Below are 288,358 nucleotides of genomic sequence, written 5' to 3' on the forward strand. Positions count from 1 at the left end.
GTTATTTCACCTGAAAATTGGGGTGCTAATGATAATAAATGCTATGGAAATAAGATGAATAATAGCCATGGAAATAAGATGAGTTAATGGCTATGAACGTGCTTTGTAATATGAAAATGCTATAAAATGATCCTAGCTAGTCTAGTTAACTGAATTAATAAATGAATAATCTGAAGGCCAACAAGGACATGACTTGATTGACATTACAAAGCAAATTTATTTATCTGTTCAATACATTCTCTCCTGGGTTAGGACTTACACTAAAATATGGAGGTTAACTAGACTGTCCTCTTACTACATGTAGATGTATTTGTAGAGATCCATATAGATACATAAGAAATACAGCTGTCTCGCCAAATTTACTGAGTCATCCCAGCACCATACTAAGAGTTTGGGTATATTACTTCACTGAAGCTTATGACTGTCCTATGAGAAAAGTCCTATTATTATCCCCATCATATGAATAAGAACAGTGAGGATACAAAAGGAGAGATTATAAATGCCTGAAAAATATCAGTGAGAATGTAGGAGAAGAAATGGACTTTAGATTGAGCAGGTTGAATACACAGAACATAGAAAACCAATGGGATATAAGGATTAAGGAAAAAAGAGATGACAAGAAACCATGTTGCTATAATTGAGCAAATATTAATGCTATACAGAGGGAAGAACAGGTTGGTGGGGAAAATTTCCATTCATTTAACCAATATTAACTGAGCACTTAATATGTGTCTGACAATATTATAAGCTCTAGGGATATAGCAATAAAAAATATTGGTAAGAGTTCCTATTTTCCTGAACTTATATTCTGGGAACAGGGGAATATGTTCAAGAATTGTTATGTTCTTGATTTTTTGAGGCGCTCATTGAACATTTGGGTGAAGATGTCCAGGAAATACCAGGAAATAGTTGGAGAAATGGGTTTAATTCTCAAAAGAGTTGTTTAAATGAGAGATGAACTTGGGAAATCTTCAGTGTATAAATGGTGATTGAATTTATGAACATGAATGAGGTCACTCAGGCACAGAATATAGTTCCAGAAGAACAGCAGGCTAAAGGTGAAGCCCTTGCAATGCCAATATTTAAGAAGAAGAGTCCAAGAAAGAGATGAAGCAGGAACAGTTAGACAGGTAAAAGGAATGGCAGAAGAGAATGATATGATAAAAACCAAGGAAAGAGAAAGTTATAAGAAGGAATGGTTAGTAGTTTCAAATGCTGTTAAGAGATCAATATGTATAATGAACAACTGAATGTGGCACCCAGAGGGTCCCTATGATTATGGCAAAGGCAGCTTCAGGAGAGAAGTTGGGGCAGGAGGCCAATGTAGTATGTGGAGGGGTGTCTAGAAGAAAAGTCTGTAAAAGCCTCAATTAAAGTGAACTTTTCTGTTGAGAACTTAACCTGCCAGCATGGGCAACATAGCGATACATCATCTTTACAAAAAATAAAAAATTAGCCAGGCATGGTGACACGCACCTGTGTTCCAGCTACTCTGGAGGCCAAGGCAGTAGGATTGTTTGAGCTCCGGAGTTTAATGCTAAAGTGAGCTGTGATCGGGCTACTGCACTCCAGCCTAGGTGACAGAGAAAGACCCTATCTCAAACAAACAAACAAACAAAAACAACAACAACAACAAAAAACTTTATCTGGAGAGAAATATTAATATAAGCAACAGGAGACCAAGAGTGAGGTATTGGCTTTTAAAATAGAGGAACAATGTCAGCGTGTTTGACTGCTTGTGAGAAAGGGTCAGTAACAGAGAAGCTGGAAGAGAAAAGAGAAGGAAAAATGGGTGAGGCCACTGTAGAGACAAAGAGGAGGGATCCAGAACACCCTCCTCCTGACCCTGGACGCAGGGAAGGTGGGATGTAGAAGAGAAAAAATGAGTGAAAGGGAAAGACTCCAAGTTGAGGAAGTTGTTGCTGATGGCTTCTGCAAGGAGGAGGTAATTTTACCTATATTTTCTCACTTTCTTTTATGACAGTTTTTTGAGACAGGAACTCAAAAAATAGTTTTTTGAGAAACTATTAGTGTCCTCACTTCATTAATGAGGAAACTGAGGTTCAAAGAGGTTAAATGACCTGCCCTTGGAAATTTGCAGGGTCAGAATTCAAACCCAGACATTTCACTCAAGTCCCCTAGTCTTTCTTAATGATCACTAGAGAGAGAAATTTAAGGAAAAGAAACATCAATGCCTTCAAACCCAAGAAACCTTCAGAATGATGGTAACCACTGAGAGAAAAGAATAAAATGGACAGGAAAACAGGATAGAGCAAAGGCTGTAGGTACAATAATCGTAATAAAAATGGGTATTTATCTATAGCGTTATCTCTTTTTTCTCCCTATAACAAATAGTTAAACAATATAAACTATGTAAAGGGGCATGAGAAAATAGAAACTGCAAGGCTCGCTTCTAAGGAAATGATTGTTTTGTAAATATATCGTAAGAATTGATCATTAAAACAACATTTTGTAATTATATTAGTTTATGGCAGACAAGAATAATTTATTCAACAAATATTTATTGAGTATCTACTATGTGCCAGATAGTGCTCTAAACCCTGGACATATAATAGTGAATAAATCAGACAAGAGCTCTACTTTTTTGGAGTCTACGTTCTAATGAGAAGACAGGCAGGAAAATAGCAGATTAATCAGCAAATAGCTCAAGTAAAACCAGATGAGGAGTGCTACTTTAGAATGGGTAGTGGAGTGAAATTCTGAAGACATGACATTTGAGTTGAGACCTCATGAACAAGAATCAGTTATATGGAAATCTGAAGCAACACACTTAGGCTGAGGGAACAGTGAATGTCAAGGTTCTGGAGTAGGAGCCACCTTGGCATGTTCAATGAACAGCAAAAAAAAAAGCGTGATGAGCACAGGGAGGACAGTGGCAGGAGATGAGGCTAGAGACATGGGCAAAAACCAGACATGTAGAGCAGCAGTTCTCAGTCCTCGCTGCTCACCAGAATCCCCAGAGGAGCTTTAAAAATATGGATGACTGGGTCCCCACTCCCAGAGAAACTGATTTAATTGGTCTGAGGTGGGGCTCAGGCATAGATCTTTTGAAAAATGCCCTGGGGATTCTGATGGATATCCAAGGTTGAGACTAATATTGAGACTTCTAGCACTTTGGGAGGTCATGGCAGGCACATCACTTGAGGCCAGGAGTTCGAGACCAGTCTGGCCAACATGGTGGAACCCTATCTCTACTAAAAATATAAAAATTAGCCAGGCATGATGGGGCGCACCTGCAATCCCAGCTATTCAGGAGGCTGAGGAATGAAAATTGCTTGAACCGGGGAGGTGGAGGTTGCAGTGAGCTGAGATTCTGCCACTGCACTCCAGCCTGGGCAACAGAGCGAGACTCTGTCTCAAAAAAAAAAAAAAAAAAAAAAAAAAAAGAAATACCTGAAAAAAAAGAAAGAAAAATAAATACCTGAGACTGGGTAACTGGGTACTTTATACAGAAAAGAGGTATATATACACACAAATATACACATATATATATTTCAGAAAATTTTTTAAAAAGAAGAGACTTCCAGATATTCTGTAGTAAAGAGAATATAGGTGAAAGACTGTGTGTGGAAGCAGAGAATTAATGTAAGTTGAACCTGGTAAACAGAAGAATCATTTCAAATAACATTCCCCCACAGAGAAATTTGAGCAATCTTAATTGCCAGACCTCCTGAGAACATAAAAGCTTTACCTGCCAAGAAAACTTGGCTCAAGAAACACCAACTAATAAAATGTAAGACTTTCTATCTTCCAAGCTAACTAACATGTATTGAATTGGTAATATGTACCAGATATTGTATACTAAGCAATTCACTAGATGGTCTAGTATCTTCATAACAATTTCATCTTATCTGTGAGTAAGACCCAATTTAGAGATGACAGTACTCATCTTGGAGAGATTTAGTGTCTTATGTAATGCCACACAACTATTAAGTAGCAGAGGTGCGTCTCTCTGATTCGAAGTCTATGATCATTGCTGCTGTAAGACCTAGTTTGCTGAGGTTACAAAATGGCCAGTCTAATATTTAAACTACTGCTCTCTAGGAAAGTGCTCTTGGGTTCTGTTATGAAAAACTACCACCAGCCGGCCATGGAGGCACATGTCCTTAGTCCCAGACACTCAGGAGGCCGGTGTGAGAGGATCACCTGAGCTCTGGAGGTTGAGGCTGCAGTGAACCACAATGGCACCATTACACTCCAGCCTGGGCAATAGTGTGAAAAACTGTCTCAGAGAAAAAATGATTTCCCAGAGATTGGCAAAGAAAAAAAGGAGGAAAGAAACAAAGTTGAAAGAAAGAAAGAAAGAAAGAGAAAGAAAGAAACTTCCAGAAATAAAATCAATCTAGAACACTGTGGTAAAACAACTGTGGTAGTTATTACCCAGCTATCCACCCCTGTATTAGTCCATTCTCTTATTGTTATAAAGAAATACCTGAAAAAAAAGAAAGAAAAATAAATATCTGAGACTGGGTAACTGGGTAATTTATACAGAAAAGAGGTTTAATTGGCTCATGGTTCTGCAGGCTGTACAGGAAGCATAGCAGCTTCTGCTGCCTGGGGGACCTCAGGAAACTTACAATCATGACAGAAGGCAAAGGGGCAGCCAGCACTTCACATAGCCGGAGCAGGAGGAAGAGAGATGGGAGAAGGTGCTACATACTTTACACACTTTTAAATAACCAGATCTCATGATAACTCACTGGCTATCAGCACCCATGATCCAATCTGCCCCCATGATCCAATCACCTCCCACCAGGCCCCATTTCCAACACTGAGAATTATAATTCAACATGAGATTTGGTGGGGACACAGATCCAAAGCATATCAACCCCCCAGATAGTACTACAATTTCCACTTGGGCCTTGTGACAAGCTCTGGCCAATGAATTATGAGCTGGAATGATGTATACCATGTCTAGGCTGGAGCACATAATTGCTTCCTTTCCCACACTTATGATGGGCGATCCTTCAGATAATGGTTGTTCTATCAGCCAGGTCACAGAAGATCTCTCAGCCAACCCATGCTGAACAAGTAGTGAGAGCAAAAGATTGTGATGTTATAGACCACGGAGATTTGGGGGATTCTTTATTATGTAGCATAGCGTAGTTCATCCTGACTGATACAAACTGCATCCTTCCTCTCTGAGTTTGTCTAGAGATGACAAATTACCAGCTCTACTTATGCATCACACATGCCCAAAAGTGTGTGTGTGTGTTGTGTATGTGCTTTATTTTGTTGCTAATAAATCTATTAAAAGTGGAAAACTCTAAGTCCATCAGCAGAAAACATTCCTGTAGATATTTCTTCAGTACAAAGGATGTCAGTTGTTCAATCTGACAAGGTAATTAATGAATGAGAAACTCCAGAATAGCCACATCCAGACCACAAATACCTCCCTTGGAGAAAGATGCATATGTGGGCCAAGCAAGGGCAAAAGGAAGGTCCCTAAAGAAGAGCCCACACATGTTGATGTTGCTCTGGGAGAAATATATTAATTTATTTAACAAATAAAAAAGCTACTATGTTCCAGGCATTGTCCAAAGTGCAAAAAATAGAATAGTGAACAGAACAGACAAAAATCTCCCTTTTTATAGAGTTTATATTCCAATGGCGTGAGGGAAGATAATGACATGGCTCTAAAAACATTTAATTGTTCCAGTATAGACTTTCCCCATTTCTCATGATCTGTTCATCCAGCTGAATAAATAAGAAATGTGACAAGCCCATCACCCCCCACTTACTGACAGGGTAAAGTCTGAAGCAATATATGGGGTAATCCAACCTACACCATCTGGGGCCCTGAAATGCAGATCATTAATTTGGATTAAACCCTTAAATACTGGTTTCTGATTTCCATTCATAGGAAACAACAGCTCTTTCTTCTTCTGGCTGCACCTGGGGTTCTGCCCACTGGCCTAGAGGAAGAAATGGAATTCATGTTTTGATCACCACATCTGGCATCTGAATCCCTTCATCTTCTTGAAAACCTCTGAAGATCTGAGTACTGTTTAAGAGCAGACTCCCTAAGGCAATTATCCTCTCAGGCCAGAAGTCTCAGGAGGTAGAGGTTGGAGTCTATGGTAGCACCATCTTTGACTCACTGGTCTGTCTGCATAGAAAATACTGCAACTCATGTTTAGCTATTGTCTAATGTATGTGCCATCAGCTCCTAAGGGGACAAAGACAGAGTGACAGCCCCTTCCTGTGACGGTTACTATGGGACTGAACGAAGGAGGACGAATGCAGAAATGAAGACAAAGACAAAAGATCTGTTTTAAAAGAAGGGGTGGGGGGCTCCTTGTTTCTAGTGAGCAAGGGCCCTGAGCTTCTACAGCCCTTTGTATTTATTACGTAGAATCAACAGGGAGGAAAGGTAATGGTTGGTCAGCTGCTTGATTTATCACAGGTTCACCTAATTGCTTTTTTTATACTACAGGCTTCAGATATTCCTATAGATAACCACAAGGAACACTGCGCTTGGGGCGTGACTGCCTCAGCATTCCTTCTGGCAGCAGATGCAGTTTGCCAGTTTGCCAACTCCCGCTTTCATGAGAACAGTTTGCTATTTGCTCATATAGCCTCCAGTGGTATACTGAGTTGGTCATGACCCTCATTCTTTTGGCCTCCAACACTTTCCCATTTCCTTTATTCCAATAACTGTGTGCTGTTATGTATCTGTACCTTGTGTACCTCTAAACTCTTCACTGAGTGTGATACAAAGTACATTAATTAGTAAATATTTGAGTAGTAAATAATCCTGGGTTTCAACCAAATATAGATTGATCCAGACACATAATGTTAAGTCACAAAGGAGGGAGGTCTGTTCAGCTTCCTGTCTTGCCTCACGGCTCCTTTCTGGTACTGTGCACTGTGGGCCAACAATGTTAGTTACTAGTCTAAGACTATACAAGGCCTAATGTGGTTAGTCATTCTTATATTAGTAAAGCTCAACAGCAAATAATGGTTGATTTACTGATTGTCAAATACTATTTCTCACTAAAGGAAACCAGAACTCTTTAGCGAAATGGCTGACTTCAGAACTGTGACAGGAAATGTACAAGATGAACCTGGGACATCTTATTTGTGCCAGAAAATAAGAAAGCTTCCAAAGACAACTGAGTCATGTCAAAAAAGGGACACAGAAACCAGCCTGAAGGGGCTCCCTCCTGAGTCACTTTGGGACAAAAATTTGAGCATTAAAAAAAATGACTACATATGTATGCATATGTATATAAATATATATAATTGCATATTTATGAGTTCACAATCATACTTTAAAAACTCATTAGTCACCACTGCAAGTTGGTAGGGTACCAACCTGTTATGCTGAAAGTTGGTAATAATAATAAAGACAAAGAATCAAGCATGAAAATAAGGCTTGGTCCTAGGCAATTTACTTAACCTCTCAGAGCTTGTTTCCTCATTTATAAAATAATAGTACTGGTAGTGCCTAGTTCACAGGATTTTTGTGAGGATTAGATAAAATAATAACACATGAGATCCCAGCAATTACAATGTACTATATGCATGTAAAGAATACCTGCAATTATTATGTGGACAGTTTTCAAGTGAAACAGATCTCTGATGATTTATAGGCACCTGGTTTTGGATTGATGTGATTATAAGACCTTGAGGAGTAATTCAACATTCTCAGCCTCTTGTTCAAGGAGCTTACCTAAGGGGTATATTCTCTATTCTGTATGATTTGCCATTTTCCCTTTGAAATCCATACTGGGCTATAATTACTTTAGTTCCTCACTTGCCAGGGATGGAGTATGCTCCCTAAAGGCCCAGCTGATGATCAAGCTGCATGTTCATATGGTCCCTGGTGCTTATTATAACTGGAAGAAAACTTAGTCCTTCCAAAAGAATCATTAAAGGGCTGGTGGCAATCCAATGGTGACTTGTTACCTTGCCTTCCTCATTTAAGCAAGTGAGTCCCACAGGAAGCCTGTATAACCAAGAAAGCAAGCATGAAATACTTCCTGCTCCTTGTAGAAGGGAGACTCCAGCTCTTGCAATCCATTTGCAGCATTCAAAAACTTCAGAGATGCTCAAAGAGCCAAATGGATCCCAAATGAAAGGGTCGAATGACTTCAGCCCCAAATACTAGATAAAAGCAACTGAGAAGTTGAATTCAGGAGAAAGTTGTCCAGGAATTAGTGATTGTTTTTTTTCATGACATCTTAAAGAAGATGGGGCACTGCCTCACATCCCCAGCTCCTTGAGCAGAACATGATATAAAATCAGCATTAACCTAGTGAGGCAGATAGCTAGGATTGTATGCCCAGCAGTCAGTTTCTTGGAAAAGCCAATCCTCTCAACTGTATGGCCAGCATGACAGCTCCCATGCTATTTCTTGACCCCATCCTCATCCTGGCTTCTGTGGATTGGTCCTGTGGTTGGCACTTAACCCTATCCAAAGCTCTTCTCCAGAATTTCTCAAAGTATAAATAAAATAGCCAATCTCTGGAGTGGCAGCCTGCTTAGGATGAAAAATATAAGAATTGACAAAGTCCCATGTTTACCTCCATGTAGAGAAAGCCAATTTTAGGAAAAAGAAATGCAATCAACCCATACAGACAAACAGACAAGAAATGGAAAGACAGACTCCTGATGATGTTTGAGTCCCTCATTTTTCTAAGGTCCAGCTGTACCTTGTTCTTCATATGGTTTGACTGATCAATACATTCTTGATTCAGCAAGCCAATAAATTCCCTCCCAATTCTCCACAAGTTATATTGATTGGAATTCTGTCACTACAACCAAAAAGGTCCTGACCAATACAGTATTGGTTCCTTGCACTTTCACGTTGGGATAGAAACAGAATTCAGTAGCCAACTGACCTTTCTATGGATCATCGCCCAACTCTGCTCTGCCTCTGGAATCTTCATTTACTACACATGCTCCAGATCATTGCCAGAGTGACCATCCTAAAATATCTCTTCTTTTTTTTTGAGACGGGTTCTTACTCTGTCACCCAGGCTGAGTGCACTGGTATGATCATGGCTTACTACAGCCTCAGCCTCCTGGGCTCAAGCAATCCTCCCACCTTGGCCTCCTAAGTAGCTGGGACTACAGACTCATACCGCCACATCTGGCTAATTTTTTGTAGAGATGGGGCCTCCCTATGTTGCTCAGGCTGGTCTCAAACTCCCAGACACAAGCAATCCTCCTGCTTCGGCCTCCCAAAGCACTGCGATTACAGCCATCAGCCACTGTGCCCAGCCTAAAATACCTCTTCTTTATAAAACATTTCCTTGCTTCCACATCTCTTTCCTCACCACCATCAATGTATAATCCACTACTCCCTTCATAAACCTATTCACATGTTTATCATAATACATACAACACTTTAGTGTGCTAACTTCTTTACATATCTCTCCCCAGCCAGAATGGAAAACGGCCCAGGACAGGCAACACATCTTATTTATCTGTGATGCCCCAGTTACTAGTGCATGGCCTGAAATACTGTAGGTTTCTAGTAATTATTTATTCTTCTGGCCTGTCTGTATGTGGAGTTAGTATGGTCTTTATCAGGTCTACCTCAACTTTCTGAAGAGGATATCAATCCAAACCTCACCTCAGCAGAGCATTTGGATTTAACAGCTGTGTTCCAGATACTTCTCTGCTCCTAAACCTTCATAGAATTTGCTTTAATCAAATTGCCTGGTTTTCAAATGCTATTGGCTCACATACAGAAATAAACTAAAAAGAAATTCGCTGGTAAATTTAGTGTAGAAATGATAGTGAAGACGATGTACACCATAAGACACAGGAGAAACATTTCCCACTGCTGTCAATATTAGGAAAAGGTGAGATTTTTTTCTAGGCCACTAGTCTACATGTTTGTCTTGAGGACACCACACATATCTGATTATGTTTCCTTCTTTTGGCTGGATGGGAGAAAGCTCTAGCCAAATTTCTGGCATGCTTCCAGTGAATGGATAGGTCTTTGTGGCATTTATTTTGTGTACTTTCTCACACTGGGTGTTATTCTTATTTCCTACTCCATTTTTTATTTGCCTGCATCATTTCTATCTCTTTTTTATTAAATAAAATTACTTTTATTCCATCCCTCAGTAACTACAATTACTAATTGATGGTAAGGTGTCCACCTGTAGGTTACACAGCAACTTCTCAAATCTTGGACTCAGATCGGACAAGGCCACCATCATTTCCTCTTCCACATTGATTCTCATGGAGTATTTTTTTTTAAAAAGAGATTTAATCCATTCTTTATTATATTTTCCTGAATACAACTTTAATAATAATTTTTAAATTTTAGAATAGTTTTAGATTTACAGAAAAGTTGCAAAGACAATACAGACAGTTCCCGTATACCTCTCGCCCAGTTTTCCCCATTGTTGACATCTTACATTAATTACCACGGCACATTTATCACAACTAAGACACCAACATTGGTACGTTACTATTAACAAAACTCCACACTCTCCTCAGATTTCACTAGCTTTTACCTAATGTCCTTTTTCTGTTCTGGGATCCCATCCAGGAAACCACATTACATTTAGTCATATGTCCTGACTTCATTTCTGAAAATTTCTTAGACATTCCTTGTTTCTGATGACCTTGACAATTTTGAGGAGTGCTGATTGGGCATTTGTAGAATGTCCTTCGATTTGGATGTGTCTGATAATTTTTTCATGGTTAGACTGGGATCGCTCATGTTTGAGAAGAAGATCACAGAGATGAAGTGATAATCTCATCACATTATATCAAGGGCGCATGCTATTAACTTATCACTGACACTTATGCTGTGTTAAAACCTTGATTGCTAGGCTGAGGTCCTGTGTCCCAAGTTTCTCCACTGTAAAGTTATTTTCTCCCCTGCCTTTTCATACGTCACTCTTTAAAAGCATGTTACTAAGCATAGTCCGCTCTCAGGAGTCGAGAAGTTAAGTTATACCTCCTTCAGAGGCTACCTACATAAATTATTAAGAATCATTCATTTATTGATTAAATCATTTATTTAGATCAGAATGGACTTATTTCATTTTTCCTCAGCAAGTTTTTGTTTGTTTGCTTCTTTGTTTTTGTTTTTTTTTTGAGACGGAGAGTCTTGCTCTTTCGCCAGGCTGGAGTGCAGTGGTGCGATCTCAGCTCACTGCAACCTCCAACTCCCTGGTTCAAGCAATTCTCCTGCCCCTGCCTCCTGAGTAGCTGGGATTACAGGCACATGCCACCATGCCCAGCTAATTTTTGTATATTTAGTAGAGACGGGGTTTCACCATGTTGGCCAGAATGGTCTCAATCTTCTGACCTTGTGATCCACCCACCTCAGCTTCCCAAAGTGCTGGGATTACAGGCGTGAGCCACCGCACCCAGCCTCCTCAGCAACTTTTTAAGGACTGAGTGGAATAATACTTGGAGATATTGACTGAAGCACTTCAAACTGTCTTCTTTGTCGTTTAAATTTTTTATTTTATTTCAATCATTTGGGGTACATAGTAGGTGTACCAAAACGTGTTCTTGAAACACTTACCAGCATCAATTGAAAATAAGGTTTACAGCAAGTGGCTCATGCCTGTAATCCCAGCATTTTGGGAGGCCGAAGCAGGCAGATCACTTGAGGTCAGGAGTTCAAGACCAGCCTGACCAACATGGTGAAACCTCATCTCTACTAAAAATACAAAACTTTGCCTGGCATGGTGGCAGGTGCCTGTAATTCCAGCTACTCTGGAGACTGAGGCAGGAGAATCTCTTGAATCCAGGAGGTGGAGGTTGCAGAGTCGAGGTCATGCTACTGCACTCCACCCTGGGCGAAAGAGCAAGACTTCTCAAAACAACAACCACAACAATAAACAAACAAACAAAAAAAAGAAAAGAAAAGAAGGTTTCCAATTGAAAAGCCAGGATTGTTATAAAACATTATGTGTCTTTGTGGGGGGTGTGTGTGTGTGTCTGTGTGTGTGTCCAGAAGCTTGACTATGAATATCAAGAACCAAAGGCTCTGAATAATGCAGGGAATAGGATGAGGGAAGATGGCTGGAATATATAAAAACACTTATTCTGCCCCAAAGAAGATAAAGGTTAAATGGGGTGGGGGGAGGTGATTGAATGAGCTAAAACTAGAGCTTATTTCAGGGTGATTGCCTACAAAGAAACTCTATGCCTACATATCCCAGGGCTAGATGCCACTTCCCCCACCCCAAACACACATACAATGCCAACCTGCAGCCGCCACAGTAAAAAGTAAATGAGAATGTGAAGAGAAGACCTAAGACATTCCTGCCACTCCAGTGTGACTCAGGAGCCCATCTGAACGTGTGCCAAAAGGGGTGCAGAATTGGCTGAAAGGAGGTTGGAGGACTAGGGCTACACTGCAGTTAAGAATATTAAGAGGGCCACTTGACCATGGTGACCGCAGAGCAAAGAATCATGGAACTCCTTCGCTGTGGACACAGCAGGAAGATGCAGGGATCAAAGATCAGCGAGGATTGCACAGCTCAGTGGAAGATACCATGGATGGATGTTGGTGACTATGGACCAGATTCTGTTCCCTGATTCTAGGACAACACACCAGCCCTCTGAAATATACACGATTCTCACAGAGATAAGAAGAAGAAGAGGAAGAATCAGAAAGCTGACAGAGTTTAAACTTTGAACTGACCAAATTTAAATACTAAAGTGATGGAGTCTCTCCAGCAGTGGCTGCATCAAGTGTTCTGATCTTAAGCAAAATGGGAATAGAAGAATAAAAGTTACAGTATTGCTACAGAGAGATAAAATTGTATTTTTCACATATCTGAGTATGTAACTGTATATTTCATGACCATAGAAATAATTTATAATTTTTTCTGATTATAAAAAAAAGCAGTAATGTATGCCCATGGTAGAAAACATGTACAATTTTAGAAAATATAAGAAATAAAATGAAAGTCACCCATAATTCAACTATGTATACATATCATTGTTAATATTTTAGTGTATTTTCCTCCATGTTTTTAAAATTTCATCTGTGTATTGTTTTATATAATTGGAATCATATTGCATCAGGGCAAGGGCAACATTATTGCATGAAAACTTAGGGAGGCCTAATGTCACAGCAATACATAAAACATAGGGATAGGTATTACAGCATGTCAAGAATTTCTGTTTATGATAAGAAGAAAGACTTGGCAGTGGTGTGCTGGAGCTGGCTCTGACCAGTTCACATGAGCCAGTTGTGTGCCTCTCTTCCCAGCTCTGTGTTCAGTGACATCACACAGATAGGTATGAATCAGCCACAAAATCAGCCATAATGGGAATATTTACAGCATGGAAATTGACAAATAACATAAATCAGGGTTTTTTTTTTTTTTTTTTTTTTGCCAGAGGGCCAATTGTTAAACATTTACGAACACACCATTTCCCTTAAGTGCTCACATGTCCTCCACTATCACTTTATCCCTAAGTCTCGCTGTAATGCATCTCTGTGTGTCCCTGATCTTAGTATAGTCTTCACATGGCTTGTTCCCTGATTCTGTGATAAAACAAAATGAAAGTCACTTTAGCCCTGAGTTGTTATTGTCATCCATTGTAAAACTGCGTCGGGTCCAGTCTAGCTCAAGAGTATACGTGAAATTTTATATACTGATTTTCCTAACCTATTAAGTTTAATTTCGTTAGGTTTCACCTTGTGTGTTTTGTGACAATAGACTAGAAATAAAATAATAATCAATTGTGGCTGTTGCTGCTACTACTTAAATGCTTTAAACTGTCAATGTCTCCCCATTAACCACAAAATAAAGTCAAAACTTCTTGGCTTGGCTTGTGAGGTCTTCCATAGCCTGTCTTTTCAACTTCATTGTCCACCATTCCCCAACACAGAACTTAATTCCAGAGATGTGTCAATTTACCATCCCTGACTGAGCCTGCTCATTAGTAAGTACCTTCTTGTCTTTATTTATATGGTGGTCCCTTTCTAAGATGCCTAATAGCTCTCCTTTCCACCTACTCATAGTCTTGCCATCCTCTAAAGGCAATTAAGATTTCACCGGCTCCAAGAAGCCCTCAACTAGCTCATCCTGCAGTGAGCTCCACTGTTTCAGAGGCCCTATAAGGGGGTGGAAATACAAAGGAGGAGATGGCACAACTATCACTGGTCAAGCCTGTGCCAGTTGCCAGGTGCTGTGCCAGACACTGGACTTATTCCATGTAACTTCATCACAGCCATCCTCATGAGGTGGCTCAGTTTTTTCTCTGAGACCCAATGTGACTTGCCTAGAATCACAGAACTAGTGAGCAGGACTCAAGACCAGGTCAGTCTGATTCCAAAAGCCATGTGTTTTTTTTCTAGTGAAATATTATTTCCATCAGAACCAATAGATCCCCAGCCCTGTAAGGCCCTTCACTGCTGTGGCCTTGTCATTTGTGCCCCTGCCCTTCCTGCTGGACTGGGCACTCCTCAGGGTCAGGGATGGTGATGTGCCTGTGCCTCTTTGTGTCCCCTCTCATTGGGCACACACACACATATATATATATGAAACCATAACTCTATACCCTTATTTTATACATGAATACATATATAATAATAAGTATGACTATATACACATGGGGGCATTAGGTGTGGATGGGTATATAAATGCTTAAACACACCAGAAGGACTAATGGGAAATAGTTCAAAATAGAATAACTATTTCCTAAAATCTGGTTGGAATTACAATTTTATTTTATTTACAAAGTTATGGTTTTTCTAACTTTTCTATAATAAGTATATACAGCTTTAAAAATCAGAAGACAAAAGAAAAGAGGACAAGAAAGAGTCAAGGCCCTGTCCTCTAAGGGTTTAGAATCTACAAAGAGAGGGTTTACATAAATTAATACAATACACCACAAGTTGTTTTATTATTATTATTATTATTATTATTATTACTTTATTGCCATAGGTTATTGGGAAACAGGTGGTGTTTGGTTATGTAAGTAAGTTCTTTAGTGGTGGTTTGTGAGATCACCATGCACCCTATTTGTAGTCTTTTATCCTCACCTCCTTCCCACCCTTTGCCCCTGAGTCCCCAAAGTCCATTGTGTTATTCTTATGCCTTTGCATCCTTACAGTTTAGCTCCCACTTATCAGTGAGAACATACAATGTTTGGTTTTCCATTCCTGAGTTACTTCACTTAGAATAATATTCTCCTATCTCATCCAGGTTGCTGCAAATGCCATTAATTCAAACCTTTTTATGGCTGAGTAGTATTCCATCATATATGTATATATAATCACATTTTCCTTGTCCACTCATTGATTGATGAGCATGTGGGTTGGTTCCACATTTTTGCAATTGCGAATTGTGCTGCTATAAACACTTGTGTGAAAGTATCTTTTTCGAATAATGACTTGTTTTCCTCTGGGTAGATACCCAGTAGGGGGACTGCTGGATCAAATGGTAGTTCTCCTTTTAGTTCTTTAAGGAATCTCCACACTGTTTTCCATAGTGGCTGTACTAGTTTACATTCCCGCCAGCAGTGTAGAAGTATTCCCTGCATCCACACCAATACCTACTATTTTTTGATTTTTTGATTATGGCCATTCTTGCAGGAGTAAGGTGGTATCACATTGTGGTTTTGATTTGCATTCCCCTGATCATTAGTGATGTTGAGCATTTTTTCATATGTTTCTTGGCCATTTGGTATATCTTCTTTTGAGAATTGTCTATGCATGTCCTTAGCCCACTTTTTGATGGGATAGTTTTTTTCTTGCTCATTTGTCTGAGTTCTTTGGAGATTCTGGATATTTGACCTTTGTCAGGTGTATAGATTGTGAAAATTTTCTCCTACTCTGTGGGTTGTCTGTTTAGTCTGCTGGCTTCTCCTTTTGCCATGCAAAAGCTCTTTAGTTTAATTAAGTCCCAGCTATTTATCTTTGTTTTTATTGCATTTGCTTTTGGGTTCTTGATCATGAAATCCTTGCCTAACCCAATGTCTAGAAGGGTTTTTCCAATGTTATCTTCTAGAATTTTTATAGTTTCAGATCTTAGATTTAACTTCTTAAACCATCTTGAGTTGATTTTGGTATAAGGTGATAGATGAGGATCTAGTTTCATTCCCCTACATGTGGCTAGCCAATTATTCCAGCACCTGGGGATAAGGGTGTCCTTTCCCCACTTTATGTTTTTGTTTGCTTTGTTGAAGATCAATTGGCTGTAAGTATTTGAGTTTATTTTTTGGGTTCTCTATTCTGTTCCATTGGTCTATGTGCCTATTTTCATACCAGTACCATGCTGTTTTGGGGACTATGGCCTTATATTATAGTTTTAAATCATGTAATGTAATGCCTCCAGATTTGTTCTTTTTGCTTAGTCTTGCTGTGGCAGTGTGGGCTCTTTTTTGATTTCATATGAAATTTAGAAATTTTTTCTAAATTTGTGAAGAAGGATGGTGGTATTTTGATGGAAATTGTATTGAATTTGTAGATTACTTTTGGTAGTATAGTCATTTTCACAATCTTGATTATACCCACCCATGAGCATGAGATGTGTTTCTATTTGTTTGTGTCACCTATGATTTCTTTCAGCTGTTTTGTAGTTTTCCTTGTGGAGGTCTTTCACCTCCTTGGTTAGGTATATTCCTAGGTATTTTATTTTATTTTATTGCACTCATTGTAAAAGGGGTTGAGTTCTTGATTTGATTCTCAGCTTGGTCACTGTTGGTGTATAGAAGAGCTACTGATTTGTGTACATTAATTTTGTATCTGGAAACTTTGCTGAATTCTTTCATCAGTTCTAGGAACTCTCTGGAGGAGTCTAGGGTTTTCTAGGTAAATGATCATATCATCAGCAAACAGTGACAGTTTGACTTCTTTAATGACTTGGATGCCCTTTATTTCTTTCTCTTGTCTGATTGCTCTGGCTAGGACTTCCAGTACTATGTTGAAAAAAATTGGTGAGAGTGGGCATACTTGTCTTGTTCCAGTTCTCAGAGGGAATGCTTTAAACTTTTCCTCATTCAGTATTATGTTGGCTGTGGGTTTGTCATAGATAGCTTTTATTACATTGAGATATGTCCCTTGTATGCCGATTTTGCTGAGAGTTTTAATCATAAAGAGATGCTGGATTTTGTCAAATGCTTTTTCTGTATCTATTGAGATGATCATGTGGTTTTTGTTTTAAATTCTGTTTGTGTGGTGTATCACATTTATTGACTTGGTTATGTTAAACCACCCTGGGTACAAAACCCACTTGATCATGGTGGATTATCTTTTTGATATGTTGTTGGATTTGGTTAGCTAGTATTTTGTTAAGGATTTTAGCATCTATGTTCATCAGAGATATTGGTCTGTGGTTTTCTTTTTTGGTTACATCCTTTCCTGATTTTTTTATTAGGGTGATACTGGCTTCATAGAATGATTTAGGGAAGGTTCCCTCTTTCTCTATCTTGTGGAATAGTGTCAATAGGATTGGTATCAATTCTTCTTTGAATGTCTGGTAGAATTCTGCTGTGAACCCATCTGGTCCTGGACTTTTTTGTTGTTGTTGAATTACCATTTCAGTCTTGCTGCTTGTTAATCGGTCTGTTCAGGGTATGTAATTCTTCCTGATTTAAGCTGGGAGGATTGTATCTTTCCAGAAATTTATCCATCTCTTCTAAGTTTTCTACTTTATGCATGTAAAGTTGTTCTTAGTAGACTTGAATAGTCTTTTGTATTTCTGTGGTGTCAGTTTTAATATCTCCTGTTTCATTTATTATTGAGTTTATTTGGATTTTCTCTATTCTTTTCTTGGTTAATCTTGCTAATGATCTATCGATTTTATTTATCTTTTCAAAGAACCAGCTTTTTGTTTCATTTATCTTTTTTGTTTGTTTGTTTGTTTTAATGTCATTTCGTTTTGCTCTGATCTTGGTTATTTCCTTTCTTCTGTTGGGTTTGGGTTTGGTTTGTTCTTGTTTCTCTAGTTCCTTGAGGTGTGAACTTAGGTTGTTTGTGCTCTTTCAGACTTTTTGACATAGGTGTTTAGGGCTATGAACTTTCCTCTTGCAACTGTCTTTACTGTATCCCAGAGGTTTTGATAGGTTATGTCACTATTTTTGTTCAGTTCAAAGAATTTTTTAATTTCCATCTTGATTTCATTTTTGACCCAATGATCATTCAGGAGCAGGCTGTTTAATTGCCATGTATTTGCATGGTTTTGAAGGTTCCTTTTAGAGTTGATTTCCAGTTTTATTCCACTGTGGTCCGAGGAAGTGATTGATATAATTTCAATTTTCTTAAATTTATTGAGGCTTATTTTGTGGCTTACCATATGGTGTATCTTGGAGAAGGTTCCTTGCACTCTTGAATACAATATATATTCTCTGGTTTTTGGATGGAATGTTTTGTATATATCTGTTAAGTCCATTTGTTCCAGGATATAGTTTAAATACATTGCTTCTGTTTTTCTTTTTTTTTTTTTTTTGAGATGGAGTCTTGCTTTGTCACCAGGCTAGAGTGCAGCGGTGTGGTCTTGGCTCACTGCAAGCTCTGCCTCCTGGGTTCAAGCGATTCTCCTGCCTCAGCCTCCCGAGTAGCTGGGACTACAGGTGTGCACCACAACACCTGGCTAATTTTTGTATTTTTAGTAGAGATGGGGTTTCACCATGTTGGCCAGGATGGTCTTGATATCCTGGCCTCATGATCCACCCTCCTTGGCATCCCAAAGGGCTGGGATTACAGGTGTGAGCCACCGCACCTGGCCTACATTGTTTCTTTGTTGACTTTCTGTCTTGATGACCTGTCTAGTGCTGTCAGTGGAGTACTGAAGCCCCCCACTATTACTGTGTTTCTGTCTATCTCATTTCTTAAGTTTATTAGTAATTGTTTTATAAATTTGGGAGCTCCAGTGTTAGGTGCACATATGTTTAGGATTGTGATATTTTCTGGTTGGACAAGGCCTTTTTTAATTATATAATGACCCTCTTAGCTTTTTTAACTGCTGTTGCTTTAAAGTTTGTTCCGTCTGATATAAGAATAGCTATTACTGCTCACTTTTGGTGTCCATTTGCATGAAATGTCTTTTTTCCACTCCTTTACTTTAAGATTATATGAGTACTTATGTGCTAGCTGAGTCTCTTGAAGGCAGCAGATAGTTGGGTGGTGAATTCTTATCCATTCTGCAATTCTGTATCTTTTAAGTGGAGCATTTAGTCCATTTACATCCAATGTTAGTATTGAGATGTGATGTACCACTCCATTCACTGTGCTATTTGTTGCCTGTATACCTAGGTTTTTTTGTTTTTGCTTTTTAAATTGTATTCTTTGTTTTATAGGTCCTGTGAGATTTATGCTTTAAAGAGCTTCTGTTTTGATGTGTTTCCAGGATTTGTTTCAAGATTTAGAGCTCCTTTTAGCGGTTCTTGTAGTGGTTTCTTGATAGTGGTGAATTCTCTCAGCATTTGTTTGTCTGAAAAAGACTGTATCTTTCCTTCACATGTGAAGCTTAGTTTCACTGGATACAAAATTCTTGACTGATAATTGTTTTGTTTGAGGAGGCTGAAGATAGGGCCCCAAACCCTTCTAGCTTGTAGGGTTTCTGCTGAGAAATCTGCTGTTAATATGATAGCTTTTCCTTTATAGGTTACCTGGTGCTTCTGTACCACAGCTCTTAAGATTCTTTCCTTCATCTTAACTTTAGATAACCTGACAACAATGTGCCTGGGAGATGATCTTTTTATGATGAATTTTCCAGGTGTTCTTTTTGCTTCTTTTATTTGGATGTCTAGGTCTCTAGCAAGGCCAGAGAAGTTTTCCTCGATTATTCCCCCAAATATGTTTTTCAAACTTTAGATTTCTCTTCTTCCTCAGGAACACCTATTATTCTTAGGTTTGGTCATTTAAAATAATCCCAGACTTCTTGAAAGCTTTGTTCATATTTTCTTTTTCTTTTTTCTTTGTCTTTGTTTTATTGGGTTAATTCAAAGACCTTGTCTTTGATCTCTGAATTTCCTTCTTCTACTTCTTTGATTCTATGGCTAAGACTTTCCAGAGTGTTTTGCATTTCTATAAGTGTGTCTATTGTTTCCTGAAGTTTTGATTGTTTTTTGTTTATGCTATTTCATTGAATATTTCTCCCTTCACTTCCTGTATCATTATTTTGATTTCCTTACATTGGGCTTCACCTTTCTTTGGTGCCTCCTGATTAACTTAATAACTAACCTCCTGAATCTTTTTCAAGTAAATCAAAGATTTCTTCTTGGTTTGGATTCATTACTGGTGAGCTAGTGTGATTTTTTAGGGGGTGTTAAAGAACCTTGCTTTGTCGTATTACCAGAGTTGTTTTTTGGTTCCTTCTCATTTGCGTAGACTCTGTCAGAGGGAAGGTCTAGGGCTGAAGGCTGCTCAGAACTATTGTCCCTAAGTGTGTTCCCCTTCATGTAGTACCATCCTCCTCTTCCTAGGGATGTGGCTTCCTGAGAGCCGAGCTGTGGTATTTTTATCTCTTCTGGATCTAGCCACCCAGCATGTCTACCAGGCTCCAGGATGGTACTTGGGATGTCTGCAGAGTCCTGTGATGTGAACTGTCTGTGGCTCTCTCAGCTGTGGATACCAGCATAGTATTTGGGGTGTCTCCTGGGTCCTGCAGGAGCAATCTGCTTCCTTCAGAGGGTCTGTGGGTCCTCTCCATTTTCCTGATTTATTCCTGCAGTCATTCTGGAGCAAAAATTTATTATGTGAGCCTCCGCATGCTGCTCTGTACATCCTAGTCGGAGCTGCAATCTAGTTCTGCCTCCTGTCTGCCATGATCCATCAGAAACTCATTTACCCTTGGCTGGGCTGCTGTCTCCTCCTTTCAGCACTGGATGCCACAGTCTCAAGGCTTCTTGGGCTCTAGGAGGAGGCACAGCCAGAAGGCAAGGTCACCCTAAAGTCACCTCACACTGCTGCCCCCTCACTGCCTCACTGCCTCACTGCCTCCAGCATCCAGGAAGAATGCAGGCAGGTGGCACCTGGTCCTCTTCCTTTTCCTCACAAATTGTTATTTTTTTTTTTTTTTTTTTTTTTTGAGACGGAGTCTCGCTCTGTCGCCCAGGCTGGAGTGCAGTGGCGGGATCTCGGCTCACTGCAAGCTCCGCCTCCCGGGTTCACGCCATTCTCCTGCCTCAGCCTCCCAAGTAGCTGGGACTACAGGCGCCCGCCACTACGCCCGGCTAATTTTTTGTATTTTTAGTAGAGACGGGGTTTCACCGTTTTTAGCCGGGATGGTCTCGATCTCCTGACCTCGTGATCCGCCCGCCTCGGCCTCCCAAAGTGCTGGGATTACAGGCGTGAGCCACCGCGCCCGGCCTACAAATTGTTATTTTTTTAAACAACATAATCATAAATGTGCGTAGTGCTGAGAAAACATAGAAGAAGGATAAGTTATGATTTTAATAACTTCTCAATTTGTTTGTCAAAGTAGGGAAAAATCACATGTGGTCAGAAAAGTGGTGCAGAGTCATGGGGCAGTAAGATCTTCATGGGCCTTACAAACCAAAAAGTATCTGAGACAGGTCTCCATCAATTTAGAAGTTTATTTTGCCAAGGTTAAGGCCGATGCCCAGGAGAAAAAAAGCACAGAATCACAGAAACAGTTTGTGTTCTGTACGTTTCTCCAAAGATAATTTTGAGGGCTTCAATATTTGAAGGGGAAAAACAGTCACATTACTAAATCCACATGTTGCAATAGAAAAGGTGCAGGTATGGGAATAGTCAATTACGTATTCATCTCATGTTTAGTAAACTGGCACTTTACATAAGATAAAGTCAACACAGATTAGCTAACTAGGGGAGATATTTCACCTTTTATCTGTATCTCTCTGCTTAGGAATAAAAGGAAAGGCAGCTTCCTGCATGATTCAGCTTTCAGCTTATTTTTTTTCCTTTTGGCATAGTGAACTGGGGTCCTAAGTTTTTATATTCCTTTCACTTCTGTTCCCCCTTTTTCTTTTTAAAATTTTTCAGAGAAAGAATTTTAGAGAAAAATGAGTCTCTGGTCTTAGGTTTTGTCGGATCTCTTGTGACCAGGATGGTTTATTCCCAGATAAATAGGTCCCACATTGTTAGAAACTATTATTTTAGCAGGTTGTGAAGCCTCATGTTCTATGAAGAAAAAAATAGGATGAGAAAGAGAGAAAGAAAACAACAAATAAACAAAAAAGGAAGAACAATCCTGGAAAACCGACATAGGCCATATTATTCTGAAGTCCATATATCAGTAGATAGAGATGAAAATAATTTTTGTATACAAATAGGTTGCCATTATTTTCTCCTAAAGTTTAAGTTGTCTAGCTTCAGTTCACAGGGTGTAAACCAAAAATAAAATTCTAAGTCCCCTCAATAAATTGAATGGACCCTTCTTCTTAGCCAAGAGCATTACAAAGTTAATCTTAAAAACTAGTTCAGGCCATAATGGGAAGTGGGGGTGACACATGTCTCATACTCTCCACCCTTTGGAATTCAGGCACAACTGACCAGCACTGCTATTAAAACAGAGATCTTAAGACTGACAAAACAGACTTTTTGTAGAAATAAGACACGAAATTCCAGCCTGACTCTAATATAGCATTACATGACAGATATCAGGTCTATAAGTTTTAAAAGGCTCATCCAGAAAACACATGTAAGAGCTAACCACTCTGCATTTTGAATCCTCTGAGAGGTGACAAATCCAAGTGTTTTACCCTAAAATATATTTATTTGATATATTTTTAAACGGCCCTGCAAAGCTGTCTCTTGTGGGGGAAAAAAATCTACATTCTGTAGATAATCCTCATTCCTTTCAAGGTTTTTTTTTGTTTTTGTTTTTTTTTCCTGATCCAGGAGAGAATTAACTAAGAGTCTACCACCTTTTTAAGTCTGATAAGAAACATTTACAATCTATTCTCTCTGAAGTCTGCTACCTGGAGGCTTCATCTGCATAATAAAACGTTGGTTTCCACAACCCCTTATCTTTTTATTGAGACAGCTGTCTTGCTCTGTCACCCAGTCTGAAGTGCAGTGGTGCAATCTGGGCTCACTGCAACCTCTGCCTCCCGGGTTCAAGTGATTCTCATGCCTCAGCCTCCTGACTGGCTGGGATTACAGGCATGTGCCACCATGCCTGGCTAATTTTTGTATTTTTAGTAGACATGGGTTTTGCCATGTTGGCCAGGCTGGTCTCCAACTCCTGGCCTCAAGTGATCTGCCCACCTCAGCCTCCCAAAGTCCTGGGATTACAGGCATGAGCCACGGTGCCTGGTCTCACAACCCTTTATCTTAACGCAGACATTTCTATTGATTCTAAATCTTTACACAATAACTTAAATCTTTCAACTGCCAATCAGAAAATCTTTGAATCTACCTATGACCTGGAAACCCCTGCTTGCAGTTGTTCTGCCTTTCTGGACAAAACCGATGTACATCTTACATGTATTGATTGATGTCTTATGTCTTCCTGAAATGTATAAAACCATGTGTGGCCTGACCACCTTGGACACATGTTCTCAGGCTCTTCTGAGGGCTGTATCATGGGCAATTGGTCATTCATATTTGGCTCAGAATAAATCTCTTCATATGTTTTACAGAGTATGACTCTATTTGTCAATAACTTGGCACCCAAACATGTGGGCCCTCTGAGAAGACTCAGAACATGAAGGAGTTGCCTGAACTCAGAGCTAGGTTGATGGTTCTTGATTTATTCTAAGGTGGGTTTTTTTTCTCCTAGGATGTTATTTAGGATCCTAATGCTAGTTCAGAGGTGCATTATAAAGAGTCCTCTCCATTTTCCTTTTCTAAAGACAAGAAGAACAACCCCCTTTCAAGTACCCCATTTGGTTTCTAGTATGGGAGTGCATTCTAAAGTGTCTTCTCCATTGTTTTTTCCCCAATATGAAGCTCAACTGGTTTGTCTGCATATTTGCATGAGAAACTGAATTGCCCTTTTCATAGATAAAATGGGAGACTAAGCTCCTTAGCTCTGAAGAGAAAGGGCATTTTGTTTCTCCCAGCTGAAAGGTGCCCCTGGGTGACCAGAGGCCAAGTGAGAGTGCCTGTGGGGTTTACCCTCTGTGACATGCAGTGGCCCTAGAGGGAACCCCCCAACAAAATTAGTTTTAAAGGGCTCATCCAGGAAACATATATAAGAGCTGACCACTGCGCATTCTGAGCCCTCTGAGAGGTGAAAAATCAACAGAGAGAGAAACTGAAACATGTAAGAGGGTGGAAATGATTCAGTGGTGAACGACTGTAGAGTCCTGCCCACAATCAGCACACATCAGTCCACCACACTAAACCCTAGGCTACATCTTAGTTCCTCCTTTTAATATAAAAAAAGAAAAAAAGAAAGAAAATAGAAAGGCAGGAAACAAATTATTTAAGAATTATTAAGAACAAAGGATAAGGAGAATGGGGCATGGCAAAATGGTTGAATAGAAACAGCTCCAGTCTGCAGCTCCCAGCGAGATGAACACAGAAGGCGAGTGATTTCTGCATTTCCAGCTGAGGTACCTGGCTCATCTCACTGGGACTGGTTAGATAGTGGGCGCAGCCCGCAGAGGGCAAGCAGAAGCAGGGTGGGGTGTTACCTCACCCAGGAAGCACAAGGGGTCAAGGAACTCCCTCCCCTAGCCAAGGGAAGCCATGAGGGACTGTGCCACGAGGAACGGTGCATTCCAGCCCAAATACTATGCTTTTCCCACGGTCTTCACTACCTGCAGACCAAGAGATTCCCTCCGGTGCCTATGACACCAGGGTCCTAGGTTTCAAGCACAAAACTGGGCGGCCGTTTGGGCAGACACCGAGCTAACTATAGGAATTCCTTTTCATACCCCAGTGGCACCTGGAAAGCCAATGAGACAGAACCGTTCACCCCCCTGGAAAGGGGGCTGAGGCCAGGGAGGCAAGTGGTCTAGCTCAGTGGATCCCACCACCATGGAGCCCAGCAAGCTAAGATCCACTGGCTTGAAATTGTCGTTGCCAGCACAGCAGTCTGAAGTCAACCTGGGATGCTCCAGCTTGATGGGGAAAAAGGCTTCCGCCATTACTGAGGCTTGAGTAGGCGGTTTTCCCCTCACAGCATAAACAAAGCCACGGGGAAGTTCGAACTGAGCAGAGGCCACCGCATCTTGGCAAAACCACTGTAGCCAGACTGCTTCTCTAGATTCCTCCTCTCTGGGTAGGGCATCTCTGAAAGAAAGGCAGCAGCCCCAGTCAGGGGCTTAGGGATAAAAGTCCCATCTACCTGGGACAGAGCACCTGGGGGAAGGGGCGTCTGTGGGCGCAGCTTCAGCAGACTTAAACATTACTGCCTGCAGCTCTGAAGAGAGCAGCAGATCTCCCAGCACAGCATTTGAGCAATGCTAAGGGACAGACTGCCTCCTCAAGTGGGTCCCTGACCCCTGTGCCTCCTGGCTGGGAGACACTTCCCAGCAGGGGTTGACAGATGTCTCATACAGGAGAGATCCGGCTGGTATCTGTCAGGTTCCCCTCTGGGAAGAAGCTTCCAGAGGAAGGAACAGGCAGCAAACTTTGCTGTTCTGCAGCCTTTCGTGGTGATATCCAGGCAAACAGGGTCTGGAGTGGACCTCCAGCAAACTTCAGCAGACCTGCAGCAGAGGGGCCTGATTGTTAGAAGGAAAACTAACAAACAGAAAGGAATAACGTTGACATCAACAAAAAGGACATCCACACCAAAACCCCATCCGAAGGTCACCAAAATCAAAGACCAAAGGTAGATAAATCCATGAAGATGAAGAGAAATCAGCACAAAGAGGCTGAAAATTGCAAAAACCAGAAAGCCTCTTCTCCTCCAAAGGATCACAACTCCTAGCCAGCAAGGAAACAAAACTGGACAGAGAATGAGTTTGACGAATTGACAGAAGTAGGTTTCAGAAGGTAAGTAATAACACATGCCTCTGAGCTAAAGGAGCATGTTCTAACCCAATGCAAGGAAGCTAAGAACCTTGATAAAGATTGTAGGAACTGCTAACTAGAATAACCAATTTAGAGAAGAACATAAATGACCTGACAGAGCTGAAAAACATAGCACGAGAACTTAGTGAAGCATACACAAGTTTCAATAGATGAATTGATCAAGCAGATGAAAGGATATCAGAGATTGAAGATCAACTTAATGAAATAAAGTGTGAAGACAAGATTAGAGAAAAAAGAATGAAAAGGAATGAAATAAGCCTCCAAGGAATACAGGACTATGTGAAAAGACCAAACCGATGTTTGATTGGTATACATGTAAGTGACAGGGAGAATGCAACCAAGTTGGAAAACACTCTTCAGGATATTATCCAGAAGAACTTCCCCAACCTAGCAAGGCAGGCCAACATTCAAATTCAGGAAATATGAGAACACCACAAAGATATGCCTTGAGAAGAGCAACACCAAGACACATAATCATCAGATTCACCAAGGTTGAAATGAAGGAAAAAACTGTTAAGGGCAGCCAGAGAGAAAGGTTGGGTTTCCCACAAAAGGAAGCCCATCAGACTAACAGTGGATCGCTCTGCAGAAACTCTACAAGCCAGAGGAGAGTTGGGGCCAAAATTCAACATTCTTAAACAGAAGAATTTTCAACCCAGAATTTCATATCCAGCCAAACTAAGCATCATAAATGAAGGAGAAAAAAAATCCTTTACAGACAAGCAAATGCTGAGAGATTTTGTCACCACCAGGCCTGCCTTACAAGAACTCCTGAAGGAAGCACTAAACATGGAAAGAAACAGCCAGTACTAGCAACTGCAACAACATGCCAAATTGTAAAGACCATTGACACTATGAAGAAACTGCATCAACTAACGTGCATAATAACCAGCTAGCATCATAATGACAGGATCAAATTCACACATAACAATATTAACCTTAAATGTAAATGGGCTAAATGCCCCAATTAAAAGACACAGACTGGCAAATTGGATAAAGAGTCAAGACTCATCAGTGTGCTGTGTTCAGGAGACCCATCTCATGTGCAAAGACACACATAGGCTCAAAATAAAGGGATAGAGGAATATTTACGAAGCAAATGGAAAGCAAAACAAACACACAAGCAAAAAACAGGGGTTGTGATCCTAATCTCTGATAAAACAGACTTTAAGCCAACAAAAATCAAAAAGACAAAGAAGGGCATAACATAATGGTAAAGGGATCAATGCAACAAGAAGAGCTAACTATCCTAAATATAAATGCACCCAATACAGGAGCACCCAGATTCATAAAGCAAGTTCTTAGAGACCAAAAAAGAGACCTAGATGCCAACATAATAATAGTGGGAGACTTTAACACCCCACTGTCAATATTAGACAGACCAACGAGACAGAAAATTAACAAGGATATTCAGGACTTGAACTCAGCTCTGGACCAAGTGGACCTAATAGACATCTACAGAACTCTCCACCCCAAATGAACAGAATATACATTCTTCTCAGCACCAAATAGCACTTATTCTAATATCAACCACATAATTGGAAGTCAAACATCCCTCAGCAAATACAAAACAACAGAAATAATAACAAACTGTCTCTCAGACCACAGTGCAATCAAATTAGAAATTAGGATTAAGAAACTCACTCAAAACCACACAACTACAAGGAAACTGAACAACCTGCTCCTGAATGACTACTGGGTAAACAACAAAATTAAGGCAGAAATAAACTAGTTCTTTGAAACCAAAGAGAACAAAGACACAACATACCAGAATCTCTGGGACACAGCTAAAGCAGTGTTTACAGGTAAATTAATAGCACAAAAATCCCCACAAGAGAAAGCAGGAAAGATCCAAAAATGATGCCCTAACATCACAATTAAAAGAAGTACAGACGCAAAAGCAAATAAATTCAAAAGCTAGCAGAAGGCAAGAAATAAGTAAGATCAGAGCAGAACTGAAGGAGATAAAGACACGAAAATCCCTTTAAAAAAATCAATGAGTCCAGGAGCTGGTTTTTTGAAAAGATCAACCCAATAATAGACCACTAGCCAGACTAATATAGAAGAAAAGAGAGGAGAATCAAATAGATGCAATACAAAATGATAAAGGCAATATCACCACTGATATCACAGAAATACAAACTACCATCAGAGAATACTATAAACACCTCTGTGCAAATAAACTAGAAAATCTATAAGAAATGGGTAAATTCCTGGACATACACCCTCCCAAGTGTAAACCAGGAAGAAGTGGAATCCCTGAATAGAGCAATAACAAGTTTTAAAATTGAGACAGAAATTAATAGCATACCAACCAAAAAAAAGCCCAGGACCAGACAGATTCACAGTCAAATTCTATCAGAGGTATAAATAGGAGCTTGTACCATTCCTTCTGAAACTATTCCAAAAAATAGAAAAAGAGGGAATCCTCCCTAACTCATTTTATGAGGCCAGCATTATCCTGATACCAAAACCTGGCAGAGACACAACAAAAAAGGAAAATTTCAGGCCAATATCCCTGATGAATAAAATAATACAATAATAAAAAAAAAATAATACAATAAAATACTGGCAAATCAAATCCAGCAGCATATCAGAAAGCTTATCCACCATGATCATGTTGACTTTGTCCCTGGAATGCAAGGCTGTTTCAACATATGCAAATCAATAAATGTAATCCATCATGTGAACAGAACCAATGACAAAAACCACACGATTGTCTCAATAGATGCAGAAAATGCCTTCAATAAAATTCATGCTAAAAACCTAATAAACTAGGTATTGATGGAACATATTTCAAAATAAGAGTTATTTATGACAAACTCACAGCCAATATCATACTGAATGGGCAAAAGCTGGAAGCATTCCCTTTGAGAATGGCACAAGACAAAGATGCCCTCTCTCACCACTGCTGACATAGTATTGGAAAAAAAACAACCCCATCAAAAAGTGGGCGAAGTATATGAACAAACACTCCTCAAAAGAAGACGTTTTTGCAGCCAACAAACATATGAAAAAAAGCTCATCATCACTGGTCATTAGAGAAATGCAAATCAAAACCACAATGAGATACCATCTCATGCCAGTTAGAATGGTGTTCATTAAAAAGTCAGGAAACAGCAGCTGCTGGAAGGATGTGGAGAAATAAAAATGCTTTTACACTGTTGGTGGGAGGGTAAATTAGTTCAACCATTGTGGAAGACAGTGTGGCAATTCCTTAAGGATCTAGAACCAGAATACCATTTGACCTAGCAATCCCATTACTGGGTATACACCCAAAGGAGCATAAATCATTCTACTATAGACACATGCACACGTATGTTTATTATGGCACTGTTCAGAATAGCAAAGACTTGGAACCAACCCAAATGCCCATCAATGATAGACTGGGTAAAGAAAATGTGGCACATATATACCATAAAATACTATGCAGCCATAAAAAATGATGAGTTCATGTTCTTTGCAGGGACATGGATGAAGCTGGAAACCATCATTCTCAGCAAACTAACACAAGAACAGAAAACCAAACACCACATGTTCTCACTCATAAGTGGGAGTCGAACAATGAGAACACATGGACACAGGGAGGTGAATATCACACACCAGGGCCTGTTGGAAGGTAGAGGGCCAGGGGAGAGATAGTATTAGGAGAAATACCTAATATAGCTGATGGTTTGATGGGTGCAGCAAACCACCACGGCATGTGTAGACCTTTGTAACAAACCTGCGTATTCTGCACATGTATCCCAGAACTTAAAGTATAATACAAAAAATTTTTAAAAAAAACAAAAAAAATAAATAAATAAATAAAATTTAAAAAAAGATAAGGAGAATAACCCTTTTTCAAGCACCCTGTGGTTTCATGCCTCCTCTACTTGCAAGCATTTGTGTAAAATGGAAAAGTTTGCAGACATGCCAGCTTTTCTTGTATTCCAGCTGGTTCCATATTATGGCCTGTTGTGCACATTTTAAACTGATGGGCAAATTACATCAAGAAAAAATTCAGAGCCCAAAGGTTAACCTGCAACCATTTAGTTCCTAAATTCTGTATTTCTCTATTTGGTTTTCTGCCTGCTTTAAATTTGCTGTTATTTTTCTACTGAGATAAATACTACTGTTTGGATACATGCATGTTTTTTGTGTGCTGTTTTTTATTTTTGTAAACCAGTAAGATTGTATTAATATGTCATGGCTGAAGGTCTAATGTAAAAGCTATAGGATCTTTGTATGAGTGTGTATACAGGTGTTTATGCCTATGGACACATATTTTGTTATATATTTTGGTTAAAAGGTACCAAATTGGCTTACAGTTAAGGCATACTCATAAATTAATAATAAGCCCAAATGCTTTTCAAGTTTACTTTAAGTAAAATCTTTGATAAATAAGCTGGCTTTAAAATTATTGGTAAAGTAATATTAGAGATTTCTTAAGAATTTTCAGCATTTTGTTTGCATTTATTGATCAAGTGATTTCACACTTATCCTGCCAAAAACTATAAGGTGTCAAAATTTGGCTATAAAACTATAAACTCAGCCCCAAAGAGAATGATCTTTGGTAGTTTAATTTTGATAAATAAGACATTTAATATTGTTAGTTTAATAAAAACAGCTAAATCCTGAGTTATTGGTAATATCCAAAGAGTTAACATTGTTTCTTAAACACCTGAAATTCATAGGCTATAAAAGTAGCTAACAGAAAAAGTAATTTTAAATGATGACTATCACAGTTTTTATGAATACTAGGTAAATTATTAAAAATGAAATAATTGGGCAAATGTAATCAAATAAATGCTTGTAAACAAACTTGTCATATAATTTAGAATCTAAAGTTATATCAAATTAAATAATAGATATTCATTAAACGTCTAATTTCCAATTTAAAAAATTATACTGCAGAAAAACATTTTTTCTAAAAAATGTATTCTTATTAAAGGGTAAATTTTTGTGTTTAATTCAAAGTCTATTTAAAGATTATATATAAAGCAAGGTAAATAAACCAGGAAATAAGAGACATAAAGAGGTGCTTTTTGGTAAATACAGGATAAAAGAAAAATGACTTTATATGAGAGAGGATCTTATATGGTAAATTTCTGTCCTAAAATAAAACGATTGTTCAAAAAAGAGATGTATATTAAGGACAAAAGAGAAAGTCTAAGCGTGTTGTGAATGGTCTGTGTAAGTTGTAAGAAGGTTAGCAAAAGAGTATTTTAAAAGTTATATGATCAAATTGGCTATCCTTAAAAGGAAATTATAATAGTCTTTTTAGAAATTGGTCTTTGATATTAAAAATACACTAATACAAAACTAAATAACTGGTTAGGACAAAATTTTATTAAAATTGACTTACTCTTAATGCAAGAAATTTATTTTTAAATTATATAATCTTTGTTTTTTCAATTCTTAGATTGATATCTCAGAAGTTCAATTTCTGCTGTACCCTGCTGCTTCAGCTCTTTTCCGTTTGAGAAGGCCTGGGATGGTAACTCTCTCTTTCAATGTTTATTGGCTCCTATAAATTTTTTTTTTATTAATAGTCTAAATTAAGGGAGAGAACTTTTAAAAAATAGGTAAATAAAAAAGCATTTTGCATCTGCCTTTGTCTGTATGTCTATATGTTTATGTGTGTCATGTGGAAAGAATATGCCACGACTATATGAAAGAGCTGTAATCAATTGGCTTAAAGAAAAGTGCTTACCAGGCTAATAAAAGCTAGCTCTCTGATGCCTTTTAGCTCACATGACTTTAGTAATACTTGGTAAGACTAATTTGGTAAATTTAATCAAAATTCTCTCCAATAGTTAAAAATCTTAAAGTCATGTTGTTAAATTAATTGGGAATTTGGGTTACTAAGCATATTAGTTCATTTTCATGCTGCCTATAAAGACATACTTGAGACTGGGCAATTTACAAAAGAAAGAGGTTTAATTAGACTCACATTTCCACGTGGCTGGGGAGGCCTCACAATCATGGCAGAAGGCAAGGAGGAGCAAGTCACATCTTACATGGATGGCAGCAGGCAAAGGGAGAGCTTGTGCAGAGAAACTCTGGTGTTTTCTGTTTTTGTTTTAGTTTTTGAGTCATAGTCTCACTCTGTTGCCAAGGCTGGAGTGCAGTGGCACCATCTGGGCTCACTGCAAACTCTGCCTCCTGGCTTCAAGTGATTCTCCTGCCTCAGCCTCCTGAGTAGCTGGGATTACAGATGCCCACCACCATGCCCCACTAATTTTTGTAGTTTTAGTAGAGACTGGGTTTCACCATGTTTGCCAGGCTGGTCTCAAACTCCTGACCTCAGGTGATCCATCTGCCTAAGCCTCCCAAAGTGCTGAGATTACAGGCATGAGCCACTGTGCCCGGCCAAAACTCCCATTTTTAAAACCATCAGATCTCATGAGACTCGTTCCCTATCAGAAGAACAGTGCCGGAAAGACCTGCCCCCATAATTCAATCGCCTCCTACTGGATTCCTCCATGATGTGTGGGAATTGTGGGAGTTATAATTCAAGATGAGATTTAGGTGGGGACATAGCCAAACCATATCACTAAGAGTTAAAATAGTAGGAGAGTCAAAGGTGGTTTTGGTGAAGTTTATAAAAACACAAGCATGTGGTTTTTGCCAAAAAAAAATGAATTTTTCTAGTTCACACACTATTTAAGAGTTGCTTATAATACATAAAAATTGATAAAACTAAATGTATAAAGAGAAAATAAAAAGGTGGGGAATGAGAAACCTTGACTCTTGGGCAGCCACGTGGTCACCCATCTTAAGAAGCTGTAGCTGGGCTGCATTCAATTACTAAAGGTAAAAATTACCAGTGGAATTTAGAGTTGGATCACACTCATTCTCACAGGGAGTTCACTGAATGCATAAGAAAATGCAAACTAATAAGGAAAAGATAAAATATTCAATACATTAGTTATTGTTATATGTAATAGCTAAAATGAAAGTAAAAAGGAATGCTAGGTTGGGCATTAAGGCTGGGCCAAGCTCAAATATGGATCTGTCTCAGCTCAGGCCAGTAGCCTCAAAGGTACCACAAAAGGAAAAATTCAACCAGCGAAAACAAAAGTTACCTCTGAGTCCTGTGGTTACCAACAAGATAGTTGTGTAGGGGAAGGGCAAAACCAAGTAACCATTAAAACCAGAGGGTATAATGTAAAGGAAATGTTCCATTTTGTAGATTCCATCAGCTTCTTGAGAAACCTTTACTATAACGGATCATAACTACTTTAAGGACAGAATCTTTCATTTTAAATGCCGCAGAATGAAAAGGCATGTTTGGGTTGATGCAGGACCCACAACTCACTATTAAACAATCACTGATGAGTATATGTGATTCAGATGCACAGGAGGTTATTCCTGAGAGAATAGCCAGCCTAGTGGACTGGATAAATGCCACTGTAAGGTCTGTTTACCCTGAAAAGGTGTATTAGTCCATTATTGCATTGCTATGAAGAACCACCTGAGACTAGGTTATTTATAAAAAAAGAGGTTTAATTGGTTCTGCAGGTTGTATAGGAAGCACAGCTGTGGAGGCCTCAGGAAACTTACAATCATGGTGGATGTCAGAGAGGAAAACAGGCACGTCTTACATGACCAGAGTAGGAGAAGGAGTGAGAAGGAGGAAGTGCAATACACTTTTAAACAACCAGATATTTTGAGAACTCACTATCATGAGAAAAACAAGTGGCAAGTCCGTCCCCATGATCCAATCACCTCCCACCAGGCCCCTCTTCCAAACTGGGGATTATAATTCAACAAACCATATCAGAAGACTTCCCAACTCTCCCTATAAATTGCCAAGTGAAGCACCCCAGATGAAGCAGCTGATATGCTTCATATGCAAGTCATGTGGGACTGGCTTTAGGAAGACCAAGATACTCTCCCATTGACAATGCTTATGACCCAGATTATAGTAAATGCTGTGGTTAAGGGGGCCCTTCTCCATGGGCACCCCAGGTGACATTACTCCTACAGAATCAAAGAATTGTTTGAGAAGACTCATCAAATTTTCCGTCCTCATAGGTCTTACAGATGCTAGTAAAACATTAGAGTAATTAACAAAATAAAACAAAAATGGGAAAGGCAAAAGAAAGTCAAAGGACTCATCCCAGAAGGGTGGTGTAAATCTTTAGATGGTTATTAAGAAATGAAATAAATAAAATGAAAATGGATGGAATTAAAACAAAGGTCTTTACAACACTGTCAAATGTTGAGTGGACCAAGAGAATGTCTGCTGGTCCCCAGCTTTAAAGGGTCACAAACCAGTGTTCTGCATTTGCCTCAGACTGGAGAAATTTAAGAAAAATCAAAAGGCAAAGGTTATAATGAGAAAGCTGACATTGCCTTGGGTAACGCTGAGGCAAATTAAGATAAAGATTTACAAAAGGGTCTGAGTAACTTCGCTCAACTCCCTGCTGGAAACCTAAATCCTTTTTCACCGGAAAAGGTAAAATGGTCTAGGGGTAAAGAAGACAAGTTCCTGAGACCAGAACATAAAAATGTAAAGGTTGATAGGATTATGAAATTTGAGATGTTTAAACAGACTTTATGTAAGGTAGTTGTGATATCTTTATGCAAATGTCTTATGAAAACGGGTATTGTATGTAACTGGGGGATGTTTCCCCTACCTAGTACTATAAAACTGAAGGCATGTAAATCGACCCTTTAAGAAATATTAATTGGACACACTAAATGGGAACTATTAATAGTAAGATTGCCTGAGTCCACAGAATATAGGGTAGAAGCTGGAGCACTAGTCAGGACTAGCACTTTATAATAAGCATAAAACCTCCACTTGATAGCTCTTTGTGGAGCATTTATTAGGGCTTATAGCAAAAAACGTATGAGCACATAGGACTTTGGACTGGAGAATTTCCACTTGAGGGGCATTTACTGCCTTGCTATGGAATGTTAACTAAAGCTACTCGTATGCTAATGGAAATAATGATGCCCAAAACAGTTCTATGATAAAATAAAAGTGGTTTATATAGAATCCTGCTATGTGGTGATGCAAGGAGGAGGTACTTATGAGCAGGGAGTCTCTTTTTTTTTTTTTCCCTAGGACTAACTCTATTTGAGGAGCTGCCAGATCCTACAGTGCCTGATAGACAGCTCTTATCTGACAAGAGCAGCTTGGCTTGAGAATGGCAGTTCCAAAGTGAACAAACAACATCTTCTTTGGAAGGCTACTGTTCTGGTTAAAGAAGAGTCAAGGAAATATTTTACTTCTGAGTTATTTATTGTTTAGCACCATTGGAGAAAGTATGTTTTTGTCAGCAAATTTACCTTTCTCTCTGAGTTCTCCAAAATTTAAAAACTATTTGTGATTTCATGAAAATATAGTTATCTGCATAAATTTAGTAAGAATCTTTTTTTAAAACAGGAAGATTGGAGACATTGGTTATTTTACCAAGGCTTGGACTAAAATAACATATTTTTAGGTAAAGTTCCAACAAAGCCAACTTGAAAATAGCCTATATGGCTAATATATTATTGCTACACTTTATGTGAATAATCAGGCCAAGTATAATAAGCATAAAACTTATTTTAAACACAAGTTGGTCTTACTGTAATTTTCTTTAGTAGAAAGAAGGGCTAGAGAGAGAGAGAAATTGTTTCAAAGGAAAACTGTAACACCTGTTACTAGTTTCTAGCCTTGACTTTGCTTTTGAGTGCAGGTTGAATCATGAATTATTCCTTAGCTACAATAATCCCCTAAAGACAAAAGGTTATAATTTTTCTTCATGTTTTTAGTTAGCATTCTAATGGAATAGATTTCGTTGTCTGTTCTGACACACATATTCTCTTTTAATTTTCAAATTATTAATATTATTTATCTCTTGTTTTATTACTTCTTCTGAGAAAACCAGAATTGTGGTATTCTGAAGACTAGAGATTATTTGACAAAGCCTGCGAATCTCCGTCATTTGGAATTCCACTGGGCCCGATGTATTTTTCACTGCCAATTCCCTGCTGCTAAAGCTTTACAAGCATTCTCCCTCAAAGCCCAGTGACTATCACAGAAGAGGTGGGCATGTGAGATTGTAAGGAACAGTGTTGAGGGACAGAATTAGTTCAGACCCTCTGAATCAAGAATGGGTACACAGATGTCTAAACAGCTGGTAAAACAAGGGACTTTGCCTTCAGTACTATTATGTAGCAGCTTCTCACCCATCCCAACCATAAAAAATTTACTGCTTCCTATAGAATTAAAAGAAAATTATTACTCAGAGGATATAAAGATACCTTGTGACAAAGCCTCCTGGGTATAATACTCCCAGTTATGAGATTTATGTAGATAGAGGTATTTTAAAAAAATTGTCAGCCACCTTAAAACAAATTACTAAAAGACCACAAAAAGCATTATGACAAAATCTCCAAATTTCTTAGCTTAAAAGGATTTAACCATGCTTATGTTTTATATAGCTAATCGCTATAAGTCTGTTATAAAACCAAAATTACAGTAGCTCAGCACATAGAAGTTAAAGATAAGTTAATTTTGAACCTCACCTTTGGCTTTTTGTTTGTTGGTTTTTATATTACATAAAAAATGTTTAAAGGTTAATGAATGCCTGCTCATATCCACTGGCATCTAGCTTACAACATTTAAATTGGCCATAAGTCTTTTGGCTCTAAGGCTCTTGGCTATAGGGGTTCTACCGAGGGACAGGATGGATCCAGGGCAGGCAGCCATGCCACCCAGCAATGCTTTGGGACAAAATAAAAGTTTGGTGGCCATTGATGTTGCTTCTGGCAACATCCGTTCTACATTCTGGAAGAATGTAAAACAAAAATAAAATTCTAAGTCCCTCAATCATCTGAATGGGCCCTTCCTTTTGATCAAGGGCTTTCCAAAGTTAACCAGAAAGACTAGTTCAGGTCATGAAGAGAAGGGGGAGCTGGACATATCTCATTATACCCTACTCCCTTTTGGAATTACTGATAGAACAAACTCAAGTCTGATAAGAAACATTTGCAATCTATTCTCTCTGAAGCCTGCTACCTGGAAGCTTCATTTGCATGATAAAACATTGCTTTCCACAACCTTTATCTTAACCCAGACATTACTTTCTATTGCATCTAAGTCTTTAAACAGTAACATAACTCTTTCACCCAATTGCCAATTGGAAAATGTTTGAATCTACTTGTGACCTGGAAGCCCCCTGCTTTCAGTCATCCTGCCTTTCTGGACCTAATCAATGTACATCTTACATGTATTGACTGATGTCTTATGTCTCCCTAAAATGTATAAAACCACACCGTGGCCCTACTACCTTGGGCATATGTTCTCAGGACCTCCTGAGGGCTGTGTCATGGGCCATTGGTCATTCATATTTGGCACAGAATAAATCTCTTCAAATATTTTACAGAGTTTGATTCTTTTAATCAGCATTACAAAGATATTTTTCTGTGTCTAAACCATACCCTTTCTTGTCTTAAACCCCCAAGAATAGTCTCTGTTGTAATAACATTTTAATCAAAAATAAATAAATAAATAAATAAACACAATACAAAAGCAAGCAGTACAAGATGTCAGAAGAACTTTACGTTCTTGGAGTTCTGTAAGAAAAAACAGAGGTTTCTCTCCAAAAAAAGGGTCTGGTGCCTTCTCTGTTTTGTTTAAGAAATACTGAGCTGTTAGACATTATTTTAGGTCCGTCAGGCAGCAGAGGGTTGCAAGAGAAAGGAGAGAAAGGCAGAAGCAAATGGAGAAAATAAAATTCAGCTGACTGAGAAGAAAAAGAAACTTTTTCTCAAAAAACAAATTCTAGGAGAAAAAGCATAAAAGATACACACCACACATACACACAAACACACACACACACACACACACACACACACACACACACACCCCTTGGATATTTGCTTTTAATTAAGCTGACTTTTAACCATAGAGCTCTTAAAAAATCCTTTTAAATCTGATTACCATATTTTAGCTGGGACGAACTGCCAGTATTTCAAAAGTAACACAAATATCAAACCAGAAAGGATTTGATTTAGGAATCAAAACCAGGCTGCCGTGGTGAAAAAAGGGCAGAATCTTAGCTACTGAACCACAGCATGGGGTGACCACTATTGCTCTCTCAGTTTGGCGGGCTAGCAAAAGGTGGCCTTGTTTTGTAAATAAAGACCCTCAGGTAGTCAAAAATTTTCTTTTCTTTTTTTTTTTTTCCCCTTTTGCTGGCTGTGTTTTCTTCTTTCGTCTCTTTTGTTGTTGTTCAGCTGTGGGAATTTAGCCAATTCAGAGGCATTGTTCCCCATAATTTGGAACTTTCCTTCAAATTCGACCAAAGGAAATCTACCAGTTGGTCAAACCCAATGGGAAAAAGACCAAAACAACAAAAACAACCACCACCACCAAAAACAACAAACCCAGAAACAAACAAAAAAACACTTAAGCAAACAAACAAACAACTGGTCAATTTATACAATTACTGAGCGCTCTAATGGTAAGGAGAAATTCAGACCGGCTGGGTGTTAATCTTAACTTTTAGTAATTCAGGAGAATTTCCAAGACAAAATCCCAATTCGGCTACTTACCTAGGAATGGGGCCCAGGCTGAAGATTGCCCTCCGCCATTTTAAACGCAGGAAAAAACCTTAAACTTGCCTTCCCTGTTGGAAGTGAGCTGAAACTCCTGAAAAGAATCACCTGCTTTCCATCATTACGGAAGCAGGAAAACTCACCTGCCTTGTTGGAAGTGAGTAAAACCCCAGAAAAGGAGTTGTACAGCCAAAGAAACCTTAGATATCAACCAAATTTTGGGAGATCATCGATTTTCTGCAGTGGGGAGCTCCCTAGACCTGAGCAGATTGTCCTATTAGTTTGAGCAATAAAGATCGTTCAAGCTGGTACCAAGCACCAATAGGACATTTGTCGGTTAGGATCACCTCCACTTAGATTCCCTTCCACTGGTTGCCAATTTGTAAACCAAAAAATATCTGAGACAGGTCTCAATCAATTTAGAAGTTTATTTTGCCAAGGTTAAGGGCAATGCCTAGGAGAAAAAAAGCACAGAATCACAGAAACAGTCTGTGGTCTGTGCCTTTGTCCAAAGATAATTTTGAGGGCTTCAATATTTAAAGGGGAAAAGCAGGCTGGAGGGGGAAAGGAGAGGGTATGGTCACATTACAGAATCCACATGTTGCAAGAGAAAAGGAGCAGGTAGGTGAATAGTCAATTATATATTCATCTCATGCTCAGTAAATCGGCACTTTACCTAAGTAGCTGCCTATGCAGATAGGTAACATTTTATCAGTAGGAAGAAAAAGAAAGTCAGCTTCTTGTATGACTCAGCCTTCAGCTTAATTTTTTTCCTTTTGGCATAATGAATTGAGGTCCCAAGTTTTTGTTTTCCTTCCACAGATCTGGAGTCAAAAGACCTGGGTTCCAGTTCCGCCAGCAACCTGCTGTGTATCCCATCAAATCACCTCTCCTCTTGGGGCCTTCTTATTAGTAAAATGAAAAGATTGGTCTGTGTACTTTCAAAGACTCATCCAGCCTCAACAATCTAACAGTCTGCAGGTTTCATACCTGGGAAGAGGGAATACCTACTTTTAAACAGGCCATTACTTTAATAGCTGTTGAGCTTCTACTGTGTGCATGGCAGACATCCAGCAGTGGTCAGGATGTGTACAGTCTCTGAGGGTATTAGTTTTCTATTGCTGCTGTAATAAATTACCACAAACTTAATCGCTTAAAACCACATGAGTTTATCATCTTACAGTTCTGAAGGTCAGGATCCTGCCATCGGTTTCACTAAGCTAAAATCAAGGTGCCAGCAAGCTTGTATTTATTCTGAAGCCCCAAGAAGAGAATGTATTTCCTTGCCTTTTCAAACGTCTAGAAGTCATCTGCATACCTTGGCTGGTGGCCTTTCCCTGCACCTTCAAATCAGCAGCAGAGTCATCATGTCACCTTCACTGACTAACCTTCCTGCCTTTCTCTTATAAAGACCCTTGTGATTCTATTAGACCCACTCAGATGTTCTAGGATAATCACCCTATTTCAAGGTCCTTAAGGTAATCAAATCTGTAATGTCCTTTTTCCTATTTAAAGAAACGTAGTCACAGGTTCTAAAGTTTAGTATGTAGATATCTTTAGCAGGGAGAGCGTCTATTCAGTCTGGCACCCTGGGCTTAGCCTTCATTTGTTAAAAGACCAGGAAGCTCTCTTCATATATAAGCCCATAAGAGATACTGTCCTTTGGGTGTTATACGGGCTACCAATGAACTCTTAAAGTGAAAAATGCCACTGTCTGACCACTGCCACCATCACTGTCACCAACAAGCAACATTTGGGCATAAACTTTGTGAAACCCAATTCCTGTTGCCAGCAACTAACATCCACAAGGGCATAGACAGGCAATGTTTATGTTCAAACCCTTCAGCAACATTGTCTTAAGATAATTTCCAAATGAGATAGCATCAGAACAGATATCCAGGAGCAGCCAGGCACACAGTAGATGCTCAATAAAAGCCAGGAGTTTGGAGGTTTTCTCATAATCTTCATTAATCAGTGAGTTGAGGGTTCTGATATGCTTTTTGGTTATACTACTTTGGTAGGTTTGCCAGGCCAGATCCAGTTATATCACAATAATCAAGCATGCCAATGTCTTGGGCTGCCCGACAACAATGTTGAGAGGCTCTGATAAAGACCACTGCACCAGGGTAGATCTCTTTATCTTCAGCTCTATAAATGAAAATAATCTGTTAATGCACTGGGGCTTAGCCATTGTTTGGCACTGACCTATGAGAGGAGGTTGCCCCTGCACTGCCTTTCTCTCCTCCCAGCTGTGTCTTATAAGCTGCTGTCACCTTAACCACAGGTTGTCCAGAGAAACAAAAACTCTCCTCCCAGAGGATTATGATCCTTCCACCTGCACACCAGAGACTTAGGGCTACCATGGCATAGATGCTTCCAAAAGAAAAGAAGAAAGGAACTGACTTTCTGGCAGATACAGAACTGAGTCTCTGTGAAGGAGTTAACGGCCTTTCTGGATCAATAATACCATTCTCTGGTAAGGAAACAATGCATCTGGTAACATGGAGGTGACTCTAGTAAATGAGAAGTTGGGAAAGTACCACAGTAGTAAGAGAAAAGGCACGTTGGCCGGGGGCACTGGCTCACGCCTGTAATCCCAGCACTTTGGGAGGCTGAGGTGGGAGGACTGCTTGAGCTCAGGAGCTTGAGACCAGCCTGGGCAACATAGTGAGACAAAAAATTAACAAATTAGCCAGGCATGATGGCACATGCCTGTGGTCGCAGCTATTCAGGAGGTGGAGGCGAGAGGACCACTTGAACCTGGGAGGTCCAGGCTCCAGTGAGCTACGATCATCACTGCACTCCAGCCTGGGTGACAGAGTGAGATGCTGTTCCCCCACCAAAAAAAAAAAAAAAAAAAAGAGAGAGAGAGAGAAAGAAAGAGGCGCATTATCTTGCTGTAATTGGATAACTGCAGACCCAACCCTAGCAAACTGTCCTCTGATAGGAAAATAAAATGTTCTCTTACTTTATTAAGGTTGATAGAAATGTAGCAAAAACCTGGTAGCATTTCCTTGTATAGCTTTGGAGACAACGAAGGTGGGCTGGAATTTCTGCTGCTTGCTAGATGGATGGCTTTTTGATAAGTTGCTTACCTCTCTGTACCTCAGTGACCTTATGCATGAAACAATAAATCGTATATACAGAAAATAAAATGCCTGCTTCCTAGCACTGTTGACATATATTATATGGAAGTATTTAACATGACCACACACCAATTGGTCAATCATTGTTTTTCACTGTTAAGGTTTCCCTTAACACTCTAGAAATCACTAAAATTTTTTAAATCATCTGGTTTGACCCTTAATTTTACAGATATTTTCTGGAGACATTTTGTTACATTAATTTATATACAAATTTCAACAAAGATAATGTTTTGATTTAAAATAGTCAGTGATTGTCAGATTTGACCCTGGAATCATGAGCTTTCCACAAAACCCTACATCAGGAAATGGTTCTGTTCAATGCAAAATGGCAGCTTTTCAGAGTTTTGTGATCTCCTTAAAGATCTATTCACACCAAATCCAATCTGGAAATCAAAAGCAGATCAAAGAGATAAAAAAGAAGTAATGTTGGCAAACAGATTTTAAAGTTTAATTGAAAAATTATACTTTATAATATCTTAATTTATATTTTGTTGGCAAAAAGATCTTAAAGTTTAATTGAAAAATTCTACTTTATAATATCTGAATTTATATTTTATTACTAACTAATCATTAGGTTTGCATATGCAATATCTTTCACTCTGTTTATATATACAACACAGGAAATGCTGAAATGTATATTCAGATCTGATCTGTTTACATTTAGTTTTAGATTTGTTGGTATGTTAATTGGGTGTTTTATTATGATTTAGAAAATTTGTCCATGGAAGCAAGGAATAAAAGAGCAATTCATAAAAAATCATTTTTCAATTCAGAGGGGATGGAGAGGAGATTTGCATTAAAAACTATCCACTATATTCTCTGCACTATTTTTCTTAGGAAGCAAGAATGTTCCAGGTTCCCCCATCTTGGAAGTTTTTCCACTTCATCATTAAACTGAGACCAAGAAAGGACAAGATAATGGAAGTGAAAGCTAAACTGCTTCAGACTGATGGAGGCTCAGGTCAGCCCCAAGAGCTTGGAGCACAGTGACAGGACATTATAAGAGGCAGAAACAAGATAACTTAGCAGCTCCAATCCAATAGCTTTTCTTTGCTGTTGTTGTTTGAGACGGAGTCTCACTCTGTCACCCCGGCTGGGGTGCACTGGTGCAATCTTGTTTCACTGCAACCTCTGCCTCCCACGTTCAAGCGAAGTCTCCTGCCTCAGCTTTCTGAGTAGCTGGGATTACAGGAACGCAGCACCACGCCCAGCTAATTTTTGTACTTTTAGTAGAAATGGGGTTTCACCATGTTGGCCAGGCTGGTCTCGAACTCCTGACCTCAAGTGATCTGGCCACCTCGGCCTCCCAAAATGCTGGGATTATAGGTGTGAGCCACTACATCTGGCCTTCCAAACCAACAGCTTTTCTAGGTTTCTTTATATATCAAGAGCTGAAGTCTTCTGTCACAAATGCTTCTGAGGTTTTATTTTTAATATGCAGCATTTATTCATTCCTAGCCACAAACCATGCACTGTGCTAACGTACTCACTAAAACCTTGCAACTACCTAGTGAAGAAGGTATTATTACTCTCATTGCACAGATGCAAATGAGACTTGGAGATGTTAAGCAACTTGACAAAGGTCATCCAGAGAAGCAAGTTTGGATGCAAGTGTGGTGCAAGTGGTATGTGTGTGTGTGTGCATGTGTGTGTGCACGTCTGTGTTTTAGGAGAGGGATGAGAGTCTCACTTTTGGCAGAATGCTAAACCATGAATGTGGTCCACTCTGCTTCTCTTTTCTCCCTTTTCTTTACTCTTGATAATTGCCCAGTTAAGGCGCTATCCCTCTTCTTTTTTTACCTTGGCATAACAGAGAGTTTAACACCAACGGTATTGCCAGCAATAGCTATTTTTGAAATACAGCAAATTGTGTTTGCACCAAATGGACCTGCCACTTATCCAGAAGTCACTCTGAGCAGCACAGAGGACTTGGCAACAACAATGAAGGATGGCACACCCTGCACCCTCCTTTCTATTGTTTGTTATCACCATGCTGCAGACTCAGGTACTCTTTACATTTGCAGATTCTTCCACTCCATTCAAAACAACTACACAAGCCTGAAGGGCAAAAAGGGTGAAGGCATTCACCATCAACAAGAAACCTTTATCGAAGAAGGCAGCACAAGGGAGAATAAATAGCAGAGAAGCTGAGTAGGTTAAGTTCTGAAGTCAGACCAGAGAGGTTCAAACCTTGCCTCTGGTTGCGTCATTGAGCTCATGGTGGCAGAGGCAAGACATGGTTTGTCTCGAGCTGAATGACCTTGGATAAGATCCTTAAGTGTACTTAAACCTCAGTGTCTTCATCTGTAAGATAGAGATAATAATAGCACCAACCTCACAAGCTTGTCATGAATATTGAATGACATCAGAAATGCAAAGTGCCTGCCTACATCAAGAACCTAAAAACTGCCTTTTATTATTGCAGATCTTCTGTGAGTCATGCTTAGTGCTAAGAACACATTACATAGCCTCAACCCATACCGGCTGGGTAGGGAGACAGGGCACATATATGAAAAACTATCATTGATAATACAAAGTAGACAACTGTCACATGAATAGCATAAATGCATGTTACGGAAAACCCAGGGAAGAAATAAACACAAAATTATTTAAAAAATTAATTAGATTACAGATGGTAGTCCAGAAAGAGCAGGCAATTTTACCAATATTAAAAGCAGTTTTTGAAAAAGAAATAAAATCCAAGTCTTCTGGTTCATATGGTAGGATTTTTTAAAATAAAACTATGCCACAATAATATTAAGGAAAATAATCTTAACAACAGCAGTGGTTGCCTGGGTGCAGTGGCTCATACCTACAATCCCAGCACTTTGGGAGGCCAAGGCAGGAAGATTACTTGAGGCTAGGAGTTGGAGGCAAGCCAGCCTGGGTGACATAGTGAGGCCATATCTCTACAAAAAAAAAAAAAAAAAAATTAGCAAGGCATGGTGGTGTGGCCCCTGTAGTCCTAGATGCTCAGGATGCTTAGTCAGGGGGATTGCTTAAGCCTAGGAGTTTGAGGCTTCAGTAAGCTGTGATTGCGCCAACCTGGGTGAAAGAGCAAGACCTTGTTTCTTAATAAACAACAAACAAACAGAAAAACAAAAAAACAACAGTAGTAATTAACACTTTGAAGTCACCTTTTACGAGCTAGGCATTTTATACACATTATCTTATTAAATCCTCACAATAACTGTAGGAGGGAGGTACTATATTTTCCCCTATTTTACAGATGAGAAAATTGAGGTGCAGGAAGATAAGTAACTTGTCCAAAGTCCTACAGCCGGAAAGTGGCTGAACCAGGACTTAAACCCAGGTTTCCAAGCAATCACAATGGGAAGTTGAAGGGGAGAGGAGAACAGGGTAAGCAGGAGCCAGGGAAATGACAGGCCAACTCTTAGTGGGGCATTCATGGCAAGTTAACGGGCCTCCTTTACTGGAAGAGGAAATTCAAGTAGAGGAGTTAGCAGACACAGAACAGTGTATAAAGCAGGCGAAAGGAGGCTCTGAATGCCAGTCCAGACAGCGAAGTTTCTATTTGTCTGTTGTTTGGTTGGGGAGAAGACAGGAACAGAAGACAGGAGTCTGACAATTCTGTAGTTAAGGGGTTTTTTTAGACTCATCTGGTCACAGACAGAATGAAGAGGAAGGGTCCAGTGGCAGGGAGACCAGTCAGTGGCTAAGGCAGCAGCTCTGAGGAAGGATGAGGTGTTTTTCAGGTGTTCCCCAACTTGCCAGGGACACACAGCCACAAATCCACCTCCCAGTCTCACCACAGAGCATCAAGAAACTGATACTCTCTATCCATCTCTCCCTACAGGCTGTAGTACTTCTGTGTCCATAGCAGTAGACAAAGTCCTTTGGGAACCATGAAGATTTTTTTCCGCTACCAGACATTTAGATTCATCTGGCTCACCAAGCCACCTGGCCGGCGCTTACACAAAGATCACCAGCTTTGGACGCCTCTGACTCTTGCTGACTTTGAAGCCATAAATCGCTGTAACAGGCCATTGCCTAAAAACTTTAACTTTGCTGCAGATGTGCTGGACCAGTGGTCCCAAAAGGAGAAGGTATATGACGATGGGCTTCCAGTAGATGCTTGGTGTCCCCTTATCTCTCAGTCTTCCATTTCCTTGTTCTGTGGTCTACCACTTAATTCCAATGCACTCTCTCACCCTCTTGGTTTCCTTTGTTTGTTTTCCAATTGCCCTCCCCTCTCCCCAGGGAAGATCTTAGATCCTCAGCCACAAATGGCTGGGCGGCTCTGGAGCCTTCTCTATCTCCCATCCCCATGGTCGTTCCTCACAGAGTTCTGCCTCTTTTCCTTCTCTTTTCTCCAAGCCCCATGCAACAGTGCTTTGTTTTCAAGTTGGTCACAGGCTTATCGAAAAAGTAGCAAATTGAGTTTTGATTTTATGAATACAGTTATCATTGGAGTAATGAGGAGAGAATTGGAGGTTGACAAGAATAAAGCAAGCGGCCCTTATGCAATGTTTACAGTGCAGCCTCAGGATGAGGTCTCTGTGTACTGATCCTCACCCCATGCCAGGCACTGAGCTAAACACTTAACCAAGCAGTGCTTATCAAAATGCACTGCAGGACCATGGATGGGAACATGATGTTAGGTACTAGACAGACAAGGTATTAAATAACATTGAATCAATTCTTCCTGTTAAATACAGGGGGAAAGCCTTCCTTGAAAGCCATTGTGTCTTTAGCACCTATCATTTGCTAAACACTCTCTTGAATAAAGACCACAGGTAGAAGCTAATCATCTCTAGATAAAATTTAATGGCATAGTTTTGTTTTCAGCATATTTATTTTTCAATAACCTATTTTTTGGCAAGTGGTAATAATTGTCCAATAATGGTGCTGATTAAATATATATTCCTTCTTAAGTAAATGTATACACGTAAAAAGTAAAAAGTGAGTCCATGTAGCGAAGTATACAAAATAAAGAAGAATAGTGCAGGTGCAGGCAGAGCTGACAGAAACAATGAGACTTAAATGACTAAAGATTGAGAAATACTGACCTATATTATTTCACCAAATCCCCATAACAACCTGGGAGGTTTGCAGATGAGGAACTTGACCTCATAGAAGCTAAGCTACTTATCCAAGGCCACACAGGTCCAACAGAACATAAACCCAGTCCCTGATCTTTACAGAGGTTACATCCACAGGGAAGAGACACATCTGTCATATAATAAATTGGAGTCATCTGGAGTATGAGCACAACGATGAAGGAACACAGAGAAGTTAGTGGAGAAACAAAGAGAAGTCTAAGAAAAGCTCACAGACGAACTGACATGTCAACAGGGCTTTAAAGTATTTGCCAGCCAGAGAAGATAAAAGAAGCATTCCAGATAGGGGAAAGAAGGGAGAGTAATTTTTTTCCAGGTAATACATAAGGCAAAGAGGTTTTGCAGTACAGATGACTCACTTTATAGAATGATGGGGAAGAAGTTACCTCTAGAAGTCAATAAATTGATGCCTCCCTCGACCCTGCTCCTTGTGACTTGTGAAAACCACACCTCAGCCTTAGGGTACAAAGAGATGTCTGCTTCCCAGTCAAACTTAGCAGATCCATTCAGGTTATTTGGATGGGAAAGAATCTAATTTAAGCAAGAAAGAAATTTATTCAAGGAATATGGGAGAGCTCACAAAATTGGGCTGGAAGCTGGAGAGTCCATCTCAATGAGGACAGGAATCAGGACAGCTCTCTGAGCATGCGTAAGCACGAATAACCCATAGACAAGTTTTGTACCAACCATTTTCTATCTTTTGATTTCTCTCAGAAAACCAAAAAGTCCAGAGAGAGAAGGTCTGATTGGCCCAACTTTGGTCAAATGCCCACCTACTGCTCGGGGAAGGGTAAAAGCAACCTGAGGGATTCTCTTTTCAAGGCTGTGTTCAATAGGAGAGGGGCAGTTCCCTCAAAGACGAACTCAGGGCGCTGTTAGCAGAATGCACCAGAACCAGTGCCAAAGGGGGAAAACAGCAGATGCCGCATGTAAGAGTAATCAGTCATGTAAACCTACCCCTCTCTTTTCCATGTGTCCCTGGTCAGACAGGGGAGAGACCAGCTAACCCAGCCCTGTGGTGGGTGAATGGCAAAGGGGATGAGGTAAAATGGAGCTTCAGAGAACTGGGCTCCTTGTCCCGAAAAGCTGCCAACGTGCTCACCAAGCCCTGTGGCCTGCAGAGAGGAGACCGTTTGGCCGTGATTCTGCCCAGAATCCCTGAGTGGTGGCTGGTCAATGTAGCTTGCATACGAACAGGTCAGTGCCAATATTAGCATTCTAAATCACACAAACACAGAGAGACTGAAACTCAATGGTTTTCTGAATTGTTAGCTCTGATTAAAAGTATGCATACAGAAGACAAAAAAAAAAAAAAAAAGAAGAGTTAAGGCAATCATGATATAATAATAACAATAACACCAAGAGGGAGGTATTAGTGTGATAACCATTTTGCAGAAGAGGAAACCAAGGCTCAGGTTAAGAAGCTTGCCGGGCGTGGTGGCTCACGCCTGTAAGCCCAGTACTTTGGGAGAACGAAGCAGGTGGATCACGAAGTCAGGAGTTCCAGACCAGTCTGGCCAACATACTGAAACCCCGTCTCTACTAAAAACACAAAAAATTACCCAGTTGTGGTGGTGTGTGCCTGTAATCCCAGCTACTCGGGAGGCTGAGGCAGGAGAATCGCGTGAACCCGGGAGGTGGAGGTTTCAGTGAGCTGAGATCTTGCCATTGCACTCCAGCCTGGGCAACAGTGCAGGACTCTGTCTCAAAAACAAACAAACAAACAAAAGCTTGCCAAAAATCACAATTAGAAAGCTATTCTATTCAGTCACAGCTAGAAAGCTATGCAATTGGGATTTAAAAACAAAGCTCTATAAAAGCAAATTTGGGTACCAACATCTCTTTGCAGTGCTAGATTATCTAGGACATGTTCATCCAGATGATCCAGATAACTTCTCTGAATATATTTGGATTCTCCCTAACAAAAAAAAGATACAACAAGAAGAAAAAGTATTTATACATCAGGACTTATAAGAATATGATTGGCACATCCCAGTTGAAAAATCTCTACCTTTATTTCAGACTAACTAGTATATTCAATGACACACTTTCTCCCCAAGTAGTAATTTATAATTTACCCCAAATAAAAATTCCAACAGGATTTTGTTCCACTCTAGGACAGGAGTTAGCAAGCCATGGTCTGTTGGTTGGGCATCTATTTACATAAGTAATTTTAATGGAATACAGCCATGCTCATTTATTTATACACCGTCTATGGCTCCCTTTGTTTCACAACAGCAGAAATCCTCATTGAGATGGAGATACTATGGCCTGCAAAGCCTAAAATATTTGCTATCTGGGCCTTTATTGAAAAGTTTTCCAATTCCTGCTCTAAAACATGGCATAAATGTTTATAAGTCAATTAAGAATAAATAATATCAAAGGATAGAATATGGTAAAAATCACGAAGATGTTTGTTGCAATGTTATTAATAGTAATAGAAATTTGGAAACAACTAAATAGAAATGACTGAATTATAATAGGTGAGACTAAGCTTAGTTGAGGTGTGTGTGTATAAGTGATTAAAATTATGGTAATTCAACTTGAAATACCACTAAAATGATAATTACAAGGATTTCATAATGCTGTTGAAGATGATCTTTCTGCCAATATTGAATAAAAACAGCATTATATAAAATTCGTTTATATAAAATTCTTTTTGCATTCACTAAAAACAACTTGCAAATGTTAAACCAGTTGTGGATTGAGAGTAGATTAAAGGTGATTTGTTATAAAAAATATGTAATATTGCTTAACATGTTATGAAATGTATAAAATAATAGTGAAAACTGGACAAGCTGAAAGGCTAACATAAAACACTAAATTAAATGTAAAGCAAGGAGGTGAGATTATATTTTCTAACTCAGAATTATTAAATCTTCAATGAGAATATTGAAATTGTTTGTACTATATCACATAGCAAAATATTTTGTTTTCTTGCTGTAAAGTGTATGCAGTAAAGCCTGAGATATATGCTATCTGAAATCCACTAGAAGAAAACTTCTCCTAACCCTGAATTTAGAGGTCTACCCATTGAGTACATTCATATCACCAATCTACCAAGGGAGCTAATTATTTGTAAGTCATTAAGAACAAGTGGTTTGTAAAATAAATAATCTTAAATTTTTATATTGAGCGAATACTCTAAGATGTTTTCTTAATCAACTTCCTTATCCTTATGCATTTATTCACTTTCTCAAGAAGGGATGATATTTAAAAGCTTTTAAAATATATTCATAAAATAAAATCTCCTTCCTAGCAATTCAACTCCACATTTTTGTATTTAGCAAACTTCAGGGAACTCACCAAGAAATGAGTAGTTTGGCTTATAGCACAGGTCTTGGAAGTGTGGGAAATGTATCTTTGAATCTTTTCTATCCTTTGCCACTTATTGACTTTGTGACCCTTGGGCAAGTTATTATTTATATACTGGGATTAATTTTAAGTGAGATACCAGGCACGTAATAAGTGCTCAATAAACAGTAGTGATTATCTGTATCACTTTATATACACTTCACTTCTTGTTCCCAATAATTCACTTTAGAAAGTACAAACTTCTCTCTTTAATCTAATTCGGCCATGTATGTTCTTCCCAGAATGAACTGGTACTTTAAAATCAGACATCTCCAGCCAGTGTTTAGGATGAAATGAGGAGGTGAGATAAACTAAGCATTGCCAAAGTAGTCTAGGCAAACCTTGATGATGCCAGACCACTGGAATCCATAGAGAAGAGGGCTGGCTCTGCCACTCACCAGCTCTGACCAAATCTCACATTCCGTCAATGGGCACAACCACATGGACCTACCAGGGTTGCTTAAAACAGTAGTCTCTAGGCATTTTTGACTGTATAATCTATCAATAAAAATATTTAGGATACACATCTTCCCATCTGGGTATAGCTACTTATGTGCTTCTACTGCACTAATACAGTATGCATATTATGAAACATACAAAAATGAGATAAAAGCATTAAAAGAATTGTAGTTTCTCAATAATTTCTAGTTCTTTAAAATTTTTAATATTATTTTAAAAATTAAACAGGGACGGAATCTCACTATGTTGCCCAGGCTGGTCTCAAACTCCTGGGCTCAAGTGACCCTCCTGCCTTGGCCACCGAATGCACTGGGATTACAGGTGTGAGCCACCATGCCCAACCAATAATTTTTCGAATTTCTATTTTCATTTCTTAGTCCCAATGGATTGTTGAAAAACTCACTTTGGAGGCCACTGGTTTTTTTCTCTTGTTTGTTTGTTTGAGACAGAGTCTCACTCTGTCACCAAGGCTAGAATACAGTGGTATGATCTTGGCTCACTGCAGCTTCCATCTCCAGGGTTCAAGTGATTCTCCTGCCTAGGCCTCCTGAGTAGCTGGGACTATAGGCGTGCGCCACCACACCTGGCTAATTTTTGTATTTTTAGTACAGACAGGGTTTCGCCATGTTGCTCGGGGTGGTCTCGAACTCCTGGGCTTGATTAAGTAATCTACTGGCCTCGCCTCCCAAAGTGCTGGGATTACAGGCCCAAGCCACCGCGCCTGGCAGGAGACCATTGGTTTAGAGAATTGAATGAGACAGTGCTCATGAAATGTGTTATAAGCTGTAAAGTGCTATTTAAGTAGTACACAATAATGATTCAAACGTGACATTAAAATGTTACATAGTAATGGCCCACCATTATAATGTCTGCTCAGACACTTACTGTTGTTATTCCCATTTTACAGATAAGGAAAGAAAGGCACAGAGAGATCAAGGTCATAAAGCTTGTAAATTGCAAGGGCAGGATTAGACCCATGGTCTGTCAAACTCTGAAGCTAGTGCTCCAAGGGATCTCTCAGGGATCAGGGTCCTGTGCAATATCCTTGGGCATCAAGGCAGAGGTAGCTGAGGTAGCTGAAGAATGGATTGTGATGCTTCTCCTCACCGAGGCACAAAGCCCAAGTCTTCCACAATGGACAGCAGTTCTGTTCAGTGCAGGGCCCTCTGTCCTTCCCAGGGATCATCTTCATGCCGGGAACAATCCAGCTGACAGCAAAAGACATCCTCTACCGGCTGCGAGCATCCAAGGCCAAGTGCATTGTGGCCAGTGAGGAGGTGGCCCCAGCGGTGGAGTCCATTGTATTGGAGTGTCCTGACCTTAAGACAAAACTCCTGGTGTCTCCACAAAGCTGGAATGGGTGGCTCAGCTTCCAGGAGTTATTTCAGTGAGTATTTTTCCCAGCCAATCTACACTGCTGGCAACAACACAAATTATAGCTATATCTTGGAATCTCTTTGCCTCCAAGGACTCAGGAACACTGTCAGTTGATCTGGGCTCTTACTCAGAAAAGAATTACCTAATAGCTGGGTGCGCTGGCTCACACCTGTAATCCCAGCACTTTGGGAGGCTGAGGTGGGTGGATCACTTGAGGTCAGGAGTTTGAGACCAGCCTGGCCAACGTAGTGAAACCCCGTCTCTACTAAAAATACAAAAATTAGCTGGGCGTGGTGATGCCTGCCTGTAATCCTAATTACTCAGGAGGCTGAGGCAGGAGAATTGCTTGAACTTGGGAGGCAGAAGTTGCAGTGAGCCGAGTTTATACCACTGCACTCCAGTCTAGGTGGCAGAGTGAAACTTTGTCTCAAAAAAATAAATAAATAAATAAATAAAATAAAAGAAAAGAAAAAGAAAAGTATTACCTAATAAATGAATTTAAGGGCAGAAGAAAGGCACGTAGCTCTGCCTCCCCTCTCCTGCTCTCTACTGTGGCCTATGATGAGTATCCTGTGTGGTCTGGCCCTTGCTTAAACCTGGACCACATCTCCCACCACTCTCCCTTTTCTTCCTCAAACATGCCCTACCTCCGCTCCTGTTATTTCTTCTGCCTGGAGTGCTCTTCTTATTCCTTTTCACGAGTGGCTCCTTCTTGTCATATTTTGACTCAGTATTTTATCCTAAGAAGTTTTCCTTGACCACACTACCTAGAATAGAACTACAAGCCACTCTATTACAACGTCCTCCTGTTTTCTTCATATCACTCGTCACCACCTGAATTATCATGCCCATTCATCCATTCCCTTATGTAGAGTCCTTTTTCTCCTCTAGAGTAGGGTTTGGCAAATTCAGGCCCACAGGCCAAATCTGGCCTGCCACCTTTTTTGTTGTTGTTGTTGTTGTTTTTTTTCTGAGACAGGGTCTCACTTTGTCACCCAGGCTAGAGTACAGTGGTGTGATCTCAGCTCACTGCAACCTCCACCTCCGGGTTAAAGTGATCCTCCCACCTGAGCCTCCTGAGTAGCTGGGATTACAGGCACCTGCCACCACCCCTGGCTCATTTTTGTATTTTTAGTAGAAAGGGAGTTACACCATGTTGGTTAGACTGGTCTCGAACTCCTGACCTCAAAGTGATCCGCCAACCTCAGCCTCCCAAAGTGCTGGGATTACAGGCATGAGCCACTATGCTCAGCTCTGTTTTTGTAAATAAAGTTTTATTGGAATGCATCCATGCTCATTTTTCACATGTTGTCTATGTAACAACAGCAGAGTGGAGTAGTTACAACAGAAACTGTATGGCCCACAAAGCCTAAGCTACTTGCTATCTGCCCCTTTACAGAAAAAGTTTGGCAACCCCTGCCCTAAACCATAAGTTCTAAGAAAGCAGAGACTTTGTTTGGTTGATCTTCCTGTCTCCAGTTCCTAACACATAAATGGTGCTTAATATTTATAAATGAATGAACAAAAGAGATCACAACTGCAGTTTTCCTCATAAGTAAAATGGGAATAATTATACTGTACTTATCTCAAGTGTTGTTTTGAGGGTAAATTAAATGAATATGTGAGAAAGTGTTTTTCAAGCTGTGAAAAAATGAGTGAAGTGTTAATTAATGGCATTATCTTTCAAAGAGGTGTTGAATAGCTTATGTTTAAAAAAAAAATTCTTCCAGAGAAGTTTATAGAAAGAGAAGACATGCAAACCCTGCTGAATAATAGGGTAGTTTTACTTGTGAGAATGAAATTTTATCCTACTAATTAATATAAACCAAATACTACTGGCCAATCCCAAGGGCCACACCAGTGAATACTGCTTGTGTCTTTTATAAGCTGTGTAACCTTGGATAAGTGAGGTAACATTGCTGAAACTCTTTATCTTATCCATAAGATGGAGATGATGATAGTATCTACCTCATGGGGTTGCAGAAGTATCAAATGTGATAAAACATGTACAATTCTTAGCTTAATGCCTGGCACAGAGTAATTACTCCATAAATATCTAGTAATTATAACTGCTATCATTATTATTTTCAAGTTAACAAAGTCATTCAATAGTGTAGTGATTCCTAAGTTAATGGTATTTATATTATTTGAATATGCATCTCCACTAGTAACATACTTTTTAACATACCCCCAATACATGCATTTATTTGTAAATTATATACATGTACTTTTGTGCATTATACAAATACCAAAAATAAAAATTTTAGAGGATAAGTAAAACGATACAATTGTGCCACTGCACTCTAGCCTGAGTGACAGAGACCCTGTCTAAAAAACAAAAAACATGTAATTTGCAATTCTTCTTTTTTCTTCTCTACCCTAGTTGCCTTGCACACTCCCTGAGCAGCAAGCACTTCCACTTCAGAGACTCCTGTCCTAAACAACTTTGCAATAATCTATTGAGTCCCCAAGAAACTGTAAAGATACCACAAAATTTACAACGGATAAAGGACTTTAAATTCATATGGATTTCAAATTGAAATTTGCACACTTTGGGAGTGGTTTTCAAGATGGAAAAAATCCTTATTTAAACAAATGACTTTGGAGTGTCATAACTCCAAAAAGGCCATGGACTGTTTCTCTAAAAACTAGGGAAGGGATAGCCGTCTCATTGCCAACAGTTGGCTAGTTTTTCGGAAGACTACACACAGCAATAATGTGGGCTAATTTTACATTGTTAGAGTTGATCTTTTATTCAATAAGTTCATTTTAAGGCTTCTTGCCCTCCTTCTGCCTCCCAAGTATAGAAGTCCATTAACACTTTCCAGAATATTCATAATAGGATAATGGAAAAGGTCAAAATTATAAGCCAGACTGATATTTCTCTTTTTCTGTCCTAGTACAAAGGACCGTGTCCTGTGGGGTCCAGGACTCTGGATTCTGATCATGAGGGGTTCAAGATGGTGTTCCAAGCACGGGAACAGCATGACCAAAGATAAGGAAGGAAAAAAAATACCCTAAGGTGTGCAGGGAATGGACTACAGGCAGTTTGGTTTAGCTAGAGAATAAAATTATGGAGTCAGAGTGAAGCCTGGAAGAGCAAACAGAGGCCAGGGTATGGGAGATCTCACATGCCATGCTAAATCTTAAAATTGACCCTGTAAGCAAGGGAAGCCATTGATGGGTTTTAAGAAGGGAAGTGCCAAGGTCAGGTTTGGATTTTAAATAGATTTATCTGGCAAATATGTAGAGGATTAGTTTGAGAAGAACAAACTGGAATCAGAGAGGCCATTTTTGAGCCTCATCTAGGGCAGAGATAATAAAAAACTAAATCTGAGCTCTGATGAATAGGACGGAGGAAAGAAAACAAACTAAACAACTAGCAGGACTTGGAGAGTATTGGATGTAGAAGATGAAGGAAGAAGGAGTCAAGGCTGAGCTGCTTTTGACTTAGGTGATTGGTAGGTGGGTACCATCAGTTGGAGAAAGAGCCAGTAGATGAGGTTAACATAATAAGTTTAGAGTTGGACATACAAGATTGAAGGGTCTGTGAACATTCAAATGTCTAGCAGGTAGTAGGTACATGAGTCTCAGGGACAAGAGGCAAAGATACAAAGCAAGAAGTTATTAGTATATAATTAGCTCTGAAATCTAGAAAGGCATAACTCGGAACTCAGGTATTCAAGGAAAGGAAGTCAGATAATGGAATCACTGCTTGAAAATCTTCCTGTCACTCACAGATTGTGATGCTTTTTCTTTTAGATAGACAGATAGATGGACAGATGAAAGATTGATAAGTAGGTAGGTAGGTAGATAGGTAGATAGGTGGATGGATGAATAGATAGATGAAAGATAGGTAGGTAGATAGATGATAGATAGATAGATAGATAGACAGATAGATAGATGATAGATAGAGAGATAGATGCCTTCTATCAAAAGGTTTCCATACTGGATTGAGAAATGTTTAAACATAAGAGGTCTCCCCACAGGTATTAGATTCTGTGAAGAAATACCCCTCTGTAGCCCAACACATATCAACTTCACTGTATACATACACTGAAAAGAAAATCAATATAGTTGAATGAATGATCTTTTTCTATTTTAAGGGGAGGAAGCAAGTTACCAAGAAAACCATGTTAATATTTTATGAAACTATTTTTAAATAATCCTCACTGTTGGCTGGAGATGGTGGCTCATGCCTGTAATCCCAGTACTTTGGGATCCCAAGGCAGGCAGATCACATAAGATCAGGAGTTCAAGACCAGTCTGGCTGACATGGTGAAACCTCATCTCTACTAAAAATACAAAAATTAGCTGGGCATGGGGGCACATGCCTGTAGTCTCAGCTACTAGGGAGGCTGAGGTGGGAGGATTGCTTGAACCTGGGAGGTGGAGGTTGCAGTGAGCCGAGATTATGCCACTGCACTCCAGCTTGCATGGCAGAGTAAAACTCCGTCTCAAAAAAAAAAAAAAAAATCCTCACTGTTTTTACCATTTCAATGACAATGTCACTCATTCACCATCAAGATTAATTAAAACAGCATCCTTAACCCTGTTCCCTTCAACCAGAGAAATTAAAAATATGATACACCAGCCAGGTGTGGTGGCTTACGCCTGTAATCCCAGCACTTTGAGAGGCTGAGGCGGGTGGATCACCTGAGATCAGGAGGTCGAGACCAGCCTCGCCAACATGGTAGCACCCCATCTGTACTAAAAATATAAAAATTAGCCGGGTGTCGTGGTGCATTGTCTGTAGTCTCAGCTACTTGGGAGGCTGAGGCAGGAGAATTGCTTGAATCTGGGAGGTAGAGGTTGTAGGGAGGCGTGATCATGACACTGCACTCCAGCCTGGGCGACAGAGTGAGACTCCATTGCAAAAAATAAAAAAATAAATAAAAATAAAAATATGATACACCAGTCTCAAAAATTCTCAGATACTGTACCGGTTATTCATCATTGAGTAACAAACCATCCCAGCACTTAGTGGTGTAAACAGTAGTTATTTTATTTGCTCATGAGTCCATGGGTCAGAAATTCGCACAGGGCTCAGCAGAGGCAGCAGTCTCTGCTCCACATCAGCCTGACTGGGGCTCAAGTATCCAAGGTGGGTTCACCTTTAAGTCAGGCTGGCTGCCAGCTGAAGCACCTCAGTTTTCCTGCACATAGCCTCTCCCTCCAGTAGGACAGTCTAAACATCTTTATATGGTGGCTAAGTTACCCCGCAGGGAAAATGAAAACTATGAAGTTTCTTGAGGCCTAGGCTGAGAAGTCCCAGAACTTGTGCCACAGTGTATTAATGAAAACAAGTCATGAGATCACCCCAGATTCAAAGAGAGAGGACATAAGTCTGCCCTATAATGAGGGAATGGCATACAAGGATGATTTGTTACTCAGTGATGGATAACTAATACAATATCTAAGAATTTTTGTACAGGGATGGAAGGAATCATGGAGCTATCTTTGCAGACAATCTTACACAGAGATTGTCATCAGTTCAGTGAATTCATTGGGTCAATGAAATTAACATGGACCCAGATTCATTCATCTTCCTATCATGCCACCCTCAGTATACATCCAAGATGGCCAGGGTAGCCCCAGACATCCTGTACTTGCACAACAATACTTAAAGGCCATAAAACAGGATGGGCAGGGGAAGAAGGCTGCATCTCTTCCTCATGACTCTTTTTAGAACAAGAAAATATATTCCATTAAAGCCTTACATCTCGTTGTCCATAACTGCATCATGTGCCCAATCTTAAACCAAAGGAATGACTGTGACTGGCTTAGATTAATCAAGATTTGCCCCAGCAGCTATACAGGGACAGTCTCCCCTGAAGCACTTGATTGCCTGATACTTGAACAAAATCAGTTCTATGAGTGCAAGGAAGAAGGAGACAGCTATTTGGTAAGCAACCAGCTGCGTCTGCCGCAGATATTGAAGATACTGAACAAAAATTATTTAAAAGTTTGAATCAAATGCCAAACGATCTTCCTTTAAATAATAAAAACTCCTGAAACATTAATAGCAATGTATGAAGATTCAATGCTGATTTTCAAAAACTCACAGACTTTTTCTTAAAACACACTTGGAAAAAAAATGTTACAATACATAAAATGCATGTCTTTTGTTATTAATATTGAAAGTTATCTTGGCTATTTCTTTACCCTATAGGGAGATGAAGCTTAAAAAAAGAAGAACTGGGCTGTTAAATCTTAGCACTGACCTTCAAAGTCCCGCTAAGATTTCTTGAGGAATTCCTCTCAGGAAAGCTTTGGATTAGGTTCAGTTCTGTTAACTATCTTCTGGTAGCAAGAGGGCATAAGTAGTTGAGCAGAGGAAATATCAGAGTCAAACTGGTCTGCCATCTTCCACCGCCATCTTGGGGTCCATATTTTGCAGATTCGCCTCTGAAGAGCACAGCTGTGTGGAAACAGGAAGTCAAGAACCAATGACCATTTATTTCACCAGTGGGACCACAGGCTTTCCTAAAATGGCCCAGCACTCTCAGAGCAGCCTCGGCATTGGGTTCACCCTCTGCGGAAGGTAGGGAAGAAAATTCAGTTTGTTTTTGGTGAACTCCCCCAAAGCTGCGAATATGCGTATCCAACTAACTGATACTTCTCCTTGAATTGCTATAAGATATTGGCAATTATAATAGCTACAAAACAGAACTCTTGCTGGCCCCGCCCAACCTAGCTCAGTAAATGGCAGCATCTAACCAGCTGATTAAGCAAAAGCTTAAGAATCAACCTTAATTAATCCCTTAACAGCATGTCTGGCTCCCTTTTCTCATTGCCAGGAAGGCCTACCCAGAAAGGCCTTCCTAAAAGAGAGGCTATCCGACCATTGTCACATTATCCTATTTTATTTTCCTCATGGCATTTATACTACTTGAAATAATTACATTTATTAATGTACTTAACTCACTTTATTGTATATTTATTCACTATCTGTCACCCTAAAATAAGAGCAGAGATTTGGTCTACCTTGCTCACTGCTGTAGAACAACGCCTAGCACATTTCGGCTTAACAAGTATTTGTTGCATCAATGGACAAACTCAAAAAATCATGCCACACCCAGCCTCCCACTGTACTCTCAGACCGCCTGGGATTCTGAAAATGCCCTTAAGAAGAGTAGAAGTTGAATCTATCACCTTGCCTGGGGCTTCTTTTGACCCTTCTCTGTAGCCCTTAAGATATAGGGGCAAAGTCACCCCTGAAAGATACCAGTTTGTAATTTTTGTTTGTTTATTTTTGGTCTGTTTTGTTGCTTTTTCATATCATTTAGGTATTGGCTGGACTTGAAGTCCTCAGATATCATATGGAATATGTCTGACACGGGCTGGGTCAAGGCCGCCATTGGCAGTGTGTTTTCTTCCTGGCTGTGTGGAGCCTGTGTTTTTGTGCATCGAATGGCACAGTTTGACACTGACACCTTCCTAGACGTAAGTCATGTCCTCCAGCTAGATAGATCTTTAGAGTTCTTCCTTGTTTCCCATAAAATCACAAAGAAATTATTCCTTAGAATACAAGGCTTCTTGGGCTTTTGGAAATCATTTCTTTATACAAAGCAAAGTCTCAAGGGCCTCAGCTTTTGAAACGTATTTGACAGAATGGAGGGGGAACAACTGCAACACTCTGAGGCAGGAAATCCAGACTTCTGCTTCAAATAGCTCAGGATTTGCTAGTGTTGCTAAATCTGTAGCTACTTAAGAAACTGGTTCTAAATAACAGATTAGGAGTCTGAAGTCTAAACAAATACTTCATTTCTAATTCAATGAAATAAAGATAATAGCTGATAAACCAGAACTCTTGTGTGGAGTGGACATTAAAGGTGGGGGTGCCTTTCTCCCAGAGCAGCTCCTCTTATTCTCCCCCAGCCTATACTTCTCACTTTGTTAATTCTCAGAACCCGATACTCTTCTGGAAATCGGGCATGCATGCCCTGTCTTCTCAACCAGGGACAGCTAGATTGAGATATCAGATAACTCCAATTTCTTTAGACTTTAGAAAAATGTGATTCAGGCCAATTATTTTTCAACCATGGCAAATTTATTAAGTTTAACAAAATACATATTATTACATACAAACCATACCTGTGTGTGAATAAAAGCTCTTCACCTGTTATTTTGCTAAATGGTCTGACAAGATGGTTTAAGGCAGCAGTCTGCAACCTTTTTGGTACCAGGGACTGGATTCGTGGAAGACAATTTTCCCATGGACTAGGGGGAGCGGGGAGATAATTTCAGGATGATTCAAGTACATTACATTTATTGTGTACTTTATTTCTATTATTATTAAATTATAATGTATAACGAAATAATTATACAAGTCACCATAATGTAGAATCAGTGGAAGCCCTGAGATTGTTTTCCTGCAACTAGACAGTCCCATCTGGGGGTGATGGGAGATAGTGACAGATCATCAGGCATTAGATTCTCTTAAGGAGCACACAACCTAGATCCCTCACATGCACAGTTCACAATAGGGTTCAGGCTCCTATGAGAATCTAATGCCACCATTGACCTGACAGGAGGCGGAGCTCAGGTGGTAATGCGGGCAATGGGGAGTGGCTATAAATACAGATAAAGCAGGCATAATCCCAGCACTTTGGGAGGCTGAAGCAGGTGGATCACGAGGTCAGGAGTTCAAGACCAGCCTGGCCAAGATGGTGAAACCTCGTCTCTACTAAAAATACAAATAATTAGCCAGGCATGGTGGTGGGTGCCTGTAATCCCAGCTACTTGGGAGGCTGAGGCAGAGAATTGCTTGAATCTGGGAGGCAGAGGTTGCAGTGAGCCGAGATCACACTACTGCACTCCAGCCTGGGTGACAGAGCAAGACTCCGTCTCAAAAAAAAAAAAAAAAGAAAAAAATACAGATGAAGCTTCGCTCACCTTGCCCCGCCACTCACCTCCTGCTGTGTGGCCCAGTTCCTAATAGGCCACAAACAGAAACCAGTCTGTCCTTTGGGTTGGGGATCCCTGGTTAAAAGGTCTTACTTAACATAAATGTACACTAACCTAAGAACTGAGATCTCTACATCAGGTTTACAAAGTGCCCTAAAGTTGGTAAGTTAACTTTGCAGTTTCAAAACCTACATTTGTAAAATAAGAATACTTTTATTTTACAAAAATCATGTGTGTATTTTAAGTGCTATAAAAACCTTTATAGATTTATGCTATTTTTAGGTGTATACATTACACTTTCTAAAAATAATTAGACTCTGCGGAGCAGATACACATGGTAGAAATGCTTACTTACCGATCAAACATCATACTTTATCTGTGACAATCCAGGCAGCCCAGACATACATTTTGAGAGCCTTCTCCCAAATACTTAAGTTTAATACAAATTGTCAATACATTAAGGGACATAGTGGAACTTCTCCAGAAGGAGGAGCTCTAAAACATTAGTATTTCTCTAGATTTAAGATGCCTAGGCCATATCTTATTTAAGAAACCAGAGACATAATGAACTCAGCAAATTTTTAAAAATTAAGAAAAGGCCAAAAAAAATGCTTATTTCTACATTTATTCAACTTACTGAAAAAGACTAATGTATTTTATAGGAATGGAGCTGGAAAGGTCCCAGTAGGTTAGCTTATACATCCATAGTCAATACTATCCATGAATATATTGGCAGGAGGTTACAAGATTACACTATAAGAGGTAAGTTGTAGCCCTGAGGAAGAATAAACCAGTTCATACTTTGGGTTGTTCTCAAATTAAGCAATTCACTTGTTGAATTAGATTGTGTATGTCTGTTACTGTAATATTAATATATATACATTCTTTTCAGTAATTGGAAATTCCCAACAGATATACAGTCACTAGTGACAAGTAATAAATATTGTTTTCTTATTCCTAGTAGTGACCACGGGATGGGCACATATTAATGGAAGAAAATAACAGGGTGTAGATATCAGCTCTAGTCATGGCCTTTGAATGACCACTTCTGACATCTGTGTCTTTCTCCATCATCCAGACACTTACTACTTATCCCATCACGACCCTGTGCAGTCCTCCCACTGTGTACCGGATGCTCGTGCAAAAAGACCTTAAGAGGTACTTGGGCAGAAATCTCCATTTGAACCACAAACAATAGCTACCATCCAGGATCACAGATCTCTCTTTTTCAGCATAGGATAGCTCAGGCTTTCTCAGTCTTACCACCACTGACATTTTGAACCGAATAATTCTATCGTCGGAGGACGGTCGTATGCATTACAGAATGTTGAGCAGCATCTCAAGACTCTATTAGACGCCAGTAGCACCTCCTCCTCCCCATTTGTGAAAATCAAAAATGTCCCTAGACACTGCCGAATGTCTTCTGGGGGGCAAAACTGTTCCCTAGTCTAAGAACCACTGGAATATCCTCTAGGACAACTGGACATTTTTCCAGGGACAACCAGACCTCTGTAGTCCCAGAACTCCCACTCAAAAAAAAATTGTCCTCTAGTTCTATTCTTTTAAAAACACTGTCATTTAGAACTCAAAAAAGAAAGAAAGAAAAGCACATTTATACTGCTTTGAAGAAAAGCTAACAAAATTTATGACTTGAAGGTCATATTCAATTTAGCCAAACCATATGAACATCCAGTAGAGTTGCAATGTATATTTGTTTAATTCAAACTCAATACATGAGGAGAGAAAGGAATAGAGGAGCAAATTAAGTAGCATAGGCTTGTCCATCCTCTTTTGCCACCAAAGTGTGGTTGCCCAAGAGGGAAAGTGCTATGCGAGACAGAATAAAGCAAACATGGATCTTCTCTTTTCCTAGTCAGTGTCAACTCCTTTGCTCCTATGTCACGGCCTTTGAAACATCAGCATCTTGTTCACATTTCAAGAGTAATTCAGGGACTATTCAATGATTATTTTGAATACACATGATTTGTATTCTACCCACACCCTCTGGCCCATTTGGGGCCTCAGTGTATGAGAAGCAGGCTGTTCCAGGCTTTCTCACCTGTGTCCAGTAAGGCTAGTGGTTAAAAGCTAAGCTCCAAAGTCAAACAGGCAGGGCCCTGCTACTTACTAATCACGTGGCCTTGGACACTCAAGATAACCTTGCTAAGCATCAACTCCATCTAGAAGAGAGGATTAAGAGCCCCCTCATAAGGTTGTGGTGAGAATTTAATGTAAGTGACATGCTTGGTGAGATCACCCTGACAAGTGGGAGGTGCCTGGTACAGAGTTTCATGAGTATCAACTCAGTCCTTTATTACATGGAAGGCTTTCGGCAAGTTCTTTAACCTCTCTGAACCTCAATGTCCTCATGTGTAAATAGGGGTTGAGAAGATTCTAAGAATGCTTCTAAAGCCCTTACAACATAGCGACTGATCAATCAATATTAGCTGTTATATCATGTGGCTCATCAAAAGCACTTAGTATCATTAATAGCATCTTCTCCTGCCTTTTTACATCTTTAATAGCTAAGTTCTCCTCCACCTGCTAAAATGAAAGCTGTCAGGAATTTTCGTTATAATCACTAATGTGCCCCCATATGCCTAGAACAATGTCTGGCAATATAGCAGGTGTTCAACAAGTATTTGTTGAATGAACTTTGCTAAGACTTGCCTCTCCTAGCTGCTATGCTTACTGCTTGAATGTCCTAATTGTCTTGCAGTGAAAGCACTCAGGTTCCTCTTGAAAAGACCCATGCAACTCTGTCTCTCCAGATATAAATTCAAGAGTCTGCGGCACTGCTTGACCGGAGGGGAGCCACTCAACCCAGAAGTGCTGGAGCAGTGGAGGGTGCAAACTGGGCTGGAGCTATATGAGGGCTATGGACAGACGGAAGTGGTATATCTAAAGGGCATTTATGTTTAGTATATGTGGGGGCCTTTCTGCCCCAGGTTTTTCAACTGAGCCCCTGAAGTGCCCCCATCCCACTGTAAATTTTTATAGAGTTTCCCGGGATACCTCACCTTGCCAGTAGTTACCAAAACTTGCAGATTGCTCAGTTAGGTTTTGATGAAGGAGAATGATGATTATTCCATCATTCCTGCCTCCCCCTTATGCAGGATAAATCTCAGAGGCGTTAGCGGGTGGGTGAGGTTCAGAACTGAGCAGCTCATCTTTCCACTGTGCTGGGAATAATCCTCTGAGAGCGTCCATGGGAAATTGAGTCCAAGGTGCATTTAACGGAGTCCAAGGAGTGGTTTTCAAAGTGTGGCCCTCAAACCAAGCAACATCAACATCATCTAGGTAGATTTGGTAGAAATACCAAATTCTTAGACCCCATTCCACACCTAATGAATCAGAAACTCTGGGATAAGGCCCATCAATCTGTGTTTCAACAATGTTCCAGAATTTCAAATTTGATTCTACTGCACACCGAAGTTTGAGAACTACTGGTTTCAAATAATATATTTCAGAAGGTGCGCCTGCATACCAGGAAAATCAGTCAAAATCAAATCTTAATTTTCATTGCCATGATATAGTTTCAGAATATAAACTTTTGTATACTTATACAAAGCTTGTCCTCTCAATAGGGAATGATTTGTGCCAATCAGAAAGGCCAAGAAATTAAACCAGGTTCAATGGGGAAAGGAATGCTGCCCTATGATGTCCAGGTAGGTTGAGAAAATATCTGACTGGTTCAGTAAAGGAGAGAGAACGTTTTCCTTTTCTGCTATTCATTGCACAACTATTCATAAGCTGCTTTCATTTTTGTGAAAAGAAAATTTTAAGACCATCAATTATTTCTTTCATTCCAGATTATAGATGAAAATGGCAATGTTCTACCACCTGGCAAAGAAGGGGAAATTGCCCTCAGACTCAAACCTACACGGCCCTTCTGTTTCTTCTCTAAATATGTGGTATGAGGATAGAAAGTGCTGGTCATGCTTAATACAGACTTGGGTTCAAATTTCATTTCCACCGTGTCTTGCTATGTAATCTTGGGCAAGCAACAAAATCTTTCACAACTGTAAAATGGGGAGACTATCATCTGTCACCCAAGAGTACTGTAAAGATGAAATTCCAAATGTAAGAAACCAGTTGCAGTGGTTATCCTCAGAAAGGAAAACCGGACAGGCTGGAATGAGGGTGCAGTTGGGGGGTGCTAGAGGTAGAAGAGGGGCTTTTTATTATACTCTTTATGACCTTTTGTATTTTATATTACAAACTATCTTTTAAAAAAATTTAATTTCCAGCCAGGCACAGTGGCTCACGGCTATAATTTCAGCACTTTAGGAGGCCGAGGTGGGAGGGTGGCTTGAGCCCAAGAGTTCAAGACCAGCCTGGGCAACATAGTGAGAACCCATCTCTACAAAAACATAATACGGTTAGTCAGGTGTTGTGGCACATGTCTGTGGTCCCAGCTACTCAGGAGGCTGAGGTGAGAGGATCACTAGAGCCCAGGAGGTCGAGGCTGCAGGCTCCAGTCTAGGCAACAGAGAGAGACTCTGTCTCAAAAAAAAAAAAATTTCCTATATAAGTAGGATGTGTAATGTACTAGTCACTTAATGAGTGCCATACCCATCTCTGTTCTGACCAGACTAATCCCCAAATGTCATCCTTGGTTCCCAGGACAATCCACAGAAAACTGCTGCCACGATAAGAGGAGATTTTTATGTCACTGGAGACAGAGGAGTGATGGACAGTGATGGGTATTTCTGGTTTGTCGGCAGAGCTGATGATGTCATTATATCCTCTGGGTTTGTATATTTGCCACTCTGAAGAGGTAACAATTCGACAGGGAGGGAGATCTCTAACTTGGAGGATGTGGTGGTCAAAAACTTCTTTTCCTCTTCAGGTACCGTATTGGGCCATTTGAAGTGGAGAGTGCACTCATTGAGCATCCAGCAGTTGTTGAATCGGCTGTTGTCAGTAGTCCAGATCAAATCCGCGGAGAGGTAGATGAATGTCATTTATTAAAGAAGCAACATCATATTTTCAAGTTCTGTCCATTTGACCACTGTAAAGGCTGAACCAAGAGAGGTCAATCTATTAATTCTCGTTATGAAGCATGCATTTGGCCAAAATATAAATCAGGCAACCAACTTTACAATAAGTTGTGTCCCAAAGGGGTGGTATTAGAATTCTTTTGATGGCAAGTGGCAGAAACACAATTCCAACTGCCTTAAGTTAAAAAAAAAAAAAAAGCATTTGGCTCATATAAGTGACAAGTACTTAAGTACAGCCACATCCAAAGGTTCATGTGAGGTTGGCAAGATTTAGCCCCTCTTCACTTTTGGCTCTGCTATTCTTTGTTATGGCTCCAGTTGATCAGATTCTTCCTACTTGATAGCAACCAACTCCAGGTGTATACACCTTAGCAACCCTCCACCCCTTCAGGGAAGGATACAGCTCTGTTTTCAGTTGTTTCAAGTAACTCTCAAGACTTCATTTGCCTACCTTAGATCACATCTCTAACCAATGTGGTTCAGAGACTGGTACATGCTGATCGGTCAGACTTGGATCATACGTCTATCCTTGGAAGTAGGTGTTGGTGTCAGTCCCACCAGAGAGAAGTTAGGGTAATACTCCATAGGAAAATTAGTTACTAAAAAGGAGGAACAGATACTGCATAGGCAAAAGCCACAGATTTCACTGAATGGAAAACTGTCATGGAATTCAGAATATCTTTTCTCACAGAAACAAGACAAATAGAAAATGGTGGGCTGGGCACGGTGGCTCACGCCTGTAATCCCGGCACTTTGGGAGGCCGAGGTGGGTGGATCACTTGAGGTCAGGAGTTCGAGACCAGCCTGGCCAACATGGTGAAACCCTGTCTCTACTAAAAATACAAAAATTAGCCTGGCATGGTGGCGGGCACCTGTAATCTCAGCTACTTAGGAGGCTGAGGCAGGAGAACTGCTTGAACCTGGGAGGCAATGGTTGGAGTGAGCCAAGATTGCACCACTGTACTCCAGCCTGGACAACAGAGACAGACTCTGTCTCAAAGAAAAAGCAAGAAAGAAACAAAACTGTGGCCAGGTTCCCAAACAAGTCTCATGAGCCTATTTAGGATCTAAGGAAAGGGAACTCTGGCAATGACAATAATAGCCTTAATTCTAGGAGGAAGCCCTATTTTCATAATTGCTTTTCCTTATGGAAGTTTCTACAGACACAACAAGTGACAAAATTTCAAAACAATTTGTCAGCATCGTTCCACATCTGTACCTCCCTCTCACACACCAGTGAGCCTCTGTAGTGACACTGTGGATCCCATACTCTTACCTCCTGTACTCACTCTACTCTCCATCTATTCCATTCTCAAAAATAGTTTCTTCCTGCCACCATGTTCTTATTCTCTCAATATAAATGATTTCAGCTGAACAGAAGTAACCAACAATTAGAATCAATGTATGAACAATAAATAATATAAATTATGCTTACTAACCTCAGTAATTGTCTAACTGGTGGGTTTGAAACAGCATTTCAAAGAGAAGCAAACAATATGAGGCAAAAAAGACCTCACATAGATCAATCCTTCCTGAGAGGTTTTTGGCTTTTGGCTTTGTTTTGTTTTTTTGAGATGGAGACTTGCTCTGTCACCCAGGGTGGAGTGCCGTGGTGCAGTTATAGCTCACTGTAACCTCTCAAACTGCTGGGCTCAGTCGATCCTCCTGCCTCAGGCTCTCAAGTTGCTAGTACTACAGGTGTGCACAACTGCACCCTGGTTAATTTTCTTTTTAAGTCTTTGTAGAGATGGGGTCTCACCATGTTGACCAGGCTGGTTTCAAACTCCGGGGCTGAAGTTATCCTTCTACCTTGGCCTCCCAAAGTCTTGGGGTTATAGGTGTAAGCCACCATGCTCAGCCCTTTCCTGAGATTTGATCTCCCAGGATACACAGTCCTTCCTCCGTTGAGACCCTCCAAACTGCTTTGAAACCACATATTCTCTAGGAACTCCATTTGTTCCCCTGCTACATGCTTCTAATGGTATAGGTTTAATGGAGTAAGTGGTCATCCATAAACCAAGGACTGTCTGTGTAATAAATAGGATCAGTCTGATTGAAATGTTAAATATATATGTATCTATAAATAGAACTTAGCTTTCTTGAACTGCTGCACTCCTCACACTCATAAACCACTTACCTGAAAATATTCTGAAAAACCTCACTTTGTAATTGTATCCAAGCTTTGTTCAGAGGTAACCTCTGGCATTTGCAGTCATCACACAAACTGTTATTAATAAATAGTAAGCACCTGTGTTCAGCATTTGTTGCAAATCCTTGATGTGTCTGAAAAACAAATGAGCAAGATAAATTAACTTTTCTGTTGCAGGTGGTGAAAGCTTTTGTTGTCTTAGCTGCACCCTTTAAGTCCTACAACCCAGAGAAATTAACTCTTGAACTTCAGGATCATGTGAAAAAATCAACTGCACCTTACAAATATCCAAGAAAGGCAAGTGCTTTGCCCAAAAGTTAAGTTTGGATGTTACCAAACTAGGGTCTAAGCTAGAATTAGATTTTACTGGATTTTGATTTTATAGTAGCTCATTATATAGGTAGAAGACACTTTTCAATTTGTTTAACCCTAAGAATTTTGCTTTAAAATGTTTTATATTAGAACGGTATAAGTGAATTATAAACCAGAACCTTTAATCAACTCTGCAATACTGAATCACTACTAAGAGTCTTTCTAGGACTAACTAGTCCCATTCTGTATGAGAAAAACACAGTGGCAAAGAATTGCCAAGTGCCTTGTTTTTAGGGACAGTGCTTGATTCACCTATCTCAGTACTCTTATCCCTAATACCCCTATAAATTCAAAGTACATGCCTTGAAGTATCAAGTGACCTCATTTAGTGTTCAGAAGAAGATGATATCCAAAGAAACTATGGAATCTTTCCTGAAACCTTCTTCAAAGAAGGATTTAAGAACAATACTACGTAAATACATGAAGATGGCCCTGTAGTTTCCTTCTAACCATGGAACTGGGTGATAATTACTGATCCTCTGCATGAGATTTCTGTTTAGCACTGTTTCAGTCAAAAAGTAGTTAAACCTAAAAACTACTCACATTTTCTCCATTAAATTCACTAAATCATTGACTAAAGTCACTAAATCAGTGACTGTTGACTTTCAGAAAGGCTATCTGAGGGCATTTTAAAATACAGTAGTCTTATTTTGAGAGAAGAGAACAAAAAGAGGATTTTTGTGGTCAAGTCAGGGCAGAAGGGAAAACTGTATATACTCCAAATTATCCCTAAAAATCTTCCTCAAAACCTCCAGCATCCAGCTCTGAAAAGACAAGAACTGTTCTTTTTGTATTTAGCTGTAATCTCCATTTCTCGGGAACAGTAGAAGCCTAGGACTAGTTTGAACTAGGGGAAAGCAATGGGGTAAAGGGATTATTACTTTCTTCTGGCAAAGCATTTCAGTGAATTTGCACTAAAAACCCGTAAGATGGAGCTACACTATCACCCTTCCTACATAAACAGACGTTTCTGGTGTCCATGAAATTCAATGAGCTTAGGCTAAGATAATCTCGACTTTAAAATTCAGTCTGAGTTCCATGCAAGCTCCTTCCTATCGCACGGACAATTGGAAGGATGGAATCAAGTGTCTCATCACGTTTTTTTCTGTCAATTAGGTGGAATTTGTTCAAGAACTCCCAAAGACAATCACTGGGAAAATCAAACGCAACGTTTTAAGAGACCAAGAATGGAGAGGAAGATAGTTTGATAACAAAGCTGAAGGGTTAAGCAGTAATATGGTTGCTTTCTTTTAGTATTTGTTCCGATAATTCAGCGACTACTCTCTTAAAATGTTTAAGATCTTTCCTGCTTGAAAACTCAACTGTTGATTTTTTGGTTTTTACTTAGCTAAAAAGTTTAAAAGTAAATAAAAGCCTCAAAAACGTATGGATGAAAATTGTTATAATGACCAAACTGACAAAGGTAATGATGATGATTTGTAGTGTTTAAAATAGCAGGAATAAAATGATTGCTTAGAACAAGAAAGTGCACATTGAATCTGTATTTCATTTACCTTGTGCCTGATTGATTCAAAATAAACATATATCCTAAGAGAAATGTTCAAGACAATTTCTTCTGCTTAACATCTTTATGAGACCAAACTTCAAGACATTAAAGTAAGGAGTATAAATAATTCAAAAATTAGCGAGTTTAATGAAATTAAGTACTGTATTATTGTGCCTCATTTTGAAGCAAACTAACTGTAAAATATCTGAATGTATACATCTGTATATATGTATATATATCTGTATATATACACATATGTGTATATATGTATATATACTGTATATCTAGATACATATATACATATGTGTATATACACATATGTATATATAGATATATCTGTATTAACTCTGCAATACTGATGTATCTGTATATATACATATGTATATATCTGTATATAAATATATATATCTGAATGTATATATACACATATGTATCTATATATACACATATATACATCTATATACATATACATATATATACATCTGAAAGTGTATATGTATATATATACACATAAAGCAAGAGATTTACTAAGAGGCCAAAAGAAAGAAAAAGTACAGAATACCAATCTTTAGGGAACAAATTTACTTTTATTTTTTATTTTCTTTTTCTTTTTTTTTTTTCAGCTATTAGTGGTTTATTTGCTTCAGTACCATATTTAATTTTTTTTTCTTTTTTTTCTTTTATTATTATACTTTAAGTTTTAGGGTACATGTGCACATTGTGCAGGTTAGTTTTATTTTTCTAAAAATATCAGGAACTATGAAAAAGAAGCTTGATATTTGGCCATACCAAAAGCAAAATACAAGTAAAAATAACATTTGAAAACCATTTTTAACCTTAGAGAAACATATATTAAAATACAAAGCTTAACATTCTTTCCTCTATAAAGCTAAGCAAATTTTCTAAACCACAAGACTGCAGTTGTTTTTTTTGTTTGTTTGTGTTTTTTTTAACTGACATAATTTTTTAAAAGAAAAACCTAAAGGGGGAAAAGAAAGCACTCAATTCTTACCCTGGAATCTCATCACTTATCAAGTAACATGCTCAAATGTCAGTAAAAATAAATAGTTGATAAACCTGAAAACAAATTTTTTAATGAGTTCAGGTTATAACCCAACACAGGATTTTATAGCTGGGAAAGAAGAGCTTGTATAACAACCGAGGCTTACCAAATACAAATAAATATAAAAGCCTAATAAAAACAAACTATCAAATCAAAATCTTTCTGCAGCAGCTTTCACAAAGTGAAAACAACTCAGTTCCACGGAGCTGTATGTTCTGTAGGCATATGGCTAATTTTATTCTGAGTCCTTTGGTCTTATACTATCAAAAGAATCTTTGTCTTGGAGCAAGTCTACTGAAGAAGGCACCAAAATCCTATCCTCCCTATTCACCTAAGTGATTTTAATAATCCTCTTATCAATCCTTTCAAGGTAACTTCAACATCAGTAAGAGTTAACATTCTAAATATCTAAAGCTATGGAAGGAAGGTCCTGCCTATTCTCTTTGCCCCTCTCAAATCCTTCTAGTCTGGTTTACCAAGCAAAAACACTAGCTAGGAGGCTAAAAATATATTCCTATGTTCACTAGCCATTAAATAAACATAGCCACCTGTGTGGGAAGCCTAACATTTTTACTACTTTTCAAAACTTAATAATAAGTCCATTTCCGTAAGCTAACTTTACAGCCCCTCAATATTCTTAATCTAGACAGTTTACTTCACAGACTTTGTTGGTGTCTGTCTCTTCTAGCCTTTTTCAATTGTTTTACCCAGGAACAGTCCTTGAAAAAGCTTTCAAATTCAGGGAACCCCTGCAGGGAACCCTCATGGTAAGTGAGTGTTAGGATTAAGTTGAAGAATACTCCTATTTCACAGAAACCTAGAACTGTCTAACTAGGGCTGAGTTCACTCTCTTCCTTCAGAGATAAAATTTCAGGCTGAGCAAATTTAGAGAAAGGGTTCCTCATCCAGTCATACACTAGCACTGGGAAAAGGAGAGAAAATGCTATTTAATTTGGTTTTGTGGTTCCTCCAGGTGGGTTATATAGCAAGATTTGAGAGTTGTACCCTTCATGCTGAAGTCCAAGTGGCTACAAAAACATTTCAAGAGTTCCTCTGGCAAGGTGGCAGGTCAGTTTCCTTTTAGAACTAAGACTCGAGTCTACAGCTCCCAGCATGAGTGACGCAGAAGACGGATGATTTCTGCATTTCCAACTGAGGTACCAGGTTCATCTCACTAGGGAGTGCTGGACAGTGGGTGCAGGACAGTGGGTACAGTGCACCGTGCACGAGCTGAAGCAGGGCGAGGCATCGCCTCACCCAGGAAGCAAAAGGGGTCAGGGAAGTCTCTTTCCTAGTGAAAGAAAGGGGTGACGGATGGCACCTAGAAAATTGGGTCACTCCCACCATAATACTGCACTTTTCCAATGGGCTTAACAAATGGCACACCAGGAGATTATATCCCACACCTGGCTCAGAGGGTCCTACGCCCACAGAGCCTCGCTCATTGCTAGCACAGCAGTCTGAGATCAAACTGCAAGATGGCAGCGAGGCTGGAGGAGGGGCGCCTGCCATTGCCCAGGCTTGAGTAGGTAAACAAAGTGGCCAGGAAGCTCAAACTGGGTGGAGCCCACCACAGCTCCAGGAAGCCTGCCTGCCTCTGTAGGCTCCACCTCTGGGGGCAGGGCACAGACAAACAAAAGGCAGCAATAACCTCTGCAGACTTAAATCCCTGTCTGACAGCTTTGAAGAGAGCAGTGGTTCTCCCAGCATGCAGCTTGAGATCTGAGAACAGGCAGACTGCCTCCTCAAGTGGGTCCCTGACCCCTGAGTAGCCTAACTGGGAGGCACCCCCCAGTAGGGGCGGACTGACACCTCACACGTCCGGGTACTCCCCTGAGACCAAACTTCCAGAGGAACGATCAGGCAGCAGCATTTGCGGTTCACCAATATCCGCTGTTCTGCAGCCACCGCTGCTGATACCTAGGCAAACAGGGTCTGGAATGGACCTCCAGCAAATTCCAACAGACCTGCAGCTGAGGGTCCTGACTGTTAGAAGGAAAACTAACAAACAGAAAGGACATCCACACCAAAAACCCATCTGTATGTCACCATCGTCAAAGACCAAAGGTAGATAAAACCACAAAGATGGGGAAAAAACAGAGCAGAAAAACCGGAAAATCTAAAAATCAGAGCGCCTCTCCTCCTCCAAAGGAACGCAGCTCCTCACCAGCAACAGAACAAAGCTGGAGGGAGAATGACTTTGACAAGTTGAGAGAAGAACGCTTCAGAAGATCAAACTACTCTGAGCTAAAGGAGGAAGTTCGAACCAATGGCAAAGAAGTTAAAAACCTTGAAAAAAAATTAGATGAATGGATAACTAGAATAACCAATGCAGAGAAGTCCTTAAAGGACCTGATGGAGCTGAAAACCACGGCATGAGAACTATGTGACGAATGCACAAGCCTCAGTAGCCAATACAATCAACTGGAAGAAAGGGTATCAGCAATGGAAGACGAAATGAATGAAATGAAGCGAGAAGAGAAGTTTAGAGAAAAAAGAATAAAAAGAAATGAACAAAGCCTCCAAGAAATATGGGACTATGTGAAAAGACCAAATCTACATCTGATTGGTGTACCTGAAAGTGACGGGGAGAATGGAACCAAGTTGGAAAACACTCTGCAGGATATTATCCAGGAGAACTTCCCCAATCTAGCAAGGCAGGCCAACATTCAAATTCAGGAAATACAGAGAACGCCACAAAGATACTCCTCGAGAAGAGCAACTCCAAGACACATAATTGTCAGATTCACCAAAGTTGAAATGAGGGAAAAAATGTTAAGGGCAGCCAGGGAGAAAGGTCAGGTTACCCACAAAGGGAAGCCCATCAGACTAACAGCTGATCTCTCAGCAGAAACTCTACAAACCAGAAGAGAGTGGGGGCCAATATTCAACATTCTTAAAGAAAAGAATTTTCAACCCAGAATTTCATATCCAGCCAAACTAAGCTTCATAAGTGAAGGAGAAATAAAATACTTCACAGACAAGCAAGTGCTGAGAGATTTTGTCACCACCAGACCTGCCCTAAAAGAGCTCCTGAAGGAAGCACTAAACATGGAAAGGAACAACCAGTACTAGCCACTGCAAAAACATGCCAAATTGTAAAGACCATTGATGCTAGGAAGAAACTGCATCAACTAATGAGCAAAATAACCAGCTAACATCATAATGACAGGATCAAATTCACACATAACAATACTAACCTTAAATGTAAATGGGCTAAATGCTCCAGTTAAAAGACACAGACTGGCAAATTGGATAAAGAGTCATGACCCATCAGTGTGCTGTATTCAGGAAACCCATCTCACCTGAAACCCATCTCACCAGGAAACACATCTCACCTGTTAACAGAAAGTTAACAAAGATACCCAGGAATTGAACTCAGCTCTGCACCAAGCGGACCTAATAGACATCTACAGAACTCTCCACCCCAAATCAACAGAATATACGTTCTTTTCAGCACCACACCACACCTGTTCCAAAATTGACCGCATAGTTGGAAGTAAAGCACTCCTCAGCAAATGTAAAAGAACAAAAATTATAACAAACTGTCTCTCAGACCACAGTGCAATCAAACTAGAACTCAGGATTAAGAAACTCACTCAAAACCACTCAACCACATGGAAACTGAACAACCTGCTCCTGAATGACTACTGGGTACATAACGAAATGAAGGCAGAAATAAAGATGTTCTTTGAAACCAATGAGAACAAAGACACAACATACCAGAATCTCTGGGACACATTTAAAGCAGTGTGTAGAGGGAAATTTATAGCACTAAATGCCCACAAGAGAAAGCAGGAAAGATCTAAAATTGACACCCTAACATGACAATTAAAAGAACTAGAAAAGCAAGAGCAAACACATTCAAAAGCTAGCAGAAGGCAAGAAATAACTAAGATCAGAGCAGAACTGAAGGAGATAGAGACTCAAAAAACCCTTAAAAAATCAGTGAATCCAGGAGCTGGTTTTTTGAAAAGATCAACAAAATTGATAGACCACTAGCAAGACTAATAAAGAAGAAAACAGAGAAGAATCAAATAGACACCATAAAAAATGACAAAGGGGATATCACCACCAATCCCACAGAAATACAAACTACCATCAGAGAATACTATAAACACCTCTACACAAATAAACTAGAAAATCTAGAAGAAATGGATAAATTCCTGGACACATACACCCTCCCAAGACTAAACCAGGAAGAAGTTGAATCTCTGAATAGACCAATAACAGGCTCTGAAATTGAGGCAATAATTAATAGCTTACCAACCAAAAAAAGTCCAGGACCAGATGGATTCACAGCCGAATTCTACCAGAGGTACAAGGAGGAGCTGGTACCATTCCTTCTGAAACTATTCCAATCAATAGAAAAAGAGGGAATCCTCCCTAACTCATTTTATGAGGCCAGCATCATCCTGATACCAAAGCCTGGCAGAGACACAACCAAAAAAGAGAATTTTAGACCAATATCCTTGATGAACATTGATGCAAAAATCCTCAATAAAATACTGGCAAACTGAATCCAGCAACACATCAAAAAGCTTATCCACCATGATCAAGTCGGCTTCATCCCTGGGATGCAAGGCTGGTTCAACATACGAAAATCAATAAACATAATCCAGCATATAAACAGAACCAAAGACAAAAACCACATGATTATCTCAATAGATGCAGAAAAGGCCCTTGACAAAATTCAACAACCCTTCATGCTAAAAACTCTCAGTAAATTAGGTACTGATGGGATGTATCTCAAAATAATAAGAGCTATCTATGACAAACCCACAGTCAATATCATACTGAATGGGCAAAAACCGGAAGCATTCCCTTTGAAAACTGGCACAAGACAGGGATGCCTTCTCTCACCACTCCTATTCAACATAGTGTTGGAAGTTCCAGCCAGGGCAATCAGGCAGGAGAAGGAAATAAAGGGCATTCAATTAGGAAAAGAGGAAGTCAAATCGTCCCTGTTTGCAGATGACATGATTGTGTATCTAGAAAACCCCATTGTCTCAGCCCAAAATCTCCTTAAGCTGATAAGCAACTTCAGCAAAGTATCAGGATACAAAATCAATATGCAAAAATCACAAGCATTCTTATACACCAATAACAGACAAACAGAGAGCCAAATCATGAGTGAACTCCCATTCACAATTGCTTCAAAGAGAATAAAATACCTAGGAATCCAATTTACAAGGGATGTGAAGGACCTATTCAAGGAGAACTACAAACCACTGCTCAATGAAATAAAAGAGGATACAAACAAATGGAAGAACATTCCATGCTCATGGGTAGGAAGAATCAATATCATGAAAATGGCCATACTGCCCAAGGTAATTTATAGATTCAATGCCATCCCCATCAAGCTACCAATGACTTTCTTCACGGAATTGGAAAAAACTACTTTAAAGTTCATATGGAACCAAAAAAGAGCCTGCATCACCAAGTCAATCCTAAGCCAAAAGAACAAAGCTGGAGGCATCACACTACCTGACTTCAAACTATACTACAAAGCTGCAGTAACCAAAACAGCATGGTACTGGTACCAAAACAGATATATAGACCAATGGAACAGAACAGAGACCTCAGAAATAATGCCACATATCTACAACTATCTGATCTTTGACAAACCTGACAAAAACAAGCAATGGGGAAAGGATTCCCTATTTAATAAATGGTGCTGGGAAAAACTGGCTAGCCATATGTAGAAAGTTGAAACTGGATCCCTTCCTTACAGCTTATACAAAAATTAATTCAAGATGGATTAAATACTTACATGTTAGACCTAAAACCATAAAAACCATAAAAACCTAAACCCTAGAAGAAAACCTAGGCAATACCATTCAGGACATAGGCATGGGCAAGGACTTCATGTTTAAAACACCAAAAGCAATGGCAACAAAAGGCAAAATTGACAAATGGGATCTAATTAAACTAAAGAGCTTCTGCACAGCAAAAGAAACTACCATCAGAGTGAACAGGCAACCTATAGAATGGGAGAAAATTTTTGCAACCTACTCATCTGACAAAGGGCTAATATCCAGAATCAACAATGAACTCAAACAAATTTACAAGAAAAAACAAACAACCCCATCAAAAAGTGGGCAAAGGATATGAACAGACACTTCTCAAAAGAAGACATTTATGCAGCCAAAAAACACATGAAAAAATGCTCATCATCACTGGCCATCAGAGAAATGCAAATCAAAACCACAATGAGATACCATCTCACACCAGTTAGAATGGCAATCATTAAAAAGTCAGGAAACAACAGGTGCTGGAGAGGATGTGGAGAAATAGGAACACTTTTACACTGTTGGTGGGACTGTAAACTAGTTCAACCATTGTGGAAGTCGGTGTGGCGATTCCTCAGGGATCTAGAACTAGAAATACCATTTGACCCAGCCATCCCATTACTGGGTATATACCCAAAGGATTATAAATCATGCTGCTATAAAGACACATGCACACGTATGTTTATTGCGGCACTATTCACAATAGCAAAGACTTGGAACCAACACAAATGTCCAACAATGATAGACTGGATTAAGAAAATGTGGCACATATACACCATGGAATACTATGCAGCCATAAAAAATGATGAGTTCATGTCCTTTGTAGGGACATGGATGAAGCTGGAAGCCATCATTCTCAGCAAACTATTGCGAGGACAAAAAACCAAACACCACATGTTCTCACTCATAGTTGGGAATTGAACAATGAGAACACATGGACACAGGAAGGGGAACATCACACACTGGGGACTGTTGTGGGGTGAGGGGAGCAGGGAGAGACAGCATTAGGAGATAGACCTAATGCTAAATGACAAGTTAATGGGTGCAGCACACCAATGTGGCACATGTATACATATGTAACTAACCTGCACATTGTGCACAGGTACCCTAAAACTTAAAGTATAATAATAATAATTAAAAAAGAAAAAGAGGACACAAACAAATGGAAAAACATTCCATGCTCATGCATAGGAAGAATCAATATCGTGAAAATGGCCATACCTTGTAAAGTAATGCTATTCCCATCAAGCTACTATTGACTTTCTTCACAGAATTAGAAAAAAACTACTTTAAAGTTCATATGGATCCAAAAGAGGGCCCGTATAGCCAAGACAACCCTAAGCAAAAAGAGCAAAGCTGGAGGCATCATGCTACCTGACTTCAAACTATGCTACAAGGCTACAGTAACCAAAATAGCATGGTAATGGTACCAAAACAGATACATAGACCAATGGAACAGGAGAGAGGCCTCAGAAATAACACCACACATCGAGAACCATCTGATCTTCCACAAACCTGACAAAAACAAGTAATGGGGAAAGGATTCACTATTTAATAATGATGTTGGGAAAACTGGCTAGCCATATGCAGAAACAAAAACTGGACCCCTTCCTTACACCTTAAACAAAAATTATCTCAAGATGGATTAAAGACTTAAATGTAAGACCTAAAACCATAAAAACCCTAGAAGGAAACCTAGGCAATACCATTCAGGACATAAGCACGGGCAAAGACTTCATGACTAAAACACCAAAAGCAATGGCAACAAAAGCCAAAATTGACAAATGGGATCTAGTTAAACTAAAGAGCTTTTGCACAGCAAAAGAAACTACCATCAGAGTGAACAGGCAACCTACAGAATGGGAGAAAATTTTTGCAATCTATCCATCTGACAAAGGGCCAATATCCAGAATCTACAAGGAACTTAAACAAGTTTATGAGAGAAACACAAACAATCCCATCAAAAAGTGGGCAAAGGATATTAGCAGACACTTCTCAAAACAAGACATTTATGCAGCCAACAAACATACCAAAAAAAGATCATCACTGGTCATTAGAGAAATGCAAATCAAAACCACAATGAGATACCATCCCACGCCAGTTAGAATGGTGATCATTAAAAAGTCAAGAAACAAGAGATGCTGGAGTGGATGTGGAGAAATAGGAACGCTTTTACACTGTTATTAGTAGTGTAAATTAGTTCAACCACTGTAGAAGACAGTGTGGCGATTCCTCAAGGATCTAGAACCAGAAATACCATTTGATCCAGCAATCCCATTATTGGGTGTATACCCAAAGGATTATAAATCATTCTACTATAAAGTCACATACACACGTATGTTTATTGCAGCACTATACAATAGCAAAGACTTGGAGCCAACCCAAATGTCCATCAATGATAGACTGGATAAAGAAAACGTGGCACATATACACCATGGAATAGTATGCAGCCATAAAAAAGAATGAGTTCATGTGCTTTGCAGGGACATGGATGAAGCTGGAAACCCTCATTCTCAGCGAACTAACACAGGAACAGAAAACTGAACACCGCATGTTCTCACTCACAACTGGGAGCTGAACAATGAGAACACATGGACACAGGGAGGGGAATGTCACACACTGGGGCTTGTCGGAGGAAGAAGGGCAAGGGGAGGAATAGCATTAGAAGAAACACTGAATGTAGATGATGGATGATGGGTGTAGCAAACCACCATGGCACATGTATACCTATGTAACAAACCTGCACATTCTGCACACGTATCCCAGAACTTAAAGTATAATTTTTAAAAATAAATAAATAAAAAGAAAAATAAATTGTTCCCTTCATGTTGACACATGTTTTGGGGAGATTTCATGATACACAGGAGATATTCCTGACATGAATAAGCATGTTAAGACAGGGAATGCCAGGAATTTTAGGGAAAAAAACTTGAAGTCTTTATTCAGGAAAATATGCTTTCCTTGGTGCTTCAACTTAGATAACACTTTGCTGAGTAAGATTGGCTCTAGGGCTGAGAAGTCTAGGGAAACAGGCCCTTCCCTTTGTACACAGATGTGGTTCTTTTGCAGTGAGATGCTTACTCTGAATATCTGTCTAGTAACCTACCTTCCTCCTGGTCTACCCCGCTGATCTAGTGTTTTAGGCTCAATAGACCTGTGGTGGAAGGGAAACTGCCTGAGATTTATCATTCCTATATGGCACATATGGGATGAGGCTTAGCCAATTTCCACCCAGATCTTCAGCACTCCCATTGTGTCTGAAGTTGTGATTTCATCACTTTAATCACCTAGGAGATGGCAGAGCTGGGCAGAGAATTCCATGTCCTCTCTCACATCCTAATGGTGGTGGTTGAACCAGGAGCCAGTTTATTCCCAAATGGTGTTCCTTGGCTCTATGCTGTGTTTGCTGTGCTTTTTGTATTTTTTCTTTTTGCCATGTTATCTCCCTTTTTACTTGAGATAGACCAGCACATAAAGAAATGTAAGTGTCATGGTGGGCCTGAGGGCACAGGGAAATATAGTGAGATAATAAATGTATGAAGAGAGGGCAAGATACCTATTATAATGTGAGAAACAAGAAAATAATGCTTGCTCTTCTCTGGTCTCCAAGGCTCAATGACCCTGGACTTAGAGTTCTTAGAAATTATAATCTTATATACAATTTAAATACTTGGAGGACACAGAACAAAACTAGACTAAGAAGTCCATTCCTAGTATCCTTGTGGAGCATAAGAAAGTATCTTGGGCCCTGACTGAACCAATAGTAATACCCACTATAAAGATATGGGACACTGTTTGGAATCTGGGGATATTTGAGAGAGTTTTCAGATGATAGTCTCTGATGCAGTATGCTTTGTCTTAGTCTTGATCAGATGCAGGTATTCTCTGCATAACACTGTGCATAAGGACAAAAAAAACAGTGAGATAAAGATGGACCATCTAGAAAGGCCAGGTAAGTATTCTTTGCCCTTCACCTCTGGGTTATTTTGGCCATAAGCTGGCAACTCTAGTCAGTTCCACAGTCTATGTGCCAGATAGCTAACCCCATGCTCAGTTCTGGTCTCAGTGAAACAGTCTCTTCAAAGTGTGTGCATGACCTCTCTTCCTCTAAGCTTAGACTAAGACCACTGAGACTTCTCTCTAGAGAGAATATTTTTCAGGCAGAGGTTTGATTCTGAGCCCCCTTAACTCTTGCTGGTTGAAAAGTTTCTTTTGCCATTTATACTTGTGATATTTCTCTTCCTACTAGGGAGGTTGCCTCTTATGTGACTCAGTGACTTAGATATCATTTTTTCATGCTAGACAATGAAAAGAAAGGTGGCTTGTCTCCAGGAAGTGGTTATAAATTTGCTTTTGTGATAGGATAAGGGCAGAGGGACTTTGTAGGTATGAGATCATCATACAAACAGCCTGAGGAGACTGAAAGTCCACTTTTTTGGGTGACATTACGACCATGTGTTAATCATAATTCCTGCAGGTTGTGTATATTATGGAACCTGCCTCTCCAGTCAAGGTCAGCTCTAAGTTCCTTTTCTGCTGTCTTTTTGGCTCCCTCATAAGATCACAGAGAGGGAACACGCTAAATTCCAGGGTTCTTTGTGCCCACTGCTGCACAACTTTTTATGGATATGTCCTATAGATACCCTGAAGAGGTTTCCCTCATACAAAATGAAAATGCCTAGTCTGTAAAAGGTTCTTGTGTTGCTTTGAGATAAGTAAAACAGGGTGAAAATACATTTCTGTCTGAGTACATATTTGGATTTGGGAACATTTTTGCTTATTAACTCAAGGGAAGAATGGTACCACATTTTTGGGTTGTCGCCTCCCCACCATAATAAAAGTATATGATGATTTCAATTGTAGACCATCAGAATGTCTCTCCAAACACTGCAATTACATAAATTAGAATATATAATTTATAGTGAGAATATATAATTTAATACTTATAGTTGGAAAAGTGTATTACCGCAAAGTTCACATGAAGTCACTGTAACTCCCAGTTGTTTGTACAAATGTCTTTAATTCCTCACTTCAATTCATGTACCACTTCCTCACCTGCTATTGTTCCTGAGACTGTTGTTTGCCCTTAGAACCCATAGGCAGAGGAACAATACTCCAAGAGATGATTTCAAAGGGCTCTCAAATGGGTGGCTTTGTCTGAAGCTTTCCATTCCAGCAATGAGTGAGAGGAGTATCTCCCCCATGGAAGGGCAGAGAGACCCAGGCTTATTATCAAGGGCTTCTTGTAAATGACCAAGAGCATTTCAGAGAGTTCAGAATCTGAATCGGCTCATATCTCTCTTATACGTCAACTTCCACTTTTCTGCAAGTTGGTGTATGAGACAGAAGCCTACTCAGAATCTGAATATGCCTCCCACAACCCCATTCCCATTCACTGATGCATACAAATTATGCTATTATGACCACATTTTCCAAATTCAAATGTTAGTTCTTTGGACCATCAAATGACTTTTGTGCTAATTCTGTATGTGTCCAAAGTGTGGGAAGTTGCTAAAATATGGACATATTTTTGACATTTTCCTACCTTATGGTGACCATTGCTCCTAGTATAATAGATTAATTTTCTTTACTTAAGTTTCTTGGGTTGGATGAGAAGAACATTAGTCCAGATTTTAAAAATAAAGTCACAGAACATTAGCTCTAGAAGCAGTAGAGCTGATGTAGAAAATATCTATTTATTTTCTGTTTGTTATGTAAGATAAAAGTTGTGGGACATTTGACGACTTTCAGAGTTCAGGTAACATTCATTTATGGACAATCTATACAGGTTGGGATTATCTGCATAGATATGGGAATCAGGACATAATTGCAAAGAAAGAGTTGACCTGTCACTGAGGAACAAATGTTCTGGAACTGTGGTTTCCTCTTTTCCATTTTTTTGTGTATTCAGCTTGAGAAATAATAATCTCTTGTAACAAATATTTTCCAGACTATGGGTCAAGAGTTACATAGTCCTGTCCTAACATGATAGCTCTAAGTGTTTTATGATGTACAGAAATTTTTACAATCTGTATCTCTTGCATTGTTTCTGCTGTCTAAAATGTGTGCAGCCATTCTGCTAGGTCACAGATATAACCAAGCAATTTTCTTGTTGTTTCAGGCTGTCCTCTGGAGTCACCAAGGAGAGGAGTTCTGGGAGGGAAGAAAAATGGGATGGGAAACGACCCATTACTATTTGTGAAAGTGACAAAAGAACCCAGGGATTCTGAGGCTGAAATCTATACCCCTGGGCCTTCAGTTTGAGAGTCATTTAGCCTATATGGAATTACCTGTGACATTACATTCCAGAGAGATGAGAAATTCTGAGACCCTTATTATCGATGTTTATATTGAAAAAATGGTAATAAATATTTTGAGACTCTCAGAAAAGTTCAGTGTTACCAAGAAATTTGTTGAACTTCTAACTTCTTCCACACAACTGATTTTAGTCAGTTCAAATCTCACACTATATGACTCAGCAAACTCTGAATCCCAGGCCACAGCTGAGTCCTTCCTCTCTCCCCACTCAAGATGGTCACACAGAAATATCACCCAGACATTCTAAAATGTGTTGGGAACAGGCCCCCCAAAATCTGGCCATAAACTGGCCCCACAACTGGCCATAAACAAAATCTCTGCAGCACTGTGACATGTTCATGATGGCCATGACACCCACACTGGAAGGTTGTGGGTTTGCTGGAATGAGGGCAGGGAACAGCTGACCCACCCAGGGTGGAAAACCACTTAAAGGCATTCTTAAACCACAAACAATAGCATGAACATCTGTGCCTTAAGGACATGCTCCTGCTGCAGATAACTAGCCAAACCCATCCCTTTATTTTGGCCCATCCCTTTGTTTCCCATAAGGAATACTTTTAGTTAATCTATAATCTATAGAAACAATGCTTATCACAGGCTTGCTGTTAATAAATACGTGGGCAAATCTCTGTTCGAGGCTCTCAGCTCTGAAGGCTGTGAGACCCCTGATTTCCCACTCCACACCTCTATATTTCTTGTGTGTGTCTTTAATTCCTCTAGCACCACTGGGTTAGGGTCTCCCCAACCGAGCTGGTCTCAGCAAAAATGTTCTATACAGGTTGCATTTTCCTCCAGCCTTGGAGAGGAGCATGACACTTACCCAAGGAAACAGTGGTGCAGTGGCACGATCACGGCTCACTGCAGCCTGGACCTCCCCAGCTCAAGCAATCCCCCTGTCTCTGCCTTTCAAGTAGCTGGGACTACAGGCAAGTGGAGAAAGATGCATGGGGAAGAAATTGCTACAGTTTTTATTTTCTACCCAAAGCTTCATGGACTCCAAAATATTATTTATTTAGTGTCAAATGAAAGTACTTCTTCTCTTTCCTCTCCCACATCAGGTTTTCTTTTCACGTAAATCTCATCCCATAATCTCTCTTATCTTCACCAATTTATACCTGTTTACCTGCTCTTCCTCTTTGTTCACCTCTCTCAACTACACGCAATATCTTTTGTCATTATGGGTCAATAAGACAGCCAAGTGGAAACCTCTAGTTAGATACATTAGAGGATATTAGGGATGGGGAAAGAGAGAGGTGGAGGAAGAGAGAGAGAGAGAAGGAGACAGAAAGAAAGAGGAGGAGAGAAATATCTGAACTGGAGTTATGGAATAGGTTGTTTTGAGATGAAAGGAACTCTTGTCAGTAGAAATGTTAAAGTCTGGTGCTACCTGTCAGAACAGTTATGGGAGGAATTTCAGGATGGAATGGGAAGTTAAAACGATTTGCGAAAGTCTCTTCACTGTCTCATAATTATAACAATTTGTGACAAAGAATGGTTGAAATCTCAATCTCAATGCCATTCTTACATTGCTACAAAGAAATACCTGAGGTTGGGTAATTTATAAAGAAAAGAGATTTAATTACCTCATGGTTCTGCAGGATGTACAGGAAGCATAGTGCTGGGCATCTTATTGGCTTCTGATGAGGCCTCAGGAAGCTTATAATCATGGTGGAAGGCAAAGGGAGAGCCAGCATATCATACAGAGAAAGCAAAAGCAAAAGCAAAAGAGAGAGCAGGGAGGTGCCACAAACTTTTAAACAACCAGATCTTGTGAGAACTCACTATCCTGAGGATAGCAGCAAGCCATGAGGGATATATCCCCATGACCCAAACACCTCCCACCAGGCCCCAACTTCAATATTGGGGATTACATTCCAATATGATACTTGGGTGGGACAAATATCCAAACCATATCATTTCACCTCTTGCCCCCCAAATCTTATGTCCTCACATTGCCAGATTTGCTCATGCCCTCCCAATAGTCCTCTAGAGTCTTAACTCACTCCAATATTAACTCAAAAGTCCCAAGTCCAACTTCAAAGTCTCATCTGGAGATAAGTTACTTCTACATATGAACCTATGAAATCAAACTCACTTTATTTACTTCCAAGATGCAATGGGGTACACAGTGGGTAAACATTCCCATTCCAAAGGGAGAAATGGTCCAAAAGAAAGGAGCAACAGGCCCCTAGCAAGTCTGAAACCCCAGCAGGGCAATCACTAAGCCTTTTTTTTTGTTTGTTTTTTTTGAGACAGGGTCTTGTTCTGTCACTTGGGCTGTAGTGCAGTGGGTTATCGTGGCTCACTGCAGCCTTGACCTCCTGGAGTCAAGTGATCCTCTTACCTCAGCCTCCCTAGGAGCTGGGACTACAGACATGTGTCACCTCACTTGGCTAATTTTTTATTTTTTTGCACAGATGTTGCCCAGGCTGGTCTCTAACTCCTCCTCTTTGTTCACCTCTCTCAACTACATGCAATCTGCCTGCTTCGGCCTCCCAAAGTGCAGGAATTACAGGCATGAGCCACCATACCTAGCTCAGTCATTAAACCTTAAATGTCCAAAATAATCTGCTTTAACTTCATGTACCACATCCTGGGCACACTGGTACAAGGGGTAGGCTTCCAAGGCCTTGGGCAGCTCTGCCCCTTTGGCTTTTTCATGCTGAGATTGAAAACTGCTGGTGGATCTACCATTCTTGGGTCTGGAAGGTGATAGCCCCCTTCCCACAACTGCACTCAGCAGTGCCCCAATGGGGAGTCTGTGTGGGACATCCAATCCCACATTTCCCCTTGGTATTGCCCTAGAGTTCTCTGTGAGTGTTCCACCCTTGCAGCAGGTTTCTGCCTGGGCACCCAGGCTTTCTCATAAATACTCTGAAATCTAGGCTGAGGCTGCCAATCCTTCTTCACTCTTGGATTCTGTGTACTCACATGCTTAAAACCACATGGAAGGCACCAAGGCAAATGGCTTGTGCTCTCTGAAGCTGCTGCTACAACTGTATCTGGGTCCCTTTGAACTGAGGCTGCAGCTGGAGCAGATGTGAGGAGCAGTGTCCCCAGGCTGCACAGGGCAGTAGGCCCTGGGCCTGGCCCCTGAAACCATTCTTTCCTCTTAGGTTTCTGGGCTTGTGATGGGAGGGGCTGCTTCTTAGATCTCTGAAATGCCTTCAGGGCCTCTTTTTCACTGTCTTGGCTATCAGCACTTGACTCCCTTCTTGTTATGCAAGTATCTCTAGAAAGTGGTTGCTCCACAGCCCATTTGAATTTCTCTACTGATAATGCTTTTTTTTTTTTTTTGCTCCACCACATGGCTAGGCTACAAATTATCTGAACTTTTATGCTTTGCTTCTCTTTTAAATATAAATTACAACATTAAGTCATTTCTTTGCTCCTGTAGCTGAATATAGGCTGGTAGAAGCAGCCAGGCCACATCTTGAATGCTTCACTGCTTAGAAATTTCTTCCACCAGATGCCTTAAGTCATCACTTAAGTTGAAACTTCCATAGATCCCTAGGGCATGAACAGAAAGCAGCCAAGCTCTTTGCTAAGGCATAATGTGAGTAACCTTTACTCCAGTTTCCATTAAGTTCCTCAATTTCATTTGAGACTTCCCCAGCCTGGACTTCTCTGTTCATATCACTATCAGCACTTTGGTCACAACCATTTAACCAGTCTCTAAGAAGTTGCAAACTTTCCCACATCTTCCTATCTTCTTCTGAGTCCTCCCAACTCTTCCAGCCTCTGCCTATTACCAAGTTCTAAAGTTGTTTCCATAATTTCAAGCACCTTTATAGCAATGCCCCACTCCACAGCACCAATTTTCTGTGTTAGGCTGTTCTTGTGTTGCTACAATGAAATACAGAGGCTGGGTAATTTATAAAGAAAATAAGTTTAATTGACTCACAGTTTTGCAGACTGTACAGGCAGCATGGTGCTGGCATCTGTTTGGATGCCTTCTGATGACGCCTCAGGAAGCTTACAACCATGGTGGAAGGCAAAGGGGGTAGAGTGGCTTATCACATGGCAAGGGCAGGAGTGAAAGAGAGAGCAGGGACGTGCCACACTTTTAAAGAACCATATATTGGGAGAACTCGTTCACTATTACAAGGACGGCACCAAGACATGAAGGATCTGTGCCTATGACCCAAATACCTCCCACTAGGCCCAATCTCCAACTTCGGGGCCTACATTTTAACATAAGATTTGGGTGGAACAAATATCCAAACCATATGACCAATTTACTCTGATATTTGTAAAACTGTATGTATATTAAGAAGATATTCAATATAGCCATGGGATGTTAGTCTCTTATGTCTGCATGGGTTTCCTTGGGGTGTGTATTACTTCGTGTGATTTTAGATCATCATCATCTTTTATTTTTGTAGATGCCCCCAAAATTGCTGGGGGCCACATTTATTCTTTTTTATTCCATTTTATTTTTTATTTCTCCCCTTTTCTATGTTTTTTATTAATTTGTATTGATTCTTTTTATTACTCTGATTCTCTAAAACATTTTAAAATCATTTTTCCTACTTTCTTTATCTTTTGGCTTGTGTGTGTCTTTCCTATTACTGCTTGTTTCTTAAGTCTTGGGTTACTTCTTACTGAGTATAATTTCTTTTACTCTTTTTTTTCTCTGTCTGCCCAATACATTTCCTGCCAATGTTGTTTCATTCTTTGTGTTTCACTATTTGGAATGAGAGACTGCAACTCTTAAGGCTCTATTGTTCCATTCACCAAAATGTAATTCTTTCCAGTGTTAAACAAATTCAAGGAGACCAAGAGCTCTAAAATCAGACAACAAACAAAGAGACACCTAGGTATTTTAAGCAGGAAGTGGTTTACTACAGGGAATAATTATGCTTACAAAACCCTCATCAGGAAGTTTTAAAACCCCCAGGAAACCACTGCTAAAGGGCACCATGCTGTAATATCTAGGCTAGCAGTTTTCAGGACAAGTACAAAGATCCTTGCGAAACCGTATCTTCCATGAACAAGTCTCTCTGGTGGAAGCGAGCCCAGATTCTTCCTGTTAGGGATTGTGGGAAATAAAGTTCCTGGCCCCGCAAACCTAGTCATTTAGGGAGAACATAAAAGGAGGCAGGAATGATGAGGAATTAATAAGCAGTAATGCGGCTCAGTGGCCTATTCAGTGCAAAGGGATGCTCTCTGCTTACCTGCAGCAGAAAAACTGATCACACTGTAGGATTTCCCTAGTTCCTTTGACCGCTGCTCTTCATGGTGAGTTTTCAACTTGCTGGGTCAGGAGGGCTTAACATCACCCACATATCAAGATTCTATTTTTAAAGAAATTAATTGTAAGTGCAGAAATTTTTCTCTCTGTTGTCTACAATTGCAATAGCTTTCAGTTCATTTCTCTAAAATTGTGTTTACTTAAGTTTACATATCTTTGTTTGTGGGGCACCAACATTTTAATTTCCTTACCAGGAAATCATTGCTCTTCAAAGATCCTCTTGGGCTAATGAATACCTGATGTATTTATTTAAAAATATTCTTTGTAACCCAATCTCTGGGATGTTAAAAGTTAGCCTAATAGTTTTCTTCATTGACAATGGGTGGTTACTTTCCTTATATCTTTATAACCAGTTTATCTTGGTTAATTTCTAAGGTAAAAAGGAATGGTCTCGGCCGGGCGCGGTGGCTCACGCTTGTAATCCCAGCACTTTGGGAGGCCGAGGCAGGTGGATCACGAGGTCAGGAGATCGAGACCACGTTGAAACCCCGTCTCTACTGAAAATACAAAAAAATTAGCCTGGTGTGGTGGCGGGCGCCTGTAGTCCCAGCTACTCGGAGAGGCTGAGGCAGGAGAATGGCGTGAACCTGGGAGGCGGAGCTTGCAGTGAACCAAGTTCACGCGCCACTGCACTCCAGCCTGGGTGACAGAGCGAGACTCCGTCTCAAAAAAAAAAAGAAAAAGAAATGGTCTCTTATGCTAAGGATGCCATGGAATAAAACAACCAGAAACTTCTCAATTGCCATTCCCTTGATAAAATAATAACAAATATAAAATTAAAAACTGGTTGCATTGAACTATTATTGAGTTTCCACATGAGCTTCACATGTCATTCAAATGTCCACAAACCCACATTTTTCTTCTTTAAATATTTACTACTTTGCATCATTAAATTAACACATTTTCAAACCTCATTGTTAAAAAAAGGCAAATATTTGTAGTTTTTAAAGTATCCCCTTCACTCATGACTATTAGAAATTTGTTTTTTTCTTATATTTGTCTATAATACCAGGAGGTGTAAATAGGCTATACTAAAATTAATAAAAATATTGAGCAGAGTTCCACATAAGCAGGCTCTACCATTCATTAGGGAGTGTCAATCATCTGCAACCACTCTGTGCAAGGGGAAAGAGCATGGATTGTTCAGGGAAGTGGCACACATCACAACTGTTCATTGGTGAGACCCAGTCACATGATCATAACTAGTTGTAATGAATGTTGAGAAATATAGCTAATGCACAGACCTAGCTAAAAATCTTATTGATTGTAAGAAGAGAATGGAATATGGTTTACCACTTATGACCCTATTAATAAGGAAGAGGAGAATGGGTGACAGTAGATTTCTTAGTCCATGTGTCTATTCCAGCCCATCCATTAGTGGATGATCCTATGGTTAGAACATAGCATGCCATTTAGTATATAGCTATTGAGTCAAACTGCCTGGGTTTGAATCCAGGCTCTTCATTTATAAGCTTTGTTACCTTCAGCAAGTTACCTTTCTGAGCCTCAGTTTTTACTTTATTAACTGAAAAAAAATGAGAATCTTAATAGTACTTACTTCACAGAGTTATTGGGCTTTCATGTGAAGTAAAATACATTAAGCACTTAAAACAAGGCTTTACATATAGTACATAGTTAATAAATATTCATTACTTAGGTTAGAGGAAAGCTGGAAGGCCCTCACAAAGCAGTAATAAGTCCTTGTTATGTTTTTTTTTTTTTTCAAAATAAATGTTTTTCAAAAACTGAGTACTTTGGAATACTTTTAGATTTACAAAAGAGTTGAAAAATAGTATGGCCAGGTGCGATGGCTTACCTCTATAATCTCAGCACTTTGGGAGGTCAAGCTCAAGGTTGTGAGCTCCCTCCTCTGAGACTTAAGGGGAAAAATTACAATGAGGTAGACGGTGAATCTGGATTTCTGTCCAAACCACACTGGTTAGCTAAACTGGGATGGACTTGATTCTGAGTTGAGAAATTGTGGAGAATTCAAGCATGAATGTCTCTACGGAAATATGTTTAGAGACTGATAAGCTTGTGGAAATCCAGAAATGGCAGGTAGAGCACATCAGAAATTACTTTCTTATCTTTAATCAAATGACATTTACTAAACCCTTAATTATATATTGATTTTTAAATTATATCCTAGGTTGTCTGTTAAATATTGCAGTAGTTCAGATGTGATTGACACTCTTTTGAAATTACTCACATTTCAAATTCTCAAATTGAGTTATACTTTCCTCAACTAGGAAATATAAATAACTAATGGAAACCTTCTTGGATGCTTGCTGGGAGATTTGGATGACTTAATGCATAGTAGTTAGTAATTTCTCAATAAAAAGATTGTTTTTGAAAGATGAAGTTAAATTATCCTAGTAATGGTCAATGGTTAAGCAAAAAATTATTTCTTTCAGGAATTGCAAGTAATAAAACATGACTGGAATAACAAACCACAGGGAAAGGTGGGAGAATGAAAAGATGTATAAGGGTCATATCCTACAATTGTCGTGGCCACACCAAACGATCTGACTCATGTGGAGCGAGCGGGCAGATACATTTCTTTGTAAGTGTATCCTCAGCCACTTGTACTATGCTTTGGGCATTTTAATTACTCTACAAATGTTGACTGAATAAATTATTTTTCAGAAATGTTTTTCTGGAGTAATGGGAACAATACACTAAGCTGGGGGAAGACAGGATGTTTTCAAAGTAGTTAGGATGTCCTAGACTTTCTCACAGAAAGTATCTCATTGATCTCATTGAGGAGTGATAGTATATCTCATACTCTTCAAAATATCTTATACATGAAACTGACATAGCTTGGGAACAATTACCCATACCCCCTCTTCCCTTTGCCTTTATTGCTAACATTCTCTCCTGATGCAAAAAATGCAGGACCCGGGAATAAACTAAATATTTCCCTTCTCTTCTCTGAGCTCCCAGAAGCAGAGTTTATGCCAAAATATGAGGAGCTACGGAGAAAGTCACTAGAGAGGTGTGCAGACTCATTTCTTGAGCAAATAAATGTATGGTCCTAAATTTAGCTATCTTCATTTGCTAAAACATGTACCTTTGTTGCAGAAGCAGTTCCAGAAGCTGGGTTGTAGTCAGAGAATATTAGCAGCTCCAGGTGCCAAGCTGGAGTCACAGAGATTTCCTAGACCTAAGATGTGAATCTTAAATCACCCCTCACATCTAAAGCTACTTTTCATGAACTGGAGCTCTGTGAATCCCAGGAAACAATGTAACTTTAGAGAGCATCTTTAGTGTGTGACTTTTCTAGTCCCAAATGCAATGTGCAAATAGCTAAGGAATTCTGGGGTTGCCAGTTCTTACAGTTACGTGGTTGGTTATTTCCTTTAACTTACTTGTGATATTCATCTATCCATCCATTTACCACATCTTCGTGTCTCTGCTTTTCTGTTCCTGTCTCTTTCTGTCCTCTTTCCTCAACTTATAAATGTCAATTTATATCATAGTACAGTTACTCTATTAGTAATACATACTTAGGTGTGAAAACTACTTCCTGGGAGATAACAATCAGATGTTGTGAAGTTACTATTATAAGCTTTTCAGCTGTTTTTATTTCCAGTCAATTCTAGATGTTTTGATAATTACCCAAACAGATGTTAGAAATGATGTTTGTTCATTTTAATTTTGACATAATTTTAAAGGTACCAAAAATTGCCAAAATATCAAAAGAACTACTCTTCCTCTTTATCCATTTAGCATTTACTCCATTCCCTTTACCCCTTTCTCCTGAGCTGCAGATTATCATACCCTTTACCTGAAATTCATCAATATGTATTTTATAAGAACAAAAAGATCATTTTATGTAACCTAGTACAATTATCAAACAAAAATATAATATTATGCAAAGTTCACATTCAAATATTGCCAATTGTTTCAATAATATTATTTGTAATGACTTTTTCTTCTTATCCAGGATTCAGTCAAGGATCATGCATTGAACTTAATTGTCATGTCTCTTTATAAAGTCTTCTTTGATCTAATGAATTTAGAATATTATAGATAAATGGATATATAGATGGATAGATATACATCAATACATATAGATATATATATAGATAATGCATATAAATATGTGTGTAATATGTGTGTGTGCATGCATGTGTATGTATGTCTATTTTTCCATCTTTCTGCTGAGATGAGTACGTCTTAGCTTGAGCATCCATAACAAAATACCACAGACTGGTAGCTTAAACCACAGGAATTTATTTCTCACAGTTCTAGAGGTTGGAAAGTCCAAGATCAAGGTGCCAGCTGATTTGGTTTCTGGTAAGGGCTTTCTTTCTGGCTTGCAGACAGCCATCTTTTCACTGTGGTCTCACGTGGTGAAGAGAGAGCACTCTGATGTCTCTTCCTCTTCTTATTAGGCAGCAGCCCTGTCAGATTAGGGATTCCCACCCTATGATCCCATTTAACCTACATTACCTCCTTAAGGCCCTATCTCCAAATATAGCCACAGCAGAGGTTAGGGATTCAACATATGAATTTTAGAGGGACAAATTTAATATATATCAGACTACAAACAACACTTCAGAAACAATTAGATCACTTAGAATTCAGATATTGCTTTCTAAATTTTATTTCTCTCTAAAATAAACCAGGGCTCCTTGGAAAGGTGCCTGATTCTAGGGCTGGGGAAGAGAAAGTACAAGGTAAGCCTGAAAACTGTAATTGTCCCATAAGTTAAGGAAGTCAAGAATGATGTAAATGGGTCTAAAGGACACAGGAACTAATGTGAGGAACTAATATGCTGGCCAAATATGAGATGGCTTATGCATCAACATAAATAATGTTAGCAATAGGCTATAATCATTCAATGAAATAAGAATTTGTTAATTTATATTGAATAAAGGAAATAAAGTAAATAGGGAAGAAGAAAAAGCTCTTACTGACAGTAGAATTTCAACAAATAAAGTAAAAATCATGAATGGATTTAAAAATAACTTTTGGCAATCATCATATTAGCAATTGATGGTATATGAATGTTAACTCTGGTAAGTGAGAGATGACAGAATGAACAGATTGACAAATCCTGTCTCCCTAAAGGAACTATAAAACTAAACAAAACAGTCAAAACTGACCATTTTAGAACTCTGGAAACTGACCAAAGGCAAAAAATAGTTTGAGAACTATTTATTCATGAAAAATGACCCAACTTAGAGTAAGAACAGTGGAAATCTTTGGCTTTAGTGCTGGGGTTGCTCTCATCTCCCCACATCTCCAAAAATAGAAACAACCAGTGGACTAGGAAGATATTAACAGGGAAATCTGGTAAATGAGACAGCAATAGATGAGCCAGATAGGATTCCACACAGCCCTGACTGACTGAAGACCACACACACATGCAGAAGAAGAGACAAAAGAGACTCTATAGAGAAATTTGAAACAAGGGCAGACTTCAAAAGTACTTGAACTTAGAATATGTTCCCTGACACACAGAGATCTATTGGCAGAGGATGAAGCTTTACTGGTTCAGTGTGTTCGGGTGCAATATTTAACCAATTATTGGCTGATCACTAAGCTAGACAGATAGAGGGATGACCTGTTTTAAAACCAGGTTTGAAAATAAAAACAAGAATAAAAAACTCAGCAGAGACATCAGAGGCTGCATAGTATGGAGGACTTAAGAGTCCATAGATGTAGTCCAGGCAAGTTAACAGACAAGTAGATCAAAAAACAAACAGCAACAACAACTGCCCTGGGGAAGAGAGATTAGAAACCAGAATTACTGCAGTATATTATCTAAAATGTACAGCTCTAAACAAACAAAAAAGAGATAAGAAAGAAACAGGGAAGTGATCTATACATACCAAAAAAAACCAAAAGCAATCAATGAAATCTAGCTCTGAGGAGGTCCAGGTACTGGACTGAATAGAGAAAGACTTCAAAGCAGCTATTTAAATAAGTTTGAAAAACTAAAGAAAATCATATTTAAAGAATTAAAGAAAAATCTAACGACAATGGCTTAACAAAGAAGAAGAAATAAAATCTGTAAAAAGAAATCAATAGGAATTCTTGAGTCGTAACATGAAATAAATGAAATGATAAGTTTATAAAAAGGCTAAATAGTAACTTTAAAATTCCAGAAGAGAAAAAAATCGGTAAATTTGTAGTTTAATATAAATGATCCGTCTTAAGAACTTGGAAAAAAATACTGCAGAAAAAGTAACAGAGCTTGTATATCAGCATGAGGCACAGAAGAATAGAGAAAGAGGTAGAAAAATATTTGAAAAAAATAACAGTTGAAAATGTCTCAGATTTGCATATTAATTTGAAAATCCAAATAATCCAATGAAACTTAAGGAAGACAAACACAAAGAAATCCTTATCTAGATACCATCAAGCTGTTGAAAGACAGGGACAAGGAGAAAATCTTGGAAGCAGTAAGAGAAAAATGATTCATCACGTACAAGAAAACAACAATATGATTAATGTTGCATTTAATGGAAGTTTAAAAAATAATGTAATAAGAATGAATAATCTTTATTTTATGTAGGTGAATAATTTCATGCATGTATACACAAGAGAGAGGACAGACAAAAGAGTGACAGAAACATTCCAAAATGTTAACAGTGCTTATTTCAGAATGATAGACTTTTTCATATTTATTATTGTTCTTTCAATATTTTTTAACATGTATTTATGTTATAATAAAAACTTAAACTTTCTAAACATAGAAATAGGGATGGCTCTTTATTTTAGTGTAGGTATCTGTAATAATTTTACTGCAGTACAGCAATATTAATGAAATATATATTAATTGGCTAGGATTAAATTTTAATCGTTAAACTCTCTACTACATTTCCTCATAATATATACTGCAAACATATTGCAAAGAGAGGCCCCAATATTTGAAGTACAATCTAAAATCTTGCTAACTCTTGAGAAGAAGCCTTCAAAACAAGCTTTTCTTGGCATGGGACTAATTATCCTTTCTTACCAGATTTGTGAACTAAAGTCTCCTGATTTTTAGGATTTCCAACTCTTTGAGAGCAGAGACCCTAAATGAATAAAGCTTATTTAGGGTCTTAAAGATTTAAAAATGTCTTTTCTAATCACCTAGGCTTCTTTTTTTTGTTTGTTTTACATCTCTTGTAACAGCTCCATGAAGCCTACTGATTTTTAAAAAAATTATTTTACTATTGTGGTAGATACTTGTTACTATATGTGTTATAATTCCTATAGGAACAACAATATGTTCAAAATCTGAGGAAGCCAAGTTAGAAGCAAGGGCAATTGAGCAAAGCTGTCATGAATAAATCTATCAGGGATAAAAATGAAGACAACTATTCTGACATTCAATTTTGAAAATGCTTTCTACATTCAAATATCTATGGAATTACACTAATTTGAACTACAAGAACAGCCATAAGTCAGCCTCAAATAATGTTTTTCATTGTTCAGCAGAAGTAGGAGTAGGATACGTATGGAGTGGTTTTTCAGTTAGTGATTGTCTGAGTTTGGGCTGCTGTAAGAGAATACTATAAACTGGGTGGCATATAAACAACAGAATTTTTTTCCCTCACAGTTTGGGAAGTTATAAACCTGAGATCAGGGTGCCAGCATGATTCAGATCTGATGAGGGCTCCCTGCCAAGTTGTAGACTGCTGACTTCCCACTGTACACTCACATAAGGGAAGGACAGTGACAGAGCCTCTGAGGTTCCATTATTACGGGCACTAATCCCATTCATGAGGGCTTCACCCTCACGACATGATTACCTCCCCAAAACTCCACTTCCTAATACCATTACATTGGCAGTTAGGATTTCAACATACAAATTTTTTTTTGCGAGGGGCAAAGGAAAACACAAACATTCAGTCCATTTAACAGTGATATACATAATTCAATTTTTATTATCACCAGTCTTTATCAATTTAGCTGTTCTCCTATTGTTCAAGAAATGTTATTTGGACAAGTTTTCCATAGGGCAACTTGACTTCCTCTTTATTCATTTAAAAGTTGTTGTCTCCTTCAAAGATATTTAGAGGTTGATCTGAAATTATAAAACAAGAGGCAACAAGTTACTATTCTTCTAAATAAGAATGCTAGCCTACATGAGGTTAAAGTTAAGACACGTGTGTGTGTGCACACACAAACACACACACAACCCACAAAGAATTGATCAATTAGGACAGATTTAGTAGGTGCTATGTATTAATATTTCTTTTTTGTGCATATGCAGATATTATGCAATTTTCTTTCTGCTCCCATAGTCTAGAATTCTGAGTCTCAGAATGTAATAATTTACTTATCAAAGAAAAAGAGTGTTAAATAACACCAAAATTAAAAAGGAAGGTATGATTACATATGGTTTTGGTTTTTGGAACACCTCTGGAAATTAATCTTTCAAAAGTTTTTAGTATGGATTCTGCTAAGTCAGAATTGATGATTAATGAGGTTTAGACAGAACAAAAGTAGGTTTTTTTGTATCATAGAATAATAGACTTGCTCAGTGTTATGAGCTGAATTGGGTCCCCCCAAATTCATATGTTCAAGTCTTAACCCCTAGTTCCTCAGGATGTGATTGTATTTGAAGATTGGACCTTCAAAGAGGTAATTAAGGTAAAATGAGGTCACATGGGTGAGCCCTAATCCAGTATGACTGGTGTCCTTACAAGAAGAAATTAGATCACAGACAACACAGACCAAGGGATGACCATCTGAGGGCATAACAAGAAGATGACTGCCTGCAAGGGAAGGAAGGAGGCCTCAGAAGAAATCAAACCTCCCAATATCTTGATCATGGACTTCTGGCATCCAGAATTGTGAGAAAACAAATTTCCATTGTTTAAGCTGCCCAGTCTGTGGTATTTTCTTTTGGCAGCCCTAGAAAACTAATACACTAAGCACAATAATAACTGCTGAGGGAAAATCTTTTCTAATATAGAACCCTAATTTCAAGTACTTTAAAAACAACACATAGTATTCATTGGCAAACAAAAATTGTGCTAATATAAATTAGTATTTATTAAAATTGGTTTAGAATAATACAGACTCAATCATTTGTTCCTTATATCATGCAGATGAAAACACATAAGATACACTTTAGGATACATTTTAATTTAAGTTTTTCAATGAACTTTTCCAAATAGAGAAATTATCAATAGCATATAAAGAGGAAAAAGGCTTCAATCATAAATATAAGTCTTGGTATTAGAAGAGTTACCATTAAATTATGTTGGAGCTAGTTATTATCTAAATGGTTTTTGTGTACTTTGCCTCTGGTTTTTCTAACTTTTTTTGTTATTATGGTAATAATATATTTTTGAGAAAAAACGGAGAAACTCAAGCCCATTCACTTGGATCACTGGGTCAAATTTGAAATAGTTTTGTGTTGGTGATGTCTAGATATTCCATAATAAAAATCAGGAGATATGACTTATCTTTGCTCCCTGGCATTTATTCCCATAAAAAATTTAGAATTATCTTTGGGCTACGCAGAAATGCTGTTTTCAGAATTGCTAGCTCATTCATGCTAGGAATTAAAAAGTGTTTTCAACATTATTTAGAAAGCACAGTGCTTTCTAGTCCTTTGACTTCATTGAGTTCAATTTTTCTCTCCATCATATTTGGACCATCCACTCTAACTGAGAGAAAGCACTGTTCCTTTTGTGCTGGATTTTCTAGTTGACTTTGATTTTAGTTATTTGTCCTGGCACCAGTAAGTGTTTTAGAACTGCCTCAATGCAACATTATTATATAACGAGTGCTTGTTTTTCTAAACCTTTAGAGAATGATTTCACTGCTATTACGTTAATGTTTTCTCATCAGACAAAGCCACCTACGTTTAATAAATATAAAGCATGTATCATCTGTCAGGCACTGGCGATTAAAGCAATAAGGAGTGATATTAATGCACGGAATCTAGTCTGTACTTAAGAGAATAAATGTGAACATCCTACTCTGTGTAACAAAAATGAACAGAAATCCTAGGAATGGAGGTTATCAATGAGCAGTATGTGAAGCTGAGATGTAATCAACCTCTTCCTTAGTGACAGACTATCTGCAGCATCAGCCAATGCTCAAAACCAATTCTGATAAACTCTGTAAATTTTCTATAGGAACAACTTTCTCATCAACCTCTCTCTTTTCCAGAGGTTAACATAGAATATTTGAAATACTGGGGATATGAACCAGTGACATAATATATGGTAATATAAATATTGGAAAAAATGTATTTAATTCTGCGACAGTGGGAGATTAAATTACTAGTTTTAGTAGGAACAATACTTCTCAACTTACCTGGTGAGCCCTGGAAGTCTAAAGTCATTTTGTGGCTTCAGAGGCAGGAAGAACTCCCAACAGCGATGTGTCGCTAGCATCTTCACAACCATGGTTGGGGGTGTCATCTGAAAGAAAGGCAAAATCTGTATTATTGAATAGTAGAAAACCTCTCTGCAGAGGGAAGAGCTGTTAAGTGCAGTGTTTGATCAGCTGGGAAAGTATAATAGAGCAAGAGGTGACTATTACATAAATTAAGAGCACGCTTAGTTATCGTTTTGAAGTAAAATAATTATCATATTTAAAAGGATAAACCATTAAGTGTTACCAAAACAAATAATACAACTTTTTATCAGATTATCAGATTTGCTTCCAGTATCTTAAAAGCCTAGAATTGTGATATTTATATTTTGATTTTAAAAATGGGACAAGTAAAACTCAATGGTAAGCATCATTGTCTAAAGATAGGAGAGTACTAAAAATTATATTTAGGGAATTGTTCCATTTTTGGCAGGATTGAGAGAAATAAAGAATTGTTGTCTGTGGATAGAGAAATGTAGATAACTAAATTTCAAGAAGGTTGAATATGACTGCATCTTTTAAGAGTAATTATTTGAACTTCTAGTTTCCCATGAAGCCTGTAAGAAGCTTGGGAGTCATTACTCCCAATCGCATAACAAGAAAAAAGGTGAATAAACTGAAAATCAACAACTCTTCTTAGGTCCATCAAAGAACTGATGTCATAGGGCAAACCACTACCACCAAAATTGGAGAGACAGACAGGCAGAGACAGAGAATTGCAACTTATAGAGCAGAAACCACTGTGGAAATCAGTAATGGGGTAGGGAAATCTAAACTGTAATTGACAAATTGCTGTAGGCTCAGAGTGGAAAAGTTTCAGTGTTAAAAACTCCAGTGGACCTACATTTTTGTTTTACCTTTAGAAGCCCTACCAAGTTATCACAGTGAAGACTGGAGCAAAATCATTCTGTGCTTTCTATCAGGAGGAGGGGAAAGTAGTCATTTTGAAGTACATATAAAATATTGTGTTCTTCTTAATGAAGAACACTTCAGTAGGGTTCCTATAAAATACCAGGGAATACAATGGTTAAAATTGCACACCAAAGATCTTATTTAAGAACTCACTAGGGAGCCCCAATGACAACAGGGGAGACTAAAACAAGGGCACCAGAAGAAATATTAGCCTCTGACACCTACAGCTACAGCAAACAATAAATACAGCTTAATCCCTCGCCAGATAAATATAAAACCTTACACCAACACTCTCTTTACCTCAATTCTTTGTGTCCACTATATATCATGTCTGACTTTCTACAAAATAATTACAAGGCACACTGAAAGACAAAAAACAGAGTCTGAAGAGACAGCAAGCATCAGACCAGACTCAGATGTGAGAGAGATGTTGAAATGATCACACCAGAACTTTAAAACAACTAGGATTAATGTGTTATGGGATCTAAAGGAAAAAGAGGACAACCTGCAAGAACATATGAGCAATGTAGGCACAGAGATGGAAGTTCAAAGAAAGAATTAAAAATGCAAGACATCAACAACACTGTAATAGAAACGAAGCATGTCTTTTAAGGGCTCATCAATGGACTGGACACAGCTGAGGAAAAAAAAATCAGTGAGCTTGAAGAAACATTAATGGAAACTTCAAAAACTTAAATGCAAAGAGAAAAGAATAAAAAAGACAGAACAGAATATCCAAAAATTGTGAAAGAACTACAAAAGATGTAACAGACATACAATAGGAATGCTAGAAGGAGAAAAAGGTGAGAAACAAGCAGAAAAATATTTGAAGCAATAATGACAGGATTTCTCACAACTAATGACAGAAACCAAAGCACTTATCCAGGCAGCACAAAGAACACCAAGCAGAATAAATGCCAAAAAAACAAAACAAACAAACAAAAAACCCCGGAATTTAGGCATTCATATTCCAACTGCAGAAAATCAAAGACAAATAAAAAATATTAAAAGAAGCCAGAGGAAAAAAATTGTCTATAGAGGAGCAAGGTAAGAATTACATTGAACTTCTCTTCAAAAGATATGCTAGCAAAAAGAGGGAGTATAATATTTAGTGTGAAAAAAAGAACCATCAACTTAGAATTCTGTATTCAGGGGAAAGTATCCTTCAAAAGTGAATGAGAAATAAAAGATTTTCTCAGACAAATAAAAATTGAGGTTATTTGTTGCCATTACAGTCACCTTGCAAAAAATTATACAAGAAATTCTTCAGAAAGAAAGAAAATGATATAGTTCAGAAGCTCTGATCTACGAAAAGAAAAGGGAAGCATTAGAGAAGAAATAAATACAGGTAAAATAAAACTCTTTAAAAAATTTTTACTCTTATTTGATCTAACAGATAAATTTGCTCATCTTCATTCCTGAAAGTTATTTTTTCTGGATATAGAATTCTGGATTGACAGTTCTTTTCATTTAGCACTTTAAAGACTTTGTTTAATTGTTTCCTGACCCCTTTAGAAATCTGTATTCATTTTAATTGTTGTTCCTCTAAACACAATGTGTCACTTTTGTCTCCTTGCTTTTGATATTTTTCCTTTGTGTTTGATTTTCAGTAATTTGAGCATGATGTGTCTGGGAATGTATATATTTAGTTTGGTGTTTGCTAAGCTTCTTAAATCTAGGAATTCATGTCTTTCAACAAATTTGTGAAGTTTTCAGCCAATATTTCTTTAAAAAAAATTCCTGCACCATGTCTAACTTCTCTTCTTTCCTAACACTCCAATGATATGTACATCTTTTTTTTTTCTTTTCAGATGGAGTTTCGCTCTTGTCACCCAGGCTGGAGTGCAATGGTGCGATTTCGGCTCACTGCAGACTCTGCCTTCCAAGTTCAAGCAATTCTCCTGCCTCAGCCTCCCAAGTAAGTGGGATTACAGGTGCCCACTAACACACCCATCTAATTTTTGTATTTTTAGTAGAGATGAGGTTTCACCATGTTAGCCAGGCTGGTCTCAAACACCTGACCTCAGGTGATCCACCCACCTCGGCTTCCCAAAGTGCTGGGATTACAGGCATGAGCCACCACACACCACCAGTATGTATATCTTTTGATATATTCCCATGGATTCCTCTCTTCCCATTTTTAAGGTATCTTTTTCCTCTCTATTTTATTGAATAATTTCCACTGGTCTATCTTGAAGTTCACTGATTTTTTTCTGTTATCTCCTTTCTGTTGTTGAGGCAATCCAGTGATTTTTTGAAAAATTTTCAGATACTGATATTTTTAATTTTTGAATTTCCATGGGATTGCTTCTTTCCTGAAAAGATTTCTCCATTAGTTTCTGGAAAGTTTGCCTTTGCCTCATAGAATATGGCTATAATAGCTTTCATGCTGTTACAGTCTTTGTATGATAATCCAACCTCTGTTTAATGTAGATTGGCAACTGCTGGTTGTCTATTCCATGAGAATTGATTAGATACTCCTGGTTGTTTGTATGTTGGATAATTTTGGTTCGTATGTTGGATATTTTGAATATTTTGTTGTAAGACTTCTGAGTCTTACAAAAGTTTTGTTAAAACACTTTGGAGAAAGTGGGTTTTTGGTTTTGGTTTTGCTTTGTTTTGTTTTGTTTTGTCTTGATTTAGCAAGTGATCAACCCAGTTAGGTTCAGATTGCAAGTTCTGTCTTACCATCTCTGGTGGTTTATTTAGTGTCAATTCAGTTCTCAAAGACTTTGCTATTCTGTTTGGGTATGCTTTTTGTATGTACCAATATGAGTTGTTCTGGGATTTGAGTAGTATATATATATTTTCATTCATTTCTCAAAGACTTTGCTATGCTTCATTGTGTATGTTCTGCATAATTGCAGCTAAAAGGTAAACCTGGTACTTGTATTACTTCAAGACCTCTTCTCCAGATCCTCCCTCTATGTGATTTCCTCTATGTTCTCTAGCTTCCAGTGGCTTCTTTTTCTATTTTCTCTGGCAAGAAAATAAATGGGTTATCTCACAGTTTTATTTTCTCATACTGCAGTAAAGGTTCACATGACTAGGAAGTAATAAGAGAAAAGAGAATGAGGATTTTCCCCAAACTATTTGCATAACAGGGGTCATTCTTTCATGCTCTGCTATTCAGAGAAGTAAGTCTTCTCTCAAACTTAGTTGCCTGTGCCACATTGGCTGTAGCAGGGCAGATATGCTTTTGAAACTGGACTAGGGCTAGGGTGAAGACAGCAAACTAAAAAATAGGAAGATTCCCCGTATTCCCTGGATTTCCCTTCCCCTGTCCTCTGGCCAGAAAGATGGGCTTTTTTAGGAGTCCAGGAAGAAAAAAACACAAACAAACAGAAAATTTACCATCACGATCACAATAGTCTTTCCTCAGTTTGACATTTCTTTTCAATGTGTTATTTACTTTTCAGAGTCCCAAGATTTTTTTTAAGTGTACGATTTGGTGAAATGAAATACATTCAGTTTTTTGTGCAACCGTTACCACCATCTATCTCCAAAATTCTTTTTATCTTGCAAAATGAAACTCTATACTAATTAAAGAATAACTCCCCATTCTCCCTCCTCCAGCCCCTGGAAACTACCATTCTACTTTCTGTTTATATGAATTTGATTGCTCTATGTACCTCTTATAAAGTGAATCATGTAGTATTTATCTTTTTCCGGCTGACTTATTTCACTTAGCATAATATCCCTAAAGTTCATCTACATTCCATTGTATATATACACATACATGTAAAATGGAATATTTATATATATAAGGTACACTTGTATATTATATATACTATATATTATTTTTATATATTATATATTACTTATATAAATTATACATATATAACATATATAATATATCATATGTATTATTTTTATATTATATATTACTTATGTTATAGATTATGTATTTAATATATTACTTATATATTATAGATTATATAGTAATTATACTATATAATTATATTAAATTATATAAAATAAAATATGAAATATATTATAATATAAATATATTAAATATATATTATATAACATATAATTACAATTATAGATAATTATATAGTATGTTATTTATATCATATACCATATATAATTATGTGTTATTACATTATTCTAATAATTTATTCTGTAAGATAGTATATATTAATTAATATATTAAATTAATAGTTATTACATAACTATGTATAAATATATAATATATTATATTAATATCATGTAATTTATAGCATATCATATTAATATAATATAAATTTATAGCTTATTATAATATAGTATAAATATAAATATATATAATATAAAATTATATAATTCTAATATAATATATGATTTATATTAATATAATTATACTATAACATATAATATTAATATATAATAATATATAACATAATGGTAAAAGTAGATCTACCATTTGATCCAGCAATCCTCCTACTGGGTGTCTACCCAGAGGAAAAGAAGTCATTTTATGAAAAAGACATTTGCACATGCATTTTTATAACAGCACAATTTGCAATTGCAAAACCAGCCCAATCAACAAGTGGATAAAGAAAATGTGGTATATATATGCCATGGAATACTACTCAGCCATGAAAAGGAAATAAAGAAATTAAGAAAATTAAGAGATTTTTTAAAAAAATGGAAATGAAAACACAACATACTGAAATATATGGGATACAGCAAAAAACAAAAATATACACGAAATAACAGTACTAAGAGGGACGTTTATAGCAGTAAACACCCATATCAAAAAGTAGATAGAGACCAGCCCGACCAACATAGTGAAACCCCATGTCTACTAAAAATACAAAAAAATATTAGCCAGGCATGGTGTCATGTGCCTGTAATCCTAGCTGCTCTGGAGTTTGAGGCAGGAGATTTGCTTGAACCCAGGAGGCGGAGGTCGCAGTTAGCCGAGATTGTACCCCTGCACTCTAGCATGGGTGACAGAGTGAGACTCCATCTTAAAAAGGAAAAAAAACAAGTAGAAAGACTACAAATAAAGAGGCTAATGGTGCACCTCAAGGAACAAAAAAAGAAAGAACAAACCAAACCCCAAATTAGTAGATAAAAAGAAATAATAATAATAATCAGAGAAATAAATTAAATTGAGACTTAAAATCTACAAAGGAGCAACAAGATTAAAAAGTTGATTTTTTGGAAAGATAAACCAAATTGATAAACCTTTAGCTGGACTAAGTAAAAAGAGAGAAAACTCAAATAAATAAAATCAGAAATGAAAAGGTAGACATAACAATTGAGACCACAGAAATACAAAGAATCATTTAAAAATATTATGAACAACTATAGACCAACAATTTGGAAAACTTAGAAGAAACTGATATATTTCTAGTCATATACAAACCTACCAACACCGTGCCATGAAAAAATAGAAAAGTTCAACAAATCAATAACAAGTCATGAGATCAAAGCCATAATAATAATAAGAAAAAAAAAAACCTCTCACTAAAGAAAACCCCAGGACCTGATGCTTCACTGCTGAGTTCTACCAACCATTTAAAGAAGAACTAATGCTAATTTTATTCAAACTCTTAATGAAATTGAAGAGGAGAGAACACTTCTAAACTCATTTTATAGGGCCAGCATTACCCTGATACCAAAACCAGACAATGAAACAACAAAGAAAGAAGACTCCAGGCCAATGTCACTGATGAACAAAAATGTAAAAATCCTCACCAAAATACTAGCAGACTAAATTCAACAACAGATTAAAAGATTTTTCACCACAATCAAGTGAAATTCATTCCAGGGATGCAAAGATTGTTCAACATGAGCAAATCAATAAAAAAGTGATATATCACATTAACAGAATCAAGAACAAAACCCATATGATCATGCCAATAGATGCTAAAAAATCATTCATAAAATTCAACATCGTTTTATAATGAAAAGCCTCAACATACTGGGTATAGAAGGATCATACTTCAACATAATAAAGGCTATGTATGACAAATCCACAGCTAATATGATACTAAATGGGGAAAAATAGAAAACATTTCCTGCAAAATGTGCAACAAGGCAAAGATGTCCATTTTCTTCACATTTATTCAACATAATACTGGAAGTCCCAGCCAGAGCAATTAGGCAAGAGAAAGACATATGGGGCATCCTAGTTGGAAAGAAAGAGGTCAAGTTAGCCTTCTTTGCAGACAATATGGTTTTATAGTTAGAAAAATCTAAAGACTCCACCAGAAAACTGTGAGAACTAATAAATACATTCAGTAAAGTTACAGAATACAAAATCAACATATAAAAATCAGTAGCATTTATATAACCCAATAGCAAATAACCTGAAAAAGAAATCAAAAAGCAATCCAATTTGCAATAGCTATAAAGAATATAAAATACTTAGGAATCAATTTAACCAAGAAGTGAAAGATGTATACAAAGAAAACTATAAAACACTGATGAAAGAAATAGAAGAGGACAAAAAAAAAGAAGTATATTTCATGCTCATAGATGGAAAGAATTAATATTGTTAAATACCCAAAGCAATTTACGGATTCAACGCAATCTCTTTGAAAACACTAATGACATTTTTCACAGAAATAGAGATAACAATCATAAATTTTAGATGGAACAACAGAGGGCCCCCAATAGCCAAAGCTATTCTGAGCAAAAGAACATAGTTGGAGGCATCGCATTACCTGACTTCAAAATATACTACAAAATTATAGTAACCAAATCAGCATGGTACTAAAACAGACACATAAACCAGTGGAACAGAATAGAGAACCCAGATATAAATCCATGCATTTATAGCCAAGCCACTCTCTGCAAATACACCAAGGACATACATTGGGAAAAGACAGTCTCTTCAATAAATGGCACTGGGAAAACTGGATAACCACATGCACAAGAATGAAACTAGACTCTATCTCATACCATATAAAACACCAAATAAAAACAGATTGAATAACTAAATGTAAGACCTGAAACTATGAAACAATTAGAAGAAAACACTGGGAAACACTCCAGGATATTGGTCTGGGCAAAGATTTTTGGGTAAGACCTCAAAAGCACAGGCCACCAAAGCAAAAATATAGACAAATGGGATTATATCAATCAAAAATCTTCTGCCAGCAAAGGAAACAATCAACAAAGTGAAGAGACAACCCACAGAGTGGGAGAAATATTTTTAAACTATCCAACTAATAACGGGTTAATAATCTAAATATATAGAGCTCAGACAACTCAATAGAAAAAAACCAACTAATCTGATTTTAAAAAATGGGTGAAAGAACTGAATAGACATTTCTCAAAAGAAGACATACAAATGGCCAATATGTAAATAAATGCTCAACAACACTAATAATCAGAGAAACATAACTCAAAAAGAAAATGAGATATCATCATACCTCAGGCAGAATGGCTTTTATCAAAAAGACAGGAAATAATGGATGCTGGCAAGGATATGAAGAAAGGAGAACCCTCATACACCATTGACAGGAATATAAATTAGGATAGTCATTATGGAAAACTGTATGGATTTGCCTCAAAAAACTAAAGATAGTATTACTATACAATTCAGCAATTCCACTTCTGGGTATATATCCAAAAGAAAGAAAATTATATATCAAAGTGATAGCTGCACCATGTTTATTGCAGCACTATTTATAATAGCCAAAATATGGAAGCAGCCTAAGTGTCCCTTGATGAATGAATGGGTAAGAATATGTGGTATATATACGCACACATTTTTAGCCATAAAAAATGAAATCATGTTATATGTAGTAACATGGTGGAACTAGAGGTCATTATGTTAAGTGAAATAAGCCAAGCACAGAAAGACAAATATCCATGTTCTCATTCATATGTGGGAGCTAAAAATGTTGATACCATTAAGATAGAGTGTAGATTGGTGGTTATCAGAGGCCGGAAAGGGTAGGGGAAAGGGAGGATAAAGAGAGGTTGATTGAGTACAAATATACAATTGTAAGAAATAAAACCTAGTGTTTGATAAATCAATAAGGTGACTATAATTTACAATAATCTATACATATTTCAAAATAGCTAGAAGAGAATAATTCAGATGTTTCTGGTATAATAAAAAGACAAATATTTGAAGTGACAGATATCCCAATTTTACTAATTTGATCTTTACAAATTATATGAATGTACTAAATTATCACATGTACCTAGAAACTATGTACATCAATACAAAAACAAAGTTTAAAAACAATGTTAATTAAAATAACAATGAGATGCCACTTATCAAATACTAAATTAGCAACATTATAAAAGATGAAACTATTTAGTATCAGTGATTATTCAGTAAAATACATTCTCATTTATAACTCAGAGGAGTAAAATTTGTTATAGCTATTGGAAAGTCACTTTGCCAGATGGTGTTCATTGTATTGTCACAGTAATTCCATTATAAGTTATTTCCAAAACAGATTGAGTTTTATGCACTGTTTTGTCCACACTGTATATCATAATAAAATTATTTTAAAAATAATTATAAATGTACAAATATAGATAAGATTCAAGGAACTTAGCCACCATATTAAAATAGAATGTAATGAAATTGGAAAACAATTATTGTTTATTGGGTTTGTAATGAAACTGTGGACCAGGTATTTGACTGATTATTAGAAGAAACAATACTTTTTATTTTAGTCTTCTTTGCTTGGTGCCTCTGCCATGAACTAAATATGACACTGAGGATGAAATAAGTGAGAATGTATATTCCAGTTTTCTTAATTTTGAGTCATATTTTATTTTATCTATTCCCCGTTTGTTTCCCTTTCGCGTATTTTGTATAAGAGGCTGAGACACATCTCCATCGAGTGGGAGTTCCTAAATATCAGCGGTATTTCCTCATATTCCCACCCTCTCCATGGAGTGCGGCCCCTGGAGTTGCACAGACCTGAGGTTCTTGTCCCATGTGGGTCCTCTCTCTTGAGGCAGGTCTCCATCTCATGGAATAAATTCTCCTCGAGAGAACCCCTCCTTCTGGTTGAAACTGAGAATGGATGCTTCATGGTTAGGATTCAAATTCAAATGGCCTATCCCTTATATTAGGACACTTAATGCTAAGGTTTGACACATATTAATCCCTCTGAGCTAAAATCCAATGGCTCTTTCAGCACCTACCCCTGCTAGTGAATTTTTTACATTTTTAAAATTTATCCTCCTTTTTCTCCCTTGATATTCTTCCACTTTTATTACCAAGTTCTTTACATAGTATTTACTATGTGCTGGCCATTTTTCATACAGATGATTAATTTATTTAACTATCTTAACCTGATGAGGTAAGACTATTATTATCTTTACAAATTAGGAAATTGGAGTTTGGAAAGGTAGTTTCTAGCCAAAGGCCACACAGCTAGTAAGTTATATAAGTGGTGTTCAAACCCAGGAAACTCTTGTTCTTAATCCTCCACCATGCTTCTACATTTTCTATTGGCTATTTCTGCAGTCTAGATTCTGAACCAAAACATACAATTACCTTCCTTCTATCAGCTAAGATATTTGCCTATCTGACTCATCGTCTGTATGGCAAGCTACAGCTTCTAAAAGATTACATTTGTGTAAATGGAAATTGTGGATTGGCTGATTCTTGATCATTCCACATGTTTCTGCATTTGGCCTGGCACTTTCCAATCCATCTCACTCAAAGTGGCAAGTGCATTTCTTCCATTCTGCAAGAATCCCCCATCCTGTGTGCCCTTGGTGGCAGGTAACTCACATTTTATACAATCCTAGTGGGGCTCTCACCTCTGAGGGGCAGATGTTTTTGTTTCTGAACTCGGCACCACGTGAGAAATAGAATAAACAGAACCAGGAGAAGGAGCCCAAAGATACTGGATAAAATAAGTGCTAAATGACCTGTATAGAAATTAAGCATTGATAAGTATTAAACTAGTAGATATCAATTGTGGGTTTATACATTGTAAAAAAAACTGGTTCCCTAGTTGCTGAGAAGAATAATGGCTATACATTTCAACATATTCATGAACAGTACGTAATCTTTGAGAGCTATTTTAGATGAAAACTATCTTGGAACAACTGAATCCAAATCTTTCCATAATTCTATTGCCCTAAATTACTTCCAATTTTATACAAGAGATTTGATAACTAAACCTTTCCTCTTGCATTGCATTCACTACTAAAACACCAGAATCAGAAAATACTAGGGCTTGAGCTGAGCTGTTTCTTTCTTTTTTTTTTTTTTTTGAGATGGAGTCTCATTCTGTCACCCAGGCTGAGTGTACTGGCACGATCTCGGCTCACTGCAATCTCTGCTTCCTGGGTTTAAGTGATTCTCCTGAAGCTTGAGCTGTTTCTGCCAGTCTCATAAAGAATATTTGAGAATCTAGAAAGATTATCTATGAGGGTACCATGAGAGTCTTATCCTTCTCTGCATGTAAAAAGGATTTTTCTAGAGAGAAGGACTGCATAGCAAAGCAGTCACAGAGCTATTGATACCACTGGCTGCGACCCACAGACTCATATTTCTGCAGTCCCCAGTCTTCTTTGATTATCATAGCAGTTTCTGCCCTCCCTTGACCTTCCATGTAGCCTTAGGTATTTGTGTCAGCACTGATAGGCAGAAGACTATACCTGAGGAGGCATTCAGTGATTTCAGCGACTGTCCTGAGAGAGAGAGAGAGAGAGAGAGACGTAAATGAACGAAAAGGAACTGGGTATTTCTTTTTACATCTCCTGCGATTATCGGATGTCATTTAAATATCCTTTTAACATCTCCTGTGAATACTGGATGTCATTTAAAATATCAGTCAGAATCCTCTTGCTTCAAAGTCTAAGGCCAAATCCACCTTTCTTCCCTCAAAATTATGGGGGCTATTTTAGATAACAGTGGAACATTATCTTATTTAGTTGTGGAAAAACGTTAGTTTAACATAGCCTTTCATTCTTCAACAAGAAATCCTAGTATCTTCAGCTCAACTCTCTGAGTGAGCCTGTTTCCCAGTGTTCTCTACCATTAGTGGGAGGCTCAGTTTAAGTGCAGCCTTTTCACACTTACCAGAGCACCTCACGCCAGCATCTTCCTTGTGTCCACAGTCACTCTGTCCCCAGGGTTTGGCGTGACAGTCCCATAGAAATGACTCATTTCCTTTGCACCGCATGTCATCCAACCAGATGGTTCCAGTTCCCTGGCCAAACGAAGCGTCCCTCAGGGCAGCCAGAGCAGAGCCACAGCCCAGCTGCTGACACACCACTTCCGCCTCGGCCAGGTCCCAGGAGTCATCACACACTGTGCCCCAGGAGCCTGCGTGCCAGATCTCCACTCTCCCAGAGCACTCGGTGTCTCCTCCACGCACTCTTATTCTATCTACAAAGGCACAAAACATGGCTGTCTTTACTCCTGAAGGAGGTTGTGGGAGAATGCTGAGGTAGAAAAACTTGAAAGTAGCAAATGTGCTTGATGAATATGGGTGTGGTAAGGAAGGCAGAATTTCAATGTTACATAGATTAGACAAGAACCTGTGAAGTGAATAAACCCCTATACATGACTGTGGTTTGTCCTAGTCACACTCAAGGGGTGAAACATCTCCAGCGAGGCCAAACCAGATATTCATTTTCTACTCTAGATGTTTGAAAACAAAACATATTGATTTCATTTTCCAAATTTCAGTGTCCTATCTGACCCAAACATCCTATCTTGCCCCTCTCATTTTCACAATTTCTCCAAATATAACTAATGTTCATTTGGCTCAAGTTTGATCTATATAAGACCATTGCTGCTTCTGTGCCCTCCAATTATCAGTCCTTTCTTGCCTTCACTTTACTCCCTGTAAGTATGTATACTAAGATCATAACTACAAACACTCTCTTTCCCAAATGAACAATGCTTTGGCACTAGTGACCTCTCGTCACATGGCTGTGTACAAATGCAGGATAAGCCCAACTCTCTACCTCCTTTAAGCCGGTTCCTGAAATACTGAGTTTCACTGCAGATAATTATAACCGGGGTCATTTTAAACTTGCTGCCAAAAAAGTCTGCAGGATCCTCAATATTTTAGAATGATCTTATCATTTTTATGTTTCATTCTTTATTATTTTGTTAAATGTTTTTTCATATTCTAAGCCTCTGCCTTACCTCTGCCCACCAACCACATGAAGACCAAAAGAGAATCTCGGGATTTCTCTATTGGATTTTAGTTCCCGTAATAGTATAGGAAAAGTTACAGTTTCAGTAGATAATTAACTTTTAGGTAATTTGGCTTCTATTCAAAAGGGTTTTTTTGATCTAAACGTCTCATCCCCCGGTCTGATAAGTCATCCCCAAGTCCTCAAACCTGATAACTTTCACATGCACCCTTTAAAAAATTTCCTTTCTCCTTGTCATAAGAGCCCCTCTCCAGTTACCGTGTTAACTCTTTTCTCTCTCTCATAGCCAAACATCTTGAGTTTATTTTTTCTCGTCATTTTTGTAAATCTCCTGCTCATTAATAAATACTTTTAGACTAGCTTCTACCTCCTACCAATACAGAGTGCATCATTGAATGGCCTATATAATAATAAATTCAGAGTATGGTTTTTAATCCTACTTCTTTGCTATGGTTTGGCTGTATCCCCACCCAAATCTCAAACTGTAGCTCCCATAATTCCCACGTGTTGTGGGGGGGACCTGGTGGGAGGTAATTGAATCATAGGGGTGGGTCTTTCCTGTGCTGTTCTTGTGATAGTGAATAAGTCTCACAAGATCTGATGGTTTTATACATGGGAGTTCCCCTGCACATGCTCTTTTGCCTGCCACCATGTAAGACGTGACTTTGCTCCTCCTTTGCCTTCAGCCATGATTGTGAGGCCTCATTAGCCATATGGAACTGTGAGTCCATTAAGCCTCCTTCCTTTATAAATTACCCAGTCTCTGGTATTTCTTTATTAGCAGCATGAGAACTGACTAATACATTCTTTCATCCTTTCACAAAATTGACTCAAGAAAATGAGAATAAGCCAATAGTCCTGGACATTCTTTTTAAGTATTAACAAATTACTACCCAAAATAGCTATAGTTATTCTCTTTCAAATATTGAAACACAATGATTTTATTCCATATACTATTAAAGATCATAAAAGCTGGCAGAATTCATCCTAGTTTATATTTCAACAAATCTCCAATGCTAATATCAACAAATATAAAAAGAGCGCTAAATAAGATCTACTGCATAGTATCATTCATATACATATAGATGCAAATTTTTAATATAAAATATTGATAAATTAAAACTTAAGATAGTTGAAATCCAAAATTTCAGGTAATATAATTGATCAAATAGGAAAATAGATTTTGGGAAGAAAATATTGAGAAATATGCTTAAAATAATTTTCTATATATTTAAGGATATTTAATGTGATGTTACTTAAAATGGAAAAATAACTTGAATTTTCTAGATGGCCAATGACAGGGATTTGGTGCATAAGATTATAGTATATCATATGGTAAAAAATATATATGCTTTAGCTTGAGAAAATATTGCTAAATCAAAAGAGCAGGGAGCACAAATATGCAAGCATAACATTTTGCAATAAAATATATGAATATATATAAAATATATACACACATATGATACTCAAGAGTGTAATATCAGCTAATATATCATCAACTGATCATGGTATTATAGGTGATATCTGTGTTTTTTTCCATGATTTCTGGGTTTTTTTCAAATTTTTTGTTTGGGGAATGATATTATTTTGTGATACAATTACAATAGTAAAAAGAAGCAAAATGCTTAAAAATATGAACCACAAACAGACAATATTCATAAATAATGTCCATATCCACTACTAACCAAACCCATGCAAATTATGTTGATTTAGGTGAAATTTTAATTTGGGAAGGTATGTGTATGTCTGTGTATATGTTTCTCTCTGTGTGTAACATTGGTGGGAAGGGTGAAATAAAATCAATGCTCTCATATACTGGGGATAAGAATGAAAACTAATACATAGGCTTTCTGCTGGAGCAATTAACTACTACATATAAAGAATCATAAAAATGTTCACTCATTTTACCCACTCATTTTGGGACTAGAAATATAACCTTCAGATATAATCAGAGATTCACCGAAAATGAATAAGGATGCTTATAATGGCATTATTTATACTAGTTTGACATTGAGAAATAGCCTTAATACCAATAATCACATGGTTATTTATGTTCACATGATAAAATATTGTATGCCATTTGAAGGCTATTCATTGAAATTAGAATATATTTACAGTATACTTTTACATATAAAAGTAGGATACAGATATCCTAAATATAGTGTAACACTACATTACATGCATATATATCATACTATATATACATATACATATATAGTATCTATATTTCATATACACATTTCATATACACAATCATAACTTTAAGTTTTTGTACAAAAGGAAGACTAATAGTTAATGTTTCTGAATATTAGTAATGGTTATTTTTGATAATCAGATTAAACGTGGAATGCATTTTATTATTTATAATTGTACAATTTCTAAAATCTCTACAATAAACATATTAAATTTTAATCAAATAAGACAATTTACAAGTGTCTTATAAATAATCAACTAACTTCCCATAGTAAAATGTTCTGCAGGAAAAAATAGAGCTGCTTAATCTCCATAATTAATTCACATTTCCTCAAAAGTTCTGAGCTTTCTAGAATTTCTAAGACAGTATACATATTATATTTTTCATTTTTTAAAACACTGTAATTTTTTATGTGTTGTTATCCTTTTATGTGCTTTCATCCAGCTTCTCACAAGGAGCTTAAAGGAATCAAAAGAGACAATATACATTTTTAAATACCCTGTAAAATACTAAACCAAAATAATAAAATTTCAATATAGAACAGATGCGATAAATCAGCACTTATTGTCATGCACTTTTCAGTGAGTCTGCCATGTGCTCCTGAATGGAAAGATTTGCTATTTATGGTAAGTTATATTTCACAGGGCTTCAGTGACAGCTGGTGTTTAGAAAGATACCCACCTTCACATGTGATCCAGGTCTCTTCTGCTGGGCTGGAGATTCTTCGCTCCCATGGGGCAGACAGGCACTGCCATATGGAGATATGCGTTTTAGGACACTGAATGTCATCCACCCACATGAAACCAGAGCCTGTCTTAGATAAAGGGGCGAGGCTGACAACTCCATTCTCCCCACAGCCCAGCTGCCTGCACACAATGCCTGCTATGGCTGTGGTGATGTTCCTCCTGCCGACGCTGCCCCAGGTCCCGTTATAGAAGACTTCCAATCTCCCAGCACAGCTCTCTGTTTCAGTTTCACTGTAGAGCCTCAAGGCTGTGAATTCTACAGAGAAATACAAAACTTAGTATTAAATATTTCCTTTGGAGTTGGAAAATCCCTCCCCAAGGAATCCATTTTTCCCATGGAAATAATACATTAGGGCTCACAATACAATTTCATAAATCACTCTAACATATTAACAGCATAAATCTGATGGAAACTAAGGGTCTTGTAAGATTTCAGGATGAGTGTGGGTTTCCCAAGAATAGTATTTGAGCTTTAAATTTGTATCAACTTAAGTTAAAATGCAACCTTCTACATTCTACTCTCGAACATAAATTCAATTCAGAAAATAATCAGGAGGTTAACCTCATTTGCAGGGGTGTCCAAGGGAGAGGATACAGTTATGGGTTCTTAGTTTCTGCTTCTGGTCAGGTTAGTAAAGACCCTTCCTCATCCCTCTTTCCTCTTACCACTAGAGACAGAAACTAATAACCATGGCTTCAGGCTACTAAAAGCCTAAAATAAAACAAAACAAAACAACAAAATAAGGCAGATTGGACACGGTTGACAGTGTGTTCTCAGAGCCAGAGTGGATGTCATGTAAGGTCCCTTTCTTGGGGTCTAACATTCTCTGACAGTAAGACCAATCTTTTATTCTTCTCAGTTATGAATGATACCCAGACAAATGTAATATGACAAGGGTATTAAGAAATCAGTATAAGAGAATAGGATTAAAACCAAGTGGATTTTTTGTTTGTATTCCTAGGCCATACACTTTTCACTACACTTTACAATTGTGTTGTGTGTGTGCAAGTGTGTGCACGTGTGTGTAGAGGAGGGTGAAAAGGTAGCAGCACAGACCTGAGCAGATGACCCCTGCGTCCTCCTTGTGCCTGCAGTCGTGCTGCCCCCAGCCGCGGGAAGGGCACTGCCACAAGTGGGACTCCATTCCTGTGCAGTTCAGGTCATCCAGCCAGATGGGCCCTGACCCCTCCCCAAAGTGAGCAGAGACCGTGGCATTGAAGGCCACTCCACAGCCCAGCTTTTGACACACCACGTGGGCATCGCTCAGGTCCCAGCCGTCATCACAGATGGTGCCCCAGAAGCCGTCGTGATAGATCTCTACTCTCCCGGCACAGCGGCTGTCCCCATCCACTAGGCGGAGCCGTTTGTCCTCTTAGAGGAGAAAGTCCAGTTAATAGGTCACATTCTTTAGAGTTGCAGTGTTTCCTAAAACTGATTCTGCTTACCTAAGCAGATCAAAGCACTGCCCTCTGGAACTGCAGACAAATATGGGTCAGATACATTTGCGAGGCATGGAAACAGTGGCTGGGTCAGGCTTCCTGGTGGAGGGTGCAGGAAATGGGGCAAAAGTAAGACCAAAATACATGGAAAAGGTTGAAGAGTTCTGTAACAACATGGAATCTGCAATTGTGATAAGGACTTTTCAAACCCTGTCGTCTATTGAAATCATTTTTATTAATGATGTCTACTCGTAAATCCCAAACACAGAGGTGTTAACTTCCCCTTAGGAATGGTCCTAGTTATCATTATTTCTTACATGTTACTCTTTGACTGTCATGCCTATCCCCCCTCCACCTGCACCCCCATTTTCTTACTCATCTTTCCTTTAATCCCAACTCCCTCTACCATGTCTGGGCTATATTGACAGTAGTTAACCATAAGCACTATTCTCTTACCTGTGCAGATCACAGAGACAGTATTTCCATGGATACAGGGAGGTGCTCCAAGAACTGTCATTTGACAGTTATCCAGAAGTGACTCATTCCCTAAGCAATGAAACCTGTGTCCCCACACACGAACACTTCTTTCTCCAATATATTTTCCTCCTGTGGTTGAGAGAGCAGTCCCACAGCTGAGCTGTCTGCATAGAACACGGGCATCTTCTGGGTCCCAGTGGGTGTCACACAGTGAGCCCCAGTGTCCAAGCACGTTGATCTCCACTTGCCCGTCACACTGGGATTTGCCATTCACAAGTCGGACATCTGTATATCCTAGGAGGAGACAAGGCCATAGAAGAGACATCATGACTTATCAGCTCCAGCCCCAAACTCCCCATCTCTAGCCCCAGCCAATTAAGATTATTTAAAAATCTCACGGGAACAGACAACTCCAACTTCTCTGCTGTGGATACAAGTGTCTTCCGGATGTTGAACAATGGGGCATAATGCAAGGTGAGTTTCACTCCCTTCACACTGGAACTTTTCGGCCCAAGTTAGACCATTCCCTTTTCCAAAGTGATCTCCCACAGAAAGAGATATGGCATCTCCACAGTTTAATTCTCTGCACAGCACATTGGCAGCATGAAGAGAGAAATCAGAATCACAGACAGAGCGCCATGTGTCTGCATGTTTCACTTCAACACGTCCAGAGCAGGGCATATCAGCTCCAACCAGCCTGGGCTGCCTGTGGGCTATAAAATAATATTTCAAAGGTTAGTTTTTAGGGTTTTCCAATATCTATCCCTGTCTCCAGTCTCCATATCTAACCCCAGAGCAATTTTTCTCCATTCATCATTAGAACATCCCATTCGTAGGGGCTCAGAGGACAAGATTAGCAGTACAGACTTAAATTCACAGATCTGGATTACATACCTATTTTCTATGTCTTGGTGACCCACCAATCCTAGATTTAGAACTCATCAGAAGGAAATGAATTGCACAATTTGTTTACATTAAAAAAATACTAAGTAACCTCAGCATTAAACAACACGTGAAGATTTGTAGTCATCTTAAGAAGATGGTGTAATATAAGAATAGAAAGACTTCTACTTACTGGTTAGATCCCAGCAATCCATCTAAATGAGTAATTTATAAACAACAAAAAAATACTGCCCATTATTCTGACTCTATTCTTTGCAGCAAAGCTACTTATATTAGTAATGTATGTTATCTGTCTCCAACCCAGGCATTTTTCCAAACTCCTGACTCATTTATCCAATTTCTACTTAGCATTTCCATTTGGATTTCTTATAGATATCTCAATGTGAATTCTTTGGAGTCCTTTCAAACATCTATCTAAGGCTGCAGACTTCCATATTTCTATTGATGGAACTCCATCATTCCAGACATTCAAATATTTTGAAATAATTCTTGACTTCCATTACATACTATATCTCGCCTTTCAGAAAGTTTTGTTTTCTGTATTTTCAAAGTATGCCCATAATCCCAAAACTTCTCACCCCTTCAACCCTAGCGCCTTGATTGAGCCACCATCATTACTTGCCTGAGTTACTATAATAGATTCCTACAGATTCCCTGTTTCTATAATTATTCCTCTATAGTTCATCTTTTAAAAAAATAAAAATCCAGAGAGGTTATTTAAAATGATGTATCAGGTTAAATCAGTATTCTGCCCCAAATCCTCCCATGACTCCATATTTCACTCAGAGTAAAAATCTAAACTCCTACGAAGACCTGCTTGTCCCTGAGTGACCTTCCCCTGCTCATTTACCCCTTTTGGTGCCAGGTCCTGATGTTTTACTTACTGCTCTTCAGCTGCATTGGATTCCTTTCTCTTCTTCAAACATATCAGGCATAATCTTGCCCCAAGGCTTTTGAACTGGCTGTATCTCTATTTGTATTTTCCTTCTGCGTATATGCATATAACTGACTCTCCCATGACCTTCGAGTCTTTGTCTATGTTTCACCTTTTCAGTAAGGCCTACCCCAGTCATTTTATTTGGAATTTCATTCTGTCCCATAAACACTCTGGATTCTATTTTCTAGTTCTATTTTTTCCTATAGCCTCTAACATCAGCTAATAGCATATATTTTACTTCATCACAGAAAGTGATGTTCTTTTGAACAGCACTACTCTAGAATCTCCTATCAATAAAAAAAATTGAGTAACTCCCCTGAAGATTATATTCCTTTTTAGTCATCACCTTATTTATTTCTTCCCCTTAAAATACAGCTTTTTGGAAATAGTCTATGCCTATTATCCCAACATCTTTACCTCCCATTTCCTTCTCAACTTGAAATGATCTCCTTTTTCTAATGTGACATAACTACTTTTATTAAATTTATTCATGACTTCTCTGTAGCTAAGCTTAGTGGAAATTGTTCAGTTTCATCTATATTGGCCTCTTAGGGCTTTTTTGGAATTGATGTCCCCATCTTTTTGAAACATCTTCCCTTGGCTTTAGCGATGTGACATTCTGCCACCACTGTTCCTCAGTATGCTTTTCCAACTTCTTTTATGTCAATAAACTATTAAATACTATTGTTCCTCAGGGCTAAGAGCTCCTCTTTCTTGAATCTAGGCTTTAAAAATTCTCAATTTACATTTTATTCCTAGATTTAGTTTCCGTCTACATATGTAGGACTCTAATAGTTATATCTCCATTCAATACAAGTCTTCTGATCATCTAAATCTCATATCCAATTTCCTCCAACCCTCTTCATTTGATGACTGCTTTACTATTACCTCATATTTCACACATACAAAATTGGACTCATCATCCCACCCTCTCTAAACTGCTCCTCTTCCAAGATTATCTTTCCAGATGATGACACTGCAGTGCACCCATCTGCTTAGTCTAGAAACCTTTATCTTTATTTCCACATTCAGTGTATTCAGTTCTGCTGGTTTCAGCTACTAAATATTTCTGAAATTTGGAAGCTTTTCACCAGCTCCACAGTGAGCATCCTAATCAAAATTCCGTATCTTCCCTAGAATTATTCAACAGCATGACTCCCGGCATCCAATAGCCTCCTCTCTCCAATGCACACACAGACACACACATAAACACACACACACACCCCACACTGCAGCCAGAGTGCTGTCTTTGAAATGCAAGTTGTATCATGCTTACAACCTTCAATGATTTATCATTCACTTTAGAATAAAGTTCACAATTCCTACTCCATAAATAACCTTTCCCTTGCCTACATATCAAGACTTTATTATAAGTTTTCCCCCTTCTTCACTTGGATCTAATACCTCTTCTTTCAACCATCTTTTAGTTCCTGGAATAACACAAGCTTATTCCCAGGTGTGTTACTCGAATAAAATACTACTGTTTAAATTAATCTTCCCAACACTTCTTCATATGATTAAATCTTACCTGTCCTTCACATCTTTCCTTAACTATCACTTCACAGAAATATTCTCCGACTCTGCAAATAGGTAATATCTTCTAATTATGCCTTCTCATTTCATCTTGTGCTTCTACTTCACGCAATTTTAAATAAACAGTTATTTAATTATATATTTTTATTATATACCTGTCTTCTAGATAGAGGGTAGGATTACTTTTATCTAGTTCATTTACTTTTGACCTAATACTGTTAAATAGCCACTTCATAAACACGTATTAAATAAGTGCAAAAATAAATAATTAAATAAATGTGTTTATCTTTGTCCAGAAATTACCTGAGCAGATCAAACTTGCTTCCATATTTAAATGACACGCAGTCTGTTTCCACTCCCATCGTATACAATCCCAGAGAGAGGCTTCCCCTCCAGTGCAGCCAGAATTCGACATTAAGATGTGTAATGTTCTTTCTGTGAAATGAGGCTCTCTGGAGACCCTGATTGCAGACCCACATTCAAGTTGCCTGCAAACAACTTCAGCAATGTTCATTCCCCAGCCATTAGCACACAGAATTCCCACGGCACCCTGGACATTCACCTCAACTTTTCCAGCACACCTGCTGCTTCCACCCACAAGCCTCAGCTCCATATCCGATGCATCTGAAACCAAATACCACAATGATTTTAGAGAAGCACTCTATGTGAGACATTAAAGATTCTTATCCATTCCTGTACACTAACATAGACCAGTGGCCAAAAGTTGAGAGATTGTTTAGGTCCCGGCTTCACCAGTGTTTAATTTTATTTTTTACTTTCCTTCAAACTTAATTTTCCTTTTTATTGGATAAAAAATAAAATAACAAAAGTACACCAAGGTATGTTTCAATCCATGAACATTTCTGGCTTACAAAGCAAGGATATAGTTTTACTTACAAAATCTTATCAGAGACTTAGGATAAAAAATAGTGTTACTTAATGGCCCTAATTCTTGCCTGAATATTTGAAGAATTACATATTACATGTTAGATACTAAAGAGAATGTTAGGAAGAGGTGATATAATTTAATGAAAAGTCAAGGAAAAACTGCATAGGGCTGTGATATTACCAAATCCAGAAAAATGGAGAAACTTGCCTATTAGTGATGCCAAATGAAGTAATTCTAAAAAGAAATTGGAGCTCGGGAAAAGAAAACACAAAATTCACTGTATGTGAGAAGAGGAGTAGGTAAGTTTTTTTTTTTTTAATGAAAAATGCTCATCATCACTAATGATCAGGAAAATGCAAATCAAAACCACAATGCAATGCCACTTTACTCCTGCAAGAATGGCCATAACCAAAAAATCAAAAAAGAATAGAGTTTTCATGGATGCAGTGGAAAGGGAACACTTCTACACTGCTGGTGGGAATGTAACTAGTACAACCGCTATGAAAAACAGTGGAGATTCTTTAAAGAACTAAAAGCAGAGCTACCATTTGATCCAGCAATCCCACTACTAGGTATCTACCCAGAGGAAAATAAGTCATTATCTGAAAAAGATACTTGCACACGCATGTTTATAGCAGCATAAATCGCAATTGCAAAAATATGGAACCAGCCCAAATGCCCATCAATCAACAAGTGGATAAAGAAACTGTGGTGTGTGTGTGTGTGTGTGTGTGTGTGTATACACATATACATACATATATGTATGTATACACGTATACATACATGTATGTGTGTATACGCGTATACATACATGTATGTGTGTATATGCGTATACACACATGTATGTGTGTATATATATACACATGATGGAATACTACTCAGCCATAAAGAGGAATGAATTAATGGCATTCACAGCAACATGGATGGAATTGAAGACTATTATTCTAAGTGAAGTAACTCAGGAATGGAAAACCAAATATTGTATGTTCTCACTCATAAGTGGGGGGCTAAGCTATGACGATGCAAAGACATAAGAATAATACAATGGACTTTGAGGACTCAGGGGAAAGGGTACGAGGGGTTTGAGGAAGAAAAGACTACAAATTGGGTTCAGTGTATACTGCTTGGGTGATGAGTGCATCAAAATCTCACAAATCAAAACTAAAGAACTTACTCATGTAACTATTACCATCTGTTCCCTAAAAACCTATGGAAATAAAAAACTTTTTAAAAAAGAGGAAACGAAGAATTAAATCAGAAATTAATTCTGAGCCTAATTGAAAGAGTCAGCTTTTGAAGGAAATTTTTAGCAGTATTGACATAAAATGAAATGAATCTCATTCTAGAAAGGTTACTTTATCTTTTTAGGGCAGTTTGGTAGCTTTGAGTGTGCTGTGGCATAGTCTGTGAAACACAAATAATATTGCCTACTAATTTGAGAATATATCTAATTATATAACAATGTAATACTTCTTTATCTAATTAAAAACTATAAATGGTATCAGCTTCTTTTCTATTGTTTTAGTTAAAAATAAAAATTCACATTATTAAATGTCTATGTGATATCATACTATTTTTCTACTTTATATACTAAATTATATTAATAGGTTTATTAACTGCCTAATGTTGACAGATCTGACATGTCAGAAAATCAACTCTGACTTTGACCAGATCAAACCTGACCAAGTTACTTCCTATTGGCCTTGAGAAGAAGAAAAATATAATTAACGTGGTCTAGAGGACCTGGAAAGTCTGTCCTTTCCTATCACTTCAGTCCCACTTCCTGCCACTTATAAAACAGCTGAATGAAATTTTACTACATTGGTTATTTTGATATAATCTTGTGTAGATATGAGATGATTCTCTAAATAAAACTCCCATTCAGCAGAAAAATAGAGTTGTAATGTATTTCCATTTTAAGCCTATTTGTTACTCTGTGTCTTTGGAGCTCAGTGACAGGGTTTGTGAAACATGAGTCAAGATCTGTTTGTAATTGGCAGGAGTTTCAAAACAATAATCATGTGAGGGTGGTAGATCAGTCTTAGCAACTTTACCATAAAAGTAAAAAGAAATTTTTTTAAATGGGGTTTATTTTAGATACTGACGTTTAGAGAGCTATAATTTTGTGTGTGGTGGTGGGGAGGGTGGGGAGAATAAACATATATATCTTGTAGGAATCTCTATCAAAATTGAGATTCCCTGAAAAGGTGTCTAGAAACAGATGAACTTTCTTCATTAAATGAACTACTCTAAATATAAGGGAAAAACATATTTCACTGCTTTGTAGCAACATATTCCACTCTGAGAGAGAGTCTTAGGTGGAAAAACAGTTGCTGTAGGTGATTCAGCATAAAAAGGTGACATCATATTGACTTTTAGGTTTTTCTGAATTAAAAAAATATATATTTATATGTAATTGTTTTATATACATAATTATATATTTATATATAATGGTTTTATATAGAATTGTTTATATATAATTGTTTTATATATATAATTATTTTAAATATATATATACACACATAGAGATATATATATAATTCTCAATATGTAAAACAATTATTACCAATAAGAAAGTCTGTAGTTTACAATACAGATACAAGGACAGAGAAGAAAGGTGTGGGTAGTTTCTATGGATTGGAGTTGGGTCCCGTGTTCAGGAATCCTCAACTCTCTTATTGAAAGACACATTGATATTCATGATTATGGAGAGAAGAACTTTCCCTTAAAAGAGAATAGCTCAAGGGGGAGGCTTCAAGACGGCTACTAGAGGCACCCAACACTCACCACCAAAAACGATCAAAACAGCAAGTAGATAATTTCACAACGAATAGTGTCTAAGATAGAACACTGGAATCCAGCAGGGAAGTGATAGGGAACAGATCCTTCTGAGGCACAGAGAGAGAAAGAAGTGAAGCAATTGTCTGGCTAGGATTGACTGGAAGCCTGGTATGGATCCCCACTGTAGAAAAAGAATAAATGAGAGATTCCTAGCAGTCCACATTCCCACTGTGGGCCCTTGCAATCCTAGCCATGGGAGAGCCCCTCAGCTTCTGTGGGCTCTGAGACTAGTACAGGGAGCTGCCTAGAGTTTGCACAATAGCGTTGTTCCAGAGGGGGAGTTTGTGCTGGGTCCTACATCCCAATCCCCAACCCCAAGACCCAGGTAACTCCAGCATGGCACCATTTTGAGAGTCCAGCTCCCACAAGATTGCATCCTGTCCTGGGCCCCAGTAAGCCCTACATCTCTACATGTCTAGAGCCCCACTGATAACCTCCCTTATCCATCTGGAGGGCTGCAGTGGTGCCATGCTGGCTGGACTGGCAGTGTGTCTAGGTCCCCAGCCATCTATTCCACACAGTGTCTGATGTACTGGGAAATGGGTAGTTCACAGAGGAGTGTTCCCCCATGATAAAGAGAGCTGAAGCATCTCCCCAGAGCCTGAGAGCCACCTGTCTGGGGTCACTATCACTGATAGCAACCCCACTTCCTCGCAGCAGCAGGGACACTGTGCACTTTCATGAGCCTTCAGTGAGCCTGAAAATGGCTTGCCAGGATGCCATACAAGGACCTACATGGAGGTTTGCCCCACCTGCTACCACCTAAGCATGCCACCCAAAGGTCTGGAAATTGCCCTATTCCACTCACCATAGTCTGTCCCTGTGTGCAACATCAGTAGCCTTGAGGACAGACCTGCACTGCTGGGTGCCACCACTACCTCCAGCACCCACCTACATGTGCCACCTGGGGGCCTGGAGAATTGCCTGCCCAGCACTGCTAGCACCAGTGTATACCGGCTGGGAACCTGACAGTTGGCCTGACACCACTACTGCTATTGGTGACACCAGTCATGTTACCTAGGGGCCTGAGAACTTTCCCACCTGCCTAACTCAATGCTGCCACTGCTGGTAGATAAGCAAGCCACCTGGAAGCCCAAGAATTGACCCACCTAGATCAACTCACATTGGTGCTTGCATATGCCACCTAGGGTCCCATGGACAGTCATGGTCAGCCTGCTGCTACCACCACCACTGAGGCTCAAGGACTGGCTTGTCTGGTGTCCTTATTCCTAGCAAAGCTTCACAACAGCCTTAACTAATAGCCACAGTCTAAGCCAAAGAGGAAATCCCAGACACTCTTCACACTGATTATCACTGAAGAAATCATGGAGATTACACTATAGCATGCACCCAGGATCAAAGATAAACTGCCCTACCCAACCAACACTATAGCTATATCTACAACAAAAAGTTTTCCTCTATGAAAGCCAACCCCAAAATATGAAAGCAACGATTTTATACCAGATGCACAGATATCAATGTAAGGACACAAGAAACATAAAAAGGCAAGGAAACATGACACCTTCAAAGGAACACAATAATTTCTCCAGCACCACATTTCAGCAAAAAGAAAATGGATGAACTGCCTGAAAATAATTTTAAATAATGTTATTAAAGAATTTCAGTGAAACACACAAAAAAACACAGATAAATAATACAAATAAATTAGAAAAACAATTTAGGATGTTAATGAGAAATTCAACAAAGAAATATCATAAAAAAGAAACAAACAGAAATCATGGAATGAAATAATTCAATGAAAAACATAAAAAAAATCAAATAAAGCAGAAGAAAGAACTGCAGAACTTGAAGATAAATCTTTGAAATAACCTAGTAAAAGAAAAAGAAAGAAATTTTTTTTCAATTAAAAAACCTTTGCAACACATGGGACACCATAAGGTGACCAAATACTTGGATTCTGGGTGTTCCAGAAGGAGAAGAGATGGACAATGGCATAGAAAACTTATTTAATAAAATAATAGCTGAAACTTTCCAGGTTTTAAAAGATACTTAGATATCCAGATACAAGAAGCTGAAAGATCTCCAAATTGATACACCTCCTCCCACAAAATGTATTCTCCAAGGCACATTATACTCAAACTGTGAAAAGCCCAAGATAAAAAAATAATTTTAAATACAAGAAAAAGATGGCCACTCATGTGTGCAAGGAAACCCAGATCAGATGAATGGGGATTTCCCAGCAGAAATCTTACAGGCCAGGAAAGAAAGGTATGGTGTATTCAAAGTGCTAAAAGAAAAAAATGCCAGCCTAAAATATAATACCCAGCAAAGTTACCCTTCAAAAATGAAGGAGATATAAGGTCTTTCCCAGATAAGCAAAAAATGAGGAAATTCATCACCACTAGATTGGTCATACAAGAAACACTTAAGGAAATCTATATCTGGAAGTGTATATCATCATGAAAGCACATGAAAGTATAAAACTAAGCAGACAAATGAGAAAAAAAGGACCCAAATGTTACCACCATAGAAAACCACAAAACAGCAATAATAAATAATGAGAGAAGAAAATAAAGGATATATAAAACAACAAAAAACAGTGAATATAATGACAGAAATAAGTCCTCACCTATCAACAATAACCTTGAATGTAAATGAATTAAATTGTCCACTTAAAAGATATAGATTGGCTGAATGGATTAAAAAAAACAATGACCCAAATATATGCTTCCTAGAAGAAACTGACTTCAACTGTGAAAACAGACATAGACTGAAAGTGAAGGGATGGAAAAAGATATTCCATGTAAATGAAAACCAACAGCAAGTAGAAAAGTAGAAATAGCTATATTTATATCAGATAAAGTGAACTTTAAGTTAAAAACTGTAAAAAAAAAAAAAGACAATCATCATATAAAGATAAATTGATCAATTTATTAAGAGGCTATAACAATTCTAAATACATATACACCCAACAATGAAGCACTCAGACATATAAAGCAAATATTATTAGACCTGAAGGGAGAGAGTGACTCAATTACAATAATAGTTGGCACTTCAACTATTCATCTCAATATTGAACATATCATCTAGACAGAAAACCAATAAAGAAACATCAGATAGAAACTAGACTTTAGACCAAATATACCTAATGGACATTTACAGACTGTTTCACTCAACAGCTGTAGAATATACATTCTTTAAATCAGCACATAAAACGTTTTCCAGAATAGACCATATTCAAGGCCACAAAACAAGTCTCAACAAATTTTTAAAAATTACAATTATATAAAGTATCTTATCAGACCACAGTGGAATAAAATTGGAAATCAACGACAAGATAAATTTTGGAAACTGTAAAAATACATGGGAATTAAACATGTTCCTGAATGATCATTGAGTTAATTAAAAAATTAAGAAGGAAATGAAAATATTTCTTGAAACAAATGAAAATAGAAACACAACATACCAAAGCCTATGGGATACACCAATAGCACAGTTAAGAAGGCATTTATAATAAAAAAAGCAAAAAAGTAGAAAGATTTCAAATAAACAATCTAATGATGTATCACAACACACTAGAAAAGCAAGACCAAACCAAACCCAAAATGTGTAGGAAGAAAGAAGTAATATAGATCAGAGCAGAATTAAACAAAATAGAGCCTAAAAGCCAGTACAATCAATGAAACAAAAAGTTGACTTTTTGAAAAGATCAAACTTTTGCTAAAAGAAGAGTGAAGATTCAAATAAAAATCACAAACAAAAAGAGAAACATTACAACTGATAACACAGAAATACAAAAGATTATAAGAGCCAAATATGAGCAACGATACACTCACAAACTGGTAAATCTAGAAGAAAGGATAAATTCCTGTACACATACGATCTGCCCAAGATTAATCAAGGAAGAAATAGGAATCCTGAACAGATCAATCATGAGTAATTAGATTAAATCAATAATGAAAAGTCTCCAGACAAAGGAAACCCCAGGACTAGATGGCTTTACTGCTGACTTCTATCAAACTAATAAAGAAAATCTAACATCAATTCTTTTCAAACTATTCCAAAAAAATCAAAGAGGAGGGCATTCTTCCTAACTCATCCTAGGAGGCCAGTATTACCCTGATACCAAAACCAGAAAAGGAAGCAACAGAAAGAGAAAAATACAGGCCAATATCCTTGATGAACATAGATATAAAAACCCTCAACAAAATACCAGCAAGCCAAATCCGTCAACATATCAAAAAAAAAAAAAAAAACAGTATAGTCAAGTGGGATTTAGTCCAGGCATGCAAGGATGATTGAACATATGCAAATCAATAAAAGTGATACATTATATCAACAGAATGAATGACAAAAACCATATGATCACCTCAATAAATGTAGAAAAAGCATTTGATAAAATTCAACATCCCTTCATAATAAAAACTCTCAACAAACTAGGCATAGAAGGAACATACCTCAACATGAGAAAGGCCATATAGGACAAGCCTACAACTAACAATATAATGAATGGGGAAAAGTTTAAAGTCTTACCTATAAGAACTGGAAAAAGACAAGGATGCCCACTTTCACCACTGTTATTTAACATAGTACTGGAAGTCCTAGCCAGAGCAATCAGACAAGACAAAGAAATAAAAGTCATCCAAATCAGAAAAGAGAAAGTCAAATTGTCCATCTTTGCAGATGACATAATTGAATATTTAGAAAAACCTTAAGACTCCATAAAAATCTCTTAGAACTAATAAACAAATTCAGCAAAGTTACAGCATACAAAATCAACATACAAAAGTGAGTAGCATTTCTATACACCAATAACAAACTACTGAGAAAGACACCAAGAAGGCAATCTCATTTGCAAGAGCCACAAGAAAGAATAAAATAAAATATCTAGGAATACATTTAACCAAGGAGGTGAAAGACTTCTATGATGAAAATTACAAAACATTGATGAATGCAATTAAGGAAGACACAAACAAATGAAATGAAGAGACATCTCGTGCTTTTTGATTGGAAGAATTAATATTATTAAAATGATCATACTACATGATATAGTTTGGATGTTTGCCCCTCCAAATCTCATGTTGAAATTTGATTCTCAATGTCAGAGGTGAGGTCTAATGGGCAGTGTTTGCCTCCTGGTGGTGGATTGCTCATAATTGACTTGGGGCCATCCTTTTGATAATGAGTGAGTTGTTGCTCTATTAGTTCTCTTGATATCTGGCTGTTAAAAAGAGCCTGGTACCTCCTCTTCTCTCATCATGTGATGCTGGCTCCCCTTCCCCTTTTGCCATGCTACCTGAGGACCTCACCAGAGGCAGAGGCTGATGCCATGCTTGTTCAGTATTCAGACTGTGAGCCAAATAAACCTCTTTTCTTTATAAATTACCCAGCCTCGAGTATTCCTTTATAGCAATGCAAATGTACTAAGACACTACCCAGAACCTGAATAACCACAGCAACCCCAAGCAAGAAGAATAAATCTTGAGGCACATCATACTATCTACCTTCAAAATACACTACAAAGCTACAGTAACCAAAACAGCCTGCTATTGGTATGAAACAGACACATGGACAAATTAAACAGAATAGAGAACCTAGAAATAAGTCCATGTATTTGTAGCTGACTGATTTTTGACAAAGGCACCAAGAACATACATTGAGAGAAGGATCCCTCTTCAACAAATGATGCTGGGAAGACTGGATATCCACATGAAGAATGAAACCATACCCCTCTCTCACCATACATAAAAATCAAAGGAAAATGGATTAAATACTTAAATGTAACACATCAACCTATAAAACTACTAGAAGAAAACATTGGGAAAATACTCCAAGACATTGGTGGGCAAATATTTTATAGCTAACATTTCAAAAACACAGGCATCAAAACGAAAAGGAGACAAACTTTTAGACAAACTAAAAAGCTTCTACACAGCAAAGGGAACAATTAACAGAGTGAAAAGACATCCTGTTGAATAGGAGAAAGTATTTGCAAACAAACTCTTCATCTAACAGAGTGCTAATATCCAGAATATTTTAAAACTTGAATAACTCGACAGGAAAACAAAACAAATAACCCCATTACAAAGTGGGCAGGCTGGACATGGTGGCTCAAGCCTATAATCCCAGCATTTTGGGAGGCCAAGGAGGGCAGATCACTTGAGCCCGGGAGATTGAGACCAGCCTGGGCAACACGGTGAAACCCCATCTCTACAAAAAACTACAAAAATTGGCAGGGTGTGATGGCGCATGCCAGTGGTCCTAGCTACTTGGGGGACTGAGGTGGGAGGATTGCTTGAGCCCTGGAGGTCGAGGCTGCAGTGAGCTGAGATTGTGCCACTCCACCCCAGCCTGGACAACAGAGTGAGATCCAGTTTCAAAAAAAAAAAAAAACAAAGTGGGGGGGGCAAAGGATAGGAATAGACATGTATCAAAATAAGATAACAATATGGAGATTTCTCAAAAAACTAAAAATAGAACTTAATCATATGACCCAGAAATCCTATTTATCCAAAGGAAAGGAAATCAGTACACCAAAGGAATACCTCCATGTTGTTGCAAATCATTGAATCTCATTCTTTTTTGTCTGAATAGTACTCCTTTGTGTATATGTACCACATTTTCCTTAACCATTCATCTGTTGATGGACACTTAGATTGCTTCCAAATCTTAGCAATTGTAAACAGTGCTGCAACAAACATAGGAGTGCAGATATCTCTTTGATACATTGATTTCCTTTTTGGGGGTATATACCCAGCAATAGGATTGCTGAATCACATGGTAGCCCAATTTTTAGTTTTGTGAGGAACCTCCAAACTGTTCCCCACAGTGGTTGTACTAATTTACATTCTCACCAACAGTGTTCAAGGGTTCCCTTTTCTCCACATCCTCACCAACATTTGTTATTGCCTGTCTTTTGGACACAAACCATTTAACTGGGGTAATATGATATCTCATTGTATTTTTGATTTGCACTTCTCTGATGATCAATGATGTTGAGCACTTTTTCATATGCCTATTATGTTAAGTGAAACAAGCCAGGTACAGGAAGGCAAACATCGCATGCTCTCACTTATTTCTGGGATCTAAAAATCAAAACAATTGAACTCATGGACATAGAGAGTAGAAGGATGTTTATCAGAGGCTGGGAAGGGTAATGGGGGGCTGGAGAGAAGGTGGCAATGGTGAATGTTTAAAAAAAACAGAAAAAATGAATAATACCTACTATTGATAGCACAATAGGGTGACTATAGTCAATAATAACTTAATTGTATATTTTTAAATAAGTTAAAGAATGTAATTGGATTGCTTGTAACACAAAGGATAAATGCTTGAGGGGATGGAAACCCCATTCTCCTCAGTGTGCTTATTTCACATTGCACACCTGTATCAGAATGTCTCGTGTACTCCATAAATATCTATACCTAGCATGTACCCACAGACATTTTTAAAAATAATTTAAAAAATTAAAAAACAAAGGAATAAATGTACCCCCTTGTTTGTTGCAGCACTATTCACAATAGCCATGATATGAAATCAACCTAAGTGTCCATCAAAGGATGAATGAATAATTAAACATTTTATATATATATATTTATATATATATATATATATATATGCACACACACAATGGAATACTATTCAGTCCTAAAAAAGAATGAAATCTTACTATTTGCAGCAACAGGGATGGCTTGGATGACATTATGTTATGCAGAATAAGCCAGGCATGGAAAGACAAATATCACAAGTTCTCACTCATATACGGGAGCTAAAAAAGTCATCTCATGGAGACAGAGAGTAAATGATAGTTACCAGAGGCTGGGAAGGGTGTGCGTGTGGTGGGCGGACAGGATGAAGACAGGTAGGTTAATAGGTACAAACATACAGTTAAACAGAAGGAATAAATTCTAGTGTTCAATAGCACAGTAGGGTGACTATAGTTAAAAAACAATATATTGTATATTTTTAAATAGCTAGAAGAGAAGATTTGAAATGTTATCAACACAAAGAAATGAGAAATATTTGAGGAGAAGGATATCCTAAATACCCTGAGTTGATCATTTACACTCATGCAGCATTCCATGCTTGAGTTAAAATGTCACATGTACCCCATAAATACGTACACATATTATAGATCAGTAAAAATAATAAGAGAATAGTGCATTGGAAGAACAAGCTTCCAGAAAACAACAGGTAAAATTCAAATTGGAAGATCTTCTCTGAAGAAAGATTGTGATAATTTGTAAATGATAACTCTACGTCTACCTACATTAAAAGGGAGAATAGAATTATGAAAATTTAAAAGGAAAATTTCAAGTCTATATCAGAGCTTAATGATTCTTTAAAATATAATTTAATATCTTATTCATTCATCTTAGAAAAGAATGTATAGACTAAGGAATAAATATGTTGAAAACAAGGAAGCCCAAAGACCAATGATGTATCTGAGTCAGGGAGTCCAACTCTTTTAAAATTGTACTACATGGGTGGTTGTATATCAAATTTTTCTTTGCACCATTTTAAAGTTGTCTAATAAAAACTTTGGTCTTAGAGAAGGAATCTACAAGGCAGTTCTTGACATCTTTAAAATTATATAAAGGATGGCCAAATAGAAACAGCTCCGGTCTTCAGCTCCCAGTGTGATCAACGCAGAAGACAGGTAACTTCTGCATTTCCAACTGAGCCTCCGCTGTTGATACCCAGGCAAACAGGGTCTGGAGTGGACCTCCAGCAAACTCCAACAGGCCTGCAGCTGAGGGACCTGACTGTTAGAAGGAAAACTAACAAACAGAAAGGAATAGTATCAACATCAACAAAAAGGATAACCACACCAAAACCTCATCTGTAGGTCACCAACATCGAAGACCAAAGGTAGATAAAACTGCAAAGATGGGGAGAAACCAGAGCAGCAAAGTAGAAAACTCTAAAAACCAGAGTGCCTCTTCTCCTCCAAAGGATCGCACCTCCCCACCAGCAATGGAACAAAGCTGGACAGAGAATGACTTTGATGAGCTGACAGAAGTAGGCTTCAGAAGGTCTGTAATAACAAACTTCTCCGAGCTAAAGGGGCATGTTCTAACCCATGGCAAGAAAGCTTAAAAACCTTGAAAAAAGGTTAGACGAATGGCTAACTAGAATAAACAGGGCAGAGAAGACCTTAAATAACCTGATGGAGCCGAAAACCATGGCATGAGAACTTTGTGATACATGCACAAGCTTCATTAGCCAATTCAATCAAGTGGAAGAAAGGATATCAGTGATTGAAGACTTGGATAAAGACTCAAGACCCGTCAGTGTGCTGTATTCAGGAGACCCATCACCTTCAGAGACACACATAGGCTCAAAATAAAGGGATGGAGGAAGATCTACCAAACAACTGGAATGCAAAAAAGAGCAGGGGTTGTAATCCTAGTCTCTGATAAAACAGACTTTAAACCAACGAAGATCAAAAGAGACAAAGAAGGCCATTACATAATGGTAAAGGGATCAATTCAACAAGAAGAGCTAACTATCCTAAATATATATGCACCCAATACAGGAGCACTCAGATTCAAAAAGCAAGTCCTTAGAGACCTACAAAGAGACTTACACTCCCACACAATATTAATGGGAGACTTTAACACCCCACTGTGAATATTAGACAGATCAATAAGACAGAAAGTTAACAAGGATATCCAGGACTTGAACTCAACTCTGCACCAAGAGGACCTAATAGACATCTGCAGAACTCTCCACAGCAAATCAACAGAATATATATTCTTCTCAGCATTAGATCACACTTATTCTAAAATTGACCACATAATTGGAAGTAAAGCACTCCTCAGCAAATGTAAAAGAACAGAAATCACAACAAACAGTCTCTCAGACCACAGCGCAATCAAATTAGAACTCAGAATTAAGAAACTCACACAAAACCACACAACTACATGGAAACTGAACAACCTGCTCCTGAATGATTACTGGATAAATAACGAAATGAAGGCAGAAATAAAGATGTTCTTTGAAACCAACGAGAACAAAAACACAATATGCCAGAATCTCTGGGACACATTTAAAGCAGTGTGTAGAGGGAAATTTATAGCACTAAATGCCCACAAGAGAAAGCAGGAAAGATCTAAAATCAACACCCTAATATCACAGTTAAAAGAACTAGAGAAGCAAGAGCAAACAAATTCAAAAGCTAGCAGAAGGCAAGAAATAACCAAGATCAGAGCAGAACTGAAGGAGATAGAGACACAAAAAAACCTTCAAAAAATCAATGAATCCAGAAGCTGGTTTTTCAAAAAGATCAACAAAATTGATAGACCGCTACCAAAACTAATAAAGAAGGAGAGAAGAATCAAATAGATGCAATAGAAAATGACAAAGGGAATATCACCACCAATCCCAAAGAAATACAAACTACCATCAGAGAACACTATAAACACCTCTACGCAAATAAACTAGAAAATCGAGAAGAAGTGGATAAATTCCTGGACACATACACCCTCCCAAGACATAAACCAGGAAGAAGTTGAATCTCTGAATAGACCAATAACTGGCTCTGAAATTGAGCCAATAATTAATAGCCTACCAACCAAAAAAAGTCCAGGACCAGATGGATTCAGAGCCGAATTCTACCAGAGGTAAAAAGAGGGGTTGGTACCATTCTTTCCGAAACTAATCTAATCAACAGAAAAAAAAGGAATCCTCCCTAACTCATTTTATGAGGCCAACATCATCCTGATACCAAAGCTTGGCAGAGACAAAACAAAAAAAGGGAATTTTAAACCAATAACCCTAATGAACATCGATGCAAAAATCCTCAATAAAATACTGGCAAACCGAATCCAGCAGCACATCAAAAAGCCTATCCACCACGGTCAAGTTGGCTTCATCCCTGGGATGCCAGGCTGGTTCAACGTGTGCAAATCAACAAACATAATCCATCACATAAACAGAACGAATGACAAAAACCACATGATTATCTCAATAGATGCAGAAAAGGCCTTAGACAAAATTTAACACTGCTTCATGCTAAAAACTCTCAATAAACTAGGTATTGATGGAACGTATCTCAAAATAATAAGAGCTATTTATGACAAACCCACAGCCAATATCATACTGAATGGGCAAAAGCTGGAAGAATTCCCTTTGAAAACTGGCACAAGACAAGAATGCCCTCTCTTACCACTCCTATTCAACATAGTGTTGGAAGTTCTGGCCAGGGCAATCAGGCAAGAGAAAGAAATAAAGGGTATTCAGTTAGGAAAAGAGAAGTCAAATCGTCCCTGTTTGCAGATGACATGATTGTATAGTTAGAAAACCCCATTGTCTCAGCCCAAAATCTCCTTAAACTGATAAGCAACTTCAGCAAAGTCTCAGGATACAAAATCAATGTTCAAAAACCACAAGCATTCCTATACACAAATAACAGACAAACAGAGCCAAATCATGAGTGAACTCCCATTCACATTTGCTACAAAGAGAATAAAATACCTAGGAATCCAACTTACAAGGGATGTGAAGGACTTCTTCAAGGAGAACTACAAACCACTGCTCAACGAAATAAAAGAGGACACAAACAAATGGAAGAACATTCCATGCTCATGGATAGGAAGAATCAATATCGTGAAAATGGCCATACTGCCCAAGGTAATTTATAGATTCAGTGCCTTCCCCATCAAGCTACCAATGACTTTCTTCACCGAATTGGAAAAAACTACTTTAAAGTTCGTATGGAACCAAAAAAAAACAAAAACAAAAAAACAAAAAAAAAATCACATAGCCAAGACAATCCTAAGTAAAAAGAACAAAGCTAGAGGCATCATGCTACCTGACTTCAAACTATACTACAAGGCTATAGTAACCAAAACAGCATGGTACCGGTACCAAAACAGATATAGACAAATGGAACAGAACAGAGCCCTCAGAAATAATGCCACATAGCTACAACTATCTGATCTTTGACAAACCTGACAAAAACAAGAAATGGGGAAAGGATTCCCTATTTAATAAATGGTGCTGGGAAAACTGGCTAGCCATATGTAGAAAGCTGAAACTGGATCCCTTCCTTACACCTTACACAAAAATTAATTCAAGATGAATTAAAGACTTCAATGTTAGACCTAAAAGCATAAAAACCCTAGAAGAAAACCTAGGCAATACCATTCAGGACATAAGCATGGGCAAGGACTTCATGACTAAAACACCAAAAGCAATGGCAACAAAAGCCAAAATTGACAAATGGGATCTAATTAAACTAAAGAGCTTCTGCACAGCAAAAGAAACTATCATCAGAGTCAACAGGCAACCTACAGAATGGGAGAAAATTTTTACAATCTACCCATCTGACAAAGGGCTAATATCCAGAATCTACAAAGAACTTAAACAAATTTACAAGAAAAAAACAAACAACCCCATCAAAAAGTAGGCAAAGGATATGAACAGACACTTCTCAAAAGAAGACATCTATGCATCCAACAGACACATGAGAAAATGCTCATCATCACTGGCCATCCGAGAAATGCAAATCAAAACCACAGTGAGATACCATCTCACGCCAGTTAGAATGGCAATCATTAAAAAGTCAGGAAACAGTGGATGCTGGAGAGGATGTGGAGAAATAGGAACGTTTTTACACTGTTGGTGGGAGTGTAAATTAGTTCAACCATTGTGGAAGACAGTGTGGCAAATCCTCAAGGACCTAGAACTAGAAATACCATTTGACCCAGCAATCCCATTACTGGGTATATACCCAAAGGATTATAAATCATGCTGCTATAAAGATACATGTACACATATGTTTATTGCGGCACTATTCACAATAGCAAAGACTTGGAACCAACCCAGATGTCCATCAGTGATAGACTGGATTAAGAAAATGTGGCACATATACACCATGGAATACTATGCAGCCATAAAAAAGGATGAGTTCATGTCCTTTGCAGGGACATGCATGAAGCTGGAAACCATCATTCTGAGCAAACTGTCACAAGGACAGAAAACCAAACACCCCATGTTCTCACTCATAGGTGGGAAGTGAACAATGAGAACACTTGGACACAGGGCGGGGAACATCACCCACTGGGGCCTGTCGGTTGGTGGGGGACTGGGGGAGGGATAGCATTAGGAGAAATACCTAATGTAAATGACAAGTTGATGGGTGCAGCAAACCAACATGGCACATGTATACCTATGTAACAAACCTGCATGTTGTGCACATGTACCCTAGAACTTAAAGTATAATAATAAAAAAAATTATATAAACCATAAACCCAGACCTCTGGATGAAGTTTATTTGTTCTAATGCTATTGGATTTATCTTACATAAATAAGTCTTTCAGGTAACAATGAGTATTTGAGTCATCTTGGGTACCAATTTTTGAGAGACTGGGTGATTCAACACAAGGGTTTATTTATTTAAATAAATAACTGAATTCTCATTATTTTTTCCTAAACTATTTGACTATGGATAATGTCTTTTTGTAGAATTGTATTGACTAGTGGTTTGATGAAACTAACTTTGGGAAAATTTGGGTAGATATCAGAAAATGAAGTTTCATTTCTTGAGAAAACAGTTTTGATCCCATAGAAAGATATTAAAAATGAATGAGAATATGAGGTATGGTTAGCTCTAAAAAAGTGAGCAATGAGCACTCGGTCATAAATGTACTGACTAAGAAGAAAGAAGGTATGTTAGAGAACCCAGGCAGTTTCTTTTAAGGAAGCCCTGGTTTGGGTATCTTACCAGAACAGATCACTCCAACATCTTCACTGTGACTGCAGTCATTATTTCCCCACCCACTGTTCCTGCATGACCAGAGATCTGACTCATCTCCATCACAGGAAACATCATCGAGCCAAATTTTTCCATATCCTGTAGAAGCGTTTCCCAGACCCATGCCAATGATAGAAGATGGGCAGTCCAGCTGGCTACACACCACAGCTGCAGCTTTACTGTTCCAGCCGTCATCACACACTGTGCCCCACCGTCCTTGAAAGTACACCTCCAGTCTTCCCGAGCAGCGGTTGCTGCCGCCCACCAGCCTCAGGCCCCATGTTGCATCACCTGCACCAAGAACAATGAAGCAAGTAGTTAATGGGTGTGATGGTTTATTTTATATGTCAACTTGGCTGGACTATGATACCCAGTTATTTGGTCAAACACCAGTCTAGATGGTGCTGTGAAGGTATTTTTTCAGATGTGATTAACCTTTAAATTAGCAGACTTTGAGTACAGCCAATTATCCTCCATAACGTGGGTGGGCCTCATCCAATCAGTTGAAGACCTTAAAAGAAAAGACTGAAGTCCCCCAAGAAAGAAGGAATTCTACCTCCGCACTTTCTTGAGATTCAAGACTGCAACATCAGCTCTTCTCTGCAGTCTGCTGGCCTCCTCTTCAGATTTTGGACTTGCAAGCCCCGATAATTGCTTATAAAATTGATGAACCAATTCCTTAAAATAAATCTCTGTCTCTCTCTCTACATACATACATATGCACACACACACAGAGAGAGAGAGAGAGAAGAGAGGCTCACGTTCTATTGGTTTTGTTTTCCTGGAGAACCCTGAATAACGCAGATTTTGGTACTAATAGTGGTTCTAGAGGAACAAAATCTTAAGGATGAGTTTTATGAATTGATGCTGTAATTCATAAATTGATTCTAGAATTGGTTCTCTAATCTGATAAAAATTTAATGACACTAATGATTCTGTATCCAGTAGTAAAGAGGGCACTGATAATCCATGGCATGATGTGGCAATAGATATATACAAAATCTCATCATTACATATTCCTAATCAAATACTTACAGTAGGCAAAGTTCTGAGTGAACATATATTTGATAACCTAGGACATTTTTGTCAAACTTACAAGCATAATTAGATTGGCTGGCTGCTCCCCATTGCACTGGACAAAGTGGGAAAAGAAAAGGATGAGCTTAGAGATTCAAATTCCCAGCTGAACTGCAATATGACCTGCAAGTTTTGATGTCTTCCCGGAAAGAAACTCGTGTCTCTTATAGCCACAGAACTGAGATTACTGAAAACCTTCACCTGGTAAGGTACTGAATTCTCAACCTCACAAGATGTCTGCTGTCTAAGTGAGGGATTTAATTGGGATGGAATAGAATTCTGAAAATTAGGATGGGGCCATAGGGGAAGACCTGATGAGGTTGGGAACATTGAAACCCTAAATTCTACTGTTTCTCCTTTAACAGTAGAGACAACCATCCACCTCTGTGTGAGAATATTAATCCTACTTTGCTTGAAGAAATTGAATCTCTCCTGAGATAACTGCCTTGAAAGGCACTCCTGATTCTCCTCAGCACCCATCCCATCAGCCCTCTTTACATCTAGACTCAAGTCCCAGCAGGCTCCAAAATGTGAGGTACAAAGTGTCTTATGTGGAAGTGCACACAAACAACCATGATTTTTCCAATTTACACAGACAGAAATCAGAATATATGTGGGAATGAATATTAAGGATGTGAGATAATGCTGGAAGGAACATAAAGTTGGGTCAGGGTGAATTTACTGATATGAGCCCTAAGCAGAGATTCTAGATTTAATGATGCAGCTAAGGGTTAGAAAGGCTCTAATAGTTTGTTGGACTGGTTGGGTGAAACATGTATCCAAAGGTGGCCTACACTTAATGAAGTTAAAAGGCCAAACTGCTTCTGTATATGGTAGGGGAAGGGATCCAAAGGATCATAGTCAGGGTTGTCTACTAATTTCTTACTTTACCTGTATAAGTGGAAGAGTTCCAGGTGAAGTGAACTGAAGTCTAATTTAAAGACAAGAGTCATGGCCCCTCAATCAATTCCCACATGTAAGCCAGTTTATAGACCCAGAAGCCCTTCCTATGAGGAATACTATTTCTCTTATCAGGAAATAATAAACAAGAACAAGTCTTACCTGAGCAGGTTACAATCACATCCTCTCTGTGTACACAATTATGCTTTCCCCATCCACTGTGTTCACAGTCCCAGATATTTGACTCATTTCCAATGCAAGAAACGTCATCCAGCCAAATAGGTCCTGATGCTTCTTTAAAATAGGTCATACCAAACACATGCAAAGGCTTTCCACATCCCAATTGTTTACAAACAACAGCTGCATTCCTTGTGCTCCATCTGTCATGACACACAGTCCCCCACTCTCCTTGGTATTTCACCTCCAATCTCCCATAACAGGGGCTATGAGCCCCGACAAGCCTTAGGTCCAGATCTGCCTTATCTGCAAGCAAGACAAAACCACATATTTGAGATCAAATGAGAGAGTCTTTTCAGAAGACTGAAAAGACTCTCTAAATTCACGACTATAAGGCTTTGCCTAACAGGTGATATATTAGGCACACTTTTGAATGAAAAGTTTGGTTTTCTTTCTTTTGACAATTTTTTATTCAATTTTTGGAGAGAAGGTGTCTCTAAAGCATGAAACGACGACAGCAAATTTACTGAAGTAAAGCCTGGGGAATGTTATGAAGCCTCCAAGAATGACGGATTTGGATAAGATGAGCAACGTGGAAGCATGCAGAGAAGTTCTTTGAGGTATGGATACATTCAGGAGATAGCACTGGCAGGTTTCTGCAGTGGAGTCCAGCATTAGCACCAAAGCTTATCCCCTCATAGTCGTCATTTTAGTTTGTCCACTCATGTTTTATAAGATAAAGGGAGGCATATGTATATGAAACTGCCCTTTCATAAAATAAATTCCTTTTTAATTCTTAATTTTTCCACTGTTCAAAGCACTTGAGAAATATTGAGAAAATTTGAGAATTTTATTTCCTTCCTTTCTTCCTTCCTTCCTTCTTTCCTTCCTTCCGCCCTCCCTCTTTTCTTTTCCTTTTCTTCTTTCTCTTTTTTTCTTCCTTTCTCTGTCTTCTCTCATTCTTCTTTCTCTCTCTTCTTTCCTCTCTTTCTTCCTTTTTCTTCTTTCCTTTTCTTTCTCTCCTTTCTTTCTTTTCTTTCTTCTCTCTCTTCTTTCATTCTCTCTTCTTTCATTCTCTCTTCTTTCTCTTTCTTTCTCTGACTTCTTTCTTTTTCTTTCTTTCTTTTCCTTCCTTCCTTCCCCTCCCCCATTCTTCTTCTTCCTCTTCCTCTTCCTCCCTTTCCCTTCTTTCCTTCCTTCCTTCTTCTTCCTCTTCCTCCCTTTCCCTCCCTCCCTCCCTCTCTTTCTTTCTCTTTCTTTCTTTCTTTCTTGCTTTCTTTCTTTCCTTTCTTTCCTTCTCTCTCTCTCTTTCTTTCTTTCTTTTTCTTTCCTTTCTTTCTTTTCTGTCCAGGGTCTTGCTCTGTCACCCAGGCTAGAGTGCTGTGGCACAATCTTGGTTCACTACAACCTCTGCCTTCAGGGTTTAAGTGATCCTCCCACCTCAGCCTCCCGAGTAGCTGGGATTACAGGCTCACACCACCACAGCCAGCTATTTTTTGTATTTTTAGTATAGACAGGGTTTCACCATGTTGCCCAGGCTGGTCTAGAACCCCTGACCTCCTTTCAGCCTCCCAAAGTACCAGGGTTACAGGCGTCAGCCACCGTGCCCAGTCAAGAAATATTTTACTATGTAGGTACTATTATGATATAGGAAAGGTATAATATTTTATAATGGGTCACTTTAAAAATTCTAAAAGTGTTCAATTTCTTTACTTGCTATCCAGTATGACAACTCTTCCATGTGTATATAATAATCTTACATTCTATTCAACCTAGTATGTGTGTGTGTGTATTTTAAAACATAACATTTAATGATTGCATAGGATACCATCATATAGAGATATAGAGATTCTGTAAGTTATTTAATCAAGACACAATTCTTGGTTACCTATGTTATGGTTAATTTTTCATTTTCACAAATTACACTGCTACGGACATCCTTACACATAAAGTTTTGAGTATGTCACCAAGTGCTTCCACAATATAATGGAAACCAATGTATTCAATGTAGGTTAAATGTGTGGGGGTATGAACAGATATATGACGCATGTATATATAATATGTATCATTTCCAGATATACTAAATAAAAATTCATAGAAACAAAGCAAAGAAAAACTTTTAATTCCTGATGCAAACAAATATATAAATGAAGTAGTGTATCCTGTTCTAGTATAGGATAACTGGATAGTATAATGATATAATTTCTGCACAAATCAAACCAATTTATATTTATATTGTATTTTAATAGACTGGGTTTTGCTATGTTGCCCAGGCTGGAGTGGAGTGGCTATTTACAGGTGCAATCATAGCACCTTACAGTCTCTATCTCCTGGGCTCAAGTGATATTCCTGCCTCAGCCTCCTGAGTTGCTGGGACAACAGGCATGTGCCACCATGCCCAACCAATTCATAGGTTTAATATTACCTTAAAAACAATTCCAATGTCAATTCATATTTAGAAGAACAAAAAGGAAAAAGTAGCAAGGAATTTTATGAAAAATAAGAATACTTAGGCAATATATATCTCAGTAGGTATTAGCCTATAGAAAGCTACAGTAGTTAAAATGTGATGGTTCTAGAAATAGAAGAGGGGGATTATGTATTTTATAAAGGGACTCTATAAAATACACAGAGTTCTTACACATTATGAAGACAAAGACATCACACAGCAGAAAAATGGCCAAAGAAGCAGAAATGCTAACACATAAACAAATACAAATAAGTTGCTAATAAAGAATTAGGAAAAAGCTGTCATTTGTTATCAAGGAAGTAAGATTTTTGAACATTGACTTTGGAGTTAAATCAGTTCATATCTGAACTCCAGCTTCACTACTGCTCTGATAGGTGAGTGACCTGGGTGAGTTACTTTCTCTCAGTACCTCTATTTCCTCACTGTAAAATAGAGATAGAATAGTAACCCCCTTCTTGGGATTCCATGAAGATTCCATGAACCCATATACATAAACTAATAGAACACTGCCTGGCACACCATAAATATTCAATAAATGTTAATTAATATTATTATATTTTAAAAATCAGATTCAGTTATTCTAAAATATGAAAATATTCAGTGTTAATATGATATAGTGGAATAATAGGGAACTGAAATTGAATAGAAGAAAAAAACACAATTTATAGATGATAATTTGTTAATATGTATCCAAGACTTTAAAAAAAGATGCATATGGTTTTACATGACAATTTCATTTTTAAGTATTTGGCAAACTATATAATCAAGTGTGAAAAATGTATTTCTCAGTATATCAAATAAAATCATATTTTTAACAGCAAAAATTTGAAAACCTTTTAAAACTTAACATTATGAGGTAGTTAAATAAATTATAGTACATTTATGCAATATAGTAAGTAGCCTTTAACATTAAGATAGATTAGTAATGGCCATGTGGAATATGTCTGTGGTATATTGTTCAGCACAAAGGGTACACACATACACACACACAATCCAGAAACATAAACAACAAAAAAATCACAAAAGATTTGAATGAATGGTAGCGTTGCATGTGGATTTAAAAAATTATTTTTTTTTTGTATTTTGACCTTTTCACTGGGTTTATAATTTGAAAAAGTAGTTTCCAAAAAGCAAAAAGTAATTTTTATAATGTTTTATATCAATCTATAAAAAAGAGAAAAGTAAAATAAAATTAAAGTGTACAAAAGAATTGATAGTTAACTTTGTCTACCAAATTGATCACACTAAATGTGAACAGAATACATAGATAAATAGATTCATAAAACAAATTCCACTCTGCAATTTCTGGATACCATTATATATTATACTAACCTGACATTCTTGAATATAAGATATATGTAAGGTGTACATTCAAGAATGTCAGGTTAGTATAATATTAATAGTGAAAAATTATCCAACAGCCTAAACACCAAGAATAGAGATCAGGCTAAATTTACTGTACACATATGATAGAATAACATAAAGTTTTTTAATTTTAATTTTTAAGTAATTAGTTTAAGGGTGTGGGAAAATGCAAATGTTATAGCAAGTGAGAAACAAGATACAAAATAAGGAGTTGCATTATTTATATTTCTATCTTTCCATCCACATATAAGGTATTTGTGTGTGTGTGTGTGTTTCATTTACAAGAACATCATTCTTCATTTATCCTATATCTATCATCTATCAGGCTTTTAGGATATCAATAAATAACAAGACTATCAGGTATACCTTCATGTAAACAGCATCGTTGGAAATGGTTATGTAGGCTCACAATACTCCCCAGACACCTGTGCACCCTCCCACTTAGGACTCTCTAGATATTCCTTTTTTTCCCTTCATAAAGTGCCACAGAGAATAATGCTGTCTCGATTTTATTTATTTATTTCATTTTTTTTTTTTAACAAGATGAGGTCTCACTCTGTTGCCCAGGCTGGAGTGCAGTGACCCAATCACGGCTCACTGCAGCCTCGAATTTCTGGGATCAAGCAATCCTCCCGCCTTAGTCTACTGAGTAGCTAGGACCACAGGTATGCACCACCACACCCAGCTAATTTTTAAATTTTTTGCAGAGGGAGTCTTGCTATATTACCCAAGTTGATTGTGAATCTTGGCCTCAAGTGATCTTCCTGTGGTAGTCTCCCAAAGTGTTGGGGTTACAGGTGTGAGCCACTGCACCTAGCTTTGTTTTTTAAATATCTAACCTGTTTTTTCTGTTTAAAAGTTCTTGGAAATGTTTTATACTTAAAATATTTCATAAGTATTATACACATAGATTTTCTTTGTTTTCAATTCTACTAATGACATTCTAGATGCTTACAGAATTATACATCGTATCAACATATGCATATAAATATATCTATATCAGCTATTTGGATTTGTATATATTCCTAATTCTCTATAATAAGCCTTAATTTATAATCAGAAATAAACAATGTATATTATTAAATAAAAAAAGTTAAAAAGCAGCAGAAAAGCTGTTAAGAAAACTGTAAATTAGTACAACTCATTAGTTTTCTATGAAGAGAGGTTGCCCAGTTATTTTAGAGATACAGATTATACTCATGCAGTGGTAGCAGCTGCATCTGATTTCAGGGGAGACTGCTAGTGAGAAGAAACTCTCTTTTTACAATGTGCATTTGAAAAGTTCTTTGTGCAGCTTAAGAGTATTTTGGGTTTTTTTTTAAGGTCCAGAAAACCTTTTCTTCAAGCTATTGTTTCTAACCTCCCAACAGATTATTTCTAAAAATTCAAATGTGTACACTCTCATGATCTTTGAACCTTACCAGAACAAATTACTCCAGCATCTGATCTTCGGAAGCATGTTCGCTTTGCTTTTCCATCATATGTGCAGTCCCAGAGAGCTGACTCATTCCCAGTGCAAGATATGCTGTTTATCCAAATGTCTCTAGCTTCATTACTAGGTTTAGCACGACGACTGCCAAAGACGCTGAACGGACATCCTAGCTGCTTACAAACCACAAGGGCTTGTTCATTCTTCCAGTTCTGGTCACATATTGTCCACCACTGTTCATGAATTCTCACCTCTACTCTCCCTGAACAATTGTTACTTCCATCTGCTAGTCGCAGTTCCAAATCTGCTCCATCTAGGATGAAGTCACAGAGAAACGTCTGAATTGGGTTTGGGACAATATCATCAGCATCCCTCTCCTCCAACCCCTCCAATGTGAAGATTAGATGTATCCTTCACATACTGAGAAAAGTAAAGACTAAAGACTGGAAATCATTTTGTTTTAAAATTTTAAAGATTGAAATTTTAAAGATTTTAAAGATTGAAATTTTAAAGATTGTTTCATAACGACTTGTCAGTCTTTATGAAAACAATCTTCTTTTAAATATGAAAATTGAAATTATAATCCTAAGAACCTTGCTTTAGCCTTACTAAAATTTAAGAAACTAAACATTGCAATAAAAAGCCATATAAACCTATATATCATTAATTACATTAATTTTCAAAATATTAGAGTGGTTATTTTTAACACCGTAAAATAAAATAGTGTTGGGAAATACTTGCATTTCAGTAACTTCAGAAAGAAAAGGGACAAAAGGAATGCACAATTAGCAAAAAGTCTCTCTTGGATTTAAATAGAAATATGTTCTTTCTCATACTGTTTTCTACGAAGAAGCAAGCCTTTGCTTATTAAACATATTTGTCATAGGAAATGAAATTTGTTCAGTGGTAATTTTTGAAGAAACTGTGTGTTTTTGCTCCATCAGCATATACATCACGTTACTTCTTTGTGTTCCTGTGACTCTGCTTTTTCATGCATACAAATAAATATATTAAATAACCCCAAGAAAGTAAAAATGTGGAGAACTTTTCTTGAAATAATTGAGGAAAGGAGATATAATTTCTATGTCTCATCTCCTCCCATTATTCAAGCTTTTCATACATCATTACAAAAATATAATTTGCTATCTAGTGAGAAATCTGGTTCACATTGAATAGGTTAGTCTTCGGAGATTTGGAGGTTTATTTTCCTATAAATAATGTAGGTCATAATGATAGTTCTCAACCTATACCTGTTGAGAACTTCCTGGTTGCCAGGCACATTTTAGGTATTTTCCCTGCACTATTTTATTTAATGCTGTTATCCTAGTCATGATATAAGAAATCTGCAACTTGGAGATTGATTTATACAGGGTCACATAATTATCAAGTGACAGATTTTAAACTGTGAAACTGTGAACTGTTTTTGTTTGGGAAAAAAAAATCCTCTGACTACAGGGCTGAAGAGAAGGCCAATGTATCTAACTACCCATTTTCCTGTGGGTTGGCCATACACATCTGTTTTCACTGTTGGGACGGTTTTCCAACCTTATTTTCACATCTGCATCATTCTTCATGGCCCTTCCTTACTCTTCCAGAGGCAAATAGTTCCAGAAGTTCCAGAGTTTGAATAGCAACTGGTCTGACAGTTAAGGATGTTATATCAAGTCAGAAGTACACAGTTATGAATTCACTTCATTGTAAGAAAATTTATCAAAATGATTAAGATTCTCTCTGTTTCCTTCCCCCTTCTCTCATCTCTCTCATCTTCTCATGTCTCCCTCTTTTCTCTCCTAACTTTCGTCTACCTCTCTTTTCTGTTATGTGGAGAAAAATTTTTCTTATAAAATGATGGATTGATTAAATATACTATGGGAAACTCTTTTGAATGGTGAAAGTGGTTGGTCCCCAGATAAAACTTGCAAGCAAACTAGTATAAACAGAAAGAAAAGGATTAAAAGATGTTCTGAATATATTATCTTTCCCAAAAGTCCTATAAGGATGGCATAAATCCCGTGGCTAAGGTACAGCTAAACCCATAAACCTCTTCGTCTACATATGTTTTTCTATGTATATCGTTCCCTGCGGCATACTCTAGACTTAAGAAAAACTCTTCTTAAAAGATGTGACCTGATCTCAAATTCTATAGGAAATAAGATTAAGGCATCCTGTGTAAGGCTGGTAACGTAAGGTCAGTAATAATTTACGAAAGAAGCCTCTTCCATCAAGACAAACTGACTCTCAGAGGAAAATCGTTGGCTCTACATCTAGGGATTCTCCTTTCGTAAGAATATTAGAAGGTGTGGGTTTAATCTTATTAAGAGAGTGAACAGGTTTCATTACATCTTTGAACATAAAATACTACTGTGAGAGAAATATGAAGGATATTTTAATCCCTGATATACAAAACTATAAATAAACAGCGAGGGGTAACTTGCTTGTAGTTGAAAGTTGCAAACTAGAAAACAAATGGCTGCAGACAAAAATTTTACTAGTATAAGGTACAAAGTAATTAGCAAAGTCATAAATTTTTAGATAGGTACTCTTTGGAAATAGTTTATTTTAATGAAAGGAAGTGCTAAAACAAACTCAGTTATAACCTAGAAAAATATAGTTGTGTCTATGAATATGCAAAGTGATTACACATTTTAAAATTATACTGAATATTAATATAAGCCATGCACTTGTATAGATTAACAGCAATTTTGACTAGATTGGACATTTTGTTGCACCAATTAGAATTAAGTAAAATGGTGTGTTGGGGGTGGGTAAAAACCTTATTCCCATGAGGCTTACAATGTAATATGCTGCATAAAATGCAGACATGTTCCCTAAGGAAACATTGAAAGTGTCAATTCTTACACATCACAATTGGTTGTAACTTCTTCACAATTCTTACACATCACAATTGGTTGTAACTTTTTCAGGGTTTGGTCCTAGTTCTCCAAAAAAGAAATTTTATCTGATGTAATCATGTGGATGTAAGTCTTACCTGAGCAGATCACAGACACATCGTTTTGATGAAGACAGTCAAAATTGACGGTTCCGGAATGTCTGCAGTCCCAAAGAAAAGATTCATTACCGGAGCAGGAGACACCATCAAGCCATACAACATCAGACCCTGACTGCAAATGAGGCAAGCCAGCGAAGTGAAGTGCGGTTCCACATCCCAACTGCTTGCATACGACATCAGCTGCAGCATTGTTCCACTTATGGTGGCATACGGTCCCCCACCTTCCTTGGATTTTCAGCTCTACTCTCCCCATACAGCGGTTAGTTCCACCTACAAGCCTTAGTTCAAGATCACTACTATCTGAAACAGAGATATAAACACAAAGCCCAGGTGAAGTTTTGATCAGAAACTTCAGATTCCAGATCCTGCTATCCAAATAAACACAAATATATAATAAATTGAGATTCAATGAATGTCTAACTCTTGCTTTTTAAAATTCTTGTACAAGTTTAATGTAATAGAATCTATCCCAGGAAAGGATCATACTATGATGTTGACAATCCACCAGAATCTCTGGCATTTGGGGAATAAAGCACAACAGAGAGTAGAAATGCCCTTTCTGATTGTGAATCACAATAAATCAATCAAAGGTCAATAATGCATGTAAATTTATTGTCAAAACATGAGCCTTTGCTGGCTCTGAGTCTAGCCAGCAAACATTTTAGAACTTAATAACTGTGTATAAGCAGTGGCAATAAGATATCATTGTCATCACTGTGATCATCCTCTTTTTCCTATTTCAAAAATTTTTCTTCCTTTAAATGAACATTTAACTCCAACTTCTTGCAATATAACTTCCAATTATTCATCTTACAGGAATTTACTCTTGAATGAAATGGAACAAACGAAACAAATGAAAAAATAAAACTTCTAAAGGTGAAAGCAAGTGTGACCAGCCATAAATTATGGGCTTGTTATATTATTAAAATGCTCTGTTGATTTAATTCAAAGTCTCAGCCTTTCCTTATTTCCTTACTTCTTTACATCACTTAGCAAAATTGACCACTACGTATATGTATCATATGTAGTGGTCAATTTTACTAAGTGATATAAAGAAATAAGGAAATAAGGAAAAGCTGAGAATTTGGATATATATATACACACACACACATATATATATACACACACATATATATAGTGATCAATTTTGCTAAGTGATATAAAGAAATATGGAAATAAGGAAAGCCTGAGAACTTGAAGATATGTGTATATATACACACACACATCCATACACACACACACACACACACACACAGACACACACACACACACACATACACACACAAAATCACCTCACCTTATCCACAGGGGTGTGGTTCCCAGACTCCCATGGATATTAAAATCTGCAGATGCTCAAGTCCCTTAGTTGGCCTTCTAATCTGCTGGTTTCACACCCACAGATTCAACTAAATGCAAAGTTTTAATCAGCGGTTGGTTGACTCCATGGATATGAAACCCACAGATTCTAAAGGCCAACTGTGTGTGTACATATATATTTTTACACTTAGCAAAACTGAACACTACATATATATATATATATATCATATATATGCCTAGGTCTTCCAAGAATCCAAGAATACATTGTCTGTCTGTCTCTCTCTCTCCAATTGCTTGTTTTGTCCCCGTATCTCTCAGTTAAATGAATGAGATTTTTTTTACAGATTATTTACCTTTATTTAATAAATTAACAAAGTAAAATTACTGGTTTTGTATGCATTTGTGTGTGTACAGTTCTTTGAGTTGTAATACAGGTATTAATTTGTGTAACTATTACCACAGTAAGAATATAGAACTTTGTTACCCCATTCACTCATTGAAAGACAGTTAGTCACAGTGTATTATTATTTTAATATATTGCTAGATTCAAGAAATAGAATGTCACATTAGCAATATTTTTAAACTATTTCCACTTTTGTATTTTTATCGATACATATCAGTTGTATGTATTTTGGGGATACATGTGATATTCTGATACCTATATACAGTGTGAAATATTCAAATTAGAGTAATTTGGATATCCATCACCTCAAAAATGTGTATTTTATTTGTGGCAAGAACACTCCAAATTTTCTCTTCTAACTATTTAGATGTTCTTTTCTTAATCTAATAACTGATTCAGGAAATAGATTCCCAGAAATAATGTGGAACCTTGGATCTAGGCATACTCCAAGTGATTCACAATTGGGCACGCCAGCTCTTTGAGTCAAAACACTGCCTCTGCTTTTGTTATTTTGAGCTGAGATTCTGTTCTTTGCAAAAGCCTTTCCCTGCTTCAGTTTTGTACTTGTACTTTTTTGACTACCATGTCTAGGAAAGAGCATAGGATAAAAAGGGAGATAGCCAACGCCCAACATGGTTTGTTTTCCTTTTTCTCTCCTTGGTGCCCAACATCCAACCAGTCATCCAAGGGAAAAAAAGAAGAAATAAAGAAGAATCATACTTCTCATTGCTATTGCATGTGTATATGACTTCTATGGAAGGTGAGATCATTGAGGCCATACAGTAAGTTTATAAACCTACAGATGGAATTAGCATTTTTCCAAGAAGAGATTATCACAGTGTTATGTATTTTAAAAGAGACAGTCAATAGATAAGGAATATTAATTCAAAATGTGTTTTTTTAAGTAAGCATAAGAAAGGAAGCCATGTGTCATTTGTAAATATATTTAAGTGTATTCAAAATCTCCTCATAAAGTAAGTTTTATTTTTGTATACTAATTTATGTAAAATCTGCCTAAATGTAGCACACAAAGTTCAGAACCCACCAAAGGAGACCCTCAATAACAGCATTTCCCAACCTTTTTGGCACCGAAGACTGCTTTTGTGGAAAAAAATTTTTCCACGGGGGTCGGGGGGAATGGAGGGGACAGCGATGGTTTCAGGATGAAACTGTTCTGCCTCAGATAATCAGGCATTAGATTCTCATAGGGAGTGAGCAACCTAGATCCCCCAAATGCACAGTTCACAATAGGGTTTGCGCTCCTGTGAGAATCTAATGCCAGCCCTGATCTGAGAGGAGGTGGAGCTCTATCAGTAATGCTCTCTTGCCCGCCTCTCACCGCCCACTGCGTGGCCCAATTCCTAACATACCGTGACCGGTACCAGTTTACAGCCCGGGGGTTGGAGACCCCTGTCGTAAAGGGTACATTTCGAGAAATAAGGACTAGAACAGACTAGCCTTTGTAGAAACTGAAGCCAAGATTTAATCTCTAACTGTGACTGAATTAAGATTATCTGAGATTGCCTTCTGCCAAAAACATAAGATTATACTACACCTCCAATTGGCTTTATAATTTTTCATGAATTGTGCATCTTACTCTCTCAGAAATAAAAAAACTATGGAGAAGATAACATGATTAAAAGCCAAGAGGAAAAAAAGACACAATCAACAGGAGGTGTGAATTACCAGAAATAGACTGTAAATTACCATCCTTAATATATGTACGACAAAATAAAAGGCAAGACTGAAAATTTTGGCAGAAAAATAAATATAAAAACTATAAAAATAAACCAAATGAAGGTTCTAGAACTGAAAAATACAGTAATTAAATTAATAACACAATAGATTAACAAAATTCATCAAAGAAAAAAGTATTAGCATACTGTAAAATACAAGCATAAAAAGACAAAATCACAGGAAATGCAGGAAAAAAAGGTTTCAAGAGGAACAAAGTAGGGAATAAGAAGACAAATATTTGTGTAATTGGAGTTCCAGAGAGTAAAAAGATAGAGAATTCAGCAGAAGAAATATTTGAAAATATAACAGTTAAAGGCCAGGCACAGTGGCTCATGCCTGTAATCTCAGCACTTTGGGAGACCAAGGCGGGCAGATCAGTTGAGGTCAGGAGTTCGAGACCAGCTTGGCCAACATGGTGAAACCCTATCTCTATTAAAAATACAAACATCAGCTGGGCATGGTGGTGTGCACCTAAACCCAGCTACTCGGGAGGCTGAGGCAGGAGGATCGCTTGAATCCAGGAGGCAGAGGTTGCAGTGAGCTGAGATCACACCACCGCACTCCAGCCTGAGTGACAGAGCGAGAGTCCATATCCAAAAAAAAAAAAAGGAGAGCGACGAGACCATCCTGGCTAATACGGTGAAACCCCGTCTCCACTAAAAATACAAAAATTAGCTGGGCATGATGGCACGTGCCTGTAGTCCCAGCTACTCGGGAGGCTGAGGCAGGAGAATCGCTTGAACCCAGGAGGCAGAGGTTGCAGTGAGCTGAGATCACACCACTGCACTCCAGCCTAGGCGACAGAGCGAGACTCTGTCTCAAAAAAATAAAAAATAAATATAAATATAAATATATATATATAATAAAAAATAGTTAAGAATTTGCCAAAAATTGAGACTCTTCAAATATAGCCAAAATTCAAGCATTGCCATAAACTACAAGTGCAGGAACACAAAGAAAATGACATCTAAGCACATAATGGTAAAATAGCTGGAAACTAAAGAGAGAAAAAAGAAAACAAAACTTTAAAAGCACACAGAGACTAAGGTGGATGTCCTTCAGAGAAAATTAAATAAAAACAACAATTCTCCCTTTTCAAGAGAAAAGGGAAAGTCATAAAACATGGAACAATACCTTCCAGACATTAAAAGGAAAACAGAATAGCCTAAAATTCTGAGATAATGCTTAAAGATGATATTGCTCGTTTCCTTTTTAAAGAATAAATAATTATGAAAAATTTGAACATAGATTTTCTTTTTAAAATTTCCATTTGTTCAAAGTCTTACTAAAACAAATAACTCCAGTACCCAAATTATGATTACCATTATTATTCCCCTGATATGGTTTGGATGTTTTGTCCCCTCCGAATCTGAGGTTGAAATGTGATTCCCCAGTATTCAAGGTGGGGCCTGTGGGAGGTGTTTTGGTCATGGAGGAGGATCTCTCATGAATGGCTTTGTGCCCTCCCTGCAGTAATGAGTTCATAGGGGAGCTGGTTGTTTAGAGAACCTGGCACCTGGCACCTCCCCCACCACCTTGCTCCCTTCTCTCTTGCTTCCTCTTTCCATGTGATATGCTGACTTCCCCTTGGCCTTCTGCCATGATTGTAAGGTTTCTGAGCCCCTCACCAGAAGCAGTTGCTGGTTCCATGATTCATGTACAGCCTGCAGAACCATGAACCAAACAAACCACTTTTCTTTATAAATTATCCAGTCTCCGGTATTCCTTCATAGCAATGCAAATGGACTAACACATCCCCCAACCATAGTGTTTGCATACCCATAGAGCTGATTTATCTCCAAAGCAGGATGTATGAAACATCTATATATTCTTGGATTAAGCACTAACATTAGGAGGAAAATTTGTGTTGACTACAAAGTGTTAACCCAGTTAATTACAAACAACTATTAGCATCCCAGTTCTGATGACACACAGTTCCCCACTGATCCTGGACATTGACATTTCCCACTTCTTCACATTGGTTACTTCCATTCACTATCTTTAACAATTCCTTCCTATCTTCAAAATAGACAAAAGTCTGGGTCATAAGTGAGACCAAGGAGAAAAAGTCTTCCTGGATTTGAAAACATCATTTATCTACTTATTTCTATAGGACATTCCTTTTTGAATCAACGGACTCATGGCTTTAATGCTAAAATATTGTCCTCACAATTCATTTTACTAGGAACAATTGTTCATTTCTAGAACAAAAGGAATTCAATATATGATGTATTCCCTCACTTAAGGTCACATAAATCTTTTGGCTGAAACTTTTAAGATTTGTTGTTTATTAGAGTAAAATAGACTCCCAGGAAATGGGTTTGAAGATGTATCTGTGGGACACTCTCATATGCTGTATTACGCAGGACACCAAAATTACATAAGCAATTAAAGAATCTGGTCAAAAGAGAAAAATAGAATTGAAACAATCTTCCCATAAAGAACCATTTGAAATGGAACATAAAATTTCCATGGAATAAAAGTTGACAATTTGTATATGCATAATAAAAACATTTTAGAAACATGCAAATTCTAATCACAATGATATGGTTGTAATCTTAAAGGAGAGGATAAATCATAGATAAAAAATATTGCACACTATCTGGAGAGTATAAAAAGAGGAAGATCACAGGAAAAAAAAAATGTGTATTACCAGTAAGATGTCAACACAGAGGCAAGCCAAAAGAACATAAGCCAGATGGCAGAAAGACCTCATATCTCCCACAGAAAGAATTTTAACAACCATTTATGAGTGAAAATATTTTTATGGGATCCTAGAAGTACACATAAGAAGTCCAAGCACCTGGCCGGGCGCAGTGGCTCACACCTGTAATCCAAGCACTTTGGGAGGCCGAGGCGGGTAGATCACGAGGTCAGGAGTTCAAGATCAGCCTGGCCAAGATGGTGAAACCCCGTCTCTACTAAAAATACAAAAAATTAGCCAGGCATGGTGGCAGGTGCCTATAATCCCAGCCACTCGGGAGGCTGAGGCAGGAGAATCGCTTGAACTTGGAGGGTGGAGGTTGCAGTGAGCCGAGATCATGCCACTGTACTCCTGAGCGACAGAGTGAGACTCCATCTCAAAAAAAAAAAAAAAAAAAAAAGAGGTTCAAGCACCTTGGTGGAGCAAAATACAAATGAAAATAGACACATTAAAGAGGATAAGAAGGACAGTTTCACTTTCCCTGTATCACTCTTCTAAGTGGCACAGCTATGGCCAAGAGAGACTCCCTTAGTACATGATTTCTCCCATGGGAGAAGGTGGAAATGAAGTGAGTGCCTGGCTTTCCTAGCCTTATGGAACATTTCCCAAGAGGCCCATTTCTGTCTCATCTCACCTAGAACACTGAAAAGATTAGCACAGCGGAATAATCTGGGGACCATCAGGAGAAAAGAAAATGAGTGGAGGCTTACAGCAACCAGCGGATGCTAGTAATTAGACACACATCCTACCAACCAGCTCATTATCTCTACCAAGAAACCTGCTCACATGCCATGTAGGATGCCTCACCTGTGGATCCCTCCGCTAGCTAATATTTACCCCCATCAATCTATGCATCTCGCCCCTGGGCAGTGCCCCACATTTCCCCACAGAATGTGTGTGAGGTTCCATAGATAACTTGTGTGGTCTTCCCCAGATGGTGCATGTGAGCCTCTGCAAGCAGCACATGCAAGATCCTCAGACGGTGTGTGTATCTTTTGCAGACAGCACACAGATGTCAGCAGCTGACTTGATTCTGCTGAATAGAGAGGAGGTGTACAACCTTGAGCACTTCTGGGCACTTGCCTAAGAAAAATAAATGGAAATCTCTCAGTACTCAGCCTGGCTTTGCAGGATTGAGAGAAGATACACAGTCCCCAGATTTCCACACTAGCAGGGAACAAAAGGGGTGGATTAAGTACACCCATAAAAAAGGTCTGAGAGACCCCCTAGAATCTCTAGCCAGGCTGAGTGGTGAAGGTTCATTTTTTCCAAAGCATCAGTAAAGACTAGAGGAAATGACTTATTCAAATGGAAAAACAGAAACACCAAGGCTTCAAAAAACACAATGAATGAAGGAAATATGGCACTACCAAAGGAACAAAATAAAGTTCCAGTGGCTGACCCCAAAGAAAGTAAGATCTAAAAACAGCCTGACAAAGAATTAAGAATGCTCTTCTTAAAGAAACTCAATGGACTAAAGAGAACATAGATAGGCAACTAAATAAAATCAGGAAAATAATGTATGAACAAAATGAGAAGTTCAGTAAAGAGATAGAAACAATTGAAAACAATGAAACAGAAATTTTGGAGTAAAAAAAATACAATGACACCTGAAAAATTCAATACAGAGCTTCAGCAAATTACCTGATTGAGCAGAAGAAAGAACCAATGAACTGAAAGACAGATAACTTGAAATTAATCAGTCAGAAGAACAAAAAGAAGGAGAAATAGTGAAGTCAGCCTACAAGACCTATATGACACTATCAAATTAACCAATATATGCATTATAGAAATTACAGAGAAGAGAAAAAGAAAAACAACAGAAATTTAAAAATTAATAACTAAAAATTTCTCAAATCTTAGTAGGAAAATGAGCATCCCAAACCAATAATCCCAAGGAACTCCAAATAGATTGAACATAAAGAGAGCTTCACTGTTATACATAATAAGCAAATTGTCAAAAGTCAATGACAAAGAGAAAATGTTGAAAGCAGCAACAGAAAACTAGCCACATGCAAAGAAATTCCCATAGAGCTATCAATGAATTTTCTCAACAGAACCTTGCAACCTAAGAGAGAGTGGGATGAAATAGTGAATGTACTGGAACAAAAAAAGAACCCTGCCAATCAAGAACATTATACTTGGTAAAGCTTAATTTCAGAAATGGAGAGATAAAGACCTTCCTAAACAAACAAAAACTGAGAAAGTTTATCACCACATCTTCCTTAAAAGAAGTGCTAAATAACGAAATTTCAATTGAAATAAAAGATTGCTAATTAGCAACATGAAAAATATGCAAGTATAAAGCTAGTAAAAAATAGCCAAATTCAGAATACTGTAACACTGTAATGATGATGTGTAAACAACTTTTAACATAATTGTAAAACTTAAAAGCATTAAGCAACTACAGTTACAGTAATTTGTTACTGGATAAAAAATATAAAGATATGTATATTCTGACATGAACAACATAATCAATAAAATAAAATATAACAGATCTGCATTTCATGGGAGTTAAGTTGTTATCAACTTAAAAATAGTTATAACTCTAATATGCGTCATGTAAGCTTTGTGGTAAACATAAAAGAAAAAACTAGTAGACACACCAAAGATAAAGAGAAAGGAATCAAAGAATACTACTACAAAAGAATAATCACATCACAAAAGAAGACTTTAAGAGGGGGAAAAATAGAAAGACTATAAAACAGTGTAAAATAATATTTTTTATTATACTTTAAGTTCTGGGATACATGTGCAGAACATGCAGGTTTGTTACACAGAAATACATGTGCCATGGTGGTTTGGGGCACCCATCAACCAGTCATCTACATAAAGTATTTCTTCTAATGCTATCACTCCCCTACCCCCCCAACCCCCAACAGGCCCTGGTGTGTGATGTTTCCCTCCCAGTGTCCATGTGTTCTCACTGTTTGACTCCAACTTATAAGTGAGAACATGCAGTGTTTGGTTTTCTGTTATTGTGTTAGCTTGCTGAGAATGATGGTTTCCAGCTTCATCCACGTCCCTGCAAAGGACATAAACTCACCCGTTTTTTGGCTACATAGTATTCCATGGTGTATACGTGCCACGTTTTCTTTATCCAGTCTATCATTGATGGGCATTTAAGTTGGTTCCAAGTCTTTGCTATTGTGAACAGTGCCACAATAAACATGCAAGTGCATGTATCTTTATAGTAGAATGATTTATAATCCTTTGGGTATATACCCAGTAATGGGATTGTTGGGTAAAATGGTATTTATGGTTCTAGATCCTTGAGGAAATGCTACACTGTCTTCCACAATGGTTGAACTAATTTACACTCCCATCAACAGTGTAAAAGCATTCCTATTTCTCCACATTGCCTCCAGCATCTGTTGTTTCCTGACTTTTTAATGATCAACATTCTAACTAGCGTGAAATGTATCTCATTGTGGTTTTGGTTTGCATTTCTCAGACGACCAGTGATGATGAGCTTTTTTTCATATGTTTGTTGGCCACATAAATGTCTTCTTTTGAGAAGTGTCTGTTCATATCCTTCACCCACTTTTTGATGGGCTGGTTTGCTTTTGATTTGCTTGAATTCCTTGTAGATTCTGGATATTAGCCCTTTGTCAGAAGGATAGGTTGCAAAAATTTTCTCTCATTTTGTAGGTTGACTATTCACTCTGATGATAGTTTTCTTTTGCTGTGCAGAAGCTCCTTAGTTTAATTAGATCCCATTTGTCAATTTTGGCTTTTGTTGCCATTGCTTTTGGTGTTTTAGTCATGAAGTCTTTGCCCATGCCTTTGTCCTGAATGGTATTGCCTAGGTTTTCTTCTAGGGTTTTTATGGTTTTAGGTCTTATGTTTAAGTCTTTAATCCATCTTGAATTAATTTTTGTATAAGGTGTAAGGAAGGGTTCCAGTTTCAGTTTTCTGCATATGGCTATCCAGTTTCCCAATGCCATTTACTAAATGAGGAATCCTTTCCCCATTGCTTGTTTTTGTCAGGTTTGTCAAGGATCAGATGGTTGTAGGTGTGTGGCATTATTTCTGAGGCCTGTGTTCTGTTCCATTGGTCTATATATCTGTTTTGGTATGAGTACCATGCTGTTTCAGTTACTGTAGCCTTGAGGTATAGTTTAAAGTCAGATAGCATGATGCCTCCAGCTTTGTTCTTTTTGCTTAGGACTGTCTTGGCCAAACAGGCTCTTTTTTGGTTCCATATGCAATATGAAGTAGTTTTTTCTAGTACTGTGAAGAAAGGCAATGGTAGCTTGATGGGGATAGCATTGAATCTATAAATTACTTTGGGCAGTGTGGCCATTTTCATGATATTGATCCTCCCTATTTATGAGCATGGAATGTTTTTCCATGTTTGTGTCCTCTCTTATTTCCTTGAGCAGTGGTTTGTAGTTCTCCTTGAAGAGGTCCTTCATGTCCCTTGTAAGTTGTATTCCTAGGTATTTTATTCTCTCAGTAGCAATTGTGAATGGGAGTTCACTCATGATTTGGCTCTCTGTTTGTCTATTATTGGTGTACAGGAATGCTTGTGATTTTTGCACATTGATTTCCTATCCTGAGACTTTGCTGAAGTTGCTTATCAGCTTAAGGAGATTTTGGGCTGAGATGATGGGGTTTTCTAACTATACAATCATGTCATGTGCAGAGACTATTTGACTTCCTCTCCTTCTATTTGAATACCTTTATTTCTTTCTCTTGCCTGATTGCCCTGGCCAGAACCTCCAACATTATGTTGAATAGGAGTGATGAGACAGGGCATCCTTGTCTTGTGCTGGTTTTCAAAGGGGATGTTTCCAGCTTTTGCCCATTCAGTATGATATTGGCTATGGGTTTGTCATAAATAGCTCTTATTATTTTGAGATACATTCCATCAATACCTAGTTTATTGAGAGTTTTTACCATGAAGGGATGTTGAATTTTATTGAAGGTCTTTTCTGCATCTATTGAGATAATCATGTGGTTTTTGTCATTGGTTCTGTTAATGTGATAGATTACATTTATTGATTTGCATATGTTGAATCAGCCTTGCATCCTAGGGATGAAGACGACTTGATCTTGGTGGACAAGCTTTTTGATGTGCTGCTGGATTTAGTTTGCCGGTATTTTATTGAGGATTTTCACATCGATGTTCATCAGGGATATTGGCCTGCAGTTTTTTGTTGTTATTGTGTCTCAAAACAGTGTAAGATAATTAACAAAATAGCATCAATAGGTCCTTACCTATCAATAACTGCTTTAAATGTAAATTGATTAAATTCTCTAATGAAAAAACAGAGTGTAGAGGTAAAAATGGCAAATAAGAGGCAGAACAAATGGACTTAACACACTTTTACAGAAAATTTTACCCAACAACTGCAGAATATGCATTCTATTCATCAGCACATGGAATATTCTCTAAAATAGACTATATGTTATGCCACAAAACGAGTCTCCACACATTTAAGAAAACCAAAATTATATCAAGTACACTCTCACACCACAATGGAAGAAAATTGGAAATCAACCCCAAAAGAAACCCTCAAAACAATGCAAATACATGGAAATTACATAATCTGCTCCTGAATGAGCATTGGGTCAACAATGAAATCATGATGGAAATTTAAAAATTCTTTGAACTGAATGATAATAGTCACACAACCTATAAAAACCTCTGGAATACAACAAAGGTGGTGCTAAGAGCAAAGTTCATAGCCTTAAATGCCTGCATCAGAAGGTCTGAAAGAGTATAAATAGACAATCTAAGGGCACACCTAAAGGAACTAGAGAAACAATAACAAACCAAACCCAAATCCTGCAGAAGAAAATTATACCAAAGATCAGAGCAGAACTAAATGAAATTGAAAAACAACAACAAAAAAGATGAATGAAACAAAAAGCTGGGTCTTTGAAAAGATAAATAAAATTGATAAACAATTAGTGAGATTAACCAAGATAAAAGAGAAGATCCAAATAAGCTCAAATAGAAACAAAATAAGAAATATTACAACCAATATCACAGAAATACAAACAATCATTCAAGGCTACCATGAACATCCTTAAATGCATAAACTAGAAAACCAATAGGAGATAGGTAAATTTCTGGAAATATACAATTCTTCTAGATTAAACCAGGAAGAAATAGAAACTCTGAACAGACCAATAGCAAGCAGTGATATTGAAATGGTAATTTTTAAAAATGAGAACAAAAAAAGTCCAGAACCAGATGGATTCACAGCTGAAATCTATCAGATATTCAAAGAAGAATTGATACCAATCCTATTGACACTATTCCACAAGATTCAGAGAGAATCCTCCGTAAATCATCCTGTGAAGCCAGTATCACCCTAATACCAAAACCAGGAAAGGACATAACAATAAAAGAAAATTGCCTGATAAATCTAGATGCAAAAATCCTTAACAAAACACTAGCTAATTGAATCCAACAACATTATCAGAAAGATAATCCACCATGATCAAGTGGGTTTCATACCAGGGATGAGGGATGGTTAAACAAACACAAGTCAATAAATGTGGTACACCACATAAACAGAATTAAAAGCGAAAATCACATGATCAACAGATGCAGAAAAAGCATTTAACAAAATCCAGCATCACTTTGTGATTAAAACCATCAGCAAAATCAGCATAGAAGGGATATAACTTAAGGTAATAAAAGCCATCTATGGCAAACCCACAGCCAACATTCTACTGAATTGGGGAAACATTGAAAGCATTCCCCCGAGAACTGGAACAAGACAAGGATGCCCACTTTCACCACTTCTATTGAACATAGTACTGAAAGCCTTAGCCAGAGAAATCAGACAAGAGAAAGAAATACAGAGCATCCAAATTAGTAAAGAGAAAGTCAAGCTGTTGTTGCTTGCTGATATGATCATATACCTAGAAAACCCTAAAGACCTCCAACAAAAAGCTCCTAGAACTGATAAAAGAATTCAGCAAAGTTACAGGATACAAAATTAATGTATACAAATCAGTAGCTCTGCATACAACAGCAGTGACCAAGTTGAGAATCAAATCAAGAACTCAACTGTTTTTACAATAGCTGCAAAAAAAAAATTTATTATACTGCCAAAGGCAATCTAAAAATTCAATGAAATTCCCACCAAAATATCTTCATCATTCTTCACAGAACTAGAAAAAACAATCCTAGAAATCATATGGAACCAAAAAAGAGCATGTATAGCCAAAGCAAGACTAAGCAAAAAGAACAAATCTGGAGGTATCACATAACTTCACTTCAAACTATAAGGCAATAGTCACCAAGACAGCATGGTACTAGTATAAAAATAGGCACATAGATCAGTGGAATGGAAAAGAGTACCCAGAAATAAAGCCAAATATTTACAGCCAACTGATCTTTAACAAAGTAAACAAAAACATAAAGTGGGGAAAGGACACCCTATTCAACAAATGGTACTGGGATAATTGGCAAGCCACATGTAAAAGAGTGAAAACGGATCCTCATCTCTCACTCTATACAAAAATCAATTCAAGATGGATCAAAGACTTAAATCTAAGACCCGAAACCGTAAAAATTCTAAAAGATAACATCGGAAAAACCCTTCTAGATGTTGGCTTAGGCAAAGACTTCATGACCAAGAACACAAAAGCAGATGCAACATAAAAAAAGATAAATAGATGAGACTTAATTAAATAAAAAAGCTTCTGCACAGCAAAAGAAACAATCAGTAGGGCAAACAGAAAACCCACAGAGTTGAAGAAAATCTTCACAATCTACACATCCGACAAAAGACTAATTTACAGGATCTACAAGGAACTCAAACAAATTAGCAAGAAAAAAAACAAACAATACTATCAAAAAGTGGGCTAAGGACACAAATAGACAATTCTCAAAAGAAAAAATACAAATGACCAACAAAGATGAAAAAACTCTCAACATCACTCATGATCAGAGAAATGCAAGTAAAAGCCACAATGCAATACCATCTTACTCCTGCAAGAATGGCCATAATCAAAAAGTAATAGATGGTTTCAATGTGGTGAAAAGGGAAAACTTTTACACTGCTGGTGAGAATATAAACTAGTACAACCTCTACGAAAAACAGTGTGGAAATTCCTTAAAGAACTAAAAGTAAAACTATCATTAGACCCAACAATCCCACTACTGGGTCTCTACCGAGAGGAAAAGAAGTCATTATCTGAAAAAGGTATTTGCACATGCATGTTTATAGCAGCACAATTTGCAATTGCACAAACATGGCAACAGCCCAAATGCCCATCAATCAATGACTGGGTAAAGAAATTGTGGTATATATATACATATATATATATACGTGTATATATATACATATATATATACGTGTATATATATGTATATACGTATATATGTATATATACGTATATATATACGTATATATATGTATATATACATTTGGAAGAAAATGTATATATACGTATATATGTATATATGTGTATAAATGTATATATATGTATATATGTATATATATGTGTATATATGTATATATATGGGTATATATATGTGTATATATATGTATATATACATTTGGAAGATATATATGTATATATCTTCCAAATGTGTGTATATATATATGTGTGTATATATGTATATATACATTTGGAAGATATATATGTATATATATCTTCCAAATGTATATATATGTGTATATATGTATATATACATTTGGAAGATATATATGTATATATATCTTCCAAATGTATATATACATATATGTACATATATACATATACATATATGTACATATATACATATATATACATATATGTACATATATACATATATGTACATATACATATACATATATGTACATATATACATATACGTACACATATACATATACATATATGTACATATATACATGTACATATATACATATACATATATGTACACATATACATATATGTACATATATACATATATGTACACATATACATATATGTACATATATACATATACGTGCATATGTACATATACATATATGTATGTGTACATAAATACATATACGTATATATGTATATATGTGTGTGTGTATATATATATATATATATATATATTTTTTCTTCTAAGTGAAGTAACTCAGGAATGGAAAACCAAACACCATATGTTCTCACTCATAAGTGGGAGCTAAGCTATGAAGATGCAAAGGCATAAGAATGATATAATGGAGAATAGAGCAGCAGATCCTGACAAGGAGGGTTCTACTACCACAGTGCTCGAGCTCTGCTAAGGGAAAAACTGCCTCCTCAAGTGGGTCCCTGAACTCCATGACTCCTGACTGGGAGAGAACTCCTAACAGGGATTGACAGACACCTCATGCAGGAGAGCTCTGGCTGGCATCATGCCGGTGCCCTCTGGGACAAAGCTTCTAGAGGAAAGAGCAGGCAGCAATATTTGCCGTTCTGCACACTCCGCTGGTGATAACTAGGCAAATAGGGTCTGGAGTGGAGCCCAAGCAAACTGCAGCAGACCTGGAGAAGAGGGGCATGACTGATAGAAGAAAAACTAACAGACAAAAAGCAATAACATCAACATCAACAAAAGAATGTCCACACAGAAACCCCATGCAAAGGTCTTCAGCCACAAAGATCTAAGGTAGATAAACCCACGAAGATGAGGAAAAACCAGCGCATAAATGCTGAAAATTCCCAAAACCGGAATATCTCTTTTCTTCCAAATGATTGCAACTCCTCTCCAGCAAGGGCACAAAACTAGAGAGAATGAGTTTGATGAAATGACAGAACGAGGCTTCAGAAGGTGGGTAATAAGAAACTCCTCTGAGCTAAAGGAACATGTTCTAACCCAATGCAAGGAAGCTAAGAACCTTGAAAAAAGGTTAAAGAACTACTAACTAGAATAATCAGTTTAGAGAAGAACATAATATGCTTTTCATATATATATGAAAAAAGGTTATTTCATATATATATCTCATATATATTCATATATATCTCATATCATAACTATCTCATATATATTCATATATATACATGTATATATGTGTATATATGTATATGAATATATATAAATATATATACATATGTGTGTGTGTGTGTGTGTGTGTATATATATATATACACACAGGTGCACCCAATACAGGAGCACCAGATTCATAAAACCAGTTCTTTAAGACCTACAAACAGACTTGGACTTTGACACAATAATAGTGGGAGACTTTAACACCCCACTTCCAATATTAGAAAGATCAACGAGACAGAAATTTAACAAGGATATTCAAGAGTTCAACTCAGCTCTGGACCAAGCAAACCTAATAGATATCTACAAAACTCTCCACAGCAAATCAACAGAATATACATTTTTCTCAGCACCACATAGCACTTATTCTAAGCTCGACCTCATAATTGGAAATAAACACTCCTCAGCAAATGCAAAAGAACAGAAATCATAACAAACAGTCTCTCAGGCCACTGTGCAATCAAATTAGAACCCCAGAATTAAGAAGCACACTCAAAACCACACAACTACATGGAAACTGAACAACTTGCTTCTGAATGACTACTAAGTAAATAACAAAACTAAGGCAGAAATAATGAAGTTCCTTGAAACCAATGAGAACAAAGAGACAATGCACCAGAATCTCTGGGACACAGCTAACACAGTGCTAAGAGGGAAATTTATAGCATTAAATGCCCACATCAGAAAGCAGGGAAGATCTAAAATTGACACCCTAACATCACAATTAAAAGAACTAGAGAAGGAGAGCATACAAATTTAGAAGCTAGCAAAAGTCAAGAAATAACTAAGATAAGAGCAAAACTGAAAGAGACAGAGACAGAAAAAAACCTTCAAAAAAACAATCAACCCAGGAGCTGGTTTTTTGAAAAGATTAACAATATAGATAAACCACTAGCCAGACTAATAAGAAAGAAAAGAGAGAAGAATCATATAGACACAATAAAAAATGATAAAGGGGATATCACCACTGATCCCACAGAAATACAAACTACCGTCAGAGAACACTATATCCACCTCTACACAAATAAGCTAGAAAACCTAAAATATTTGGATAAATTCCTGGACACATACCCCCTCCCAAGACTAAACCAGGAAGAAGTTGAATCCCTGAATAGACCAATAACAAGTTCTGAAAATGAGGCCCTAATTAATAGCTTACCAACCCAAAAAAGCCCAGGACCAGATGGATTCACAGCCGAACTCTGCCAGAGGTACAAAGAGGATTTGGTACCATTCCTTCTGAAACTATTACAAACAATAGAAAAAAAGGGACTCCTCCCGAACTCAATTTTATGAGGCCAGCCTTATCCTGATTCCAAAACCTGGGAGAGACATGACAAAAAAGGAAATTTCAGGTCAATATCCCTGATGAACATCAATGCAAAAATCCTCAATAAAATACTGGCAAACTGAATCCAGCAGCACATCAAAGCTTATCCACCACGATCAAATCGGCTTCATCCCTGGGATGCCAGGCTGGTTCAACATACACAAATCAATAAACGTAATCCATCACATAAACAGAACCAGTGACAGAAACCACATTAGTATCTCAATAGATGCAGAAAAGGTCTTCAATAAAATTCAACATCCCTTCATGGTAAAAAAAAAAAAAACTCTCAATAAACTAGGTATTGATGGAAGACATCTCAAAATAATAAGAGCTATTTATGACAAACCCATAGCCAATATCATACTGAATGGGCAAAAGCTGGAAGCATCCCCTTTGAAAACCAGCACAAGACAAGGATGCCCTCTCTCACCACTCCTATTCAACATAGTGTTGGAAGTTCTGGCCAGGGCAATCAGGCAAGAGAAAGAAATAAAGGGTATTCAAATAGGAAGAGAGGAAGTCAAATGGTCTTTGTTTGCAGATGACATGATTGTATATTTAGAAAACCCCATCGTATCAGTCCAAAAACTCCTTAAGCTGATAAGCAACTTCAGCAGTCTCAGCATACAAAATCAATGTGCAAAAATCACAAGCATTCCTATACACCAATAATAGACAAACAGAGAGCCAAATCATGAGTGAACTCCCATGCACAATTGCTACAAAAATAATAAAATACCTAGGAATACAACTTACAAGGGACATGAAGGACCTCTTCAAGGAGAACTACAAACTGCTGCTCAAAGAAATCAGACAGGACACAAACAAATGGAAAAACATTCAATGCTCATGGATAAAAAGATTCAATACTGTGAAAATGGCCATACTGCCCAAAGTAATTTATAGATTCAATGCCATTCCTATCAAGCTACCATTGACTTTCTTTACAGAACTAGAAAAAACTACGTTAAAATTCATATGGAACCAAAAAAGAGCCCATATAGCCAAGACAATTCTAAGCAAAAAGAACAAAGCTGAAGGCATCATGCTACCTAACTTCAAAACTACACTACAAGGTAGTAAACAAACCAGCATGGTACTGGTGCCAAAACAGAAATATAGACCAATGGAATAGAACAGAGGCCTCAGAAAGAACACAACACATCTACAACCATCTGATCCTTGATAAACATGACAAAAACAAGCAATGGGGAAAGGATTCCCTGTTTAACAAATGATGCTGGGAAAACTGGCTAGCCATATGCAGAAAACTGAAACTGGAACCCTTCCTTACACTTTATACAAAAATTAACTCAAGATGGATTAAAGACTTAAATGTAAAACCTAAAATCATACAAACCCTAGAAGAAAACCTAGGCAATACCATTCAGGATATAGGCACGGGCAAAGACTTTATGACTAAAACACCAAAAGCAATGGCAACAAAAGCCAAAATTGACAAATAGGATTTAATTAAACTACAGAGGTTCTGCTCTGCAAAAGAAGTGAACAGAGTGAACAGGCAACCTACAGAATGGGAGAAAATTTTTGCAGTCTGTCCATCTGACAAAGGGCTAATATCCAGAATCTATAAGGAACTTAAGCAAGTTTACAAGAAAAAAAACAACCCCATCAAAAAGTGGGCAAAGGATGTGAACAGACATTATGTTGGCCACATAAATGTCTTCAACAAACATTTGAAAAAAAGCTCATCATCACTGGTCATTAGAGAAATGCAAACCAAAACCACAATGAGATACATCTCACACCAGTTAGAATGGCAATCATTAAAAACTCTGGAAACAACAGATGCTGGCGAGGATGTGGAGATGTAAATTAGTTCAACCATTGTGGAAGACTGTGGTGATTCCTCAAGGGTTTAGAACTAGAAATACCATTTGACCCATCAATCCCATTACTGGGTAAATACCCAAAGATTATAAATCATTCTATTATAAAAACATATGCACACATATGTTTATTGCAGTACTATTTACAAAAGCAAAGACTTGGAACCAACCCAAATGCCCATCAATGATAGACTGGATAAAGGAAACGTGGCACATATACACCATGGAATACTATGCAGCCATAAAAAAGAATGAGTTCATGTTCTTTGCAGGGACATGGATGAAGCTGGAAACCATCATTCTCAGCAAATTAACACAAGAACAGAAAATCAAACACCACATGTTCTCACTCATAAGTGGGAGTTGAACAATGAGAACAGATGAACGCACAGAGGGGAACATCAGACACTTGGGCATGTCTGGGAATGGGGGGCAAGGGGAGGGAGAGCATTAGGACGAATACCTAATGCATGTGGGGCTTAAAACCTAGATGACAGGTTGATAGGTCAGCCAATCACCATGGCACATGTATATCTATGTAACAAATCTGCATGTTCAGCACATATATCCCAGAACTTAAAGTAAAAATAAATAAATAAATAAATAATAAAAAGGACTTTGGGGACTTGGGAGAAAGGGTGGGAGGTGGGTAAGGGATAAAAACTACACATTGGATACAGTGTACACTGCTCAGGTGATGGGTGCACCAAAATCTGAGAAATCACTACTAAAGAACTTATTCATGTAACCAAATACCACCTGTTCCCCCAAAACCAGGTTGATAGGTGCAGCAAACCGCCCTGGCACATGTCTACCCATGTAACAAACTTGCATGTTCTGTACATGTATACCAGAACCTAAAGTAAAAAATAAATAAATAGACAGAGTGGTTGAATGGATTAAGAAAAAACATGGTCCAAATATATGCTGCTTACAAGGGACTCACTTCTTTAGTTTTAGGACACACATAGGCTGAAAATAGAGATGGAAAAATGTATTTCATGTAAATGGCAACCAAAAGTAAGCTAGAGCACCTGTGCTTATATCTGACAAAACAGATTTAAGTCCAAAATTGTAAAAAGAAACAAAGAAGTCCATTATATAATGATAAAGGGGTTAATTCATCAAGAGGATATAACAAGAAAAAATATATATGAGCCCCTGTCAAAGCACCTAAACATATAAAGCGAATATTAAGAGATTGAAAGGGAGAAATAGTAATACGTAATAGTAGGGATTTTAATACTCCACTTTCAAAAATGGACAGATAATTCAAACAGAAAATCAATAAGGAAATAGCGGACTTGAACAACACTATAGACTAAAGGAACCTAACAGACATATATGTAACATTCCATCTAAAGTAGCAGAATATAGCTTCTTTTAAAGGGCATCAAATATATATTCACTTTCAATGTTCTTTAGATGGCATGTCTTCATATCGTTTGCCCAGTAGATTCTGAAAACCAGAAGTCATTGATAAAAATCATGGAAAGATATCCCATGTTTATGGATTAAAATAATTAATATTGTTAAAATGTTCATTCTACCTCAAAAGACCTACAGGTACTGTATTGCATGCTTAAAAGCAGCTACGAAGGTAGATACTATGTTAAATGTTCTTACCATCAAAAAATTAATAATAAAATGAGTGGGAAGAAACTTTGGGAGGTGATGCATATTCTTATGGCCTTGATGGTGGCGATGGGCTCATGGGTTTACAGTTTTTCTCAAACTCATCAGGTTGTGTATATTAAATACGTACAGCTTTTTACATGTCCAACAAACTCATTTAAGGGCTTTAATAAAATGATAAAGGCAGGTCAGATAGCAAGAATTTGACAATGTCATACCTGCAAATGTGATTCTTGTTCAGTGAACCTAACAATCCATTCCCCTCATGTAGGTATCCTTCCAAATTATAGAGGTTTCAGATTGTCTGTATTTAATGGTACTGGTCAATGATTAATTATAACTTACTTCCCTTGCTTCTTTTGCTCTTAGTTAAGTCTCATCAAACACATTATACAATTATATAATAAATTTCCTATGAAGAGTGTATATTCTGACCAATTTTCAAAAACATTCTGGCCTACTTGGTAGTTATATTGCTAATTGCAAAACAATAATTTGAAGCTTTGTTTATATGTCATTCTATTATAAATTTAGTAACAGATAAATCCTGCTGAATCAGATAATTTCTGGTTGCCCTTGGCAAAACTGGGTTTCTATAACTGAAAAATCTGTAACTGAAGCCAAACAACTTTAAATAAAACTATAAAATCCTAGCTGTTTTGATTGCCAAGATATCCCCTTTATGGTTTTAACTATCATCCAGAAACTAAAATACGGAGTAAAATTAGGGAATATATTTTATTTAGCTACATAACATAGTCAATTGTACTGATAAAAAAAATTTTTTTAAGTCAATGGAATCTATTTAGTATGAAATATACATTCACTTTCAGTGTTCTTTAGATGGCATGTATTCATATCGTTTGCCCAGTAGATTACTAGTTCCTTGAGGATAAAATATGTAACACATACTTTTTTCTTATTTTTCATAGAATCAGTCATTGTGTCTAGTACACAACAAGAAAAAGCCCTAGAAAAATCACCTCTTTGTCACTTATCACTTATCTCTTTAGTTCCTTTCTCCACTCAGAGTAGTATTCTCCCACTGTAAGCCAGTATTTTGATATGATTTACCAGCTTCTGGACTAAAGCCCCGTTCCTCACTTCTTCATTCTCCCATTCAGCTGTACTGTATCAAACCTAGACTTGACTTCCCTTTGTTCTCTTTTGTTTCTATACCTATAAACCATGCTCATCATTACTACTTGCTTTCAACTGGCTGTAATTTTGGCAAGAATTTGATACTCTATTTTGCACTTTTGGGGACATTTGTGGTTACTTAAACATAGTGAAAATATAAAACTAACTTTTGCTAATTCTGCTGCTGATGTTCCTTTCACAGATCCCAGGTAGCTGGAAGAAATAAATAAATTATGTTTGCAGATTTAAGTAATCCAATCAAACTAGTCTATAGGCATCAATACCAAAGTAAAAATATAAATAACAAATTATTTAATCCGAGTTTCTTCTACAAAAACTGACTTTTAAAAATGTAATTATATATACAATATTGTGTTATGTGCCAAAATTGTTGAACATAATCAGAAGATATGTGTAGCAAAGTTTAATAAACAAGAAAAAACTATGTAAAATAAAGGGTATTATCTCAAATTTGAAATTGTAACTGAATACTTTTATCTTCCTCATTTCGTCATAAAGTTTTTCAAACCATGTAACAATTAAAACATATTTTAGGTTAAATAATAGAATTCTTAGGGGCTATTATGACATTTAAAAATAAAAATAAAATGTCCACCTCAGTAGGCATTACTGGAAATAATCAAAAATGTTTTAAGAATTTCCTTGGATTTGTCTTTATAGAAAATTTGTAAACCACAAAAACATATCCGTCCAGATTCCTCTAAAATCTCCCAAGATTTTATCAATTGCAAAGGCCTCAAGCACTACTGATATGCTGATACTAAATTTATATCTCTAATTCATACATTTCTTCTGAGAATTTCCAGTGGGAATATCCACCTACATATCTTCCAAGTCCCTCAAAAATGTTCCAACACTCTTAGCATCTTTCTTTTAAATGGTACTACTAGCTACAAGGCTGTACCCATAAGAAATTTGGGAAAAATTCTTACCCTTCTTTCTTTCTCACCTCTTTTTTCACTTCTCTTGGTACTATCAAAGCTGCTGTGTAAATATAACTCCAATCCATCCACTTATCTCTATCTTAACTATTTTAGCCCTAGTCAAACCACTATCATGTCTTACCTGACCTCCTTCAGGGTCTTCTTAACTTCTGTCTCTGCATCCAAGCTTGGCTCTCAAAAGCTATTCTTCATTCAGTTAGTCCACATGATATTTTAATAATCAAATTTTATCATGGTAATTATCTGCATAAAACCCTTCAAAGAATACCCTTGCCTATTAAAATAAAGTCTAAAACTCTTGCCATAGCTCCCCAGTCTGAGTACCAGCCCTCAGCTTCATCAACTATCACTCAACCTTCCTCATTAAGTTATAGCTACTCCAGTGTTTTCTCTACCCTTGGAGGCCACCAAGTCCTTTCTTACTTCAGGAGAATTGGGTTTCTCCTTTTGAAATACTGTTTATTGAAAAACTGCTTTTAACACCTCAGATTTCAGTAAAGCCAATTCTAAAGACTTACATTAAGTGAGTCATCCTATTAAATAATCTGATACTAATTTGTATCTTTATTTCAAAACATTTATTGGAGTTTACAAACCTGTAGATGTTTGTAGAAGAAAAAATAGAAGAAATTAGAAGACTTTACAGAAGGTTCTAAGTACTCTTCCTGACTTTGAACTACTCCAAGACTTTAAGTTCTTTCAGATTATTCACTTGTTGTAAGAACTCTGTCAGCCAGTAAGAGACAGATCACTTAGAAATTAAAGAACTTTGTATCTTCCTGAAATTCCAAACATAAAAAAATGATAGGAATTGGATTTTAAGAATAAGAACAAAGATTTATCATATTTTCTATGCCTCTTCCACCTCTCCGAGTTTCTAATAAATTAACCAGTTAAAACATAAACATGTATAGATCACCTAAAATTGCTGAAAACTGTGCTAATTGTTAGGAATACATAAGTTTAAAATAATTCCCATCCCTCTGGTATTAGCATATTTGAGAGAAGGCGGGAAATTAAATAACTAAAATGTTATTAACACATGAAGAATGAGGACAGAGTGCCATCATAGCATATGAATAGGATATGTTTATATTTGGGGAAGGCTTCCCTGAGGAAATGCTCTTTAAGATGATGTTAATGGATAACCAAATTTAGCCAAGAGAAATGAAGGAGGAAGAGTTTTTTTCTACCTAGAGGAACAGAATGTCTCAATGTTCTGAGGTGGGTTGGAAAATATCACGTACATGAAAGAACGCAGCAGAGATCAAGCAGAAAAGAGGAGAGAGTAGCAACATCTCGTAGATAATAAGAAATTTCCTATATTACTATAAAGTCAACTAAACGTGCTGCAAAAAACATCACTTCAGCTGCACTGTGGAAAATGGATTTGAAGGTGTTTGAAATGACTACAGAGAGGTCACTGGGGAGAGGTCGTTGCTTTCCGTAGTGACTTCTTAGAGGTGGTAAGTGATTGTTGCTTGGTTTATACTGATAGTAATGGAAATGGTGAAAAGAAGCCGCATTCTTCAGCCGGGTGCGGTGGCTCACGGCTGTAATCCCTGCACTTTGGGAGGCTGAGGCGGGCAGATCACAAGATCAGGAGATCAAGACCAGCCTGGCCAATATGGTGAAACACCACCTCTATTAAAAATACTGTAGCCGGGCGTGGTTGCGGGTGCCTGCAGTTCCAGATACTCAGGAAGCTGAGGCAGAAGAATAGCTCGAACCCAGGAGGTGGAGGTTGCAGTGAGCCGAGATCATGCCACTACACTCCAGCCTGGGCAACAGCCTGGGTGACAGAATGAGACTCCATCCAAAAAAAAAAGATGAAGAAGGCACATTTTAAAATATTTAAATAGTATAATCATTTCCATCTGGTGATGTAATGAATATAGTGTGCTAACAGAGAAATGAAGGACTTAAAAGTGATCCCCTAGTTGAACAACGAGAACGCATAGACACAGGGCAGGGAACATCACACACCAGGGCCCGTTGGGGGGTGGGGGGCTGGGGGAGGGATAACATTAGGAGAAATACCTATGCATATGACGAGTTGATGGGTGCAGCAAACCAACATGGCACATGTATACCTATGTAACAAACCTGCATGTTGTGCACTTGTACCCTAGAACTTAAAGTATAAAAAAAAAAGTGATCCCTTATTTCTGACTTGAATAATGAAGTGGGTAATAATGCTATTTACTGAGCTTAGGAAGATTAGATGATGAGTAAACAGGTATAAGAAGCTTACTTTTGGAAACATTAAGGTTCGGGTACATTTTGGACCCTTCGTAGCACACGGATATATGTATCTAGAGCTCTTAGGAGGTGTCTGGTGTGGAATTTTAGTTGAAGCTAGGAAAGTAAATTGCCAAAGGAAAGAGGGCAGCGTGAGATTAGGGACTTAGTCCTGATGAAATCTAAGTTTTGGTAGCTGGAAAGAATTAGTAAAGTGGGGAAACTAGACTAAGAATGAGTGACCTCAGAGAAAGAAGGGAAAAATATGATATTGTGTCAAGAAGTTATTTGAAAAAGGTTTTTAGAAAAAAGATTTGATCGGCCTATGGAATACTGCTGAGTGATCAGAAATATTAAAACTCAAAATGTGCTTTAGATTTGTTAGGAAGAGCAGTTTTAGGAAGAGTGTTTAGGAAAACTCCAGAATGGAGCAATTTCAGGGTAACAAAAATGTGTTATAACCAGAGAAAATTCTTCTCCAGAGAATGATTGACCTTTTTCTTTCCATACATACTGTTTCTAAACAAATTGTTCCTTTCTTCTACATGATGTCTTGGGTTCTTACCATAACAAGTTAATGTGACATCCTCATTGTGACTGCAGTCATGATTTCCCCATCCACGATGTCTGCAATTCCAGAGTGCCAACTCATTCCCCTGGCATAAAATGTCATCCAGCCAAATGGGGCGCAATACAGCAGGGCTATTAACAACTCCAGAAGAAATAAAAGAAGATGGACATCCTAGTTGCCTGCACACCACGGCAGCAGTATTCAAGTTCCACCCATCATCACATATAGTTCCCCACCTTTCTTGGAATTTCACCTCCACTCTCCCTGAACAGGAGTTGTTTCCATCCACTAGCCTCAAACCCAGATTGGCTTCACCTACGAGAAAGACAAGCAGACATATGAAAAACTGATTCAACTTTGAGCCTGAAATAAAATCAAAAGGATACGTAGAAGACAGCCCTGTTATGAATGAAGTTACCAAAAATTAAAAAAAAATAACTGAAAATACTTATAGGAGGGGTATGTGAGGCTTTTTTCTAAACACAAATACACAAACAAAAAAAATCCTAGGTGAAAAAATCAATCATTAGCATGATATTCTTTATCATTTTGCTTTAATTTTATACCTCATTTTTCAGAAAATATTTGTTCTGTTAGTGTACCTGGTACATGAAAAAAGGCACTTAAATCAAAGCTAACCCTGCTCCCAAACTTCTTCATTTCTTTCTAAACTCAATTATAGTTATGATAAAGATATTACATTGGTAACTGTAATGCATTCTCTCTCTGTCTCTCTCTTTCTCTCTCCATTTCTTTCTAAACTCAGTTATAGTTATAAAAAGAAAAGCAATTAGACATTACTTTGGAAATAAGGGAAGGGTAGAATATATAAAATATTTCCTACACCTCCCAGAGGGACACTATTAAAGTCATAATAGAAACCCCTACCTTCCAGCAGATGATTCCTGAGGGTAGGTCTTACCTTGCCTTCCTACTCTAGTTAGACTCTTACCATAACAGTTCACACCAACATCTTCTCCATGATAACAGTTATGGCTTCCCCATTCCCGGTGTTGACATTCCCAGAGAGCTGACTCATTTCCATAACAGGAAACATCATCAAGCCAAATTTTTCCATGTCTAGTCACGGCTTGTCCAAAACGAAACATGGCGAAAGAAAATGGACATCCAAGCTGTTTGCACACGACAGTTGAGGCAGTAGTGTTCCACCCATCATCACACACAGTCCCCCACTGTCCCTGGAATTTCACCTCCACTGTCCCAGAGCAGGGACCGTCTCCATTGACCAGCCTCAACTCCAAATCTGTTCCATCTGCAAGAAAGACAGAAACATACATTAGAGATGGCAAAGATTAGAAGGCAGAAATAATATAAGTAGGTGAGATGGATGATGATCATTTAGTTTAAATGTTGTTATTAGAACTTATAGTAGAGAGAAAATAAAAATGAGAAAATTTGAAGTGAGAAGCTTTAATTTTTCATGATAGGGAACTAGAGACCACATTGCAGCATAGTTTTGCTTTGCATTGTAATGTGAAAATTAAAAGAAGGGAAAGAATTTTTTCTTTCTATGCAATTCCCACCAATATAAACCACAGAAAAGGTAAGGTTTGCTGTTGTGCACGCAGAATGAAAGAAAGTCCCTTGGCTAGTCAGTTTCAAAATAATCTGTATCTGAGGAGTCCACCTCACATTTTTGAAGGAGATGTTTTATATACTTAATAATTGAAAACATCTTGTAAGGTTGACATAATAATTTTCTACTCAATAAAATCTACAGCATTAAATACTTTTGAGTATTTATATCCTCAGATGTTTTAAATACATTCAACAATAGGCCTTGCAGGAGGAGAAGACCTAGTCGTCCATGATTGTAATATGCTAGTCCACCTTCTCTAATCAACAGCTATGTGAATCACAGGTAGACAACCACTTCAGAAAGGGCAGTCCTTCAGATGACCATTGGCTACTCATATTCCCATCTTAAAAATTTGAAATAAGTAAAATGGATTTTAAAAAATCCTAGGTGAAAAAATCAACTTAAAACAAGTGAAGTTAATATTAACCCAAATCTACTTGTAAGCCAAAATTTTGAGGAACAGACAATAAAAATTTAAATGGAAAACCAATGTGAAGGGAGAAAATTTTAAAGCAACCATGAGTTTTCAACGTGAAACTTTATGGTGAATTCTGTGCATATGATGATGATGAGAGGGTGTGTTAGTAAGAAGAGCAAGTGAGCCAAAGGGACAAAGAGAAGCAATAAGGAGGAAGAAAAAGATGAAAAAAGAGAAAGAAAAAGAAGGAGAGAGGAAGAGACAGAAAGAGAGAGAGACAGACAGAGACAGAGAGAGAAACAGGGAGAGAGAGTACAATAGAAAAGGCTTCCCAGTTCTGAGTTTCAGTACACAATGGCTTAGTGAGAATACACTTTTCACAAAAGATAACAATATTCTTTCTGAAAGTGGATTGTGAGTTAACCATAAGTCTTCATTCAGTGTGGTCTTGCCTATACTATACTCATAACTAGAAATTTTGGTTTCCTTATATTTCTCTTTCTCAGTTCCTAGTGCTGCTACTGTTTCCTATTTCTTTCTATATGAACATTTTTCTTTTTAGTTGAAATGTGTGTGAGGGGCATTCTAATGGCTGTGCTCATATCATATAACTCTTAAGTCTAATGAAAGCTCTTAAAAATGTAGTTGATACACACACACACAGAGATATATTCTAATATGATTGATATTTGCCATTTCTATTTTTTCAATATACTGATTAAGGTGTTTTTTTCAACGTGTACATTAGAATTTCTACTAATTTTTAGACATACCAAATTTCTACCAAGGTGTGATAAAATTAAAGAAAACTTGATAAATTAAGAACTTCTATTCTTCAAAATACACTCTATAAAAAGTGAAAAGTCACAAATGTGAAGAATATATTAGCAACATATATTATGACTATGGACTAGTATCTAGATTATATTTTTTAAATATATATATTTAGAAAAATAAGCAAAATGGGCAAATGAGTTGAACAGATATTTCACAGAAGAAAACAAAAGGCATGACCATTAAATACATGGAGAAATGCCTAAACTTATTAGTCTTTAGGAAACTGAAAATTAAGATAAAAAGATATAGCTTTATACTCTCTTGATTGGCAAAAATTTAGAACTCTGAATATTTAAAATATGAGTGAGGATATGAGTCATATCCTCATACATATATTTGAAAATATATATACATTGCTAGCAGAATTCATCCTATCTGGTAAAGTTGAAAACATGCACATCCCAGAACCTGCTAATTCTACTCCTACCTATAGACCGTAGTAAACTCCCATGAATCTGCACCAGAGACATATTTATAGCAGAACATTTGACAATAGTAATGAAAAATCCAAATAACTATTGACAGGATAATAGACAAATTCACTGGGAATATTTATTTATACAAGATAATATATTTTACTTAACGAAAACTTAAATAATTATAGCCATTGCAACAGCAGAGATGAAGCTTAGAAATATAATATTGAAAGATAAAAGCAAGTCCCAGAACACTAAATGCAGTTTGATATGTTATAAAGCTTAAAATAAGCAAAACTAAACAATACATTATTTCTGCATCTATATCTATCATATTATTAGAAAGTATTGTATTATTAAAAAGTAAGGTAGTGAGAAATGCACAATTCAGGATAGACATTATCTCTGGTGGGGTTGGAAGGTAGGTGGAAGAGAAGAGGAAAACATACGTAGAAAAAAATGGTTGATAAAAATCCAGTTTCCTGGTTGAGGGATGGATTTATGTGTGCCATTACATTATGCTTAATGATTTGTATATATGTTATAAAATGGCCATTTTTGTCTAATCAAATATAACATTAAACAGCGAGAAATTTAAAGCATTTTAAAAAGCAAATACATTAATCAAAAATATTTGTAACTGGACAAGAACCAATACTATTTTGGAGTACACAAAGATATAGTAATATTATCTATGATTAAACAGAAATAAGAAAATTGCACAAATAAAGCATTCAATTAAAATAATCATTTCAATACCATGATTAAATCTCAACAGCATTTAAAATGTTAATTTAGCCCAGATGCCATGGCTCATGTCTGTAATTTCAACACTTTGAAAGGCAGAGGTGGGAGGACTGCTTGAGGCCAGGAGTTCCAGATCGGCCTGGACAACATAGTGAGACCCTACCTGTAAAAAATTTTTTTTAATTAGCTGGGTATAGTGGCACACATCTGTAGCTGCACTCCAACCTGGCTGACAGAGTGAAACTCCGTCTCTTTAAAAAAAAGAATCCACTTTAATAACAATAAAATTTTATTTAAACTACAAATTTGGCACTAATGAAAAATATAGAAAATAATGAAAAACCTTAAAAATGACAATTTCTGTGTCAGATCTATGAAATGTAATATATTTGAAAAATTACTGAAATACAAAGCAATTAAATAACTTCAATAATCACTCATAAGGTCTTATTAAAATCTATTTGGGTATATCCAAATGACAGAAAACTACACAGCCAATAAAACAAGGTATCATAAGTGATATGTGATAAAATAAAAATGTTAAAGAACTATATAGGTAATAACCAATATATAAAATATAATGAAATAATTTTCTTGAAACATTATTATAAAAAATGCCACAAATTGGTATTTTAAACAATAGTGTTTTTCTCTGGATGTTAATATATTAACAAATATATATTTTTATTTATTTTATTTATTATTTTTATTATACTTTTATTTTTATTAATAGTATTACTTTTATTTTTATTTTAATAGTATTACTTTTTTATTTTAATAGTATTTAAAAGTATTTACTTTTAAATAGTATTTAAATAGTATTTAAAAGTATTACTTTTTATTTTAATAGTATTACTTTTATTTTATTAATGAATATTATTTTTATTTTTATTTTTATTAATATACTTTTATATTTATTAAGTTCTAGGGTACATGTGCACAACGTGCAAGTTTGTTACATATGTATACATGTGCCGTGTTGGTGTGCTGCACCCATTAACTTATCATTTACATTAGGTATTTCTCCTAATGCTATCCCTCCCTGCTCCCCCCACCCCATGACAGGCCCTGATGTGTGATGTTCCCCACCCTGTGTCCAAGTGATCTCATTGTTCAATTCCCACCTACGAGTGAGAACATGCGGTGTTTGGTTTTCTGCCCTTGTGATAGTCTGCTCAGAATGATGGTTTCCAGCTTCATCCATGTCCCTACAAAGGGCATGAACTCATCCTTTTTTTTTTTTTTTTTGACACTGTATATTTATTTGAAAACCGGAAAATACAGGTTTGTGGCTTCAGGGAATCACCCTTGTATACTGTGGTACATGATCAATGATCATTAAATCCTCTTCACACAAAAGAATTTTGCTTCCTCAGTCAACCATATAATAATTCACAAAATATCAAATTCAAAACCCAACACCAGTTTTCCAACCCTCTTTTAGGAATTTTATTATTATAAAAAAAAAAAAAGAAAATTCTAAGAAAGTTTTCCACCCATAGTCTTAACCAATCATGACTATTTTACTTCTCCATGTTCCCCCTTCTGGTCCTTGTACTTTTACATGCATAATCTTTTTTAAAATTCATTTTTGCTTACATTACACACATATTTTTACATGACTGTGTTCACATTTATGTAGGGTTTTTCTTCTCCACTGCATTTTCTAAGTTGTTCTATTTTGCTGTAGCACTAATGAAGATAATACTGCCATAAATAACTATGTATGCACAGCTTTTCCTTCTTTAAAATGATTTCCTTAAAATAAATTCCCAAAACTGGAAATAATGGATGAAAAAAATGATGTTTTTTATAGCCCTTGATAAATATTGCATATATAAATACTCTCATAATTTGGAAAATATATCCATTTTGCAAAGCCATATAAAAATAATTTTTATAATGGGACAAATTCTCTATTAAATACATTTTTATAAGCATTAAAATACTGGTTAATGTAGTTTGTGTCCTATTATTTAATAGTGGTATACTCAAGACAACAGGGGAAATGACCAAGCAGGATGTGAAAAGCTAATAAAATAAGCTGATGAAGCTATAAACCTGAGTATACAATGCTCCATATATCATCTGAGTACCTCTAAAAACCATCCTGATTTTTGCTCACAAATTAGCCTATAATTTTCTAGTCAAAATCATTCTAAGAGAAACAAACCAGAGACTAAGAGATAAGCTGCAGTGTCCAAGAGCTGGAGGATCTTCATTTATGACCGCCCATGGTCATAAACACTTTCTCATAGCTTGACTGTTTCCCTTTCCTTGCTTGTGAAATGTCTTGGCCACTCAACACGGGTTTTCTGCTGCCTCCCGTGGCCCTTACCTCCTCGGCTGAGTCCATGGACCAGAGGCCTCTCTCTTCCCCGCTCAACCTCCAGCCCTTTGGCGTTTGGACAGATATAGGCATAAGCTTCTCTAACTCTGCAGCACTTTTGCCTCTGTCTTGATTCCTCTGCTTTTTAGGCACAGTTTTCTTCTCTAAGAATGCGTTCTTGTTCTCTAGCTTCCTGCTCTCTCTAGTGTCCTCAACCTTTCTCGGGGTCTTCTTTTTCCTCCTGCCTCTGACATCGGTATCCTCCTCAGCACTCATGGCACTGTCTAGGGGCTTCTCAAAGCCATGCTCCAGCCCTGTGTCCTGCCCTGCTCTCTCTCTTGCACTTTTAGTGTTTTGTTTCTCTTCTCTGCTGTCGGAATGTAGCCCTTCATTGTCATCCTCCGGAAAGGGGGAATCATTAAGTACACTTGATTCAGATTCCACCTGGGATTCGACAAATTTTCTTTTTTTGTTTTTCTATTTTCTTTGGGATCTTCTCTTGTTTTCGTCTTTAAATCTCTTATTTCACCCTTTTTAACTTTAATTCCTTTGTTTCTTTTACTTCATCTTTTTTGGGCTTTTTGGACTCCTTTAGTTCTTCTTTGGCTTCAGAAATTCTTTTCTTTGTCCTTAAATCAAACTAAACTTTCCAAGGAGCTCTCCAGGTCTGGTTTGGACTTGTCTTTTAGCTTCCCGGCCTTTGCTTTTTTCTTTTTCAGATCATCTGGGCTTTTCTCCTCTCTCTGCCTTAATTTTTTCTTTTTCTTCTTTGGGGAAGTATCTTCTTTTGTCTTACTTTGCTGACCGCTATCAGAGTTCGCCTCAAATATGTCGTTATTTAAGGATAGTCTCTGAATATCCTTCCTGACTGCTTTGGCTTTGTTCTCTGCAATTTTCTTCCTAAATTCAAGAAGCACTTCTTTACAGTCCTCCAGGTGAGTCTCGGGCTCCCAGGTATCGTCATCCGATGTATAGCCTTTCCAGCGAACTTTGTAAAGAATTTCACCCCCCTCGATCTTTATGTCCAGGATCTTCTCCACCTCGAACACATCCTCTCCGTCCTCCTCACTGTCGCCAAAGGCCTCCGCTCCTCTCGCGGCTGCGTCATTATCCCCGCCCACTACTCCAACTCCTTCTTCGACTTCGGCCAACTCCTCAGTGCTGTCGGCAGCTGACACAGGGGCTGCGGTCACACTCGCTCCCTCCGCAGCCTGCTCCATCCTAGCAGCTCCGCAAACCGCCGAGGAAAACCCGCTGCGACACACACCCCAGCAGCTCCTCGCGTTCCGCGCTCCGCCCTACTCCACATCAGCGGCGTAACGGAAGCCGACCAATGGCGGGCTTGGACCCGCCGCGCCAGCGTGGCCACGTCCCGCTCAGGCTCCGCCGCCTGCTCTTGGCTCCGGGTAGCCGGCCAGGGCGGACACTTAACACTCGCGTCGGCCGCGGCCGGCCCTCCGCGCAGGCAGCCCTGGAGGCGGCCCCGCGAAGCTCAGGAGCGCCCCTGCGACGGGGAGGGCGGACTGCGCAGTGCCGCGCCCGGGCAGGGACCTGGAGCCGCCGCCGCCCACCGGCCCTGCCGCCATCCCCCCACCGCCGCACGGGAAGCGGAAGTGGGTGCGGGACCGCGGCGCGCCCAGCCCGGCCAGCTCCCGCGCCCAGCCCGGCCCTTGAATTCATCTTTTTATGGCTGCATAGTATTCCATGGTGTGTAACACATATATATTTTTAATTGTATTTAATTCTTTGATTTCTGTATCTTGTAAGTTTTTATTAACCGATTTTTCTATTTGCAAAAATACAATATCCATATTTTTTCAGTGAGACATTTTACGTTTGGAAACTATCTTTATCTTTTTTCTTTTTTTTTTTTTTTGAGATGGAGTCTTGCTCTGTCGCCCAGGCTGGAGTGTAGGGGCACGATCTCGGCTCACTACAACCTCCACTTCCTGGGTTCAAGCAATTCTTCCACTTCAGCCCCCCAAGTAGCTGGGGTTACAGGTGCACACCACCACACCCGGCTAATTTTTGTATTTTTAATAGAGATGTGGTTTCACTGTGTTGGCCAGGCTGGTCTCGAACTCCTGACCTCAGGTGATCTCCCCACCTTGGCCTCCCAAAGTGCTGAGATTACAGGCCTGAGCCACTGTGCCCGGCCGGATTTGGAAATTCTCTTTATCTGAAGGAGAAAAATGTCAACGAAAAATGTAATATGAAATGCATAAAAATAATTTGGACACCTTTATTTACAGGGTATAGCTATTGAAGGTCCAACATTATTTTTACATGTTCTATTTCCCTCAAAATATGCACTTAGGGTAGTGAGTAGGGGAAAGGTAGAATAGAGGATTGTAAGCCCAAAAGTTATCATCCATCAGAACTCACTAAAACTGCTGATGAGAAAGCAGGAATTCAGGAGCAGGATGCAAGTTACCACAGCAGAGAAAAGGTTCTGATGACAGCAGCATCTTCCAAAATCTGGAGAAACAAAATATAGCAGGGTAGAATTTCATGTCTTTCTAAGAAATGTTAGATGACCTCAATGACTTAAATCCAAAATAAAATAGAAGGAGTAAGATGAATTATTCTTCCACCTGTCAAGGATACCGCACAAGAAAGTCCTTTTCCCAGGAAAAGCCACAGGACTAGCTCCTGTTTGTGATGGAAAGGCACCAAGTGGTTTGTAACAGGGCAGATATTTTAGCATGTGATTCATTGAAAAATTGCATTCTGTGTCCAAATATATTTTGTGGCTGTTTGGGGTAATTGATTAGCATTTTGGGTTACTGAGTAATTTTTACTTCTCAACTCTTTGACCCTCTCCTCATTTTTACTGTTTTTCCTCCTAACGTTATCCCCCTACTTTGTTCATTCATTTGCTCCTTTATTGAGTATGACATATGTACCCGATCTTGTGCTTCATTATGGGAATAGAGGAATGAATAAGTGTTCTTGCCTGTATTCCACTCAGTGGCTTGTGACTGGAATGTACAAGCAAATCAACATTTGGAGGTCACTATAATAACTGCTGATTGAGCTCATGATTATTTACCAAAGCTATCCACTTTTCTTCAGGGTCACTATTCTATTATTCCTACAGAATCTTGCCACTTCCTCACTTCTCCCTGTCTTTTCAGTCATGCTCAGTTCTGCATCTAATAAAGTTTATGCTACACGTGTGGGGAAAGAATGAACTAAGATAGGCAGGAGCAATACACAAGCGAAGGAGTTGAGAATTTATTCTGAGAGTTATTTGGAGACTATAAAGAATTGAATCAGTGTAATAAATAAAATTTACATTATAGAAAGATTATTTTAAAAGCAGATGGGATGATTAATTCATAGGGGTAAATAAATGTATAAGAAATACTTTAAAATAATATTTATCATCCTGTTTACTTGAGGGGTATGTAACAGCTGTAACTGTTAGAGAACTATCTTAAATAGTATTTTCATTAGTATCTTATGGAAAAGATGAAGTCAGAGTTAAACTGAGCATGTGTAATCCCAGACAACAAAAAACAAAAACCCTAAGAGGACAGAAGGAACAGTACCCATCGGGGAAAGGCCCATGCTGCTTGGGCTACGCAAAAGCAGAGACAGAAGGCGCAACCTGCTTTGGTGGACATCTTTAGTTTTTCAAATGATGCTTTGAAACTAAAATGGATCCCGGGCACTTCTCTAAGAAGTAATCCCAAGTGAGTTTGGCAACAGTCAGTAATAACCATAGAGGAGACTTTATTATTACAATTATCATCAGTCACATCCATCATTCTTGGAAAATGTACCCAAATCAAGAGAAAACCCTCCCTATAGAACGAAACAGGGAGAAATAAGTGTGGAATGGGCAATTAGTGTCCCAATTTCCTTCTTTTCCATCTTGTCCAAAACACTTTAAGTTGGTCTTCTTTTTTCTCTTATTTCTTTTGTTCCTAATAAGAATATTTAGTTCCATCAAACCTCATGTGTAGGATTATCCTAGGAGGCCATTTCATCTTCCTAAATCCTTCCAGGAAACTCTGAGTGCCCATTTGTAAGAATGGTTAGAGCTAAAGATGAACTATAAAGAAAAAAGAATAGTAAGCTCTGACACCAGCACAATCAAGATCTGATGAACGTGAACAAATAGTGCAGTAGGAAATTCTTGAGAAGGAGAATTAAAGTATAATTGCCAGAACTTGTGACCTTCTATATATCTAATACCATCTCACCAATTCAAGACCTTCATCTTTCCCATTCCTTTTCTAATTAGATACATGGCAGACAGCATGTTGAAAGTTAAATAATATTATCTTTTAAGTAACACACATGAATTATGAAGAACTGTAATTCATTAAGATGAGCCTTGCTAGATAGAAGGCAGCCAAGCTTCTCAAACTGTAGAAACCCTTTTTCAAAAAGGAGGCTTTGAAAAATATCAGAACTTCTGCTGGTTTTCTAGAAATGTGCTGGTCTTTAGTCATAAGCAAAACAGTTACAAAATATTAAGTTGACTTGTAGTAATTGCACTGAGGAATGGCACAGAGACACAATGCCAACAGGAGTAGCACTGCATTTTCAAAAGCCTCAATCCTATTTAGGAGTTATAAGTCCCAAATACAGCAAAAACCTCCCTTCGTGATTCTTTATTTCCACGAAATGTCTATGAAGTGCAAGTGCAAAGGTTACTACTAATTTCAGATGTGCTGTGAAAGACTTCTTAGCCATGTATTCCTTTCTTAGTCCTTACTCTTTAGGGTCCATCAAAGACTTGTTCTTTGTTTTTTATCATAATGTCTTCTTATTTATTTGCTTTATTAAAATTTATAGCAGAAAGATCAAGGGCTCAGACTTAGCTGGTCCTGAATTTAAATTACACTTGAGATTCTACTACATGACCTTACATAAGTCAGTTAGTCCTTATAAGTCTTCATTTTCCATCTACCAATGGAGACAATAATATCTATAAAATAGGTTACATGTGTGAATTAAATTGAGATGACCTAAAGCATTTACTGTAGTACCTGGCACTTGATAACAATAAGTTTCTAATTTATCCCTTCTTTCTATTTCCACAACTTCATATCCTTGTGTGACTTCTAATCTCCAGTCTTTATAATACATTTTCTGTTTACTTTATTAATGTTTTCCTCCTTTCTTGGATTTCAGTTTTGCCTCCAATATTGCTGCTACTCTAAGTTCCACAAAACTTTCAATTTTTTTATATTTCTCATGTCCTGTTTTCTTTTTACCTTACTACATAATATTTATATCTGTTTGTTGTTACACATATTCTTAGTATACCCACCATCTCCCAAATGGCAGAGCAAAATAAAAGCAAAACCTTACCAATATGCCACGAGTTTTGAGGCAGCATCATTATGGGTCTATCTCTTCCTGAGTCCTGATGTAACTCCTGGGTCCTCTTATATATAATCTCAGAACTGCTCATGAGGTGAAAACAGATCTGCTATTTGGAAATGACAATACTGTAAAATTGAGTTCATAGTTTTCCAAAGGGGAAGTCATTATAAAAGCTGAGGTTGTTTTTTCTTTGCTACTTCCTTATCACGTTAGGATATGGAAAACAAAGGAAGTTAAATAATATGCCTGGAAAGTCTCACAGAATAAAGGGAACTGTAAATTGCCACTCTAAATTTTCAAAAAGACTCATGTTTCACATTTAAAAATTTTTGTTCCATAAATGTGATCTTGTCAGCACAGTTTTATAGATATTTATCTAAAAGATAAAATATATCATCAGGTTTGTTTACTTTAGCATACATATTTCAACCAGTTATGCTAAAAGGATCAGAAGAGGTTACATTGCTGAAAACTGGCTAGTCTACGAAAGCTTTGCTGATGAAACATGAGCACAGATAAACATATTTGAAAAAATTTCATGTCTATAAAAATGTTTAACAAAATGGAGTCCTTTAAAATTAGTTTTTTATTGTTAATGATTATGTAAAAGAAAATAAAGCTTAGTCATCAAATGAGTTTGGAAAACATTCATTTAAATGATTTCAACCATTAGGTAGAAAACCATGAGTGGCTTCTGAGCTCATAGTGATTGTTCTGTGTTCGGATAGGCCTGTATGTCCTGCCCTGCTTCTTTGGGAAAATTGCTTTTTCCCTTCCTTGATATGTTAAGAATGGTAGATCACATCTTTTCACACGCCCACGTCTCCCCGATTACAGTGACAAGTTCAAGGAAAAGCCAATGACCCAAGTGAGCCCATCAGAGTGTTTGCCAGGATTTTTCGTCCTATACTTCCATGTCGAGTAGGCCTATTAGTAAAAAAGAAGCTAATATATACAGAAATTAAAATGAGATATAAAATATCTAAATACTTTAGATAAATAAGTCCTTATAAATCTCCATTGATAAATTCAAGAACTTTATTTTTTCTTGTCCCTTTTCAACTTAGATACCTGACAAGGCTTTATATAACAGAGGTTAAATAAAATTCTGCTGCAATTAATGCCAAATGTATTTTGAAGTCCAATTAAACATCGGAGCTTGCTAGATATGAGCGAGATGTGCCTCTGAAATGATAAAGTGCCATTCTCAAAATATAGTCTCTTTCTTACTTCTCAGAACTGAGGTAGGTGCCCAAAGTCAGAAGAAATCAGGAGGAAAACAGGGAGAATTTTTTCTTGGAAAGCTTGAGATGAAATGTCTTTGGGGAAATGTAATTCACTAACTAGGATAAGTCACATGATGGAAGAATGGAAGACACAAAAAGAGGATGCTGAAACTTGTTTTAGTATATTATTTCTCAGCCATGCTGAGAAAATTTCCTGAAATTTTTAAAATACAGTATGACCGGAAACGCTTTCATGCTAACAGAATCCATAGCAAACTAACTGCTGATAAAATGATCTCACAGAAGTGGGAACTGAAAATAGAAAACAATGAAAACCTGATTATTGCTATTCTTTGATAGAATAAATGTCTCCACAATATCTCTGCTACTGTTTTGAGTTTCTCCCATTTCTAGACACCCAAGTTCTCTCACTCTCAAATATTTCGTAGCAGGTTCTAATCTAAATGAGTCCCTTTCTTGCCTTTATGATAAAAAAGCATAAGGGATGTGATAACTATCTCTTTGGGGAAATAGCTGGATATTCTGCTTCAAGATCTCACACAGGGCTATAATTACATTGTAAACTGGGGCTGTGGTCTCACCTGGAAGCTTGACTGAGGAAGGATCTGCTCCCATGGCCACTGCTATTCCATGGACTGAATTGTGTCTCCTCAAAATTTATAGATTAAAGCAATAACCCCCCAGTGTGACTATGTTTCAAGACAGGGCCTTTAAGGAGGTAATTAAGGTTACTTGAGATTATAAGGGTGAGGCCCTAATCCAATAGGATTGATGTCCTTACAAGAAGGGACACCAGAGCTTGTTCTCTCTCTTTCCACAAATGTGCAGAAGAAAGGCCACGTGAGGACACAGACAAAAAGTGGATGTCTAAAAGCCAGCAAGAGAGCCCTCACTAGAAACCAAATTTCCTGGTACCTTGATAATGAACTTCTAGCCTCCAGAAATGTGAAAAATAAATTTCTGTCATTTTTAAGTGACTCAGTCTACAGTACTTTGCTATGTTGATCCAAGCAGACAAATGCAGATGTTGGTACTGAGAAGGGAGATGCTTCTGTAACAGATAACCTAAAAATGTGGAAGTGCCTTTGGAACTGGGTAGTGAATAGAGGCTAGAAAAGTTTTCAGGTGCATGCCTGAGAAAGCCTAAATTGCCTTGAAGGGACTGTTAATAAAAACATGAATGCTAAAAGCAATTCTGATGAAGTCTTCCATGGAAGTGAGGAACATGTTATTGGAAACTGCAGAAAAGATGATTTTTGTTTTAAAGTGGCAAAGAACTTGTCTGAATTGTGTCTTAGTGTTTTGTAAAGTGTAGGACTTGTGAATTACAACTTTGGATTTTTAAAAGGGAAGATATATAAGCAAAGTGTTAAAAGCACAGCCTAGTTTTTCCTAATTGCTCATGGTAAAAGGCTAGAGGGGAAAGATAAATTGACAGCATTGTTAAGCAAAAAACAAAAACAAAAGCAACCCAGAAACTGAAGATTTGGAAAAATCTCGGCCTATTTATATAGCAAAAAAATGATAAAATGTGTTCTGGAGAGAACATCAATGGTGTGGCGCCTCAATCACTCCATAGGGAAATTAACCATGACTTTTTTCATCCACCTTAGCGGGAGCCTTGAATAGAGATGGGATTATATCAGCAGAGACCCTGCCAGTTTGGACCAAAGAGAATAGAAATGGGTTGAAATAAATCATGGAAAGCTTTCTGACTTCTGAGATTCTGTAGGATGAAATAATAGAGATATTCAGCTGTGAACATGCTTTATCCTTCAAGGAAAGGGATAAATGACCTTGAAGGTGATTCAGAGGTCATCAGTGCTGTAACTCCCACTATAGGCCCAGAGGAAAGGCTGTTTTGTCCTCAGTTTCAGAGGATGGGACCATCTCCTCAGTTTCAGTAGACCAGGCTGCCTCCATCCGTGCCTGAGGAGTGGAGCAGCCACAAAAAGTTTTAACAGTCTGCTACTTACAGCTGTGGTGGTGACAATGCCACCCCAGTGGGCCTGGAGGGCAGAGGATTCAGCCAAAGATAATTATTGTTGAATCTTAAGATCTAATGGAATTTGCCACTTCTCCTTTTTGGAATGAGAATGTCTGTCTTATGCCTGTCCCACTACTGTTTTTTGGATGCACATAACTTGTCTGGCTTCACAGGTTCACAACTGGAAAGGAATTTTGCCTCAGGATGAATCATAACTTGAGTCTCACCCATACCTGATTTAAATGAGACTTTGCACTTTAGACTTTAGAATTGATGCTGGAAAGGGTTAAGACTTTATGTGTTGTTGGAATGGGATTAATATATTTATCATGTGAGAATAACATGAATTTGGGAGTGGAGGGTAGAATGTTACGGAATGAATTTTGTCCCCCACAAAATCCACAGGTTGAAGCCCTAATGTGACTATATTTGAAGATAGGGCCTTTAGGGAAGTAATTAACATTACATAAAGTTATAAGAGTGAAGTCCTAATCCAGGATTACTATCCTTATAAGAACAAAACAAGACACAGAGAACTCTCTTCACACATGCAAAGAGGAAAGGCCATGTGAGGACACAGAGAGAAGGTGGCTGTTTGCAAGCCAGGAAGAGAGCCCTCACCAGAAACCAAATTTGCTGGCACCTTGAACATGGACTTCTAGCCTCCATAACTGTGAGAGCATAAATTTCTGTAGCTGAAGCCACCCAGTCTGTGGTATTTTGTTATGACAGCCAGAGCAGACTAATACAGTCCCTAATATGGTTGCTGGCAGAATGTTGTACTGAGGGGCTCAGTTTCTTGCCAAATTGGACTGAGGCTGCCCTGAGTTTCTTACCAGGAGGACATCACCCATAGAGCAGAAAGCGTGTAAAATCTTGCAGAGAGAGAGAGAGAGAGAGAAAGAGAGAGAAATATGGAGTCACAGTCCTTTCTAACCTAATCTTGAAATTGATATCTCAGCACTTTTGCCATATTCTATTCATTAGAAGCAAGTTACTAGATCCAGCCCACACACAAGGGGAGCAGATTACACTGGACATGAATACATGAAGGCAGCCATAATTTGGAACAATTTTGGAAGAAATCTACAAGAAGTGAACAAAAAATAGACCAGAGAAACCAAAAGCTATAGGACAATATGCAGCAGACTTATAATTGGAATGCTAGGAGAAAAATGATGACAGAATGGGGCAGAAGAAAGACTCAGAGAAATAATGATTAGGAATAATGACAGACACCAAACCACAGTACAATGTACTTAAAGAACACCAAGTAAGAAAAGAATAACACACACACTCACATACTCTCTACCTAGGTATAACATATTTAAACCTGCACAGGCATGAGAGAGAGAGAGAGAGAGATACAGAGAGAGAGAGAAAGAGACAGAGAGACAGACAGAGAGAGAGGCAGCCAAAGGAAAAAAAGCACATTACGTATATATAGAGAGAGAGAGAAAAAAAAATTACAGACGACCTCTTGTCAAAATTGTGCATGCATGAAGACAATGAAGATGATATCTACTAAGTGCTAAAAGAAAGAAAATAACCTGTCAATCAAGAATACTCTGCATAGTGAGTATATATTTCAAAACTGAAGGAGAAATTTTAAAAACCCTTAAACAAAGCTTGAGAGACGTCATTACTAGCAGACCTATATTAGGCTTAGTGATTTACTTCCAAAGCATGGAGTATGAAAGATGGTAAATAACTTTACAGCGGAGAAATCTAGCAAATACCACTTCAAACAAATGATCAACAGTCACATCCCCAGAGATAACATGTGTATATCATGTATGCCCTGATATTGTGTGATGAGTAGGGCACTGCTGTGGTGTTCTTTCCCAAACCCCATTACTCCAATCTATTCATGAGTAAAACATGAGGCAAACCCAAGGTGAGGGACATGCTAAAAAACACCTGACCAGTACTCTTCAAAACTGTCAAGGTCATAAGAAATAAGAAAAGACTGAGAAACTGGCATAGACCAGAGGACACTATAAAGACAGGACAACAAAATGCAATGTGATATCCTGGATTGGATCCTGAAACAGAAAAGAGACATTAATTTTAAAAAATCTGGAGTTTATTTAACAGTAATTGGGTTTGTTTTCCAGGGCTGCCATAGCACAGTACCACTAACTGGGTGGCTTAAAACAATAGCAATTTATTTTTTTTACAGTTCTGGAAATGACAAGAATGAAATCAAGATGTCAGCAGGCCATGTCCCTACAAAGATTCTAAGGGAGGATCCTTCCTTGCCTCTTCCTAGCTTTTGCTTGTTGCTGGCAATCATAAGCATTCCTTGGTTTGAAGATTCATCACTCCAATCTCTGCCTCCACCATCATATAGCATCCTTCCTGTGTGTTTCTAAGTCCAAATTTTCCTCTTTTCGTAAGGACACATTGTTGGATTAGGGCTTACTCTAATCCAGTATAGCCTCATTTTAACTGATTACATTTGCAGAGACCCTATTTCGGATTGAGGCCACATTCATAGATACAAGGGATTAGGACCTGAACATATCTTCTGTGGGGACACAATTCAATCCACAACAATAATGTACCAATGCTGGTTTCATAGTTTTGACAAATGTTCCATGATGATAGTAGATGATAATTATTAGATTAGGGGAAATTGAAAATGGATGAGCAGTAAATGGAAACTCTCTTTATTATCTTCACAACTTTTCTGTAAATCTAAATTATTCCAATATAAAAAGTTTATTTAAAAGAGAAGTGAGAAATATATCTTTTAAAAGTATTCTTATAAAATATTTGAGGAAATATGGTGAAAGAAGGAACATGAGCAAGCTACCCTACATCTTCAAATGCAAACATAATCTATCTGTATAATTTATGATGTTATTATAAATCACAGCTATATATTTATAAATATATGTATATAAGTTTCTTAAATTATAATATAGTCTTTCTTTAGATTTATTTATTAGGAGTTTTTATAGTCCACTATGATCCCAAAAATAATAAATTGCAGTGGTGAGTGACAAATTCCTTTTTTCTTCCCTATAGATTATGTGGTCTCCTTATAGATACTGTAGCAGAAATTCAGGAGAAGCAATAATATGGTAAGGAAAAAGTGAGGAATTCTAGGGCCAGAAATATTTTTTAAAATTTTGGCTTTAAAACTTTTCTTTCTAACTAGAAAACCTTTAGCGAAAACTAGAACATAGATGCAAACAAGGTTTTAGACGACAAAAAATATTTACAACCACTCTAGGGCTACCTATTTGTCAGATAACCATGAGATCATACTAGGCAAGAAGGGCAAGACCATGGAGGGTATGACTAGGTAGGAGGACATAGCATTTGCTTTTGGTCTGAGAGGACAGTGGCAGGTTACAGAAAAGAGACAGAGCTATAAGAACCCAGAAAGCCCCACGGGCCAAGAAGGAGAGCTTATATTTACAGATTGAGCTGGTGAGGTCACAGAGTCAACAGCAGCACCAAGCAGAAGACATGATACTGTGTCATCAAAGTAACGCTAACACCTGTATCTATGACTCACCCAATCCTAAATAAATGCATTTGCCCAGAGTGACGAGGCAACTAATGTAAATGCACGAAGTGGGTTGAGATCGGAATGTGGTAAAATGGCAAGTGCACGTCCTGTTGAAAGGAAGAAGAGGTTACTCACCTCCAATTCACCGTTGTCATGTTGAAATGATGGCCCAATGTTTTCAGACCTCCTGATTTTCAAGAGAAACAGAAATCTGCATTACATTAGTAATAATCCGGTTTAAAATTGGAAGAAAAAAGATACATTTATAATGATAACAAATGCACAAACTTACTTAGGAGCCAATTAAACAAGAAATGTTAGGACTGTTATATTACAACGTACAATAGAGAGAGAGAGAGAGAGATTATTAATAATGAATGAATTGTATTGGGTTGACAACAGAAGGAGAGAATTCTGTAAAGGAGTCATTAAGAAAAGTAATCTAATAATTATTAAGGTGGCAAAGATAAACATTTTTATTTCTAAAGTACATCATTTTCCAAAGAACGTGATTTTTTTAACTAGGTGACTGAAGTGACCAAGTGATATAGACATTAAAAATAAGAAAAATTGAGACTAGACAGAGACAAAGGCAAACCTTGAGAGGACAATTTTGCTCATATAGATTTGTTTCTTATCTGTATGGAGGTGGCCCTTATTCTAGGCTTGCCCTTGTTTCCTCAAAGTAAACAGGTTACCTACAAAGACTAACAGTTTCACAAATTTATGCTTAAGTGGGTATAAGACAATGGAAATTGAAATGTCTTGGCTCCATATAAACTGTATTTTGTTTTGAAAAGCAATATAACATGATGGTGAGGAATGTGGCCGCTTGAGCCAGAGCACCTGGGTTCAAATTTCAGCTCTGTCATTACTAGCTGCATGCTTTTAAGCAAGTCATTTAACCTCCCTGTATTTTAGCTTCCCCAAATCTAAAATGGGTAAAAAAAAGTACCTACGTCATAAAGTTATTGTGGGTATTAAGTTTTTAATTCATATAAAGCATTGAAACAGTCCCTAGCACATAGTGAGCACCGTGTAAATGTTAACTCTTATTATATGGAGTGGAGATTTCACCATAAAGAGGAAATATTGAGCAACAAAAGAAGGGGAGAGAACGTTACTACTAATATTCTGTCAGACAATAATGGAAATTCTGAAAGCACCACAACAATATTTTTTAACCATCCAGGAATGTATTAATAGGAACTATTTTAACAATTAATGTCTGATATAGAATTCTGGTAAAAATAAATCTAAAATATAGGTAAAGACTTTATTTATATTAAATATTACTTTGAAGCATGTACATAAAGATTTATATTAGTATATAGGCAGAGTTCCTCAGTATATATACTCTACAAAGATGTATACATATGTTCATATTTGCACACACATATATATAGTACCTGGCATATGACTGGATGCATAGTGTATGGAATACAATTGGGTATTTAATACATAATACCTGACAAATAGTAGGTGCTCAAAAAGTTTTGTTGAATAAATGACTAAGTAATTTAGTTAATCTATGTCAAATATATATTTGAAATTGAGAAGAAGTGCAAAAATACAGAAAGTGTGCCAAATGGCATGTTTCCACAAGAGAGTTGCTTTGTAGACTTAAATGTCAGAGAAGCGTGTTTGTAATACCTGGATACTAAGAAAGGATTAAAAATCAATTTTCACCTTTCATCTGGATGTCAGCAAGACGGCACAATACAGCTTTCCAACGCTGGCTCCCTATAGAAACATTTGAATAACTATTCATGCACAAAAATACACTCACAAAAGCTAAGAAAACCAGGTGACAGATTATAGAACATAGTGTAGCACAGCAATAAGAAAAGATGTATTGGAGAGGAAGGACAGTTTTACATTACCAACATCCTCTGCCCCAACCCCAGAAAGCATGATGTGGAGACAGATACCCTCCCTGTGAGGGAAGGAAAGGGAAGTAAGCATCAGATTTTGCCTAGAACTTCAACACTGAGCCTGCCCCAGCAAAACCCAACACTGGGCAGGCCCAAGGCCCCAGACTCCAGGGTAGCAACCATGGGCTGGGTTCCAGGCCCACAATGGTGCCAGGCCAGATCCTACAGCTCTAGGCTCCAACCATGCTTGTTGGACTCAGTCTTGGGTCCTGCCATACCACCAGACCTACCCCAATGGCCTCAGGCTCCAGACTGCCTTGGTACCAGGCTGACCCCAGCAGTCCTGGGCTTCAGATATACCCCAGTGCCAGGCCATTCCCCAAAGACTCAGACTCCCAGCCTTTTCATGCAGCCCGAGACATCAAGCTAGCATCCATGGACCAAGTCTCCAGATTGACACCTGCAGTTACAGGATTGAGGCCCATCTAGCATCAAGCCAATGCCTATGGCCCCAGGATCTATGCTTACTCCCATGGACCCAATCAGAAGGTACACCCAAGTAGATCGAGGCTCCAGGCCCAACCCCATGGACCCTGACACCAGGCTCACCCACTTTCTGGCCAAGGTCCCAGGCCTACCTGCATGAAGACTTCAGTAGCATGCTTTTCTGTGAACCATGCCAAATGGGCTGTCCATAATTTCTGGATGGGCTGAGTGATAGAGGGCTTTCCAATACAAAGCATACCTCCAAAGACTGCAATAAGTCCCTACCTCTTTAAATGCACAGACGCCAACACAGCCACGAGGATCAGGCAAACACGGCATCGCCAAGAAACAACATAAAGCACCAGTAAAAACTAATATAGTTTGGATATGGTTGTTCATCTCCACCAAGTCTCATGTTGGCATTTGATCCCCAGTGTTGGGGCTGCAGCCTAATAGGAAGTGTTTGGGTCATGGCAGCAGATCCCTCTTGAATAAATGAATGCTCTCCCTGGGGTAATGGTTAAGTAAGTTCTTACTCTATGAGTTCCTGTGAGAGCTATTTGTTAAAAAGAACCTGACACCTCGACCCTATCTCTTGCTTTCCATCTTGTCAAGTTTTCTTGGCACACATTGGCATCCCCTTCTCTTTCTGCCATGAGTAAAAGCAACCTGAGGCCCTTACAAGATGCTCACTGTTGGATTCTCCAGACATGAGAATTGTTAGCCAAACAAATGTTTATCTTTATAAATTACTCAGTCTCAGGTATGTCTTTATAGCAACACAAAACAGACTAAGACACCAACTGTAAAGAAATGAATATATGAACTGTCTAACAAAGAATTCTAAACAATTGTTTTAAAGAAGCTTGGTGAACAAGATAATACGGAGAAGCAATTCAATATAATTCGGAAAACAATTAATTACCAAAATTAAAAAAAAATTAACAGGAAGGTTAAAATTCTAAAAAAGAAAAAAATCTAATAAAAATTCTGGACCTAATAAATACAATGAAGAAATAAAAATGCAATAGAGAGCCTCTACCACAGAATTGATCCAGCAGAAGAAAGTATAATATATGTGAACTCAAAACCAGTCAGAGGAGAAAAAGAAATAAAAAGAAATGACAAAAACTTATGAAACTTATGAGATAATATCGAATGAGTAAATATACAAATTAAATAATTACAAAAAGGAGAAGAAAGAGACAAAAGGCCAGAAAACATATTTTAGAAAATAAATATCCAGGTATAGGGAAGACAAAGGTCTCCAATCAGATTTAATGCAGACAAGACTCCAAGAAGACATATTATTATAATCACACTGTCAAAAGTCAAAGACAAAGTGAGAATCCTAAAAGCAGAAAGAGAAAAGAAGCATACCAAATGCAAGGGAGATCCAATAAGAAGAGCAGTGGACTTCTCAGAAGAAAATGTACAAAGCAGGAGTGTGTGAGATGATATATTCAAAGTGCCAAAGGAAAAAAACAAACAAGAATATTTTACCCAGAAAATCTGTCTTTTGAAAATGAAAAAGAGGTAGACTTTTCCAGAAAATGAAAAGCTAAGGGAGCTCATGACCACTATACTTGTCTTAAAAAAATACTAATGGAAGTTCTTCAAGCTGAAAAAAAGGGAAGCTAATTAGCAACATGAAGACATGAAGGTGTAAAACTTACTAATAAAAAGTAAGTACATAGTCAAATTCAGAATACTCTAACAATGATGAAATTTTTATGTCTTTTATATCTTTAGTACGTAATTTTTTTTTTTTTTTTTTTTTTTTTGAGACGGAGTCTTGCTCTTTCACCCAGGCTGGAGTGCAGTGGCTCTATCTCGGCTCACTGCAAGCTCCACCTCCCGGGTTCATGCAATTCTCCTGCCTCAGCCTCCTGAGTAGCTGGGACTACAGGCGCCCGCCACCGCGCCTGGCTAATTTTTTGTATTTTTAGTAGAGACGGGGTTTCACCGTGTTAGCCAGGATGGTCTCGATCTCCTGACCTCGTGATCCGCCCACCTCGGCCTCCCAAAGTGCTGGGATTACAGGCGTGAGCCACTGCGCCCTGCCGTAAATTTTTTATATCTTTATTTAGTAAGATAGTTGAAAGACAAAATGAATAAAATAATAATAGCTCCAATAATTTGTTAAGAGGTACACAATGTAAAAAGATGTAAATTATGACATCAAAAACATAAAATGCATTGAGCAGCAGAAAATCTTGTTTTTTATGCAATCAAAGTTACATTGTTGTCAGCTTAAAAATATCCTATTATAACTATTAGGTATTTTATATACGCCTCATGGTAATTACAAAGCAAAATCCCATAGTAGATACCCCCCAAAAAAAAGTAACAAATCAGAACCAATGCAGTGGTACATGACTGTAGTTCCAGTTACTTGGGAGGCCAAGGCAGGAGGGTCACTTGAGTCTAGAAGCTTGAGGCTATAGTGTACTATAATCACGCCTGTAAATAGCTACTGCATTCCAGCCTGGGCAACATAGTGAGACCCCCTGTCTATTTTTAAAAAGAGTAAATCAAAGCATAATGACAAACGAAGACAGCAAGCAAGAAAGTAACAAAAGATCTACAAAACAACCAGCAAATAATTAACAAAATGGCAGTAGTAAGACCTTACTTATTAATAATTACTTTGAATGTAAATGGATTAAATTCTGTAATCAAAAGACAGGCTGAATAGATTAAAAAACAGGACTCAGCTATACACTGACTATGAGCAACTCACTTTAAAATTAAGGACACACATAGGATGAGAGTGAAATGCTGGGAAAAGTTAATCCATGCAAATGGAAACTAAAACAGGGCAGAGGTAGCTATACCTATATCAGACAAAATAAACTTTAAATTAAAAAGTGTAAAAGGGGCAGGCGCGGTGGCTCATGCCCATAATCCTAACACTCTGGGAGGCTGAGGCGGGTGGATCACCTCAGGTCAGGAGTTTGAGGCCAGCCTGGTCAACATGGCGAAATTCCGTCTCTACTAAAAATACAAAAATTAGCCAGGCGCAGTGGTGGGCACTTGTAATTCCAGCTACTAGGGAGGCTGAGGCAGGAGAATCGCTTGAACCCAGGAGGCAGAAGTTGCAGTGAGTGGAGATTGTGCCACTGCACTCCAGCCTGGGCGACAGAGCCAGACTCTGGCTCAAAAAAAAAAAAAAAAAAGGAAAAGGAGAAAGAAACTTTAAAAGGAAGAAAAAAAAGAAGGTCATTATATAATGCTAAAGGGGTCAATTCATCAAGAGGATATAACAATTGTAAATCTATATGCATCTGACATAGGAGAACCTAAACATATAAAGTAAATATTAATAGATCTGAAGGGAGAGATAGAATATAATACAGTAAATATTAGGGGACTTAAATATTCAACTTTCAGCAGTTGTCAAATTATTCAAACAGAAAATCAATAAGGGAACATCAGATTAAACTACACTTAATAGACATATACAAAGCATTCTATCCAACAGCAGCAGAATAAATATTTTTATCAAGCACACATGGAACATTCTCCAGTATTGATCACATGTTAGGTCACAAAACAAGTCTAAACAAATTTAGCAAGACTAAAATTACATCAAGTCTCTTTTCCAAACATAATACTATTAAATAGAAATCAGTAACAAAAACATTGAAAAAATTCACAAATATATGGAAATTAATCGAATGTTTCTGAACAACAAATGGGTCAAAGAAGAAATTAAAAGGTAAATCAAAAAGTATTTAGAGACAAATGAAAATGGAAATAACATATCAAAGCTTATAGGATGCAACAAATGTAGTTCTACGAGGGAAGTTTACAGCATTAAACATTTACATAAAAAAAAATCTCCAATAAGCAACCTAATGCTATAACTCAAGGAACTAGAAAAAGAAAAACAAACTAACCCTAAAGCTAAGTACAAAAAGGAAAGAATAAATAACAGAGCAGAAGTAAACCAAACAGACTAGAAAAGCAAAACAAAAGACTGAAAAAATTAAGTTGGTTTTTAAAAAGATAGACAAATTTGACAAACATTTACCTAGACTAAGAAGAAAAGAGAGAACACTCAAATAAATAAAATCAGGTATGAAAAAGGAGACATTACAACTGATGTCCCATAAATACTAAGGACCACAAGAGACTACTATAACCAATTACATACCAAAAAATTGGACAACCTAGAAGAAATGAATGCATTCCTAGATATGTACAACCCAATCAAGGCTGAATCAAGAAAAAATAGAAAAACTGAACAGACTAATAATGAGTAAGAAAATTGAATTAATAATAAAATATCTTCTGTCAATGAAAATTCCAGAACCAGAGGGCTTCATGGTGAAATACTGCCAAACATTTAAAGAAGAAGAAAACTAACACCGCTTCTCTTCAGACTCTTCCAAAAAGTGGAAGTGGAGGAAAATTTTTCAAACCCATTTTACAATGTCAGCCATTACCCTGATGCAAAGCAAAACAAAAAACAAAAAACAAAAAACAAAACCCTATAAGAAAAGAAAATTACAGGCCAATATCTCTGATGAACATAGATGCAAATATCCTCAACAAAATACTAGCAACTGAATACAACACATTAATAGGATCATTCACGATGATTAAATGGGGTTTATCCCTGGGATGCAAGGATGGTTGAACATATCATGTCAACAAATGTGATACATGATAATAACAGAATGAAAGACAAAAACTATATGATCACCTCAATAGATGCAGTAAAATCATTTGACAAACAATATTTTTTCATGAGAAGAACTATTAGTAAATTAGATATTAAAAAATGTACTTCAACACAATAAAGGCCACATATGAAAACCCTACATGTAACATCATCGTGTTTTCAATGGTAAAAAGTTGAAAGTTTTTCCTCTAAGATCAGGAATACAAGGATGTTCACTCTCACCACATTTATTCAAGATAGTTATGGAAGTCTAGCCAGAGCAATGAGACAAGAGAAATAAATAGCATCCAAATAGAAAAAAAGTAAAACTGTTTCTGTTTGCCGATGACATTATCTTACATATAGAACATCCTAAAAAGGGCCAGGCGCAGTGGCTCACGCTGTAATCTCAGCACTTTGGGAAGCCGAGATGGGAGGATTGCTTGAGGCCAGGAGTTCAAAACTAGCCTGGGCAACATGGTGAAACCCTGTCTCAGCTAAAATTACAAAAATTAGCTGGGTGTGGTGGCGCATGCCTGTAATCCCAGCTACTCCAGAGGCTGAGGCATGAGAAATCGCTTGAGCCTGTGAGGCGGAGGTTGCAATGAGCTGAGATCTCACCACTGCACTCCAAGCGGGGCAACAGAGTGAGACTCTATCTCAAAAAAAACAAAAATCCACCAAAAACTATTCAAATTGATAAATTCAGTCAACTTGTAGAGTACAAAATTAGTACACAAAAATCAGTAACATTTCTCAGCACAAGCAACAAACTATTTGAAAAAGAAATCGGCCGGGTGTGGTGGCTCACGCCTGTAATCCCAGCACTTTGGGAGGCTGAGGCGGGCGGATCACGAGGTCAGGAGTTCGAGACTAGCCTGACCAACATGGCGAAACCCCATCTCTACTAAAAATACAAAAATTGGCCGGGCGTAGTGGCGTGTAGCTGTAATCCCAGCTACTCAGGAGGCTGAGGCAAGAGAACTGATTGAACCTGGGAGGCGAGGGTTGCAGTAAGCCAAGATCACGCCACTGCACTCCAGCCTGGGCAACAGAATGAGACTCTGTCTCAAAAAAAAAAAAAAAAGAAAGAAAAAGAAATTAAGAAACCAACCCCATTCACAATGCCATAAACAAAATAATGAAGAGTAACTTTAATCAAGGATGTGAAAAATCGATATATGGAAAACAATAACATTGATGAAAAATTGTAGACAACTTAAATAAATGCAGAGTTATCAAGTGTTCATAGGTTGGAAGAACTAATATCGTTAAAGTATCCATATTACCCAGAGCAATCTTCAGACTCAATGTGATCCCATCAAAATTTCACAGAAATAGAAACAATTCTAAAATTTGAATGGAACCACAAAAGACCTCCAATAGCCAAAGCAATCATGAGCAAAAATAAAAAAGCTAAAGGCATCATAGTACCTAACATCAAAATTGATCACAAAGCTATAGTAATTAAAACAGAGTGGTTCTGGCATAAAAACAGACACGTTGGTCAGAGGAACAGGACAGAGAGCCAAGAAATATGGTCAATTTACTTTTTATAAAGGTGCCAAGAACACACAATGGAGAAAGAATAGTCTCTGTATTAAATAGTTTTGGGGAACCTGGATATCCACAAGAATCATGAAATGTGACCCTTACCTAACACCATATACAAAAATAAACTCAAAATGGATTAAAGACTTTAATGGTTGGAGGTGGAGATATGGCCAAACAGAACCCTCCAGCAATTGTGCCCCTGCAGGAACACTAAATTGAACAAATATCCAAGCAAGAAAGCACATTTATAAGAACAAACAAAACAGAACAAACAGGTGAGAGGTCATGGTACCTGGTTTAAACATAATCACAAGGAAAGAGACACTGAAGAAGGTAGAAAGGACAGTCCTGCGTTGTCTACACTACCCAACCCCAGCCTCAGGCAACACAGCATGGAGGGAAAATCTGTGTGCTTAGGGGAAGAAGAGTGAAGTGAGTGTGAGACTTTGCATTGCAGCTCAGTGCCACCCTCTCACAGTGGAACTCAACACCAGGCAGCATTCTGCCAGTGCCCATTTGGACCAGCACTGGGCCAGAGGGGAATCCTTCATCCCAATGGAAGAAAACTGAGTCCCAGCCAGCTTCACCACTGGCTGACTACAATGGCTGGGACCTCTAATAAATTCAAGTGGCAGTCAGGCCACAGTGACGGCAGTCTTTGGGCAAGCCTTGGTGCTGTACTGGTCTTGGAGGCAGTGGGCTTGGAATATGACAGTGTGACACCAGCTGTGTGGCCATGGGAGTGCCTGCATCACCTCTCCCTCAACTCCAGACACTGCAGTATGTGGAGAGACTCCTTCCTTTTCGGGGAAGAAGATGGAGGAATATGGAGGACTTTGGCAACTCAGGTACCTGTTGAGCCACAGTAAAATAAAGCACCAGGCAGATTCTTGACGATCTCAGTTCCAAGACTTTCCTCCTGAATAGCATTTCTAGGCCCACCCCAGGCCAAAAGGGAATCCACTGTTCTGGTGGGACAGACCCAGCCCTAGCAGAATTCCCCAGCTGCTGACTAAAGGTAGCGGTGGGTCTTAAATAAACATCAGTGGTAGCCAGGTAGTAGTGTCCGCAGACTTTGGGTAAGCCCAAGTACTGTGTCGGTCTGGAAGGCCATTGGCCTCAGGTGTGACTCAGTGTGGTGCCAGCTGTGGTGGCCATGAGAGTGCCTGAATCATGCCTTTCACAGCTCCAGACAGCCCAGCATAGAAAGAGACTCCTGCTTGGGGAAAACTGAAGAAAGAGAGCAAGAGAATCCACCTGGGAACCCAGGGAACTCTCTTTTATCTTCCCCAAGTCCACCAAGGCTGTGTATCTGAGTCTGCAAAAATTGTAGCATTCTGAGGCTTAGGGTTCCCCCTAGTGCTGAGAGGCTGCCATGACCACAGGCTTAGGTAACAACACTCAAACCCATTTGAATTCTCTGTCTCTTTTTTTTGTTTAACTTTTATTTTAAGTTCAGGGGTTCATGTGCAGGTTTGTTACATAGATAAAGCTGTGTCATGGGGGCTTGTTGTACAGCTTATTTTATCACCCAATAGCCTACCCTTAACACCCAGGTATTAAGCCTAGTACCCATTAGTTATTTTTCCTGATCCTCTCCCTCTTCCCACCTTCTACCTTCCGAAAAACCCAGTGTGTGTGGCTCCCCTTTATGTGTTCGTGTGTTTTCATCATTTAGCTCCAACTTGTAAGTGAGAACACGTGGCATTTGGTTTTCTGTTCCTGACTTAGTTTGCCAAGAATAATGTCCCTGCAAAGGACTTAGTCTCACTGCATAGAATTCCTTGGTGTATACGTATCACATTTTCTTTATCCAGTCTTCCATTGATGAGCATTTAGGTTGATTACGTGTCTTTGCCGTTGTGAATGTGTTGCAGTGAACATACACGTGAATGTGTCTTTATAACAGAATGACTTATATTCCTTGGGTATATACGAAGTAACGGCATTGCTGAGTCAAATGGTATTTCTGTCTTTAAGGTCTTTGAGGAATCGCCACACTGTCTTCCATAATGGCTAAACTAATTTACACCCTCACCAACAGCATTCTTTTCCTTCCACAACCTTGCCAGCATCCGTTATTTTTTGACTTTTTAATAATAGTCATTCTGACTGGTGTGAGATGGTATCTCATTGTGGCTTTAATTTGCATTTCTCTAATGATCAGCGATATCAAGCTTTTTTCATATGCCTGTTGGCTGCATGTACATCTTCTACTAAGAAGTCTCTGTTCATGTCCTTTGTCCACTTTTTAATGGGGTTGTTTTTTTCTTGTAAATTTAAGTTCCTTATAGATGCTGGATATTAGACCTTTGTTGGATGCATAGTTTGCAAAATTTTTCTCCCATTCTGTAGGTTGTCTGTTTACTCTCTTGATAGTTTATTTTGCTGTGCAGAAGCTCTTTAATTAGATTCAATTTGTCTGTTTTTGTTTTTGTTGCAATTGCTTTTGGCATCTTCATCATGAAAGCTTTGCCCTGCCCATGTCCTGAACTCTATTGCCTAGGTTGTCTTTCAGGGTTTTTACAGTTTTGGGTTTTGCATTTAAATCTTTAATCCACCTTGTGTTAATTTTTGTGTATAGTGTAAGGAAGGAGTCTAGTTTCAATCTTCTGCATATGACTAGCCAGTTATCCCAGCACCATTTTTTTTTTTTTTTGAGACAGAGATTCACTCTGTTGCCCAGGTTGGAGTGCAGTAGTGCGATCTTGGCTCACTGCAATGTCTGCCTCCTGGGGTCAAGCAATTCTCGTGCCTCAGCCTCCCAAGCAGCTGGGATTACAGGCACCTGCCACCATACCTGGCTAATTTTTGTATCTTTTGTAGAGACAAGGTTTCGCCATATTGGCCAGGCCGGCCTCGAATTCCTGACCTCAAGTGATCCACCCACCTCGGTCTCCCAAAGTGCTGGGATTAGAGGCCTGAGCCACCACACCTGGCCACAGCACCATTTATTGAATAGGGAATCCTTTCTCCATTGCCTGTTTTTATCAGGTTTGTCAGAGATCAGATAGTTGTAGGTGTGTGGTCTTATTTCTGGGTTCTCTATTCTGTTTCATCAGTCTATGTGTCTGTTCTCATACCAGTATCATGCTGTTTTGGTTACTGTATCCCTGTAGTATAATTTAAAGCCAAGTAGCGTGATAACTCCAGCTTCATTCTTTTTACTTAGGATTGCTTTGGCTATTCAGACTCCTTTTTGGTTCCATATGAATTTCAAAATAGTTTTTTTCTAGTTCTGTGAAGAATGTCAATGGTGGTTCAACAGAAATAGCATTGAACTATAAATTGCTTTGGGCATTGTTTTAGTTCATTCTCACACTGCTATAAAGAACTGCCCATGACTGGGTAAGTTATAAAGAAAAGAGGTTTAATTGACTCACAGTTCTGCATGGCTGGGGAGGCCTCAGGAAACTTACAATCATGGTGGAAGGGGAAGCAAATACATCCTTCTTCACAGGATGGCAGGAGAGAATGAGAGCAGAGTGAAGGGGGAAGCTTCTTATAAAACCATCAGCTCTCAAGAGACTCACTCATTATCAGAACGGCATGGTGGAAACTGCCCCCATGATTCAATGATCTCCACCTGGTCCCACCCTTGACACGTGGGGATTATTACAATCCAAGGTGAGATTTGGGTGGGGACAGAGAGTCAAACCATATCAGGCACTATAGCCATTTTAATAATATTGATTCTTTCTATCCATGAGCATGGAATGTTTTTCAATTTGTTTCTTTCATCTCTGATTTCTTTAAGCAGTGGTTTGTAGTTCTCCTTGTAGAGATCTTTCGCCTCCCTGGTTAGCTGAATTCCTAGGCATTATATTCTTTTTGTGGCAATTCTGAATGATAATTGTGTTCCTGATTTTGCTCTCTGCTTGACTGTTGTTGGTGTATAAGAATGCTAATGATGTTTGCACATTTTGTATCCTGAGACTTTGCTGAAGATATTTATGAGTGTAAGAAGCTTTTGGGCTGAGACTATGGGGTTTTGTAGATATAGGATTATGTCGCCTGCAAACAGAGATAGTTCGGCTTCCTCTCTTCCTGTTTGGATGCGCTTTATTTCTTTCTCTTGCCTGATTGGCCTGGCCAGAACTTCCAATACTATGTTGAATAGGAGTGTGAGAGAGGGCATCCTTGTCTTGTGCTGGCTTTCAAGGTGAATGCTTCTAGCTTTTGCATATTCAGTATGATGTTGGCTGTGGGTTTGTCATAGATGGCTCTTATTATTTTGAGGTATGTTCCTTCAACAACTAGTTTATTGACAGTTTTTAGCATAAATCGATGATGAATTTTATTGAAAGTCCTTTCTGCACCTATTGATATAATCATGTGGTTTTTGTCTTTAATTCTGTGTATGTGATGAATCACATTTATTGATTTGCATATGTTGAAGCAATCTTGCATCACAAGGATGAGGCCTACTTGATCGTAGTGGATAAGCTTTTTGATGTGCTGCTGGATTCAGTTTGCCAGTATCTTGTTGAGGATTTTTGCATCGATGTTCATCAAGGATATTGGCCTGAAGTTTTCTCTTTTTGTTGTATCTCTGCCAGTTTTTGGTATCAGGATGATGCTAACTTCATAGAATGAGTTAGGAAGGAGTTCCTTCTCCTCAATTTTTTGTAATAGTTTCAATATAAATAGTACCATCTTTTCTTTGCACAGCTGGTAGAATTCAGCTGTGAATCCCTCTATCCCTCTGGTGCTGGGCTTTTTTTTTTTTTTTTTGTTTGGTAGGCTATTTATTACTACCTTAATTTCAGAGCTCATTATTGGTCTGCTTAGGAAATCAATTTCTTCCTGGTTCAGTCTTGGGATGGTGTTGTGTGTTCAGGAATTTATCCATTTCTTCTAGATTTTCTAGTTTATGTGCATAGAGGTGTTCATAATATTCTCTGATGGTTGTTTGTATTTCTGTGGGGTCAGTGGTAATATCCCCCTTATCATTTCTGACTGTGTATGTTTGAATCCTCTCTCTTTTCTTCTTTATTAGTCTAGCTAGTGGTCTATTTTATTAATTTTTTCAAAACGCCAACCCCTGAATTTCTGGATTTTTTGGATGTTCTTTCATGTCTCTATTTTTTTCAGTTCAGCACTGACTGGTAATTTCTTGTGTTCTGCTACTTTTGGAGTTTGTTTGCATTTGGTTCTCTAGTTCTTTTAGTTGTGATATTAGGTTGTTAACGAGATCGGTCTAAGTTTTTGATATGGGAATTTAGTCTTATGAGTTTCCCTCTTAACACTGCTTTAGCTGTGTCCCAGAGATTCTGGTATATTTATCTTTGTTCTCATTAGTTTCAAAGAACTTCTTGATTTCTGCCTTAATTTCATTACCCAAAAGCCATTCAGGATCATGTTATTCAATTTCCATGTAACTGTATGGCTTTGGGTGAATTTCTCTGTCTTAATTTCTAATTTGAATTATTTAAAAGCCCTTTCAAAAAGGATGAATAAAAACAAGCCCAGATTGTGAAGATTGAAATAAACAATCAACTCTGCAATGTCTAGACATTAGTGAATGTTTGCAAGCATCAGGAACATTGAGGAAAATGTGATTTCATTAAGTAGATTAAATAAGGCACCAGTGATTAATTCTAGAGTGATGGAGACATGCAACCTCTCAGACATGGAATTAAAAATAGCTGTCTTTCAGAAGCTCAACAAACTTCAAGATAACACAGAAAAGAAGTACAGAATTCTATCAGAGAAATTTAACAAAGATATTAAATAATTTAAAAAACAAAGCAGATATTCTGGAGCAGAAAAATTCAATTGACAAGCTGGAAAATACAACAGTGTCTCTCAGCAGTATTGATCAAGCAGAATAAAGAATTAATGAGCTTACAAAAGAAGACATTTACACTGCCAACAAACATAAAAAAAGCTCAACATCACTGTTCATCAGAAAAATGCAAATCAAAACCACAATAAGATACCATCTCATGCCAGTCAGAATGGCAATTATTAAAAAGTCAGGAAATAATAGATGCTGGTGAGGGACACTTTTACACTGTTGGTGGGAATGTAAATTAGTTCAACCATTGTGGAAGACAGTATGGTGATTCTTCAAGGATCTAGAACCAGAAATACCATTTGACCCGGCAATCCCATTACTGGATATATACCCAAACGAATATAAATCATTCTACTATAAGGACACATGCACAGGTATGTTTATTGCAGCACTATTTGCAATAGCAAAGACTTGGAGCCAACCCAAATGCTCATCAATGATACACTGGATAAAGAAAATGTGGCACATTTACCCCATTGAATACCATGAAGCCATAAAAAGGAATGAGTTCATGTCCTTTGCAGGGACATGGATGAAGCTGGAAGCCATCATCCTCAGCAAACTAACACAGGAACAGTAAACCAAACAATACATGTTCTCACTCATAAGTTGCAGTTGAACATTGAGAACACATGGACACAGGGAGGGGAACAACACACATCAGAGCCTATTGGGAGGTGGGGAGTCAGGGGAGGGAACTTAGAGGATGGGTCAATAGTTACAGCAAACCACCATGGCACACATATACCTATGTAACCAACCTGCACATTCTGCCCATGTATCCCATTTTTTTAGAAGACGTAAAGAAAAAAAAGAATTAGTGAGCTTGAAAATAGCTATATTAAAAAGACAGAGTCCAAGGAGAAAAAAAGAGTTAAAAGGAGTGAAAACACCTACAAGTTCTAGAAAATACCCTCAAAAGGGCAAATCTAAGAGTTATTGGCCTTAAAAAGGATGTAAAATAAGAGATCAGTGAAGAAGTTTTATTCAAAGAAATAGCAACTTTTCAAACCTAGAGGAAGATTTGAATACCCAGGTACATAAAGCTCAAAGAAGACCAAGGAGATTCAATTCAAATGAGACTACCTCAAGACACAAAATAATCAAACTCTCAAAGTTCAAGGACAAAGTATCCTAAAAGCAGCAAGAGAAAAGAAGCAAATAACATGTAAAGGAACTCTGATACATGTGGCAGTTGACTTTTTAGTGGAAACCTTACAGGCCAAGTGGGATGGGGATAATATATTCAAAGTAGTGAAGAAAAAAACCTCTTCAACTTAGAATGTTATATCCAGCAAAATTATCCTTCAAACATGAAGGAGAAATAAAGACTTTCCAAGACAAACAAAAACCTAAGGGATTTCATTAACATCAGCCCTGCTTTGCAAAAATTTGCTGAAGGGAATTTTTCAGTCTGAAAGATAAGGTGCTAACAAACAACAAGAAATCACCTGAAAGTATAAAACTCACCAGTAAAAGTAAGTACACAAACAAATATAGAACACCTCTGACACTGTAATTGCAGTGTGTAAACCATGCATATATTTAGTATGAAGACTAAAAGACAAGCCTATCAAGAATAATAACAACTACAATGATTTGTTAAATACAGGCAATATAAAAAGATATATAGACAACAACTCAAAAAATGATAAGGGGAGAATAAAGTTAAAGTGTAGATTTTTTAGTTTTCTCTTTGCTTGTTTCCGTTTCTATTATGAGTATAATTAAGTTTTCATCAGCTTAAAAAAATCTGTTATAAGATGTTATTTACAAGCCTCATGGTAACCATGAGAAGAAAAACTAAAATAGATACATAAAAACTAGAAAGCAAAAAACTAAAACATACTACCAGAGAAAATCACTTGTACACAAAGGAAGACAGTAAGAAATGAAGACAGGACCAATGAAACAACTAGAAAACAAATAACAAAATGGCAGTAGTAAGTCCTTTCCTGTCAATAATACATTGACGGTTAATGGACTAAATTCTCCAATTAGAACACATAGAGTGGCTGAATGAATAATAACAAAAAGACCCAACTGCATGCTTCCTACAAGAAATTCACTTTGCCTATATAAACACACATAGACTAAAAATGAAAGGATAGAAAAGATATTCCATGCAAATTTAAACCAAAAAAGAAAAGGGAATAGTCACTCTTATATCAGACAAAATAGATTTCAGGACAAATCTATAAAAAGAAACAAGGAAGATCATTATATAATAATAAAGGAGTCGACTTAGCAAGAGGATATAACAATTGTAAATATATATGCACCCAGTACTGGAGTCCCCAAATACATAAAGCAAATGTTATTAAATGTTATTAAGTTAAAGAGAAATAAACCCAATACAACTGAAGTTGGGAACTTCAATATTCCACTTTCAGCACTGGATAGATCATCACAACAGAAAATCAACAAAGAAACATCAGAGTTAATCTGCACTATAGACTAAATAGACTTAAGAGACATTTATAGAACATTTCATTCAGGAGCTTCAGAATACACATTCTTCTCAGCACTTAGAATATTCTTCAAGATAGACCACATGTTAGAGGACAAAACAAGCCTCAAGAAGTTCAAAGAAATTGAGATCATATCAATTTTTTTTTCTGACCACAGTAGAAAAAAACTAGAAATCAGTAACAAAAGTAACATTGGAAACTATAAATACACAGATATTAAAAAATATGCTCTTGAATGAACATTGGTCAATGAAGAAATTAAAAATAAAATTTAAAAATTTTGTGAACAAATGAAAATGGAAACAAAACATACCAAAACTTATTGGATACATCAAAAGCAATATTAAGAAGAAAATATATATCAATAAACACATCCATCAAAAAGGTAGAAAGACTTCAAATAAGCAACCTAATCATGCATCTTAAAAAACTGGAGCAAAAACAAGAGCAAATCAAAGCCGAAATTAGAAGATGAAACAAAATAATAAAAATCAGAGCAGAAATAAATAAAATTAAAATGAATAAAACAATACAAAAGATCAACAAATCAAACAGTTGGTTTTTTGAAAATTAAACAAAATTAACAAACCTTTAGTTTAGTAAGCTAGACTAAGAAAAAGAGGGAGAATCCGAATAAATAAAGTCAGAGATGAAAAAGAAGACATGAAAATTATTACTGCAGAAATTCGAAGGATCATTAGTGGCAACTATGACTAACTATAAGCTAATAAATTGGAAAATCTAGAAGACATGGACAAACTCCTAGACACATACAACCTACGAAGATTGAACAATAAAGAAATCCAAAACCTGAACAGATCAATAACAATAATAAGATTGAAGCCATAGTAAAAAATCTCCCATTAAAAAATAAAAATTCTGGGATCCAATGGGTTCAATGCTGATTCTGCCAAGCATTTAAAGAAGAGAACTAATACCAATCTTACTCAAACTATTCCAAAAAATAGAGGAGGAGTGAATACTTCCAAACTCATTGTATAAGTGTAAATTAGTTCAACCATTGTGGAAGACAGTGTGGCGATTCCTCAAGGATCTAGAACTAGAAATACCATTTGACCCAGTAATCCCATTACTGGGTATATACCCAAATGATTATAAATCATTCCACTATAAACACACATGCACACGTATATTTATTGCAGCACTATTCACAATAGCAAAGACTTGGAACCAACCCAAATGTCCATCAGTGATAGACTGGATAAAGAAAATGTGGCACATGTACACCATGGAATACTATGCAGCCATAAAAAAGAATGAGTTTATGTTCTTGGCAGGGACATGGATGAAGCTGGAAACCATCATTATTAGCAAACTAACACAGGAACAGAAAACCAAACACCACATGTTCTCACTTATAAGTGGGAGTTGAACAATGAGAACACATGGACACAGGGAGAGCAACATCACACACTGGGGCCTGTCGGGGAGTTGGGTGCAAGGAGAGGGAGAGCATTAGGACAAATACCTTAAAACCTGCAGGGCTTAAAACCTGGATGATGGGTTGATAGGTGCAGCAAACTACCATGGCACATGTATACCTATGCAACAAAACTGCATGTTCTGCACGTGTATCCCAGAACTTAAAGTACAACAATAATAATAATAAAGGGTGGGGCACGGGAAATTTCATGACAATGATTCTTTGGAAATAAAACACAGACAACAAAGATGAACGTAAACGAATGAGTTTACATCATACTGATAATGGGTTAATATCCAAAATATAGAGAGAACTCAAACAACCCAATATTGAGAAAACAACCTCATTAAAAATGGGCAGAACAACAGATATTTGTCAAAGGAAAACATACAACTGTCAAACAGGTATATGAAAAAAAATCCTTAACATCACTAATCATCAGGAAAAGGCAAATTAAAACCACAGTATCACCTCACCTTATACCTATTAGATAGCTATAATCAAAAACATGAAAGATGAGGATTGATGAGGTTGTGGGGAAAAGGGATCCCTTGTAAACTAGTGGTGAGAATGCAAATTAGGACAGCCTTAAAAATTAAAAATAGAATTACCATATGATTCAGCAATTCCACTTCTGTCTATATTTCCAAAGTAAAGGAAATCAGCATGTTGAAGAGACATCTGCATGCTCATGTTTATTGTAGCACTAGTCACAATAACCCACATATGGAATCAACCTAAGTGTCCGCTGATGGATGAATGAAGAAAATGTGGTACATATACACAATGGAATACTATTTAGCCTTTAAAAAGAGGGAAATCCTGTCCTTTGCAACAAAACAAATGATCCTAGAGGACATTATGTTAAGTGAAATAAGCCAGGCACAGAAAGACAAATGTCATATTACCTCATTTATAAGTGGAATGTGAAAAAGTTGAACTTATAGAAACAGAGAGTAGAGTGGTGGTTACCAGTAGCTGGAGGAAGGTGTCTAGAGGATGTTGGTCAAAGGATACAAAATTTTCATTGGGTAGGAGGAGAAAGTTAAGAGATCTATTGTACAACATGGTGACTACAGTTAATAACAAGGTATTGTATTCTCGAAAATCACTCAGAGGAGGTTTTAAGTGTTCTCACAGAAAAAAGTAAGTATGTTAGGTAATGCATATGTCAATTAGCTTGATCTAGCCATTCCACAATGTATACATATTTCAAAATATCATATTGAACATGATAAATATGTAAAATTTTGTCATTTAAAAAATAAATAACACAAAGAAAGGATAAATGCTTGAGGTGATGAATACCTAATTTACCCTGATGTGATGATTACACATTGTGTGCCTTTATCAAAATATCTCATATACCCCATATATATATACACTTACAGTGGACCCACTAAAATTAAAAAAAAATCAATTGCATAGAAAACTAGGATATTTAGCAAGTTAGTAGGCCCTAAGTTTAGTGTTGTACTACTTTAAATGCTATCTTTTCTTTATGTGAATATGTATCATAAGTAACTTTTAGTAATATACAAACTTACTTTATAACCATTATATTTACATAGAAAAGACATAGTTTATGTATGTATTTAAGCTTTACTTATAATGTCCTGAGGAATGAGAAACGAAACCACTGAGTCTTTGTGCCCTCACCAGGTGTGGCTCTGCATTTTATTCTAGTGAACAGAATTACAGTAACAAAAAGCAGTTAAAGAATCGTTGTGAGTCATGCCTTATAAAGTTAGCCATATATTATTTACAGACCCTTCAATATCATTAACTTTTCCTGTCTTAGAAAAACTAAAGTAAAAATAAATTTATTTTTATTTGGTAATAGGAAAATTATTCAAACCAAATAAGAAAAAATATACAGTACTGTATATGCAAATTGAAACACTGTCAAATAAAACACATTATAATACATCTAGGAAACTCTACAAAAAATTAGGAAGCCCATTTAGAAATTAATAGAATTAAGGACAAGTAATTAAAGCAAACTCAAATCAATAACATTCTTATTTATTTATTTAATTCCCTTGAAAGTCTCATATACACCACTAAGTAGTCACATTCACAAACTTAATTTTTATAAATTCAGCAGCAGTCTTAGGAATCCTAGGAGAAGAAGAACTCCATAAAAATGCAACTGTAATAGTCAGTGAGAGAGGTGAATTTCTGCTCCATTCAATAGTCCAGGTCTTCATCAAGGTATCTTAAAGGCTGAACTAAAACCATAAATAGAAAAATGTCATTTTCCTCTCCATATGCGTATAAGAATTCATTACATTATAACACAAAGAGAAACTCACTTATGTTAAAAATTATACTACTTTCCTGAGCAGAAATTTTAAATGCTATTTTTTTTTAACTTCAGTGTGCATAAGAATTACTTTTATTCCATGGAAATACAGTAAGATTAAGAAATGCCATTTATAGGAGCTGGCAAGATGGCTGAATAGGAACAGCTCCAGTCTGCAGCTCCCAGTGAGACCAACGCAGAAGTCTCTGCATTTCCAACTGAGTCATTTCTGCATTTCCAACTGAGTGGCGCCTAGAACCCCAGGGAGACAGAACCTTTCACTCCCCTGGAAAGGGGGCTGAAGCAAGGGAGCCAAGTGGTCTCACTCAGCGGGTCCCACTCCCACAAAGCGCAGCAAGTCACGAACTACTGACTTGAAATTCTCGATGCTAGCACTGCAGTCTGAAGTCGAACTCGGACAATCAAGCTTGGTCGGGGGAGGGACATCTGCCATCACTGAGACTTGAGTAGACGGTTTTCCCGTGACAGCGCTAAGGAGGCCAAGGAGGCCGTTGGCCAGATTGCCTCTCTAGATTCCTCCTCTCTGGGCAGGGCATCTCTGAAAGAAAGGCAGCAGCCCCCCTCAGGGGCTTATAGATAAAACTCCCATCTCCCTGGGACAGAGCACCTGGGGGAATGGGGCGGCTGTGGGTGCAGCTTCAGCGCACTTAAACATTCCTGTCTTCTGGCTCTGAAGAGAGCAGCAGATCCTGACAAGGAGAATTCTCCCAGCACAGCGCTCGAGCTCTGCTAAGGGACAGACTGCCTCCTCAAGTGGGTCCCTGACCCCCATGCCTAGTGACTAGGAGAGACCTCCAAGCAGGGGTCAACAGACACCTCATGCAAGAGAGCTCTGGCTGGCATCAGGCCAGTACCCCTCTGGGACGAAACTTCCAGAGGAATGAGAAGGCAGCAATCTTTGCTGTTCTGCAGCCTTCGCTGGTAATACCCAGGCAAATAGGGTCTGGAGTGGACCTCCATCAAACTGCAGCAGAATTACAGAAGAGGGGCCTGACTGTTATAAGAAAAACTAACAAACAGAAATCAATAATATTAACATCAACAAAAAGGACCCCTACACAAAAACCCCAACAAAGGTCATCAGCTCCAAATATCAAAGGTAGATAAATCGATGAAGATGAGGAAAAACAAGTGCATAAATGCTGAAAATTCCAAAAACCAGAATGGCTCTTCTCCTTTAATTGATCACAACTCCTGTCCAGCAAGGGCACAAAACTGGACAGATAATGAGGTTGATGAATTGACAGAAGTGGGCTTCAGAAGGTGGATACTAACAAACTTGTCTGAGCTAAAGGAGCATGTTCTAACCCAATGCAAGGAGGCTAAGAACCTGATTAAAGGTTACAGGAACTGCTAACTAGAATAACCAGTTTAGAGAAGAACACAAATGACCTGATGGAGCTGAAAAACACAGCATGAGAACTTCGTGAAGTATACACAAGTATCAATAGCCAAATCGATCAAGTGGAAGAAAGGATAACAGTAATTGAAGATCAACTTACTGAAAAAAGGAATGAAGACAAGATTGGAGAAAAAAGAATGAAAAGGAACAAACAAAGCCTCCAAGAAATATGGGACTATGTGAAAAGAACAAACCTATGATTGATTGGTGTACCTGAAAGTGATGGGGAGAATGGAACCAAGTTGGAAAACACTCTTCAGGATATTATCCAGGAGAACTTCCACAACCTAGCAAGACAAGCCAACATTCAAATTCAGGAAATACAGGGAACACCACTAAGATACTCCCCAAGAAGAGCAACCCGAAGACACATAATCATCCGTTTCTCCAAGGCTGAAATGAATGAAAAAATGTTAAGGGCACCAGAGAGAAACGTCAGGTTACCTACAAAGGGCAGCCCATCTGACTAACAGCAGAACTTTCTCCAGACACCATACAAGCCAGAAGAGAGTGGGGGCCAATATTTAATATTCATAAAGGAAACAATTTTCAACCCAGAATTTCATATTCAGCCAAGCTAAGCTTCATGAGTGAAGGATAAATAAGATCCTTTACAGAAAAGCAAATGCTGAGGGATTTTGTCACCATCAGGCCTGCCTTACAAGAGCTCCTGAAGGAAGCACTAAATATGGAAAAGAAAAACTAGTACCAGCCACTGCAAAAACACACCAAAATATAAAGACCAATGATACTATGAAGAAACCACATCAACTAATGTGCAAAATAACCAGTTAGCATCATGATGACAGGATCAAATTCACACACAACAATATTAACCTTAAATGTAAATGGGTGAAATGCCCCCAATTAAAAGACACAGACTGGCAAATTGGATAAAGAGTCAAGATCCATCGGCGTGCTGTATTCAGGAGACCCACCTCATGTTCAAGACACACACAGGCTCAAAATAAAAGGATGGAGGAAAACATAACAAGCAAATGGAAAACAAAAAAAAGAAAACAGGGGTTGCAATTCTAGTCTATGATAAAATAGACCTTAAGCCAATAAAGATTAAAAAAAGACACAGAAGGTCATTACATAATGGTAAAGGAATCAATGCAACAAGAAGAGCTAACTATACTAAATACATATGCACCCAATACAGGAGCACCCAGATTCATAAAGCAAGTTCTTAGAGACCTACAAATAGACTTAGACTCCCACACAATAGTAGTGGGAGACTTTAAAACCCCATTGTCAATATTAGACAGATCAATGAGACAGAAAATTAACAAGGATATTCAGGACCTGAACACAGCTCTGGACCAAATGGACCTAATAGACATCTACAGAACTCTCCACTCCAAATCAACAGAATATACATTCTTCTCAGCACCACATAGCACTTATTCTAAAATGGACCTCATAATTGGAAATAAAACACTCCTCAGCAAATGCAAAAGAACAGAAATCATAACAGTCTCTCAAACCACAGTGCAATCAAATTAGAACTCAAGATTAAGAAACTCACTCGAAACCTCACAACTACGTGGAAACTGAACAACCTGCTCCAGAATGACTACTGAATAAGTAACAAAATTATGGCAGAAATAATGAAGTTCTTTGAAACCAATGAGAATAAAGACACAACATACAAAAATCTCTGGGACACAGCTAAAGCAGTGTTAAGAGGGAAATGTATAGCACTAAATGCCCACATCAGAAAGTGGGAAATATTTAGAATCAACACCCTAACATCACAATTAAAAGAACTAGAGAAGTAAGAGCAAACAAATTCAAAAGCTAGCAGAAGACAAGAAATAACTAAGATCAGAGCAAAACCAAAGGAGATGGAGACATGAAAAACCCTTCAAAAATCAATCAACCCAGGAGCTGGTTTTTTGAAAAGATAAACAGAATCGACAGACCACTAGCCAGACTAATAAAGAAGAAAAGAGAGAAGAATCAAATAGATATAATAAAAAGTGATAGAGGGGATATCACCGCTGATCCCACAGAAATGCAAACTACCATCAGAGAATGCTATAAACACCTCTACACAAATAAACTAGAAAATCTAAAAGAAATGGATAAATTCCTGGACACATACATCCTCCCAAGACTAAACGAGGAAGAAGTCGAATTTCTGACTAGACCAATAACAAGTTATGAAATTGAGGCAGTAAGTAATAGCCTACCAACCAAAAAAAAAAAAAAAAAAAAACCATGACCAGATGAATTCACAGCCAAATTCTACCAGAGGTACAAAGAAGAGCAAATACCATTCCTTCTGAAACTATCCCAAACAATAGAAAAAGAGAGACTCCTCCCTAACTCATTTTATGAGGTCAGCATCATCCTGACACCAAAACCTGGCAGAGACACAACAAAGAAAAGAAAATTCCAGGCCAATATCCCTGATGAACATTGATGCGAAAATCCTCAATAAAATACTGGCAAACCAAATCCAGCAGTACATTAAAAAGCTTATCCACCACAATCAAGTTGGCATCATCCCTGGATGTAAGGCTGGTTCAACATATGTAAATCAATAAACGTAATCCATCATATAAACAGAACAAATCACAAAAACCAAATGATTGTCTCAACAGATGCAGAAAACGCCTTCGATAAAATTCAACAGTGCTTCATGCTAAAAACTCTCAATAAACTAGATATTGATGAAACGTATCTCAAAATAATAAGAGCTAATTATGACAAACCCATAGCCAATATAATATTGAATGGGCAAAACCTAGAAGCATTCCTTTTGAAAACCAGCACAAGACAAGGATGTCTTCTCTCACCACTCCTATTCAACAGAGTATTGGAAGTTCTGGCCAGGGCAATCAGGCATGAGAAAGAAATAAAGGGTATTCAAACAGGAATAGGAACTCAAATTATCTCTTGTTGCAGATGACATAATTGTATATTTAGAAAACCCCATTGTCTCAGCCGAAAAACTCCTTAAGCAGATAAGCAACTTCAGCAAAGTCTCAGGATACAAAATCAATGTGCAAAAATCACAAGCATTCCTATACACCAATAATAGACAAGCAGAGAGCCAAATCATTAGTGAACTCCTATTCACAATTCCTACAAAGAGAATAAAATACCTAGGAATACAACTTACAAGGGATGTGAAGGACCTCTTAAAGGAGAACTACCAACCAGTGCTCAAGGAAAGAAAAGAGGACACAAACAAATGGAAAAACATTCCATGCTCATAGATAGGAAGAATCAATATTGTGAAAATGGCCATACTGCCCAAAGTTATTTATAGATTCAATGCTATTCTCATCAAGCTACCATCGACTTTCTTTACAGAATTGGAAAAATCTACTTTAAATTTGATATGGAACAAAAATAGAGCCTGTATAGCCAAGACAATCCTAAGCAAAAAGAACAGAGCTGGAAGCATCACGCTATCTGACTTCAAACTTACTGCAAGTCTACAGTTATCAAAACAGCATGGTACTGGTACCAAAACAGATATATAGACCAATGGCACAGGACAGAGGCCTCAGAAGTAACACCACACCTCTACAACCATCTGATCTTCAACAAACCTGCCAAAAACAAGCAATGAGGAAAGGATTCCCTATTCAATAAATGGCGCTGGGAAAATTGGCTAACCATATGCAGAAAACAGAAACTGGACCACTTCCTTACACCGTATACAAAAATTAACTCAAGATGGATTAAAGACTTAAACATAAGACCTAAAACCATAAAAACCCTAGAAGAAAACCTAGGCAGTACCATTCAGTACATAGGCATGGGCAAAGACTTCATAACTAAAACACCAAAAGCAATGGCAACAAAAGCCAAAAATTGACAAATGGGATCTAATTAAACTAAATAGCTTCTACACAGCAAAAGAAACTATCATCAGGGTGAACAGGCAACCTACAGAATGGGAGAAAATTTTTGCAATCTAGGCATCTGACAAAGAGCTAATAACCAGAATCTACAAGGAACTTTAACAAATCTACAAGAGAAACACAAACAACCCATCAAAAAGTGGGCAAAGGATATGAACAGACACTTCTCAAAAGAAGACATTTATGTGGCCAATAAACATGTGAAGAAAGGCTCATCATCATTGGTCATCTGAGAAATGCAAATCAAAACCACAATGAGATACCATCTCACACCAGTTAGAATGGTGATCATTAAAAAGTCAGGAAACAACGGATGCTGGAGAGGATGTGGAGAAATAGAAATGCTTTTACAGTGTTGGTGGGAGTGTAAATTAGTTCAACCATTGTGGAAGACAATGTAGCAATTCCTCAAGGATCTAGAACCAGAAATACCATTTGACCCACCAATCCCATTACTGGGTATACACCCAAAGGATTATAAATCATTCTACTATAAAGACACAGGCACACATGTTTATTGCAGCACTATTCACAATAGCAAAGACATGGAACCAACTTAAATGCCCATCAATGATAGACTGGATAAAGAAAATGTGGCACATACACACCATGGAATACTATAGAGCCATAAAAAAGAATGAGTTCATGTCCTTTGCAGGGATATGGATGAAGCTGGAAACCATCATTCTCAGCAAACTAACACAGGAACGGAAAACCAAACACCGCATGTTCTCACTCATAAGTTGGAGTTGAACAATGAGAACACATGGACACAGGGAGGGGAACATCACACATGGGGCCTGCTGCGGGGTGGGGGCAAGGGGAAGGAGAGCATTAAGACAAATTTAAGCTCCTAATGCATGCAGGGCTTAAAACCTAGATGGCGGGTTGATAGGCACAACAAACCACCATGACACGTGTATACCTATGTAACAAACCTGCACATTCAACACATGTATCCCAGAACTTAAAGATTAAAAACAAAAAAAGAATCGTCATTTTTTAAAAGCACCCTCATGTGATTCTGAAGCAGTTATTCAGCAGTGATTACTCTTTCAGGGAAAAGTAGTTCAATTATCATTTATCACATCAGAAAACATTCATATGCTTCAGATTATAAATCAAATATTATTCATGGTTCTCAGTTTACAACACTAGAATTTTTAGCTTCTTTATGCACATATGAATGCATAATTTTATAGATGTAAGCATTGTATTTAATTATAGCCAATACATAAATGGAATATTATTATATTTTATAATGATTTTTTCTTTTTTAGTTGCCTAAACCGTCATTTTTCCAGTCATTACTCCATCAATTGGCATTCACTTTGTTTCTAGTTTTTGCCACTTTCAACAACATGGCAGAAAGGAATCTTTGTATATTTGTCATTACATACTAGTGACTTTATTGGTAAGAAGAAATTCTCAGGGATAGAATTATTGGGTCAAAGGGTCTGTGAATCTTTGAAAATAATTTTTAATAGAAACTGCCAGATTGCTTTCTCCAAAGGCTACCTACCATATCTCACACTTCCAAAAGCAGTGTTTGAAATGGCCTTTTTCTCTGTATTCCCGCCAGTAATAAATATTGATGGTATTTCAAATTTTTGTTAGTCTGATTTGTATAAAGTGATAGCTCATTGTTAATTATAATTTCAATCCTCCAGACATTTAAAAATGTCTGTCATTTGAAATTCATTTTGTGTCAATTGTCTTTTCATAGCTTTGCCCAATTATCTATTAGATGTTACACATACACATACATACAATTTACATTCACATATATTAACCCTTTTGTGCTCTGTACAGTTTCTAAGAACTCTATGTATCTATGTGTGTATATATATAGTATGTAAAATTAGCTCTGCATTTTATAGATATTCACAATTTATATTTCATGTACTTTAAGAGTTCCAACTCTTATCCTTTGTCTTAATCTATATTTCGTATATACAAATATTCTGTAGTGTCTTGTACAGTCTTTACCATAGCATGTATTATACAATGTAGATATATAATATGTAGATGAATTATAGGAATATATAATATTTCTATAAAAAATACTTTTTCTACATTTCATTTCTAGATGTAGTCTTCCCCAAATTATTATTTTAAAAACAGAAAATGTATCTAGTAACTCATTTCACAATCTTTTTCTCTTGATGTATAGCTTAACTATACGTCTTGTTCACATTTGAATTTTTTTTTATGTTTTTCTCATGAAAGCAAGTTGTAAAATGCAATTCTAATCATCTTGTCTCATCTGAAACTTTCAAAGCTCATCATCACCTCTTCAACAGACCCCCAGTGAAAGAGAACATAAAGTATAGCAGGTAAGACCATTCATTACAGGGCTCTATGCAGCCTTTTCAGCTTAGATTCTAACCACCTCTCTTCTCTCCACATGGCCTCTTCATATTACCACCTATAGACTATGATATCTTTTATTAAACAATCATGTCTTTGCCAATAGTAGATTTTATCTCTATCTTCAGTGCTCACGGTGCCACTTGTTACCATAAATACGTTCAATATACGTTTTTGAATAAAAAACTTCTTATAGTTCCCTAAAGGCATGGTTCTTTTTTCTGCCTCTAGTTTGCACATACTGTGTCCTTTCTTTGGAACTGTCTATTTTTCAGTTATTTTTAAAGTTTACCTTAAATATCATATCATCTTACAACAACCCCAAAGTTTCTTAGGCAAACTTTCTGTAGTGCCTTGTACAGTCTTTACCATAGCATGTATTATACGATGTAGATGTATAATATGTCTTATCTTTTTCCTGAAATGATACCTGTAATGTCTTCAAAAGATTAATTTGTATTTGTTTACTCAGTTTCTCCTTAGCTCCATGGATGTGTTATTACTATTTGTGTGTATAATTAAGAGATGAATCAGTTATATTTATAAGCTTTTATATATTCTCAATATAGATATATACATATACAAACATATGCACATAAGCAAATAAAATATGTTTATATACATTCTTTCTTTCTAATGCCAGAAGAGCTCTCAGTCCTCAAAAGGAATGCAGCTGTTTTGAACAATGACTAATAAATTCTCATCACTCACCTCACTGGGTTATAAATTCCCATTTTCCTTTTCAGTGTGGCTCAGAATGGCCTCCTTTTCCATTCCAGAAATAGGAAGAAATTTAGACACAGAAATTAGTTCAGCAGCACTGAAATCAGCTGACTCATGGGAATTTTCTGAAAGGAAGAAAATAATTACTGGGAAATAAACCAGACCTCTTCTCACGTAACTGTGAGGCTCTTTGAGCAACTAAAAACACCACCCATAACTAGGAAGAAAAGCATGTGTGATTTAAGGGGCAGAGAAAGTCTTTCCTATTTCTTAAATATGTTTCCTGACACAGTAACAGTACATGTTCCTTAAATATGTTCCCTGACACAGTAGCAGATGCATAATTCTTTGGATGGAAGAAGTGAGGCAGGCCCCTCTCAGAAGGTCAGGGACCCTTCATGGAGTAAAGACAATGGGTTTTGGGATATTTCTTCCAACCCAGTAAAGTCATCCTGCCCAGATGCAGAATTAGTGCACTGGTGCTAAATAGAAGTTCAAGGATAAAACAGCATGATGTGATGAGAAATAAGGCTAGTTCTGTGGATTTGTATGGCTTCTCATGCAATAAAGATATTGAAAGTTTAAGGTTTTAGACTTTTAGGGAAAAATATAATAAATATCAAGCTAGAGAAAAAAAATGACAGGAAATGGGAATGGAAGAAACTGTGAAAGACGTATGTAGGTCAGAGGATACAAAGTAGCAGATACGTAGAATGAACCAGTCTAGAGGTCTAATGTACAACATGAGGATTATAGGTAATAACATTGTGCTGTATGTAGGATTCATGCTAAGTGAGTAGGTTTTAGCTGCTCTTGCCACAAGAACAACACAAAAAAGGGTAACTATGTCAGATGATGGGTGTGTTCATTTGCTTTGCTTTAGTAAGCTTTTTACTATCTATATACATCCCATAAAATCATGTTGTATACCTTAAATATACACAACAAAATTTAAAGAAAAAAGTTAAACTGTCACTTATGACAATCTTTTGTAAGATTAATTTCTGTTTTAATAAAATGAGGTCCAAGTCATAATATTCCTCTGCATGGTTCTTTCCATACCTCTATCAGGAATAATCACAGGCCTCTTAAGCTAAAGGCCTCCCTATGATTGCAATTTTGATATTCTCCAAGAATAATTTTCAGTCATTCTTGTCCATTATATGCATCTAAGCTTCCTATTACATTTTTAGACTTTTTTAACTGTTTATCAAAGTAGAATGTCTGTGCCTCAACTGCAGCCACTGATCTGAACCCCTGGGCAATAGACCCTCCAAGAACCCACAGACCTGAGGAATTCATTAGGTCCAGATCATCTGCATTCAGGCAAGAATTCATCTCCCGGTATTGAATTTGGTGGACTAAGTTCTCTCCTCTTGAGGAAACTGAAAACAGAGATCCCTAGGTTAGGGATCAGCTATCATAATAAAATTTCCCTTGCTGTAAGTGTGTTTTTTCCAAGCGCTGCAAACATACCTCGTCTTTATCCCTGCTATTGTTTCTATCCCATTCTACTACCAAGCTCTTCCCTTACAATTCCGCACACTCAAATGAAATAGGCACAAGGCTAAATCTTCCCCACTGCCATTGTATTAATATAAACAACCCACTGTTTTTACCCAAGGAAGCCAGCAGTCTTCCATAACTCACTGGAGCTTTTCTTAAGTATCTCTAAAAGTCTTTCCTCTCCCCTCCATTCTCACTATATATGTTATAGTACTTTTCATTTTTCACCTCAACTGTTACAAAATGCCATTCCTGTCAGTCAAGTGGTCCTCCTTCAATCCTCCTAGATCCCGTTGCCAAAAGATCTTCCTAAAAGATATCTTGACCATTTCACTCCCCTACATGATACTCTTTAATGACTATGAATCTTATGTGAAACATAAGAACTTCATAATTTGTGCCTTTTCTCTTCTTCAGACTTAGCAGCCTCTCTCCTCACACTCAACTTTTCTCCCCCCGCCCCTCAGGAAAAAAACAAGAAATGCTTCATCCTTTAGGCTTCTCTAGACTTGTACATATTCTTCTCTAGAATGTTCCTCACCCAATTCTCTGAGCCTCTATGTTCGAAATTTGTCCCCAAGCCTCTTTGAAGCCTCCAGTAATCCCCCTCCCCTTTCAGTTAATTACTCCCTTCTCTGTGCCACTTTTGTTCCTTTTTCCTATTAATGTAAAATGGCTACATTGTAGTGTATTTGTTTACATATATATCTCTTCCACTAGACTTGAAGTTCCACCAAGATTTATTGTCCATGTCTGTATCTTCAGAGCCTAATACATTGCTCAACAGAACAGTAAAATTTGTAATAAGGAGATTGATTATAGTAAGAGAAAATAAATGTTTAGGTAAAAAGTCATCCTAAACAATATCTAACATATTCATTCTGAACTTTCAATTCTGTAATGTTCCAGTTAAGCATGTAGATAGAACACAGGAATCATCAATGCAACCTAAACCCCTTTTCTCCTCTGAAATCTTATTCCCTCTATTTAAAAAATGAAAAAAATCTGTAGAAATGGGAGCTCCCTGTGTGGCCCAGGCTGGTCTTGAACTCCTGGACTCAAGCAATTCTCCTGCCTCAGCCTCCCAAAGTGTAGGGATTACAAGTGTGAGCCACTGTGCCTGGCCCTTCCCTCTGTTTTGAGAAACTGCTCAAACCTCTTTTAGAGTCCATCTTTCTGGCCATTAGACTTGAGTCTAATATTTTCGTCTTACAAGAACCCCCTTATCCTGTAGACATATTAGATAAACCAAATTTGGCTCAAACCTGCAAGCCGCTGTCTCTGTCTTCGCTTTTTAGTCAAGAAGAATAATGCGACGAAAATGGCCAACAGAACAACCCCAAGGATCCCGACTGCAATAAAGGATGACTGACGGGATGAGCGACCTAAGTAAAAGTAAATATCAAGAGATATGATCATGTCTTATCGAAAAGATCAAGGTCCCTAGTTACTGATTCTCTCTTAGGTCAAATACTTGATCCCTGAGGTAAATATCAAATCCTCAGAACGTCTGACCTAAAATTTCTAAACAAGAAAAATTCTATGTATGCAGATAATTGGTCTCATCATCATAAACTCCATGATATACCTGTTGTGGCTTTTTGTGGGGTTTTCTGCACTGAAATATCTGTAGGAGAAAAGAAAGAGAGAGGGTTAATTCTTTGCATGATATATAGAACAAGCCTTCTGATTTCCTTGTCTGACCCCTTAGTACCTCTCAACCAAGTATATGACTCTTTCCCACCTAAAACTAGAGTCCTCTAGTCTTTCTTTCTCTGCACAGGGAATATAGGTTGTATGTGTCTCCTTGGTGAAGGCCGTTGTATAACAATTGTTTTCATCATTCTTTCAGTAGAGACATTATGATTCTCTGAGAATCCCCACCAGATCCCTGTGCTGATAAATCCGGTTTTTACACAACACACATCACTGCCCAACCCCTCTTTGCTGCCAGAGATTCCAAGCTCAATCCAGGCTTCTGGCACTTACCTGTGCAATTCACTGCAGCGTCTTCCTTGTGCCCACACTCACTATGGCCCCAGCGTCTGGCAGGACAATCCCACAAGGAAGACTCATTCCCTTTGCACTTCACTTCATTGAGCCATATCGGTCCAGTCCCCTGACCAAACTCTGCTTCTTTGAATGCTTTCAAAGCTGGACCACAGCCAAGTTGTTGACACACCACCTGAGCATCGTCCAAGTCCCAAGAGTCATCACACACTGTCCCCCAGGAACCTCCATGCCAGATCTCCACACGTCCAGAACAGGAAGTGGGTCCTTCCTGAAGTCTTATCTTGTCTGAAAAATCAGAGACATGTAGCCTATTTCTAAGACTTCTAAAAGTTTCCAGGAGTTCACAGGTGAAAAGAGAGATTTGAAACTTAAAAAAAAAAAAAAACTATTTAAAATTTTACTGAATGTGCATATTAAAATTTATATATATATATGTATATATATATATATATTTTTTTTTTTTTTTTTGAGACAGAGTCTCGCTCTGTCACCCAGGCTGGAGTGCAGTGGCACAATCTCGGCTCACTGCAAGCTCCGCCTCCCAGGTTCACACCATTCTCCTGCCTCAGCCTCCCAAGTAGCTGGGACTACAGGCGCCCACCACCACACCCGGCTAATTTTTTGTATTTTTAGTAGAGACGGGGTTTCACCATGTTAGCCAGGATGGTCTCGATCTCCTGACCTCGTGATCCGCCCACCTCGGACTCCCAAAGTCCGATTACAGGCGTGAGCCACCGTGCCTGGCCTAAAATTTATATTTTTACAAAATTTATCTTTTATAAGAGGACTTGTCATTACAGCCAACTAGGTATATTCCATCCTGCACATAAGATACATAATGTGACCCAGTAAATGTTAAATGATTAAAGTTAACATTATAAATATGTGATGTCAAATTCTTTCAAATAGGCAAGATCTTGGGAAACTGGCAGGTTGTCACAAATCTCACAGTTTAAGAAGATGTAGAGGCCAGGCACAGTGGCTCACACCTGTAATCCCAGCAATTTGGGAGGCCAAGGCGGGTGGATCACCTGAGGTCAGAAGTTCAAGACCAGCCTGGCCAACATGGGGAAACCCCATCTCAACTAAAAATACAAAATTAGCTGGGCATGGTGGCTCATGCCTGTAATCCCAGCTACTCAGGAGGCTGGAGCAGGAGAATTGCTTGAACCAAGAAGGCAGAGGTTGCAGTGAGCCAAGATCACGCCATTGCACTCCAGCCTGGGGAACAAGAGCAAAACTCTGTCTCAAAAAAAAAAAAAAAAAAAACCTGTAGAATGTGGAAATACTTCAGAATTGATCTTTCTGATTTCTGACTGCTTTTCTCCTTATATTAGTGTAACAAGATAATATTTGAAAGAAAAATGGGAAGGTAAGGTAGACCATTCAACAGTCAAATATTAAACCACATATTCTCTCCTCCTCAGAGAAAGCAATTGAATAAATCTTTCAAGCAGACCATGGGGAGTATGATATTCTTTAGAATAATAATAGCTGATCCTGAATATCTACAGGCCAAATTAAATAAAACCAGTTACACTATCCAGGTAGAATAGATATTACCCACAAGTTACCCATTCTTGCTTAATTCAATCTAACAATTTAAGCCAGTGTGAGAATAGGAAAATAAAATCCAGTGTCCATTATCAGAAGATGATAGCGGGGCTGCAGAATGGAATTTTCATATAGGTCGATGGATACTCACTGTCACATGTGATCCAGGTCTCCTCCGAGGGGCTGGCCAGTCTCTTCTCCCATGGAGATGATGGGCACTGCCACAGCGTGTCAGGTCCTTTTGGACACTGAACATTGTCCACCCACATGGGAATGGACATGGCCTTGTCTAAAGATGCAGGGTTGATTTTCCCTTTGTCTGCACAGCCCAGCTGCCTGCACACCACACCCACAGTGGTTTCAGACATGCTACTCTTGCCAACAGTGCCCCAAGCTCCATTGTAAAAAACTTCCAGACGCCCTGCACAGGCCTCTCTGCTGGCTTCACTGGTCAGTCTCAGAGACATGAATTCTGCAGCGAAACATAGAATTAGTAGTTTTGCATCTTTTCTGAAGATTCAGAGACTCCTTCCCTTTACCTTGATGTAAGAATGGCTTTAAAAATAGGTACAATAGTACAATATGTCAGTTACTAATAATTCGTTAGTAACTTCTGGATGATTTCATAGATATTATTAAAATATTTTATTTATTCTATAAATACATTATAGTTTTTTGGTCTTTGGTTTTGGACTCAGAGTCCTCTTTAGATTACCCTCAATCATTCTAATAGGCTTTTTTCAGTTACATAGTTTGGATTTTTTCCCAAAAATATTCTCCTTTTTTTGCAACTGTCTTTGATAGTTAAAATTGTTAGACACTCAGGCACTAAAATCAATGTTTTGTGTACATCTCTTAAAATGACAGTTCATTTGCTGACACTTCACAGTTTTGCAGTGCATGTCTTCTACCAGATTTATGTCATTAAAATAGGAATAAATCACTTCTGAGATACAGAGTTTTTCACTTCCTTAAGTTACTGAATCATAGTTCTGTTCCCCATAATACATATGAAATAGTACATTTTTAAATTTCAGAATGTTTTCTAAAACTCACCATGTATACAAAGCAGTATGAGGGCAGTAACCTCATGCTACTTTTTGTTTCTATGACAAGTAAGTCTCATTTATCTGCCATGAAAAATTGCTTGGGCATAGTAATTATCTTTTTTTCTGTAGAATGATGCAACATATATATTTCTTCTTGTCCCTTTAAATCTACTTCTTTACTAATACTGTAATTATCAAGTGTTGCTATTGGATCGCTATCTAATATCTGGCCCCAAATATATTTATTAAAAACCTTCATTATTAACTTTGTTGTCATTTTCATGATATACAAGACCATTTCTGGTCTTTTCTCTTTACAATGTTGCACTACCTTGCTCATGAAGTACCACTAGCACATCAAACCCAGACTTCTGTTGTCCTGACTCCCACAATAGTTCCTTTTGGATCAACTTTTCAGGAAAATCTTTAAGATTAATACCCCTCACTACCCTTCCTCAGTCCTTTCTCTATGTAATTATGACCAAAGGTCATATGCATAATTTACCTGAGCAGATAACTCCCGCATCCTCCTTGTGCCTGCAATTTTGCTGCCCCCAGCCGTGTGAATGGCACTGCCAAATGCGGGATTCTTTTCCATTGCATTTCATCTCATCCAGCCAGATGGGCCCTGTTCCTTCCCCAAAATGAGCAGAACCAGTGGCATTAATGGCCTCTCCACAGCCCAGCTGTCTGCAAACCACGTGGGCATCACTCAGGTCCCAGCTGTCATCACAGATGGTGCCCCAGGAGCCCTCATGATAGATCTCTACTCTCCCAGCACAGCGACCTCCTCCATTTACCAGGCGAAGTTGACCACTCTCTGCAAAGAGAAATGAAACTATTAATAATGAGCATTCCACTTGTTATTAATATTTTCATAGATTTGTCACAGAGTCTTACCTATGCAGGCCACAGCACTTTCTTCTGGAATGGTAGGCCTTGTTGGGCCCAAAGACGATGAATTGCACGAGGACAGTGTTTGGGACTGGTTTCCTGCAAACACCAAGGTACTCAGTCATACAAGACACAAAAGGTTAGGGGAGTCAGATGAAATGTTATATGGATGAGTTGAGGACAAACATAGCTTAGAGAGAGAGGGGAAGGTGGATGGTCAACAAGTTTGAAATAAATCAGGTGCTTTGAGATGGGCTTGGCACATAGTAAGCACTGGATAACTAAGAAGTCCATCAAAATTAGGTTTGCTCACCCTCTGAAAAGACAAATGAGGTTAATATTCTGAAGCATGAATTAGTATTCATTCTTCTCATGACCCTTCAAAATGGATCACTGCGTTTTACTTTTGTTCTTCATCCCTATGTACACCTTCTCTTAAGACCCATCACTGGCTGCCCGTCATCCTCTTACCTGAGCAGATTACAGAGGCCACTTGCTCTGAAGGACATAATGAAGCACCTAGAGCAGTTACAGGACAATCTCCCATGTGCTGCTCAGTCCCAGTGCAGTGAAACATATGCCTCCAGATCTGACCATTTCCTTTTCCAAAACGTGCTCCTCCTGGGGTAGAAAGGGCAACTCCACATTTAAGCTGCTGGCAAAGAACATGGGCATCTTCTATGTCCCAGTGAGAGTTACAGAGGGATCCCCAGGCACCAAGCGTTTTGAGCTCCACTCTGCCCTCACACGGGGTCTTGCCATTCACCAAGCGAATTTCTGTGTATCCTGGAAGGAGACAGGGCTTTAGAAAAAGACAGCTATGACTCCCTAACCCTGTCCCTTTCACAGTATGAGAACCAATTAAAGATGTTTTCTGGGTCTTACTTGAGCAGACTACTCCAACATCCCTGCTGTGGCTACAAGTTCCTTCTGGGCGGGGTGCTACTGGGCAGAGTGAAAGATGGGACTCATGTCCCTCACACTGGAATTCTTCAGCCCAGATCTGTCCATTTCCCTCTCCAAAGTGAGCTCCCCCCAGGATAGAGACAACTGTGCCACACTGTAATTCCCTGCATAGAACGCTGGCAGCTTCCAGAGAGAAGTCCGAATCACAGATGGAGCCCCACGTGTCACCATGCTTCACTTCAACACGTCCAGAACAGGGAATGTCCCCTCCAACCAGTCTGGGTTCCCTGTGGGCTGAAAAATAAATATTATTTCAGTGAGAGGTAATATGATTTCCAGATTTCCATTCATGATGAGGGTGAAGAAGGTGGTGTGGAGTGGGAAATGGAGACCAGGGTGCTCAGTGATTTCCTACACTTGTTTGTCTTGGCTTTTCTGCCTCGAGTTGGGTATGGATAAATCTAGACCTCCCCATTCCTAGCTGAACTCATCCATCTGAGAGAATTCTGGGACTTCACCTTGTGCAGCCAACCATCCCCAAAGGCAATGATAACTCTGTTCTTCCAAAATTTTGCTTACTTTATTCATAATAACATTAGAGACCACAAACAATGTGTATCTACTATCGCTATCTCTTAGTCTTGCACTCATTCCTCCATGTACTGCAATCTGGGGTCTGCTCAACCTTTTTGAATTGTTCTATGTAAAGCTTTTCAATATACTTCTAATTTTCAGAATGAACATCAGACTTCTTCCTTTTGACGTCTGTTACGTTTGGTATACGTGACCCTTCTTGTCCCATTTTCTCCTCCATTCTTTCTGACAGTGCTTTATCAAAACATTTCGTGTATTCCTTGAGTCAAAGTTCTGTCCGTAACCTTCTCATCTGCTCAATGGACATGTCTCAACTGCTAATAAATATATTTTCATCCATACTTTTTTCTTTAATTTTAGATCCACAAACGTATCTGCTTAGACATGTGGAGCTTAAAGTATTCAAAGTTGAATGAATTATTGTATGACAAGCCCACTATATTCTTTACTTAATTAATGATATACAGGCCAAATTAGAACCACCTAAAATTGACCCACTTTATCTCACCACAAATAATGGTAATAATGATAGCAGTGAATATTAAGTGAGCGTCTATTATATTACATATATGGCATTCCAATAAGCATTTAACAAACATTATTTCATTCAATCCTTAAAATTGCCTTAGGAGATAATTGTTAATATCATTCTGATTTTACAGACAGGGAATCTGAAACATAGAGAGGTGAGGTGTAGTAATTTGCTAAGGTCACACAAGAAATTACTACAGAATTAGTAAGAGAACAGAATTTGAAGCCAGACAGTATATTCCAGAGCCTAGAATGTTGACTTTCATGATACATTGAACATGTAGAAAACCACCATATCTGTTGGTCCTCCAGCATATTTCTTCTTCTGCATATTTGTTGCTATTGCCATAAAGTGATTTGTCATCATCTGTCATGCAGACCTCTACAATAGCTTCGTAAATTGTTTCCTTGCTTCAAAGTCTTTTTTCCAAGAAATTTATGCCATGATTATAAATATATTAATAAATTTCAAATATTTTCATGTGATGTTTTTCCTTTAGATGACTTAACGTTTCCTTAAAATGTATGCAATGATCCCTTACATAATTTCTTATAATTTCTGTAATAATCATGTATGCAATAATTAATCCAAAAGTATCAATGTAATGACCTATAATGTAACAACCTGTAATGTTCTCTGACTCTATTTTAGGCATTTGATGATGGGTGGGTTAAAAAGGCCGCCACAGAATTCAGTCTGTCAGTGAAGATAGATAATACTAAAAATAATAATCATAATCATATTAGCTAACATGTATTTATAGCTCACTGTGTAATTCCTGTGAGGTAGGCCCTATTACCACTCCCATTTTTCTTCTGAGCAAACTGCAGCACAAACAGTTTTCATAGATTCCCTAATTTCGTCCAGCTATTAAAATTAAGGAGAGGTGATAAACACTAATTCTTTAGTACACTTTAAAATAGTATGCTGTTACCTTAAAAGCTTTAATATCTATTACTTTATCAACCTAATTTGATGCTCCAGCCTAAAGATGCTTGGGCATGCCGTAATTTTCATGCTTCTGTGCCTCTGTAGAAACTTTTCTCTCTACTTAAAATTTATTTCCCTACCTTATATACCTAGGAAAAGGCTACTTCTTTTCAAGGCTGTTCAATTTCTCACTAATAGCCTTCTCCTCCATGAACACAGTTCACTACAAGATATACATATTTTAATAGTGATGAACCCAAAAATAGAAATATGTATTAGACATAAAACTAACAAATAAAGGAGTCATTCACTCTGTTTTAGACTATGGGGGAGAGAATAACATAGATCTAAACTGGATCTTGAAAAAAGATGAGGAGTTTGCCAAATACACAGTGTGTGAAACAATCTTTAAGGAATATGGTCACGAAATGCATGGTGTCATTGAAGAATTATAAGTAACTTACTGTAGCTGAAATTTAAAATATAAAGAAAAGACACACCAGAAATAATAAATGGAATTTATATTATGAAGATGCTCTTTGTCAAGTTAAGAAACACAATCATCAAGATAAGTGAGTTTCTTTGAAAATACTCAGAGGCAATATAAAGTACTTAAGAGATACAAACTATTTCTTTTAACTTGTTCTTTAAGAGAAATAAAGAAAATGCAGTTGAAAATTAGACCTTCTGAAGGTCTTAAGTCCTTTATAGATACCTGCTATCAAATATCAACAATTTTTGTAATCTCTTGATGTTACTATCACAATGATATAGATACACCATCAGCCCTTGCCAATCTACATACTCTGATTTCCTTTCATCTCTCATAAACCTTTCACCTGATACAAAAATGTCTTAGAAAATGTTTCGAATATGACCATGTTCTGTACTACAGCAATATAGAATACCTCAACATGTCAAAATTTCACCCATTATCCATTAAATCTGCGCAAAGCAAATTCCTATCCAAATTTGAAATGAAAAACATGTTGCTTTCTAAACATAGCTCAGAGTTTAAAGCAAATAACACCTCTACAATACAAATAATTAATGACCCTTGAGTGGGATGGTCTTTCATTTCTTCTTTTTGAATCTTTATTCAAGCATGAAATTTCTCTAAGATATCATTAACTAGTATTCATATGATCCCAACCTCTTTTGGACAGCCCTAAATCTTTAAGTAAAGGCAGTCTCCTAGATCAAGCCAAATTCTGGTTTCTTGTAACTTCTTACTCTTTCATTTGGACCCATCTTGAACAAAATAAACCAAAAGAAAACCAGTGAAAAACAAACAAACAAACAAACAAAAATATTTTCTTTTCCATTGTGAAAACTCATTAAGCAATTGAGAAAAAGTCCCTTCTATAAGTATCCTCTTGTTTTCTTTGTACTAACATATTTGAGTCAAGGCAGAGGACAAATTCTCCAACTCAGAAAGTGACTTGGAGACTCCATCCTCAGCCTTTATTTCGTGAATCTGCTAGTAACATGTTAATCTATCCTATGGGTCGCTTTGCTTATATCGTTACTCTTTAGACATGGATAGAATATTGGAAATGTATCCCTTTAATGGATTTTTTTCTGCTAAGTCTCTGACTGTGTTTTTACATAAAAACCATTAAGTAAATTTTTGCACCTGGATTTAGCACCATTGATCAACAACTACAGTTTTCCCCTGGCATAAGTAACTGAATCTGTTTTTCTTTCTTTTTCTAGAAAAATAAATAGATCTACAAAGAGCTTTAACATAATTAGAGACATAATTAACTAGAATTACTTCCTTTTGTTTAGTGATAAATAAAATATACAATTATGATTTAAAGAAGCTTTAATGTATTTTCAACATTTAATGCTTTTCAGACTCTGAAGAAGTATAGATCATCATAATCTCAGAATTATTTCTCCATCCTAAGTTAAAAGACAGCATAGCTCAAATGAACTGTTTCTTAAGGTCAGATGTCCTCTACAGTACATACACAGACATCACAAACAAAATGTCTGAGATTCAAAGTAATTTTGTGGCCAAAATTTCCTAGACCTTTTTCTGTCAACAATTTATCTTAAATTGTTTCCAATTCTCCTGCTTAGTTGAATTCTCCTGGTTCTTTTAAGCTGTATAGCCCTGTACTATATAAAAGTTAAACAATTTAAACAGATGATCAAATTCGTAGCTTGAATTTGGCAGGCACAGAGACAGCATATCATCATTGACAGAGACAGTATGTCATCATTGAAAGTATCAAGTAAATAAAGAAACAAAAGTACAAACTATATTACTAACAAAACATGTAAAAAGCTAAAAACCAAGGCCCCCAACATAAGTAGAAGAACTTCCAAAACCTACAGCAATATAACAAAAGAGTTTGTAAAAGGAAACAAAAAGTGCACATGGCAAATAGCAAACAAAAATACAGCTCTGTGAAGTACGGAGCCCACCTTAAGTTGCAAATTTATGTTATTCATGATTTCTATTATACACATCTGAATAGAATCCTGAATAATTTAGAACATGTTACCATAAGTAAGGTATTCTAGTAATGCAACCTAAAATATGGGTGTGGTTGAATGGAGTTGATGGGCAGAATGCATTAATGACTCAGGTGTGAGAGGCTAAAAACCTAAGGAGTCTTACACATGGTAAAATATTTGGGTAAGCCTCACTTTGAAAAGAAAACCGTGTGCTCACTGATGCTTAAAAAATGCAGAATTTATTGGGCAAAGTACAAGAAACAAAACTACAAAAAATCAGAATATTTGCATGACGTGGATTCTCCTTGCCACTTTTAGCATTTACAAGAAAGATGAATTCAGACTACAAGCAGTCAGAATGCAAGCAGAAATGGGAGGAGAAATATCAATTTTATAAGGGGGTATGGTCTGCCTGCAGGTGTTGTATATTGTTAATCAAGAGTCCTATAATTTGGAATTGAAGAATTGAAGAAAAAACTCTAAGTATCCTGTCCCCCCAAATTGAGGTGGTGGTAAAACTGTAGCCTTGTCAGAAGATAAAATTGATACTCCAGATACAAAGGCAATGAGTCTACCGGCAAAGACGGAATTTAGGTCTTGTCCTTCCTCCCAAACCCACAGTTTCAAACGGCCTTAAGGCAGTGGTCAATAATTAAAGAGAAGGGCTGGTCACAGCATAGATCAAAGTATATTTATATGCTCTTGGACTATAGTTACTTTCAGATGGCATTGGGTTATAAAGCAAGTAGACTAGAAGCTTAGTAACCTTGGAAAGAACTTTTTTGTTGAATTTGAGGGCAGCTGACATCAGCCCTTGATTAGTCAATCTTTAATCCAAAGGTCCCTAAACCAATATTAGCAGAAAGTGGGTTGTGAAAGGTGTGCTGTCCTTAGATAGAGATACTCTCCAAACCAAACTTGGATGTAACTGTGAAGAATAATGTGCCAGGAAGAACTGCCCTGAGAGCAACACTGGGGCCCATGAAGGACAGCGGACAGAAGACACCTTCTCAGAGGCCAGCACTTCGTCTACCAGATTGGCTTTCCAAGGAACTCACTGAGCTGCGGGGTGGCTTATCCTTCCTGTCCGGTAGGATTTGATACTTACTGCAGCAAATCTATTCTGGATGTTTCTTGGTGACAACAGAGACACCAAAACAGCCTTAAACTGCTTATCTATTTGACTAATTTTAAATGAGAAAAAGTGAACACTGTCTTTCTTCAGTCACTATTATTTGTTTCTCTTTTAGATACAGCAGAACTTAATGCTAATCAATGTAAAATACAATTAATAAGAAAATATACAAACCATTATAAATTTAGAAGGAAAATCTATAACCTAAAATATTTATATTAGTAAATCAGAAGAAATAAAACTTAAGATTCAACTCAAGAAGTTGGGGGCCAAAAAGAAATCAAACTTTAGGAAATCTGAAGAGAATTATTAGAAAGAAAAGTAAATTTTAATGAATTAGAAAGGAAATAAAAGTAACATTAATTTTTTAAAATCCAAATAATGGTTTTTTAAAAAAAAATTTAGGTAAAAGAATGGCTAACCTTGTCAGGTAAAAAATTAAAAGAATAAATGAATACACACGGTAATAAATTATAAGAAATGTTATAGATATGGAAGTAATTTCAGACAGCTCTTTAAATACTGATGTGAAATTTGATCAAGAAATTTTACTAAGTGAATACTTCAGGTACAAAACAATTTATACAACATGCCACCATTTGGATAATGAAAGCAAATGATAGCTATATATAGATTTGTTTGTATTTTCTTGTATTTACATGAAATATCTCAAATAATATATAAATATTCCAACCACATAAGTTGTCTGTGAGGAAAAGAATTGGATAGTAGTGGGGGAAGAGTTTACACTTTTTTATTTTGAAGTTTAAACCATGTGATTATATTGCCTGGTCCAGAATATTTTTTAAAAAGTAATATAGAAATTCAAATTTATATCTTAAATGATTGCCTTTTTTCAATCGGAGGATAATTTCTACTTAACTAGAGGTAAGCACCATTTGTAACATCAGGGAAATGCCCCTCACTGCATGCCTAGGTTGGGAGGTATCTGGAGCCATATTGTTGGTTAGAGGACATGCAGCACGTACAAGTTTCCATTCTGTGAGGTCTCTACATGTTTAATGGTTTTCTTGTACACTGTGTTTTCTAAAGCCTTTTTGTTGCATGAGTAAAAGTTACATTTACTTTAGAGTTATTTAAAAAGCATCACTTTTCAACAAAGTTAACATTTGTATAAATATAATTAGCATAAAATACTAAAGATTATCCACAAACCTAACCAGTTTACAACTCATTTTTGAGCTTTTTAAAGAGGTTGCAGTGAAATATTCACAGGTTTTCCAAAAAAAAAGAAAATTCTTTCACAGTACAATAGAGGGAGCTGAAGGTTATGTCAGTTTATCTAACATGGTTATTTTTTAAATCTTTTGGTGACATCCTGTGAAAGAAATATTGAATTCTATTTTTTAAATTTTAATCCTCCTTAATCTTATACCTCTATTGATCTAAAAATTACTCAAAAACCAAAGTGAGCAAAACCCAAACACTTCTATCTAAAGTGCAACATGAATTGTAAACTTATCTGACTCTCCCAGTGGAATTTGTGTAGATATTTCCTGGTTTCTTGAGAGTGATCTAGTCATAAGGACCAATGTTTCTTTTCAATTTCAAAGGTAGTACTGGAAATTTACACCCTTCTTCTTAACAAGTTGATTGAAAGTCATACCTGAGCAGGTAATTTTGGCTTCTTCATAGTGATCACAGGTAAGTCCACCCCATTGCCAGTTCTTGCAGTCCCAAAGAGAAGTTTCATTTCCGTTACAGCTACTTAGAAACAGCCATGTGTTTGTTGCCTGGATTTTGGAGTACACTTGATAAGATGTTTTGAGTGCAGATCCACATCCCAGCTGCCTGCAAACCACATCAGCTTCTTTCAGTCCCCAGCCTCTGTCACACACCTTCCCTAACAGTCTCTGAATCTCCACCTCAACTGTCCCAGCACAGCGGCTGCCTCCACCTCTAAGTCTTAGCTCCAGATCTGATCCATCTGCAAAAGAAACATAAACTTAAACCATCGATACATATGGAGGTTAGCTTCCAGAGGATTTTTTTTTGTCTTTTTTCTTCTCTGATACTGATGCATTGAAAATTATAGGTAACTTATTTCCTGACTTTTTAAGAAACAATAATATAGACCATAAATTTTTGTTAGAAATGGGACTGTAGTTTCAAGGGTTGATAAAAATTGTCAATGGCAGAAAGATATGAGCAATTCAGCTTTAAAAGAGATTCCTCAAAAAGTGGGTGAAGGGTATGAACAGACACTTCTGAAAAGAAGGCATTTATGCGGACAACAAACATATGAAAAATAGCTTATCAACAATGGTCATTAGAGAAATGCAAATCAAAATCACAATGAGATACCATCTCATCCCAGTTAGAATGGCGATCATTAAAAAGTCTGGAAACAACAGATGTTGGCAAGGATGTAGAGAAATAGGAAAGCTTTTACACTGTTGGTGGGAGTGTAAATTAGTTCAACCATTATGGAAGACAGTGTGGTGATTCCTCAAGGATCTAGAACTAGAAATACCATTTGACCCAGCGATCCCATTACTGGGTATATACCCAAAGGATTATAAATCATTCTACTATAAAGACACATGCACATGTATGTTTATTGCAGCACTATCTACAATAACAAAGACTTGGAACCAACCCAAATGCCCATCAATAATAGACTGGATAAAGAAAATGTGGTACATATACACCATGGAATACTACGCAGCCATAAAAAAGAATGAGTTTATGTCCTTTGAAGGGACACAGATGAAGCTAGAAACCATCATCCTCAGCAAACTAACACACAAGAACAGAAAACCAAACACTGCATGTTCTCACTCATAACTGGGAGTTGAACAATGAGAACACACGGACACAGGGAGGGGAACATCACACACTGGGGCCTGTCAATGGGTGGGGGGAAAGGGGAGGGAGAGCATTAGGACAAATACCTAATGCATGGGGGGTTAAAACCTAGATGACAGGTTGATACGTGAAGCAGACCACCATGGAACATGTTTACCCATGTAACAAACCTGCACATTCAACACATCTATCCCAGAACTTAAAGTAAAAAAATAAGTAAATTAAAAAAATTTAAAAACAGATTCCTAGGAAATTTTGTCTCTCTGAGCTCCAGGTAGATTCTGAGTTTGAAGTGTGCTCCATAAAAGCAGTCTGAGTAATTATTACAGAGAATGCCGTCAGACAACCTTCCAAACTAGTTGAATAAAGAATGTGTCAAAGATTACAGGTATAAAGGAATTCCCAGCAAGGAATTTACTAGGCATTTCTACTTCTTAAGGAGCACGTTCCTACTCTTAAGGAGCACAGGACTTTCCGTTTCTGCTTTTCTTTTTGTTTAGTGTTTTGGTTTTGGTTTGGTTTTAACTTACCAGAACATGTCACGCCAGCATCTTCATTGTGATTGCAATAATGCTTTCCCCATTCATGGTGTTTACATTGCCAGATAGCAGGTTCATGTCCCTGGCAAGAAACGCTGTCAAGCCAGATGTGTCCAAATCCCTTACTGGCGTTAACTCGACCAATGGCTGTGACGGCAGTTGGACATCCCAGTTGCTTGCATGCCACAGCAGCATCGTAACTGTCCCAGCCGTCATCACATATTGTCCCCCATTCTCCTTGGAATCTCACTTCTAATCTTCCTGAACATTCAGTGACTCCATCTACCAGTCTCAGGCTCAGATCTGCTCCCTCTGTAACAGAGACACACAACAGGTCTGCGATAAGGAAGCAAGAACATGAGACTATAAATAGCTATACCTGAGATGAGTTAAGGAAAAGGGGAGAGATATAAGTGGAGACAGAGAAAACTGTGATGTACTGTACTACCACTGGAAATCATTCAAGATGGAAGGAGGAGTGGATCAGGCAAGAAGATGGGACATCTCAGTATAGACAGCATATACTACAGGAAGTGTTTCTAACAGGAGATACAGGGACTGAATTTCATCTAGAGACCTGCTATTTGACCACCACAGAGTTCTTGTTAGAACTGTTTACTTTTTCTGGTTAAAATATATTTGCATGTGTTTAGGTGACTCCCTCATCCTTCAGTTTGCCTCCATACTTAGCAATCCCTTTTGCCTCTGACTGCATTCTCCATTGATACTACCTAGCCTGTGTTGTACACCTGAACCTGTTGTGACCACTTCCTTAGTTTAAAAGCAGAGCAAAGAGAAAGGAGGCTTCAGTACTACAATTTTCACCTTCCCCAAATCAATATTCTTCAAAGAACAGACGTTGATTCTGAAGAATATTCTGTAATAAATTAAACTGGTTGTTTCCTCTGGCAGTTTCCGTTTTCATTCCCACAATGTTATTCATTGTGGGATTGTGATTCGTCAGCATGTGCTAACTGGGGGCCTAGAGAAATGTTGATGGGTAAAAGAGAATGGAAGGTACAGTCTGTGTTTTTTCTACTCCAAATTCTTCACATTCTTAACCTAACAAAATCTATCTTTCTTGTAGGAGTTCCATTCATTGTGGTTCAGGCTATAGCTGATCACATTGTTCAACAAGAAAAAGCTTGTTCAAGACATGCAGAAAGAGATAGAACCCAGATGACATTGTTCAAGAACCTGAATCCAACCATGCATGAGGCTAACTATACCCTCTGGATTTCCCAGTTTTGTGAGCCAGTATTCTCTTCTTTTTAAACAAGTTTGAATGGAAGTTCCTTTATTTACACACACACACACACACACACAGAGAGAGAGAGAGAGAGAGAGAAAGGGATCTGGTGAAGATAGGGATTTTTTACTCTTATTTTCCTAAGTGTTCTCTGGGGTTCAAGACACACTCAATCTCCTTTTATACTAAGAATTCAACAGAAAAACGAAGAGTGGTATCTCTGCACACACAAACGATTTTCCCCGCCCCCAGTCTGAGTATACAACGTGAAAGTCTCTAGACAGATACAATGCATATCTAGTATAAATAAAGTTTTAATGAGAAACCAATATTGATTTTTAACAAGTGATTCGATTCTGTGAACTTGAAAAATGATTTGGGAAGGAGTGGGTTAATGAGGCTAATGAGGAGGCTTTTGTGGATTAGATGATAACTGGAGTGGTTTGGTCATAAAACTTCATAGTGCAAAATATCCTAGTAAAGCCCTTCCTTCTTTCCTTTTTCCCCTCTTTTTCTTTTCGGTCTCTCCCTTTCTTTATGGGCTTTTCCTAAACACTTTCTTCTTTTCTTATGACCTGGATCTCAGTTTCACTATGCACTTCCCTAACCTATTTCTCCTAATTTCAGTTAAGGTAAAAAGTCCACAGGTATCAGAACTGGAACCTGAAGTTAGGTTAAAATGCGGTGACAAAAGAAGCAGACTTCATTATGTTCTTAAGAGTTCAGGCTCTTAAGATTTATTACCCCTTTCTTTTGTCCTCTCCTGGAGAATAGAATGAGCCAAGATCAGTCCTTACTTGAGCAAATCACTCCAGCATCCTCAGCATGATCACAGTTATGCTTTCCCCATCCTTGATGTTTGCAGTTCCAGAGAGCTGACTCATTTCCGTTGCATATAAGATCATCAAACCAGATTGGTCCAGAGCCTTCTCCAAAATTAGATGAACCAGAGAAACTGACAGCACTTCCACATTCAAGTTGTCTACAAATGACAGATGCATGATCTATGTTGAAGTTATCATCACACACTGTTCCCCACCGTCCTTGGAATTTGATCTCTATTCTTCCAGAACACATATTCCCTCCACGCGTCAGCCTCATTTCCAAATTGGATCCATCTGGAGCAGAGAAAAGACCAGAGTTCAGAAGTTACATTCATTTAGAAGTGATTTTAGAAAAGAAGTTTCCTCTGGACACTTGGGATTTTATGTTGTCCTTAAAATGGTGCCTGATTTTGGACATTGCCCAGCTCCACACGGTAGAGAATTTTAATATGTTAAAATCTAGGAAGCAATTAGGATTTTTATCTATATCTACTTACAAAGGAAAATGTTTACAGGTTAAAGTTTTTAAACTTTCTGTTTTGTTTTGTTTCCATCTATTACTAGGACAGATGTAAATACTCTTTTTTGTACAGAAATAGATAAATTCGACTCAAGTTATTTAAATTTGACTCAGGTTAAAGCTTTAAGTGTATAAATTTCAAAAAGCAAATTGATTAACTCCACTGGTAGTTATAAAACAACAGAAAAAAAGAGCTAAAAGTACTACACTGTTTTAGCTAAACAGCCAGTTCTATACACAGCAATAATTATGATAAGAGCCTGCTAAAATTTATGATAATTTTAAACTTTGCAGTAGATGTTACTTTTGTTATTCCCCATTTCACACCTCCCATAGTGGTTAAAAATAAGAGGAAAGAAGGAGGAGAAGGAGGAGAAGGAAGAGGAAGAGGAAGCGGAGAAAGAAGAAAGAGAACTGAGTCACCAAGAGAACTGAGCCATGAGGATCTTCAGCACCTGTTACATACCAAACAGTGTACCAGTAGTTTTACATGTATTATATCATTGAATCCTCAGAAACTGAAGTTTAGAGAGATTTGACAACTTGCACAAAATCACAGGATATTAGCTATGTGAAAATTTATTTCAGCATTTTTCTAGATGCTACTGTGTGTTTCTCTTATCACATCATGATGCCTGGACAGAGATAAGTCCTTTCTATAGTCAGTCCTATGGGAGAGAGAGAGGCTGGGAGGTGAGAGGATTGTATAAAAATTAATGAAACAGGCCAGTCACGGTGGCTCACACCTGTAATCCCAGGATTTTGGGAGGCCGAGGCAGGTGGATCACCTGAGCTCAGGAGTTCGAGACCAGCCTGGCCAATATGGTGAAACCCTGTCTCTACTAAAAATACAAAAATCAGCCAGGTGTGGTGGCAGGTGCCTATAATCCCAGCTACTCGGGAGACTGAGGCAGGAGAATTGCTTGAACCCGGGAGGTGGAGGTTGCAGTGAGCCGAGATAGCGCCATCGCACTCCAGCCTGGGGGACAAGAGCGACAATTCGTCCCAAAAAAAAAAAAAAAAAAAAGGAATGAAACAAACAAAAAGAAATGGGGATCCCAGGAATCTGAGTTGGATCAGAAATGTGCCCTTGGGATTTGTCAGCAGAAAGGCCTGACACATGACTTTCTCAGTTATTGTGGGGTCAATTGCAATAAAACATATGGAGATGTTTTGTAAATTAAAAGCACAATGTAAATGAAATGACTAGCATTGCACACTGGTCAAGCAATTATACTTTCAAAGAATCCTTCCTACAACAAGAAATGATGTATTAATGCTAGAAATAGTTGTTTTTTGATTTACTAAGTTGATTATCAGTTAATGGACAAAATGGTAATAATTTGTGGGTCAACATATCAAAACAAGTCACTGGGAAAGAACAAGGAAATAACTTAGATGTCATGATATTTTTATGATATAGGAATAGTAGGTTACAGTAAGCTTACTGAATATCAAATTTAAACCACCACTTCTTGGCTTTTTGGCTAAGATCATGTATAAAATTGAAGCCAGTCACCTCCTCATTAATCACAGTGTTCAGAATTTTTTTTATTAAAAAAAAATGACCTCGTGTTTTGTGGTTTTCTAGCAATGGATGGAGTACTTTTATACATGAACTAGATTGCTTACAGGAAAGTGGCTTATTCTAGGTTTTAACCCATCTACATATTTTTTTCCCACCAAGGATTTTGTGTTGAGGCTTTGACTAATGCAAGTCTTACCTGAGCAGGTCACTCCAGCATCTTGTTGGTGAGTACAGTTACTATGCTTTCCCCATCCATCATGTTTGCAATCCCAAAGAGCTGACTCATTCCCACGACAAGAAACATGATCCATCCAAATGCGTCCAGAACCTGCACTGGAATTAGCCCATCCAGGGGCTTTGATAGCAGTTGGACATCCCAGCTGGTTACAAATCACAGAGACCGCTTCCATGCTCCAGCCATTATTACACACCGTTCCCCACTCCTCCTGGACTTTCACTTCCACTCTCCCGCTACACTTGTTTTCACCATCCACTAGCCTCAGCTCCTTGTCTGTTCCTCCTGCAACAATGGATTAAGACAGTAATTGGCCAAGGTCGCAAAGAGCAAGTAGAAAATTATTTTTTTACATTACTTATTTATCCTTCAAACTCAGATTTGAGAACCATCCTAGTCCTATCCATGGTAAAACAGAAGAATGTTATTTCACAGTCATTCAAATATAAGTATCAGTATCACTGGTTTCAAATTAAGCAGTGCTATATGACCAGTAAAGGTAAGTAACACAATAGTGTTTAATAGCTTTATTTTATGGCTGGATAGCCTTAATAGTGGCAATTTATATAATTCCTGTGAAGCATTTTCGAGTTAAATAAGATGCTACAAAACGTTATGGGGATGAACTTTTTACATTTCTCCAAAATCCTAAGGTCGATAGAAAGAAGGCTGATAGAGAATTTATGAAGATGAAAAGACTAGTTGTAAGAAATTTAACTCTTATTTCATACGTATATGTAAAATAGCATAAATCTTAAAAACGCTAGACTGAAACTTATCTAAAATTAAGATGGAGATATTTTCTGCTATTTTCTACCATAAAATAAACCTCTTTGTACTCTCTTCCCATCCCCAGATGATAGATGATCTCAGTTGCCTCCTTGGCATTATTTTAGCTTTATGTAGGAATCTGGTCCCACCAACCTGGCATCTCTCAATACATTTTTAGATAAATTTTGGCATTTGAATTTACTAATGTGTTTCCCAAATTCACTTTTGTTTTAATGATTCTGAAGTTTCTCCTCCTTTGTATTCTTTCCTATTTTTCAGTTCAACATTATTTCTAATCTTTAAGTAAAATTCATTTCTCTCCTGTGAGTTTATTTCATTTGGTGAGGAACCATGCTAATATTTTGGTTAGATTTTTATTGTGTGCTTTTAATAATATCTGATCCTTTGAATACATGGAGCATGTCACCTAGTTTTTAGATGCTACTTGGCCTTCAGAAAAATTGTTTGCCTTTTAACTGTTCTTGTCAGAGTGGGCTAAGGCTGTAAGTAAATTTGACAAAGTACTCACCAAGAGAACTGGTGACAAAACAGGCACTGAGAAGTAAGACCACAGTAATGGTGAAGGGACTCAAGTTGACAAAATGTCTTCTGAAGTCTGTGAAAAAGAAAAGAGGGCAAAAGTAGCATCTTCCCAAAAAGAGACTTTGGAGAAGATAGATGGTTTCAGAGGTTAATTAACAAAGAAGCTCAAACCAAGACAGAAAACTCTTCATTCTAAATTGCAAGGCAGGCAGAAAACATTCATACCCAGGCTCATATAGTTTCAGTGAAATGGTTTTGAAAATGTTCATGTTTATAGGCAACCTAGAGGTGACGGATTAGCAGAAGGTTGGTGGTGGAAACGAGAATTGCAAGGTCAACCCTTAAAACCTGGAAAATGGAAACAACATCAATGAAACTTAGTAGTGGACAATTCTCCCAGCAGGCACAGGGAAGGTATCCTGAGATTTCTCTATTCCCTAACCACCTTGATATTCAATTATGGATGCCCCCATCTTTAAGACTACCTAGCCGCACTGATAGAGGATAAGTTCCATGAGTAAACGAATTATATCTATCATGTTCACCATAATTTCACCAGTACCTGGCTTGATGCTTGCCAAATAGTAGCTAGCAGAACAATACCTAAGTGATGATATCCATATCTGAAAAACTCAAATATTAAATCTTGTCATCTCTACCTGTATCCTTATCACATAATACACTCTTTAATGCTGTTATTACTCTCATATCTTCTCGTTACTCTAACCCAACACTAATTTAAAACTAAAAATGCTAAATGATTTTAACATGTCCAAATAAGTCTTAAAATAGATAACTCACTTATCAGAGTAGATAACTTTCTTTATGTAATTAACTCTCTATCAATATTCCTTTCTGCATATTCTATCTTTTCTAACAACTATTTTTTCATACTCAGTACATTTCAGTTAACTTTAGTTCCTGACTTAATTTCACCTCAGCAGTTTTACAAAATTAATGCCGACTCTGATTCCCATATCACATCTTCAATTTTGAATCTATGGCAGATCAAAGGTGCTGCCATATAAGCCTATGTCCTTTTTCCACTCCTTACTCTCCTGATGCCAATCACTTTTAAATCACATCCATTGACTGTCATAATAATTACATACCCCATTAAAGGGGAAATGTAGAATAAATGAGAAGCTTTTACCAGCAGATCCAGAGTCTTCAAGTAGCACCATTCTGAGTTTGCTCATTCCAAAGATTTATAACTTCAATGATTCCTAAATCTTCTTGTATTATTCCCTAGAAATGTTCTTCTAAAGAAAACAACTAAGAATTCTAAAAATCACTTCACTTTCATGAAAATGAAAAGGCTACATATGGAGGCGGAGTCAACTCAAAAAGGGAAGTCATTGAAAGAGCTGAGGTTCCATTTCATACTCATGTTTTCTTCAATATAGCACATGAAACAACCAAAGGAAATTGGGAAACACTTCCCACAGATTTCGAAAAATTAGAGGAAATACTAACTCATATGCTGCTGTTGCTGAATTAAATATTTTACATTTTTGAACTTCATTTTGGACAAATATATAAGACACAAAAAATTACTAATTGTCATGTAGAAAAATTATGTAAAAAACTAAAGCAAAACAGGCAAAACATAATTAAATAACATTTTATCATATGCACTTTTAATTTTATTTCCATAATCAAATGTGTCTAATGAGTAATTTTGTGTAAGTTGTTGAGACACAGCATTTGTCATTTCTTTTCTAATGGGATGAAGTACACCAAGAGAATTAGCCATGACTATTACTGATATTACAAATGGTGAAACAAAAATTAGCAACACATGATTTTAGCTCTATATAACTCAGATTCAAGTAAGAGAAACACATATGATAACAACAATGAACATAAAGCTAAAGTGCAGTGTTAAAAATAATGGACAAAGTAGTCCTATCTATTGAGAGAAAGGAATGAACAGTCAGAAAACTATTTTCTCTGAGGACAGGCTTAAATTGTGTCCTAAAAGATGAGAAAAACATTGCCAAAGGGACAAATGATAAAGGAGTTTAAGGCATAAAAAATAGCACATACAAATGAATATTTGTATATAAAAACATATAAGCTCAAAAGAACTACTAATAGTTCATCATGGCATACATATTGTCAGGTGTTAGTGATGGGCCTGAAATGGGGAATTAAAGAGCAACTCCAGCCTTCCAGAGAGACATTCACTAGAACCCAGTCAACAAAGGCACCCCAGTTTTCTTCCACTTCTCAGGCATGCCAAATCTCTCCCTGCCTCATGGTATGTCATACATATTGTTCCTTCTGTGTTTACTGCCTCCCTACCCGTACCTTTCTCTAAGATAACTCTCACTCACGTATACTTTATTTCTCAGTTAAACCTCCCTTCACTAGGAGAAATAACTCTAACGCTGAAAGACCCCAGAAAATATGCACTCATGATAGCCTGTACTTATGAGGGTTGTCAATTATATATATATTTTTTTCCTTTTTTTAAATTATTATTATACTTTAAGTTTTAGGATACATGTGCACAACATGCAGGTTTGTTACGTATGTATACATGTGCAATGCTGGTGTGCTGCACCCATTAACTCGTCATTTAGCATTAGGTATATCTCCTAATGTTATCCCTCCCCCCTCCCCTGACCCCACAACCGTCCCTGGAGTGGGATGTTCCCCTTCCTGTGTCCATGTGTTCTCATTGTTCAATTCCCACCTATGAGTGAGAACATGTGGTGTTTGGTTTTTTGTCCTTGCGATGGTTTGCTGAGAATGATGGTTTCCAGTTTCATCCATGTCCCTACAAAGGACATGAACTCATCATTTTTTATGGCTGCATAGTATTCCATGGTATATATGTGCCACATTTTCTTAATCCAGTCTATCATTGATGGACATTTGGGTTGGTTCCAAGTCTTTGCTATTGCGAGTAGTGCCGCTATAAACGTACGTGTGCATGTGTCTTTATAGCAGCATGATTTATAATCCTTTGGGTATATACCCAGAAATGGGATGGCTGGGTCAAATGGTATTTCTAGTTCTAGATCCCTGAGGAATTGCCACACTGACTTCCACAATGGTTGAATTAGTTTACAGTCCCACCAACAGTGTAAAAGCATGCCTATTTCTCCACATCCTCTCCAGCACCTATTGTTTCCTGACTTTTTAATGATCACCATTCTAACTGGTGTGAGATGGTATCTCGTTGTGGTTTTGGTTTGCATTTCTCTGATGGCCAGTGATGATGAGCATTTTTTCATGTGTTTTTTGGCTGCATAAATGTCTTCTTTTGAGAAGTATCTGTTCATATCCTTCGCCAATTTTTGATGGGGTTGTTTGTTTTTTTCTTGTAAATTTGTTTGAGGTCATTGTAGATTCTGGATATTAACCCTTTGTCAGATGAGTAGGTTGCGAAAATTTTCTCCCATTTTGTAGATTTCCTGTTCACTCTGATGGTAGTTTCTTTTGCTGTGCAGAAGCTCTTTAGTTTAATTAGATCCCATTTGTCTATTTTGGCTTTTGTTGCCATTGCTTTTGGTGTTTTAGATATGAAGTCCTTGCCCATGCCTATGTCCTGAATGGTATTGCCTAGGTTTTCTTCTAGGGTTTTTATGGTTTTAGGTCTAACATGTAAGTCTTTAATCCATCTTGAATTAATTTTTGTATAAGGTGTAAGGAAGGGATCCAGTTTCAGCTTTCTACATATGGCTAGCCAGTTTTCCCAGCAACATTTATTAAATAGGGAATCCTTTCCCCATTGCTTGTTTTTGTCAGGTTTGTCAAAGATCAGATGGTTGTAGATATGCGGCATTATTTCTGAGGGCTCTGTTCTGTTCCATTGATCTATATCTCTGTTTTGGTACCAGTACCATGCTGTTTTGGTTACTGTAGCCTTGTAGTATAGTTTGAAGTCAGGTAGCGTGATGCCTCCAGCTTTGTTCTTTTGGCTTAGGATTGACTTGGGGATGTGGGCTCTTTTTTGGTTCCATATGAACTTTAAAGTAGTTTTTTCCAATTCTGTGAAGAAAGTCATTGGTAGCTTGATGGGGATGGCATTGAATCTATAAATTACCTTGGGCAGTATGGCCATTTTCATGATATTGATTCTTCCTACCCATGAGCATGGAAGGTTCTTCCATTTGTTGGTATCCTCTTTTATTTCATTGAGCAGTGGTTTGTAGTTCTCCTTGAAGAGGTCCTTCACATCCCTTGTAAGTTGGATTCCTAGGTATTTTATTCTCTTTGAAGCAATTGTGAATGGGAGTTCACTCATGATTTGGCTCTCTGTTTGTCTGTTATTGGTGTATAAGAATGCTTGTGATTTTTGTACATTGATTTTGTATCCTGAGACTTTGCTGAAGTTGCTTATCAGCTTAAGGAGATTTTGGGCTGAGACGATGGGGTTTTCTAAATATACAATCATGTCATCTGCAAACAGGGACAATTTGACTTCCTCTTTTCCTAATTGAATACCCTTTATTTTCTTCTCCTGCCTAATTGCCATGGCCAGAACTTCTAACACTATCTTGAATAGGAGTGGTGAGAGAGGGCATCCCAGTCTTGTGCCAGTTTTCAAAGGGAATGCTTCCAGTTTTTGCCCATTCAGTACGATATTGGCTGTGGGTTTGTCATAGATAGCTCTTATTATTTTGAGATACGTCCCATCAATAATTTATTGAGAGTTTTTAGCATGAAGCGTTGTTGAATTTTGTCAAAGGCCTTTTCTGCATCTATTGAGATAATCATGTGGTTTTTGTTTTTGGTTCTGTTTATATGCTGGATTACATTTATTGATTTGAGTATGTTGAACCAGCCTTGCATCCCAGCGAAGAAGCCCACTTGATCATGGTGGATAAGCTTTTTGATGTGCTGCTGGATTTGGTTTGCCAGTATTTTATCGAGGATTTTTGCATCAATGTTCATCAAGGATATTGGTCTAAAATTCTCTTTTTTGGTTGTGTCTCTGCCAGGCTTTGGTATCAGGATGATGCTGGCCTCATAAAATAATGAGTTAGGGAGGATTCCCTCTTTTTCTATTGATTGGAATAGTTTCAGAAGGAATGGTACCAACTCCTCCTTGTACCTCTGGTAGAATTTGGCTGTGAATCCACCTGCTCCTGGACTTTTTTTGGTTGGTAAGCTATTGATTATTGCCACAATTTCAGAGCCTGTTATTGGTCTATTCAGAGATTGAATTTCTTCCTCGCTTAGTCTTGGGAGGGTGTATGTGTCGAGGAATTTATCCATTTCTTCTAGATTTTCTAGTTTATTTGCGTAGAGGTGTTTGTAGTATTCTCTGATGGTAGTTTGTATTTCTGTGGGATCGGTGGTGATATCCCCTTTATCAATTTTTATTGCGTCTATTTGATTCTTCTTTCTTGTCTTCTTTATTAGTCTTGCTAGCAGTCTATCGATTTTGTTGACGTTTTCAAAAAACCAGCTCCCAGATTCATTAATTTTTTGAAAGGTTTTTTGTGTCTCTATTTCCTTCAGTTCTGCTCTGATTTTAGTTATTTCTTGCCTTCTGCTAGCTTTTGAATGTGTTTGCTCTTGCTTTTCTAGTTCTTTTAATTGTGACGTTAGGGTGTCAATTTTGGATCTTTCCTGCTTTCTCTTGTGGGTATTTAGTGCTATAAATTTCCCTCTACACACTGCTTTGAATGTGTCCCAAAGATTCTGGTATGTTGTGTCTTTGTTCTCGTTGGTTTCAAAGAACATCTTTATTTCTGCCTTCATTTCATTATTTACCCAGTAGTCATTCAGGAGCAGGTTGTTCAGTTTCCATGTGGTTGAGCAGTTTTGAGTGAATTTCTTAATCCTGAGTTCTAGTTTGATTGCACTGTGGTCTGAGAGACAGTTTACTATGATTTCTGTTGATGCAGTTTCTTCCTAGCCTTGATAGTCTTTACATTTTGTCATGTTTTGGCAGTGGCTGGTACCAGTTGTTCCTTTCTATGTTTAGTGCTTCCTTCAGGAGCTCTTTTAGGGCAGGCCTGGTGGTGACAAAATCTCTCAGCATTTGCTTGTCTATAAAGTTATTTCTCCTTCACTTATGAAGCTTAGTTTGGCTGGATATGAAATTCTGGGTTGAAAATTCTTTTCTTTAAGAATGTTGAATATTGGCCCCCACTCTCTTCTGGCTTGTAGAGTTTCTGCCGAGAGATCCGCTGTTAGTCTGATGGGCTTCCCTTTGTGGGTAACCCGACCTTTCTCTCTGGCTGCCCTTAACATTTTTTCCTTCATTTCAACTTTGGTGAATCTGACAATTATGTGTCTTGGAGTTGCTCTTCTCGAGGAGTATCTTTGTGGTGTTCTCTGTATTTCCTGAATCTGTATGTTGGCCTGCCTTGCTAGATTGGGGAAGTTCTCATGGATAATATCCTGCAGAGTGTTTTCCAACTTGGTTCCATTCTCCCCATCACTTTCAGGTACACCAATCAGACGTAGATTTGGTCTTTTCACATAGTCCCATATTTCTTGGAGGCTTTGTTTGTTTCTTTTTATTCTTTTTTCTCTAAACTTCCCTTCTCACTTCATTTCATTCATTTTGTCTTCCATCACTGATAACCTTTCTTCCAGTTGATCGCATTGGCTCCTGAGCCTTCTGCATTCTTCACGTAGTTCTTGAGCCTTGGCTTTCAGCTCCATCAGCTCCTTTAAGGACTTCTCTGCGTTGGTTATTCTAGTTATCCATTCATCTATTTTTTTTTCACAGTTTTTAACTTCTTTGCCATTGATTTGAATTTCCTCCTGTAGCTCGGAGTAGTTTGATCATCTGAAGACTTCTTCTCTCAGCTCGTCAAAGTCATTCTCCATCCAGCTTTGTTCCATTGCTGGTGAGGAGCTGCATTCCTTCGGAGTAGGAGAGGCACTCTGCTTTTTAGAGTTTCCAGTTTTTCTGCTCTGTTTCTTCCCCATCTTTGTGGTTTTATCTACTTTTGGTCTTTGATGATGATGATGTACAGAAGGGTTTTTGGTGCAGATGTCCTTTCTGTTTGTTAGTTTTCCTTCTAACAGTCAGGACCCTCAGCTGCAGGTCTGTTGGAGTTTGCTGGAGGTCCACTCCAGACCCTGTTTGCCTGTGTATCAGCAGCAGTGGCTGCAGAACAGCAGTGGCTGTAGAAGAGCGGATCTTGGTGAACTGCAAATGCTGCTGCCTGATTGTTCCTCTGGAAGTTTTGTCTCAGAGGAGCACCCGGCCATGTGAGGTGTCAGTCTGCTCCTACTGGGGGATGCCTCCCAGTTAGGCTGCTCGGGGGTCATGGACCCACTTTAGGAGGCAGTCTGCACATTCTCAGATCTCCAGCTGCGTGCTGGGAGAACCACTACTCTCTTCAAAGTTGTCAGACAGGGACATTTAAGTCTGCAGAGGTTACTGCTGTCTTTTTGTTTGTCTGTACCCTGCCCCCAGAGGTGGAGCCTACAGAGGCAGGCAGGCCTCCTTGAGCTGTGGTGGGCTCCACCCAGTTCGAGGTTCCCAGCTGCTTTGTTTACCTAATCGAGCCTGGGCAATGGCAGGCGCCCCTCCCCCAGCTTCGCTGCTGCCTTGCAGTTTGATCTCAGACTGCTGTGCTAGCAATCAGTGAGACTCCATGGGTGTAGGACCCTCCGAGCCATGTGCGGGATATAATCTCCTGGTGTGCTGTTTTTTAAGCCCATTGGAAAAGCGCAGTATTAGGGTGGGAGTGACCTGATTTTCCAGGTGCCCTCTGTCACCCCTTTCTTTGACTGGGAAAGGGAACTCCCTGACCTCTTGCGCTTCTCTAGTGAGGCAATGCCTCGCCCTGCTTCGGTTTGTGCACAGTGCGCTGCACCCACTATCCTGCACCCACTGTCTGGCACTCCCTAGTGAGATGAACCCAGTACCTCAGATGGAAATGCAGAAATCACACGTCTTCTGCGTTGTTCACACTGGGAGCTGTAGACCGGAGCTGTTCCTATTTGGCCATCTTGGCTCCACCCCTCCCAATTATATTTTTATATTTATTGTTTATCTTACTTGCTAGTCTTAAGATACCAGGATAGGAACTGTGTTTTTTTCAAAAAGATATCTACCAGTCCCTGCCAGATGCTAGGCTCAATATTACCTATTTTGTTGTTGTTGTTGACAATGTTGTTATTATTGCTGAGGTAAACAAGGACTACATGAAGAGGAGTTTTATATACCATGTTAAAGAATTATAATTTTACACTGTAGGCAAGTAATGACATTAAATAGTTTGAAACATGAGTATTAAATTGCTTTGTCTTTTACATATCTCATCTTGGTAGCAACTTTGAGGATGATTGGTGGCCAGGGTAAAAATGGAAATAAGAGCAAGATTAAATGCAGTGCAAGTGAATATTATAGCAAAAATCTAATAGAATAAGAGCCCGATTGAAAAGATATAGTAGAAAAATGGAAGAAATAGATTGGTGCAAAATTAAAAAGCTAGGTGAACAAGACATTTTTGCTTTTATTCAAAATGAAGAAACAGGAAGTGTGTTTACTGTCCCACCAGAAACAACTAAAAACAAAGCCAAACATGTGTAACAATGATTTTCAAGACACTGAAAATGAGGCAACAAGAAGAGTTGTTGCCTGGATCTCAAAGATAGTGATCCATGAGAGATGAGAAGCTAAGCTGAGTTTACTGCCTTGAGATAGTTTCCAGGCTACCATGGAATAGGAAACCCAGAGAATGATCAGAGGAGTCTCAGAGTTGGGAAGAAGCAGCTGAGAATCTGGGAGACTAAGGTGGCTAGAATTCACAGCAAATAGTCTCACAGAGGAGAAACTTGCAAGAAGAAAGAGAGAGAGAGAGAGAGTAGGGAGGAGGCAAGGAGAGAGAGCTGAATATCTGTAGAGTCCCCTTTGAGTATTCAGCTGAGTATTGTTAAGTGCATGCATGTGAGCAAATCACCTGAGCCTGGGGAAAGAATAATGAAAGGATTAGAGTTACACACAGGGCCAGGAAAAGTGACTGTTCACATGGAAAACTCACAAGTCATGGGGTATTGGGTAGAGTTCACAGATGAGTCTTACCACAGTGGTGGGAAATAAGTAGCCCTAGCTACTTGCTGATTAGATCCCACCTAACAAATTTTAAAGACAAGACCCAAAGAATCAAATTGTTTCCAAGAATATAACAACATTCTAGACTAAACGTTAGAATATCTAAAGCAATAAAAATAATTTAAAACTCAGCGAAGTTTAGTTTACAATGTCTGGAATTAAACAAAATATTACTTAGTGCTATGGTCTAAATGTTTGTGTCTCCTCAAAATTCATATGTTGAAATCCTAACCTCAAAGGTATTAGTAGGTAGGGCCTTTGGGAGATAATTAGGTCATGAGGGCTCTGCCTTCATGAATGGGGTTATTGCCCTCATGAAAGAGATCCCTGAGAGAAGACTGATCCCTTTTGCCGTGTGAAGTACAGCTAAAAAATGGTAATCTATAACCCTGGAAGTGGACTCTCACCAGACACTGAATCTGACAGCATCTTGATCTTGAACTTCCAGCCTCCAAAACAAAGAAATAAATTGCTGTTTATAAAACTCGGAGTCTATGTTGTGTAGTTTCTTTTTTGGGGAGTTGGGGAGAGTGCTGATTATAATCTCAAAACATGCAATTACAAATGCCATAATCCTAAATGTTAAAATCCCAAAGTTCAAAATCCCTAAAGATCAACATCTCTGAAATCTAAAAATTCCTAACATCAAAAATTGCAAAAATTACAATTCAGAATGTTGAAATTCTGAAAGTTGAATTCTGTGGAACAGATCAGTACATTTTTGGTTGCATACAGGATAGTTGCATTCTGTTGTTTACAACACGTTAGGCGGAACTATTCCCTTGGTATTGTCTTTATTTGGAAATTAAATATAGGTTAAGGAGATGCAATTAAGTATGGGTGCCAAGTTGACAAGGGGTGGATTTATAGACATAATTTTAGGTGTCAACTTGATTGGATTAAGGATTCTAGACACTTGATAAAGCATTATTTTTCATGTCTGTAAGAGTGCTTCCAGACACATCCAAAATAATGGATAAGATTAGTGTGTGAGTCTGAGTGGACTAGGTGGGGAAGATCTTCCCTCAGCGCTGGCCTGCATCAGGGATCCAGAGAGAACAAATACAGAAGGAAAATTGGTCTCTCTTTGAGAGCTGGGCCAGACTTTTCTTGTGCTACTTTGGACAGCAGAACTGCAGGCTCACTGGCCTTTCGACTTCAGCACTTACATCTGGAGTGGCTCCAGAATGCTAAGACTTTTGGTCTCAGACTGAGAGTTACACCATGGGCTCCCCTGGTGCTCAGGCCTTTGGACTTGGGCTGAGTCATGCTACAGTCATCCCATGGTCTTCAGCTTACAGAAAGCCTATCATGGGACTTTTCAGCCACCAAAATTATGCAAGCCAATTCCCCTAATAAATTCTCTCTCAATGTCTATATATATATATGTCTTACTGGATCCGCCTCTCTGAAGGACCCTGACTAATACAGATTTGGTATTGGGGAAGCCAAATTGATTCCTTCTTACGGTATTTTATGACACAGTGAAAGAGACTGTGAAATTTTACTCTTGTAAAATGTTGTGATTAAGTGTGCAAGTCTAGATAATGGCAAAAGATAAAGTTTAAAAGCTAATTGTTATTGGTGCTGTAAAAACAGAAAATAGGTTAATTTCAATAGCAGTGTTGGACAGTATATTCTTACAAATCTTATACCGTGTGATTCTATTTATATAGAATTCTGGAAAGTGAAAATTAATCGACTGTGACTAGATGCAGTGGTTGCTTAGAGATGGATGGGAAGGAGTGCAAGGAAAGAATCACAATGAGGGGTAATCATGATGAAGTTTTTTGGAGTAATTGATATGTTCATTGTCTTTATTGTGTTGATAATTTCACAGGTATACACATACGTCAAAACTAAACTAATGGAACACTTAAATATGTGCAGCTTATTGTATATTAACTATGCTCCAATAAAGATGTTTTTAAAAATCTTTGTGAGCTATTATTGGTGGAGGACAAAAGAAAGAGAGAAGTCCACCAGCAGCTCAATCTTTAAGATTTACAACAATTGTGAAGTCAAACCCTCCAAAAAGGGCCAGGCTTGGGGGAAGCTGAAGACACAAAAATGTTGAGTGGACCTGTAGGTTAGCAGATGATTTACTCAGAAATTTGTGACATTTTTATGTGGGCATATTCATGGGGAATGGGAAAAAGAAGAGGAATAAATAAAGGGAATGGTATCAGATTTTGAAACTTGTTCTGAATTTTGGAATAGATTTGAGGCTTGTTAGTAATCTCATCGTGTCCTTTTTCAGAATAAAGTCACTAATTTTGTCAAAGTCAGATAGGTTTTTAATAGTGAAATAAGTTTCTGTATTGCTGCATTGAAAATCTCTACATATAAATTGCAGGTGTATGGTATTATGTAAATTCTGGGACAAGCCCATGCCTTTTTCTTACTCAGTTTTCTACCACCCAACAAGACAGAATGTGTGCTCTCTTCTTAATTTGTCCAATATATAGCCTCTTTAGAATGCTGAGCAAACTCAAGTTCAACTTTTTTTCCTTAGGTTCAACCAATCACTGAATAACATTATTATTATTTTCTTTTTTTCTTATATACAGTAAACTCTAGAGAGTTTACCAAAAAAGAAAAAAAAAGAAAAAGAAAAAGAAAAAAAAAAGCTGTTAGAACTAATAAATGAACTCGGTAAATTTGCAGGATACAAAAAACATTTTTTAGGGCTGCATTTCTTTATTTTATTTTTATTATTATTATTTGAGACACAGTCTCTCTCTGTCGCCCAGGGTGGAGTGCAGTGGCATGATCTTGGCTCACTGCAACCTCTGCCTCCCGGTTCAAGTGATTCTCTTGCCTCAGCCTCTGAGTAGCTGGGATTACAGGCGTGTGCCACCACGCCCAGCTAACTTTTGTATTTTTAGTAGAGAGGAGGTTTCACCATGTTGGCCAGGCGGGTCTCAAACTCCTGACCTCAAGTGATCTGCTTGCCTCAGCCTCCCAAAGTTCGGGGATTACAGGCGTGAGCCACCGCGCCCAGCCCTGACTCCTCTTACTCTTTAATTAACTCAATTTTGTTCTTATCTCAGATTATTCCCCCTTACTATTCTAGTATGTTGAATACAACTTTAAGCTATGCATTTGGAAACTCAGTCATTTACAAGGAACATACAAAATGCGCACATTGGCATAATATGGCATATGCGTATTGCATATAATTCGTTCATTGTGGGCTGCTTATTGACTAATAGTTTTGATTTCATCATATTCTGATTTTTTTTGCCTGGTTCTAGTAATTGGATTTTTGTTTTGTTTATGCTTTGTGACAAAGTTTGTGTCAAGTTCCATTCCAGGAGTTTGTTTTATTTGATCTACTTATGCTTTACTTGCTGCCTTGACTATCTCTACAGATGAATGGGTGATTTATGACTGGGAGTCTTGCTTTCCCAAAAATATTTATGGAAATAGAACATAGAGTAATAAGGAAGACCCTGAAGGGTGGCAAGCAGAGTAGTGATATAATCGAATTTCTGTTTTCAACGATGACTCTGACTACGGTATAAAAGAGAGCTCACAAAAGGGCAAAAGTATATGTAATAATGCCTTATAGAAGGGTCATATAGTGTTTAGTGACAATGAGATTTGGTAGAAATGATGGGATGTAGAGGTGGACTCACCAGTGTTTAATTATTACTGGAATAAATGACTGCCTAACTAGCCAAATAAAGTATATAGATGTACCAATAATAATATTCCATTTCCCAAGGCTTATCATTGATTCAATTATGTCCACTTGAAATCCAAAAGTAGACGAAACAAAAAATAAATGCATATATGTGTCAACCTAAATAACAAACAGAGGCTTTCTAGAAGAAAATGATATTTATTCAGGAATAGGGCACTGCAATGAGAATACACGTGCCATCGTAAACTTGTGCATGTTCAGGGAAGAAAGACGAAGGTTTTTAAAGAAAAAATGAGGAGGATTACCTGATTATTTTGATATAATTATTCTTGGCTACAAAGATCAATAACAGGGGTGATACCAATTCAAGGTTAGACAGGAAATGGCTGGACAGATGTCCTTGCAGAAGTATTTTTGTGTGTGTATGGATGTGATGGCCTTGTGTTTTTTGCAGTTTTTTGTGATAATTTTTGTTATCAGGCATTTATGCATGAGAACCCTCTCTTCACAGCCTTCCCAGCTCTATTTGTCAGGGTTTGTTCTGTTTTGGTTTGGTTTTCGCTTTTTTTTTTTTTTTGAAGAAACAAACAAACAAAACACTAGTGACTCCATTTGGATTCTGAGAACTTTCTCATTTTCCCCTTTTGATCAAGATCTTTCTCCGAGGGATGAAGTCCACTTGATTATGGTGGATAAGCTTTTTGATGTGCTGCTGGATTCGGTTTGCCAGTATTTTATTGAGGATTTTTGCATCAATATTCATCAAGGATATTGGTCTAAAATTCTCTTTTTTGGTTGTGTCTCTGCCAGGCTTTGGTATCAGGATGATGCTGGCCTCATAAAATGAGTTAGGGAGGATTCCCTCTTTTTCTATTGATTGGAATAGTTTCAGAAGGAATGGTACCAGTTCCTCCTTGTACCTCTGGAAGAATTCGGCTGTGAATCCATCTGGTCCTGGACTCTTTTTGGTTGGTAAGCTATTGATTATTGCCACAATTTCAGAGCTTGTTATTGGTCTATTCAGAGAGTCAACTTCTTCCTGGTTTAGTCTTGGGAGGGTGTCTGGATTAAGAAAATGTGGCACATATACACCATGGAATACTATGCAGCCATAAAAAATGATGAGTTCATGTCCTTTGTAGGGACATGGATGAAACTGGAAATCATCATTCTCAGTAAACTATCACAAGAACAAAAAACCAAACACCACATATTCTCACTCATAGGTGGGAATTGAACAATGAGAACACATGGACACAGGAAGGGGAACATCACACTCTGGGGACTGTTGTGGGTTGTGGGGAGTAGGGAGGGATAGCTTTAGGAGATATACCTAATGCTAAATGACAAGTTAATGGGTGCAGCACACCAGCATGGCACATGTATACATACGTAACTAACCTGCACATTGTGCACATGTACCCTAAAACATAAAGTATAATAATAATAAAATAAAATAAAATAAAATAAAATAAAAAGATCTTTCTCCAAAAGCATAATTGATCAATCATCTCATAGTTAGGTTTTGAGGTCCCTCAGTGCTGGGATGAACCTGTTCTAGGTTGCTGGTCTAATCTCACACTAGAGGGAGTAAATGGAGGCTAACAGTCAGTTTCAAAACCCTTTTAGTAACATTAGAGCAAGAAGGGAGTTTTGAAGAAAGCGACTCTCAGGCTTTCTACCTGGATGGTGTTCATTACATAGTTTAATTTTGTCTATTCCATAGTTTTTTGTTATCATCTCGAAGTGTTAGGCCAGTATTATTTTGCCAGGAATTGTACTTCTGAAAAAAAATTAACAAGTAACAGATAAGAAGTTTTAAAAGGGAAAATACAAAGTAAAATTCATACTAATATGACAATCCAAGTTTGCATGATGGTTTTGAGCCATGAACCCAGGCTAAGAACAACGAATTGTATAAATCAAGTAACCATTATCTTCGCAAGTAAAAAAGTGGGCATTAAGAGCGGTAAGAGTCTCATTATGACATATAGTCTTATTGTGAAACCTTCAGAAAAGCTATCTACAGCATGGAAACATCAACTTCTCATCCTGGTTTATAGGTGGAATTATGGAATTGGGTGGTTTGGTAACTTTCTTGTGACCAAAGCAACAAGCATGAAACTTATTCCTTAAAATTCATCTAGTTTCAGCTTATAGGAGTTCAGGAAGAGAGCAGTTCTTGTTTTTAGCAATTCCATGGAAGAAAGCTGGATTGGGCCGGATGTGGCAGCTCATATCTGTGATCCCAGCACCTTGGGAGGCAGAGGCAGGTGGATCACTTGAGGTCAGGAGTTCAAGACCAGTCTGACCAACATGGTGAAACCCTGTCTCTACTAAAAACACAAAATTAGCTGGGTGGTGGCACACGCCTGTAATCCCAGCTACTTTGGAGGCTGAGGCAGGAGAATGGCTTGAACCTGGGAGGCAGAGATTGCAGTGAGCTGATATGGTGCCATTGCACTCCAGCCAAGGCAACAAGAGCAAAACTCTGTCTCAAAAAAAAAAAAGAAAGAAAGAAAGAAGAAAGAAAGAAAGAAAGAAAGAAAGCAGGAAAGAAAGAAAGAAAGAAAGAAAGAAAGAAAGAAAGAAAGAAAGAAAGAAAGAAAGAAAGAGAAAGAAAGAAAGGAAGGAAAAGAAAAGAAAAAAAGAAAAAGAAGGCTGGATTGGAGGAATCTAAAAGAATTCAGGATCTAGTCTAGTCCATAGTTAAACAACAAAAACTCAAAAACAATGCACAGAGATACAATCCAATAATAAGTATATTATAGCTTTTCTTTAGAAACATAACTTTCCCTAATACCATATAGGAATCTCAGATTTAAATAACTCTTTAGGCTAGGAAGGTAAACCAAGGCTGAGTTTACATTTTGCCTACAATTTTAAGGTTCCTGGCCCTTCCAGGAAGTGACCATTTTTACTCACTCACTGTAAGGCTGAGAATCATTGAAGTCAGGCATTCTATGCACATTTTCAAATATGATATTTTAGTCAAATCCCTGGTAATATAATCAATGTTTCCAACTGTATCCTGCTATAAAGAGAAGGCAGATTATTATTGGACTTATTCAACTAACCTAATTGTTATAAAAATAAAAACACTTATAAATAGTTTCCAAATTTTAGAGAGATCAGGTAGGGAGAAAAAGCAAATGCTTTTATCTTTGTTCATAAAAGTATACTTTACCAAATTGCTTTGTTTATATTGTAAACTATACATAGCTTAAAAGAGAAAATTTCCTTAAATATGGAAAACAAAATATTTAAGCAAATAATCAATGCTTTATTTTTTAATTTTATATAAGATCTTTTTAAATTTTTTTTAAATTTTTGTGGGTGCATAGTAGGCATATATGTTTGTGAGGCACGTGGCATGTTTTGATACAGGCATGCAATGTGTAATAATCACATCATGGAGAATGGAGTATTCATCCCCTCAAACATTTATATTTTGTATTACAAGCAATCCAATTACACACTTTTAGTTATTTTAAAATGTACAATTAAGTTATTATTGACTATCAGCACCCTCTTGTGCTATCAAATAGTATGTCTTATTCATTCTTTCTAACTTTTTTCGTACCTATTAACCATCCCCACCTTACCCCCAGCTCCCCACTACTCTTCTCAGCCTCTGGTAACCATCCTTCTACTCTCTATATCCATGATTTCAATTGTTTTGACTCTTAGTTCCCACAAATAAGTGAGAACATGTTTGCTTTTCTGTGCCTGGGTTATTTCACTTAGCATAATGATCTTCAGTTCCATCCATGTTGTTGCAAAGTACAGAATCATGGCAGAATAGTACTCCATTATGTATAAGTACCAAATTTTCTCTATCCATTAATCTGCTGAGGGCCACTTAAGTTGCTTTCAAATCTTAGCTATTGTGGACAGTACTGCAACAAACATGGGAGTGCAAATACCTATTCGATATGCTGATTTTCTTTCTTTTGGATGTGTGCCCAAAAGCAGTGGGATTGCTGGATCATATGGTAGCGCAATTTTTCATTTTGTGAGAAACCTCCAAACTGTTCTCCATAGTGGTTGTACTAATGTACATTCCCACCAACAATGTAGGAGTGTTCCCTTTTCTCCACTTTCTCATCAGCATTTATTGCCTGTTTTTTTTTTATGTAAGCCTTTTTAACTGGTGTGAGATGATATCTCATTGTAGTTTTGATTTGCTTTCTCTTATGATCAATGATGTTGAACACCTTTTCATGTGCCTGTTTGCCTTGTGTATGTTTCCTGAAAAATGTCTACAAATCTTTTGCCCATTTTTTGATCAGATTATTAGATTTTTTCCTATACAGCTGTTTAAACTCCTTATATATTCTGGTAATTAATCCCCTGTCAGATAAGTAGTAAATATATTCTCCCATTTTGTGGATTTTCTCTTCACTTTGTTGACTGTTTTCTTTACTGTGCAGAAGCTTTTTAACTTGATGTGATCCCATTTGTCTATTTATCCTTTGGTTGACTGTGCTTGTGGGGTATTGCTCAATAAAGTTTTGCCCAGACCAATGTCCTGAAGATTTTCCCTAATGTTTTCTTATGGCAGTTTTATAGTTTGAGGTCTTAGATTTAAGTCTTTAGTACTTTTTGATTTAATTTTTGTATATGGTGAGAGATGGGGGGCTAGTTTCATTCTTCTGGATACGAATATCCAGCTTTCTTAGCACCATTTATTGAAGGGACAGTTTTCCCTAGTGTATGTTCTTGGTACCTTTGTCAAAAATGAGTTCACTATAGGTGTTTGGATTTGTTTCTGGGTTCTCTTTTCTGTTCCATTGGTCTTTGTGTTTGTTTTCATGCCAGTGTGATGCTGTTTTGGTTACTACAGCTCTGTAATATAATTTGAAGTCAGGTAATGTGATTCCTCCAGTTTTATTCTTTTTGCTTAGGATAGCTTTGTCTATTCTGGCTCTTTTGTAGTTCCATATAAATTTTAGAATATGTTTCTATTTCTGTAAAGAATGCCATTGTTATCTTGATGTGGATTGCATTGAATATATAGATTGCTTTGGGTAGTGTGGAATTTTAGCAATATTGATTCTTCCCATCCATGAACCTGAAATATCTTCCCATTTTTTGGTGTTCTTTTCAATTTCTTTCATCACTGTTTTATAGTTTTCATTATAAAGATCTTTCACTCCTTTGGTTAAGTTAGTTCCTAGGTATTTAATTTTATTTGTGGCTACTGTAAATGAGATTACTTTTTTATTTCTTTTTTGGATTGTTTACGGTTGGCATATAGAAATGTTACTGATTTTTACATGTTGATTTCATATCCTGCAACTTTACTGAATTTGTTTATCAGTTCTAATATTTTTGGTGGAGTCTATAGGTATTTCCAAATATAAGACTATATCACCAGCAAACAAGAATGATTTGACTTCCTCTTTCCAATTTGGATACCCTTTGTATCTTTCTCTTGTTTGATTGCTCTAGCTAGGACTTCCCGTACTATGTCAAATAATAGTGGTGACAGTGGGCATCCTTGTCGTCTTCCAGATTACAGATGAAAGGCTTTCAGTTTTTCACCATTCAGTATGATACTAGCTGTGGGTCTGTCAAATATGGCTTTCATTATGTTGAGATATGGTTCTTCTGTAACCAGTTTTTTGAGAGTTTTTGTCATAAGGGATGTTGAATTTTATCGAATGCTTTTTCAGCATCAATTGAAATGGTCATATGGTTTTTATCCTTTATTCTGTTGATATGGTGTATCACATTGATTTGCATATGCCTAACCATCCTTTCATTCAAGAGATAAAACCCACGTGGTCATGATGAATGATCTTTCTAACATATTATTAAATTCCATTTGCTAGTATTTTGCTGAGAACTGTTCCATCAATATTCATTAGTGATATTGGCCTGTAGCTTTCCTTTTTTGATGTGCCTTTGTCTGGTTTTTGTATCACGGTAATACTGGCCTCATATAATTAGTTTGGAAGTATTCTCTCCTCCTCTATTTTTCAGAATAGTTTGAGTAGAATTGGTATTAGTTCTTCAAATGTTTGGTACAATTCAGCAGTGAAGCCATCAGATTCTGGGCTTCTCTTTAGGGGAAGACTTTTTATTATGGCTTCAATCCCATTACTTGTTATTGGACTTTTCAGATTTTGGATTCCTTCCTGGTATAATATTGCTAGATTGTATGTGTGTAGGAATTTGTCCCTTTCTTCTAGATTTTCCATCCCTTTGCATTTGGTTGCTTATAGTAGCCACTAATGATACTTTGAATTCCTGCAGTATTGGTTGTAATGTTTGCTTTTTCATTTCTTATTTTATTTTGATCTTCTTTCTTTTTTCCTTAGTCTGTTTAAAGGTTTATGAATTGTGTTTAAATTTTCTTTCTGGTTTTTGTTTTTATTTTACTTTGAGTTCTAGGGTACATGTGCACAACGTGCAGGTTTGTTACATATGTATACATGCGCCATGTTGGTGTGCTGCACCCATTAACTCGTCATTTACATTAGGTATATCTCCTAATGCTATCCCTCCCCCCTCCCCCCATCCCACAACAGGCCCCGGTGTGTGATGTTCCCCTTCCTATGTCCAAGTGTTCTCAGTGTTCAATTCCCACCTCTGAGTGAGAACAAAACAGCAACTTTTTGTTTCATTAATCTTTTATATTGTTTTCTTTATTTCAATTTCATTTATTCCTGCTCTAATCTTCATTATCACTTTCCTTTTTTACCTCAAATTTTTATTTTTTTGTTCTGGGGTATATGTGCAGGATGTGCAGGTTTGTTACATAAGTAGACATATGCCATAGTGATTTGCACACCTGTCAACCCATCACCTAGGTATTAAGCCCAGCATGCATTAGCTGTTTTTCCTAATAATCTCCCTGCCCCCACCCCACTGCCTGACAGGCCCCAGTGTATGTTGCTCCCATCCCTGTGTCCATGTGATCTCACTGTTCAGCTCCCACTTATAAATGAGAACATGCGATGTTTGGTTTTCTGTTCTTGCATTAGTTTGCTGAGGATAATGCCTTCCAGCTTCATCTATGTCCCTGCAAAGGACATGATCCCTTTCCTTTTTAGGGCTGTATAGTATTCCATGGTGTATATGTACCACACTTTATTTATCTAATCTATCGTTAATGGGCATTTGGGTTGATTCCATGTTATTATTGTGAATAGTGTTGCAATGAACATACATGTGCATGTATCTTTGTAAAAGAATAATTTATATTCCTTTGGGTATATAATCAGTAATGGGATTGCTGGGTCAAATGGTATTTCTGGTTCTAGATCTTTGAGGAATCACCACACCATCTTCCACAATGGTTGAACTAATTTGCATTCCCACCAACAGTGTAAAAGTGTTCCTATTACTCCACAACCTCACCAGCATCTGTTGTTTCTTGACTTTCTAATAATGGCCATTCTGACTGGCATGAGACAGTATCTCATTGTGGTTTTGATTTGCATTTGTCTAATGATAGTGATGTTGAGCTTTTTTTCATATGTTTGTTGGCTGCATGAATGTCTTCTTTTGAGAAGCGTCTGTTCATGTCCTTTCCCCACTTTTTAATGGTTTTTTTTTCTTGTAAATTTGTTTGAGTTCCTTGTAGATTCTGGATATTAGACCTTTATCAGATGGCTAAATTGCAGATTTCTCCCACTCTGTAGGTTGCCTGTTCACTCTGATGATAATCTGTTTTGCTCTACAGAAGTTCTTTAGTTTAGTTAGATCCCATTTGTCAATTTTTGCTTTTGTTGCAATTGCTTTTGGTGATTTCATCATGAAATCTTTGCTCATGCTTATGTCCTGAATTGTATTGCCTAGATTTTCTTCTAGGGTTTTTACAGTTTTGGGTTTTACATTTAAGTCTTTAATCCATCTTAAGTTAATTTTTGTATAAGGTGTGAAGAAGGGGTCCAGTTTCAATTTTCTGCAGATGGATAGCCAGTTTTCCCAGCACCATTTGTTAAATAGGGAATCCTTTCCCCATTGCTTGTTTTGGTCAGGTTTGTCAAAGATTAAGTGGTTGTAGATGGGCGATCTTATTTCTGAGTTCTCTATTCTGTTCCATTGGTCTATGTGTCTGTTTTTGTACCAGTACCATGCTGTTTTGGTTATTGTAGCCTTATAGTACAGTTTGAAGTCCTGTATGGTGATGCCTCCAGCTTTGTTCTTTTTGCTTAGAATTGTCTTGGCTACACAGGCTCTTTTTCAGTTCCATAGGAAATTTAAAGTAGTTTTTTCTAATTCTGTGAAGAATATCAATGGTACTTTAGTGGGAATAGCATTGAATTGATAAATTACTTTGGGCAGTATGGCCATTTTCACAATACTGATTCTTCCTATCCATGAGCATGGAATATTTTTCCATTTGTTTGTGTCCTCTCTGGTTTCCTTGAGCAGAGATTTGTAGTTCTCCTTGGAAAGATCCTTCATTTCCCTTGTTACCTGTATTCCTAGGTATTTCGTTATCTTTGTAGCAACTGTGAATGGGAGTTCACTCATAATTTGGCTTTCTGCTTGCCTGTTGTTGGTGTATAGGAATGCTTGTGACTTCTGCACAATGATTTTGTATCCTGAGATTTTGCTGAAGTTGTTTATCAGCTTAGGAAGCTTTTGGGCTGAGACAGTGGGGTTTTCTAGATATGCAATCATGTCATCTGCAAACAAAGAAATTTTGACTTCCTCCCTTCCTATCTGAATACTCTTTATTTCTTTCTCTTGCCTGATTGCCCTGGCCAGAACTTCCAAAACTATGTTGAATAGGTGTGGTGAGAGAGGGCATCCTTGTCTGTGCTGGTTTTCAAGGGGAACCCTTCCAGCTTTTGCCCATTCAGTATGATATTGGCTGTGGATCTGCCATAAACGGCTCTTATTATTTTGAGGTATGTTCCTTCGATACCTAGTTTGTTGAGAGTTTTTAACATGAAAGTATGTTGAATTTTATCAAAGGCTTATTCTGTGACTATTGAGATAATCATGTGTTTTTTGTCTTTAGGTCTGTTTATGTGACAAATCACGTTTATTGATTTATGTATGTTGAACCAGCCTTTCATTCTGGAAATGAAGCCTACTTGATTGTGGTGGATAAGCTTTTTGATGTGCTGCTGGATTCAATTCGCAGTATTTTATTGAAAATTTTTGCATCAGTGTTCATCAGGAATATTGGCCTGAAGTTTTCCTTTTTGTTGTACCTCTGCCTGATTTTGTTATCAGGATGATTCTGGCCTCATAGAATGAGTTATGGAGGAATTCCTCATTTCCAATTGCTTGGAATAGTTTCAGAAGAAATGGTATCAGCTCCTCTTTGTATTTCTGGCAGAATTCAGCTGTAAATCCTTCTGGTCCTGGGCTTTTTGTTGTGTTGTTGGTAGGCTATTTGTTACTGCCTCAATTTTGGAACTTGTTATTTGTCTATCCAGAGATTCAAATTCTTCCTGGTTCAGTCTTGGGAGGGTGTATATGTACAGGAATATACCCTTTTGTTCTAGATTTTCTAGTTTATTTGCATAGAGCTGTTTAAAATATTCTCTGATGGTTGTTGTATTTCTGTAGGGTGAGCAGTGATATCCCTTTTATCATTTTTTATTGTGTCTATTTGATTCTTCTCTCCTTTCTTCTTTCTTAGTCTAGCTAGCAGTCTATTTTATTAATTTTTTCCAAAAAATCATCTTCTGGATTCATTGGTTTTTTTTGTCAGTCTCCTTCAGCTCCTCTCTGATCTTGGTTATTTCTTGTCTTCTGCTAGCCTTGAGTTTTGCTTGCTCTTGGTTCTCTAGTACTTTTAGTTGTGATGCTAGGGTGTCAATTTGAGATCTTTCTAGTTTTTTGATGTGAGCATTTAGTGCTATAAATTTCTCTTTTAACACTGCTTTAGCTACATCCCAGAGATTCTGGTACATTGTCTCTTTGTTTTCATTGGTTTCAAAGAATTTCTTAATTTCTGTCTTAATTTCATGATTTACCCAGGAGTCATTCAGGAAGGTTGTTCAATTTCCATGTAGTTGTATAATTTTGAGTGAGCTTCTTACTTTTGAGTTTAATTTGATTGCACTGTGGTCTGAGAGACTGTTATGATTTCAGTTATTTTGCATTTGCTGAGGAGTGATTTACTTCCAATTATGTGATTAATTTTAGAGTAAGTGACACAAAGAAGAAAATGTATTCTGTTGTTTTGGTGTGGGAAGATCTGTAGATATCTATCAGGTCAACGTGGTCCAGAGCTGAATTCAAGTCCTGAATATCTTTGTTAATTTTCTGACTCAAAAATCTGTCTAATATTGACAGTGTGGTGTTAAAGTCTTCCACCATTATTGTGTAGGAGTCTAGGTCTCTTTGTAGGTCACTAAGAACTTGCTTTATGAATCTGGGTGCTCCTGTATTGGGTGCATATACATTTAGGATAGTTAGCTTTTCTTGTTGAATTGACCCCTTTACCAATATGTAATGCCCTTTTTTGTCTTTTTCGATCTTTGTGGGTTTAAAGTCTATTTTGTCAGAAAGTAGGATTGCAACCCCTGCTTTTTTCTGTTTTCCATTTGCTTGGTAAATTTTCCTCCATCCTTTTATTTTGAGTCTATATGTGTCCTTGCATTTGCAATGGGTCTCTTGAATACAGCACACCAATGGATTTTGACTCTATTTAGCTTTCTACTCTGTGTCTTTTAATTTGGGCATTTAGCCATTTTACATTTAAGGCTAATATTGTTATGTGTAAATTTGATTTTGACATCATGATGCTAGTTGGTTATTTTGCAGATTTGTTTATGTGTTTGCTTCATAGTGTCACTGATCTGTATATTTCAGTGTGTTTTCTGTAGTGGCTGATAACAGTGTTTCTTTTCCATATTTAATGCTTCCTTCAGGAGTGCTTGCAAAGCAGGCCTGGTGGTGAAAAATTCCCTCAGCATTTGCTTGTCTGAAAAATATTTTATATCTCTTTCATTTATGAAGCTTAGTTTGGCAGGGTATTAAATTCTAGGTGGAAAATTCTTTCTTTAAGAATGTTAAAATTGGCCCCCAATCTCTTCTGGCTTGTAGGGTTTCTGCTGAGAGGTCTGCTGTTAGTCTGATGAGCTTCCCTTTATAGGTGACCTGGCCCTTCTCTCTGGCTGGCCTTAACATTTTTTCCTTCATTTCATTCTTGGAGAATCTGATGATTATGTGTCTCGGGGTTGATCTCATGGAGTATTTTACTGAGTTTCTCTGGATTTCCTGAATCTGATTGATAGCCTGTGTTGCTAGGTTAGGGAATTTCTTCTGGATGATATCCTGAAGTGTGTTTTCCAACTTGGTTCCATTCTCCCCATCTCTTTCACATACCCCTATCATTTGTACGTTCAGTCTTTTAACATAGTTCCATAGTTCTCAGAGGTTTTGCTCATTCCTTTTCCTTCTTTTTTCTCTAATCTTGTCTGTCTGCCTTATTTCAGGAAGACAGTATTCAAGCTCTTATATCTTTCTTTCACTTGGTCTATTCAGCTATTGATACTTGTATTTGCATTATGAAGTTCTCATGTTGTGTTTTTCAGCTCCATTGGGTGATTTATGTTCCTCTCCAAACTGGTTATTCTGGTTAACAGCTCCTGTAATGTTTATCACGGTTCTTAGCTTCTTTGCAGTACATTAGAACATAATCCTTTAGCTCAGCAAAGTTCATTATTACCCATCTTCTGAGTCCTACTTCTGTCAATTCATCCATCTCAGCCTCAGCCCAGTTCTGTACTCTTGCTGGAGACATGTTACTACCTTTTGGAGGAGAAGAGGCACTCTGGCTTTTTGAGTTCTCATCATTTTTGCAATGTTTCTTTTTCATCATTGTGGGTTTACCTACCTTTGATCTTTGAAGTTGCTGATTTTTGGAAGGGGTTTTTGTGGTGTCTTTTTGTTGATGTTGTTGCATTTTGTTTGTTTTTCCTTTAGCAGTCAGGCCTCTCTTCTGTAGAGCTGCTGCAGTTTTCTCACGATCTACTCTAGCCCCTATTCACCTGGGTCCTTCCTGTCCCTGGAGATATTGCCAGTGAAGGCTGCAGACCAGTGAAGATGTCAGCCTGCTCCTTCTTGTGGGAGCTCTGTCCCAGAGGGGCACTGGCCTGATGCAGGCCAGAACGCTCCTGTACAAGGTGTTCTGGAGACTCCTGTTGAGATCTCACTCAAAGAGGAAAAGCAGGGTCAGAGACCCACTTAAATAAGCAGTGTGTCTGACCCTTGACAGGATGGGTGTATTGAACTTGGGGAAATCACCCTTGTCTGGGCTGCCCTGACTCTCCAGACCCAGCAAGCAGAAAAGACTAAGATCATTGATCCACAATACTGCAGCTGCTCCTCTTCCTAGGGGCTCCCCTCAGAATTGCCAGTGTTCCGTCCATAAATCACTGGCTGGGGATGCTGAGGTTCCCACAGGGAGGACCCACCCAGTGAGGAGGAGTGGATCTGAGTCCTTCCCCATCTCACTGGTGCCAGTGGCAAGGGAAAGTGGCTGACTGGAGCCACAATGGTGGCAGCTGCCACTCTCCCTGGGGAACTCAGTCTTCTAAGGCAGTTTCTAGCTGGTAGTGCTGGCTGGGGGAGGATTCCAAGCTAGTGGGTTTTGGCTTGTGGAGTTCTATGGAAGCAAGGCCACTTGGCTCCCTGGCTTCAGCCCCCTCCTTATGAAAGTGGACAGATATCTTCCTCATGGGATTTCTGAGAGCTGGAGTATGCCAACACTCCTGTGTCTCAGTGCCTGTTCAAAGTGGCCACCCACCTGAGCAACTGCCATGATTCTGCATAGCTTTGTGCTTAGGATCCAAGGCTTTGGTAGCATGTGCTCAGGAGAGGACTTCCTCATCTGCGAGTTGCAAGGATCTGTAGGAAAAACTTCATTTTCAGTGAGGGAAAGCACAGTCCCTCACTGTCTCCTTTGGCTGGGGGAGGGAACTACTTTTGCATGTGCAGCTTCTGGGTGGGACCTTGCTTCACCCTGCTGTTGCTTGCTCTCCACCCAGCCAGTCCCAATAAGAGAACTTTAATACCTCAATTCAAGATGCAGAGTTCACTCACAGTTTCCATCTTATATGGTTTGGCTGTGTCCCCACCCAAATCTCAACTTGAATTGTATCTTCCAGAATTCCCACGTGTTATGGGACGGACCCAGGGGGAGGTAATTGAATCATGAGGACCAGTCATTCCCGTGCTATTCTCATGATAGTGAATAAGTTTCACGAGATCTGATAGGTTTATCGGGGGTTCTGCTTTTTCTTTTTCCCATTTTTCTCTTGCCACTGCCATGTAAGAAGTGCCTTTTGCCTCCCACCATGATTCTGAGGCCTCTCTAGCCATGTGGAATTGTAAGTCCAATTAAACCTCTTTTTCTTCCCAGTCTCAGGTATATGTTTAACAGCAGCATGAAAACAGACTAATATAGTAAATTTCTGCCAGTGGAGTGGGGCATTGCTTAGAAGATACCCAAAAATGTAGAAGTGAGTTTGGAACTGGGTAATAGCAGAGGTTGAAACTGTTTGGAGTGCTCAGAAGAAGAGAGAAAAATGTGGGAAAGTTTGGAAACTCCTAGAGACATTTTGAATGGCTTTTCCCAAAATGCTGATAGCAATATGGACAATAAGGTCCATGCTGAGGTCTTGGATGGAGATGAGGAACTTGTTGGAATCTGGAGTAAAGGTAATTCTTTTTATGTTTTAGCAAAGAAACTGGAGGCATTTTGCCCCTGCCCTAGAGATTTGTGGAACTTTGAACTTGAGAGATGATTTAGGGTACCTGGTGAAAGAAATTTCGAACTGCAAGGTGGCAGCGAGGGTGGGGGAGGGGCGTCCACCATTGCTGAGGCTTGAGTAGGTAAACAAAGTGGCCAGGAAGCTCAAACTGGGTGGAGCCCACCGCAGCTCAAGGAGGCCTGCTTACCTCTGTAGACTCCACCTCTTGAGCAGGGCATAGCTGAGCAAAAGGCAGCAGAAACTTCTGCAGACTTAAACGTCCCTGTCTGAGAGCTTTGAAGAGAGTAGTGGTTCTCCCAGCATGGAGTTTGAGATATGAGAACGGACAGACTGCCTTTTCAAGTGGGTCCCTGACCACTGAGTACTCTAACTGGGAGACACCTACCAGTAGGGGCCGACTGACACCTCATAGATCTGGGCACCCCTCTGAGACGAAGCTCTCAGAGGAACGATCAGGCAGCAACATTTGCTGTGCTGCAATATTTGCTGTTCTGCAGCCTCCACTGGCGATACCCAGGCAAACAGGGTCTGGAGTGGACCTCCAGCAAACTCCAACAGACCTGCAGCTGAAGGTCCTGATGGTTAGAAGGAAAACTAACAAACAGAAAGGACATCCACACCAAAACCCCATCTGTACGTCACCATCATCAAAGATCAAAGGTAGACAAACCACAAAGATGGGAGAAACCAGAGCAGAAAACCTGAAAATTCTAAAAATCAGAGTGCCTCTTCTCCTCCAGAGGAATGCAGCTCCTCGCCAGTAATGGAGCAAAGCTGGACAGAGAATGACTTTGACAAGTTGAGAGAAGAAGGCTTCAGATGATCCATAATAACAAATATCTAAAGGAGGATGTTTGAACCCATCACAAAGAAGCTAAAAACTTTGAAAAAAGATTAGTCGAACGACTACCTAGAATAAACAGTGTAGAGAAGACCTTAAATGACCTGATGGAGCTGAAAACCATAGCATGAGAACTACGTGATGCATGCACAAGGTTTAGTAGCCAATTGATCAAGTGGAAGAAAGGGTATCAGTGATTGAAGATCAAATGAATGAAATGAAGTGAGAAGAGAAGTTTAGAGAAAAAAGAGTAAAAAGAAATGAACAAAGCCTCCAAGAAATATGGGACTATGTGAAAAGAACAAATCTATGTCTGACTGGTGTACCTGAAAGTGATGAGGAGAATGGAACCAAGTTTGAAAACACTCTTCAGGATATTATCCAGGAGAACTTCCCCAACCTAGCAAGGCGGCCAACATTCAAATTCAGGAAATAAAGAGAACACCACAGAGATACTCCCTGAGAAGAGCAACCCAAGACACATAATTGTCAGATTCACCAAGGTTGAAATGAAGGAAAAAATGGTAAGGGCAGCCAGAGAGAAAGGTTGGGTTACCCACAAAGGGAAGCCCATCAGACTAACAGTGGATCTCTCTAAAGAAACTCTACAAGCCAGAAAAGAGTGGGGGCCAATATGCAACATTCTTAAAGAAAAGAATTTTCAACCCAGAATTTCATATCCAGCCAAACTAAGCTTCATAAGTGAAGGTGAAATAAAATCCTTTACAGACAAACAAATGCTGAGAGATTTTGTCACCACCATGCCTGCCTTACAAGAGCTACTGAAGGAAACACTAAACATGGAAAGGAACAACCAGTACCAGCCACTGCAAAAACATGACAAATTGTAAAGACCATCGATGCTAGGAAGAAACTGCATCAACTAATGAGCAAAATAACCAGCTAACATCATAATGATATTAACCTTAAATGTAAATGGTCTAAATGTTCCAATTAAAAGACACAGACTGGCAAATTGGATAAAGAGTCAAGACCCATCACTGTGCTGTATTCGGGAGACCCATCTCATGTGCAGAGACACACATAGGCTCAAAATAAAGGGATGGAGGAAGATCTACCAAGCAAAGGGAAAACAAAAAAAAAGCAGGGGTTGCAATACTAGTCTCTGATAAAACAGACATTAAACCAACAGAGATCAAAAGAGACAAAGAAGGCCATTACATAATGGTAAAGGGATCAGTTCAACAAGAAGAGCTAACTATCCTAAATATATATGTACCCAATACAAGAGCACACAGACTCATAAAGGAAGTCCTTAGAGAACTACAAAGAGACTTAGACTCCCACACAATAATAATGGGAGACTTTAACACCCTACTGTCAACATTAGACCGATCAATGAGACAGAAAGTTAACAAGGATATCCAGGAATTGAACTCAGCTCTGCACCAAGCAGGCCTAATAGACATCTACAGAACTCTCCACCCCAAATCAACAGAATATACATTCTTCTCAGCACCACATCGCACTTATTCCAAAATTGGCCATATAGTTATAAGTAAAGCACTCCTCAGCAAACGTAAAAGAACAGAAATTATAACAAACTGTCTCTCAGACCACAGAGCTATCAAACTAGAACTCAGAATTAAGAAAATCACTCAAAACTGTTCAGCTACATGGAAACTGAACAACCTGCTCCTGAATGACTACTGGGTACATAATGAAATGAAGGCAGAAATAAAGATGTTCTTTGAAACCAACGAGAACAAAGACATAACATACCAGAATCTCTGGGACACATTTAAGGCAGTGCGTAGAGGGAAATTTATAGCACTAAATGCCCACAAGAGAAAGCAGGAAAGATCTAAAATTGACACCCTAACATCACAATTGAAAGAACTAGAGAAGCAAGAGAAAACACATTCAAAAGCTAGGAGAAGGCAAGAAATAACTAAGATCAGAGCAGAACTGAAGGAGATAGAGACACAAAAAACCCTTCAAAAAATCAATGAATCCAGGAGCTGATTTTTTGAAAACATCAAAAATTGATAGACTGCCAGCAAGACTAATAAAGAAGAAAAGAAAGAAGAATCATATAGATGTAATAAAAAATGATAAAGGGGATATCACCACAGATCCCACAGAAATACAAACTACCATCAGAGAATACTGTAAACACCTCTATGCAAATAAACTAGAAAATCTAGAAGAAAGGGATAAATTCCTCAACACATACACCCTTCCAAAACCAAACCAGGAAGAAGTTGAATCCTGAATAGACCAATAAGAGGTTCTGAAATTCAGGCAATAATTAATAGCCTGACAACCAAAAAAAGTGCAGGAACAGATGGATTCACAGCCGAATTCTACCAGAGGTACAAAGAGGAGCTGGTACCATTCCTTCTGAAACTATTCCGATCAATAGAAAAAGAAGGAATCCTCCCTAACTCATTTTATGAGGCCAGCATCATCCTGATACCAAAGCCTGGCAGAGACACAACAACAAAAAAAGAGAATTTTAGACCAATATCCCTGAAGAACATCGATGGAAAAACCCTCAATAAAGTACTGGCAAACTGAATCCAGCAGCACATCAAAAAGTTTATCCACCACGATCAAGTTGGCTTCATCCCTGGGATGCAAGCCTGGTTCAACGTACACGAATCAATAAACATAAACAGAACCAAAGACAAAAACCACATGATTATCTCAATAGATGCAGATGCAGAAAAAGCCTTTGACAAAATTCAACAGCTCTTCATGCTAAAAACTCTCAATAAACTAGGTATTGATGGGAAATATCTCAAAATAATCAGAGCTTTTTATGACAAACCCACAGCCAATATCATACTGAATGGGCAAAAACTGGAAGCATTCCCTTTGAAAACTGGCACAAGACAAGGATGCCCTCTCTCACCACTCCTATTCAATATAGTGTTGGAAGTTCTGGCCAGGGCAATCAGGCAGCAGAAAGAAATAAAGGGTATTCAATTAGGAAAACAGGAAGTCAAATTATCCCTCTTTGCAGATGACATGATTGTATATTTAGAAAAACCCCATTGTCTCAGCCCAAAATCTACTTAAGCTGATAAGCACCTTCAGCAAAGTCTTGGGATACAAAATAAATGTCCAAAAATCACAAGCATTCCTATACACCAATAACAGACAAACAGAGAGCCAAATCATGAGTGAACTCCCATTCACAACAGCTTCAAAGAGAATAAAATACCTAGGAATTCAACTTACAAGGGTTGTGAAGAACCTCTTCAAGGAGAACTACAAACCACAGCTCAATGAAATAAAAGAGAACACAATCAAATGAAAGAACATTCCATGATCATGGATAGGAAGAATCAATATCGTGAAAATGGCCATACTGCCTAAGGTAATTTTTAGATTCAATGCCATCCCCATCAAGCTACCAATGACTTTCTTCACAGAATTGGAAAAAGCTACTTTGAAGTTCATATGGAACCAAAAAAGAGCCTGCATTGCCAAGACAATCCTAAGCCAAAAGAACAAAGCTGGAGGCATCATGCTACTTGACTTCAAACTATACTACAAGGCTACAGTGACCAAAACAGCATGGTACTGGTACCAAAACAGAGATATAGACCAATGGAATAGAACAGAGCCCTCAGAAATAATACCATACATCTACAATCATCTGATCTTTGACAAACCTGACAAAAACAAGAAATGGGAAAAGGATTCCCTATTTAATAAATGATGCTGGGAAAACTGGCTAGCCACATGTAGAAAGCTGAAACTGGATCCCTTCCTTACACCTTATATAAAAATTAATTCAAAATGGATTAAAGACTTACATGTTAGACCTAAAACCATAAAAACCCTAGAAGAAAACCTAGGCAATACCATTCAGGACACAGGCATGGGCAAGTACTTCATGACTGAAACACCAAAAGCAATGGAAACATAGCCAAAATTGACAAATGTAATCTAATTAAACTAAAGAGCTTCTGCACAGCAAAAGAAACTACCATCAGAGTGAACAGGCAACCTACAGAATGGGAGAAAATTTTTACAATCTACCCATCTGACAAAGGGCTAATATCCAGAATCTACAAAAAAATTTACAAGAAAAAAATCAAACAACTCCATCAAAAAGTGGGCAAAGGATATGAACAGGCACTTCTCAAAAGAAGACATTTATGCAGCCAACAGACACATGAAAAAATGCTCATCATCACTGGCCATCAGAGAAATGCAAATCAAAACCACAAGGACAAAAAACCAAACACCGCATGTTCTCACTCACAGGTGGGAATTGAACAATGAGAACACTGGACATGGGGTGGGGAACATCACACACTGGGGCCTGTCATGGGGTGGAGGGAGGGGGGAGGGATAGCATTAGGAGAAATACCTAATGTAAATGAAGAGTTAATGGGTGCAGCATACCAACATGGCACATGTATACATATGTAACAAACCTGCACGTCGTGCACATGTACCCTAGAACTTAAAGTATAATAACAAAAAAAAAATATTCTAAGCAGCAGAGCATTCAAGAGGTGACCTGGGTACTGTTAAAGGCATTCAGTTTTATAAAGAAAGCAGAGCATAAAAGTTTGAAAAATTTGCAACCTGACCATGTGATAGAAAAGAAAAACCAATTTTTGGAGAAGATATTCAAGCCAGCTGCAGAAATTTGCATATGTAGCATGGAGCCTAATACTAATCCTGAAGACCTTGGGGAAAATGTCTCCAGGCCATGTCAGAGACCTTTATGGCAGACCCTCCATCACAGGCCTGGAAGCCCAAGAGGAAAAAGTAGTTTTGTGGGCCAGGCACAGGGTCTCCATGCTGTGTGCAGTCTAGGGACTTGGTGCCCTGTGTCCCAGCCACTCCAGCCATGGCTGAAAGTGGCCAATGTAGAGCTCAGGCTGTGGCTTCAGAGGATGCAAGCCCCAAGCCTTGGTGTCTTCTATGTGGTGTTGAGCCAGTGGGTGCAGAGAAGTCAAGAATTGAGGTTTGGGAATCTCTGCCTAGATTTCAGAAGATTTATGGAAATGCCTGGATGCCCAGGTAAAAGTTTGCTGCAGGGGTGGGGCCCTCATGCAGAACCTCTGCTGGGGCAGTGTGGAAGGGAAATGTGGGGTTGGAACCCCCACACAGAGTCCCTACTGGGGTACCACCTGGTAAAGCGGTGAGAAGAGAGCCACCATCCTCCAGACCCCAGAATGGTAGATCCACTGACAGCTTGCACTGTATACCTGAAAAATCCACAGACAGTCAATGCCAGCTCATGAAAGCAGCCAGGAGGGAGGCTATACCCTGCAAAGCCAAAGAAGCAGAGCTGCCCAAGACCAAAGAAACCCACCTCTTGCATCAGCATGACCTGGATATGAGACCCAGAGTCAACAGAGATTATTTTAGAGCTTTAAAATTTGACTGCCCCACTGGATTTTGGACTTGCGTGGGCCCTGTAACCCCTTTGTTTTGGCCAATTTCTCTCATTTGGAATTGCTGTATTTGGAATTGCTGGAAGTTCTGTTATTAGCCCTTAAATAAACTTTCTATTCCTATATTTTTCTCTCCTTCCTCTTTAAGGACAATACCTGTACCCCCATTGCATCTAGGAAGAACTAGCTTGCTTTTGATTTTGCAGGCTTATCGGCAGAAGGGACTTGCCTTGTTTTAGGTGAGACTTTGGACTGTGGACTTTTGGGTTAATGCTGAAATGAGTTAAGACTTTGGGGGACTGTTGGGAAGGCATGATTGGTTTTGAAATATGAGGACATGAGATTTGGAAGGGCCAGAGGTGGGATGATATGATTTGGCTGTGTCCCCACCCAAATCTCAACTTGAATTGTATCTCCCAGAATTCCCAAGTGTTGTGGGAGGAACCCAGGGAGAGGTAATTGTATCATGGAGGCCAGTCTTTCCTGTGCTATTCTTGTGATGGTCAATAAGTCTCATTAGATCTGAAGGGTTTATCAGGGGTTTCTGCTGTTGCTTTTTCCTCATTTTTCTCTTGACACTGCCATGTAAGAAGTAGGTTTTCCCTCCTGCCATGATTCTGAGGTCTCCCCCGCCATGTGAACTGTACGTCCAATTAAACCTCTTTTTCTTCCCAGTCTCGGGTATGTCTTTATCGGCAGCATAAAAACAGACTAATACACCATCCTTCTCAGTGGGAGCTTCAGAGCAGATCTGTCTTTATTTGGCTCCATCCCCTTTTATTACCTTTTTTCTACTTATTTTGAGGTTGGTTTGCCCTTGCTTTTCTAGTTCTTTATGATGCACCATTAGCTTGTCTATCTGAAGTTTCCTCTTTTTTTAATGTACGCACTTATAGTTATAAACTTCCCTCATAGTACTTTTGCTGTATCCCATAGGTTTTGCTGTGTTGTGTTTCCATTATCATATGTTTCAAGAAAATTTTACATTTTCTTAATTTTTCCATTGACCCACTAGTCATTAAGGAACACATGGCTTAATTTCCATGTATTTATATAGTTTCCAAAATTCTTCATTATTGATTTCTGGTTTTATTCCATTATGGTCAGAGAAGATGCTTAGTATTATTTCAATTTTTTTAAATTTTTAAATTCTTGTGTTGGATGAAATGTTCTGTAAATATATTTTAGATCCATTTGGTCTATAGTGCAGATTAAGTCTAATGTTTCTTTGTTGATTTTCTGTCTGGATGATCTGTCCAATGCTGAAAGTGGGATGTTGAAGTCTCCAGCTATGATTGTATTGGAACTTATCTCTCCTTTTAGTGCTAATAATATTTACTTTATATATCTGAGAACTCCCATGTTGGGTGCATATATATTTAAAATTGTTACATCCTCTTGCTGAATTGACCACTTTGTCATCATATAGTGACCTTCTTTTTCTCTTCATACAGTTTTTGCCTTGAAATCTATTTTGTCTGGTATAAGGATAGCTACTCCTGCTCCTTTCTGGTTTCCAATGGCATGAAATATCATTCTCCATTTCTTTATTTTCAGTCCTCTGGTGTCTTTACAGGTGAAGTGCATTTCTTGTAGACAACAGATCAATAGGTCTTGTTTTTTCATCTATTCAACCAGTCTATGTCTTTCAATTGGAGAGTTTAGTCTATTTACATTCAATGGTATTATTAACGAGTAAGAACTTACTCCTGCCATTTTGTTGTTTTCTGATTATTTGTGGCCTTTTCTTTCTTTCCTTTAGTGAAGGTAATTGTCTCTGGTGATAGGATTTAGTCTCTTGCTTTTCTTTTTTTTTTTTTTTTTTTTGGTATTGCTGTGTGTTTTCTTGTTTGAAGTTACCATGAGGCTTGCAAATACTCTCTTACAACCCATTATTTTCACCTGATAATAACTTACCACTGTTTGCATAAACAAAGAAGCAAAAATAAAAAAAATTCTATGCCTTAACTTCATCCCCCAACTTTTTAACCTTTTCTTGTTTCTATTAATTTTTTTTGTCTTGACTATGTCTTGAAAAGTTGTTATAGGTATTATTTTTGATTGGTTCATTGTTTAGTCTTTCTAATTAGGATAAGAGTAGTTTACAAAATACACTTGCAGTGTTATAATATTCTGTGTTTTTCTGTGTATTTACTACTACCAGTGAGTTTTGTACCTTCATATGATTACTTATTTCTCATTATGTTTTTTTCTTTCTGATTGAAGTACTGTCTTTAGCATTTCTTATAAGACAGGTCTACCGTTGATAAAGTCTCTCAAGTTTTGTTTGTTTGGGAAAGTGTTTATTCCTCCTTCATGTTTGAAGGATATTTTCACAGATTTACTATTCTAGAGTAAAAGTTGTTGTTTGTTGTTGTTGTTCTTGTTGTTGTTGTTGTTTCCTTCAGCACTTTAAATATGTAATGCCACTCTCTCCTGGCCTGTAAGATTTCCACTGAAAAGTCTGCTGCCAGATGTATTGGAGATCCCTTGTTTGTTATTTGCTTCTTTTCTCTTGCCGCTTTTAGGATCCTTTCTTTATTCTTGAACTTTGGAAGTTTGATTATTAAATGCCTGAAGTAGTCTTCTTTGAGTTAAATCTACTTGTTGTATAACCTTCTTGAACTCAAATATTGATATCTTCCTCTAGGTTGTGAAGAGAAGTTCTCTGTTCTTATCCCTTCCAATAAGGAAGTTCTCTGTTATTAGCCCTTAAATAAACTTTCTATTCCTATATTTTTCTCTCCTTCCTCTTTAAGGCCAATAACTCTTAGAATTATCCCTTTGAGTCTATTTTCTAGATTCTGTAGGCATACTTCACTGTTTTTGTCTGTCTGTTTGTTTTTTTAGATGGAGTTTCACTCTTGTTACCCAAGCTGGAGTGTAATGGCATGATCTCGGCTCACTGCAACCTCTGCCTCCCAGGTTCAAGCAATTCTCCAGCCTCAGCCTCCTGAGTAGCTGGAATTACAGGCATGCACTGCCATGTCCAGCTAATTTTGTATTTTTAGTAGAGACAGGGTTTCTCCATGTTAGTCAGGCTGGTCTCGAACTCCTGACCTCAGGTAATCTGCTCACCTTGGCCTCCCAAAGTGCTGGGATTACAGGCATGAGCCACCACACCTGGCCAACACTAATTCTTTCTTTTGCTTGATCAATTATGCTATTAAAAGATTATGTTGTGTTCTTCAGTATGACAACTGCAATTTTTTTGCTCCAGAATTTCTGCTTGATTCTTTTTAAGTATTTCAATTTCTTTGTTAAATTTATCTGACAGAAATCTGAATTCCTTCTCAGTGTTATCTTCAATTTCTTTGATTTTTCTCAACACAGCTATTTTGAATTCTCTGTCTCAAAGGTCATATATCTCTGTTTCTCCAGGATTGGTCCCTGGTGTCTTATTTAGTTCACTTGGTGAGGTCCTGTTTTACTAGATGGTGTTGATGCTCATAGACATTCTTTGGTTTGTGGGCATGGAAGAGTTAGGCATTTACTGTAGTCTTCACTGTCTTGGCTTGTTTGTTCCCATCCTTCTTGAGAAAGCTTTCCAGATATTCCACAGGGCTTGGGTGTTGTGATCTAAGCTGTATTTGCTTTAGGGGGCACCTCAAGCCCAGTAATACTGTGGTTCTTGCAAACTTGTAGATGTGTCACACTGATGGTCTTGGACAAGATCTGTGAGAATTATCTAAATTACTAGGCAGAGATTCCTGTTCTCTTCCCTTGCTTTCTCCCTCTCATAATGTTTTAAATAAAAGTTATAAAAGTAATATTTTCATCAATTATTAAATCTCATGTAATTAAAATTTTGTTTGCTTGACCTTGATTAGCAATTTCCTGAGCCCATCAGTTTCTTCATCAGAATTCCGGAAATTTTTATTTAGTCTATTAATTTTAAAATTATTAGAACTATGAGTTTAAGAGTACTTGTTAGAGTCTTTTTTATGAAAAGCAATTTTGGACTATAGCCAATTATAAATAATTATAGAGAAAAATAAAAATAATAACTATGGATAACAAAGACTTAGAATAGTTATGGTTAAAATATGATGAAAGTTCACAGCTGAAAAGAAAATTTAGTTTTCTTGTCATTTCTTTACAACATTTTAAGATAACAACCAGAATCATGATTGTGAGCTCATAACAGGTCCACCAGACTTTCATAGATTTCACTTAATCTTTAGAATACTTAGACCAATAACATCCATAAAAATATAACTTAAAAGAAGATTTAACCTAACAACCAAAATTATGACTAACATATTAGATTTTTATAAATTTATATAATTTTTGAAATATTCATCTCAATAATTTATCCATAAGTACAACTAAAAGAAGATCTAGTATCACTTGTCATTTGACTATGCTTTTTATATCATTTACCAAATAAGCCTAATCATTTAAAATCTGCAGGATGAGAGATGTGTTCTTTGAGTCTCTCTAGGGGCTTAGATTGAAAATTTCAAAGTTAATTTTAGTTCAAAAAGACTTCATTTAGAATTCTGGTCCTTGGAAAGCCTGCCAAAGATATCAAAAGGTTCAAAACACTTGATCAAAACAGAATAATAGGTCACTTTGAAATAGCAGTCATTTATTAAACCATAGTGAAAATAAAGACTTCAAAAGCATTAAAGAAAGTTACATGGATTTTAAAAACCTTAACCTCTCAAAGTTCTGCTTTCCTAATTTAAAAAACTGATAAAGATGACATTGGAAAATTATCTTGATAAAATGTAAATTCTTTTTTGTTTATTAGGCTGGGTACCAAAAAAGTTAAAAAAATTAAAAAAAAATTTTTAAACTAAAACAAAAACTCCTTCACTGTGATTGCTTCTCCTTATGGGAAGCCCATTTAGATATCCTTGAGGTTGAGTCTGATGAAGAAGGCACTTGATTTTAATCAGATGTGGGAATAATGATGTCCAAAGCTATGAGTGTACCACATATTATAGAGGAATGTAAACAAGAAAACTATTATCTTGAGCAGGGGAATACATGGTTTTTCAGGACAGTATGGGAAGTATCCTGGATACATGGAATAATTTAGACACATTAAAAAAACCACTAGTACGGAATCAAATTGGGGAAAAACTTTGAGATATTGGCTTTCTTACACAATTCAGCCAGTTCGGCTAAAATGTAAACATTAAAAATGTAACCCTACAGTTATTAAAAATTGAAAAAAAGCATAAAAGTAGGCTGCTAAAAATCAAACTGCTATGGAATCTGCTTTACCCCCAATTTTGGCCCATTAACTTAATTAGGACAAGTGATGTTTAGCCATGTGAACAGGCCTCATTTTGTCAAAAATATAATTTGGATCCAACTGCTTTTTTTTTTTTTTTTTTGAGAAAGGATCTCACTATGTTGGCCAGACTGGACTCAAACTACTGGGCTCAAGGGAGACGCTAATCTCAGCTTCCTCAGAAGCTGAGACTACATGCATGAGCCACTATAACCAGTTTTTTAATCCAGCTGCCTTTTGTAAACCAGTAAGTTTGTTTTACTGTCTCATGGCTAAAATTCTAAAACAAAAGCTATAATACATTTGTGTGAATGTATGTGTGTTTAGGTGTGTTTATCCATGTGTACATGTATTATGTCATATATTGTGTTTACATGGTAAAATCTGATATGGTCAGCCAGAAATCTCTTAAGAAATTTTACTCAGATTGTCTTAGGTAAATGAGCATCAGGCCATAATAGCAGAGTTAGAACTGGAGAAAAATAGTTATGGGAGCTGACAAAAAAGTTGAAGGGGAGACTTATCACCCCAGCTAATCAAAACAAACAAACAAACAAACAAACACCTTTTCAAGGGGAGAAAGAAAAAGAGCAAAAGGCAGTGATGCATTCCTGCAAATCATATGCAAGGAGGTACTTTTTGTTTGGTTGACTAGTCAATGCAGATGGGGAAGCGCTTTAGAAGTTATGTTTGTTTGTTTGTTTTGCTTTGTCTGTTGGTCCCTGTGTGGCAGACAGAGCAATTTTTGTGGCAGATACAGTTTACGTTATTTCTCTGAGCTCAAGATTTTGATCTGTTTAATCTGAGAGCTTAACTTTTTATAAACGTTTGTCTAGTTCTTTTTTTTTCAGAATATTAATTATTCAACTAATTGTTCCATCACCCTGAGCATACATTGGTCAGACAAGCCTAACTAAATATGTACATTTTCAAAAGGTGTTTAGGTTGTTGGTTATAATGAAGCTGTTGTAATTTGTAAAGCCATTCAGTTGAAAGCTTTTTAAGACTTTTTAAAAAGTCTTGGCTGGAGCGCCATAAGCCATCCATTTTATCTCAACACCAATAGAAGAGTTATCAGATTCAAAGTAGGCAGGAAAAAAAGTAGAGACAGACACAAAACTTAGAAAGCTTTACATGTTTGCTCCATAGTTGTAGGGTTTGTTTGTTTGTTTTGTTTTGTTTTTTGAGAGAGTTCAAACAGTGAACACTTGACCTCAGAATTTTTCTTGCTGCTCCCTTCTCTCTGGGATCTGTAATTAATACAGTGCTTCTGTTATTTCATGTGTTTTGCTATGTTGGCTCCTCTGTTTCTCACCTGACCAATACACCTGAACTGAACACTCCTCCCAGGCAGGGCTCTCTTAGAGAGTGGCTATCTTGGTAGGAATAAACTGGACACAGGTCAGAGAAGAGTGCAAGAACATCTGCTAGCTTAATAAAGTTTCCTGTGAGAGGAACACCTGGTGAAGGGGCAGACACTTAGGCATTGAGTTGTCTTCCAGGATAAAAAAAAGTGTCCCATGAAAGACACACTGTAAACACCCACTGCAACCTCTTCTGGAACAAAAACTCGAGGAAAATCACAACAGCTGGTCTTCAATGGCAGTTGAAAATCAAAGATGTCAAAGAGATCACCTACCAGGATCTTTCTTTTCAAAAGAAACATAGAAGGAGTCGCCAGATCTATGTAAGAAAATCCAGCAGGAGGTGAGACCCCATAGCCAAAAAAAAGAAATATTCAAAACAGAAACTGAGGGAAGAGAGAGACCCTCTCATATTTTTTATATTGTTTTAAACTCAGAAAAGGAAAGAGAAGTGAAACTAAAGGCAGGTAGCCTGGCGCCTGGGAACCAGACCAGAAACCAAGGAACCAGACCTGAAATCAGGCCAGGGCCTGCCTGACCTAAGCCTGGTAGTTAAAATTCGACCCCTGACCTAGCAACTGTTGTTGTCTATAGATTCCAGACATTGTACGGAAGGACACTGTGAAACCTCCCGCTCTGTTCTGTTTCACTCTAACCACCGGTGCTTGCAGCCCCTGTCACGTACTCCCTGGCTTGCTCAATCGATCAAGACCCTCTCACGTGGACCCTCTTAGAGTTGTGAGCTCTTAAAAGGGACAAAAATTGAGCACCTGATGAGCTCAGATGTTAAGACGCTAGCCTGCCGATGCTCCCAGCTGATTAAAGCCACTCCCTTCACTATCTCGGTGTCTGAGGGGTTTTGTCCATGGCTCATCCTGCTACAAGACAATTGTCCATGTGTCAAATCATATTAACACATCAGACAAAATAAAGATTGTAAAGATTCTTCTGGATTTGTAGAGTGCAGGTCAATAATGAACTTGGTGAGAAGAGTTTCAGTGAAGTTATTTTTATTTTTTGTGAAATATGAATAAATGATGTAGTACAGATTGTGAGTGAGCTTAATGACAGAACTGAAGGCCAGGTGAGGATAGGGAGAGTGATTTAAAGTGTTTTCTATCTGCTCAGCTATGTTGTTTTATCCAGCAGTGATCACAGCCAAAGGAGGAAAACAGAATGAGAAACAGGATCCCAGTGAAATTTAGCTATCATGTCTCTCTGGGTCACCCACTCACAACTTCCCCATCATTGTGTAACAGTTCATCATTCTTACTAATTCCAGAAAAAAAGTATACTGCAACCCTGCCAAGAAAGAGCTACTTCCCATTCTTTCTGTTCCACTCTACTGTCTAAAAAGATTTCTAGTCCTTGTGAAATGTTCTAACAGGAATGCTATAGATGACAAGTTCTTCTGGTACTCTTAACCATTTACTGCAGTTCCCAAAAGCAGAGACAGTAAAAATTTGCCTAAAATGAAAGTCAAATGTCAGTGTTTTCAGAAAGAGGAATAGTTTGTTTCTTAAAGGAATGTCAGATTGTTTACTTTGTGTCAACTCAGAAATTAAAGACAAGAAAGATAACATTAACATAATCTACCATCAGAAAAGCAAACAGAGAAAAACAGCAGTGCAGACCAACAAGAGTTCCTACATCGTGTGCTGATTTCAGTCCTCCATAATCATAGCACACCTGTATATAGTTCCAAAGGGGCAGTGAAAAACAAGAAAGAATGTATTGATTTACACAATGCTCTTTGCTGAAAATTAAATGAAATCTCTATGAACATGAGTTTGAATTCTGGCCCTGCTAAGTTGAACTGATAAAGTGGAAGGAGGAAAAGTGTGGGCCTTGCTGTTCTGTCACAGTGTTTGAAAGGGCATTCAAATTATTTGCATCTCAAGAAAACATCTTGGAGAGCACTTCCAAGATGGCCGAATAGGAACAGCTCCGGTCTGCAGCTCCCAGTGAGATCGACGCAAAAGACGGGTGATTTCTGCATTTCCAACTGAGGTACCTGGTTCATCTCACTGGGACTGGTTGGACAGTGGGTGCAGCTCATGGAGGGCGAGCTGAAGCAGGGCAGGACATCGCTTCACCTGGGAACTGCAAGGGGTCGAGGGATTTCCTTTCCTAGCCAAGGGAAGCAGTGACAGACTGTACCTGGAGAAACAGTACACTCCTGATGAAATACTGCACTTTTCCCACAGTCTTAGCAACCAGCAGACCAGGAGATACCCTCCTGTGCTTTGCTCAATGGGTGCCACACCCATGGACCCTTGCTCACTGCTAGCACAGCAGCCTGAGATTCACCTGCGATGCAGCAGCTTGATGTGGGGAAGGGTGCCTGCCATTGCTGAGGCTTGAGTAGGTCACAGTGTAAACAAAGAGGCCAGGAAGCACGAACTGGGTGGAACCCACCTCAGCTCAACAAGGCCTACTGCCTCTATAGATTCCACCTCTGCAGGCAGGGCATAGTAGAACAAAAGGCAGCAGCTTCTGCAGACTTAACCGTCCCCATCTGAAAGCTCTAAAGAGACCAGTGGTTCTCTCAGCACAGCGTTCTAGCTCCAAGAATGGACAGACTGCCTCCTTAAGTGGGTCCCTGACCCCCGTGTAGCCTGACTAGCAAACACCTCCCAATAGGGGCCAACAGACACCCCAAACAGACAGGTACCCCTCTGGGATGAAGCTTCCAGAGGAAGGATCGGGCAGCAATATTTGCTGTTCTGCAGCCTCTGCTGGTGATACTCAGGAAACAGGGTCTGGAGTGGACCTCCAGCAAACTCTAACAGTCCTGAAGCTGAGGGACCTGACTGTTAGAAGGAAAACTAACAAACAGAAAGGAATAGCATCAACATCAACAAAAAAGACATCTACACCAAAGACCCATCTGTAGGTCATCAACATCAAAGACCAAAAGTAGATAAAACCACAAAGATGAGGAGAAACCAGGGAAGAGGAGCTGAAACTTCAAAAAAATAGAGTGCCTCTTCTCCTCCAAAGTATCGCAGCTCCTCGCCAGCAAAGGAACAAAACTGGACAGAGAATGAGTTTGATGAGTTGACAAAAGTAGGCTTCAGAAGGCCGGTAATAACGAACTTCTCTGAGCTAAAGGAGCATATTCTAACCCATCGCAAAAAAGCCAAAAACCTTGAAAAAAGGTTAGACAAATGGCTAACTAGAATAAACAGTGTAGAGAAAACCTTAAATGACCTGATGGAGCTGAAAACCATGGCATGAGAACTTCATGATGCATGCACAAGCTTCAGTAGCTGATTTGATGAAGTGAAAGAAAGGATATCAGTGATTGAAGATCAAATTAATAAAATAAAGTGAGAAGACAAGATTAGAGAAAAAAGAGTAAAAACAAATGAAAAAAGCCTCCAAGAAATATGAGACTACGTGAAAAGACCAAATACACGTTTGACTGGTGCACCTGAAAGTGATGGTGAGAATGGAACCAAGTTAGTTAATATCCAACTCTTCAGGATATTATCCAAGAGAACTTCCCCAACCTAGAAAGACAGGCCAAAATTCAAATTCAGGAAATAAAGAGAACACCACAGAGACATTCCTTGAGAAGAGCAACCCAAGACACATAATTATTAGATTCACCAAGGTTGAAACAAAGGAAAAAATGGTAAGGGCAGCCAGGGAGAAAGGTCGGGTTACCCACAAAGGGAAGCCCATCAGACTAACAGTGGATCTCTCTAAACAAACCCTACAAGCCAGAAGAGAGTGGGGGCCAATATTCAACATTCTTAAAGAAAAGAATTTTCAACCCAGAATATCATATCCAGCCAAACTAAGCTTCATAAGTGAAGGTGAAATAAAATCCTTTACAGACAAACAAATGCTGTGAGATTTTGTCACCACCAGGCCTGCTTTACAAGAGCTCCTGAAGGAAGGACTAAACATGGAAAGGAACAACCAGTACCAGCCACTGCAAAAACATGCCAAATGGTAAAGACCACTGATGCTATGAAGAAACTGCATCAATTAACAGGTAAAATAACCAGCTAACATCATAACGATAGGATCAAATCCAAATATAACAATATTAACCTTAAATGTAAATGGACTAAATGCCCCAATTAAAAAACACAGACTGCCAAATTAGATAAAGAGTCAAAACCCATCTGTGTGCTGTATTCAGGAGACCCATCTCACATGCAGAGATGCACATAGACTCAAAATAAAGGGATGGAGGAAGATCCACCAAGAAAATGAAAAAAAAAAAAAAAAAAAAGGGTTGCAATCCTCGTCTCTGATAAAACAGACTTTAAACCAACAAAGATCAAACAAGACAAAGAAGGCCACTAGATAATGGTAAAGGGATCAATTCAACAAGAAGAGCTAACTATCCTAAATATATATGCACCCAATACAGGAGCACCCAGATTCATACAGCAAGTCCTTAGAGACATACAAAGAGACTTAGACTCCCACACAATAATAATGGGAGACTTTACCACCCCACTATGAATAGTAGACAGATCAACGACACAGAAGGTTAAAAAAGATATCCAGGACTTGAACTCAGCTCTGCACCAAGCAGACCTAGTAGACATCTACAGAACTCTCCACCACAAATCAATAGAATATACATTCTTCTCAGCACCACATCACACTTATTCTAAAATTGACCGAATAATTAGTAGTAAAACACTCCTCAGCAAATGTAAAAGAAAAGAAATCACAACAAACTGTCTCTCAGACCACACTGCAATCAGATTAGAACTCAGGATTAAGAAACTCACTCAAAACTGCACAACTACATGGAAACTGAACAACCTGCTCCTGAATGAATACTGGGTAAATAACAAAATGAAGGCAGAAATAAAGATGTTCTTTGAAACCAATGAGAACAAAGACAGAATGTACCAGAATCTCTGGAAAACATTTAAAGCAGTGTGTAGAGGGAAATTTATAGCACTAAATGCACACAAGAGAAAGCAAGGAAGATCTAAAATCGACACCCTAACATTACAATTAAAAGAACTAGAGAGGCCGGGCACGGTGGCTCACGTCTGTAATCCCAGCAATTTGGGAGGCCGAGGTGGGCAGATCACGAGGTTAGGAGTTCAAGACCAGCCTGGCCAACATGGTGAAACCACGTCTGTCCTAAAAATACAAAAATTAGCTGGCCATGGTTGTGGGCACATGTAATCCCAGCTACTTGGGAGGCTGAGGCAGGAGAATCACTTGAAACAGAAGGTAGAGGTTGCAGTAAGCCCAGATCATGCCACCACACTTCAGCCTGGGTGAAAGAGCAAAACTCCATCTCACAAAAAAAAAAAAAAAAAAGAACGAGAGAAGCAAGAGCAAACAAATTCCAAAACTAGCAGAAGGCAAGAAATAACTAAGATCAGAGCAGAACTGAAGGAAATAGAGACATGAAAAACCCTTCAAAAAAATCAATGATTCCAGGAGCTGGTTTTTTGAAAGGATCAACAAAATATACCACTAGCAAGACTAATAAAGAAGAAAAGAGAAGAATCAAATAGACGCAATAAAAAATGATAAAGTGGATATCAT

The 288,358-nt window shown here is 37.8% G+C and overlaps 3 protein-coding genes, 2 long non-coding RNA genes and 1 pseudogene across 21 annotated transcripts, besides 7 other annotated features; 3 read left to right on the forward strand and 3 right to left on the reverse strand.

Annotated features, from left to right (window-relative positions):
* Positions 216 to 416: a silencer, noted in NCBI's record as "peak1554 fragment used in MPRA reporter construct". NCBI's record gives its function as "represses an SCP1 promoter by STARR-seq MPRAs in K562 erythroleukemia cells {active_cell/tissue: K562}" and the evidence as "EXISTENCE:reporter gene assay evidence [ECO:0000049][PMID:32103011]".
* Positions 22,609 to 23,164: an enhancer, noted in NCBI's record as "NANOG hESC enhancer chr12:7434099-7434654 (GRCh37/hg19 assembly coordinates)". NCBI's record gives its function as "activates a minimal SCP1, AML or CMV promoter by ChIP-STARR-seq in naive H9 embryonic stem cells {active_cell/tissue: H9 hESC(naive)}" and the evidence as "EXISTENCE:reporter gene assay evidence [ECO:0000049][PMID:30033119]".
* ACSM4 (acyl-CoA synthetase medium chain family member 4) lies at positions 45,178 to 69,825 on the forward strand. The gene is made up of 13 exons (NM_001080454.2): positions 45,178 to 45,638; positions 47,639 to 47,849; positions 51,645 to 51,852; positions 58,243 to 58,386; positions 59,132 to 59,288; positions 61,831 to 61,910; positions 63,524 to 63,647; positions 64,340 to 64,420; positions 64,565 to 64,666; positions 65,379 to 65,506; positions 65,605 to 65,704; positions 68,082 to 68,201; positions 69,393 to 69,825. Exons 1-13 carry the CDS (start codon positions 45,438 to 45,440, stop codon positions 69,477 to 69,479), a joined length of 1,743 nt encoding a protein of 580 aa, NP_001073923.1. The 5' UTR covers positions 45,178 to 45,437; the 3' UTR covers positions 69,480 to 69,825.
* Positions 57,619 to 58,818: an enhancer, noted in NCBI's record as "MED14-independent group 3 enhancer chr12:7469109-7470308 (GRCh37/hg19 assembly coordinates)". NCBI's record gives its function as "activates an origin of replication core promoter dependent on BRD2, BRD4, P300/CBP and CDK7 cofactors, and independent of MED14, by STARR-seq in HCT116 cells {active_cell/tissue: HCT116}" and the evidence as "EXISTENCE:reporter gene assay evidence [ECO:0000049][PMID:35650434]".
* On the reverse strand, positions 59,874 to 185,259 carry CD163L1 (CD163 molecule like 1). 11 transcript variants are annotated; one of them, XR_007063068.1, is made up of 23 exons: positions 185,203 to 185,259; positions 182,260 to 182,352; positions 174,480 to 174,800; positions 173,522 to 173,842; positions 147,638 to 147,958; positions 144,641 to 144,961; positions 139,370 to 139,690; positions 137,201 to 137,521; positions 120,084 to 120,404; positions 116,806 to 117,120; positions 116,387 to 116,701; positions 115,937 to 116,029; positions 115,548 to 115,862; positions 114,426 to 114,746; positions 110,463 to 110,771; positions 110,039 to 110,071; positions 109,193 to 109,303; positions 108,342 to 108,437; positions 98,486 to 98,592; positions 88,134 to 88,253; positions 67,893 to 68,038; positions 67,032 to 67,125; positions 59,874 to 65,775 (listed from the first exon to the last, which is right to left on the reverse strand). XR_007063068.1 is itself a non-coding variant. In NM_174941.6 (20 exons), exons 1-19 carry the CDS (start codon positions 185,231 to 185,233, stop codon positions 98,510 to 98,512), a joined length of 4,362 nt encoding a protein of 1,453 aa, NP_777601.3. In that variant the 5' UTR covers positions 185,234 to 185,259; the 3' UTR covers positions 96,066 to 96,236; positions 98,486 to 98,509. The 11 variants fall into 11 exon arrangements, 8 of the variants coding, with proteins under 8 accessions (NP_777601.3, NP_001284579.2, XP_011518918.1 ...); XR_931282.3 differs by lacking the exon at positions 67,032 to 67,125; XR_007063067.1 differs by having other exon boundaries at positions 66,207 to 68,038.
* Positions 64,748 to 65,947: an enhancer, noted in NCBI's record as "BRD4-independent group 4 enhancer chr12:7476238-7477437 (GRCh37/hg19 assembly coordinates)". NCBI's record gives its function as "activates an origin of replication core promoter dependent on BRD2, P300/CBP, MED14 and CDK7 cofactors, and independent of BRD4, by STARR-seq in HCT116 cells {active_cell/tissue: HCT116}" and the evidence as "EXISTENCE:reporter gene assay evidence [ECO:0000049][PMID:35650434]".
* On the forward strand, positions 79,970 to 82,846 carry LOC101927882 (uncharacterized). The gene is made up of 3 exons (XR_242906.4): positions 79,970 to 80,119; positions 80,501 to 80,590; positions 82,760 to 82,846. It is a non-coding gene; the product is annotated as an uncharacterized LOC101927882 (long non-coding RNA).
* Positions 109,901 to 111,100: an enhancer, noted in NCBI's record as "P300/CBP strongly-dependent group 1 enhancer chr12:7521391-7522590 (GRCh37/hg19 assembly coordinates)". NCBI's record gives its function as "activates an origin of replication core promoter dependent on BRD2, BRD4, P300/CBP, MED14 and CDK7 cofactors, with strong dependence on P300/CBP, by STARR-seq in HCT116 cells {active_cell/tissue: HCT116}" and the evidence as "EXISTENCE:reporter gene assay evidence [ECO:0000049][PMID:35650434]".
* LOC100419928 (M-phase phosphoprotein 8 pseudogene) lies at positions 179,883 to 181,184 on the reverse strand (annotated as a pseudogene).
* CD163 (CD163 molecule) lies at positions 211,917 to 244,883 on the reverse strand. Of its 7 annotated transcripts, none has more exons than NR_163255.1 (17): positions 244,751 to 244,883; positions 243,584 to 243,670; positions 242,245 to 242,568; positions 239,974 to 240,158; positions 237,919 to 238,239; positions 236,187 to 236,507; positions 228,879 to 229,193; positions 228,465 to 228,779; positions 228,000 to 228,092; positions 227,605 to 227,919; positions 226,202 to 226,522; positions 224,473 to 224,781; positions 224,072 to 224,110; positions 223,749 to 223,868; positions 222,267 to 222,362; positions 220,966 to 221,019; positions 211,917 to 212,503 (listed from the first exon to the last, which is right to left on the reverse strand). NR_163255.1 is itself a non-coding variant. In NM_001370145.1 (17 exons), exons 1-16 carry the CDS (start codon positions 244,794 to 244,796, stop codon positions 220,997 to 220,999), a joined length of 3,366 nt encoding a protein of 1,121 aa, NP_001357074.1. In that variant the 5' UTR covers positions 244,797 to 244,883; the 3' UTR covers positions 211,917 to 212,498; positions 220,966 to 220,996. The 7 variants fall into 7 exon arrangements, 6 of the variants coding, with proteins under 6 accessions (NP_001357074.1, NP_981961.2, NP_004235.4 ...); NM_001370145.1 differs by having other exon boundaries at positions 211,917 to 212,498; positions 239,974 to 240,294; NM_203416.4 differs by having other exon boundaries at positions 239,974 to 240,294.
* On the forward strand, positions 234,297 to 236,360 carry LOC124902870 (uncharacterized). The gene is made up of 2 exons (XR_007063197.1): positions 234,297 to 234,514; positions 236,134 to 236,360. It is a non-coding gene; the product is annotated as an uncharacterized LOC124902870 (long non-coding RNA).
* Positions 238,654 to 239,155: an enhancer, noted in NCBI's record as "NANOG hESC enhancer chr12:7650144-7650645 (GRCh37/hg19 assembly coordinates)". NCBI's record gives its function as "activates a minimal SCP1, AML or CMV promoter by ChIP-STARR-seq in primed H9 embryonic stem cells {active_cell/tissue: H9 hESC(primed)}" and the evidence as "EXISTENCE:reporter gene assay evidence [ECO:0000049][PMID:30033119]".
* Positions 287,871 to 288,040: an enhancer, noted in NCBI's record as "experimental_30893 CRE fragment used in MPRA reporter constructs". NCBI's record gives its function as "activates a minimal promoter by MPRAs in K562 erythroleukemia cells, with activity observed for the introgressed 12:7699446 variant allele {active_cell/tissue: K562}" and the evidence as "EXISTENCE:reporter gene assay evidence [ECO:0000049][PMID:34662402]".

This window comes from Homo sapiens, chromosome 12 (genome assembly GCF_000001405.40).
Source record: "Homo sapiens chromosome 12, GRCh38.p14 Primary Assembly".
Taxonomy (NCBI): Eukaryota; Metazoa; Chordata; class Mammalia; order Primates; family Hominidae; genus Homo; species Homo sapiens.

Bases quoted from the DNA above. Each gene is read 5' to 3' on its own strand.
- CD163L1 (NM_001297650.2), bottom strand. From the start codon at position 185,233: ATGATGCTGCCTCAAAACTCGTGGCATATTG. The intron at 174,801-182,259 runs GTGAGTTCTGAT...TCTTTCTTGCAG, and splicing joins CTTTCTCATCAGCAGTTTTA to ATGGAACAGATTTGGAGTTG. The intron at 144,962-147,637 runs GTAAGACTTACA...ACTTCATCCTAG, and splicing joins TGTGTCTGTGATCTGCTCAG to ATGGAGCAGATTTGGAACTG.
- ACSM4 (NM_001080454.2), top strand. From the start codon at position 45,438: ATGAAGATTTTTTTCCGCTACCAGACATTTAGATTCATCTGGCTCACC. The intron at 59,289-61,830 runs GTAAGTCATGTC...TCCATCATCCAG, and splicing joins ACACTGACACCTTCCTAGAC to ACACTTACTACTTATCCCAT. The intron at 65,705-68,081 runs GTAGATGAATGT...TTTCTGTTGCAG, and splicing joins CAGATCAAATCCGCGGAGAG to GTGGTGAAAGCTTTTGTTGT.
- CD163 (XM_047429895.1), bottom strand. From the start codon at position 244,796: ATGAGCAAACTCAGAATGGTGCTACTTGAAGACTCTGGATCTGCTG. The intron at 240,295-242,244 runs GTAAGACTTGCA...TCTCTGCTCCAG, and splicing joins TGCTGGAGTGACCTGCTCAG to ATGGATCCAATTTGGAAATG. The intron at 223,869-224,071 runs GTATATCATGGA...ACTTTTACTTAG, and splicing joins CCCACAAAAAGCCACAACAG to GTCGCTCATCCCGTCAGTCA.